The sequence below is a fragment of the Onychomys torridus genome, chromosome 1 (genome assembly GCF_903995425.1).
Source record: "Onychomys torridus chromosome 1, mOncTor1.1, whole genome shotgun sequence".
Taxonomy (NCBI): domain Eukaryota; kingdom Metazoa; phylum Chordata; class Mammalia; order Rodentia; family Cricetidae; genus Onychomys; species Onychomys torridus.
The window spans coordinates 68410070-68698427 of NC_050443.1; the positions used below are offsets into that span (position 1 = coordinate 68410070).

At 39.7% G+C, this 288358-nt stretch overlaps 1 protein-coding gene across 2 annotated transcripts; it reads right to left on the bottom strand.

Annotated features, from left to right (window-relative positions):
- Nucleotides 1-30750: 30750 nt before the first annotated feature.
- Tmem135 (transmembrane protein 135) lies at nt 30751-231072 on the bottom strand. 2 transcript variants are annotated; one of them, XM_036202441.1, is made up of 15 exons: nt 230731-231072; nt 206126-206253; nt 203482-203574; nt 182345-182378; nt 143376-143441; nt 83878-83924; nt 52781-52822; nt 47670-47816; nt 45195-45264; nt 42836-43003; nt 40164-40227; nt 39227-39303; nt 35389-35487; nt 34543-34610; nt 30751-32045 (listed from the first exon to the last, which is right to left on the bottom strand). In XM_036202441.1, exons 1-15 carry the CDS (start codon nt 230869-230871, stop codon nt 31913-31915), a joined length of 1377 nt encoding a protein of 458 aa, XP_036058334.1. In that variant the 5' UTR covers nt 230872-231072; the 3' UTR covers nt 30751-31912. The 2 variants fall into 2 exon arrangements, with proteins under 2 accessions (XP_036058334.1, XP_036058342.1); XM_036202449.1 differs by lacking the exon at nt 143376-143441 and having other exon boundaries at nt 230731-231057.
- Nucleotides 231073-288358: the final 57286 nt, after the last annotated feature.

Here is a 288358-nt window from a genome sequence, read left to right on the forward strand (position 1 = left end):
TGCAAGTTTCTCTTTCTTCTTCTTTAGCATCAGAACAGATGTGTTTTTTTCTCTTTAAACAACTATAAATCAATATTAGCCTTCATCAGGAGGATCTCATTTACGAAATTAATGTTTCCGTTTCAGTTTCCTGACAGTAACAGCCAACTCTCCTGACATAAGCTTAAAGACATCTTAACAAAGTCACTGAGAAATCTTCTGCCAAGGCCACCCACTTCCAGAAATGACTTCCAGATGAACCTAGCTCCATTGTCATAGGTGTCATGGAGGACTGAGTGGTTCAAAGGCCACTCTGCAACAAAAGTTTTGGCCAATTCATTCATAGCCATAACTTATCCATTCAACAGAGTTATCACATATCTGGTAGGTGCCAGGCACTGGTGCTGAGTAAGAGGGAGGATGACGGCAAGGTGTGGTCCCCTTCATAAGAAACTGAAGACAGCCTTGGTAACAACATATGTTAAAACTGTAATCCTAGAAAGATGCTTCTTTTACAGTCAAATAGGCAGTGCTTTAACCTAAGTGTTGTTACACAATAAAAACAAAAACCAAGAAAAGAAAGGTTGATCAACTGCTGAGTGGAAGGAATTTTACTCCCAGGCAGGAAAACAGACTGCTGAAATTCTCAAAGAGGGGAAAGCTTAGATGAGACGAAATGGAATCAGTCTTTTAAAGCCAAGAACTTTTATTGGGCACTGCAGTACAAAGCATTTGGAAAGTGGAGGCAGGGGGGTCAGGGGTTCAAGTTCATCCTCAGTTATACAGAGAGTTTGAGACCAATCTGGTCTACGTGAGATCCTGTATCAATCAATCAATAAACAGGCAAACACAAAGAACCACAAGTATCAATCAATCAGTAAAAAACAAAAAAACACAACAACAACAACAAAAAAAAACACCAAGAACCACAAATCTCTGTCCCTAAACCTCTGCCTGTCATTGATGACCAGTGACATTTGGACTTGCGCCCAGATATCCATAAGTATGGCTAAAATGGTTGGTGCTAAGTACACCTCCCTTGGATGATGACTTTTGGGGTACCAAGAAGACTTTGATCCTCTGCTTGAGTTGTCTAATTTTGAAATAAGGTCCCCAGCTGTTATTTTACCAGAAGTCAAGTCTGCACCACTGGCAGCAGGCTAGATAGCATGTCAGGGCTCATTAACAGAGTAACAGTGTCATTTATCATCCCAGCCAGGATGCCAATTTGGATAAAAGAGTGCAGTGAGGATAATTACAACAGGAGGCCACAGCAACTATAACCAGGACGGCCCTAAGGAGAACCATTACCTACCTAAAATGGAAATAACAGGGACACAACATTGGTTGAGCTTCTGTGTGATATTCTGACAGCTGTTTTCTTGAGCCTTCTTTCATGTTAATCCTCACAACAACTTTATGAAGTAAATGTTATTTATTCCCATGTTAGAAATAAGGACACCAACCAACCTCAGATAATTAAGGAAATTCCCCAGGGCTGAAAAAAAATTGATACGTGTCTATTATCTGAACTTAGAACACCATAATTCTAATATCCACTCTCAAGACAGCCATTGCATGGACTCTGAAGTGGGAATTTTTGTCTCAGGTAACCCTGACTGAGACTAAACAGTCACATGTTTTCAGTCACAGGTGTGATTTGGCTGTTTACTGTGTTTCAGTATTTGGTTGAAATCTAACCACAGAATCAAATCAATTCAGCATCCATTTAGGCTAAACTAGGTGCTATGGATACAGAATTGAAGAGGTAGTACAGGCTGTAAAAGACCATACAGAACAGAGAAAGATATTTTAAAAATTCAGTAATTACAGAAATGCACAATAAGTTCCAGGACAGAGGAATCTCCAAGATCACACACAATCACCACAGGGAAGCTCTTGTTCAGCAGGACACGAACTAAAAATGCTAAGAATGGGCTGGGAACAGAACCAGGAATAAAGCCTAAGAAAGCTTATGTGCACTTAGCACATGTAGCAATACAAAAGTCCTTCAAGGAAAAGATAGGAATCTGTTCAGCTTGAAGGAGGGGAGAGCAACCCTAATCTGGACAAAAGCAACAGTGTTAAGCTTCCTCATCTCCTCATCCCAAGGCTATCAAGTAAAGTTAGGCAATTGTCATCCAGGAATTAAAGTTCTATCAGAGCTGAAGGCCATTTGTCTTTCCACCCTTCCTGACTTTAACCTTCCCTTTTCAAATATTATCATAGGACCAGCCTTAGTAATATTCTTCCCAGGAACCCAGAAGAGAAACTACAAACAGCGAGAATTATTTTCGGGAAATGAATCTAAGTACACCATGCTCTTTGTCCGTTAACTTTATTCCTCTATGACAAAATTCTATCTATACAGCTTCAGCTCCATTCACACATTCAGCTCCTCTGTGTGCCCACTTTTCCTGTCCTCATAGTTTTAGTAAGCTCCTATGCTTTTGACCTCATCTTCATCCTCTGTTCCTTTGTCCTCCATCTATCCTTCCTAGCTCCTTACTCCTGGCCCTGATGAACTCCACAAGAGATCTGCCTTATCATCTACTGTTTCTCTGCCTTTCTCTCTTCTCTCTGGCCGTGCAGCTCTGTCTACCATCTACAAACAAACAAACAAACAAACAAACAAACAAACAAAAAACTGTCTTGTTCTTCTCCTCACTGTGCAACTCTCTGCCACCAGGAATTCTGCCTCACTCTTTACTCCACCTGGATATGCAAAAACCTCCTTTGTTCTGAGTCAGTTGCTCTAGAATGCCACTAGGCCTGAAGGCAAGGGATGGTCTAGCTTCATTTGCACAACAAGCAAAGCTATGCATCTACAGCCTGCTTGTCTCCTAGGCTCAGCAGGGGAGTTAGTTACCTAGAGGATCAGGAGGTCTGAGAAGCTGAACTGTTTGCCAAATGGTCTAGTAATATATGGGCCCACAAGAATTTCACAGCAGAAGACAGATGAAATATTAAAAACTGAATAACATCAAATATTCCATGATAGATGGCTTCTTATATGAAAAATGCCTTGAAATTCTAGCTATAGCTTTAATACACATCTGAATCTCTATAATATATTCTTGCAGCCTACAAGATCTCCTCATATTGATGACCATCTCTTGTCTTGGATATCCCCTGATATCTCATTTCTACCCTCTGTATTCTTTAGTGCTACTTATCTCTAGCTATTATGGTTTGGATGTGACATGCACCCCACAGGCTCATGTCTTTGGATTCAGTCACCAGCTGAAGGGCTTCAGGGAGGTGATGAGATCCTGAGATTCCTATCTTTCTAAATGCATCAATCTACTGCTGCATTTAAAATTTGAGTACCCACCTTCCTGTGAGGTTACAGAACTGTGAAAGGTAGAAACTGAATGGAGGAAAGAGGTCCCTGGAGTGTATTTTGTCCCATCTTACTCTCAGTGTTCTCTCTGTCTCTTCCTCCAGTGAGGCTTCCTATGAGTTAAACAGCCTCTGCCACATACTCCTACTGCTAGCTGTAATGTATTGCCTCATTACAGACTCAGAAACATAGAACTGAAGGACCATAGTGTTTAAGTGGAAGCCCTGCCTGCGCTGTATACCCAAGAGTCTGGGATGATAAAGTGGAAGCCCCACCTCTCTCTCTCCCCAGACCACACTCCTAAGAAAGCCTGCCAAGAGTCAGCCCTTCCCTGGGGCTGCTCAAGATCATATCTACAGGCTGCTTAAGACCTGGTTGCCATAGCTGCCATGTGGTATTGAGTTCTCTCCCCTGTCTTCCTAACAGCCACCCAGGAGGTATTTGCTTTGCTCAGATTAAACATGGATTTATTAATTTGGCTTGATTGGCTTATTACATCGATGGCAGAGGATACCCAATAACCTGGGATCCAAAACTTATCACATAGACTAGAATATCTCAAACCAAAAGTGAAAAACACATTTCTCTTTTTTTAAACTATTCATTGGGTATTTTGTTATAGCAATGACAAGCCAACACACTGGTTAACACCTCTATTTTAGGTTTCTTAGGAAACCCAGGATCACCTTTTACTATATACTAGACTTGGGCCAAGCAATTTATTTACTGGCTCTCTGATGGCATGATCCCTCCTATATCGTTGGGTCCCCTGAAATTGTACCTACAGCATGAGAGTGGCTTATCATTATTTCGTCCAAGGATGGTCTCTGTATGCTAACCAAGCCCACACATAGCCATGGAGGATTATGAACAGAGAAATCTCCATAGAGGAAATAATTGATCACAGGTCCACCTATAGATGTGCACTGTATGAATTCAGACACCCAACTGAGAGGCAAATGGGAGCTGAAATTAAGCTTGTCATAGCCTGCATTAATACATCATTTCCTAATTAATGGGACAGCACTGGATACTTGCCAAAGCCACACACCAGAAAGGCTACAAACACTGGAAGATCACCTTCAACTAGTTTATATGAAAGTGAACTGTAGAACAACAATAGTCCCAGTAACCTAAGAAACAACAAATAAGGATGTCCTTCCAGAGAGCAGAACAGGGACAATGGATGAAATAACAAGGAATTTACTCCTCTACCATGGTAGGAAGTCTTCAGGTAGTCTGTCCATGAAGACTGATCATAGTTTCAGACCAGCAATCATGCCAACACTTTGCCAGTTCTAGATATATCTTAATCCAGTCAAGAAGACAACTAAGATCAGCCATCACAGGTATACCTCACTCTGACCCTACAGAGTACAGGAATTGAACTCAACCAGGATATCAGTTGGCATCTGCTAAAGAACTCATTGATGGTGAGAACTCCCCACAAATGGTGGTCACCAGTGGTGGTGTTTATATTACTAATGCTTTGATAGCTATATTTGAATATAGGATAATTCTAGGCAAGGAATTACATACCAAAATGCTGGACCAGAAAGATAATGTTCCTTGGTCCCTAAAAAAGTACACAGATTCAATGCACTATCCCCCTAGTAATTAAATACAAGTTCTAACAATAAACTATAAACATGAAAAAACTTTCCAAAGATTTCTCCCATTATCTTCAAAGATACCCCCTAGCTGGATATTATCTGCCATAAACATGTTCATAATCAGTCTCATCATCACTTGCTTAGCTCATTCCCCACTGAGTCTGTTCTTCATCCTAGAGATGAGTTCATGAGAAACCAAAGGGGCTATGTGGAGTGATTTGTTTGGAGTGGGGATGTACATGGAAGTGCACGTGGAAATGGAGGATTTGCATGAAGTGTGTGTGTGTGTGTGTGTGTGTGTGTGTGTGTGTGTGTGTGTGAAATGAAGGTGTGGGGGGAGAGAAGTTGTAGGCAGGGGAGAGAGCATAGAGCAGTGTAAGTCTGAGAAGAGGGTAAATGGAAGAAGAAGAGTGTGGAGAAGTGTGGGTGGGGAGGAGAGTATGGGAAAGGGTGTCTGAGGAAGAAGACATTGGGGAGGGAGGGAGAGTGTGGGGGACTGTGAGGATGAGGGAGGATGAGCGACAAGGAAGGAGAGTGTTGGGGGTGAGTATGAGGGAGAAAATAATGCAGTGGTGAGTGTGGGAAGGGTAAGATAGAAGAGGGCCTATACAGAAGAGGAATGGGGAAGAGGAGAATGCAGGAGCGTGAGAAGGAGTGGAGAAGTAAAGGAGGCTGGTGCTCTCCCCTTTTCCCACAGCGGAGTTCCTGTGTGGTAAGGCTTCAGCTTTTACAAAGCATCTTGTCTATCTGCCTTTTGGGGCCTCAGGAAAATTTGTTAGAAAGCCTGGGTCTTATATATACGAGGTAAGGACTCTACTATGGAGAAAGACCTTGCTCCTATTTTCCAAGTAGAGATCCTACAGAACATAGAGAGCTCCACAAGAGCAACAACAAAAACAACCACCTTCTGCCTTTCTGGGTCCAGCTGTGACTATCATCACCATTGAAGGGAGGGAAGAAAACTGCTCTGGTAGACTGGTAGTACCCATTTGTCTATTAGATCTCTAACCTATATACCCAAGTGTTCTGTCTTCATTTGTTCAATCTCAAACTTGAACTCAGTCTCTTCTGCCATGCGAAGGAGCGACAGGGTGATTCTGATGTCCATCGTGGTAACCACAGGACAAACACCGCCCTGGTGGGAAGTGAAGGAAGAAAAGGAGACTATGTGGGAGAGGGCAGCAAGGAATTAAACCGTGACTGTCTCGAGCTGTCTTTTCTTTACATCCAGTTCTATTTGATTGAACTCAGAATCCTGGACTATAGACTCGAGATTCTAAAGTTAGCAAGCACAATCCTGTAGTTTTTCCTCATTAATCACACCTGCCCTACTCAGGTACTGTCTCTACTGCTACTGCCAGAACTCTCTTTCAGCCCCCAGCGGGAGGGGAGTGGGCTGGGGTGGTGGAGTAGGGGTTACCATCCCTGCTTTTACATTAACCTCTACTCTATGAAGAGAGTGCTTCCCCGTTCTGTGCTTTCTCATTTATCCCAAACACACTTAACAGGAACATGAAGCTACTCTTTCTGGTACTTGGAGGAAAGCACAAAGTCCTCCAGGGACAGGGTGTCTAGCACTGTACAGAATTTGATACCAGGCCTATGAACCTCTGACCTGATCCTGGCTCACTGTCCTGTTGACTTTCTACCGGCCTGCTGGTCTTTTCATCAGGTCGTTAGATTTCCCTTTAAGATGGGTGTCTATTCCCATTGCATTCAGAAAGTGGAGTTTTAGAGAGGGTTCGGGCTCACCAGAGCTGCAGTTCTAGTTAGTGGAGACTCAGTCATTGTTTTGTTTCTTCCTTCCATCTGCAGTGATGGCATACATTCTGTGCCTCCAGAGTCTAGCTTCCCCGCTGTCCCTGGTGCTTGCTTACTGTAGCTTCACCTGGGAAAAGGTGAATAAACGTCTATTCACCCTAAACAAGGTACCAAACAGATGCTTCCATCTAAGTCCAGCTAGGTGATCCAGTGAGCTTGTTGGGCTGTTTACAGAAGCATGAGTGAAGAGTTACCATAGAAGCTGACTGAAAGGAAGGTGTGCCACCCAAGCACTCCACCTCAGCATGAAGCCTCATGAAAGCTTCACTATGGAGTACCCGCTTTGCTACCTGCCTTTCCTATATACCTTAGTGCTATCCAAGACTATACTCAGCTGGCAGGATTGCATGCAGCTAGTCAAGACAACAGACAGGAATAAGTGGTTATAATCTCAAGTGAGGGCCAAATGACTTCCCCTCTCCCCTCATCTCTGAGAGAATATCAACATGCCCCCTTTAGTGAGGGCTCTGTGGATGTAGGCAGTCACACCTGCTATCATTCTGAGATGGCAATGGTCAGAGGGCAGTCCCCACAGCACAACCAGGGTAAGCCCCATCTTCACTACACTTTGCTTAGTGAAGTTCAGCCACAGGCCTCCTACAACCAGGCCCCGGGCGAAAGGAAGCTTAGGTGTTAAATAGAGTGCATACTTCTTTCTCATCTAGACTGAGCTACTTAGATTCTTGGAGAATTTTATCCCCTTCTTTCTAGGTCATTCTGAATTTTCTTTATAATTGTATCTGTAACTATGTTGGTTTTTTTTTCCCCTAGTTTGAAACTATTCCCCACATCAAAGCCATTGAAAGCATTTCTGGAATCTGTTATAATGATAAATGTTAGAAGGTGAAAATGCTATCTCAAGGACTAGTCTCCTAGCCCTTCAGGAAGAAACTGCCTTTGTTCTGGGAAGTGCTGTGACAAGCACCTGAGGGCAGAGGGCAGAGTGACTGACAAGAATACAAAGCCACTGGCTGATGTGGACTTCCAAAAGAGCAATTTGTTCTGCTTTGGAGAGCAAGGGCCCAAAACACATGGATGTAGGCTGAAAAGAGAGGAAGGAGGGAGGGGAGACTTGAAATCAACAGAAGTCTGGGTATGGGTATTAAAATCAAGTCCAGGTAACCAGCATTCCCCAGAGTAAAGGAGAATCCAGCCCCTGACCCCAGAGAGAGTTCTTAAGCAGCAAATTGTGAGAACACTTACCTGATATCTGACTCAAAAGTGCTTCAAGTCCACTTCATTGCTGCCATGAACTCACGTTGCCAAAGCTCCCGCAAATTGTTCCATGCTTGTGCACATTTGTAGGATGTGATTCTGCTCCAAGTCCTCTAAGAAGAGACTGACTTTAGGTGCCTGAATCAGCATCTGGAAGCAGAAATCTTGGTCCTGGAGCAGAAGTGTTCATGAGAGAGTGAACTCCTCTGGGAGCCTGTGGAACTCCTTGGGACAGCATTGGTCTTCTCCAGAAGAGGACTATGGTGTGTGACTGGTGGTGACGGTGGGGCGGGGGCAAGATGACATGTGACTGAGGGTGTCAGTTGAATTCTGCCATGGAACAGCACTAGTGACTGCATCATTGCAAAGTTCTTCCTTGAATGGTTTCACATGGCCATGCATCACCTCTAGGAGCTGCATAGGCAGAAGATGCTGCCTGTGTCATGACTATAAAAGGTACCCCCTTTTCTCATGCTCCGCAGGCCCCAATCTTCCAAAGAGGTGGCATGCTGCCTATAAAGTCCACTGGGCAGCTTATTGGACTGTGAAAATCATGAAGTTCCAAAAGTCAGCATTATTTGAGTGACAGGTATGTGGGACATATGATTTTTTTTTTTTTTAAGATTTAATGTCCCCTTATTCTGACTGTGGTTTGGAAGGAAACAATGCCAATTGATTCTGCTTTTCCATAACACATTCTAGAGTAGGAGCCATTTGGCTCATCATTAAACAGTAGCTTCTGAGGTCAGCTTTCAGTTCCCCACCAAGGACTTCAAGATCCTCACATAGTCCTGCCTCTAAGACCATACTAAGGTCACACTTGTACTAACAGGAAATGAGTTCTGCCCATCTTCTTCCCATGCTAGCTGCTCTATTCCCTTTGTGTTTGGCCTTGCCTCTACTGGTGCATTGTTTTGGCCTTCACTCAAAAAGCCAAAACTCCATTTTAGCTCTCCAAGAAGGCTGGCGCCCTGCAGGGTTCATGAGCCAGAATCCTTGCAGCCCACACCGTCTGTCTCTGCTATTTGCTTTGGGGCCCTAGGTTCCTCCCTTGATGTGTTTGTGTTATGTGTCCTGTAGTAGAGAAGGTAGGACCAGGGGAGGAGCCAACTCCTGTTGGTGACCTGGATGCTAATGGCTTCTTACCTCTTCCTTACCCTATCTCCTCTACCTTTTGCTTCCACACCACCAGGCAGAATCTGCCTAGAATGGCTCCTCCCCTGTAACAAGGTGTACAGGTGTTGGACAGAGAAGGATTATATCATACATACCACATCCATACCTCAAAGGTATCATGTCTTCCAGAAACATGCACAGGAGTAATTGCTACAGAACATACATACATAGCAACGTGAGGACTCTAACCATTGCCGCTTTGAGCCAGTAACTGAAACAGACAAACTAAACCTTCTATTTCCATGAGCTCATAACCAACTAGAGTAGCAAATCTACTTGTGAAGTGAATCCCCTAAGAGTCTTCATCTGGGAAGTGGCCCATGCAAACAGAATGCCAAGACTTAAGAACAGGGTCTGGGTACTCATGGTGCTCAGTGCCCCCAGAAGGGAGACTCCTCTGACTGGACGGAGCAACTCAAGAAAGTTTCAGAGGTTTGATGGCTCCAGTGGCTGGCCTGGCCCCAGCAGTTCCCAGCTTACTTACCAGGAAACACCTGCCATCTTCTTCACAGAACACTATTGCCATTATCCCCCTCATTAGTATGACACCCAATTCTAGCATGATACTTGCTTGCTACCAGGCCACTGAGTGGCTCATCAGTGACAGGCAAATGTGTGTTATACGTGCAGATGGGGTTGGGTGCCTGGGAATACATTTTCCAGATCTGTAACTCTTAGCATATGGTGTGGAAGGGTTAACTCCAGGCCTGATTGGGCTGATGACTCAATCAGCTTTCCCTTGTGAGGTCTGACATTGGAACTCCTCAGCACTTTCTTCCCAGCATACTGTGTCCCCAGGAAGCAGGAAGTAGAAGTCATTGTGATGCAAAACTGTCAAGCCAGGCAGGTAGTCTGGAATGGAGGCACAGTGAAGACCGGCCCCTGGAACCCATCCAACTCAGGACACTACAATGGTGTTTCATTGACCTTTTAGCTGGCAAAGTTGGTTAGCATGCAGCTTGCTAAGCAGCAGCTTGACAATTTGCAATCCGAGCAGTGTTTGTGGAGCATGGGTGTCACCTGGTGGCCAGATCTGGAGTAACCAATATTACCACAGCCAGAGGACCCTAAAAAGCATTTGTGGAGTGGGGAGCGTAGTGGCTACAAAGTGACTCTAATGATGCTCACACAATGTCCAAACCACATCTCTTCCCAGATGTCCAGCACTCTCTATTCTCTAGGCTTAAGTCATGCTGGCCCCTCTGTATCCACAGCCGTATTCATTGCATTAAATTTAGCTTCACCCTCGGAAACAATCCAAGCCTCCATCATGTGTGGGATATTGACTTTGTTTCATACACTGAATGAGGCACAGAGATTAAAATCACCAAGAAACAGTTCCTTCTTTTAACAGATGTGTGCTAAGACATTATTGACCAAAATATATGACACAGATGGCAAAATAGCTTCATAAACTGTGAGCCCCAGATGCATCAAAGATGTAAAGGGGAGGTGAGACTTCAGAGAATGCCAAGGACAAGGGCATTCCAGGCATGGACAGACCACGGAATACACAATGGGTCCAGGGAACTGTAAAGATGGCGGTAGACATGTCTGGTTGAGATAGATGGCTGATTTGGAGGAACAGTGGGGCTTGAAAGATACTTTGAGCTGCAAGCCAAGTTCTCAGTCTGAACATCTTAGATGAGCCACTGAAAGGTTTAAAGCCATGGATAAACACATTATTTTATCCTGATTTGATTTTTCTTCTTTTTCTATTTTACTGAAAATAGATTCTTCTCTCATACAATAAACCCTACCACCGTTTCTATCCCCTCCACTCCCCCTAGCTCCCTCTTTAAGTCTATTTGGATCTATTTAGGGCAAGCATAAAAGGAGGTTGGTTAGGAAAAATGTGTTCCAGTGGTAAGATAATCCAAGGTACACTGTTATGAGCCTGTCATATACCATATGGTGTTCATACCCAGCCTCTTCCTTAGAAGAATATTTATCCTGGAGTGTAAGAGGGTGGGTAGAGGGGAGACAGGCACAAGATGTCTCAGAAGTTGAAAAGACAGGATGTTGGTGGTCCATGAGTAAGAAAGATGTGTCAACATTCCTGCCTAAGTGATAGGGAAGGAAGTGAAGCCACACAAGGCCAGAACGGAGGGCGGAGGACAAGCTTGAGAGAACAGGAAACACATATGCTTTGGGGTGTATTCAGTAAACATTGCAAGAAATTGTGAAGAACAAATTCATTATCCACAAATTGACATTATAACAACTGCTTCTCGCATCCCATGACAATTCAGAATAATTCTTGTAAAACTATCAATAAACTGCTCATAAGACACAGGAGCAGGAGAGCCCTAGAAAATAAAATAACCCTAGAAGTCTGTTCACCGGAAACCCTTCACATCTCTTGGGCTAATCCCTGGCACTTAACACCCAATCAAATCTTATTTAGTGGCCTAGGCCTGTCATCTCAGTTACACTGGAGGCTTGCAGGAACACAAGTGTATTGACTACCTAAACTACAAAGTGAATTCAGGGCCAGCCTGGGCAAGGTAATGAGGCCCTGACCCAAAATGAAAAGTAAAAAGGAAGCTGTATCTCTACAGTAAAGAACATGCCCAGCATGAGTAAGGCCCCAGATTCCATGCTCAGTAATCAAAACACCTATCCAGTTGCCACTGCTGCAGAAACGTCTCCTCTGAACCTCCTGCCACCAGCCACTCTTGTCCATGCGTAGGCTGTAGTTCCCACTCACACTCCAGCTCTCATCTCTCACTATTGTATTGTGGACTATGATACAGGCCAGTGCAGTGAAAAGTTTATGCCTGGGCTTTAAAGCACAGTCCAAAATTCTTTGACATCATTACTGTCAAGAGGTGGAACTTATTGGGCTGAGTTTGTGACTGCTTGGAGAAACCAAATATGACAGAAGTCATCATCCACCATTTGGTGACTTCTGTGGATAGAAAACCCTAGGAATAGTCTCTGGCTTTCCAGGGAAAGGTTTTTGAGACTCTTTCTTAACCCCATTTTCATAGATGGAATGTACATTGCAGAAGAAGGCCAAAGGTAGGAATCCTTTTGACTGTTCAGTAGAGTTGGAGGCCTTCAAAGCATCCCAGCCCAAGCGACAGTTGTGAGTGAAAAATCCATTTGATAGGAGAATCATCCATCCTTTACCATTTTGTTCCCTATTTTTTTTCCAGCTGAGGCCTGAGAAGATCTATGTTGGAATTTCTGGTCCAAAGTACGTGATCATGAAAAAATAGCTGTGTTATGCACACTACCATTCTCTTGTGTCAAGTGCTGGCAACCGTGCTTCTCCAGGCAGAAGGTAGGTGATCATGTGAAGTCCATGCCTGGGCTTTCTGTCTATGGTCCAGGAAAATGACCCTGGTGTCTTATCTCTGACAGGAGATAAATTTAACTCCTTATCTTTGGTAACTCCAACTTCCCGCTATTCTTGCTCTTCTTGTCACATTGAAAGGATCATTCATTCATGCTAAAAGCATTCAAGAGCCAGAGGGAGGTTCAGCCAATGAAAGTGCTTGTCCCAACAAGCCGGAGGACCTGAGGTTGATTCCTGGAACCCATGGTAAAGGGAGAGAACAGACTGTCAACAATTCTTCTCTGACCTCTACATTTGTGATGTGGCATGTGTGTGCTATGCATGCATGTGCATGCATGAGCACATGCACACACAAATACAAACATAGAGCAAATATAACCAAAAGGCATTCAATGCCTTTTAAAAGTCATTCAATTGGAATTGGATAACCAAACATTGTGCTTTTTCCTGGGGAAGACTATTTCTCCAGCCCTAGTCTCTTAGCATTCCTAAGTTGTTGCTAGTTCTTTGTGTAGGGCTGAGGCCTCATAGGCTTTTTCTCATCTACATTAGCATGTCTTTTATTATTGTCCTTGTTCAGCTCATGTTTAGGCAGTCATGTTGGTGAGACTTTATGAGTGCAGCTTCTGAAATTCCTTGGAGACACAATTTCACAGCTTACTCCCTGATCCTCTCATTCTTACAATCTTTCCATCCTCTCTTCTGCAATGATCAAAATGGCCAACCCTGAAAATATGCATACAAGTAACATTATATAGACTAAGTAGGTTGTACTTGTGTATTTAGGAATACACAGTCACATAGATGTATATATGAAATTGTACTTACATATTAGGAATATACACATAAACACACACACACATACACATACACACACACACACACACACACACACACACACACACACACAAATCAACAGTTAATGCAAAAAGAGGCTTATGGCCATGAATTTGAAAGAGATAATGAGAAGCATATGGGAGCAGGAAGGGGAAATGATGTAATTATAATTTTAAAAAATAAATCTAATTTAAAAATCTTAAAACAGTATTCAAAACAATACTAAAAAAGATGATATTGAGGGGAAATATATATATATACATATAATATCAATAATTATTATAAAACATTCCTAAAATAGTCCCCAGAAATTCAAAATTGTCTATGTATTCCCATGGGTTATTTCACTAGTGACTCTTGTGGGAGCCCATTTTCAGGTTCCTAGTGGCTTTACCCAGTGGGTCTGCATAGAGACGATAATTAAAACATGGGCCTGAGTGCAGGTGTCTGAGATGGTCTGCACTTGGCTGTGCTGGGGGGAGGTCTTTTGTGCCACCCCTTGGCATTTCTATAAATACCTTAGGGCAAAGACAGTCAGGGCCCATTGGAGTAGGTTCCAGGCCCTCTCAAGGCTATCCTTTATTTTCTATCTGTTTATCTCCACAATCTAAATTCTACTATCTAATGTTTCCTGCTACTCTCACTCAAGAAAACTCTGGTGAACTGTGGGGTTGGTGGGTAGCCTCCCCGCAGATTCTAATATTCAAGTATGATCACATTGCTTTTTCTGATGATTGCTTTTTAATTTTTTTATTATTTAAGGCAGGGTCTCACACTGTAGTCCAGGCTGGCTTGGAATTAAAGATGAAACCAAGGCTAAGCTTGAATCCTCCTGCCTCTACCTCCCAAGAGCTGATAACTCTTACAATTGAAAACTCAAGTAACAATTACCTCATACCTGCTATGTTCGATTTTCAGACACCAGGGATACAACAGTGAATAAAGCAATGATCTCTGTGATGAAGGAGCTGATAACATGCCAATCAATTACTGTAGTGAAGGGTGTTGAATGTTAAGAATTAGAGAGCACATAGAACAGGTTAAAGATGTGCACTTTTAGGAACCCCTGAAAGTGAGGCCTTAATGATTGCTTCAGTTATGGGCCCTATGCCTCTCATTGATACAGTTAAGCTGGATGTCTGGAAAGGACTTCAAGTTTTACTCCCAAATGACCTTCTGAGTGTGCTTACACCAATATATTCTCCAGTTATAAATGCTGGATGCTCCCACAGTCTACCCAACAAGCAATCCAAACACCAGATTTACAGAATACTAAAGCCATGCTCTTACTAAGCCATTCTCAACCTGTGGGTCGCAACCTATTCACAGGGGTAATCCAAGACCATCAGAAAACATAGATATTTACATTATGATTCATAACAGGAGCAAAATTACAGTTACGAAGTAGCACTGAAAATAATGGTTGGGGGTCACCACATAAGGATCTGTACTAATGGGTCACACCATTAAGAAGATAGAAAACCAACTGCTCTAATTTAACAAAATTTCCCTTTATATTTAGTCTTATTCAAGAAATGTTTGCCTAAGTAACCTACATTTACAAAGATTTTTTTTATTTTTGCTCTGTCAGTTTATTATTTTATGGTTTACATTTTGAATTAAATATATGTATATGTATATTTTTAAAATTAATTTTGTAGTAGTCAATGAGACTCAAGATAATTTTCTTGACATATGATTAGCATCTGTGAGAAAACTGGCTTATCCTTTGATGAAGCACCACAATGCCTTCCAAAGATTCAGCAACTGGATACTGAACTCATGATGTTTCATTGATCTGTTTGTATGTATTTACATCACACTGGAATGGCATGCTTTTTCTGCTGCTTTATAATAAGATTTGAAGTCCAGGAGCCTACCTCTCTTAGCTTTACTATTTTTTTTTTCAGAGGAATTTTGGTTATTTTAAATGTTTCTTTTACATATATATATTCACCTTATTGATATATATGTATACACATATATGTACATATATATATATCAGTAAAGTGAATCAGAATATATATATATGTATATATATACATACACACACACACACACATATATATATATATATATATATATATATATATATATATATAAAATCAGTAAGGTAAATTATTTTGATTTTCCTATTGGCTGCTGATTTTCAATCTTGAATTTTGAGGACAAGTCCCACTTGGTCACAAGGTATTGCCATTTTTATTCTTAAGTTCAGTTTCATACTGGGAGAATACTGCTTTTGTAGAATGAAATAGAAAGAGTCTCCATTTTATTGAGACATGTGCATAGAATCTGGTCTATTTATTGCTGTTGGTGGATCTTACCTGGGTATACAGCAGGGCCTGGGGTTTTAAGTTGTACAAGAGTTCAGTATCTTTAATAGTGTTGTTCTTCTCTGAGCTTTGTTAGTCTGTATTTTTAGTTCATTTTGTACTAATATATCAAAATAATACAGACAGTAGGGAGCAGAAATTTATAATGAACAAAATGTACTGGGTAATGATTCTGGAAACTGCGAAGTCCAAGACTGAGATTCTAGCACCTGGTGAGGACCTCTGTGATGTGTTTTCCATAGCAGAGGATATTTTTAAAAAATGGGTTAAAATTGTTGTTTTTGCTCTTGGGTTGAGGGGAGACTGCCCCCCAGCTCCCAAATAAATCACACATGGAGGTTTATTATTACTTATAAATGCCCAGCCTTAGCTTGGCTTATTTCTAGCCAACTTTCCTTAAATTATCCCATCTTATTTTGCCTCTGGGCTTTTGCCTTTTCCTACTTCTGTAAATCTTACTCCATGGCTTGCTGTGTAGCTGGGTGGCTAGCCCCTGATGTTCTCCTTCTCTGGCTACTTTTTCTCTCCCAGATTTCTCCTTCTATATCTTCCCTCTGCTTGCCAGCCCCACCTATCCTTCCTCCTGCCTCACTATTGGCCATTCAGTTCCTTTTTGTTTGTTTGTTTGTTGTTTGGTTTTTCGAGACAGGGCTTCCCTATGTAGCTTTGTGTCTTTCCCAGAACTCACTTGGTAGCCCAGGCTGGCCTCGAACTCACAGAGATCCTCCTGCCTCTGCTTCCCGAGTGCTGGGATTACAGGCGTGCGCCACCACCGCCCAGCTGGCCATTCTGTTCTTTATCAGACCATCAGGTGTTTTAGACAGGCACAGTAACACAGCCTCACAGAGTTCAACAAGTGCAACATAAACAAAAGTAACACACCTTAAAATAATTTCCCCAATGGAAAATGGTGAGAGCAAGCAAGGGAGACCAAACTCAGTTTTGATAAGGAAGCTACTCCTGCAATCACCAATCTACTTCCTAGACGCCAGCATCACTATGGTCACTTCTCAGTACCTCCAAGCTGGGGGTTAGGCTGCAAAGCATGGACTTCACAGACTACTTTCAAACAACAGCAAGTCTCCCTGAAGCTGGGCTTTTCATGTCCCATCACTTTTTACCATTAGGCATGAAATAGTTTCCATTGGTGTGTCTCCAAGTTATGTGATTTTCTTTAGCCATCTAATCTGCTGTTGACCCTGTTGTTTTAAAATAAACATCATAGTTGACATCTCTTGTGTTGTCCCTTGATCCAATTTCTATCTTCTGGGTTTCTTTTCCACTTTTTCAGCCTGTACCTTTTTGGCTGTATAACACATAGTTACAATGTCCTTCTACATTCATTCTTTTATCATTGTCAATGCTGGCTTTATTTCCATTTGTTCCTTTGACCTGTGGGTTATATTTTCTGGTATTTTGAATGTCTGGTAATTTATGATTGGGCACCAAACATTTTGAAATTGATCTAGTATTACCATAAATATTCTTATAATTTGCTCTAAGACACTGATTTAGAAAGCAAAATATTTTTTAAAAAATTATAAACAGACACTTCATGAAGTGATGGGTTCCATAATGGCATCTTCATTTATGGGTATCATGTACTTTGGCCTATTCCATCCCGATGGCTCTCTCTGTTCCTGTTCCATCTCTCCATTTCTGCTATTCTTCTTCCTCTTCCAAAATTGCACCCTCTGGCTCCACATGGGAGAAAGCATGAAATGTATGTCTTTCTGAATCTGGTTTGCTTTGCTTAATATGGTGATATTTAGTTCTGTTTCCTGAAAAGTGATTTCATTCTTTATGGCTAAATAAAGCTCCATTGTGTATACACACTACATTTTCTTTAGTCATTCATCTGTGGATAGATATCTATGCTAATTCCATAGCCTAGCTCTTGTGAATAGTACTGCAATAAATACGGACATGACACCACACACACACACACACACACACACACACACACACACACACACACACTATGAGATTGAACATATGTAGCAATTTTTAGTTTTCCAGGAATCGCTTTACTGATTTCCAGAATGTCTGGACTAATTTATATTTCTGAAAACTTTAATTGCAATTTAGAGGTTGGTTTTTAGACCACAGTACATAAGATCAAGACAGTCTTAAGAATAGGGTTTCTCAGAAGCCTGCCCATAGACCAGGGACAGATCCCAATCCCCCTGCCTGGGTGCCCCCCAAACAGATCGAGCCAAACAACCATCTTCCGTATCCAGAGGGCCTAGTCCAGTCCCATGGGGGCTCCACAGCCACCAGTCCACAGTTCGTGGGCTTCCACTAGTGTGGCCCGTCATCTCTGCACGTCCTGATCTATGGACAGGCTTCTGGGAATCCAGTGTTTGAGGTGTGACACCTTGCACAGCCTTGGTGCAGTGGGAAGGGGCTTGGACCTACCTAGGCTCAGTGTGCCGTGCCGTGCTCTGCTGACTCCCCATGGGAGACCTTGATTTGGGGGATGTGGGGATGCCAGATGGCTTGGGAAAGAGGGCTGGGGGGTGGGAGGAGGAAGGAGGGGGAGTCTGTGGATAGTATGTGGAGTGAGTAGAAAATTTCTTAATAAAGGAAAATGAAAATAAAATAAAAAAACCTTCTCGGGGGGAGGGTAGAGTTTCTGCCTACTCTTTGGTGTCCTTTGACTTGTGGCTTTTCTGGCTATAGCACATGCTTCACTGCCCTGTGTGGATTCAGTGATCCCTCCCAATCCTTTCACGGGACCCACCCTTCTCCTCCAGGGCCCCTGTAATCTCCATGTAGATACTCAGCTTAAGCACCCTCCTTTTATTGCCAAGTATCATCAGTTCAGCTCTCTTCTTGCATTCTGCACTATGAACTTGGCCCTGTCTGGATTCAGTGCTGCTTTTTCCTCACAGGGCAGAACTCCAGCTGAGTTATCTCTCCCCAAGCTGCCACAGGAAACCTCTTTGCAGGTGTCACCTACAGTTCAACGGTTCAACTCATCTTGTTCCTTCCTTTAGGGACTTGGTTTACTAGGCTAGAAATAAGTATTACAGTCACTTCTGGAGGCAAGGTTTTTATTTCACTGCTGTATGATTAATTTTAAGGAAAAAGAGTAAACAGTTGATATTTCTACTTAAACTTTGAGTCCAAATCATTGTATTGTCACCTTGAACAAATTAACAGTTTCTTTGACTGCAAGTCTCTAAGTGAATATACAGAATAAATAATACCTACCCCACGTGTTCTCACAGTGTGAGAACTGAATGTGATATAAACAATCCACCATCAATCACAGAACTGACTCTTATGCCTCACTTTCCTTCCCTCTCCCTAAAAAGGATTATTGGGAGAAAGTACTTGTTAGAGGCCAGTCTGTCTGGTCAAGTGACCAGAACCCTTATCTTCTAAGATTCTGTTAAAAAAAATAAAGAAAACTCTAAACCATAATATGCTACTAAGAAGCCAGCTACAAAGAGGAATTCTGGGAAAACTGCCAGTGAATTTTATTCCATAAAATTGAGTGGGAGAGCCTTGTGTCCTGCCCTGCCTACTTCTGGTTTAGATTTGGCAGTTTTTTTTAAAATGGGGAACAGTCCAGAATTCCAACTCTGTTAGAAAAAAACAAACAACAGAAACAGATGAGAACTCATTTATTCAAACTCAAGTCAAACTGGCCTCAACTACTGCTAGGACAGCAGTAAAGGCCAATTTACAAAGTCATTTGTAAGGATAACATTTTCCAGACATTGATAGGGACAGCAAGGGATAGATTTGTGGTCTGCAGAGTCTGCAGTTTGCAGGCATTCAATAGACAGCTGCTGAGAACACTACTTCTCATCCTAAGCCACTCCCTTTACATAGGTACTGACAAGGAGAATAAACTAAAATATCTATGTCACAACTTAAAGAGCAAGGGTAAAAAGTACAGCTTATCAGACACAAATGGACTGTGCTCGTGGAAGGCCCAAGCAAACTGCTGCAGAAGACTGAGGTCAAAGGCTTCTCGTGTAGAGATGGCACAGTTAGCCTGTGTGGTAAACTGGTCCAAACTAAATGTGCTTTGGCTGCTGCTGTAGCTGGAGAAGCCCCTTCAGTGGGCATTTAGGCAGCAAATGATGCGTCATCCATGAAAAGCAGAAATCCACTGTATTATAAACAGACCAATTGGCAAACATATAGGTCTGGTATATAATGGTTGGACCTTCAACAAAATGCTTGTGCAGGAGCTTCCGTCCTGCCCTGGAACTCCCACCTGGACCAGAGGTGAGTGCCTGGAGTCACACCCAGAGAGGCCGGCACCTGGGTCCCAGCCCTGGGCACCAGCCACTCCAGGGAAGACCTGCCTAACTGGGCCCCAGGTTCTGGCCATAGGGCAGGAACCCCCATCCCCACCGGGAAGGTTCCCCTCTCCAAGACCCTCTGGTGAACCCTACCACCTCCACGCACTGCCCCCACACCCATCTGCCGGAGACCTCAGCCACTTCTGGAGACTTAGAAACCAGCCCCCAGCTTCCATCCTGCCCCAGAACTCCCATATGGACCAGAGGTGAGTGCCTAGGGTTATAGTCAGAGAGGCACCCCTCTCTGGGTCCCACCCCTGGGCACCAGCCATCCCTGGAGGACCTGCCCAACTTGGCCCCAGTTTCTGGCCATTCAGCGGGCCCTTCAGGAAGTCTCCCCTTTTCCAAGACTGCAGGCAGACCCTGCAATCTCCACACTGTCCCCACACCCATTTGCCCGAGACCCCAGCCACTTCCTAAGACTCAGAGACCAGCCCCCAGCTTCCATCCTGCCCCCGAACTCCCATCTGGACCAGAGAGACCCTCCGGTGAACACTACAACCTCAACACTTTGCCCCCACACCCATCTGCCAGAGACCCCAGCCACTTCTGGAGACTTAGAAACCAGCTCCCAGCATTCCATCCTGCTACGGAACTCCCATCAGGACCAGACAGTCCCCAGCTACCATCTGCGCCAGAACTCCCATCTGGATCAGAGCTTCCATCCTGTCCCAGAACACCCCTCTGGACAAGAGGAGCTCCCATCTGGACAAGATAAGGAGACCCTTCCTGAGACTCAGAGTCCAGCCCCGCCCCCAGCTCCTATCTGGCCAGCACTGGACCAGAGCAACCCAGGATAGCCAAAAGAATCCTGTACAATAAAACAACCTCTTGAGGCCTCACAATCCCCAACCTCAAGCTCTACTATAGAGCTACCATAATAAAAACAGCTTGGTACTGGCATAAAAACCGACATGTGGACCAATGGAATCGAATTGAAGACCCTGACATTAACCCGTACACCTATGAACATATAATTTTTGACAAAGAAGCCAAAAATGTACAATGGAAAAAAGAAAGCATCTTCAACAAATGGTGCTGGCATAACTGGATGTCAATGTGTAGAAGGCTGCAAATAGATCCATATCTGTTGCCGTGCACAAAACTTAAGTCCAAGTGGATCAAAGACCTCAACATAAATCTAGTTACTCTGAACCTGATAGAAGAGAAAGTAGGAAGTAGTCTTGAACTCATTGGCACCGGAGATCACTTTCTAAATATAACACCAGTAGCACAGACACTGGGAGAAACAATCAATCAATGGGACCTTTTGAAATTGAGAAGCTTTTGTAGAGCAAAGGACATGGTCAATAAGACAAAGCAACAGTCTACAGAATGGGAAAAGTTCTTCACCAACCCCACTTCTGACAGAGGGCTGATATCTAGAATATATAAAGAACTCAAGAAATCAGACATCAAATTGCCCAACAGTCCAATTAAGAAATGGGCTATAGAACTAAACAGAGAATTCTCAACAGAGGAAGTTCAAATGGCTGAAAGACATTTAAGGAATTGCTCAATATCCTTAATTATCAGGGAAATGCAAATCAAAACAACTCTGAGATACCACCTTACACCTGTCAGAATGGCTAAGATCAAAAACACAGAAGACAGCTTATGCTAGAGAGGATGTGGAGCAAGGGGAACTCTCTTCCACTGCTGGTGGGAATGCAAGCTTGTACAGCCACTTTGGAAATCAATATGGCACTTCCTTAGAAAATTGGGAATCCATATCCCCCAAGACCCAGCTGTAGCATTCTTAGGCATATACCCAAGGAATGCTCAATCATACCACAAGGGCATTTGCTCAGCTATGTTCATATCAGCATTGGTTATAATAGCCAGAAGCTGGAAACAACCTAGATGCCTTTCAACTGAAGAATGGATAAAGAAAATATGGTACATATACACAATGGAGTACTACTCAGCAGAGAAAAACAATGACATCATGACTTTTGCAGGCAAATGGGTGGATCTAGAAAAAATCATCCTGAGTGAGGTAACCCAGACTCAGAAGGACGAACATGGTATGTACTCACTCATAGTAGGATACTAGATATTAAACAAAGATGACTAGACTGCTACACAACTCCAGGGAGGCTACCTAGAAAATGGGACCCTAGGAAAGACACAGGGATTGCCCAATGACAGAGAAATGGATGAGATCTACATGAACAACCTGGACGACAGTGGGAGTAATGAAGGGCAATGTTTGAGGGAAAGAAAGCTTAGGGGAGCAGGAGATCCCAGCTGGATCAAGAACAGAAAGGGAGAACAAGGAATAACAGACCATGATAAATGAAGACCATATGAGAACAGGAATAGGCAGAGTGCTGGAGAGGTCCCCAGAAATCCACAATGATACATCCTCTGTAGACTGCTGGCAATGGTCGAGAGAAAGTCTGATCTGACCTAGTCTGGTGATCAGATGGCCAAACACCCTAGTGGTCGTGCTGGAACTCTCATCCAATAACTGATGGAAGTGGATGCAGAGATACTCAGCCAGGCCCTAGGTGGAGCTCCAGGAGTCCAATTGTCGAGAAAGAGGAGGGACTGTAAAAGCGTGAATTGTTGAGACCAAGATTGGAGAGGCACAGGGACAAATAGCCAAATAAATGGAAGCACATGAATGATGAACCAAAGGCTGTGGAGCCCCCAGCTGGATCAGACCCTCCAGATAAGTGAGACAATTGAATAGCTTGAACTGTTTGGGAGGCACCCAGGCTGTGGGACCAGGACCTGTCCTTAGTGCATGAGCTGGCTGTTTGGAACCTTGGGCTTACACAGGGACACTTTGCTCCGCCTGGAAGGAGGGGGCTGGATCTGCCTGTACTGAATCCACCAGGTTTAAATGAATCCCCAGGGGAGTCTTGGCCCTGGAGGAGGTGGGAATGGAGGGAAGGGGATGCAAGGAAGGTGGGGGGTGGGGCGGGAAGGGGGAGGACAGGGGAACCCATGGCTGATGTGTAAAATTAAAACACAAATATAATTTAAAAACTACATTTTATAAAGCATGGCTAAGAATAAAAATTCCCTATTTTCTAAAAAAAAAAAAAAAAAAAAAAAGCTTGTGCAGAACCTAAAAACTCTGTGATACTGTCTTGTTTGCCAAGAAACCAATCCCACAGCCCAACTGGAACAGGAAGTACCTTGCAGGATGCAGGAAGAGATCCAGTGAGGTGTTGCTGGTCCAATTGGAGTCTCTTTGCTTTTCCAGTGTAGCTGGAATATATAGACATATTTATTCCAGTCAGAAATGTTTTGCCTGGAAAACCACTGCAATGAAAAGAGCTATATGAATGGAAAAAACAATCCCTGAGAGAAAAAAAATATACCAAGGATTTGAATTTAAGATGCCCTTCATATGGCCATCTTAACCAGGAAAAAAAAAACCCCAAAACTGTGAAGAGTGAGTGACTGGAAAGATGGCTCCGGTTAAAAGCATTTGCTACACAATGAGGACCAGAAGGCACCCACAGAACATCCTCGGTGTTCTGGATGCATCTTTAATCTGAGTTCAGAGGTGGGTAGAGACAGAAGGATCACTGATGCTCACAAAAATCTAAGCCCCAAGTTCAGAGAGAGGCCCAGCTTGAAAGAAAAGGGAGAACAGACGACATCTGATGGTTTCTTCCAGCCTTCATACATGTACCGAAATACACATGTGCACACATTCACACTCTCCCACACACAGGTGAAAAATATCAATAAATCTTAAAAATAATAAAAGAGCAAATGACAGAAGACAACATAGAAGCAATGCTTAGGAATGCAGCTGGAACCATAAGATTCACTTCAACTGAGGTCAAATATTATTTGGCTGACATAAAAATAAAGTGACTGAAAAATCCAGAATCTGTGGTATTGTCTAAACATTCTCAATGTATGTTTTACTTTGTAGGCTTTTGCAGAACTATTTCTACATGTCTTGTTGGGTTGATGTGTTTAAAGTAGTATTAATAAATCATAATTAGCATCATATGTGCAGAAGCAGAGTCTTGGAGGAAAAGAAAACTCCAAGTTAGTGGAAAATCATGATGAGAACTGAAACAGGTGTGATTAAATGGGGGTAGTGTGTATCAGAAATATTTTAGATCAAAAGTAATGGAATTCTTGACTAATGGAACCAGAAATGATTGTAGCAGGAATCGTAAAGAGTCTTATTAATAAAATCAAACCTGAGGCCAGTTATTGGGGTAAATGCTGGAAGATCAGAGAAGCAGAACAAGCCACAGCTACCTCCCCTCACCAGTTCCTCAGGTGATCCTGTTTCCTCAGACTGGAAGCCTGAGTCCTTATCGAAATGAATCTCAGCTGAACTGCTGCTCCAAAGCCTAAAAGCTTAACCAGCCAAATGCTTGTAGTTCCTGGTTTACACGCCTTACATACGTTTCTGCTTTCTGACATCACTTTCTGGGATTAAAGGCTCACTTTCTGGGATTAAAGGCGTGTGTCACCATGCCTGGCTGTTTCCAATGTAGCCTTGAACTCACAGAGATCCAGAGGGATCTCTGCCTTTGGAATGCTAGGATTAAAGGCGTGTGCTACCATTGCCTAACCTCTATGTTTAATATTGTGGCTGTTCTCTCTCTGACCCCAGATAAGTTTATTAGAGTGCACAATATTTCAGAGAACATAATACCACCACAAATGATCAACATTAGTTCCCTCAAAATGCTCAGAAATAGGTGGCCACTGGCTTAAGAATGTCATCCAGGAAGGGGGCGCTTTCCATTTTTCTTCCCCAATATGTTCAATCTGGTGTTTTTCACCTTGGAACTTCTCACCTAATGTTGAGATGATACCCACTGCCATCTAGACCCCATTAACTACCACTCGTGGGGAACAAGAGAAAAAGTTGCTGAAATGGGCTTTCTTTGAAGAAAAATCTCCTGTGAAGTATCCCAAATGTACTCTTATATCTTACTATCCTAAACTGGGCTGCATGGCCACTCTGAAGAAAAGCTGATTAGAAAAGTAATGGATGATAGGGGGAGAATGGGGGGAGAAAGTACTGAGAGAGACAACTGAAATCTGGGGGCATCTCTGAGCTGAGCTAGAAACCTAGGGCAATGGAAACTCCTAGGAATCTATGAGGGTGACCCTATGCTCCTAGCGATAGGGGAGATGGGGCCTCAACCAGTCATCTCCTGTAACCAGACAAGACTTCCAGTGGAGGGACTGGAACACTAACCCAGCCACAAACCCATGACCTACAATTTGTCCTGCCTATATCATGTACTGGGTAAAGATGGCACAGAAATTGTGGGAGTGACCAACTAATGACTGGCCCAGCAGGAGACCCATGCCCTGAGAGGGAGCTCATCCCTGAGGGCCAGGACCCAGAAACAGGTTGCCCCCTAGTCCTAGGATAGAACCAAATGAAATGATTCCTAATGATATCCTGCTACACTCATAGGTTGGTGCCTAGCCCAACTGTCATCAGAGTCTTCACCCAGCAACTGACGAAAACAGATGCAGACCAACAGCCAAATATTAGGCGGAGCTTGGGAATCCCATAGAAGAGGGAAAGGAAGGATTATAGGAGTCAGTGGGGTCAAGGGCACCATAAGAAAACTTAAGAGAACCAACAAACCTGGGCTCATAAGAGCTTACAGAGACTGAATTGACAACTAGGGAGTCCACATGGGACCAACCTAGGCACTCTGCATATATATTACAACTTGGTCTTCTAGTGAGATTCCTAAAAGTGAGAACAGGGGCTGTCTCTGACTCTACTATCTGCTTTTGGGGCCTGTTCCTCCTACTGGATTGCTTCATCCAGTCTTAATGGAAGAGGAGGTGCTTAGACTCACTGCAACTTGATATACCATGGCTAGTTGATACCCATTGGAGGCCCACCCATATTTGAAGAGAGAGAGGGAGGAGAGTATGGAAAGAGAGGGGAACTGGAAGGAGAGGAGGGAGGGGAAACTTTGGTTGGGATGTAACAACAAACAAAACAAAGAAAAGTAATAGACAAAATGCAGAGTGTTTTAGATCCGCCTCCACCTACTCACAGAGGCTGGGAATGGTGCTGTCCCAGCCACAAACCAGTGTTCCATCAGGAAGGAAGGAGTAAAGCATCTGTAGGTGAGAACTGACAGTGATTGCAACCCTGTTTTTTATAGGAATCTGGGGCTGAGAGATGGCTAGTGAATTGCTACATCTTCTATCTCCTAGGTTCATTTATCTGGCCCTCTTGGGGCCCTAAGAGTCTCAGTGCCAGTATGTCTTTGCAAATCTGCCCACTCAGGTTTTCATGCAACTGGATTTCTACCTGTAGCTTCATAGATTTTTATTCATATCACAAATTACATTTCAAATGAAGGAAATTTGAAACTACTCATCTAAAATCTCCTAAATACATTTACTTCCTTTCACCTTACTAAGAAAATAGCAGCTTTCCTTAAGCATCTTGGGGCTGATTATTCATGATATACACACACTGAAGACACTGAAGGAGCAAGGTACCTCATTAGTCAACCCAGTTTGATTACTGGACACCATTCAGGTTTGTTTGTAATTGCTGCTTACAGACATGGCTCCTACTTTAATGATTCTATGAAAACGTTCCCTTCCCCCACCACAGTCTGTCTAGTCACTAGGCCCTAGTGCAGTAGTGGATATCATCTGCTTCATATGCTACAGGAACAAAATGAAACAGTCACACTTGGACTGAACTTACCTCTAATAGGTGATGGGAAGAGAAAGTATCTGCTCTCTCCCTCCTCTTCTTTTTCTTTTTAATTACGACAGGGTCTCACTTTGTAGTTCAGGCTGCCCTTAAACTCAAGACTCTCCTGCCTCCATCTCTGGGGTGCTGGGTTTGCAGGCACAACCCAAGCCCACCCCATTTCCCTATAAACCCAACAGCAGAGCTTCAGGTCCCCATGAGACCAAGAGTTAGACTAATACTTACCTCGATTCACTTTCTATCAGAAATTAGCAGGCAAATACATGCCTTTTGTTTTTCCTTCAAGAACCTTATCTGGAGAAATGAATGTCAAGGATAAGGAGGAAAGTACATTCTTGGGAAGGGAAGGGATAGGAGGAAAGAAGTAAGGCTGAGGTGTATGCTTACACTCCCTTCTCACACACCATAATGAGCAACCACATAGCACAGGCCACACCTTAATCCACTTTGGCTGTTCTAAGCCTTTACTATAGTTACCAAATAATCTGGAAAGAAAATTCACTTAAAGGTTAATGAATGATTGAGAAAGGTTTAGCAGACACTAAGGAAACAGGCCTCAGAAATTAACTGGTTCGTCTGAATGACAGAGAGAATCATTACTGTGGGGTGACTTCAGACAATACAGGTTCACAGCAGCACTTTGGAGAGGTCAAGCCTCCAAGGGGAACTGTGACGCTAAGAAGTACAGGTAATGAAATGTTGAGTGACCACAGTCTGCACATCAAGACATGGACACCTGATCTTCCAGTCTACCAGAGCAGAAGGCACTGTGGTCTTGCACTTGGCCTGACACTCCTGCCAGTGTGTGTCTGTGTGGCTTATTGGGGATTTTAGGTTTTCAGAAGAATCCAGTCCAGTACATTATGTCACTCAGGGCACTCAGCTGTAGACTTAGGGGGAAAGAACAGGGAGGCAGAAGGAAGTAAGACATTAGTTCTTGCACCTTTTGTGTACCTATATCAAATTCCAGAGTCAAGCAATGGTAGGGGGCTGTGGAGAAGAGACTGTTCTGGACTTACAGGCCTTGTGCACAGAGAAACCTTGCCTTCCACATCGTCCAACTGGAAATGTATATTGCCCCCCCAACCCCCCCCCCCCCCCCCCCCGTGGACCAGTTGACCATCAAAGGTCTGACTGCAATCCTTGAGCCCAAGAAGCAAAGAGCAATTGTAGTGAGCACAAAAGGGGGAAAGGGGAAGCAAATGTCAGGGATAATGATTCTGACATTCCATGGTACAGCACCAACCTAGCACCCAAAAACCAGGCTTCAATCCTCAGCATCATATACACACAAAAGGTACTAAGGCTAAGAAGGAGGAGGAATAGGACAAGGAGAAGAGACAGGGAGAGTAAGAGAGAGAAAGGAGGAGAGAGGGACATGGAAACAGACAGAGATGTGAAGAGAAGTAGAGACAGGAAGAACATATCAAAGGTCGATTGGACAACTTCAGGCTAGCTAAGGATTCTTTCCTCCAGCAAATAGTCACTTGGTTTCCCTCAGTGTCAATATAACATTCATATCGTCTGTAGCTGCACACGGAAAGCTCTCTCTGTCTTGTTGAAGTCCTAGTACATGTGCCATCCAAGGCCAAGATCCTGTCCACCTGTGTTCTCTCAGAAGTCACACATAGTTATCAGCAGCATTTACTCCTTGAAAATAAACCTCTTTCTGTCTATGGAGCAAACACAAAGTCACCTTAGGCTCCAATTTGAAAGAGGCAAAGCCCTACAATGGAAGACAGCACTTCCCTAAGGGTCACTTTAGTCCCTGACCCTTCTTCCCTTGTTAACTCCTCAAGACTCTGCAGAGGTGGCACCAGGGAGAGCTATCACAAGGAAGGAACGCGTGCAAGACCAGCCTCTGGTCTCCACCTTGCCACTCATCCCGTTCAAAACCTCACACCACAATTACTCATTCCTTACTCCCTCTTCTTATTTCTTCTCATGGCTACTCGTTTTTAGTAACTGGAATTCCCCATGAAATGAAAATGAATGCCACGGAGGCAAGCAACACATCAAAGTGTTAGGAGATGCAACTTAGAAGGCAGCTTAAGGTTACAATTCAGAAATGAATACTTTAACCTTCTCACAGCAAAAAAAAAAAAAAAACAAACCCAACTTCATAGCTACATGAACTATGTGCTGTTAAAAGACAACAATAAGATACAGGAAGAATTCACTGAATCCTGGAGCTAATGGCTTTACTGGTCCCAAAGCAGCAAGAACACCTGGGTTTTCAGCTCCCAGGGGCAATTCTCCTAGGGTCCAACAAGGAACCATTAAACAACACCCAGGGGAGACTATGCCACAGTGGGCAATTCTCCCTGTGAGTAAAGGGTACCAATGTCATGACTAAAGCATTGTTTGTCACAGGACCTAGACACTTGAGGGATATGATAAATCACAGGCAGAAACTTGCTTTTGGTGCATTATCAACTAGATAAAATGTTAACCTAGACATATTCTACAGAGACTGCATTTAGGGGCAAGAATACCATGTTGCATAGAACTCAGTATGGGTTCTAGCACAAAAGATATGCACATCCTACTTAAAGGTGGGCTATAGCTATATATATACATATATACATACACACACACACATATACACACGCACACATATATATTCTAAGCTGACAGGAAAAATACAACAGACATAAAATATATATGTCTGGCAAGGAAAAAGATGACATTGTAAGTTAAGTAACAATCAACTAAACAAGAAATAAAAACAAAAAGAAAGGAGACAGCAACCAAATGACAGTTATGTTTAGAGAGCACCTTTAAAGGTACTGAACCAAACACAGCATTTAGGAGAAAAGATAATGGGCTCAGGGGTGGTTCAGGAATGAGTATCAAAATGGACTCTGATGAAAAGGAGGTAAGAATCAGAGAGCCAAGATAATTTCTCTTTGTGCAATCTCAGCCTTTACTTGGTGTCAGTTCTAGAGTTTTATTAACATATGGCATTAACAGTCACATGGCTGCTCCAAATACACTGCTTGACTCTGCACCAAGAGGCTGGGAAGACCAAAGAAGCATCATTTAGGATAATCAGTGCTGGTAGAAGGTGGCCAAGAACATAATTTCTTCAGAATTTAAACGAATTGAAAAAATAAAATGAAAATAAAAAACATGTTTTAGAACGGAGACATCTATTTGCCTTTATTTGTGATGACACGGAATTGTCAGTCAATACCTGGTTAGTTAGAGGTAGAAAGATGCTCATTTTGATTGTCTTTAGGAACACCAAGTTTTCTTCACATATGCTTGAACAAGAACGCTGTTCATACGAATTCAACCTGTGTTTCTCAATGTCACTGCAAGCCAATGAGCTATCCTTCCCAGCTGTATGTTCACTACTGTATTCTGCTTAATGGTGGTTGTTTCTTGTTACATTTTACACAAAATAAAAACATGAATGTAATCTGTGAAACATGTCTTTCTTGTAGAAATGCACCGTTTCAACCAGCAAGATTTTACTAAACATTTTTAGCACGCTTCAATAGTATTAATCATTTAGTACCACAGTCTTTTAATGTCGATGAAAATAATAACTTATGGTTTAAAATGGATGCTACGCTGACAGGAAAAATACAACAGACATAAATTCTGAGAGGAGAAATGAGGGCAGGTGGCCAGGCGCTCTTGGTGCTTTAATGCTTCGTTTTCAAAAGTAAACACAGGACTAATCGTCAGTTCAATTCCAGTGAATAAAAACCTAAAACTGCATGAATGAATCAGTGCTGAAGTCCAACGTGACCCTTCAACCAACGGTATTACCAAATGGGAAAGTCCACTCTAAAAAGCTAATCACAATGCCAAATTCTGACCAAACTCCAGTGGCTCTCTTCTATGGCGGCACTAGAGTCTGTCTCTTTGTAAAGGTTTTCCATAAGAGCCAAGGGTAGGATTACATAGAAATAGAATTATACAAGGCTTGACACAATTGAATATAGGGGGTTAAGCATTTTCAATATCTGGGTTACAATTCCTTTCATAACACAAGTCCTACTGCATGACTTACAATGCCTGAAACCTTTTTTTAGCAACCAAATTATATATTTAAAGATAATTCCTATATGTTACATTAACTGTAGACACATCATCAATTTTTAGCCTTTTATTAACCTAGAAAAGTACAGCTTTCCCCAGAAAAACCCAGTGATCATATTTCAGTCAGCTGTCCTGGACTACTTCCATAATCAGCACCAACTATCTGTTGTCCCTTAACACTCCAGAGTGAACTGGTTAATGAACAGGAAGCAGGGGAGCAGAAATCCAATCAGGGAGAGGCGAACTCCCAGCAATCACTGCATTTTCACATTTTTACTTGTAAAACATCCCATTTAGGTGAGACATTAGAAAGGTTACCAACTGTCAAACTGGCCCAAAGCTCCTTTGTTCCACCGGACCATAACCTCTTCTAAAACACCAATGGCATTCAAACTGAGCTACAAAGAATTCGGCCAATGTAAGTGAAAAGAAACGTAATATGCCTATAGGAGGTGTAAAGATTGGCCTCTAAGGATCTGCTTGACCATATTCAGGTGTAACACTCCTGTGAACACTGAGACATACTTTTTCCATGGTAGGACATGTCGGTTTCCATTAGTTCCTAACCTGCTACAGCAGGTTAGGTCACTAGAACAGCTACCTGGTCACGAAGAGAGCTGAGACTGTCAGTTGAACAAAAGAGCATGGATACCACCATGACACTGGCCCAAATAGTTTGAGACCCATGTTTGCATCCCTGAAATAAGAATGGCCACTTTCTCCACATTGCTCTACACTAAAGTAGTAATGCTCCATGAAGGCCTCTGCACATCTCCAACGCCCCTTAGCTACAGAAATTACAGATTGACTCCACATACCCGTGATCCTTTGTAAATCCTAAAGTGGAGAAATATTCTTAGCTTTGACCAAGAATTCTATTGGAATGAACTAAAGACATCTTTTAAAGTAATTTTAAGTATATTCTTCTTATTATATTTCTACATAGATTATTCAATATTCTTTGTGGACATAATTTAATCAACAATATATCATAATGTCAACACTACATGGTCCAGAATCAGATTCTGGCTACAGAGGAAGCTTAATTATTAAGCAATGCCTTTCTAAAAAGCTTCTGTATTTCTGATTGGTACGGAAAGTAAAAGCGTCTCTCGTTGACATAACACTGAGGTTCAGCTTGGGCCCCTTCTGTGTTGAACGTGATTAACGCTTCAGGAGAAAATGGTGAGACACAGTCCATAAGTTACAGTCATCTTCAGGAAAAGTCTATGGGCAGCTCCGGTGTGACAATCGTGTATCGTGGATCTAGTCTGGGGATGAAATTGTGAAATTCTCTAGATGCACCAGTACCAAACACATCCAGGGCTTTGCGGTTCATGAGTGCAAACCTGTGAAGGAAAACACAGTTTGCAAACTATTAGAGACATCCATGAGGTTCAACCAAGCACTTCCTCTGACTCAGTTTTTAAGGACTGGAAAGACAGGTGGGCAAGGCAAAACCCCTGAAACTCAGTGGCAGTTTCAAACATTGCATGGGCACCTCAATGCCTAAGAGTTACTCTTCGGGATTTTATTTAAAAAGATGACCCCAAGGTCACAAACCACAGTCCTCAGTTATTATTTCGAACACATCTAGAACTCTTTACATTAGATGGTTCTGAACACAAAATTTGACTAACTCGTATTTTTCTGATGAAAAAAAAATCACAGGATACTAAGTAAACAATTTAACATTTACCAAAGAGGCAAGGATGTTTAGTGCAACTATTGTCATAACTGTGACCTTAATGTCTCCTAATGAAAACAGAACAATCCAAATATGCAAATATTTAATGAATAAGCAGCAAACAGCAGATAGTTTCTCTAGTTTCTAATAAAACAGAGTAAACATACACTCTCACGGGTGCTCAAGGTGATGTAGTAGGTAAAGGCACTGGCTGCCAAGTCTGACAGCATGACTTCCATCCCTAGAATCCATATGGTGACAAAAGAGAACTGACTACCACAAGTTGTCTTATAACCTCCATGGCGCGCGCACACACACACACACACACACACACACACACACACACACACTACATAAGATGTAACCCTTAAAAAAAGATACAGGCTGATGTTAACCATTATCTCAGCCCAGAGATAAAGCAATGTTAAGAACAGTTTTAGTTGATACACAAGATGGGCTGCTTAGGCTCCCTTCTCATTCACAATCATAGCATTTCTGGAGAAGATAGTAGAATGAAATTAATTCTGAATCACTGGCTAGAATTGATATACCAAAATCCAATAAATATGACTTTTAGTTCTTTACCAAGGCAAGGTCCTTTCCAAATTATTCACTGGTAAAATTCCTGTATATATAAAAACATCAATGACAAAAAGGTGAAACTTCAATAATATGAAAGCTACATTCTGTCAAAGCTAAGAGCAAGAATTCTAAAGTCACACTGCTGGTTTATAGCCCAGTTCTTTCATGTGCAAGCTGGCTAGTCTCTGTGTGATTCTCAGTTTCTTCATATTTCTGTATGAGAACAACAATTTGTCCATTTCAAGAGTTAAATGTGTATGTACTTACCACATGTACCTTAAACCTCATTTGGGACAGGGCAGGCACTATATAAGCATTTGCCATGTGAGCAAGTAGTAATAATGATGGCATTGTTAATAGCTGTGATTTAGTGTCCACTAACTACTGAGCACTACTACAAACCTTCTGAACAACTAACTGTGTACGTGCTACGGTATGACATAGCTTGTTCCTCAAAGGTTGACACACAGAAAACATGGTCCCTCTGAGGTAGTGAAAGCTTTATGAAATGAGGCATAATGTAAAGTAAGTCACAGAGAACTTGATGCCCACAAAAGGGTTAATGCTGATTAATGCCTAATTACAGAGGTATGGGTCCTGTCGGCATGGATCAGTTCCCATGTGAGCAGCCTGTTCCAAAGCAGAGCCATGGTGTATGCTTGGCCCTTCCCATTCTGTTTGTCTGCCACACTGTGATACAGCCTGTGGGTCTTTACCATAACACCAGTGATGTGCTGCTTGTACCTTCCAGCTACAAGAATCTTGAGTCCAATGAACCTTTTTAACATATACATTACCCAGTGTCAGGTAATCTCTCATAGCAACACAGAACAGACTACAGCATATAGATTACTAGTTTACTGAAGAACAAAAGAAAATGAAGATTGTGAGAATAAACACATGTCCCACAGTAAAAGAGGTGAAGGTACCAGAGCTGAAGTCCAAGTCCATCAGCCCATTTTCTTTCTATTAGGTAAAACTCTCTCCAAAAGAACTCAATTACGATTAAAGGGGTGGGGGCAGGGAGCGGGGAAGATTCAGGAACAGCAGACAAAAGGAAAACCAACACTATATGAGGCAACAGAAAACGGAATTTCCCCCAAATTCAAATCAGTTGATTCTGATGAGATAGATATCTGTGTGTGTGTGTGTGTGTGTGTGTGTGCACGCGCAGTAACCAGGCTTTGCACATACTACTAAGCAATTCTACCACTGAGCTACATTCCCAGCTTGAACTTGTTTAATATTTTAAATAAAAGAAAAGAGTTTAAAGATTCACAGATAGACAAGATTAAATGCTGATTATCTAGTTACTGACAAACTAGCAGTTAGCAAGTGAGCATACTAACCTAGAATATTTAAAATATCCAAACTATTATAAGAAAAAAGTTAAATATTGAATTTTCATTCAAAGGAAATCTGATGTGTTTCTTATTAAGTTGGTCAAATTTAGTGTTCATACAAATTAACTAACTCACCACTGAAAGAATATTCCTTTAGGAGACAAAGACATTTATAATTTCTTTATAGAAGTTATTCATTTTTTTATAAGCGTTGAAAATATTTTGGTCACTTACTTGCCCTTGGTGAGCCGTAAAAGGAACTTCCAGTAAGATGGTCGCAAGTTCTGAACTTCCATAACGGCCTAAGAGCATTCAATTTCAGATTTATTTCAGTAAATACAAATACTGATGTGTCAGATAATAAAATAGTTATTATCTCTATATTTGTTGCATTTTAAAAGTTTCAATGATGACAATAACAAAAACACGCTTTTATGTTTAAGCCATTATAAGAATCTTTGTTGATATGCTTTCAAGCAGACATGTTGCTTTTGAGATGATAATTAGTGAACAGCCATCTTTATCTGGAAGCAAGAGTGCCCATTAGATAGCAGATAATCTGATGTTACTGGGCTTCAATCTGACAGCATCCCTGTGGGGAAGAGCAAGAATAAGACCACCCACACACACCCCTGCCACCCCCCCCCCCCACAATTCTGCAATGGCCTTTAACACAGCCACAGCAAGAATGATGACCAAAACACAGAGATCAAGCAAGCTTATCCTTCTCGTTCCTGAGGAATGTCAGGGAGTGTCCAGGAAGGCACCTGAGTGTATTCATACTTAAGGCAGCTTTTTCTCCAGGAAGAATAATTACATTGCTGTGTTCTACCTACAGTACAGGGCTATGAATTCACCCATCCATTATTCTACTTAGACATAAATATGGGTTTGTTCTTCAAGCAGGGCTTGGCCATTAACATGCCAGGGGCTTTGAGACATGCAAGCTCTTCTGTTGAGAAAACAAACCAACAAAAAGGAAACATGACAAACAAGGGTGTTCCTAGGCTTCCATTTCCCCACAGGCTTAATGAAAAGCAGAAATAGAAACGTCTGTTGTCATCTCAAAGCTGTACTTACTGCATGGAAGCAAATTGCTGTAGAGATGGAATAGATGATAGTATCTGCTTGAGGAAAATAGGGAACCTTTCCGGCTTCAATTCCCTTAAAATACATGGTCTGCAAATCAAGCATAATGCAAGAGTTTAGATCTTGTTTAAAATTAAGCAGCATTAAGACAGAACTGAGTAGTGAGTTCCCAAGTGCATTTCTGCTTTTCTGAGTCCTTCTTTTTCCTCTGAGGGCTCAGATCTGCACATCTTCCACAACAGTGTTCCAAGGAAGCCTTTTCTGTCCTTCATTCCTCCACTCCAAATCCCACCTTCGAGCAGCTTGTGTGTGGAACTGGAGACTCTGTGTCTGTTGCATCAGTGTCATTTACTCCCGGATGCTTTTGTAAATGCCCCCATGCTCCTTCCTCTATTAGACTTGTTTACTCCTTCACTCACTGAAGAGTTAGTGGTGTGAACTCTGTGATGGGCAGAGGGTTAGGAGCCAGGGACTTACTTATAAAGGAACAAAATATAAGCCTAGCAGATTCAATTTCTGCACTCTGGTGGGAACTATGAGAGAGTCATAACTACATGTGATATACACATATATGTAAATTATGTATTATTTGGCTTTCCCAGGGACCAAAGGAAATATGACCAAGAAGAATATTTAAAACAATTTATTTGTAATGTTTCTTAAGCTATCACATTTTACTTTAACTTAAATGTGTCATACATTAATCCATTTATGATACAATAAAATTAGTTACTAGGAAAATAAATTTTAAAAATCAGAATTGAACCACATTTTCACTATGAGACTCAAAAGGCAAAACATTAGTGTCTCGAGGTGCTATCCAAGTCCCCTCGTGCTCTGCTCTCAGTTATTATACTAGCTTGTCACAGGATGGTGTCAATCAGTATGCTGAGTGCCAATAAATAGCACTACCTTCTACCATGTACAAGACCAACAGCCAAAATAGAGGGGAAATGCAGGAGTAACAAGTAGGCATGAAAATGAACATGAAAACACACACACACACACACACACACACACACACACACACACACACACACACACCCGTGGAGGAGGGAGGAGAGACAGAAAAAACACAAATTGGCTACACAGTCAGAACAAGGAGAAGTCACAGCAATGGGTTTTCTGGTACCCAGAAAGCTAAGGTAAAACTAACAAGGAAGTGGAAAGCCAGCCAACAGAGACTGGAGTTCCAAGTGGATGGAGGGAGGGCTCCAGAGGGTGTGGGTGGTCCACAAAGGAAGACAACAAGGGAGTCATTAGCATATGGTACCCACTAACCCCTCATCTTCCTGTGGTCTTCAGCAGCTATAAGGTTTGCTATGTAAATTTACCTTGTTAAAATTTAATCCCAATTGCCTGGGTATTAAAAAAATAAGACACACAACTGCTACCACACTCAAAAAGAAAAAGCAAGAGAAGAAACAACCAGATAAATGCACTGTATGTGAACTAATTAAGCATATATATTGAGAAAGAAATACATAGGAAGGAATATGTATCAGCAATTAGAATATAGAAAAACTGTAGAGTACATACGAAGTTACAACTTAAATAACATGATGAGCAATCACATATTAGTCATTATTTCCAAAATCACATGAAAGGCTATTTATTATAAGGCAGATATACTCATGTTGAAGAAAGTATAATACATATGTGAATAGCATCGTAGAGATGTTAAGTGGCAGTTCTCTACATCTATTGAATACTTGTGCCCCTAAATACTACACTAACCATAACTACTGAACCACATTCTGAGTCAGTGAAGGGCATGAGCCTTATTGCATGCATCCTATGCTTGCCAGCTCTTATTGCAGTAACAGGAACACAAAACACATTTTATTCATAGGTTCCAGGAAAAAAAAATTATACATGCTAAAGTTGGCATCTATAATGTCCCTCAAAGGTCCAAATGCTAAAAGATTGCCCCCATAGTGCTGCTGCTGGGAGGAGGTGGAATCATTAAACAGTGGGGCTCCATACGGAGACCTCTGGTCACTGGGAGGTGTTCTCTGGAAGAAGACACTAGGATTCTTCCCCTTCCTCCCCTTTCAGCTCATTCTCCGCTTCGATACAAAGAGCTGTGCACCACCTGCTTCCCCATGATGTGCGGCCTTCTAGAGCCAAAGCAGCAGCTGGTTAACAGACTGAAGCCTACAGACGGTGAGCCAGAATGACCTTTCTCTCAGGTCATCTACCTCACATATTTGCTACAGCGATGACGGAAAGCTGACAATGCAGGGGAATTTTCCGTTGGTTCACCACTTTAATAGAAAGTAACTTCAACCATGGAAACTTGGTCACCAGTACACCACTTTAATTCATTTCATAAAGCATGTCAAAAGCTTGACGCTTTTAATTTTCAGTAAAATGTCCTCATCAGCATCTTTCACAGGTCACTTTGTTGCTAGAATTATCTATTAAACTGAGACAAGAACAGAGGGGCATCACACTGCTTGGCCAACATCTCAGTACTAGTTTTGTCCTGTCAAAGGATGTATTTGCTACTTAGAGGCTGTATTTTATTTCTTACTCTTCCTTTCCATTAGCAACACTGGGCAACTCTGCTCCTAAGCACATGGACCGAGCTGCAACAAGCCCTGCCCAAAAGCCCAAAGCCCTGCGAGGTGCAATGATCTTCCAACTGCCCTTCATGCCTTCTTCTAAAACACTCTCTATAGAATAGCCACTTTTTTCTTAAAATGTGAAATAATTCAAATCATTACATTCATATAACACCATTTAGGGTTTTCCATTCTGTAATTTATTATTATTATTATTGTTATTATTGTTATTGTTATTGTTATTATTATTATTATTATTATTATTACAGAGTCTCTTGTAGCTCATGCTGGCTTCAAACTCGCTATATAGCCAAGGATGGCCTTGAACTTCTGACCTCCCACCTCTACCTCCTAGTGCTGGGTATAGGCTTGTGTCCCCACACCATTCTGTAACTTAATGAACTAGTGAATCTGAGTGATGAGCATTGACAGCTGCTCAAATATGAGCCAGAAGTCTACTGAGGAGCCCAAGTTGGCTCCATCAACACTAGAGCCTAAGCAAGATAGCAAAGACAACCAGACACTTCTGTGGTTCTGAACATGATACAACAGGATAGTCGCACATATGGCAATAGGAAATATTTCTGCTCCCCTAGGCTTCCAGGAAAAATAAAGCTTAAATGTAAGCTTCTGGAACTAGCTAGCTGTTTACAGGAAAGACAGGAGTTAAACATCAAAGAAGGAGAGCAGAGAGGAGGGAGGAGAGGGAAAGAACACCTAAGGAAGAGGAGGAGAAAAAGGGGGTAACTACGTTAATTTAAAAAGCCTTTGCATGGCCCCCACAGAGGACTGCACAAACACACCAGATGCTCAGGAAGACGGAGACTACTCAGTCATATGATGCAACGACAGAACTAAAAGGCTTTTTAAATGCCTAACATGGTATTGTGGCCATACCTTGGCAGTACTATTGATTTTCTTTGAAAAGGTATTTACCCGGGAGTCTATGCAGGTGAAAAGACAGCACAGTATCTGGAGTGGCAGAGTACAGATGACAAGACACTGTCCAGATGTTGGTAAGCACTGATGTGCAGGTGGGTTCTGAGGACCAATTACACTATGCTTTCACAATGTGTGTTATACTTGCAAGTATCACAGACACACAAAGGAAAATAAACATAATGGGGAACCGACTGTCAATACTTGGCTGGAACCAGAGTTTGCTTTGGTAGCAGTTTATTCCTGCAACTGAAGCAGTTGCAGGCAGTGACAAAGCTTTGTGTCCTTGGGAACTTCTCATGCATAAAAAAGTCTGTGCTTACCTCCACCAGTTTGGAAGCTAGGTACATGGAAATTGTTGTGCTCTTATAAAACATCATTGACACACCTGCCAAAAACCCTGAAACAACAAAGTAAAACCAGTCAGATTGTAAATTATTTCTTTGTGGTTAAGTCATCAGAAATGTTAATTCACTTAAACAGGAAGAAATATGCTTTTATCACTGCCTGTAGCTGGACAAAACACAGGGACAGTAACAAGTCCAATGGCACTACAATGGAGTGGTTTACATGAAAACCCATGATCTTTAGAGTTGAGAACAAACAGTGTCTAACAAGGAGCCCTATCTTAAAGAGCTATAGTGGTCTCACTAAACACTATTTTAAAAAATAAACTTCAAAATTATTGCCATCATTTCTTTCTTTAAGGGGAATACTCTCCAATCTATTTTCCTAACAGCTCAGACTAGTTTCAGTGTGGTCACCATACCACTGTCCACTGTCCACTGTCCACCTTCACTGTCTAAGTGGGAAACTAAGGGGCTGGGGCTGGGATCCTAGAGACTTAGCTAACTTAAGGAATATATACATTACAACCTAGAAAATGGTTCATTTTTCATTTTTATAAAATAATTGAGTGCCTTTAACAATTTAAATATGTCATTTTTCAGTGGTAAAAAAAACAGATTTTTAAAGTACTCTACCTGGAGTTTATGCTAACAACTTTTATAATTGTCTTTGTGTCCTTTTACGACACATCCTCTAAGATTTCGGGCAATGATGACAACTCATGTTATTACCCCGCCAACTCAAATACCAGACAGCAAGTGTACCTCAACCCATTTAACTTCACACACTAGTCCTTCAGAAGGACGTGGTTACAATGCAGGAAGAAACAGAAACTGAATGTCTTTGGAGGATTTCACTTCACCCCACCACCAACTGCTACAACAATGGACATTCTTCTGATTGCTGACTTACCAGCCACAATAGCATGCAGCTCGTCATCCAGGTTCCTGATCCAGCGGAGGAAACAACTTGTCCCCTGCATTGAGGAGAAAGCACAATGATCTTGGTTACGTTAGTTCTGAGAGGGGAAACTGCATGAGAACAACACTGCACTGAGTGATTCTCTCAACAACTGGATCCTGTGTGAAACAAGCTGGACCCCTGACCGGAAGTACACTTCCAGCCCTGCATACACTGACTAAGATCCTATGTCACACTGTCGCAATGCTTTTCAAAAGCCAGCCCATGAATGTGCCTCCGTAAATACAGGACCTGGAGGAAAGGGTCATTTCCATTTTAACAAAGTGAAGGAACTGGATAAATTAATTACACATCTGTGAAGCCAGTTTGCTGGAGCACAGACACTGGTTCTCAGCAGCGGCCATGAGACAGAAAATGCACCTGCAGCCGACACAGACTACGAGAATGGTCGTTCCACAGCCAGAAAGAAGGTGATACTAGACAAAAGCTCAGACCTATGAAAACATGAAGAGTGATGAACAAAACGAGACATGGGGTAAATTTAGAAGACACGTTTCCCTTATCTTTAGGCAGCCAAAGCAAGAGTCAACAAATTGTGGGCCTTTTAGCTGCAAATGGCCTGCCACGTGGCTTTCTATGGCTTGGGAGGTAACCCTGGCTTTTGCTTGTTCCTTTGTTTGGGTTCTGTTTTTACATCAGGACTGGCTCTGTGGCCAGGGTTTTCTAGAACTTCTGGGTTCAATCAGTCTCTGCCTCTGCCTCCAGAGTAGCTGCAACTGAGGCAGGTGCTATTCTGCCAGTTTTTAAGGTGGTGTTTTTTTATTTTTAATAGTTTTACATGGATAAAATTATAAGAATATTTTATGATGTAAAAATTCTATGAAATTCTAACTCTGATATGGTAAGTTTTATCGGAACACAACATGCTCATGTGGGAACACCTTGCCTGTGATTGCTTTCTTATTACACAAACAGAGCTGAGGGGCTGTGACAGAGATCACATGGTCCAAAGTAAAAAATATTTACTCTCTGGCTTTTTAAAGAACAAGTTGACTGTAAAACAAAAATATTAACGATGTACTGTGGAGTTTGGGCATTTTAAAGATAAATGCACAGCACAAGGGCTAGAAAGGATTCAATGTATAGTGTAATGTATAGTATTTTCACTTTGTACATGATGTGATAGTACTAGCTAATTTTGACCTGATAAATCAAAAACAAATAGTCTAAATGCTAAGGAGAACACTGTTACAAAGATAAGGATTAATGGTAAGTCACCAGGAATAATATGAAGCCAATAAAAATATACAGTCCCAAATAAGAAGGGGATAACAAGGAAAAAATGGAACACAAAAACAAGTAGTAAGATAATAGAGCCCTTAGCTGGACCATACTATATACAGCAGAAATGTAAATGGTCTAGACACACCAATTAAACCACAGAGGTTATCAAATTAGGTTTTAAGTGGAGATATAGTGGCTCACATGCAAAATCTCAGAACTTGGGAGACAGAGGGGTATTGGTGGGAGTTCAAGTCCAGCTTGAGCTACAGAGTAAGATCTTATCTCAATGGGGAAAGGAACCAATATAGTCTGAAAGAAACCCAACTTTTAAAAAGATCCAAAAGGTAAAATTCATAGATTAGAAACATGCTCATAAGTCAACATAAATAAGCAATCTATCTCTTAGAATCAGGATTTAAATTCACAAACTAAAATTTAGATAGTGATATATTTCAGTGTTATGAATAACACATTGGCGGCCTCCACTAAACAGAAGGGCATTAGTCAACGTTGCAACATCCCACATCAAGGATGATCTCTACAAACGTGTTGCTGTGGGCTTGTTGACACATGGAGACATTCATAGGTACACACAAAGAGGGGCAGAAGAATGAAATGATGAGGACTCCCTGCTTTAGGTGGCATGACAGGAATTGTGAGTGGACCAAAGGGGACCCACTGCTCATTTACAATGTTACAACACTGCTCATGTGTTACAAGAGAAGACCACTACAGCTTTGGCCAAGTCCTGCCACCTGCCAGAAAGGTCAGAAATATTCTAAAATGAGTAACCACACAGCAAATGTTTGATTTAAATGTTTAAAATTATTTTTAAAAATTACACAGAATATTATTACATTTCAGTTAGGAAATAAACATTTTCTTAGAATGTCTATGTATTGAAAACTAAAGAAACATGGGTATAAATTCAAGCGTATTAAGTAACATTCTAAACAAGCTCCTCCAACCTGACTTCGTAATATATTGTTTATACTTGGTGATGCTAAGATATTTATGAATACTCCAGAAAGCACCACCAAATAAAACAACAGCTGAATTAAGACATATCTCATTCTATTATTTCTCTTTTTAAAAGTGATTTACTCATTACTTTTATTTTATGTCTATGACTTTTTCCTACATGTATGTATGTATGTATGTGTGTGCATGTATATTTCATGTGTGCCTGGTGCCCATGAAGGCCAGAGGAGGGCACAAGATCTCCTGGAAATGGAGTTACAGATGGTTGTGAGTGAGCACCAAATGGGTGCTAGGAATCCAACCTTGGTCCTCTGGAAGAGCAGCCAGTACTCTTAACTGCTGAGGATCTCTCCAGCTCATTATTTATCTCCCGTTTTTGTTTGTTTTGATACACTTACCTTATATATACTAACAAAGGATCCAAGGAAAGCCCCCAGCTGGAAGTTTTCTTTGTTGTAGAAGAGTGAGAGGAGCCGGGATGGCTCTGTGAACAGGTGCCTGAATGCAGAGGGGATCCGGAGACAGCACTGGATCAGGTAACCCACGCTGAACATTCTGATGAAACCCTAGAGAAAATTCCACCTCTTGACATTGGTTGACAATAACCACAATGAGTTTTAGAAATACAAGCACAGAAATCTCCCCCCCAGAAATGTGAACAAAACCAACTTCCTTGGGAAATTTTAATAGGAAACTGTCTGATCAGTGTAAACATGGATTTTTTAAAATGGAAGATAACTTCATTATTCATTTATGGCTCTGATACCATATTTTTTAAATAACCCAGTTAAAGCAATCTCCTAGGAGAGGAGAGCTCTATCTAGGTCTTTATTCCTATAATGCACATGAAGCTAAAACAAGGGATGGGTTGCTTTGCAGTGAACCAAACTGAGCTTGAAGGCACTGGATACTGTCTTCCCATTGCCTTGTCCAAGCCATGGCAACCTTGGCTTGCCTGCTAAATTCCAAAAGGTCAGGCTTATATTTTCCAGCTTACAATTTTCTTTTCTAAGAAAAGAAAAAACTGAATTGCTATGAGAATGTATTGATTGACTTTCCTAAAGCCTGGTGAAAACAGAGAGGGGAAACAGGCCAGTCACTTGTGAATTCCCATGAGTTTGCCTCACTTAAACTGTCCAGTATTTGTTCAATAATGAAACAGCCCTTTTATCTCCATAACATTATGCTAATGACTTGGAGATGACAAACAGGCTAATTTTCTCACTTAGTTTTCAAAAGATAAAATAAACAAAAACATTTTTGAAAACCAATCGTTTATACCTTCATGTAGCCAGATAATATTTTTTGGCTTTTCATTATATACCAGAATTACATAAGATGTGGGGACATGGCAGCCAGTGCTGGCCTTGTGGAGTGTTACAATCTCACAGGGAAAAAGAAAACAAATGAGTAGACTAATAAAATTACAAATTACGGGAAATACTAGGCCACTGGAGTAACTTCTATTAGACTGGATACTAAAGAAAAGCTACTGAGGATGTGAAATTTAAGTAGGACACAGAAGATGTCATCATGAAAACATGTCACACAGTTTCCACAGAAAGCACAGAGCCAGCAAGGAGGTGGGCAGAAGGAAGCTCCTATGAAGACAGAGTGAGCTGAGCAAAATGTAATGAATGTGAATAGTTACTAAGTATGGTAGCCTAACATGTGGAATAATCAAGGCACCACCATAATGAGATATACCTTGTAAGAAACTTCAGTATTTTAGCCTTTAATCTCAGCACTCAGGAAGCAGAGGCAGAGGCATCCTAGTGTACATAGTGAGTACCAGGACAGCCAGGGCCACACAGAAAGACACGCTTGAAAACAAGCAAAGAGACTTCCAAGTATTTTCATAGTGTAAACTCCTCTCCCACATGTCTCCAAATAGTTTTATATTCATGGATGTAACATTCATTTCATACACTGTTAAGTCCTTAGCACTGGAATGTGTTTCAAAGAATCACTAGGTTTTTGACTGCATGGAAAGTCTCACTCTTTTTTTTTTTCTTCTTCAGAAAATGTTCAATATCACCTCCCACACCCTGCCTGAATTCTCCTCTTGAATACACTTACTATGCTGTTGGAAAGAATTCTCCTTCTTTACTAGCCAGTAGATTGTGGTTTATTTGTTGTTGCCACTTAGACAGTGAGGCAGGAAATCTAATGTGGACAACACACAAGGAAAACATATTCTACTGTGTCAGCCCCAGACTCGACTCTGAGGATTCTGGGATGAGTGTGGACTTGGGCAATTGTCGCCATCAACACTGAGCCTTGGCATTCCACTTAGGAGCACTGATGTGGGACAGTACCTAAGTTCTACATAACCATTCAGAGATTCCTGCCATCTGAGGTTGTATAACTTGACTCTTATCAACTGAGCCAAAAATCCAGGCTTTGTAAGAATTGACTGTGACCTTTGAAAAGCATCAGAATTGTGAGCACCATTCAAAACTGCAAGACTTGCCACAGATGGTGCCACCTGCCCCAGATATTCTTTCCAGGGCTGGTGATAAGACAGGAGACAGGAGGCAGGAAGTGAAGTTTTGCACTTCCCTTAACGCGGAGCTATATAGGCAGACTCTATTCAGTAAGATAATACCAGAAAAATAATTTAAGTCAAATACAAATGAAATGGCTGCAGAATTAATGTGATCTCTTCTATTTATGTAGAAATTACTACAGAAAAGTTACTTAGGTGTAAAGCCTTCACTGCTGGCAAACAGCAGGTAGACACCTGTATAGACTCACTTTAATGCAGTAGGATATGCAGTTATCTTCATAATGCTTGCAGCACCTGTGCCTTGGTCCATGCTTGCATCTGAAATCAGACCAGAAAAACAACACTAATTATAGTGAAAGTATGTGTGCATATGTATGCATCACTTAGTGTGCCTGTGCATGCATGTGTCTACATTGTGCATGAATGTGTGGCAAATCTACTTAAAATTTTCTTACCAATAAAAGAGAAGAATATCAATTTACCCCTAAATGGTTACAGCTTTTTTTATGACATACAGAAGCAAAGTTAAGAGACTGTCATTTTTATTTTATCACTAATACCTCATACAAAACATGTGATCACAGTTAAAATACCTGCTTGTGGAACAGAAAGACGATACTGGCAATTATTTGCGACTGAATAAGAAAAATATGTATATACTGTCTATATTCACCACCAAATTTTGGGAGCTTTAATTCTCTTATTGCAGAGTATGATGATTTTAAATCATCCGTGAAGTCAGTATTTGAACAAAATCATAATGAGACTGTGTTCCGGTGTAGGAATTTATACTTAATTATATTTGAGAGGAAACATCTGGAAAAGAAACCTGATAAAGTGTCAGAATTCAAAATTCAGTTATTAAAATAAATATGGAAATAGGAATCATGTGGGAACTCCGAGGTTATTTGTGATTTAAGTATAAACCACTTATAGTCTGGTGTTTCATATAAACATTTCTGCCAGGACTACTGTTCTTGTGGGACATTTACTCTATGACCCCTCATTCACCCTCAGCATAAAAATGTAAGTTGACTAATATGCGTCTTGATCGCTCTCATTTTCTTTGAAGGGCTCAAGTTCCAAAGTCAGCAGTCTCTATAACTTCTTCCAGGCTGTTTCTGCTGTGGGAGTACATAAACTCTTCCCTGGGTATAACTAGCTTGTAGAGCAACATTCTGGCTCTGCACCTCTCTGACCCATGTGCTAACTTGTTAGCAAGGTCTTTCAGAAGCCCACTTCTGCACTGCAGCTGGATTATACAGGCAGCCTCTCCTGGCCAAAGGAGACATAAGCCCTTATGTCATGGGAATGATATGCCATATCTGGCCATGTGGAAGTGCTGAGTGATTAAAGCTGGAAGCTTGAACAGAGTTGAACCAGAGAAGTCTGCCTTGTGCAAACCATCACTTTTCATACTTTTAAGTGTCCTCTTCAAAGACAGGTCAGGTTTTGCTACCAGGACTACAAAATCAGCAGTACTGTCATGTGATCTTTCCTCGGTCATTTAGAATAGCTACCAGTGTCATAGAATGCTATTCTCATACTTTTAGCTTTGCTTTTATATAACTCTATAAGTAGTTTCACCTGAGTGGATTACTGTATCTGCTTGGGCAGGGCCTACCATGACCAGATCAGCGATGACCCCAGGAGCCGTGCGCCCTCATCCGTTCACCATGTTCCCCTCTCATTCCTGCTGCAGTTACTTCTGTGACCAGATCAGCGATGACCCCAGGAGCTGTGCGCCCTCATCTATTGGACCCTCTCAGTTACTTCTGTTTAAGGGAAGCTTCTCTTTTCTTCACTCAGGCAACCTAAACTCATTTTCATTTGCTTGGTGAGTTCACTGGCACATCTGTTCCTGCCCTCTACACGTCCTTTCTCTGCTCCTGTCTTCTCTGTGCAGTGTAGAAGACAAAGATACTGAATCCAGCAAAATGTATCATCTATGCCTATACAATCCAACAGGTAATTCTGCACATGCCATTTCATTTACTGTCTACCCCAGGTACTAGACAAGCAAGAATGGTGTTTTAATCACTTGTCCAAAGTCACAGAGCTGGTAGAGGCAAATTAGGAATCAAAGGCAGGCTTTCTGATTCCTTCCTACAAGTGATCCCATTTCTCTCAATGTTGCCTACTAATTCTGTTCTAAAATATCACTGCCATGACCGTTTCATTGGCTGATATCATAATATTAAACCACTAAATTTACTTTATTAACTGTCTATGCTAAAATAAAAATGAATGTTCAAAATGTACAGATTTCTTTTTCTGTATAACATACACATAAATATTTCAGCCCAGAGCCCTAAATATTCTCACTGGTAGAAAATATCCTTTATTTAAAATCTGCTCCTTACTCCTGTATCATCTTGAGTCTCTCAGCAAATATTCCCTCTTCTCCTCAGTCTGACAGCCATGGAGCACAAGCTATGTGTTGACTCCTCCATTCCCAAGCCTCTTTAACTCTGTCCAAGATGAACAGAAAAGGGTTTCAATTCCATGAAACTCTCTATTAAAGGCATGTGATAACACACCATCCCATGAGAAAGAATGAGGAACATCCCCTTGCCATCATGCGCATTTAATAAGCTCTTGTATATCTTTTGCTGGGAACAAAAGAGTAACACCATTACCTGCAGAGGGAAAACACGTCTTAGCACCTACAGAGAGCATCTGAGACAGGGACTGAGTGTGGAGCCCCAGGCCAGAGCACTCACATGGAATCTACAAGCGTCCTAACCAGAGCGATGAGATTCATTCCTCTGGGCTTCCCCCTGTGCGTCTCCCTCTTCTGTTCCACTTTCGAATATGCTGTCTCAGGTGAGTAAGAATGCGTGGGAATCTCTTCCTTCCCTACAATAAACCTGGAGGAGAGAGCATGGGTCAGTCATTCTCACCTCTCTTTGTTCAGTAGGAAAAAAACTGTTTCAATAAAAACACAGTTTAGAGAGTTTTTTTAGTTTAAACATTATTCTCACAATTTACATAAAGTAATATTATACTCTAAAAATATTTTAAAAAATCTGAATTTACTTGATATGCTTATTTTTTTAAATCAAATTGATTAACTACAACATACTACAGGACTTTTATGAGGCACTTAGGGCATTCTTTAAGGTATTACATGCTTTAAATTTTTCGAGAGAAGCAGGCCAGTTTGGATCCACAGGTCAATCACAATTACATAATTGAATTAGTATCTCATTCAGAGTAAAACTAAGTTTATGCCTGATGGCTATTAGGTCCAAACAGCCCCCAACCCCCACTAACTCTGACCAAATAAACACAGAGATTGCTAGAGGATAAACAGGAGCAGACACTGGGCGTTCCTGGGCTACTTGGGAAGCAGTGAGCTTTTTTCTGTCAGAGCCGCTACTTCCCACATTTCCCCTACACTCCAGTGGGGCATCGAGTTCCCTATTAGCACTTATCTAGAACACAGAGCAAAGGTCCTGGCCCTTCCGGCTATTAACTTCCCCCTCACTATTCTAAACTTCCAGGCTGTTTCAGCTTATAGACTCCCTCCCTGTAATCTACCTGTTCCCTTTAAAAACAGCAAGGCTCCCCCACCTTCCCACCCTCTGCACCCCAGGAGACAGTCATGGCAGCTTTGGAGTTCTCCAAATAAATCTTTCCTTTCACCCATAGAGTAATCAAGTTGGTGGTTTCCCCGCGCTCTCGCTTACATCTGTATCTTTATTGATAAGCAGTGGCATTAGGAAAAGTCCTTTGCACAGGAAAGGACTGTAGGTCTCCAGGGCTACAGTGCTAACTAAGCTGGGCAGCAGTGGCAGCAGCAGCAGCACAGGCCTTTAACACCAGGGAGCAAAGGCAGGCAGATCTATGAGGCCAGCCTGGTCTACAGAGTGAGTTCCAGGACAGCCAGGGCTACACAGATGTCTCAGAAAACAAACAAACAAACAAACAAAAACAACAGCAACAAAAAAAATAGTGGTAACTAGAGAATAAAACCAGTAATACTCACCTATCCTCATATCCTTATTATTGTTATTTATTTCAATCTAATTATTTTTCTATAGGAGACGACCATTTGTCAAAACAATGCAATTGAAAATGTTCCTACCATTAGCTACCACTGGAGAAGTGAGCTTTCTCAGAAGTTCCACACTGTTTTGAACCCCATTGTAAGAGTCATTGCTGTTACAAAGAATAGTTGAACTTTCCTAAGGAACCCCCCACCTTCTGAACTTTTGGTAAGTCTATCCATATCTAAAATATCAATTCAACAGAGGATCAATACTACTCCAATAACATTCCGAGACTGTTGCCTGTGGATCAAGATATAAGACACTCAGCTACTTCTCCAGCACCATGTCTGCCTGCATGCTGTCATGTCCCACCATGATGATAATAGACTGAACCTCTGAACTATAAGTGAACCCCCTCAATTAAATGTGTTTTTTTTTTCATAAGAGTTGCTGTGTTCATGGTGTCTCTTCACAGCTCTAGAAACACTATAAAGACAACATGACAGGCACAGTACCAACAAGCATTTTATAAATGGTGTATCATTTGAACCCATACCAACAGTACCGGTACTACACTTCTCATGAGTTAGCATGAGTGACCACCCTGTGCACAGAAGTTACATTGTCAGTGACCACTGACACAGAGCTGTCTGTCTGGAATCTGATGTTTCAATCACTGAGCCATGCCCCTTTCAACACCTGCGCTGACTCATCGCCCAAGGCCCCTCTCCCTTGCCTCTAGCTATTCCAGTGCCTTCTATTCGTATCTGCACAGACAGATCATTTCTCCATAAAATTTCTGGAGGAAGTTTCCTAAAGTACAGATCTGAACTTGATATTCTCACCCTGAGAGAACTTCACCAGCTTATGACCTACTGAGTTAAATGCAAACTCCAAGTTTAACATGTGACCAGTCTATTGTTAACTTCAGTGGGCTGAGAGATTGGTCCCCCTGCAGGTAAGTTAATGCCTTAGTGCTGCTCTTCTTGTGTGGATCATTCTTCCCTACAGGTCTATTAAATATTTTTTTCTGCTTTTAAAAGTCATCCTTCTTCCTTCCATACTGTCAATCACTCTGCTTTTCAGAGGGGGAAATCAAGTCATCAGTGAAATGTACAGCACTTAATTTTTTCTCTTAAAGCATTGGACTTTTCTTTTTTTAACCTAAGTATTCTTTGAAATGTCCCTGCCTTATTCTCTCTTTATTTCTCTCTACAACTTGGAAAGCAACACTGTTAGTTCTGGCTGAAATAAACAAATGAAATCAGGTCCTTCATTTGTAGTACCAGCACAACTGTAATTAACATTGTCCTCTCCACAGACTCTGAGGGCAGACATGCATTTGACTCATTCATCAGTGCATTTTCAACATAGTACACATGTGGGACAAAGTAAAAACATAACTAAATAAATAGTAAATGTTACCTTTATAGCCTATGTATGCTTCTGAAGGTGGATTGCTTTAAAACACGGGTGCTGAATTAGAGTAGTTTTATATTCTAAAGCTTTTTGCTTGACTCTAGCCAGGAGATATTAAACACAGCCGCTTTATGAATGGCTGCAATAGATCAAGGGGACTGCTCCTCTACAAAACAATGTGTTTTCAAGATAGAGTGATTACAACCTACTAAGGATGAGCACTTTCCCCGAGCCCGATGGCTACTGCATCCATCTGCACTCATCTAAATTCCAGAGTGACCAGCATCCTCTATCCATCAGGCATGGAATATCCTTTTCTCATGAAAGCTAAATACTGCCAGGAAGTTATACTTACTAAGTTTGGCCACAAGTATGTTTCTGTCCCTTCCCTTCTGTAATTAATGGTAAATCTTGTATTTTGGGACAGGCTATAAACTCAATGTATGTGGCTATAATAAAAATCAGCCAGGCAATAATGGGAATATGCAGATTAGCAAATCACGCCAGGTAATAATTTAAGAAACTTCCGAGAGCAATGCACATAACCCATTATTTTTACAATAAAACTTGACAATAAGAACAGAATCTCACTTTTGGTACTAGAATTCTGTGCCATCTTTAAATCTCTAAGGTGATCAATGGGCAAGACAGGCAATCTAAAATGAAACCCAACCTGTTTAGTATTAGGACATGTACGATATCAACGCAGTAATTTGCAATGCTTAACAATTTTCTTTAACAAAAATACTTGTAACAATGAATGATTTTCTAGAATATTGTCCAATACCACAGAAAAAGTTAGTGCAAACATTTCAAACTAGATCCTGATTCAAAGTATATGAAGAAGAGATACAAAAATATCTGAAATATCTCAAGATTTTCTAAGGATTTGAGGAATCTTAGGAAAGTGGGGCATAATTTAAGAAAATCATTTTTTTTGTTTTAGCAACTTTTCAGTTTAAAAAGCAGACTTTATCATCTTTTAAGAACAAAGGCAAAACAGTTATTTTCTCATTTATCTCTTGATGAAAAATGTAAAGTGAAAATTTGTATGTGCACCATGGCTTCAGAAGTCTAGTTATCACAGCTTTATATCACAACTTCCACTTAACCCTTCTCTCCCCACAGCCTAGCTGACTGTATCCAGGGCCTCATGCCTTCCAGGAAGGTGCTCCACCACTAACCCCGAAACACTCACACTCACAGGGTAGAGTCAATGTTTGGTTTGTTTTGTTTTTTACATCCCACACCAGCTGCCCATCATGCCATCCAATCTGTGGGTTCGTGCCAACTCCTATGTACACTTAGCTTTTAGGTTGTAATAGAAGGAAAAAAAAAACATCCATTAATCCTCACTTTCTTCCATTTAACACATATTTTTCTCTTGAATCATCCCATTATCCTGCAAGTCCCAGTGCTTATCTTGTCTTCCTACCTCTAGCTCTCTGTCATCCAATGTCCCAAATAATTCTGCTGGACTCACCTTTCAAACTCTTGGTTCTAGAGGCGCCTCCCTCTAGAACCTTTAAGTAGCTCTCTACTACCCACTTATCAAATCCCAATCAGTCTCTCCCCTACCCTGAACCTTAAGTCTTTGACACTCTGACCTCACCAGCAAAATCTATCTTTATATTCCCCAAGAGACACTTTTATTTAAATCTACGAACAGTGTTCTTCTTCACCCTTCGTTATCTAAAGCTAGGCCTCCACTGTGCAGCCTCTGAAAGATGGAGAGCCAGCAATCTGAACGCTCACTGTGTGTGAGCCCTGCACTAGAACACCCCATGTGCAAGTTCCTCTGATCCTCAGAGTACCATATAAGACAATCTTTTAGACCTCCTAGCACTGAGGCACACCCTAACTTTTCTGTCTACTACTTGCAGTGAATGCCATACTACCAGACTTCACTAGGCAAGTACTCTATGGACACTGAAAAATAAAATAGGGAGTGCTTAATGACACACTGGGAAAATGTGGGGTTTGGATTTAGTATGTACAGTGAGATGTTAGTGAAACGTTCCATTCAACAGATACAAACAAACTTCACATAGTATTGCAAAAAATTAATTACCTACTTCATGAAAATGCTTTGAGCTATGAAATACAATAATGGTGATAACTAATGTCTACACAGTATATATAATAGGCCAATTACTATGCTAAGAAATGAGGTAAAAAGCAAACACTCTAGGAATACTTAAGATCTACTATGTTTGACAATTGGCAGGTCCTACCCATAACTCAGTTGAAAAAATTACTCAATAAACTATCCACAAAGGCACAGAAATACTATTGTGACTTTTAAAACTGTTGCCAGATTAAAAATTAAGTTAATAAATTTTAATTGAATTTACATACACTCATATTTTTAAAAAGTTAACTTGTACCTTCTTTCAACACAAAAACAGAATGTTACTTACCTAAGTGCAGAAAACGTAAAGCCTTTCAAACCATCTTTGCACCTAAAACAAAAATTTGCAGTCATAAATGACATGGTTAGGAACATAAAGTAGTATATTAAATGGCATTATCTTCCTAGAAATGGTTTACAATGTGGAATCTTCTGGTAGTGACATAAACAATGAGACTGCAGTGAGTCACCTTATTTAAACAACTAGTCTCCTAAAGCCCCTGTGGCACAGGGACATAGCTCAGGGCTCAAGCCTCAGAGCCAAGGTTGAAGACAATCTTCTAAGGGCTCCATCTGGATCTAAAAGGAGAGTAAAACACTCTTCATTCTACCCGATCCCTGGGGGCTGGTTTCCTGTGAAGGAAGACAGCACATCCACTCTCTGAGTATCCTAGGGACATCACGTCAAGGTCCTGACTTCTCTCTCATTGATAGGTGCAGCGCAACAAGGAGCAGAGTGGAGCAGGCACAGAAAGGCTTCAAGTTCATTTTAACATCCCACAGGACCTCTGGGGAAGGCCAAGCAGAACGGGTACATGGGACAGCAATGGAGTGAGACTGGGAGGAGAAGAATCCAAACAGTAGTTCTTGAATATTTCTCATTGCTGCACTGTCGGGACCCTTTATTCATGTTCGTTTGATAATGACACAGCTCTGTAAGTAGGCGTTCATGCATTTTGTACTTGCATGGGGGTTCAAGACCTGCAACAACCTTACCTCACAGTCGCCACAGACTAATAGACTAACAAGACCCAGAATTCCAGGTGTGAGTTAGTGGCAGTGGGAATCTGACTTAAAAATCAAGCATTTCCAGTTCCCATCCTCCTCCTATTGTGTTGTTTTTAACTGAGAAGGATACAAGCTATGTTGTAATTAAGATTCTCAGATTAACAATAAGTACTTAAAACAGACTTAAAGACATTTGTAATACTCAAAAGCTGTTCATGCAAAAATAATTATAGCCACAAAGACCCTTTGGTATATTCAGTCACAAAGGGATTTTTGGATATTTATTATCAAAATCTCTTGAAAAAAAGGAAATATACAAAATAATAGACTACTTTAAAATTTAAAATATATTTTACTGGATGTGACCTAGACTCTTAGAAAATATTTAAGCCATGTGAAGATGTTTTAAAACATTTAAGTATTTATTTTAGTTAAGCAGCATGACAGACTTAGTGGTCATGTTAACAGTAGGAAATGTAACCATATAATTTAGGTACTATACTACATAAATATATACACCGAATGGGCATGAGGGCAAAATAATTTATAAATTAAACTAAAAATGTGTTTGGGCAAATTACATTATTAAACTTCTTAAACTTCTCTTTGTTCATCAGGAGAAAGTATAATTTTAAACCCCTAATCTAGATTGGTGGAGAGGGGAAGGAGTGGGCAAGGGGCCTATTGACTAGGGAAAAGAAAGCAGTAGATCGATTAAAGGATGATGTATATCTGGGAACAAATTTCGGCTTCGGGATGTTATTGTTAAAAGATGGCCGCTCGTCTTTGTGCAGTGTTGAATTGTTAAAAGATTCTGACCACTTCACTGTCTAGTCAGTGAAGCATATTTGTGACCCTGCACAGTACAATTTAATTGCAGACTGAACGTCACAAAGTAGCTTTCAAACGTAATAGTGGAGTACACAAATGAATTTGCAATTTCATTATGATGGTAGTCTGGTTCTTTAGTGGAACCCTGTGGGAAGCACGTCATATTGATAAAGTCTTAACATGTGTTCAAAGGGGACTAATCTTTCTTCCATTCATGGGTATAAAGTTTGTGAAGGTAATTGAGGGTCAAAAGAACAATAAAGTAAGAAGGATCTTTAAAATGTGGCCCCACATTTTGACATTGAGTGTATTGTGGAGGTATTAACCTAACTATGAAACATTACTGAAATCTATGTTAAATGTGAAAGGCATGATATAAAGGTGTCAACAAAGCAGACCCCATTAGAAAGTCCTTCACTTCTATGGCCTGGGTGATTACAATGCAGATCAAACCAAGTCTCCATTAAGTATTTATTCATTGCATATTGGGTATTTACTATGTATAGGAACTGCCTTAGGTTCCATTATGTAGCCGTCGACACAAGAACATCACATTCTCATCTGACACCCACATTGGGAGAGAAATTCAGCAACAATATAAGGCACAGAATAATTGCTGTGGTAAAAATCCAGCCAGGCTGGCAGGGAGGAGCTGGTAAAGAGCCGGGCTTCCTTTTTGTCCAGAATAGGTCAAGTAGAGTCTCTTTAAGAAGGCAAAGGATGATAATCTGATCGGAAACTTTTCAGGAACCCAGGGAGGGCATTTCAGTCTGAAGCAGCAAGTACAGAGCAAGGCTGAGTCCACAGAGCATGAGGACAGACCACTGTGGTTCCTAGACTTGGAGCAGGACAGGGAAGGGGCATGATGGCAGAGAATACAGACAAAATGGAGCGAGTTTTCTACCATGCAAGGAGGCACCTTTGGGCATGGGGAGGAGGACTTTGGAAGGATTTCAGCAGAGGAAGATCTGTCCTAAGTCATATGAGAAGTATTTTGGCTGCTGAGTGGACAGCAGATGATACGAGGGCAGAGTCAGAAGCATGGGGAAGGTGACCATGGACGGAAGAGAAAAGAAGAAGAATGTAAATGTATGTCAAAAGTGAGCTGCCAAAATGTCTTCATAGTTTGAATGTGGGGGTAAGCAAGAGACAAAATTCACCACTTGCTGACAGACCTTTAGCCGAAGCAAAGAGAACACAGTGCCATTTACTAACGTGAGGAACTGTATAGGATTCAGGGAGTAAATGAAATCTGTTTTGGATATTTTAAGTGTGAGATGTGCCTGAGCTGGACGAACAGAGTGTGAAGGATGCAGCAGCTGGCTATGCAAGTCTGGGAATCCTGGAATGTGACTGATTCATTTTTATGTAGTATGGAAATCCAGGAGACTAGATACAACCATAAAGGAAACAGGTATACATGAAAGAATGTCAAGTGTGTGTGTGTGTGTGTGTGTGTGTGTGTGTAATGCCAAAACTCTTTTATGGAAAAAAATCACATCAATTTCTTCAAATAATATCACCCTCCTACAACAGAGTCTCATTTTATTTTCAAGTGTCCCCAAATATAACACATTCAACTCATGTATGCCTAGACTTGCTATTCAGTCTGTGCAGATGATACAACTATAATTCAACCTGAGTTCTACGTTTGCAAGTCTCTGTGCTAATGTAAGATGCAATGAGAAAAAGCATGTAAATACAAAGGAGAAAGGGCTTTCCACCTCTTGTACAAAGGCCTCAGTCAACATGCTGCTCTGATGAAGGTGCGCGGTGTAACTGCACACCACATCCCGGGAAGCATGGAGGTGACTAGAATAGCAAGCATTCTTGACCACATGTCCAAATGTTGAGTTAGATGTGCAAATAACAGTAAAAGGAACAATTCTGCACAGAATGATTTTTCTCCCCCATGCTCACATGATTCCTGTGAAATTACTTCCCTGAGATTTTGTGATGTTCATTACAACATTGCACCAGAAGATGTCACTAGAGAACCATCCCTGGATGAACTTATACCTAGGAAGCAACCTTTTTGTCAAGCTTTCCTCTAAATAGACATTTTACAGGGAATTCAGAATGTCACTAACAGAAAGTTATATTATGCTTTGTTAAGTAAATAGTCACGATATTTAAGTTTTGCTGTTCTGTTTCTAAGGTCTGTAAGCTCACAAAACTTAAACACTCAGTGCTCCACTCCTTTGCATGAAACTGGATTGCTGCCAACTGCTGCTGCTGCTTAACTCTGTTCTCCAGGAAACCAAGAACAACGAGAAAGAACAGCAACGAAAGTTCTGTCTGCTCAGTTTCCAACTACTGGGTGAATGCAATCAATATAAAATATTTTCTAAGTTTCATTTACAATATTCCTTCAGGAACAACGAATAGCATAAGAAAATCTTGTTATTTATAAGGTTATAGACACTAATCATGATTTCTTAACCAATCTTGAGAGAGCTTCAAGGCACACACAACACTTCCTTGTCTATTCTGGTTCAGACTCACTGAATAGTATCCATGAAACCAAACTGCTGGCTAGTAGTAACACTCTACCTTAATCCACTCAACGATCATTAATTGAGCATCTACTATACAAGGCCACTTACTGATAGCCTGGAGACTGCAGACAGCCTTACATAGTGCCTTAAGTACTCGAATCATCACTTGAAATCTTAGAATTCTCTAGTATTTTATATCAGCTCTAAATTATCTGCCTCAAGGTCCAGAGGGTGCCTGGACTGGTCTACTCTGGTGCCCGGTCTAGCGAATAGCCTATCTGTCATCACAGAGCCTTTGTCCAGTGACTGATGGAGGCTGATGCAGAGATCCAAAGCCAGGCATCAGGCAGAGCTCTGGGAATCCAACTGATCAGAGAGAGGAGGGATTCTGCAGGTGAGGGATGTTGAGCTCATGATGAGAGGACATGCAGAGATGACCGGCCACCCTAGTGTAAATACATGAACTGTGAACTGGTGGCTGTGGAGCCCCCATGGGACTGGACTAGGACCTCTGGGTACGGAAGATGGTTGTTTAGTTTGAATTGTTTGGGGGGCACCCAGGCAGGGGGATCAGGATCTGTCCCTGGTGCATGGGCAGGCTTCTGGAATCCGGTGCCTGTGGTGTGATGCCTTGCGCAGCCTTGGTGCAGTGGGAAGGGGCTTGAACCTGCCTAGACTCAGTGTGCCCGGGCTCCGCTGACTCCCCATGGGAGACCTCGATTTAAGGGATGTGGGGATGCTGTGGGTGGCTTGGGAAAAAAAGGCTGGGGGGTTAGGAGGAGGGAGGAGGGGGGAACTGTGGGTGGTATGTAGAGTGAGTAGAAAATTTCTTAATAAAGAAAAATGAAAATAAATAAATAATCTGCCTCACAGTAACTATGTGCAAGCACAAATAAAGATGGAAAGGGAAAGACAAATTAGATTTAAAATGGCTGTGCACAATGCTAATTCTTGAAATATTTTATTTTGATAGTATTAATGACTACTGGTATCAAAAATAAGTTACTTTATTTTATGGAAGCATTTAAAAATTACATTTTAGTGGCCTGTGTGCGTGTGTGTGAATTCCATAGTGCACATGCAGAAATCAAAGGACAACCCTCAGGAGTAGGATTCTCTCTTTTCTCCAGGCGGGCCCTGGAGACTAAACTCAGGTCTTGAGTCTTGGTGGCCAGAGCTTTTGCCCACTGAGCCATCTCTCCAGCCCACAAACAAAATTGTTTTTAAAAGAAACTACTCAGAATTCAAATGTTAAGATTTTTACTGGTGCTATGGAAAGATGACCAATGATAATAACAGTTATGTATCATCGAAGTTTTGAATTTTTTAATTGCTGTGTTATTGGTACCAAAATCACAGATTGATTTGAAATGAATCCAACTGAAAAATTTAAAAGTCAAAAGAGAATAAAGGTCAACTTCAATACCTCAAATTTAGGGCATAACTGTCCTCAATGTAAAGAGAACTCATGGCGCTGGGGAGAACTCCCTGGTTTAGTGCACTTGTTGCTGTTGCAGAGGTCCTGGGTTCAGTTCCTGGCAGGAATACAGTGGTTCGAAACCATCCAGAACTCCAATTCCAGGGCATTCAACCCCCTTTTGTGACCTCCATGGGCACTAGGCACACATTTGGTGCACATACATACATGCAGGCAAAACACTCAAGACATAAGTCAGTAAATCTAAAAAATGCAATTTTAGGTAGTTTGTTTTTAATATGAATCAACTTTTTTAATCCAACAAAATAATAAAAAAGGTTTGTAGTTCATGTTCCCAAGTCATTTTCAAAATTAGGACTATACCTTAGTACTAAATTATAATTCAATATATGAGATTTTACCAATAATTGTGTATTTTATTACATTTGCCTACTATGCAAATGACAAGATAATTGACATAGAACAAATTTCATTTTATATGCTTTAAAATTTTAATATCTTAATCATAATGCATATAATGTTAGCTAATAGATTCAACTGATTGCTTCGAGCTGCTCTTCAGAACCTGTGATGTGTGGGGTTAAAACATTACATTCCCTAAATATACATAGCAGGATTTCCTCTTACACCTACTATTGTTCAAAGAATTAAATAGAGCTTCGTTTCAGCTTACATATACCACTTAACATGAAAAACAGGATAATTAATGTGTTCTTATTGTGAGTTACCTCACACACAGCAGTCTAGAACTGGGAGACAACAATTACATTTGAAAAGGTTGGTTTGTTTCTTCATGAGCAATCCTAACTTCAAATATTCTCAAAAAATCTCTTCAGTGCACTTTCAAGTGAATCAACAATACTGCATTTGACTCGGATAAATATTTTATGGTACACTCATTTTATGCCCAGGAGCCCTGGGGATTGGGTTGATCCCCAAGAACCCAAAGAATGCAGCTGAGGCAGGCAGCATGCAGGGAACCAAGTGATTGAGCCCCCAGATAATTACTGCCACACTGTCTTCTGCTGTGTCCCACTTACAAATAAGAAACAGTTGGCTTACACCCATAGGAACAACTCCAACAGAATCAGATTTCTCCTTAAATTTGAACAAGCTTGAACGGCTTCTGCTTAAAACCCACACAAGGAAAGCAGCGCTTCAAGCTTCGTTCAGTGGCTGAGGCGCCAAAACTTGCCCATGAGAAATGTCAATAGCATAGATTTCCGTCTTGAAATGAGTGGGAAGAGCAATGGTCAAGTGTGAAGACACTAAGGTGCAGGTTGCACTTTCCAGGGCACTGCACTGAAGGGCCTGCCTGAAGCGCACCAGTAACACCTGCTCACACTCGACACACCAACAATAGGGTAGCACCAAGTAAGATAGAAATGACTTTTCATGTGAGTCCAAGAAAAATTTAGCAAGTGACTCAAATTCACAGTATTGGCTAGAAATAAAACTATTTACAGTAAGTGAAACTGTGTTATTAAACCAATTTTTAAAGGACCTCAAGAATAGCAAATACTGGTATTTTTCTCCTTTCATAAATGTTGAGAAAAGATGAAACCAAATGTTTTTTAGTTAAATAGAATTTCTTAATCATATTAATGTATTTCAAAAGTATATTCGTATCTATGTCATTAATATAGCAACTGAGTTTTCACACCGAATAAAATGATCTGCTATCTAAAATATTATCAGTAGTCTTACCATTTTTTTAAAAATGTAAACTTATTTAACCCCAAAGTTCAAATCTGTGATAGAAAATAAATAAAATATTCATCTTTGAGCATTTCAGAAGCCTTTGGAAATTACTCTTTCTGATGGACTATACTGATGACCCTACACAATATAATCGCCCTAAATGGCAAAATATTCACTTAGAATACTTCAGTTTACTTCTGAATAACTTTCCACATGCACAATAGAAACTGGGAAAGTCAGCACACACTACAATCTTGTTAGACAAGAGAATGATATCAGAAATTTCGAACAAAGACTGGAACTGAAGTAACCTGAGGTAATTGCATTTCACAGATGACACCTAGGCCAGAGAAGTGAAGTGCCCGCAAACAGTTTGGTTTATCTAACAGCAGACACCAGGAAGTCCACTGCAACTGGCTAGCTCTCGGGCTTGAGTTCCAATTGTGAAGAAGAAAGGCCAGGACTAGTAAAGGAGCTGAGAGCACCCAAAGGAAAGCACAGGCCCAGGCAAGACAAGGGCAGTTATTCAACTGGCCTTTGCAAACTTTACAAGTGACAAAGGGCACGGAGAGTTTTAAAGGAACAGGTGCCCAGCTCCAAACTTTCAAACCAAGCCTGAAACAAGCTTTGGTCAAGACTCCATGCTGCCTTTTTGTTTGTTTGTTAGTTAGTTTGTTTTTTAAACCTGCCTCCCCTCCACAACAGCCACTTTCTGCATCAGAAATATAAAGCCTTGGTCACTACCACGGACCTACTGAAGACACAGAGAGACACTCCAGATCCACAGAACTCGGGAACTCTAACAGTAGAGCCAGAGGATGGATTACAACTTGTGTTAAAAATTCTCCATGTGGTTCTCATGCAGGTGTATGTTAAAGCCTGGGTAAGTAACAGAAACAAAATCTCAATGGCTTGTAACAGTGAAAGCGTATTCTTCGCTCATGCCACATGAGTACAAAGGGCTGGATGGCAGGCTGGAGGCCATCCTAATTTCGTATCTTAATGTGACAGAGAGATGCCCATCTGGAACGAGTGTGAACTGTCAAAGGAGGAAGAAGGAGAATGAAGAAAACCGGACTCCTGCTTCTAATTAAACCTAAGTCACTTCTACTTAGGTTCTTCAGCCAGCGCACACCGCAACTCCAGCTACACTGTCAGCAAGAAAGGCAAGGCATGCTGTCCGTGCAGGCGCCACAAAGGGTTGTCAACAATAGCACCTGTCCACCATTAAGGCCAAACACATAACTGCAAAAATCAGTTATGTTTATTTGGAACATTTAAGGAAATTCAAAACAAAACTCCCTTTTCTGCATAACATGATACCAACAGTCAGTGTTTCTCACACTAACTTTAAGCAGAGTAATTTTAAAATTCTTTCTGGTAACAGGCTTTTCTATAGCACATTAGGTAATACTTTATAGTATATGCATTTACTACATATAGTCTAAGCTTCCTTCATTACTGATTTGTTAATTGTTCAGACATTTCAGAACATTCTGACTACATTCAACTCATAACAATTTTGCCCAGCAGATAGAACACTTAGTAAAAATATGCTGAAAGAAAAATTTAATCTATGTAAGAAATCTATGCATTGTGTAGTAATTATATTCCTAATTGGGCACCAGGTTTCATGAATTCATTTTTATAGCAGAAACTCTGGGGTGTGCCTATTTTGATTTTCAGTTTTTGAAACCGTTTTGTTTGAATTGAGTACTTTAATGCCTAGCAATAGCTCCTAGGACTCAACCATCATACAAAGCTCCTTTCATTTCTTCATACTGATGATCTGGTACATGCTTACACTTAGACATGAACATGTGCAGCTGGAAACAGGGGGCTCCAGCCTCTTCTTAGGCAGAGGTGTTTTTTAAACCACAAATGAAATAAACTGCTGTTGTAATATGAATGCATCAAGACTAAAGGTAAGGCCTCTATTGGCAGGGATGTCCCCACTTTACCAGGAACTGCAATCCAGAGAAGGACAGGGGACCATAGCAATTGCAAGCTACGCTATTGCTGGTATTGCTTCATCGTTTCTTCACTCAATCATACCCTTCGATACTTATTGGCAAGTACTATCTACCATGCAACTCCTCATGTTCTGGGAACAACCACTGTCAATGTCCTGCAACAGTGTCACAATCCAGAGTAGTCACACAAATGAAAACTGATGCCATATTACGAAAGTACTTTAATAGACAGCACACAGTGTGAGCAACGCACAACAGAAGCATACCCAAACCTGGCTTTGGTATCAAGGTCAAGGCACAACATAAAGGCAAAAGTAGAGAGAAGAGGAAGGGGTACATGTCACTTGGAACAAGAGGTACCCGGGTATCAGAAAGAGTGGAGGGTTAAGGTGACTACAGCATGGGGATGAGGAAAGACTGGAGGAGAAACTGGCATAGGCTTTGAAAAAACAGGAATGAATGTCACCTCTAAGAGAAAGGCCTCACTCCTAACAGGAGTAGGATGACTCTCATGATCTCCCTACTCAAACCAATCAATTGTTTTAATATAATCACATTTAGTAATATCTGCCAAAATATCAAGCTACCAACTAAATTCTGTTGAAATCAATATATATTAAAAATACCTAAAACGTGTACTGTTCCTTTATTTTGTTTTTAACATAGAAGATGAAGCCACACAATAATGCTCATAGAATTTAATGCTTATCAAAAGATGTTAAATAAAAAACTCCAATAAGGCTAAAATAATTCAAAACTATAGCTAAAGGAACTTATAAAGATAAAATATCAACTTAATGGAGTATAAAAGTAAGTAATATTATTTGTAATAAGTCAAAAAGCTCCAGTGCTTTAGCATAATAAACACGATCTAATAGGGCATTTAGGTAGGCTGCCCTACCACAAACACACAGAAAACCCTCATTTCACCCAACTACAATACAGGTCCAGATTTTGCAGTGTGTATGTAACTAATAGCAACACCAATTCTTTACTGTGGGAAGAAGGAAGGGCAATGAAGGTGTCATTACAGAGGGACAAACTGCCTTCCCTTCCATCTTTTGTAATTATCACTATTCCTGAGGAATAATGAAGCAAACGTTACTTGTTTACACAATTACTCATTTGTTCAACTAGGAATTATTGAGCACTGAGTTAGAGTCAGAAGACAGGGCAACAGGCTCATGAGCAGGCTGTTGAAACATGAACAATGGAGCCTCCGCACTGTCACCACAGCCACCACAGCTCCAGTGACATAGCATTGTAACTGCCACCTTGTACACAGAGGGCAGGAACAGTGAACAGTCCCCACTTACAGCAGGCTCACTGGCTTAAATCCTGTGGTGAAATAGACAATATCTTCCTGAGATCAATATCATATTGATTTCAGCATGCTTCAAAACTGGCATACAGTGATTTACAAATTGCAAGTAGATACACGTAATATTAATTGTTGTATGAAATTGTGACTTGGACTGGAAACAAGTTCAAGGTTGTGAGTAGATGAAGACACAAGCTGTGGTGGAGACATGTGAGAGAATAGTATTCAGCAATGAAAACAGAGCAAGTAAGTTTGGAAAGGTAAGCATCTTTTAAAATAATGAAAAAAGGCCAGTCAGTTAAAGAGACACTATATATGATGCCAAGCATATGGAATTCTGGGAAAAAGAAAGCAAATCTCTGTGAGAGGAAGTAGATCCACGTGTTTCTAGACTGAGGGAAGCAGAGGGGGAAATGACAGCCAAAGAGCACAAGAAAGCTTCCCAGGAAAGGCTCTAGGCTCAAGTGCAGGGTGCTTACAACTAAAAAGTAAAACTAAGTGAGTAAACAGTTATAAAACTCCAAGAGCAGTCACTGAGTACAGGATTAACAACCCTTTACAAGATGCATGATTCACAAATGAGTCCCAGGGAGAGAATAAGCCATGACAATAATTAGGGAACAACACTGGAAAGGATTCAGCAAGGGAGAAGTGGAGCAGCTTCCTTAAGCACCGGCTCCTCTGTCAAGGTCTCCTGGAAAGATGGAGTCTGAAGATCAGACCTGCAGCAGCTCTATGCATGGGACACTGCATGGGAAATTGGGGGGTGGGAAGGGGGAAAGGGGACTGCTTCCAGGAGTGTGTTTGGAGGGCAGCAGGGGGATGGTAGGGGACCGGTTTAGAGTGTGTCTGCAGGGAGCTTTGTGGAAGCAGCTCTCTTCTTGCAGGCATTTCCTCCTCCTTTTAAGATTTAGACAATACTTTATTGGTTTCTATAATCAAACCCAAGAAGGTAAGGCGCCACATATTTAACCCTGTGCATTACCTTATAAAGTGGCGCAGGCTGCTGATTTCTGCACAGCGTCAACTGGGTACCGTGAATTGGGGACTTTTCCAATGTTGACATCACACAGAGTTTTTCCAACTTCAAATTATACAAATTCATACATATATTACATTTTTATAAAATGGCCAATGATCCGAGTCTGCTATACTTTACTAAGGCTGAAACTATAACAGGCACAAAACCAGATTAAAACAATTTTTAATTAGTTGGTTTTCTTTACTTGTTTGCAGTAGGGGGGGTTGAACATACAGTTTCACACACCTCACACATGACTGGAGGGTGCTCTACCTTAGCTACATCCCCAGCCTGCTTTTTAAATATTGTTTTAGTCTGTTCTTACCAAGTTGCCCAGGCAAGACTTGTATTTTATGATCCTACTATGTTACTTACTATGAGATCACAATGCCCACACACTAAAACTGGCCGAGTAAAACCATTTGAATTCATAAAGCTATCTGTAACAAGACAAAAATTCATTCTTACCATAAACACAACAACTACCCCTCTTGACCTGCTTCAGTAAGAAGTGGAGGAATGAGAAGCCAAGTAAAACTGAAGGGACCATGTGTCCAAACAGAGAGCTCACTCAACACAGCAAAGCCATCCAGAGGTGTTTCCTAGGTGACAGTAGTATAGCACTCATAATTCAAAATGTGAGAGAAAGGAGCGTCTGCTGCTGCTATTTGGTTTTTCTTAGTCGAGCCACTGACATTAAGATTCACAAGTGTTGTGGATGATTGATTGGTAAATAAAACACTGATTGGCCAGTAGACATGCAGGAAGTATAGGCGGGACTAACAGAGGGGAGAACTGAAAGAACAGGAAGGCAGGAGGGGACACAACCAGCAGCCGCCAGGACAAGAAAGATGTAAGGTACCGGTAAGCCACGAGCCACGTGGCAAAGTATAGATTAATAGAAATGGGCTAAATATAAGAGTAAGAGCTAGACAATGGTAGGCCTGAGCTAATGGCTAAGCAGTTTAAATAATATAAGCGGCGGCAGCAACAGCAGCAGCAGCAGCAGCAGCAAACTAGATGGTGTGTGTGTCTGCACACATGCTTCCATGTGCACATATCCATACCATTTGGCTTTATGTATTTTCCTTCTTTAAGGCAGATAAAGCTGAGAATGATCATAGTCTCTTTAGAGTTCTAATTACATCTTAATTGTTTCCTCAAAAACCACCCTACCTCATGCCCACCATTTCAATTCAGTATTTTCCACTACATATGCAAATCACAATGGGGCAGAGAAACAAAGCAATATTATCTTTATTTCAAAATGTCCTTGCTGCATGACTAGGGGTCTCTGTGGAGCTGGGAAGACAAGCAGCATGGGTTGAAAACTTTAAAATCCAGACAAGCTTGTGTTTTTCTACCCTGAGATCCTAACTTAGTGAAAAATATGCTGCTTTCCAATATATTTGTACATGGAAACTGTATCTGGGGTTTTAGTATCCCATCAGACAAAAGTCCAATATACAGAGTGAAGTGCTCTTACAGTTCGGGCAACAGTGCCTCGAAGCTCCACATCTTTACAGTCAAAGGCCTTTGATAGAACACTGGGTTCACCCACTAGTCAAGTGTCTGACAGGCAGGTTTGGCCTCAGGAAGCCAGCAGTGCTGGCTAGTCTAAAATGCAGGACTTCACATTTGACTTTAAGCCAGACCTTACTTTACTTGTACATTTGGTAGGAAAAGGGAACCCACAATCTGGAGGAGAGAGCCCAGGAAAATAAAAGGAGAATCAAGCAAAAACAGAAAGGGTACCACAGAGCAGAACAGACAAAAATGATTCTGGTGTTTACTTCTCTGAAATATAATTATCCTGTGCAATAATACTTCATGTGTATTTTTCTAATAGAAAAATTGTAGAGGCCTGAACACAAATACAAAGACTTCTTAAATATTATTTCACTAAAACAAGAAGAAACCATTTATTTACTCTAGAAATATAACAGATGCCTCTCAGAGTTTCTTCCTCCACATCCCTCCCTGAAACAGGGTTTCTCTGTGTGGCTAAGGCTATCCTGGAACTCACTTCGTAGACCAGTCTGTGTTGTATGGTATCTTGTTTGTGCTCTAACAAATAAAGCTTGCCTGGAGATTAGAGGGTGGAGCTAGCCACTAGTTAACCATAGAAGCCAGGCAGTGGTAGCACACACCTTTAATCCCAGCACTTGGGAGGAGGAAGAAGGAAGATCAGGAGTTCAAGCCTATCCTGGGCTACATGAGATTGAACATCACTGACCCCAGCACTTGGGATCTCATGCCTTTGATCCCAGCACTTGAGAGGCTCGGGCCTTTAATACCAGCACTAGGAAGGTAGAGACAGGAATATAAAGCAGGTGGAGACAGGACCCTCACACCCATTCAGTCTGGGTATTCATAGAGACAGGATTGCCCATTTGGTGTGAGATTTCATAGAGGTAAGAAGTTTCTAGTGGCTTCTGTTCTGCTTCTCTGATCTTTCAGCTTTCACCCTTGATATCTGACTTTTATTGTTAAGACTAAATAGATTCTTGAAAAAAAGGCTGATCTTGAACTCACAGAGATCCACCTGCCTCCACCTCCCAAGTGCTGGGATTAAAGGTGTGTGCCTCTATCCAGCTAGTTCTTTAAATGCAGGTGGAATCTTCAGAATCTAGTTCCTTCACATATAATAGAACACCTTTAACCTTCTGTAATGAGGGAACATGAGACTGAACAATACAGCACCTGAGTTCAGGAATTCTACACTTGGGTCAGGACGGGAGTTTTGCTACAAAGCCTCGAAAGCACAAGGATGTACTTCACTACAAAACAAAAAGTGAGGCAGGGTGGTGGTGCATACCTTTAATCCCAGCATTTGGGAGGCAGAGGCAAGTGGATCTCTGTGAGTTTGAGGCCAGCCTAGTCTACAGAGTTAGTTCTAGGACAGCCAGGGCAACATAAAAAACAAAACAAAAACAACAACAACAACAAAAAAACCCTGTTTCAAAAAACAAAAAAAAAAAGAAGGGAAGGAAGGAAGGAAGGGAGGGAGGGAGGGAGGGAGGAAGAAAAAGAAAAAGAAAAAGAAAAAGAAAAAAGAAAGAAAGTGTGAAGGTGTGAATGGCCTGGTACAATCTGAGTGTAACAGCAGCCCACTGGGACTGGAAGGAGCTAAACTGTGTCACCAGGAAGACAGCCTTGAGGAAAAAGCAGGCAGAAACTTCTCTCCACCACATTTGGGAGGATATGACAAATAAGTCTGGATTTATTCCTGAAAGCTGTGGCATAACTCACAGATTTATAATGAAGCAGCTGGCAGAGTAGCCTGAGTTGGCCCCAAGAGAATGTGGGAAAGAAACCAGCAATTGGGAAGGGTTTCATTTTTAGTGTTCAGCAGCTTTCCAAGCTGGAAGTCCTGCTGACATTTCTAGCTTGGGAAGCAAAGCCTTTCCCAATCTCCTCCTCAACCCACTTAAAGACTGGTCTGAAAACCGCTTTCCCAAAAGAGCAAAAAATACATTCTGGAGACCTCGTATCTTATATCCATCCATAAAGTGCTTATTTCACTTATTTTATTCAAACCATCTCTTTCTACACAATTAGTACAAAACTCAAATGTGCAAAGTACACAGTTTAACAAACAATGGCAATGAGGTCAGATAAACGGTAAGAAGGAGACAAGTAGACCAAGAGAAAATTACTGATATGCCTTGCTACCTTTAAGATCTTTATGTGTCTCTGAATGTCTCTACACATATGTGCATGAGCTCGCAGATGCCAGATGCCAGATGAAGGGACTGGATCCCTGTGAGCTAGAGTGGCAGGTGGCTGTGAGACACCCAGCAGGAGTACAAGTGCTCTTCACCAAGACCCATCTCTCCAGCCCCAGAAAAGGCTCTTCACCACTGACCCATCTCTCCATCTACAGGAAGTGCTCTCCACCACTGACCCATCTCTCCATCCCCAAGAAGTGCTCTCCACCACTGACCCATCTCTCCATTTACAGGAAGTACTCTTCATCACTGACCCATCTCTCCACCAGTGAGACATCTCTCCAGCCCCAGAAAAGGCTCTTCACCACTGACCCATCTCTCCAGCCCCAGGAAGTGCTCTTCACACTGAGCCATCTCTCCATCCCCAGGAAGTACTCTTCATCACTGACCCATCTCTCCATCCTCAGGAAGCACTCTTCACACTGAGCTATCTTTCCAGTTCCAGGAAGTGCTCTTCACACTGAGCCATCTCTCAAGTTCCAGGAAGTGCTCTTCACACTGAGCCATCTCTCCATGCCCAGGAAGTGCTCTTCACACTGAGCCATCTCTCCATCCTCAGGAAGTGCTCTTCACTATTGACTCTTCTCTCCATCTCCAGGAAGTACTCTTCACCACTGGACCCATCTCTTCAGCCCACTAGTTTTGCTGTTGTTGTTTAAGATATTTATTTTATGTGTATGGATACTGCCTCTGCATGTAGAATAAGGTATGGATCTTATAGGACTATAGGCATGGATATTGTAGACAGTAGTGAGCCACCATGTGGGTGCTGGGCACTGAACTCAGGACATCTGAAAGAGCAGCCAGCACTCTTTATCACTGAGCCATCTCTCCAGCCCCTCTAATTCTAGTTTTCAAAGTTGTTAGAAGAGGGGTCTTGCTGTATTGTACAGTTTGATCTCTAATGAATGAGGTGAAGCCTGTCACTCAATCCCCACAAAGCAGAGTGGACAGATTCCCCTTGAGGACGATTTCAAACATAAAATACAATGAAGGTGTAAATAAACCACCTATCAAGATTGCAGCCTAGAATATGGCAGGTATTGATTCAATATATGTTAAGCTACTTTTTTCTTTTCCCTTAGATCTTGTTTCCTGAAATTTGTAGCATTGTCATCTTCTCTTGGTATTTAGAAGTTCTTTTTCTTAAATTAATAATTTCAGTTTTAAAAAATGAGTTGGAGTTCCAAGTAATGACTTACATGCAGTGAAACACTCCCTACCAATGGTTTGTTGTACCATGGTTTACAATGAACCATAACTCAAATTTTGACTTTTCACCTTTCCCTTGACTACCAACACGTATGCTACTCTCCTCTGATGCTGAGTGAGTCCTAGTTCCCAGTGAGCCTTGGAGTCACAGGGCAAACAACCCATGCTCTGAGTACACTGTGCTGAAGTTACAACATTCAGTAGGTCAGATGGATTGATCAAGGTTTGCTTACACATTTTCACAATGAGCTTATCAAAGCACAATTTTATTGTAAGTCAGAACACCTAGATAAGAGGTTTTACAACTACAGTCATTAAAAGGGGTAATGAGTGGCTACAACAAAAATATCAATGGAGCATGAAAGGGGGGGAGCTGAAGTTGTAACAAAAACAAACAGCAGAAAGTGCAGCATTCCTGAGGTCAACTGTTATGAAGAATTAAAAAAAGATTTTTGAACAAAACCAGGTGAAAGAACTGGACTGTGGGTAAAATGGAGAACAGAAGCTCTCTTGGTCCAAGAAGTAAAGAAGTCAGCTCAAAAAGCAATGATCTACTCCAGGAGATGGATAACAGCTAAAAACAAAGAGACCTGCCCAAAGAAGCAACCAGAAACTCCCCCTCCCCTATTGACTTCCAGCTGCCTAGCACAAAGGTGCTAAGGACAGCAGGAACCACCAGGGAGAAATGTCCTCCTACCCCAATACCAGTTCCCAAGAATGGACCAGCCTGGGGAAATGCGACCAAGGGCTGAACACATGTGGGCAGAAAGACAAGTGTTTCCTTGGAATGTAAAGAGGGAGGCCGAAGTGTGACCCAGAAATCCAAAGCTGAGGTTCTCTCTAAGCACCTTGGAAGGAATGCGCCAAGAAGGCAGAGCCCTGTAACTGTCAGGCAAGAAAATGGGGCCGGGTGGGAGGTCTTTAGTTACTAAGAAGCAGCTGCTGAACTCGCCTTGTGCCAAACAGCCTAATTTGTGACTATATAGAGAATACTAAAGTGGACACAGAGAGATCCAGAACCCTGGCAAACTGACCATTTCCTGCTGAAATGGTACACAATAGCACACACAAGACCACATAAGAACCTCAGGCACAAAACCCCAACTGGTGCTAGGCCGGCCACCCCATGTGGAACAATAACAGATGGGCATTTCCCCAAAGCACCGTCCATGTTGAAGGCTGGGAAAGCCTAGGGAAGAGCTGGGTGGGTTCCAGCTCTATGGGGATAATGCACAGCAGCAAGTCTGCTTTAACAGGCTGGAACTGGAGCTGCAAACAGCTCTCCCTTCCCCATCAGTTAGCCCAGTTTGTGGAATGAATCAGGGAGAGGATACTGATGTAACTTCTGAAAGTCTATTTTACACTTATTTTAAACAAAATTTCACTATAGCATAAATTCTCTTAATAAATTCGCTTTGTCTATAGAATAGATTATTAGGTTTGGGATCCATCTTACTGAATAATCCATTACTCCACACACAATCCATATCCTTTCTAATTCCCACCTTATTTCTGCTCCCCCATTCAGCCCTCTTCTTATTCTAACTCTCCACGGCTTTAATAATGTAAAAACTGTTAATCCTAACAACACCCCAACTTACCCATCCACCTTCTACTTGCCTCCCCATCCTTTTCTTGGTTGATTGTAGTAATCCTTAGCTATCCTCAGAATTCCACTCCTAACCTCACTATCACCCGAGTCCACACTGTACCTTCATCCCAGTAATCACTGGAGTTAGAGGGATGATTCTGTAATCGATTATTATGATCTTTGCGTACTGGGCCTGTCCAGCAGTAGTTGTTGCTTCTGAAATTACTAGTCTACACTGACTGCAGGACTGTGAATTATGAACTAAAGCCCCAGTCAGTCACAGGGAAATAACCCCTGATCCTCTACAATCTAAATCCACATGACACTACAAATCCCTCAACTGAAAGAATGGAGCTATCATTAAAAACAAAAGCCTTCACTCAATGAGCTAATCCTAGATGTCCAAGTTTCAGTGCTGAAACGTAGGAAATATGAGAATGTGGAAACACTATCACCTCTTGGAAAATACCCATCCCACAGGAACAGAGTCCAATGGGAGTGACTTGGATGAAAGCCTACACAGAGAATCAAAAGAGTAATCATGAGAATATTCAGTAAGAACAAAGGGGACACAAACCTCTGAGTGCTTCAAGGGGAATACAAATAAACAGCTAAATGAATAAAGAAGTCAGTTAGGAAGTGGGGGAAATCAATAAAATGTTTAAAAAAATATAATAAATCAAAATTTTAGAAATAAGAGAATTCTTAAATTGTGTAAGAAGGATAGAGGAAAATCCAGCTTCATATTAAACCTCAAATTCTCATACAAATAAACCAATTATATATTTTTTCATAGTCACATGTATCAAAAGCTGCCTTGAAGGCAAATATCACTCCAGTGTTTTCCAACAATATTAAACATCTGTCCTTCACCAGATGAAACCCTGTAGTGTTACCATTACTGAGCTGCAGAGAAGCCCTTTGCCTGCAGACATAAAATAATCTGCTCTCTGCTCCAGAGAACTTTACTAGCCAGGGATAGGAAAGCAGGGTGGGGAAGGTGAAATTATTGCCCTTTGCAGACAGAAAACTTTCTACTTGGAACAGAGATAGGTCTGACTCATCAAGAGCATATGGAGGTTTAAGATCCTTAACTATAAACAGTAGGGTCCAGGCCTGGGTGGTCTGTCTTATGTCCAATAATATATAAATTGGCTTATCCTCAAAGTAAATATTTCCATTTTATTATTATGAGTCATGAAAATATTCAGTCTGTTAAAAAACAGAAACCTTTTCTATCCAATCTTTTAGCAAAAGGTCTGTATTTTCAATTGACATCTGAGGATTCTTCTCATTAAAAGCATGAAAAGATAAGTGACTTCACTGGCGTCCCACAGAACAGCTAAATGAAGAGGGAAAGTGCCCACTGGGAAAGAGACTGAGTGTATATGAAGATCGCTACACGCTGGTGATGTTCCTCCCTCCACGCTGGTTAATAGCAAGCATAAGGGATGGGATAAAATGAGAAATGCCATGGCTGCCACTTCTTATCTCAGATGAATTCGTGTACTATAGAAGTCACCTAATGCTACTTCTAGACTGGTTATGCTTCTTCAAATTGGTTACATCTTCTTCAAATAGCCTATCACAATGGTGGTTAACTGTGTTTGGAAAAATATTTAAATATTTTATCAAAGATGTTCTTTTCTGGAGGTCTTCAGGGGAGGGGAAGAAGAATAAACACTATTCATGTGGTGTATGATAAGATGGCTCTCAAAGCATCCAAATTTTTCTCACTGAATGAAAAAGAAGTCCAAAATTCTTCATGGATGATGGAACCTTGGTCTGACTCGGGATTTTCTCCATACCTACTTAATGAATTCGGTAACAGATATATCATCAGAATGTGGAGATGCAAAGAGTATCATGGGCAAATGTGGAGGATGGAAAGTCTTGGTTCCTGGCTAGATTTCTCACTACTGGTCTGTTAAACGAGCATTAAATATTATTTGCTCTGCTCTAATTTCTTCCTTCCAGAAGAACTGACCTCAGTATGAAATATTTTCTCCATGAAAAGTAAATGAACTATTAGGAAATACTTTCGCTGCCTGGCTGTCTCCCAGGAAGTACATATGGACACAGATGCTCACTCACATCCTACCTACCTAGTTCTAAATAACAATTGCTGGTGCCCAAAATACTTTTCTATGTGAGTAAACGGCACTTTTTATCCCAGCATATCTAGGTGACAAGAATTTTTATCACACACATTAAGTAATTCTGTAGCATTGTTAATTTAGGAATTCTAACGGATTTTTACCATCTTACAACTCTAACGTTTATTTTACTAGACTAGGATGGTTAGAGAATAAGTATTAGTATTACAGAAGATAACATTTAGTTGGACTTGACATCTATACATTGTGTTACTAGAACTGAATATATTTAGTGAAATCTAAATAAATAAAATCCAATGCTAGAAGTAAACAAACATTTTAAGAAAATATATTTTTAAAGAGGAGAGAATTTATGATGATTAAAATTATTCTAAAAATGCGGAAATATGAGTACTTTCCTTTCTTCACCACTGTAAGACATTACTTATTAGCAGAAATCAGGAGCACAGAATACAGAGAACTTTCCATGTGTGGTAAGATTTACAACTTTAAAAACTCTAAAAAAACTGATTGCTTTATGAAGCAAGCAGCTCATTTCCGACTGTGAATAAACATGTTCCTTTTACAAATGTCTTGAAAGATGGTGCTTTTAAATAGCTATGTCATCATACTTCTGTTTACTATGCAAAACTCTAATGTTTCATGTGCCATTAAAATAACAGAGTGGCAATAAGAATTTCTTTTTGAGACACGGTCTCATACTGTAGAGCGGGCAAGTCTTCAACTCACTATGCCAGCCCAAATTAGCCCGGAACTCATGGTGTCCCTTCCGCCTCCACCTCTTGGGTGCTAGAATGATAGGAGTGTGCTCCAATACAGCCAGAATCGTACATTTTAATGAACTATCATTTCGTAAGCTAAGCAAAGCATGTTTAATTATTCTGGACCCCGAAGTTCTGATATCAGATGGTCTCATACATAATATAATATGCAATCTTCTCTCTCTCTCTCTCTCTCTCTCTCTCTCTCTCTCTCTCTCTCTCTCTCTCTCGTGTGTGTGTGTGTGTGTGTGTGTGTGTGTGTGTGTGTGTACTGGTGCAACAAGAGGCTAGAGATCAAGCTCTAGTGCATTTCCTCAGGTGCTGTCAACCTTGTGTTTTGGAAGCAGGGTCTCTCATCAGCCTAGAACTCACCACTCAGGCTCCATGGCTTTTGTATGGACAGGTGTTTTGTCACCGCCATTATCTCAACTGTGTTACTAATGAAGCAATTTCATCAGGAAGAGAGAATTCAATAATGCATCTAAACTCTCTTGACCTAGGTTAGGATAAAAATATGGGATTTCTTTAATCCCTGCTGCAATTTTAGCCAATCACTGTCTCCAACCTCAGGTGGCAGCAACAGAGAACTGCAAACAAGTTAGCGCTGTCTTCACATGGAATACAATGGGGAAAATGGGATTTATCTAAGAATACATTTTGTCAATGACTCTAACTTATCAGCAATATATTGACTGATTTGTTACAGGCTAATGTTTATTTAGAGGAATCACTCAGTGATAACAGTTTCTGTGATATTAACTGTGTAGAGTTTATATGTACAAATATGAATAGGCTGATCATATTGCTGAATAAGAAAAGAGGAAACTCAATCTGACCATCTGCCTATGGAAAGCCTTGTATGCATGGCAACTGACATAATCAGCAAAAGGAAAACTGTGGTCACATTATAAATTAAGACAGGCTACAAGACATTAAATAACTCAAGGCTATACATAGACTACACTAGATTTCTGAATTTGAAGGATAAGAGTTTACATTTATTGACTGCTACTTCAGTCGTGGCTTTAACTACAGGCTCTAAGAATAACTTCTTTCCAAACACACCAAAGAAATGAAACAATGATAAGGTAAGTAACTTGCCCAAGATCCCAGAGTAAGTATATTCAAATCTAGGCAACAGGCTCAAATTTCTGCCTTGCTAGTCACATACAGGAGACCGTGCTACCAGAAGCCTTACACTCTGCCTAAAAGAGTTTCGGGCTGGAGAGAAGGTGCAGCAGTTGAGAAAGAATGCTGCTACTCTTACAAAGGACCTGAATCAGTCCCCAGCACCCACATCAGGAGACTCAAACTGCCTGTAACTGTAGCTCCCTAGGATCTGACACACCCTTTGGGCCTTTGCAGGTACCCACACATGTTTGCATGTTTGATGCAGAGACTCATAAATTAAAATAAAAGTTGTTTTAATAAAACAATAGGTTTAAACTGAGGCACAGGGCCACAGTTGTTTGTTTTTTGCTATTGTTAAAATGAACAGGAGAGGAGAGAGCAGATGTACACAGATGGCAGGGAGGGAGGCAGTTCTAACTTGGGCATGTAGCTGAGCACTGACAGTGGAGAGGAGCCAGAATAGGAAAACAAGTCAAAGGTAGTTAGTATGTCTTCCAATTTCCTGCTGCGTGAATGGCATCTCCATTAACTCACAGAGATCTGGAGCAATGCAAAGGGTTAGGCAAAGGCTAGAATCACTGAACTAGAGATGCTCAGTCCAAATGGTGAAATTTTAGTCTGAGGAGCAGTGAGACAACCATGTCACTAGATTATATGTGGCTTTGAAAGTTAGGAGACCACCACCAGGCAGTAGTGGTGCATGCCTTTAATCCCAGCACTTGGGAGGCAGAGGCAGGCAGATCTCTGTGAGTTTGAAGCTAGCCTGGTCTGCAAAGCAAGTTCCAGGACAGCCAGCACTGCAGAGAATCCCTGTTTTAAAACAAAGAAGAAAGTTAGGAAACCAACATGACCTAAACACAGACTAGGGACCATTAATATACACATGGTAATTAAAAACCCAGAAATGTATAAGATTACCAAAAGACAACATCAACAGTGAGAAGCAATGAGGTTGAAAAACAGTATCAAATACACACATACAAGGATGATGCAAGAAACAAGGCAGTGAAGAGGCATTGAGGGGAGCAAGGGAGGGAGAAAAAAAATCAAGACTGAATCGTTTTAGAAAAACTAATGGAAAGGTTTATAAGAAAAGGAGGCAAAATGCCCTAGGCAGCTAAGAATCCTTGTAAGAAAGAAATACTAAACAACCATTAGATTTAGAGGCAGGCTGTTTCTGATGACCTTAGAGAGAGAAATTCCAGAGGCTCACGGAGTGGAAATCAGATTACAACAACATATAAGAATGGCAAAAGGCAAATATGGACAACTAATTTGAAAAATCTGGATGTTAAGAGACAGAAAAACAAAAAGGTCATGTCTGCAAGGAATGGGCAAGCAATGGTTCTCTCTACTTGCCTCCCTCACTTCCTTTTCCACACATCGACACCTCTGGTCACAGTTTCCTGATGTTACTGACTCATCTACAGACCATCTTCAGCACCAGCCTCCTAACCTTTTCTGAGAAAATTATGGTTATGGTTAAATGATCTTTAAGGGCTTCTAATATACCACTTAGGAATGAAGCAACTGCCATACTCCCTAGTTGAGACATTTGCATTGAGCATCAGATTTATCATACAATCACACCACTGTTTCATGATATAATGTATCACATGCCATATAATTTATGTACAAATAATATTTTCCAATTAAACTACCAAACGACATGATAAAAAGTATTTCCTAAGTCAAATCAATTTTGTGTGATTAGTACCATAGTAAGTGTGAAAGAAAAAAAAATCACAAAAAGGAACATAACTCAACTGAGAAAAATACCAACCCTTCCAAACTCCTATTAGCTGCCCCATAGAAATAAGAGGACTGGGTACAACTGTTTCACTGAGAAGGGGCACTTGTCTCTCACCATCCCTTTTCCAGAGAGATACTAATATAAACACCAACTACATCCTGGTCCCCTCCTTCCTTCGACTAGGCAAGTTTCCAGCATGCCTAAATGGAATCTCTAGGTCAGTTGCCTCTAGCTTTAAGTAGCATATGCACACAAAAAGAATATGCTGACATAGTCACTATATGTTGTGTGATGGTTTAAAAGAATGGAAAGCACTGGGTCAGTCAGCTAGACTGAACAATGTAGAGAACAGACAGAGGCTGGAGAGAACAAAATTCAAACCCATGCTTTATTTCTAGTTGTGCAACCCTTTACACATTACACACTCTCAAATCTCCATTTCCTTACCCTAAGGCAGAAAAACCCAGTGCCTACCTTCTTAAGTTGTGGTATGGTTTAATCCTGGACTATTTATTAAGCCGCAGTACAGATCCTTGCATGCAATAAGCACTCAATAAATATTAGCAGCTGATAGAACTTTTTTGTTATCAAAATTGTAGCATTCAAAGTCCTTCTCAGCCTCAAAGAAGGCTCACAGCTTCACTGAAGTTCTGAGGGGCTCTGACTGTCACTATGCATGATTTAAATCACAGTGGACAAACACTAATTCATAATTCCCTTAAAGATGATAAAACTCAGACAATATCTGTTCCTAGATTCACTGAATTGATCACTCACTTAACTGTTTCCAAAAGAATTTAAAACTTTTCATTTCAGTAACAGACCCAGAAATCAGGCTTTAGGCACCATTTTGCAGTAAAAGTATTACAAGAATAAAAAGAGTGTGGATAGGTCCTAAGTAGGGTAAATAAGCACTTTAAAATTAATGAATAAACTTGGGCACAGAATCAAATTATGAATGGTGAGAGCATAAAGCTGAGTCATCTGACAGATGTGGTGTCAGGATCCTCTCACAGAGAAGACTGACAGGGGAAGAGAAAGCGGAAAGAAGGTGCTGGGAAGAGACATGCTGAACTTCAACACAAGGTTCAACAGCCAGAGTCAGAGAGCAGAGTGAGATGCAGGAGTTAGAAACAGGATCAAGAGCTCAAGGTCAGGTGCAGACTCCCAAGTGACTATCGGCAGTGACGGTTAACCAAAGGACTTAGGCTTGAAGAGAGTTCTGTTACCTAAACCAGAGCTCTCTTTAGGTGGGCGTGAACAGAATGGCAGCGACCTGATCCATGACTGAACCAGGAAAACGAAGTGAGGGCAAGCAGTGCGGAAGCAGGACCCCAGCAGAAAGCCGACTCGTGGGAGGATGACGGCAGCCGGTGTTTTAGAGACAGCTAAACTTCTAGCCAATCTCTCCCGTGACAACAGCTGTTAGAAACATTCCAATTTCCTATGGGAAAGTTTCCTATTCCAGCTACTATTTACTAGCACTGTGACCAATTAGATATGGGAAGAACGACGTAAAACTGAATTCTCTACAGCCACCACTCTTTTGAAAGTACTAGTCCACAGCTTTAAAAAACGATGTGCCGTCACGTTTTATAAAGCTGTCTGAAGAGCTAGCCAATTACTTTTCAACAAAATGAACTTCCACACAACACAAACAAAAAGCAATATGCCTGCAAAGCTAATAAACAGAATACTTGACAAAAATTAACCTACCACAGACTGGAAGATTGAATGACAACTGACCATATTAGTGAGCTTAAAGCTAGACCCAAAATGTACAGATCAAACAGCCAGAATCCTTAATTCTTTTAAAAAGTTACTTTTTAAAAAAACATTTCATTATTTTGTGTGTGTGCACTTCTGGACACCAGTTCTCTTCTTTTCCTATGTAGGTCCCTCAGGACATCAGACTCGGTGGTAAGTTCCTCTACCTGCTGAGCTACCTCATTGGACCCACAGTTACTACTGATAAAGCCTCAGTGGAAACATGCATATATTTTATTAAACAATCAGTTCTGATAAAAACTAGAAAGATCACAAGTGTATGCCAATACAGTTTTTTCTTTAAAAACACACCATGAATAAGAGATAAAGCAGCGTAACATAAATTTAATTCGGTTCTCAAGTGCTCTCATCTCACATCTGTCACACTTAAAATGACATGGTAGATAATGTTAGGTGTTACTGTACACCACTGGCTATTTCCCTGTGATTAATAAACAAAGACAGAAATTTACCAACAATAATCGATTGTGAAATATGCAATTCAAGGGGCATTTTTAACACCTGGGGAACAAACAGAATTCAGGATAGCACTGTGCTTCCCGTATGAGAACTCAAGCTTCTGTGACCCATCACAGAAATCAAACATCAGTTCAATTTTTTGTTTTTTCTGTCACCTGAGTATTAACATCAGTCTTCCTCTGTGTGACTGAGTCCCAGATCATTGAGGACTGCATACATGCATGTCACAGCAGAAGCACATGGGGCAGCTGGGACCCTGATCTCCTGAGTTTCCCCTGATGGGAAAATTCAAATCCATATTCTCCTTTAATTCTGCATTTTCAGAAGATAGAAATATGATAACAGCTACCACTTTGTCCTCAAGGCGTGATCAGTAACAAGAGGTTCTAGGATGGACAAACGTAAAACAGGGAGGAAACTCACTTCTGGGGAGGCAGGGCAGCAGGCTGAAGTTCAGAACTTAAAGCATCTTCTACTTTCCTAGCTCATCTCACAAGAAAACACCTCCCTGAGTCAGTGATCCAGCCACACTCAAGAAACAAAGTCTGTGTTTGAAACTGATCATGGTGGTGGACTGGAGAGATGGCTTGGTGGGTAAGGATGCCTGTCTCTGAATGAACTCCACAATCGGAATTGGAGAGAACCAACTGCTGCAAGTTGTCCTGGACCTGTTTTCTTTACGTGGGTCTGGGGCATGTGCAAACACTGTCTGTCTCTGTCTCTCTGTCTTCCTCTCTCTCCTTCCTTCCCTCCCTCCCTCTCAATAAATAAATAAAATATGATCATAGTAGAAAATATTCATATTGCTGTGATTTTCAGCCGAATTTAGGTACAGATGGTATAAGCCCAGTCACTGAACCTATAGAGAATTAAAAATTTATCTCCAAACATGTATATTTCACATGAAGTTTTACAGGCATATAAGAAAAAATTCAAACATTTGTATTTTGTTGTGCAATTTCTATAAAGTGTGGGACATGATGATAGTATAATTTTTTTCTATGCTTTTCCATTCATTTCAAATTTCATGAAAGGCAAGTGGTTTAACTGTCCTTTAGTGAAATCTTCCCCAGATAAACAGAAGACAGTGGGCACACTGTTGTTCAGAACAGCATCAGTATCAGCACGGACTAAAGCTAACTGAAAAAGGGTAATGCAAGCTCCCTGTAAAGTCAAGTTACCAGATGACGCTTCCCAGGACTGGGTGGTGAAGGAAGGGTTTGGTAGGAGGGCAGGGAAGGGGGAAACTGTGTAGTTACATTATAATCTCAATAAATAAGAAAATTACTTTAAAATTAACAAAATACATAGATCCTCACCATTTTTTTTTCCTGGAGAACCACCACACAACCGCCCCATTACCTGCCACATGACCCATCTTCAAATCACTTTCTGATTTGCTGTAAAGAAGCTCTCTAAAACTAAATTAACATCCTAAAGAAGACTCTAGCCCAAAGGAAGAACTTTTAAGCTCTGAAGGTGCATATATACCAAATTTTAGGTGAGTTTTGTATATTTTAAGTGTAGATAGACAGACAGATAACATACCCACAGACAGTGTGTCCTTATATGGACATAAGATTATTTATAACTTGTGTATTGTAGCACAGTCCTAAACAATCTATGGATTAAGTGCTATGGCAAGTCCAAGCTTTGCAAGCTGCATGCCTAAGCAAACTCCTGAACTCATTGGCCCCACAGAGGCACGTAGGAAGAATTTCCAGCTATTATTCATCAACTTGTGACCAAGTTATGTTACTCTGTGACATTATGTTTAATTAAAGAAATGACATCATTTACTTGCTTTTAAAGAGTAGCAGCATTCTTTATACACAGATGCCTGGAGACGAAAATGAAGGCAAGAAATTCATGTTTAATTCATGTTCTTAATTTTATTTCTGTAAACAGGACCAAGTGCTAGATGTTTCACCTTGTGCTTTTTGTTGGTCCTTTCCTTCATGTTTCAACTAAAAGAAAAAGCTTTCCCACACAACTATAAAAACATCCTGATCCTAAATCTGGCATAGTGATTCATGCCTGTTAACCCTCATAATCAGGAGGCTGACACAGGAAAGTGGCTGTAAGTTTGAGGCCTTCTTAAGCCATTTCAAGCTATACAGTAAGACACAGCCACAACAAAGATGTGTATGTGGTGACTCCTTTGTTTTCAAATATTTATGCTGCTTTACACATTAATATACATTGAACATAAACAATGTGTGGAATACACGAGAAAACATTTTCCAGCAACTCTTCCTCATCACTCCTGCTTAGCCGGCACTAACACACCATGCCCTCAGGCACAGCTATGCCAAATGTACACATACTGATAAGGCAGTACATTTGAAGAGCATCCTTTCAAAGCCATCTTCAAAATATGCTTCTACATCCTTTGTATTTGAAATTTCCCTGGAATCCATAGCAGATAGGATCAATAGAATAAAGATGCCTACATAAGTCAAACAGCTGAATTAAAAACAAAAACAAAAAAAGAACCAAAACTACAACTACCAATTATTATTTTTCCTCAACCCAGACATCTAAAGCACTCCAGGATTCCATTTTAACATAAGCCTATGAAAAGTCACAATCACCATAAATAAGATAGTGTATGTGAAAAACCATTTAAAAATCTACTAAGAGTCATGTGAAGGTGAAGTATTTCTTTCGGCATTTAGGTAAGCATAGTTTTTAATACCAAAACCAGTATGCTGGTTTTTAAGTAAATTCATCTATCAGAGATATGGATTCCATCAGAAAAAAAAATTATGAAATTACTCCCTCAAGTTCTTTCTTTAAAAAAAAAATCACAGTGGTACATTTTACCTTTACTGAAATGGATCTCAGTTTCCCCTTTCCAATTTAGACAACAGGATAAAAACACAAGATGATCCACTGGCACATAAAAATGTTCCTTTATTTTCTTCCCAAAAGACATTAAGGATTAAAAGGAGACCTGAGGACAATATCATTTTATATTTCATTATCCGATTTTATGCAATTAGCTTTAAAATACTAACAATAAATTGAGTAAATATGTCCACAAATACCTGTGTTTATATTAAAATGCCATTGGAGTTGCCAAATGCTGTATAAAATAACTATTCATTCCAAACACAAGCCAGGGTACAGAAAAGCATAGACATTGTTTTGTTTGGTTGTAGGACTTTCTAAAGGGCTGTATTTTTACCATTCAAGCAATCCCCTTGCTGGGTTATCCAAACGAACTCCTGCCAAGAACACTACAAATTCAGTGACAGGACTTCTTTGCAGAGAAAAACAGCCCCTTTTCCTCCAAAAATTGAAAGTGTTTATCTTGGCACTTAAACCTTGTATTGAGCCTTCTGGAAAATATTTTAAACTGCTGTTTTTAACTCAGACATTTGTAAATGAAGCAAGAACAGTTCTGTAGTGCTGCACCAAAACACATTATTTATAGGGTTGATTTTCCCTCTACACCAAAAACACTAGGCTAATGGCAGCAGTTTTCAAAACATAATTTCCTACAGCCATGCAACAAACTTGATATTTATCCATGTAGACAATATGCAATTTGCTTTTAAACCTCAAAGACTTCTTATGGCTAAGAAATGCTAAACATTAACCATACTTGCTATCCTGAAAGGTCACTTTGGGAAGGACAGTTTCTTTTTATGACCTGTTAAGATTTTCACAAGAGGAAAACTGACTTCACACTGCACTTTACTACCATGCATTTCAACAAAGGCTGTCTTCCTAACATTGCATCATTTTAGAATTTATTTTCCTGCTAAGTATGCACATCATCAGACTAGTCAGGTCACAGTTATAAAGACAGACTTTGACTTTTTTTTTCTCACACTGGTATCCTAATAATATCTATGACACAGATATAGTCTGAAGAAACTGATGAAATGCTTTCTAATTCAGTCCACCAAATCAGTTGTTAAAACACAAGAAACAGTTGTACAAGAGCAGGCCCAATACAGTGTGAATCATAAATTTTAAAAATCAGGCTGGGTGTGTGAACTAGCATTTAGTAGTGACCCAGCACTCACCGGGTTCTAGGTTCAATCAAAACATAATAACCAAAGTCAGAAAGGAAAGAAAAAAGGGAAGGAGAGAGGACACATTTCCCAAATGTCATCACAGAGCTCTGATATTTTTCTACCACTGATATCTGATATAAAATCCTATGCAGCTCATTTATCAGCTCTTGGAAGATGAAATGCTACCATGCAGCTCTATTACTTTGTCTCTATCTGATACCCTGGTAACAGCAACATCATCATTTTGTATTCTCTTAGAACATTTCTGAAAATGTTAAAAAAAATTCCACATTGTGCTTTATCAAATATTTACTAGGATGTTCTGGAAAATCATCCCTACTTTAAATTACTGGTATGGTTTATTTGAAAATGATAAATACGTATCAAATACTTCTTAATAAAAGTCTTCCACTCTCCTAGTGAACTAGGTACAAACATTAAAAGCCTAGACAGTCTTGCTATGACTGAACTCTGAAAAGTCAATAAAGAATTATCTAAAAAAGTGTCATAAGTGGGCTACAAATAGTAACTAATTAATATGATTGAAAGTGGAGATTAGGAAAGAATGGATTCTCCCTAGTCAAGAATCATTTTCTCCTCCTCTCCCCAAAGTGGGGTCACTCTATGTAGCACTGGTTGCCCTGGAACTCAGTGTAGACCAGGCTGGCTTCAAACTCACAGAGATCCTCCTGCCTCTGTCTTGCAAGTGCTGGTATTAAGTGTGCACTACCACCACCTGGCTTGACAGTCATTTTCTGTGCTGCTCAGGTCATAGCAAGGTGGCAGATACCCGTTGCCATTCATATTTGAGTCAAACTAACACGCTCCTTGTGAACCTTGTTTCTCTTCTTCCTATTTTCTTTGCTAAGAAAGAAGCAGAATTTGCCTCTAAACTCTTGGGGTTGGGTGGGCAGGATTCCACACCATTACTGGAGATAATGACTTGGGGGGATACTTTAGATTCATAGTTGAAAGGAATTCAATACTATTTTGATATTGAAATAAATTGGTGAACAGAGCATACCTGAAAAAGAACATGTACATGGCCGCTGTGATGCAGAACAAAAGGACCTGCAACGAGGAGGAAACGGATTATTTGCAAAAGGTACTGACATCATCCCTGCTGTGACTGACGGAAAGCAAAACACCCCCCATTAAAACTCAGGCCTGGTTGCATGGAAACAGCACAGAAGCTACCATTACAATGTACATCAACATATCACATTCTGTAATACACTTCTCAAATACACTGCATTCAGGCAGTAATGAACTCATAAGTACATTTAATTATACTACATACATGTGGCATATATAAATTAATTTGTCACTCAGTATCTATGAAAGACTGGTTTCAAAAAAAAAAAAAAAAAGCCAGCCAACTAGCCCACAGATGCCCAAACCCATAAGTGATCAAATCTCTCATAAAAAATGGCATGGTAGTTGCATATGAATTACATACACTCTCTCACATTTTATATCATCTAGTACACAGTTGCTAGTCTGGGTTGTTTAGGGATTAATAAGAAAGAGATTACATATGTTTAAAAGAGTTTATCAAATTTTATGACTATTCCAACCAGCAATTGGTTGCATGGATATGGGACCCAGTGATACATAAGGCCACTGTATACACAAACTATTAGCAAACATATATACTCAGAGGACTCATATAGACTGCATGGGTAGCAACAGGGTTCAACAAGGAATACCTGTACAGCTTGCCAGATTTTCAGACTGTAGGTCAGGACTATATATTACGTGAGGAAACTGACAAAATTTGACAACAGTAAAAGTTTTCTGAATGTGCAACCACTAATATTTAATTCAAAATCAAACACATTTTAAATTCAACATGTTTCTGGCAGGACTTGGCCAAGTTAATAATGAAAAAAAAGTCTTATAATATTTTTCTATATCAGAATGTAAATATCAAATTAGTATATTTGTATTATATTGTATTAAAGTGCTTAACTTTGAAAATTCCTGCTTGAGTTCCTAAATAGGGTTTCCTAATACTTATTCATTGAGTTTTGCCTTGGGATTAGAATAGAATTTCCAACAGTTTCTAAAACATCCCCAAACAAATTTTCTGCCATTTTATACTATGCATTTACACAAAACAAACCATCATAACTGACGGTTATAAAATGAAAATACTGATGAACTATAAAAATTTTGATATGCTCTATGCCCTGAAATATCAAAAATTCAGCCAAAGTTTAATTCTTTTTGTAAAAATAAGCAAGTCAATCTATTAGTATGCCAACATTCTTTTTTTTTTTTTAAAGATTTATTTATTTATTATGTATACAGCATGTATGACTGCAGACCAGAAGAGGGCACCAGATCTCATTACAGATGGTTATGAGCCACCATGTAGTTGCTGGGAATTGAACTCAGGACCTCTGGAAGAGCAGTCAGTGCTCTTAACCTCTGAGCCATCTCTCCAGCCTGCCAACCTTCTTTTGTCTTTAGTAAAGATAAAAGTTCTATATATATGCAAGAACTGTTCTTAAATATATTTCTTTATGATTTATAATCAGTAAATGTTTGACTTATATACCTAGATTATGGGTTTCTGTAAATATTTCTCAGGAGTGTGGTGCTATTTTATTTGTGCTAAAATGTGGTAATATTTTATTTGTGTTTTAATAAATAAAGCTTGCCTGGAGATCAGAGAAAAAAAGCCAGCTATTATAAGTAAACGAAGAAGTCAGGCAGTGGTAGCACATGCCGTTAATCCTATCATTTAGCAGACAGGATTCTGTGTGTTCAAGGCCACACTAGGGAACAGAGCCAAGCGTGGTGACACATGCCTTTAATCCCAGTATCAACCAGAGTTCTGAAGGCCTGTAAGACAGAAAGTAACAGAGTTGGCCAGGAAGAGGAAGTGATGTAGCTAGACAGAGAGCAAATCAGATGGCAAAAGAGCAAGGCATATAAGCCTGGTTGACAGGAAGTCGTTCTCTTTGGAAGCTGTGGAGTTGGTGAGGTAAGGTTAGCTGGTGGTTTGTCCTATTCTCTGATCTTTTTCTCAGGCTTTAAGCCAAATTTCTGGCTCCATATTTTTATTTGTTAAGAGACCATTTAGAAATTCGTCTACAGGAGAAAGGTACTCATAAGTGGAAAAAGTCTAAGAAGCTCTCAAGAATTAACCAGAATGAGGACAGGAGCTTACATAGACAGACAGACAGACAGACAGACAGACAGACAGAGACACACACACACACACACACACACACACATACACACAAGTACATATACATAAGAATACATATATACACATAGATCCACACACACACACACACCCTACACACATATACACTTACCTACACACACAGATACATACACACAAGTAAAAACATATGCATACACCATACACATGTGTGCACTAAGTCAACATATGTCTGTTAACTATATATTAAGGCAACCTGATTCATTTAAATATAATGAAAGATCCAACTAGCAGGCAATATTAGTAAAAAACATAAAATAGAATCAACTTTTGTGGCATACAGAATAATTAGCCAAAAACTAAGTTCTCCTAATAGCAAGCATAAGAGACAATAAACCTAGACTGAAGAACTCTCCCTCATTAGCAATCATTCTAAAACATGAGGTAGTATATGTACATAATCAGAAGCCTAGCTATGGTTATGGTAACAGAAAGGATCGCTCTAACATTGCTATGAAATCACACACAGGGAAATGGTAAAATGCACTCTTTTTTTTTTTTTTTTTTTTTTTTTTTTGGTTTTTTTGAGACAGGGTTTCTCTGTGTAGCTTTGCGCCTTTCCTGGATCTCGCTTTGGAGACGAGGATGGCCTCAAACTCACAGAGATCTGCCTGGCTGTAAAATGAACTCTTATGTTTGACAACCACAATGTTACAAATTAAGTGCAAGAACTGTCAATGGCTTCATTCTCAGGCAAATAAGAAGTGAATGATTCTCCAATTATAAAAATGTGACTAAGAAAAGAACAAAAACAAATACGGTATATAACGGTGTTTTGCTATTTCCAACAGAAACAATCTCGAGTTAACTTGAGGAAAATGTAAAAGCTTAGCTATTACACAGCAAACCGGTCACGTTTGTTATACTAGCTTCAGATAAATAAGGACCATAAATACAGCCTGGGGGACTTAGAAATATATAAACACATCATTTCAAGGAAGACAGGTATCAAATGAAACTAAGTGAACATAAGCATCTATATCTTCGTAACAGTTTAAATGCAGACATAAAATGTGTTTCTCTTTTAAACACACACACTCTCTCCCTCTCCTTCTATCCTCCCAAATCCCTCTTCATTCTACAGGTCTTTCCATTGGCCTGACATTTATCCTGTCTAAAATATTTAAGGTTTATTACACACAGACTTTAGAAACATGGAGCATATGGAATAACTTTAGCCATTGATTATGCAATTTTATAAATCAAATTCCAGGGGCTGGAGAGGTAGCTCAGCAGTTAGGAGCATTCCCTGCTCTTGCAGAGGACCAGAGTTCTATTCCCAGCACATGGTAGGTCACAACCCTCTGTAGCTCCAGTTCTTGAAGATCTGATGCCTCTTCCCAGGCTTCATGAGCATCAGGCATGCATGTAGTGCACATACATATGTTGGCTAACATACACTTAAAATAAAAATGAGGAAATCTTTTAAAAATAATAAATCAAAATCCAAGTAAGTTTTTTTAATTGACTATTATTTGCTAGTCAATACCCAGATCAAGAAACTCAAATTTTATTCTCTCATTCTATCCCCTTTGGACAATGGTAGCTTTCCTAGATGTTCAATATTTGCTCTATTCCCTGAATCAGTCAATGTTCTCCTGGTAGATTTTATTCCAGCAGAATGGACCCATAAAGTGTCCCTACCTTCTCCAACTTCACAAAAGAAATTATTTAGACCCCGACTCTCTCCTTCCCTCTCTCCTCCCTCTTTCTCTCTCTCCCTCCTCTCTCTAATAAGTAGGTTTTATCCTAACATATTAAAACTACTCATGATAACTGTCTGAAAAAAATCTTTACAAATAATATAGATGAAACTCTGGAACTCAAGCTTTGAAGTTAGGCAGATCTAGGCTTGAATGTGTTTTGTGGAACTTGAGATACTTCCTAGGATTTTCCAAAGCTGATCTATAATTAAGAATAGTATCTCACTCAGGTTAACAGAGTGAACCAATAAGAAGATGCTTGCAAAAGGGCCAGGCATTCAACAAACTGTTTAATATTGGTTCTCACAAAAGTGATCTCTGTACAAAATCCAAGACCAGAAACATAAATGTATTAAAAAAAAAAAAACTACTTTTAAACAATTGGAAACATTCAAATCTCCAACAACTGAAGGTTACTTTTTTAATATGGTGAAGAATCTAGGATTTTTAAATACAAATGATTGATTCTATAAATATTTATTGTATACCTACTATGTTACAGACAGTTACTTAGAATGTGTAATGGCAAGCATACCAAGAAAGTATCTACTCTCATGAAACACACCTTAAGTCATATGAGCAAGGGTACCGGGGAAATGTCAGATTGTTTGTGCAAAGTGGTCAGGGGAGCAGAGTGTTGTCCGCAAAGGCAATGAAGAGGGGACAGGGACGAGCTGCAGGGATAAACAAAGCCCTGGAAAGACCCTGAATGTTATCATGTAAAATGTGAGCCTAACATAAATATGCCTAACTTCCTGTTAATCAACCATGTTAAAGAAAGGATTTTATTTTTAGTTGGTGTGTTATTCATCTTTCCATCACCTTGATAAAATACCTGAAACAATCAGCCCAAAAAGTTAAAAAAGAAATGTTTACTGTGGCCTTTATTTTTAAAGATCTTAGTCCATGGTCATTTGTCTCTGGTACTTCGGGTCTTTATGCAATGAGAACACATGGTAAAGACAGCTCTTACCTCTTGGGTAGAGGAGAAAGGAAGAGGTGGAAGAAGGGGGTGGGAGTGGAGAGAGAAGGGGAAGCGGAGGAGGAAGAGAGAGAGGCACAGACTGGGGTCCCAGCGGTCCCTCCAAGGCACACCTGTAACTTTACTTCCTCTCAAGTGGCCCCGCTCCTATACGTTCCCCCACCTCTGAGAAGTACAAGAGGCTAGTGACCATGCCTCTCAGTTCATGGATCTTTGAGAAACATTTAAGCTCCAAACTGTAATATTAGATATTGTTTAAAGTGTTTTCAATCCATTGTGGTCAATTTTAAATTACAGTAAGTTCAACAAAGTACTTTTTCAAATAAATGTACATCTTTGTGTGGATGATGAAAAATACTTTGTTTTACAAATTATACAATTTTAGAGTAAAAAAGAACTTCAAAACAAACACACACACATAATACACATACACACACATATACACACATACACACACATATACACACACACATACACACACACATACACACATATACACACACACAAATACACACACACATACAGAGAGAGAGAGAGATCTTTAAATACAAGTAATCGTAGATGCTTTTTGCATTAAATAAATATTAGAAAAGCTGTTACCCTGTATCTGCTAGGTACAGACGGTATTTAAATAAAATGCTCATTCTCAGAGAATCTAGAGGGTACTGCTCCGTGGCAGAGTAACAAAGGCAAGGAACATAGCCATCACACCCAGTAAGATGTTGATGGACCAGGACTTGTCCCAGGTACATAATCTGGCTGTTTGGAACCCATTCCCTATGGTGGGATACCTTGCTCAGCCTGGATGCAGAGGGGAGGGGCTAGACCCTGCTGCAATATGGTATGCCAGACTTTGTTGACTCCCCGAGGGAGACCTTACCCCCTTTGAGGAGTGGACAGGGGATGGAATGTGGGGGAAGTGGTGGGAGAGACAGGGAGGGAGGGGGAATTGTGGTTGGTATGTAAAATGAAAAAAAAAATTAAATAAAAAAAGAAAAGAAACCCTGATGGGAAAAGAAACAAAGATATTTATAGCATTCCCCTCATTACTTGTTGATGGGAGATCTCCCTTTTATTTTATTTAGTGTTTCATTTTTCACACATTGTGGTCACTACACCTGAAGTTTATTGCTTATAGGTGACATGTGACTATTTCTTATCTTTTTATTTCTTAGATCACATGGGATTTTATGTGCACTATAGACACCTGGCTAGCCTGGTACTCACTGTAGACCAGGGTAGTTTTTACCTGAGAGATATGCCTGCCTTTGCATCCAAAGGATTAAAGGTATAGAACATCATATACATCACTTTAGAAAAAATCTGTCTCTTAATTGGAATATCTGGATAGTTTATATATTTAATGTGCCTACTGGTATACTCAGATTAAAAAATCTGTAGTGTCAATGTTATTTTGTTGTGTCTCTTCTATTATCTTGTTCATCTTTTTCCAATTAATTGAATTTATGGCACGACTTTCTCTCTTTGGTTGCCTATTTTGCCATTTTTCTTACAGTACAGAGCACTTCTCTTTGAATTTCTAGTCTATAGTCCATTGGTGCTGTACCATGTAATCTACAGGAACTTCATGGGAATACATTCCCATTTCTCTTTCCCCTGTCTTCATGCTATTGCTGTCAGCCACCCTTATGAGCACATCTGTGCTGTCATCCACCTCATGTGCACACCTGTGCCGTCATCCACCTCGTGTGCACATCTGTGCCGTCATCCACCTTGTGTGCACATCTGTGTTGTCATCTACATCATGTGCACATCTGTGCTGTCATCCGCCTCGTGTGCACATCTGTGCTGTCATCCACCTTGTGTGCACATCTATGCTGTCATCCACCTCATGAGTACATCTGTGCTGTCATGCACCTTGTGTACACATCTGTGCCGTCATCCACCTCATGTGCACATCTGTGCTGTCATCCACCCTCATGTGCATATCTAATTCAACAGTGCATTTTAATCACTTTTCCTTTAAATCATATCTGAAATTTTCCACTATTTTGAAAGATATTCTTGCTAGGTATAGAAGTCTAGCTTGGTGGATCATGTTCTTTCCCTAGTCTGTCCACTGTCGATTGTGTTTTCAGTGGTTCTCTTCCCTCAACATTTTTAGACTGCAGATACGTTAAGTATCTTGAATATTTAAGTTTGCAGTTTCATCATACTTGAAACTTTTCATTCATTATTTGAGAAAATGTCTTTCCTGTTTCTCTGTCTTCTTTAGAAAATCCAATTATATAATACTAGGTTATCTGGAATTCTCCCACAACACATAAGGGCTCTCTTTATTCTGAAAAACAAACAAACAAAACAACAAACAAAAAGTAATAATTCCATTTTCTCTATGGGTTTCATTTTGGACTGTTTCTCAAATTGTTTTAGCTTGACAGTCATTAAGATGTTCTTCTATAGTGTGTAATTTATAATTATCATAACAGTAAACTTTTCATCTTGGAAGTGCAATTTAGGATTTTATCCTATCTTCCGTGTCTCTAACTTTTTTTAAAACTATAGGACTTAGTTTTAACAATCCTTTTCAATGTCCTCATCTACTAAATCTTTCTCAGTTCTAGCCTGGTATTGACTGGATTATCTATTGTGAATCCAAATGTTCTGCTTCTCACTGCTCAGTTGTAATTCTTTACTTGATGTCTGGCATTCTGAGCTTTACACTGATGGGTCTTGGGTATTTCTGAATTCCCACAACTCTTAAGCTTTGTTCTGGGACACAAAGAAGCTACTTGGGAACAACTTAATCTTTTAAGGACTTCTTTTAAGGTTTTTTAGGAGAGACTGCATAGAGCTTGCTCTGAAGCTAATTATCCCATTGCTGAGTGCATGCACTCTACCCAATGCCGCATCACTCTCTGAGATGTTTTGGAATGTCTGTAAATAGGAAGGGAAATTATTCTTACACCTGTCTGAGTGCCAAGCAGACAATTAGGACCCCTAATGGTTTAGGTTACACCTTCCTTGCCTGGGTATTTCCTCCTGTAATGCCCTACCCCGTAAGGAGCTGAGGACTTTGCACTCCAGCCTTCTGGTCTGTGAGCACTGTCCAGTCTGCTCTATCCACATCAGTTTATTTCTTTATCTGCAGCTCTCCTCTAGTGTCTCCTCCTTGACTCGAACTGCAAATCCTCTCATCATATTAAGTGAGGATAATACCACAAGTCCTTCCATTTGTTTCCCATATCAGGAATCCCAGTTCCAGTTCTCTGATGCCTAACAGCTGTATTTGGTCCATTCTTTCAGGTGTTTTGTTGTTTAGTTGAGTAAATTCAGTCACTGTTAATGTATTTTGGTCAGAAGTAGCAGAATATAGTTACTGAAGTAAAATGAATTGATATAAATATTAAATTTGGTTTCTCATTCATATTAGTGCTGTATTTGGAGCTGTGTAGAGGAACAGAGATCAACAAGCATAAGCCACCTTCATCACTACAAAAGTCCAACTAAACATCTCTGGCCAGCAAACAGCATTTTTATTAGCTAGTGTGACAAAGTTACAGCAGTTCACATATTGTAACTTTGAATATAAATTATGTATTGGTACACTTTTAATTTTACACTTTGTAAATTCCCACAAATTAGCAAAAATATAACCATCACTTAATTTGTTCATTTGTTGAAATTATACTTCCAGTTTATAGGCTACAGGCATGAAATGCTAATAATATAATACACAGAAATCCTAGTAAGAGTCACGAGTGCATTATAAATAGTCAACAAATGCTAACTGGGCTGGAAGTTGGTTCAGTAGTTAAGAGTGTTCCCTGCTCTTAGAGAGGACCTGGGTTCAGTTTCTAGTATCCATATAGCAACTTCCAACTGTTTGTAACTCTAGTTTCAGGGGCCTAACCTCCTCTTCTGCCTTTAAAAGCACCAAGCACACAAGTGGAGCACACACATACATGCAGGCAAAATATTAATCCAAATAAAGTAAAAGTAGTTTTAAAAATAAATAAGTGCTAACTATTGAGAGGTAAATTCTCTGTAATTCCCAGCTATGTCACAAATATTGTGCAACTGAAACAATATTTTGAAGTTGCTATTTTAGCAGAGTTTTAAAATATTATACTTCAATATAGATGGAACTCAAAGACAGTCTTCTAAACAATATTCTAAGTTAAAGAAGCCAGAAACTGAAGACTACATGTTATATTATCCATTTTTTCTACATGTAATTCCCAAACAGGCAAACCTACTTACAGGAAATAGAATACTAGCTGCCTAAAGTTGGGGTATTAAATGGTAACGGAAAGAGACCAAGTTCTGGGAGCAATAAAAAGGTTCTAAAATTAGATTAGGAATGGTAGCCTACACAACTCTGTAAATATAAAAAAAAATCATGAAACTGATATTTAAGCTAGCAAATTTTATACAATACAATCTATACTGTAAAATAGCTATTAAAATTTATATAAGAAATGCAGCATACACAGTAAAAATGTAAAGCAAGGATGAGTGTGTGCATGCATGTACATATGAAGTATATATGTGCACATATACATACATATGTAAATTTTGAGGGGGTCAAAAACACTGGGCTCTGCACATCAGGCGAGCATTCTGTCATCGAGCTACATTTCTTTCTTTCTTTTTGTTTTGTTTTTGTTTTTTGTTTTTCGAGACAGGGTTTCTCTGTGTAGCTTTAGAGCCTGTCCTGGATCTCACTCTGTAGACGAGGCTGGCCTCGAACTCAGAGATCTGCCTGGCTCTGCCTCCCGAGCACTGGGATTAAAGGTATGCGCCACCACCACCCGGCCAAGCTACACTTTTAATCCAACTTCTTAGTTATTATTTTGCTTTCACATATACTTTGCCTACTTTGGGCTGAGTTGTAGGTATTCTAGGAATTTGTTTTCTTTTTCTTTTTTGAAACTGAATATATGTTTAGATGAAAATGTGGAATTAATTTGAGTACTACCACCAATACAATGAGTGGTTAAGTAATCTCCTAACCTTGTAGTCAAAAGGCAGTGAGTACAGAGTCTAGTCAATACTACTGAAGAACATTCTTCTGCCTGGAAAGACTTTGCAAGGGCAGACAAATTGAAAGTCACTGCTTCCTGCTATGAAAAATTTCAGGGAAAACTATTACTACCATCTTTGCTAGGTAAAACAATCAGAAAAGTATGCTTCTCAAGGCAGTAACAGAAGTAAAGTCATAATATATGAATCTATAAAATAGCCAAGAAAGAAAAAAAAAAAGTAAATGTTGTCCAATGTGAACATGGCCAATGGAAAGCTGTTTTAACCATCAGAATCTCAGATAGCTAAAGCGCCTATCCTGGAGTTATTTGAAAGTCTACTAGAGGCCCTATCAGATGGGGCCTACTTCCTGCCACACAACTACTTCCTACCACAGGACTCCACTGCTTTTCTTGAACACAGCCAGTGAAAGGTTCTTTGCTCCTGATCCCAGTGCCTCTGCTCCCTCTTCTTGAGCATACTTGGCTCCCATCCTGCAAGCACCAAGTCTATACTCTCTCATCTTGACAGTGTCTTTTTTCTATAAGTCAAACACAGAAACGCCTCTCTTTTTTCTGGAAAAGAAACAATAAATTCCCCTTTACCCCATCCATACTTTCTTCATATTTTAGTAAAATATCTACCCATCCACTCAACAAAATTGCTCTGGTTTCATGTTCCCTGTATTTGGTAAGTCATCAAATGGAAAGAATAGACATTAAGGCATCCTCCAGCTGATCAGATCTCATGGTCCCAAATGAAGCAACATACATGAATCCCAAGTTCATATTCTTTGACTACCAGCATACGTGAACACACAAAATTCCCCAACACTTCTTACTGCATTAAAGGACTCCATCTGACAGGAAGTCACACAGTCACAAAAGCAATATAGTAAAGGCAGACATGTTTACCCTTTATCCTACAGACACCATTTACCATGACACTTATTCATTTTATTTAGGCAATGGTTTTGGGAGTTGTCTATGTAAATTGTGTATCTCCTGGAATTTTTAAATACAAAGTCAGGGTGGGGATCATGGCTTGGGGTTCAAGTGCTGTTTAACACACACAAGCCCCTGGGATCAATCCCTAGCACCAAGGTGGTGGTGACAAAATACAAACAAAAGAATACAAAATCACAGAAGCACTGGTTAACTGAAACACATGAACAGATTCTTAGTATATTATAGGAAGGCTTCCAACAGGGAGGTCAGTTCCTACATACAACTCAAAGTCATCAGAGTCTAGTAATACATTTGCCTTCAAATTTCCCAGCTGTAGAAACAGTAGTGTTAGATAGTATCCAGAAGTACAGCCTACACTCTGTCTGCTTGGAGTAAGGAAATAATCTTAGTCTCATCTGTAAAAATTAAACCCCTTAAAGAATATAATCAGAAATTTTCAATATATACTAACTAATCTCACCTGGAGGTCACAGTACTTATTCTAATAAAATTATAATTAGGCTGCCAACTTTTAAAAGAATAAACAATTTAGAACAAATCACTGAGACTATAGATAAAAAAATTACATATGGTGAGAATTTATGAACAGAGCATGAAGGAGGAAGATATGAGAGGGTTTGAAATGAGAAGGGAAGGGAGAAATGATATAATTATATTATAATCTCAAAAAAAGAGAAAAAATTACATATGGGGAAATTTTAGCTTTATAAAAACATTAAAAAGGCTTAGTGTTGAGGTAAATAGCAAGTCAAATTGGCTCAGTAAACAAAGTACCCATCAACACCTGCTCTCGGGACCAGGGCTGACAAGCAGCCATTATCACTAAATGCCAGCAGTGCCCTGTCCACATCTCCATTATTTTAGCAACAGGAAATAGCCTGGTGATGGCAAGTTTAGCTAATGGCTTACCTTTTAAATAGCAAGACACTCAGCTGCTTCTTTTCCTTCCTCATACCAGGTTCTCTCTCTACTATTAATTGTTCATTATGAGCCATTAAAATGTAATTTGATACAAATAAGTAAGGAAACAAATACAAAAAGGAGAGTGAAAAGTCCAAATTAACTGTAAAGTAAGAGGGCTTGAAAATAGGTCAGGAAGGTTGAAAGTAAATAAACAGGACCACAGACCACTGAGAACAGGAGAAGCAGAGAGATGGTAAAACAATAAGGAATCAGCTACTGACATTACCATTCAGTGGATAGTGTGAAACTATTTTCTCTAGTTGTTACAATAGCCCTTTAAGGTAGGTTTAGTGACAAGCTGCTTACCTAAAACTACAGACTATTTATGTGGCTGGACTACAACTGACTACATGACAGGAAGCATGAGACTTTCAAGTATAGCACTCTGCCTGTAGAAACACTATTACTAATGCTGGTCTAATGGCTACTGCACTTCAAATGTGGAAATAATAATCAGAATGTTGCCAGCGTCTTATTGGTAGGGCATGAGGGAGAATCATTTAGAGTTCAGGATAATAATTGTAAGATGATAGTGTAACACCAACATCATTCATTGTCCTGTTACTGAAAATTCACAATATGGCACAGGTTATATTAAGTATGTGACATATGTAGTTTTATGGAATGTTTAAACAAGCTCTGTAATGTAGGGACTCTTGCTACCAATTCAGACACCCACTTCAGAGACACAGGGGTACTTTGGGGGTTCAGTTGGATTGTGAAACCAGGTGAGATCCTGAAGCCCATAAGCTGCCATGAATGTCTCTCAAGCTATTGAAAATCTCTTTAAAAATTTACAGCTTTTAAATTTTTCATTCAAATCAATTATGAAACACCTATTATTTTCATGCATAGGAAATAAAGCAGCAAGTTAAAACAGCCTGAATCAAGTAGTTTGTTACCTAGAGAATGAACAAGATTTAAGAAAAATGAAGGTGATAAAAAAAATTCTATAACCCTCAAAGCTTATATGAAATACTTGTCCCAATGAAAAAAAATCAGGTCTAAGAAATAATGACTTTTTTAGTTTCTAAAATAATCAATCTAAATATTACATAATAAAGCAAAAAAAATCACATTTATTTACACATGTAGTGAGATGGAGAAGTTCCGTGTGCCTGTGTAATGACGTAAAGGACCATTCTCCATCTTACTGTGACCAAACATGGAGGTTATCCAGTCAGATAATATAAATCAAGAAAACCTCATACAGCATTCAGCACATGGAAGCATGAGAAGAAGGCAGAGGGGCAGGTTTTTACATGAACTCTGAGCCAAGGTACAAGTGAAACAGGATTGTGTCTTTCAGGGGGGCAAAGTGGACAGGCCACCTTCCTTGATACAGACAGCAATTCATGTTAATTTCCTTATTTTCCTCCACCGGATGAAATTCCCACTAACCTCAAATAAGAATAAGAACCAGGATTAGGGTGATTTTCTCTTATATACATTACAAAAAATATGTATGAGTTTCTAGATGACTTTAAAAAGACCGGAGCAGGGCTATACATGGACAATTGTATATGGAATTGTACTAGTAAGGCGATTCAGTTTTTTCCATTTGATAATAGGAAGAAAGATCATTAGAGATAAGGTTTCTGTTCAGTAGGTTAGTCAATATAGCAGCAATCATTCTCTAGTTCACCAAGTACACCGGTCTACAGACAGGACACTAGATACCCTGTAACTAAGTTCTACATATTTTTATGTCCTCTAAGAGTCAACTGAATTCCAATACATAGTTCAGGATATATTAATATACTTTCTTCAACATTGTTTTATACACAGCAAATAAGCATGTGACTCATGAGGTAGAATGCAATACTATCTAGCCCAAACTTTGCCCTGTGCCATGCTCACATCATCTGCCAGTTCCTTGGCAATGCATTCAAGAATCCACCTAAGTCCTTCTGTAATTAGGCATGGCACTACTCGGGTCTGGTTTGGTTCTGTTTCTGTCCCAGCTGCAGACTGTATATCTTTATGTATACTTTGTTCCCTCTAGTTACCATTTCTGCAGGCAAGAAATGAGTTGTCCTCTAAAGAGCGTTAAAAAGGTCTCAAAGCACAGTGAGTGAACATTTGAATTTGGAATCAGATGAGCTAGTAGAATGTCTCAACCTGACTTACTATGGAACTCACATGTTTAATGATATCTCCCCAAATCAAGCCCCCTACACATGAGTGTTCCTCTAAATGCCCACACGTGTTATGGCAAGGAGGAAACAACAGACCAGTGTTCTGAGCTGTGCTCGGTAACTCAAAGGAATCATCACTCTCTTTACTGCTTCTCCCCTTCTACAATTAAAAATATGACACCCTCAATTCTAATACTAAAAGATTTAATGATCTGGACAGTTTTTCAATATCATACAAAAGAAGATGTGTAAATAAGAAAATATTTGAAAAATCACCATTGATGTTTCTAAAAAGTAAAAGACAACACTGTTGGATTTCTAATAGCTTTGAGGCAATAAGAAAAGAATGTTGACTGTTTACCAACTCCTGTTTTGGTAGTGAAAACAACTTAATAATAAATGGAAAACAACGTAGTATACATATAAAATCAACTCTATCTGCCACCAGCTCTTCCTAATTCCAAAATAATTAAAGAAGGAGACTGACAGACAAGAGGTGATCTTTCTTGCCCACTGTGTACGCCAGCTGCATGTGGTCCAGAGCATCTGTAAACGTGGTATAAGCCTTCCTAATGACAAATCCGATCTATCTGATCTAAAATGTAACTATCAAGGTAGTGGGTCTCGGTCTATATTCAAAAGCATAACTTCATCACTGATATGTGGAGATGTCTGTACAAAAAGTACATTAAAGATATTAATAGTCAGTGTATACAGGTTACATACACAAGTGCTCTTCATAATTCTGCACCAAAGGGAAGCATTTACTGACTTTCTAAGTAAATTTAAAACAACATGCACACAAATCTAAGTATAACCCTGCCTTACTTGTCTTTTCATGAGGCTTGAATCTAAAAGGATGTGGAGATTTGAAATAGAAAAAATATTTTCATCTTGTCTTTTAGCTCCTTAGTTATGTTCATAGCCCCAAAAGCATCAGCTCTAGTTAAAAAAAAAAAATGTCAGGAAAAATTGTTTTCTTTGTTATCTACACTGGGTTTATTTCTTGAGGAGATATCACTAAAACATAAATTAGAAATCAAGCTGGGGGTGTAGTATAAAACCCAACATGCATAAACCAAGCCTGTTAAGATGTAAGTTTGAGTTATTAACACTTGGAGGTAGAGGCAGGGGTATCATAAGTTTAAGGTCATACAGCAAGCCATTATTTCACAAGACCATTGGCTGGGGTGTAAAATGAGGAGAACTGGGCAAAGATGTCAGTCGACTTTCTCTTAGTACTTTTAATCTGTTCGTCCTTTTCAAGTAGCAACTAGCAGGTTGGCAACTTTTAGTTTGCTTTTCCTGTATCCTTCAGTGAACACATCTATAATAGTTTTTATTTTAAAATGTCAATATAATTGATGTGTACTTGGTCTCAGCTATAGTCTAAAGCAGCACCATAAAAATATAGGTGATTGAACACAGAGACATACTGGATATACACTTTGTGGTTAAGACCAAATACATTAATTTTATTTGCCAATATAAAATATAGGCATGGTTATTTCTCTCACTCATATAATTTTAGGTGCCTACTTTTAAAGGCATTATACAATTCAGAAATCTTCTCAAAATACAGAAAATTATCTGTGGAGCCAGGATGTGATTGCATATTCCTATAATCCCAGAATTCAGGAGTTCAAGGCTGTCCTAGCCTAATGCTGGAGGATATTTCTAGGACATGTGACACCATGTCTCAATGACACTGCTGTCTCCATACATAAAGTGTGAATGAGGTGAACAAGTGATGTGCCAATAGAAAACAATTTCACATAATCCCCTGGGAAGATGGTTCATACTCAAAGAGTACAATTCTCACAAATAAATTTGTACAACATCAAAAGCAATTTGAAACTGATATGCCCTGGACTTCTCAGTCTTCAGAATTTAATTGGTAACAGTAAACCAGACTAACTGGGAAACTGGAAACTTCTGAAGAGCATTTCTAAATGTGTTCTTTCTAGGGCATTAAATATAGAGTATGGCAAAAGTGAGACACATGTGTATGTTAGCCAAATTTTCACATGGAAATTCTGTCTCTAACAACAAATAGTCTGATTAATATTTTAATGGAAAATGCCTCTAAGGAAGGCAGGTGGCTCCTGGTACACACTGCCTCAGTGTCTGAGCTATCCTAAGCATACATTTCCCTCATATTAATCAAGTTAGAAGCCAAAACATAAATAGACATTTTGCAGAAACATGATTTCATTCTTCAAAAAATACAAAATCAGCAGTTTTTAACAAAAACTAAGAAGTTGTTAATTATGCTGCTATAAAAATTTCATTAGAAACCAGACCTTTATGTGCTTTGAAAATTCCCTAAGAAAAATCAAATTCTCTGGTGGTGTACTCAGTGCCTAGAAGCAAGTAGAACAGAAAATGGTACAGAAAGGCGTTCCACCACTACACTAGAGTGGCACACACTCTTCTTTTGGATTGTTATGCCACTAAACCATAGCATGTATCAGAGCAGTTTATTTATGCAACCAAGCTTTAACATGAAACTACCACATGATTATTTCATTTCTGTAGACATATGTAAATAAAACTAATGATCAATATGTAAACATAGCTAATGATCAAGATGTAAATCAAGCTAATGGTCAATCAGTTCTTTTTTAGAATAATTTTATCCTCAAAATTTACTAAATTCACCCCTGAATGTCACTGACTATATTTGCATATAGGGCCTTAAGGCAGGATCTTAGGGTTAAATAAGATAAATAGGCTCTTAGGGTTGAACACTAACCCACAAGCTAGTGTCTTTACAGGAGGAAGACATACCAAAAGGTCTAGTCTGGTACTGTCAGTCTCCTCCTCTCTCCTCCCATTCTCCTCTCCTCTCCTCCCTTCCTCCCCTCCCTTCCTCCCCGCTCCCTCCCTCTCTCCCTTCCCCACTCTTTCCATCCTCTCTCCACACACTAGGACAATACATGTGAAGAAACATCAAGAAAGTTGCTCCCAAACCAGGAAGATGTCTCAACAGGTCCAAGCACTCACTCAGCTCGTAAACCTGGAGGTCTGAGTTCAACCCCAGTTGGAACTCAAGGTGGAGGGGGACAACTGACTCCTAAGTGTTTTACTCTGACCTCCACACATGTACCATAGAGGACACAAACACAATGTAATGTCATCCATTGCACAGAGCAAAGGATTTGATGGGCATCACAATTTATTTTTAAGTGTTTCCTACTTGATACATGCCTCAGGTCAGTATTAGCTGCCCTAATAACTTCAGGCCTAACTATAACTAGTTTCAAAGATCAAATGGACTGCCATCTAAGTCACGTACTCAGCCAAATCCCTTAATCTATGTTTCTCAACCTTGGCACTAGTGACCGGGGAGTGGAGGTGGATAATCCTGCGTGGTTTGGGATGGGAGGTGTCCAGCACCATACAACGTTTAGAACATTTCTGCTGTCTACACATTAGACAGCAGCCTCTGCCTCACCTCATCAATGACAATAACCCAAGAGTGCAAACTTGGGCAGATATTTCCAGAAGAGCAAACAAAGACTTGCCCAGTTGAAACCACTGCCCTAGAAGAATCCTAGCAGTCGGAACATACACAGTCTAAAATATGGAGCATCTTGAGGCCATGTGACCTGCTACATGTCTACTTTTGCATTTATGAGCAGAGACCACTGCCCAGTTTTTGGTTAAATACATCCTAAAATAGCTATCAATTCTATTTTAGACATTGCTGTTTGAAATCCATTTCATATCATTATTCCTTGGAAATTTGCCTTGTCCTTTAGGACATCCATAATTCTAAGTTTAATATCTGATTTTGTAGAAAACTAGCTGTGTTAGTTCCTAAAAATGGCCTCATAGGCTCATATATTTGATGCTTAGTCATCAGGAAATGGCACTACTCAGAAGGATTAGGAGGTGTGTCCTGGCTGACGGAAGTATGTCACTGGGAGTGGACTTTTAGGGTTCAGAAGGCAAAACCAGGTCGAGTGGCTCTCATCCCCCCACCCCTGCTCTTGCCTGTGGATTCAGAAGTAGAACTCTCAGCTATCCCTCCAGCACCATGTCAATCTGTGTGCCACCATGCTTCCCGCCAGGCTGATAATGGACTAAACCTCTGAAACTGTAAGCAAGCCCCAAATAAATGCTTTCTATTGTAAGAGTTGTCATGGTCATGGTGTCGCTTCACAGCAATAAAACACTGACTAAAACACCAGCCCTTCAGATACGAGATAATAACCTGTATACTTCATTTTATAGAACAGAGCTATATAGAGCAGACAATCTCAAGTAACAGTCAATGTGCCTTTTTGTCAAGGAGTCACTAAACAATCCCTGGAAGTATAAAGGAATTGGATGACCTCCCATCTCCAGATAAGTCCAGCAAAAGATAACAAAAACATCTTTAAATATTTTCACTTTTAAACATTTATCTTCATGATTGTGTATACCTGTGTGTTGGTGTGTGTATATGCACACCTGTCCAAGGGTACCCACAGAGGCCAGATGAAGGCACAGGAACCCCTGGGTTACAGTGATTGTGAGCTACTTGATGTGGGTATGATACGATGAATTCTAATTCTCTAAAGAGCAGTACATGCTCTTAACCATTGAGCAATCTTTCCAGCCCCAGTTATGTAACTTTTCTATCTGCAAAAAATACCTGGTAATTACACTTTCACTTTTCAAGTTCTTTCCTTTGCATTTAAATAGGCAGTCAATTTTGATATGTTAATTTTATTGAAAAGATTTATTCAGTTATTAGTGGAATAAATGGTATATCTCACTCAAAACACTGACAGTTGTTTTTCACATTGCTTATGGACATAGAAGTATGCCCTTCACCACATGTGTTACATGTAAATGACTTCTAAAAATTTAAATGTTATGTTCTAGAATATGCTTTAAAGTATAAAACCAAAGCATGTAAATTCACCATTTGGAAAATATGTACTGAAATAGCTTAAAGCAAAAATTACTTTATAAGACTATAAATCACTGGTGTTTTACCTGTGTCATTAAGTTCACATATCCAAAAAAAAAATCTAATTACCTAAAATACTGGTTTTAAAGCTTTATTTTTTAAATAAAAAGACTCATTGATCAAACAAAAGTCATACTTGCAGAAACTGTAGGTAAAACAAAGGAATGCAGGACTATTCTATCCAGAGTAAGGTAAGGTGTCCGAAAGTTCTGCTCTGGGTCCTGTACATTCTGAACCATAGTTCTTCATGGTCTCTGAAAAACTCTGAGAGTGTAGTAAAATGGCTGGAAAGATGGATCAGTCTGTAAAGTACTTGCCTTACAAGCACAAGGACCTGGGTTCGATGTCAGAGCACACATCTTAAAAAGCCAGAAAGTGGTGCTTGCATGGAATTCTAGACTGTTAGGCAGAGACTTTTAAGTTCTTGTTCCCTTCGGGGTTACCTCTCTGTTCTGCTTTGGCCAAGAAGATGAGACAAAATTAACAATGTGTACCTTCCAAGTCTGAGGGCCCACTCTTGGCCCCTTGAGACCATTATACAATGAACCAATTAACTTCCTCTAACAGAAATATGTGATAGCTTTTAGAAATAACTACATATGGGAATACAGAAACTGATTCAAATGTTTTAATAAATTAAAGACTAATAGAAAACTTGGAATTTTGCACTTCTGAATAAAAATTCCATTATTCTTTGATACATAATACAACAAAGTTATTAAAAATAAAATAAAATTCCCTGGTATCTATGTTATTATATGTATATTACATATATGTTATTATATTTCTCTACCATTGAAGAGAAGGTAAACTACAGATATAGAAAACATATAACAAATTTCATAAATATATAAAATGAGTTAACAAAGAGAATTTATTCTCATTTTTTAGTAATATTTTAAAATTGAAGTATAATTATACCACTTCCCACTTCCTTTCCTTTCCTTTCAAACCCTCCCAGGAAACCCACCCTTCTCTCTCAAATTAGTGGCCTCTTTGTTGCTAACACACACACACACACACACAAACCTGTTCAGCGTGTGTGTGAGTGTGTGTGTGTGTGTGTGTGTGTGTGTGTGTGTGTGTGTGTGTGTGTATGTGTGTGTTTGGGTATGAGAGAGTCCCTCTCCACTCTGTCTCATCACACCGCATCCCCCCCCCATTTTTAAAATCATCTGATGGCCTGGATCTTAAATGTCTCAAAAACCATACATGGAGGCTTGTCACCAGCTTGCAGTGTTCTGGGGACATAATAGGATATTCAAGAGGCATTACCTAGTGGAAGGAGGCTAGGTCATTAAGATGTGCCATTTAATGGATCCAAGGGTTCCCAGGTCCTGCTCTCCTGCCCCCTTAAATCCCTGATATACAGTCTCCTCCACCACACACTTCTGCCTTCATAAACAGTCTTGAATCAGCTCAAAAGCAATGAGGCCAAACAAATATGGACTGAAGTCTCTGAAGTCATGAAGCAAAGAAAACTGTTCCTCTTTAAGATGCATAGCTTGAGTGTTCTATCACAGGAGAAAAAAAAAAAAAAAGCAGAGCCATCAGTGATGTTACCAACTACTACAATCAGCACACCTCCCACACCCACAAGAGTTCATTCTTAATCAGAGTCTCATTATGTACAAATTAAGCCATTCTTCTCCATCACATTACTGAATGTTAAAGAGGGAAAGACAGGAATTCTGGGGCCCTAAATAGATGTTAGACTGCTAAACTGCAGCTGCATGACCATGTTTGGTTGACATTTAAACTAGGTAATAGTTGTGTTATCAGCCGAGTATACATCTTCATCAGGTCACTCCTAAGTGTATATTAGACTATCTATCCACAAGCTAACAGCCCATTAAACACTCACTATTCATTTCATTTACTCATTCCTTATACAAACATTAGCAACACCTATCATAATGCGAGAGGCTGAGCAGGGAGCAAGTCAGGTACAGAAGTTACTGATTCAAAGGCTTATGAGGCTCTTCTGCAGATCACATCGAGTATGAGATATGAGACTGGCAGGTCACAAAGGCCAGAACCGCTGCCAGTTTCTCCTCACACCACATGTAGCCAAGTTACACCACTTTTCACACCTCATTTAGTCAATGTTCTACCAAATTATCAGAGACAGATCTAGGCCAAATGTAGTTCATAAATTGGCACTATAAAACTAATTGCCAAGTGTTACTCGCCCACAAGCCTTTATCAATGAATACTCTCCCTGGAAGATCTCAGACTGCAATAAGATTTATTGGGAAACATGGGATCAAAGTTCAGTGAGTTAGAGCACTGGTTCTTAACCTTCCTAATGCTGTGACCCTTTAAAACAGTTCCCCATGCTGTGGTGATACAATTGTTTTCATTGCTACTTCATAATTAATTTTGCTATTATGAATCATAAATATTTGCTGCTATTATGAATTGAAATGTAAATATCTGTGTTTTCCAATGGTCTTAGGCAACCCCTGTGAAAGGGTCATTCATCAACCCCAAAGGGGTTGCGACCCACAGGTTGAGAATGGCAGTGGCATCAAATTAAGAAACTAAAGGAAAAGTTACCATTTGCATTAAAACAATATATTTGTATTATCCTTTTTTGGCATGAGATTAAACCCATAGCCTCATGCATATTAGGCAAGTTCTCTGTCCCCAGGACTGATAAACTCTGACCTGTAATGTTTTGTTTTTCCCTTTTTTGGATGACCTATTTTTTATATGCCATACAAGGTTGTCTGGAAATTACTGGTATTTTAGATTGTCTTTTAGTCAAACACTTATTGTGACCTGAGAACAATTCTGACCCTTTAGATTAGCAATTCATCTGTTTTAATTCATTGTGTGTCTTTTACAAGTGGGTCAGAAGATACACAGTTACTATTGATTGTGATAAAGAAAATATACAATAGCTACTTCAGATAGAAAAGTGAATTTTCATTCAAAGCCAAAGGCTTTGATGTAGGCCAGTTTCACAAACTAACAAAATCCACTTCGAGTACTTAATCTTTACTGTATGTCAAGCTTTATTCCATGTAAATGGGGATCTATATAAAGCTCCTGGCAATAATCACACAAATCGCTGACACTTACCTGTTTCACATACAGGAGGCTATTCCCAGACAAGTTAATAAACTCACTCAAGGCCTCACAGCAACCAAGTCAATGCTAGATTAGTGGACTCTACTCAGTACACTGTCTGCAGAGCACTGGGAGGAGAGTTGATTTATACAAAATAAACAAAACTAAACTTCATTAAAAAACTCATAGGCCAAAAGCAACACATTCCTCTGGAGACTCTGACACTCAAGCCCCCACTGTATATAATAACCACAACAGCCTCAAGTCGACATTTTAAATTTATAAAATTAAAACTAAAATGCATACTTACTGAGTGATGTTCATGACTTCACAAAATAATAAGTATAGGTAAAGCATTTAGACTAAGTAGTGATAAACCGTAGTTTTAACACACAATAATAGTCCCTTCTATAAAAGTTTTAAAACTATTAGTACTTGTCAAAATACCTTAAATATTTTAACTTAGGTAGACTAGACATTTTATTTGGGTTGAATGCACTGCATGGATATAATAAAAATCCTTAAACAACATTAAACTTTAATATTCTAAACAGATGTTTCTGGTTACCTTCTTAGCAATATTGCCAAGAGCTACACTGTGGATGCTTCAGCAAATGAGATTCCTTCTTATACTATCTCATTACTAAGCTGTGGTCTTTGAACAATAATGGGAGTAATTTATACTGGAGGTGAGAACAAAACTGTGGTGATATATTGTGTACCCCAATAAAGCTTGCCTGGGGATCAGAGGACAAAGCCAGCCACTATATTAAACATAGAGATCAGGCAGTGGGTAGCACATGCCTTTAATCCTATCACTCGGGAGGCAGAGATACATCCAGATCTCTGTGAGTTCAAGGCCACACTGAGAACAGAGCCAGGCATGGTGGCACATGCCTTTAATCCCAGCACTAGGACGGAAGGAAGATAGAGAGGGACAGAAAGGTATATAAGTATGAATAAACAGGAAGTCTCTCTCTTGAGGCTAAGGATTTCATAGGGGTAAGAACGTGGCTGGCTTGTTCTGTTTCTCTGATCTTTCAGCTTTTACCCCAATATGTGGCTCTGGGCTTTTGTTGTTGTTGTTTTTGTTTTTAAATTAATAAGGCCTTTTTAAGATTCATGTTACACATAACAGGTGAAAAGCTTCTGAGTTACACATGCCATTGTTTGCTTCTCTATGCCCTTGGAGTAAATCTGTGACTACAACAAATCTTTGCAATATCAAATTTCATCAGCTCCATGCAGATATACCTTTCTGATGTAGCTAAACAAGGAAACAAAGCATTATCCTGAATACACAGCTCTGGCCTCTTGCCAAGTGTACAGAACAAAGCATAATCCTGTCAGACCAGGTCCTGTAAGTTCTTCACTGTAGAAAGTGCTCCTCCAAAGCTGACCTTCAATAAAAACATCACAGAATGTTTCATTTCAAATAACCAGTTGTTCACAGTCACTGCTACGGACAGAGCAGATAAAGGTCATAAAACAGGAGAAACAATACCAGCATGGAAACGAGTCCAGCATCCATCCTCTCTGTAACAGGGACACCTGTCCCTAGTGCACTCACTGTTGATCCCAACTCCCCTGTCCCTAGCCTTTAACCAGAAACAGAGCAGGAAACCGAGAAGTGGAGAATATGGTACAGACTGCAGATGAGAGGGAAACAAGAATAAAATCATACTATATTCAGCTAAGTTCTATTTTAAGATACACAAATATCAAGAGACTTCTTACTCATCTGAGTATCTCTTGAGCCCCACAATATTAATATCAAAAATGTCAAAGAATTTGTATTTTTTAAAAATTGGCTATAAATATAATTTAGTGTGCCAGACTTACAAAGAAATCAGTTTTGCATACAAATCTTACAAGAGGAGCCATTATTGTGGGGATTAGCTCAATTGTGATATTAATAAAATTTACCAAGATAAGTGATTGTTTTCATCTTTCACATAATGCTATTTTCCTCAAATATCAGTTTTCCAAGAGCAAGATGGGAAAAGACATATTATGCATGATTGAAATTTACTCTTCACAATTCCCCAAAACGAGCCAGGTGAGGTTTTGTTGTTTCTTTGTTCCTTTGGTTTTTACAGTGCCAGGAATTGAACTCAGAGCCCTACACAGCGAGGCAAGCACTCTGCAGTCCCAGCTTAAGGTTAGTTGTTATCATATTAACCCCTGCAGCTTTGGAATATCTCAGCAATGACTTCACCAATCTGTATCCACTACATTCACCAATTACATCAAAAAAGATACAACACTTCCAGAAGAGTCGGAGAAAGAGGGGAGCCTCAGCTCACATTTACTGAGTGAAAGCAAGCACAAGATCTTCCAGGACTCAAATCCTGGAAACTTTGTAACTCCTGGCAGTATTTTCTTTGGAAAGTTGTATAACTTCTCTACATTTGTTATGTACTGCCAAGCAGAAATATTTCTACCTCAATAATGAAAGATGAAATAAAGAATGAAAAGTAAGTCTCTACAATGTGAACTTTCTTCCCTTTACAAACCCAAAGACTGTAACCCATCACTAAGGACTACAAGCAATCCTACCAGTAAGGTGGAATACAGTGTCCCGCAACTTTGAAATGTTGCTGATAAGTTGGATGTGGGAATGGATTCCTGTAATTGCAGCACTCCAGATGTTGAGGCAGGAGACTGGGCTACCTGGTAAGCACCTGTCCATCGTAGCAAGACCCTGCTTCAAAAATACACACATATCACCACCGCCATCACCACCAGCTGCAGCAGTAGCAGTAGCAGCAGCGGAAGTACAGGAATATGACCTAAATATCTTAAATACACATTATAAACTGAAAGAAGTCACTGTGAAAAGCTACATACAGTATTATTCCCAGATGTGACAGTCCAGAAAACAGCTCAATACCAAAAAGAAGCATACTACTGTAATATAGACTTTTGTGAGCAATGACATATTAATGCAAGTTCCTTGGCTGTAGTAAGGGTACCATTCCAGCATTGTATATGAAGATGGAGTAATCTGTGCATGTATGGAGGCAAAGAATACAAAAAGAACTTCTGTTGTGCTCCACTCAATTTTGCCTTAGTTTTACTCTAAAGCATAATGCAAGCTAACGGACAAGAAAATACTAAATTTTAAAATAAACTAAAGATTTCAGAGAAATCGCATAACTTTACCCATCTTAAATTCTAAGACTCTCAAAAACCTATTATGATAATTCAATCAGCCATTTAGATTACTTTTTCACTAAATTTTTAATGTACTTTAGACAAAGTTCAAAGCCTGGGAATTTCCATGCTAATTACATATAATCTGAGTTAGATATTTCCTTTAAAAATAAAATTAAATTTGATTTTAAAATTAAAGTAAATGATTGTATAATTTTAAACATTATCTTATTTTGCAACACAAGTTATTGAAAAAGACTACTAATGACTTCAAATTTTATGAATGCTTTTATAGATACATTAGATTTAGCAGAAGAAGCAAATTACATTGAAGATTAAAGTAAAATTCCATTATAAGCAAAAGGGCCAAAGAAGGATTCAAAATGTTAATAATGTCAAATTTCTCTCATGGCTTAAAAACCCAAGTTCTTTTCTTTGCTATTCTCATTTACTTAGATGGACTCCAATTTGTTCAAGGCCTCAGAAGTCATGCCCTATAAGCTAGCTAATTTCTTTGTACTACTACTGTATACTCTATTGGTTAAATGATTGTTCGGTCAAGTTCATAGCAGTTCCAAAGTGGATGCTTGCACAGGAAACAGAGCTCTGAGTAGGGGTCACAGCTCTATGTTTATAGCTTCTCCACACAATTAATCCTGCAGCTGCACTAGATTAGTTTTGACATGAACACACTGTCTCAAAGAGGCCAGTGTAAGGAGGTTCCCATCATTTGACACTCCCTCTAACCTGCCCTATTCAGAAACGTTAAACCACTTGTAACAGCATGCACGAGGAGGTCCCAGTGTCTAGACTTAAGAAATTTCTGTCTTCAATGCTGAAAAAAACAGCAAGTTCTTCAACTAAAGGCAAATAATTAGAAATGGAAAAGGAAGCCCATTCTAGCCAGAGCACTGAGTGCAGTTTAGACTGAACATGTCCCTTCTATGCATAGCTCTTTGAAAAAACAATTTAAAGTACATTATCTAGTCAAAGCCAAATTCCCAGTGATAATGTTACAGCATTTCAGCAAAAGCCGAACTAATAGAACAAGGACCATGCTTGGAAACAGAGAGCTTGAGGTCATATTCTTCCTCCTTCACCAGAGTAGGAATGAAAATGAAGAGTTATTTACATTAACAGTGTATTACACCGTCAAAATAAAGACACCCGTGCCTACAAGAAATGTGACACAGCCTTTGGAGAACTAAATTACAAATTAATTTCTCCCCAAAGGGGTTTGCATTGACTCCCATTATTATTATTATTATTATTATTATTATTATTATTACTATAATATTTTTGCCAAATATAGAAAACAGAACAAAGTAGTGCTAGCAGGTCCCTTTTTCACTCCAAAGCTTGTGTGAACTGATGCTTTTGCTGAGAAAAATACACAGACACAGAAGGGTCACATTGTGTGGTAAATGATTACAATGAGGAGAGATTTAAAAATAAAGACAATTACCATACAGGGAAAGCATACATATGTAAGTTTTATTTCTCTCATAAAATTAGCCATATATGCTGATGGGAATACATCTTATTGCAAAGACTTTCATCTTGCTATGATTTCAAACAATAGTTTAGGTCCACTTGCAGAGCATTTTCATTACCGAAGTCTTCATATGTGTTTTCAAACAAGGCATTAAGGTGATAGTAAATAACCTACACTATTCTTGTAAAGCATTCTAGCATTACAGATAATGATCTGTAAAAACTGCCACCTGCTCTCTGCTCTGCTGATGAGGGGTTTAGTGTAAACTTAAGGAGGATCACCACGTACGTAGACTTACTGTTTCCTACATTCTCTGGTTAATATGGTGACATAGTTAGAAAGACTTCTAGCATTGCTACTAACTTCAGAATCTGACTTTTGGACATTGCATTGTGTGAAATAAGAAAAAATAAATAAATAGAGATAAATAAATAAACAAATGCACTGCTAGTGCTTGGCTAGGATTCCTATCTTAAAATTCTAATTCCCTTCTTAATTATTTGTCCTTAGCCAAATAATTTGCTTATTTTATCATGATTGTCCACTGATAGTCATTTGCAACAAGATTTTAAGTATTTTTAGAACTGATTCTATATAGCTGCATTAAAAATTATTAGTACCAAGAAATTGCTGCCTAGATTAAATGACTTTAAAATGGAAGGACCAGATAAAAGTCAAAATGTGTCAGGCTTTTAAGTATTTAAATAATTCTGCTTCTCAATCCACCCCTGACCTGGTCTTTAGTTTTGCTCTGAAAAGTGGAGAAGCTTTAAGGTTAGGAGTGAGGAGCACCAAAATGTAGGTAGGACATTTGTAAGGTTTACTATAAAGGTTAAATGTTCACCACACAGATGTGCCTAGACTAGGCATACATGAACACACAGGCATATGGAGAGCAGAGGACAGACTGCTGGAGTAGGTCCTCTTTCCTCTCACCACCTGAGATCCAAGGATCAGACATGGCAGCAAATGACTTTCTTTACCTGTTGATCCACTAGAAATACTCTTCTAATTCTAAGACGATTTGTTCTCTATATTCCTTTGATGTTTTACACACCATTACAGTACTAAGATATAAAGCATGTACTTCTTGAGAGCAAGGAAATCCCTGGGGCCTATCACAATAAACAGATAAATATGGAAATATTTGTTAAAGGTATTTTTAAAAAACCTAGGAAATCAATGAAATACTCACCTCTAGGAATCTTTTAAAATTATATTATTTGCTGAGCATAGTGGCACACAACTTTAAATTACTGCACTCAAGAGGCAGAGGCAGGTGGATCTCTGTGAGTCTAAGGCCAGCCTGGTCTACATAGAGAGTACTAGGACAGTTCTAGAGAAACACTGTGTCAAGAAAATATAAAAATAAACTAAATAGAAAGAAAAACCTCCCTGTCCCTACTATCTGATACAGTGCCTTCATATGGTGTCTTCAATAATTTGCTGCATTTAGGGGCCAAAGCAAAAGCAGAAAAGGAGGAAAACGAAGGAGAAAAATGAGAGAAGAAAAAGGGGGGAAAGAGAATGGGGACAGCAGAGGAAGGAATGGAGAGCAAGAATGAAAAGGAAAAGCAGAGGCCAACCACACAAACCGAGGCAGCCGATGCCTGCTAATCAGAAAGCACCATGCTCACTTGGCTTTGTCATCGTTTGCTTTTCCCTAAATATCAAATGTTTGCAAGGATCCCATAGTTCCTGCTCTACTGTATGACACTCTTTCCACATATTAAAAAAAGGTAGCCCAATAAAAATGAGTAAGAAAACATTTTTAATAGATTCTGAAACAGTTAATTTATGGTTTACTGATTTCCCCCTAAGGTCAAATGCCCATTTTGTTTTCTGATAATATACAAATGATACTTACATGTTTTTCTCTTGAATTAGCATTAGAGTTATAAGAACCCAGATAAATCAATTTGTTATATATATTTTGAATACTTAAATATGAACTCAGAGATCACATTTAGAGTCATGCTAATCCTACAGCTCAAACTGTCAGTTTGAGCAAACTGCACATTAAAACATGCCACAAACAAGGCACAAAATACTAGAATTTCAGTAGAACTGGCAAATATAGTCATAAAGTAATCTACATGCCATCAATAGCAACCTTTAACAAGTTATACTTAGTAATCAGAGACAGCTCTCTATCAAAATGTCAAATTACAGGACACTGTCTCCAATCGTGACTCCAATACACAAATATTTAGCTATTCTACAGCTGGAGGAAACAGTGACTTGGGCTTTATGGAAAAACACAACAAAGGAATTTTCCCATTATACTATTTAATAATAGTCTGTAGAGAAATCTAATCCTTTCCCACTTAAAATGAATTGGAATTTTTTTACATTAAAAAAGACTATAGACTTACATAACTGTTGCACTTCTATTAACAAAATAACTATTAACAAATATAAAACTTTTGTTTGTCTAAAGACCTAAGTCTAAAAACAAAACAAAACAAAAAACATAAAACGATATCTGCTCTTTTGGGATTGTAAGTAGGTCCCAAGTAAATTTTATTAAATTTTCAGTTTGGAGAACTGTCATGTATCAATACCTCTTTAAGGATGCAAATCTCTCATTGATAATAGTCACCAATATTTAACCAAAGTTAGTATGTATTCCAAAATATGTTCATAAAGCAATTTAAATTAATCCAAAATAATATTTTTCAATTTCTTCTTCATATTTTAAAGGCCCAGAGAATAATACATTTCTAAATAAAGGATTATGCATTAAAGTCTAAAAGGTCAGGCTTTACTGGAAATTTAACTCGATTGGAGATCTTATCTAAAACACAAGAAACTGAATCAGTGGCTAATAGTATTTGGAAAATTCTTTCTGACAGAGAGATCTTTTAGAAGCCTGGGTTTCAGGTTCCCTATCAAATTCCCTAAAAAACAGTTAATCTACAGCATTGAAAAGAAGAAAGGAAATGTCCTCCCAACAGTTCTCAGACTGGTATAAACTAACATCAACTTCTAAGACAGAAGGCTGCACAGTCTGAAATAATCAAACATGAACTTGGGTGACTTTATAGTTCTTTAATTTACTTCCTCAGAATGTTCCAGCAATAAATCAACTACTGTGCATGTTTTGTAGGTATATTTGTTAAATGATAATGTAAGCTTAGTAGCATTCAGTTTGTTCAAAATCTGTAACATTAAGCTAGTACTTAAGGTAATAATTAGTAAAAAATAAATAAAAAAATAAAATTCATCACTGCAAAATCTGCTTAAAGTTACAACTTTTTAACTGAAAAATTCCTAAACATTTTTCAAAAAATTGCCACAAGTATTCATTTAACATGATTTTATCCTCCAACCAAAACCACAAAGGGAAATTTTGAAAATTATTTTCTTTACTAATAATTCTAACCAAGAAAATAGTATCAGTCTACAAAGTCTATGAAAGCCATAAGATAACTTGTGCAGATAATGAAAGCTGTTTGACAATATTTCAATAATAACATCAGGTAAATGTCCTACATTTTTGAAATGTCTTCTAATCTTACTCAATTTCAACACTAAAGAACATTAACTTTGAGGGGCACACTCCATGCAGCTACAGGCTGTCAGTAACAGACACATGAAAATAAGTATTTCTGTGCAAGCAGGAAAATGACTTCTAAACTTATCTGACAAACCACATTCAGAAGAGAAAGAGGAAGGAGAAGGGGAAGGAAAAAAGAGACATTCAGCGAGAAAAATAAACCCTTCACATATTTCAGGGTTGTATTTGCATTTGGCATCTTGCAAAGACATCCATGTTTCTGTTTTATTTACTTATTTATATGCAAGGGTGTGTATCTGTGCACATGTACATATGTGGCTAGTGAAAGTGTGTGTGTGTGTGTGTGTGTGTGTGTGTGTGTGTGTGTGTGTGTGTAGATCAGAGGGCATTACAGGGTGCCTTCCTCAATTGCCTTTCCACTTTATTTACTGAATCAGCATCTCTACTGAACCTAGTGCTCACTGATTCAGCTACAGTAAGTAGCTGGCCAGCAAGGCCCGGGTCCTTCTGTCTGCTTATCCAGCACTGGAGGAGTTCAGGTGTTCATGTTTACATGCAAGTTCTTTACTGACTGAGACACTCTAGACCCAATGTTTCCATCTTAATTTCAATTAAAACTTAGACTTTAGCAAATTTTCTTGAAATATAAACAGATATTACATATGTATCATCTATATCATAATCATTCTGATAGATCATATTCAAAAAGAAAAAGAAGGGGAGAAGGACAAATGAAAAAGCAAACATTTTGTCCTAAGACTATTTTAAAGTATGCTTCAAACTCCAGTCAGATGGCATTGCTTTTAAACACCAAACTGAATAATACTGGCAAGGTCCAGCCCCAATTATGCTGGCCACATATAACTTGCTATGTACCACAGATGATCAAATGCTGCAAAGAAGGAGACACCTGTTGAGATCTGTGTGCTTTGGCTCTAAACTTACTAACTGGACTTCCCCCTGTGCTTCCTGTCTGTGCTTGCAGCAACACAAAGACCGACAGACACAAACTTTATCTACGCTTTCTGTATGTTACAACTGAGTGGTGAACACAGACAAAAATGCACGCACATGTATGTGTGTATTGAAATATGTGTACTGAATATGTATGTGCTGAAGTAAGCAAGTGGGCTAATCAGAAAGCTGAGGCAAGATTATCATTTGAACCCAGGATTTTGAGTCCATCCTAGGCAACAGGTAAAGAATCCTACTGTCTTAGTTAGGATTACTTTGCTGTGATGAAACACCATGACCAAAGCAACTTGGAGAGGAAAGGGTTTATTCAACTTCCACTTTCACATCACAGTTCATCATCTAAAGAAGTCAGAACAGGACTTCCAGCAGGGCCGAAACCTGAAGGCAGGAGCTTAGGCAGAGGCCATGGATGGATGCTGCTGATTGTCTTGCTCATCATGGCTCACTCAGCCTGCTTTCTTTCAGAACCCAGGACCACCAGCCCTGGGGTGGCATCACCCACAATGGACTGGGCCCTCCCCCATCAGTCACTAATTAAGAAAATGCCCTACAGGCTTGCCTTCAGCCAGATATTATGTGGACTTTTTCTCAACTGAGATTCCCTCTTCTCCAGTGACTCTAGCTTGTGATAAGATGAAATAGTCATCACACCTAAAAAGAATTACAAAATAATAAGAAAGTAGAATTATAACATGTAGAAGCAAGTGAATTCCAGAAGCTAATGGTTAACAAACCACAATGCACATGGCTGAGTATGTATAGTAGGATGAATACCTTATTTTTTTTCCTCTCACCAAATCTTTATTTTGTACTTATTTCTTTTTTTCCATTTTTTCTTTATTAAGAAATTTTCTACTCACTCTACATACCACCCACAGATCCTCCCTCCTCCCATCTCCCAGCCCTCCCTCCCCAGCCACCTCACATCCCCACACCCCCCAAATCTTTAGGCACCTGCAGAGAAGTGGTATCGCTGGCTCATATGGTAACCTATTTTTAGCTTTTGGGAACTTCACTCTAACTTCCATAAAGGCTAAACGAGTTTGCAATCCTACACACAGTTAAGTGAGGTCCCTTTCCTTACATCCTCACCACCATTTATTGCTTTTTTTAATTATTAATTTTAGCCACTAATAATAATACCATGAAACTGCAACATAGTTTTAATTTACATTTCTCTTAGCTACAGCTAATTAATGGTTGCTGAGAAGGGGAAATTAGTCTTATTAGGGATATGCTATCCCAAAAGGTCAGCCCTAAATACATATAAGTAACATTAAATGAACTCAGCAGGAAGTATTTACAACTTTCTATATACATAACAATAATACTTATAGAATAGGAGGCCATGAATTTGAGAAGGAACCAGGGGAGGGGAGAGAAATTGGAGGGGAATAATGTAAACACAGTACTCACATAAAATTCTCAAAAAATAAAGAATATTTAAAAAAACATAGAGGCAATGACCTCATCTATTCCAGTAGGAAAAAGTACAGAGCTATTTCATGCTAACGGATATGAGAAATTAAATTCTGCACCACAGTATACCACAGTATACAGTTAACCTGACTAAGACACTTCAGACTTCAGCAAGCAGGGGAAGCCACAGGTGACAGCTGTCTGGACAATGGTGATTTTAAAAACATGTACAAGAAACAGCAGCATTCCCAAGGCTTCACTCAACAATGGTCTACATTTAACTAAACTTCCAAAAAGAAAGATGGTTCTTTCAATGTAAAGTCACAAGTCCCTTTCTCACTCAGTGAAATAAGAAAAAACTATTTTAACAACTTTTTTTTTTTATAAAATCACACACACATTAAAAAAAAAAACAACTTAAGGTAATGCTTAACAAATTTAGAGTATTTCATAAAAATTAAAAAAAAAAAAAACCAGAATGAGAGTTTGCACTGGCCTTCCTATCCTATGAGAAAGAGAAAATGGTAAGATGGAGTAATAAGAAAACCTGAAGCCAGGCAAGGTGATGCACATGAAAACCCCATCACTGGAAAAGTTTAAGGCCAGCCTCAGTACATAACAAATTCAAGGTCAGCCTGATCTACATAAGACCCTGTCTCAGTAAGCAAAAACAAATATGCATACGTACATGCACATATAGGGTGGGGGTGTCTAAAAAACCTGTATCAATTTAAAAGAAAATTAACAGAGGACAAACTATTTAATCGTCTATACCTTAATCCAGGAGAACTATGAAGAAAAACTCTCTTAAATATTCCTAATAGCTCCTAAATGTTTCTTAAACATTTAGTCTTTCTACCACAGCCCAGTTTTGAGTATGTATTAGACTCAAGCATGAGGCATGTTCTAGCCACTGTGGTGGTTTATCACCCAGTCTTACTAATGGACTATAATATTTCACCAAGAAATGACGAACAATGGAAACCTAAAACCAAAATGTTTATTTAAGTGTCTGCCTGGGGCTGAAAGGACTCAGGTGCTATAGGACTTCCAGGGCAAGCCTCCATAGGGGCTGGAAGGAGTTCAGATCCCCAGAAGGCAATACACAGCAGGTGGGCAAGGCAACCTTGCTGTAATTCCAGTCTCAGAAGACAGAGACAAGGACCCCAGAGCAAGATGACCAGTGAGACTAGCAGAATCGCTGAGCTCTGGTTGACACGTTAAGACAAATCTGTGGCTGGTTTAACACTGTTAAGAAAAATGGGCCTCCTACAACAGGTGGTAAAGAATTAAGAGCTTTCTGTTAGCTATGAGAAGGCATTTTTGAAGCCAAAATCAACTCCAATCAAGCCTTGATTACAACCTTGGCCAATAGTTTGGTCTGCAATCTCATTAGAACCCTGACTCTCCTTAACACTATCCTCCTTACTCAAAGGGATTTCTATGTATTTGTTAAATGGCAAGTTTTCAAAATACTAAATCACCACCAAAAAAAGAGAAAGTTTACTTGATTCTTATTAAAAGCTGCTCTTTCACTTCTCTCTTCCTTGTCAGTCTGTACCATAATTTTCTATTTTACATGGCATAATCTATAACGTCTTCACGGACAGAGCCAAGGATGCATTGGAATTCAGTAGTGACAGAATTCTTAAAGATGGAGATCATGTTGACCAGTAAGTAGTAAGAGCTTGGAACAGTAGATATATCTTCAAACAAGCATGAAAGAATTTGAAGAATAAATCAACTTTGGTCCAATCTGACAAGGTTATGAAACAAAAACATATGAAGTTTTTGTAATACACTTCTCACTATATTCAAAGTTATTATAACAGCAGTTCCCTGTTCTTTGCAATTGATTTTTTGGAAAAGATTTTAAGAGGAAACACCGACTTTATATCTACTAATCTCTCCTTGACCTTTGGAAATGACTGCTTAAAGCAGTGTATAGTATACCACCCTAATAACCTAGTTGGAAATTCAAAAATGCTTCCTGCCACAGAAAACCTAACTATGGCAACCTGGGGCTAGGGACATCTCCTGAGTAAAGTGCCTGCTAAGCTAGGTTGGGAACCTGAGTTCAGAGCACAAGAAAGCATATAGGATTGATGTGAATTTCTTGAGCACACCATAAGCGATATAGGAAATAATAGTATTTAAATATCTGAATATTTAATATAGTATTTAAAATATCTGAATATTTCAAAGCAGCCAGGGTTATTAACTGGTCAAGTCTTGAAACTGACTGTAAAATACTTCACAAAATAATCACTTGAATTCCAAGAAAGTCAGCAATATTTCCATGAAATACAATTAATTCAAATGTCATTTCTTTACATTTGAAATTTTAAACACATGATTACTGAATTTATACAAAACAACTTTGAATGTCTGATACGTTATATTTGACGATAAGCAGACTACACCAAACTCATTGTAAAGATGACTGCAGACTGAGTGAAGCAGAAACAGTGGAAGGCATGTATCCTGTCCTAGAGAGCAGATCATCTATCTTAAACACCCCTCAAATAGGACCACAAATGTTCTCATAAGAAAGGACAGCTAGACTATTACACTTTATCAAATTCTGAAGATATGTTATGCATTTCTTACTTTATCACTATTATAAAATTAATCTTCCAAAAATCTCAAACTAAACATAAATCCTAAAGTTCTCTGGTTTAGCAAATGTGGTGTAATTTTTATACTTTGCATGAATGTGTCAGGTTCAAAGTACATGAGAACAGAAATAAATCCTGAAATAACAGACAGAAGGCTCCCTGCTCACCAAGGGACTTTATCATGGTTACAAGTTCACTTTTTTTTTCATCAGAATTAGCAACTATAACTTATTTTCTGAATGTTTCACAATGTGATTTCACAAATCAGAAATATAATTCAGAAAACCAAAAAACTTGAATGAAAATGGGGAAAAATAGCATTTTTCAAATTAAAAGAATCAAGAGTGCTAGTGTTGATAAAGGAATAAAAAAAGAATGATGATATGCACTTAACCCTTAGAACGGCAATTTGCCATATCAGTTTTTTTAAGGTATCCACAGCCCTTGACCTAGCAATTCTTCTTCCAGATATCTATTCCACCTAAGAATATACAAAAGTGCCTATGAATAAATGCATGAGTATTAATTTTAATATTACTGAAAAGATAAAATATTTCAGATAACCCAAAGGTTCACCGTAACAGAATGAACAAATAATTTATGGTGTACCTGTACTACAGAATACAAGTTACAAACACACCAGCACCATACTTACAAAGAACAGGTTAGACTGATATATACAGTACCTGGAAAAGACATTCTTGATTCATTTCATATGAAAAAATTATAATATGAAGACTCTGTGCTCATTTTAATAATTATTACAACAGACACATTTTTATAGTGACATAAATGTATGCATATATGTAAAGAAGAAAATAAAAACAGTTCAGATGAATACAAGCTCACACCGTCAGCAGTGTTTTCTGTCTGAAAGGTGAGGATGAGAGAAGAAACAAAGGGAATGAACATATTTCACCTTACACATTTCCATGCACTTTGAAACTTTGTCAAGTAGCTGGTTTTAATAACTTCAACAATGCGATAGAAAACAGTAAAAGAAAAGGGGATAAGATGAAGGTAATTAAAACAAAAGCAGCACAGAAGAGAAACTAACATTTGTTTTCTAGGTCAAGAAGGGTGGAGGAATGTGATTTGCTTTTTTAATCAAAAAGAAAGTTGCTGAAACAGCTAGACATTTTGGTGGCTAGGTATTTTTCAAAACAATTTTATAGTCTGGTTGAAAAAAAAGGTTACAATCTTTGAAATCTAGAATTATAAATGCCATCCAAAGAATCAACACAAAATACTTCATGTGCAAAATAAATTAAACATGAAATAAAGGCACGCACAAGCACACTCATACTCAAGAGTATTTGGTCATTCTTACTACACCTGTAACAACACGCCACAATCTAATAACAGCTCAAAGCCAAAGTGTTATTTAAGAAGCTAGGGTAGTAAGGTTAAGGACCTCACCATTCCCCAAGCATGGGGGTGGGGCAAGTGTGCTCAGTGAGTTCAATGGGATGGTTAGACCTGGCAGGAAGAATTCCAATCCAAGCACAGAGCTTCACAACAGACCAGAACTACTTCCCTGTGCCCTGTTTCCTTCTCATGTGAGCTCATTAACCAGGGCCTGGCCACAGGTTAGTAGGCTTAGTGAACATACTTTGCACCACTAACCCTAGTGATCAATTATTGTTTACATTCAGAGCAATTCTGTGACGTTCCCCTATATAACCTCTGACATTTGTTGTAGCTAAGAACTGTCTGCACAAGATAAAGCATAGAAGTTTTATGAATCAACTCTTACTTGATTTGACTTATCTCCCTAGGAGACACAAAACCACTCACAGACAGCACTAACTATTTCAAACCTGAAAGTCTGAAAAGGTTCAAGAACCCAAGAGGATAAATTATTCTTTTCTTTTTCCTTCAGTACTAGGAACTAAGCCTAGGATTTCATGCATGCTAAGGAAGCACTCTACTACTGAGCTCTGTCTCCAGAATGTTTCTGTATGTCTTCTGTGTGAAAGGGGTCTAAATGGCCCAGGCTGACTCTGAACTGACTCTGTATATAGCCTAGGTTGCCAATGAACTTGCAATCAAACTGCCTCATCTTCCAAAGCAGCTGCTATTACAGGCCTGCACCACTAGGTCTGGCTTAGCTAAATACATAAGCATCTGGACAGACTATTATTTTGGCTAAGACCTATTTAACTATAAATTATAAAATTACAGCATTCATACTAGTATACAGAATTAACTATTTTTCAACACATCATGTGTAAACACTACTTCTTGACTTAATCATCATCTTGTTGTATGTAACAACTTTCTATTAACTCTTACTACTCACCTAAAAAGTGGCATATGACTGAGTAAGCACACAAGATGAAATCAGAACACCTTGCTTACAAAAACATTGCTAGGATCATATCATAAGGATTTAGAACCTAACTTACAGAGGCATCCACTGGCCAGCCAGGAAAGCCCAACTAATGATCAAGAAGAACCACAAAAGACTGAATACAAAGAATGCTCCAGTCTACAACTTCATAACAACATTTCTAAAACCTAATTATCGACTATGAATGATGTTGTAGGACAACTCTGAATAGATGTGAAGGGTTTTAAAAAGTAGCTCATCATTTCCAGGACTGGCAAACAAGGGAGAAAAACTCATTTAATCTTCCTATATTTCCATATGAAAGGCAAACAAAGGTTTTCACTGAAAAAAGAAACAATAATGGGAAATCTCTGTTTTTTATTTCTAATAAATGTCTTAACAGGAATGGTCATTAGTCACTGCTAACAAGACATACAAGCTCAACCACATATTATGTAACTCAACGGAGAAGCAAACAAAACCAACTATGAAGTGTTTCTGGATAGAGAAAAAAACAAACCAAAATCTCACACCTGGATTTAATCAAGCCACTCCATCTATTCTTGACTTTCAGGAAACACACACACCAATATCACAAAAAAAAAAAAAAAAAGGTAACAAATACCATAGGGATTAACAAAATCAAATCAGACTGTGAGAAACTTTACAGTCTCCTTTCTTCAATAAATGAATTTCTACTAAGCTAAAGAGATGAAGGGAGGGGAAGCCAAGCCACGAACGTGAGACTTTAAGATGTGTTTAAGCACCTGGACTGGAGGTCCTTGTTTGGATTCTGATTTTAACAAACTATAAAGAGAAAGAGAGAAACAGAGGCATGAACACTGATCACATGGTGGTGATACTACTGAAAAGGGGCTCTGTGGCTTTATGGGGTGTTCCTTTGGTTTTATGGGTGGTTTCTGTTTGTTTGTTTAGGGTTTTTGTTGGTTTGTTCTCTAGTGCTGAACCCATGCCTTAGGCATACCAAGCACACAGTTCTACCACTAACCACCACCCCTAGCCAGGGAAAAAGTTTTATGTGAGAAATGGCAGTGTTTATACTGTTAAACAGGAGCGTCCTCATCAAAATGTAGTAGTAGTACAGACTGTTTTGAGTGATGCAAAATATTTCAAAATTACTGAAGGGGATATCCTAGTTATATGGCTGGGGATAGGGACAAAACACTGACAATATGATGGTAATGATTAAAGCTATATTATCATGAAATTGGGATAATTATCCTCTTTTATAGTTTATAAATAAAAAATATCCCATAATAAAAATTAACTGACATATCCTTTTGAAACATAGGAAATAACACCTAAAATGTTAATTTATCAGAAAAGACATTGACTTTCAATATATTTTATTACCTACATCTTGAGCACATCAATGCCTGAAAAGCTAACGCTTGCTTACAAGGCATACTTAATAGCTCCTGCATCCCAGGCATAGAATTTGAAGCTACAAGTTTTAACACATAAAGTAATAAACACAGGAAATACAATAACTTCCTAACTATGGAGCCAGACTGATCCATGACGAAAGGACAAAGGTAAATTTTAGCTCTGTATCCTTGTCCAGGAATGGACTTGGCAAGGCTGATCTGGGGCTAAAGCCGGTGCCTCACAGGATTCAAGGTTGCAGCTTCTGGGGCCCTAACTCTTCCCCCTGGGCTGTGGTTATCAGTCTGTTGGCAGCTGTCTAAGTTATCCCATGTTCTCTTTGCCAATGTGGTCTGACTTAGCTCTCCAATGATCTTGGCCATTTTCTCCATACAAACAGTATATATAATGCTATACCTTCTTAATAAACTTGCTTGGCATAGGCCATCAGCTTATGCAAGATCTCCTGGTCCCAGCAATTGCTTTTGTCTTCTTTATTTCTCATCCCTGGTCCTCCTACGTAACTCCTCACCATATGAGACCCTAATTCCTGCTGGTTTGCATCGATAACACACACACATATAAATAGGAACACATACACACACAATACCAAAAGAAGACCCACTGACACTATGAAATATACCTGAAGTCCATGGAATTTGCCATTTCTGTACTTTTAATAATATGCCCAGCACTAAAAACTCCATGTAACATATACACTAAATAATATTCTAAACCTTACTATTCAATTTATTTCGCTTCCTACAATATAAAGCAGTCAGATCCTCTGTCTTTTAAGGAACTCTTACTGAAAAACATGCCCTCAAACAAAGATGCACACTAATTATGCACGTTACACAAACAACATTTAAAGCAGTACCCCACTAAACTCAGAAAACTTTGTTGAATAACCTGAAAATTCAGGTAACATATAGAAAGGGGATGTAAACATTTGTAGAGCATACATGTGATTCAGTTGGGGTTTAGCTCAGTGGTAGAGCGCTTGCCTAGCAAGCACAAGACCCTGGGTTCGGTCCTCAGCTCTGGCGCCAAAAAAAAAAAAAAAAAAAAAGAGAGAGATCATGTAAATACTCAAAAGATTCTGATAAATTTACTGGATCACAAATGGTTGGAAAATAAATGTAACAGAAAAGATCACAATTTCTTAAAATAACTTTCCAAAAGCAAAAATACTGCAACATACAATGCTGCCTGAATTCAGAAGATTCTATAATATTTGAAAGATATATTAATTTTTTCTGTTAGAAATGCTCTTAAAGTAAAAATGGTTAAGATTAAACTCAGAATTTTTAAATAGTGTTACTGTTATACAAAGTGAATCACCTCACAATTTTCAGTCCCAATATACTATTCCAATCATCTAAGAAATCAATCTGTCAAAACATTTCGGTTTATCACATGATTTGATAGTTAGGGTTTTTCTTAAAAACTTTTACTCAATCAAATATCACATTTTCTCTCTCATGTGGAATCTCGATGTTTTTTAAAGAAATTAATGTAAAAGGCACTATTTGAGGACAGAAAAGGAATGGGGAGGGAAGCCAGAAAGGGTAACAGAGGTGACTATGGTAAAGCACCATATATATATATATATATATATATATATATATATATATATATATATATATATATGGCATAATGCAATCATAACACCATTCATCTGTACAATTAATACATGAGAGTAAAGACGGTTTAAACTGGTTTAAGGATTAAGAAATCATTAGGAGTTACATTCCACTTGCCCTTCACTTCAGTGCAGACATCTAAACAGCCACAGTCGCAGTGAGTAGTGACTTACATCAGCTGAGAAAAATCAGGCACCTACAATCCAGATAGAATCTAGACTTTTCCACCCCACTTAGTAGCTTTCTCTTGTCCTGCCTTAGCCTCAATTCTACAGGAGCACATTTTATATAACTGAGAGTAATTAAAGCCCAATAAAAGCAACATAAAAATTTTGATGGAAGAAATTTTCCATCAAATGCTATAGCAAGAACAAATGCCAATTTTATTTACAATCTATATGCCAGTATTCAATTTGACAAAGAAATGTTTAAAACATTTAACAGTAAATGGTTAAAATAGAAAGAAACACAAATGAAACAAATTCTTTTAAGCAAAATTTATAAAAGGAAGCCATGTGTCATTCATCATTACCATTCGCTTGCATCTGGAAGCCAGTTTAAAATTACAATAATGTTCTTTTAAAAATAAACTACTTCCTACAGCAAATATGATCTTCCATTACGTGAAATAATCAATAAGTAGTAAACAGAAGATGTCCCCACTATATTAACACAAAAAGAAATTGTTTTCATAATCAAACATTAAAAAGAAGAAAAGCAATAGGAAATAGTTGCCATATCTAGGGTGTTGGAGACCTTCACAAAAAATTCCTGATCACAAACACTGTTTCTCATCTTCTACAGATCCTAGTGAACTCAAGATTCTATGACTTAAATCATTTTATCTTAACAGGCATAGACGATTACTCCAGCTTACATCCCAAATTTACACTCTATAGAAGGAGCCCAACAGCACGGGAGCACGAATAATAAACACACAGACTAGAGAACACTGGTTCTTTTCCTCTTAAACAGATCAAACAACAACATGACAGCAGCACTGTTTCTACCAACTATTAAATCCCCAACCCTCAACTATTAGTAAGAATCAGGAGGCTGTGGAGAGGGCTCAGTGTGTCAAACACCTGTTGATGGCCAAGCCTGGGGACATCAGTCTCGAGCCCCAGCATCAACTTAAATGCATGGTGGCCTCAGCACCCTACCTTTAAATCCCAGATCTCAGGAGACAAATCCGGGGATCCTTGAAGCAAATCGGATAGCTAGACTAGAAAAAAGGGTGAGCCCTGGTTTCAAATGGAAAACTCTGCCTCAAAAACCAAGGTGGAGAGAGATCAAGGAAGATATCCAACCTCAACCTCTACATGCACACATGTACTCACATGTGTGTATATGACTAAGTATACATGTGCAGGCCTCTTTGTGTGTGTGTGTGTGTGTGTGTGTGTGCTCACATTCGCAGATTTATTCATGTACACACACACACACACACACACACACACACACACACACACATAAACACACACCCACATACACACAAAAAATTTTTTTTTAAATTGAAAGAGATACTTTGATAGAGGGAGACATTATGCGGTTAGGAAGAAACCTAATGCCAGAAAAATGCTCAGGAATCCACCAGAATGACTCTAGCTAGGACTCCTAGCAATAGGAGAGGGTGCCTGACCTGGCCATCTACTGTAATCAGATTGGTGACTACCCTAATTGTCATCAAAGAGCCTTGATCCAGTAACTGATGGAAGCAGATGCAGAGATCCACAGCCAAGCACCAGGCAGTGCTCAGGGAGTCCTGCTGAAAAAAGGGAGGAGGGATGTAGGAGCCACAGGGTCAAGATCATGATGAGAGAACCCAGAGACACAGCTGACCTAAGCTCCAGGAGCTCATGGACTCTGGACTTAGGGAGCCTGCATGGGACAAACCCAGGCCCTCTGCATGTGTGTGACAGTTGTATAGCTTGGTCTGACTGTGAGGCTCCTAGCAATTAGATCATGACCTGTCCCAGGCACTTAGCTGGCTTTTGGGAACCTGTTCCCCATGCTGGAGTACCCTGCCCAGCCTTGATGAAGGGGGAGGAGTTTGGTCCTGTCTCAACTTAATGTACTATGCTTTGTTCAAGCCCATGGGAGGCCTGCCCCTTCCTTGATGGAGATGGAGAAGGAATGGATGGGGAGGGGGAAGATGGGGAAGGGGGCATGCAGGGAGGAGAGGAGAGAGGGAAAACTATGGTCAGTATGTAAAATAAATGAAAACAATTAATTAATACAAAAAGCAAAACATTAAAATAAAATAAATTCAAATTAAGAAAGTAAAACCTTTGACTTGGGCACAGAAACTCAGTAAGCAAGCTGTATGGAAAGACAATAAACAAAAACTTCACATCAAACAGCATTACATATAAAATTTCCATTCTAAATGTCTATTTTTGGCAAATGCTTCCTAGGCCCTTTATAAGATTCAACCAAGAATGATAAGGCTTGTTATGACTCCTTCCAACAGACTCTGTACAACTCTTCAAAATCATATCATTCTGGTTCTGCACATTCATTCATCTCAAAAGTGCTACCCTGGCTTCATGGCAGAAAGGAAACAACACTGTGACATCATCTAGAAATACAACCCAGGTGTAGGCAGGCATCAGTAGTTCAAGACAGGCGGCTTCCTTGAAAGCAAGAGTTACCAACCTAGACAACATAAGGAGATGGTTGTCTCAAGGAAAAGTCAAGAAGAGAAACGAGAGGAAAGGGAGATATAAACCATGTGATTGTTTTCCTTGAAGGAACTGTATCAATATAGCCTCCTTAATTCTGCTCATCAATCATCAAAACCCCGGACGTTAAGAGCCAAGTGTTCCAATAATCTTTGCCAATACTTTCAAGAATTTCATCTTTCAATGTTTTACTTTATTAACAGGAAAATGTACTGTCTGCTGTATACTCCTACTGGCTTTAACAAGCACAAGCAGTCATGGCCACCTCATCTGTATCAGTAACAGTCTCCTCAGCCCCAACTCCTTGCTATCTTTTGTAATCAACCCTTCCTTGTCTCCATTCTCTGACAAACACTGATCTGCTCTGCACATTAAGTTTTTGTTTTGCAGAATGTCGTATAAATGAACTCACAGGGTATTTATCCTCGTGAGGATCACTGAGTTTTATGAATTGTAACTGCATGGCTCCCAGCCAAGTTGGGAGTTTTCGCCATTATTTCTCCACATATTTTTGGGCAGCAGTCTCTATGTATCTTTCTGAGTTTGTCAAGTCACAGATGTTAGACCTTTTCCTTTGTGCAGCTTCTTCATTCAGTCTCCTCTCCTTTATAGTTCAGATTACACAATTTCAAATCACCTTTCTTTAGACTCACTCACTCTTTCTTGTCATCTCCATTCTGATACTGAACTCACATGCTCAGTTTTTAGTTACTTCAGTGAGTTATTTTATTTTTTAATTATAAATTTTCTATGTGGTTCTTATACTTTCTGAGAACTCTAGACTTCACATTCATCTCAAAAGTGCTACCTGGCTTCATGGCAGAATTATAAGTGCTGTCTAAGAAACCTCTCTTCTGATTCTAATGTGAAGGCCATCTCATGGATAGTATATGTCAACTGGTCTATCCTATGCAACAATTTATGATCTCCCTGGTCAATACTATGTCAAATAACGTTAGTCTGAAGCCTAGAAACTTCACTGCAGTTTTACACTACTAGTCCTGTTGAAGAGTATTAAGAATTGATTTGCTATTGCTTTTGTTCTTAATGTTGTAGTGACTACTGCTGCAGTCAATCAACTCTATCAGATTCAAAGCAAATGGCACAAAGTACACTTAGAGGCTACGATTTCATGTCAGTTCATTCTCCAACTCTATTCAGTGCTGTTTAATACAGCCTTGTATGTGTCTACTAAGGTCTAAACTGAGCAAGGGCCAGGGATTCTGACAACACTTCAACTCAACTTGTAAACTTCATACTTGCTGAGACAATTCCACACCTGCTCAGATCAGGGATGAGTCTGGTACTTTTCAGATAGATTTAGGACATCTTTTTATTCTACCTCTTTTCTCTCTAGAATTTCTCCCATATTTTGTCTCCCAGTCCCATCTTGATTCTCTGTCTGCAAATGTGGCATTTTGACTCCTCACACTGTCATATGCTTCCTGAAACTGCATATCGCTCTTCATAGTCGCAAGTAAAGAGAAGGGAGGGAGGGACGGAGGGACGGAGGGACGGAAGAACAAACTAATCTTCTCCCAATGGCTTTTGAATTACAGAAGTCCCTTTTTTAATCTCCCTTGTCAGCAAAAGAATCTTATATTTTAGAATTTTTGATTCTTGTATTACCACTAGGACCACCATTACAGAAGAATAGGCTGAAGATTAGGGTCCCCCAGGGTTCCATGAAAAGAGAAAAACAAAACCAAAATACAAAACAAAGAAGGATCAGTAATTCCCCACACCCAAGCAGCTCATGAGGGGCCATCCTTTCCAGTTCTCTGGCTGTAAACACAGAAAGGATTTCTCTTCACACTTTATTCCTCTATCCATTGTGCAGAACAAAAATAGGGGCCACTCAGGAGTCAGGGCTGAGAGTTAAATGAGGGCGGGGTGGAAATTCACCAGCATTAGTGGCCCTCCAGCTTTGATGGCCCTTCTAATACTTCCACTACCATTGAGTCTTCAGGGACTTCAAACAGTTTTTCTGTACTCTGTCCAGGGACTTCAGCTATAATCCGAAGGACAGAGAAGCACTGTGCTTGCTGTACCTTACAGATCAGAACCACAAAAGTTCCAGAAACAAACCCTGACAATTACAGTCAATTGCTTCTTCACAATGGTGGTGAGGCAATGAATGGGGAGCGAGCAGAGTCCTTAACAAGTGTTCTTAGTAAAACTGGAAAGTTACATGCACTGGGGTAGTAGTAGTAATAATAACAGTGATGATTATAATAACAGTGAACTTGCACTTTTGCTTCATACAGCATCCAAAATTATACTCCAAATGGGTCACAGGCCTAAATAGAAAATGAAATAAAAATCCTTTAGAAGGAAAAAAGAATGCTGTAACCTTGCAGGAGGTAAAATTTTTCTTGACTATGACATCAAAATATCATGCATAAGAACTTAAGAAATGAAATCTTTGTAGAATTTTAGAACTCTTCTTTGTCAAAAATCATTACTTAGAAAATAGGGAAAAATTCAAATCCCATGTTTACTTTTAAAGCCTTGTGCTGAAATAAAAATTCAAAATCACCTCTTACAACTGAGAAGAATGAACCCAAGGGGGGTTAATAAAAGAAAGGTGATGGACATCTCACAAAGCACACGCATGACCAAGCACTAAGAAAGGCCAGGCATCTTCAGGCACTGGGAGAAGAAGCTCTAACCACAATGATGTAGCACTACACATCCCATAGGGAACACAGCAGCACTGAACACTGCCATGTATGCCCACACACTTAACTATGTATGTATTGCCATGGGAATGCAAAACAGCATAATCGCCTTTGTTGGTAAAGTCACTCAGGAGACCTAGCAAACCTACTCTTCAGCATTAACCTAAGATGACATTAAGCATCAACACAAAGACAGACGTCTATATAAATGACTGCAGTGTTGTTATTCACAATAGCTGGAAACTGGATAAAATCCAAATGCCCATTGTATGTGCTACTTTTCTCATCTGTGTGACTGAACACCTGACAAGGGGCAACGAAAGGAGGAAGGGCTTGTTTTGGCTCAAGGTTCGAGACAAGGTGGTGTCTGGGCAGAAGGGATGGAACAGCTCTCAGTAGTGGTGGCTAATGTGTGAGGCTGTTGACTCACATTCCAGGACATCAGAGAGCAGAGAGACAGCTAAAACTCTCATCCACATTTCCATTTTTTCCTCTTTTATTCATTTTAGGCCCTTAGCCCATGAGATGCTGCCACTCACTTCAGGGTAGACTCTCCTCAGTAAATCCTCTCTGGAAACATCACAGATCATTGCAGATGTGTATTTCTTACAGAAATCTAAATACATTCAAGGTGACAATGAAAATTAACCATCCTACTCATTAATACATAATAGACAAGTAAAATATCCATGGAATGGAATACTATACTATCACATATAAAAGAAAAGGCTGATACAAATGGTCACAAACATTTCAAGGAAGGATGTCAAACACAGAAGAGCACATACTGTAAAATTCTAATCATAGTTGCAGAAAAAGAAAGTCTACACATTATGGTATAAAGGACTATATTTGAACTTTGTTCTGGGCTCCAGAAACTCCTGTAATTCTTTGAGTTTTTGTTATTACAATGAGGTTGTTCTCAGTGGTGATGACAGTGTTGGCAGTGAGAGTGGCTGGGGTGGTGGCACAGTGTAGTAATGGTGGCGGTGACAACAATGACAGTGTGGTGCAGCTGCTGGGACAACAGGGCATTCGAGGACAGAAGGGAGCCTGAAGGCTGAGTTGTTCAGGCAATTGCACAGCCAGTGATTTAGTCAATCGGGCCTGTATAATGAAATCTTTGAACATGGTCTAGCAGAGAATCAGAGTTGGTAGCTACAATAATGTGTCGAGAAAGTGATGCCCACTTAGCCTGCAGAATAAAGCAAAGAAGCTCAGAACTCAGACTCTATCCATGTAGCCTTAAAACTCTAATCATAAAATGTTTAGTGAATTCTGCAAATCATTCTAGATGATTACTAAACCCAAGAAAAGTGTGAAAAGCTCCAAATTAATATCAGAATTGCAAGTATCTCCTAGGGTTGGTGCCTGGCTGGCTTCTGCGATGGGAGGAGTTTCTTGGATTCGAGAACGCATCTGGGTGGACAATCTGATCTAACTAACACTAGACAGACTGTGTCAGTGCTGGAATGCAGTGCCCCAGGTGGTGGGAAGGAGAGCAAGCCACATAGGATGAGTGCTTCCTCAGCCTGGGCTACCAAGAGATATTGACAGCAATGGGATTTTTAAGAATGACATCATTTTTTCCAAAAAGAATCTGATGATGGCTACACAACTCCACAACTGTACTAAAAGGGGACAGGGCAGAGGAGGGAGCTGGGGAAGAGACAACTGACACTAAGGGTGATTTTACAGGGCATATGGAAGCCTATTGTTTATAAGCATCATATATATTTCATATAAAAGTTTAACTGGACTTATCCTACGCAAGGGATAACGCTCCTCTCAGAAGCCATAGGTTGGAATAAGAAGCCCAATACCAGGTGTAGAATACTTTGTCTAAAGTGGTTGGTTAAGGGTGTCCCAGAGAATCCCAAAAAACGATACCGGCTATTGCCACTATTCTTGGTTGCCTACCAGAACTTTATGTTAAGACCCTGTTGCTAAAGACACCACACACTTTGGTCATGGGACATAGAGAAATCAAATTATTATGACCAGGAGGCTTATTTGCTAACTAGATTTCATAGTACCAGAAGGTGCTATGTAGGCTTAGGAGCTGGGGATAGTCATTAACAGTCTTACCCAGCTTGAACTCTATGAGCCACAATAATGACTGAAATGGTGAATGCTCATGAGTGCCAAAGTTGCATGAATATTGTAAAATAAGAAACCACTTTCTGCTTGGATATAAGACAGGGTCTATGGGAGAAAACACATACCAGGCACCATCAATCTGGCCATGGTTGGGAAGACCATAGGCCCTAGGAGTGAATCTGCTACTATTATTTTACTTAATGGGCACAGAAAACTGTCCTTTAAATATACACCGAGAGTCCACAACTTTCAGACCTTATCAGAGAATTTTCCTTATGTAGTGGATAGTGATTAATGCAGAAACTCCAGACTATCTGGTCAAAGTACAGAAAATAAGTGTCATTGGTGTGTTCAGCCATAGTGGGACATCTATATCACTCTACCTGCTCCCAAGGCTCAGGGACCAGAGAAGAAGAGACTGAAAGATTGCAAGAGCCAGAAGCTGAAGAAGACCAGCCTAAAACAGTACCTTCCGGACATGATGGCAGCATTACTGAACCCTCAGCAGTGATGATGCACAAGATGAAGCCAGGCAACATTTGGGCATGGAATGGGATGGGCTCACAGACCTCTACCCATAACTGAGGAGCTAATGACAGTTGATGGTTTCTGGGTTAGGGAGAACCAGCTGTCTTTAAGAGTACTGTCCCTGGTAGGTTGACCACACTCCACTGAATGGTCCCATACCCATAAGTATATGGGTAACTCAATGGGTTATAAAGTAAACACATAAAGTTGAGAAGAAGTAGGAAGTGAATCTGTTAGGAGTTAGGGGAAGTTTGGGGCAAATATAATTGAAATACGTTGTATTATTTTGAAATTCTCAAGAAATATATTAAAATTTAAGAATCATTAAATTGTACATTTTCAAAAAAGGTAATTTCTACTGTGTCATAATTAGTAAATCCATTTGTAAAATCTAATCAAGCATCCAAGATTACATGAGGCATTTAAAAAGTTGTACTCATCACATTTCACTTTTCTATAGTCTCAGAATGAACAACAGGTATTTAATATATACTATAATCACCAAAAATAGCAATAAGTGAAGTTTTACTATGAGAATACCCCATAACATATGAGAAAACTAGCACTGTTAAATCAGACCACCAACTCCACACATGCAGAATGAACACATTTATAGTTTAGGACAAAGAAATGGGGAAACGGTGGTAAAACGGATTGACACAGGAAACTCTGGGCTTAGACAAAGTCCTACACATCCATACAATCTCAAGGAATTCAAAACTGATTGGGATTACTCTTTCCTTGTTCAGACATTTGATGCTCTGATAATCCCCATCAGCTACATCAGCAGTACTATTACATATAAACATATTATGGTGGTTTGAATAGGAATAGCCCCATAAAATTGTGTTTGAATGTTTGGCCCATAGAGAGTGGCACTGTTAGGAGGTGTGACCTTGTTGGAGGAAGTATGTCTCTGTGGGGTCAGACTTTAGGTCTCAGATTTTCAGGCTAGGCCTAGTGTGGCATTCACTTCTGCTACCTATAGATCAAGATGTAATTCCTTCTCCAGCACGATGTCTGCCTGCATGCTACCATGCTTCCTGCCCTGGTTGATAAGGGACTAGATCTGTAAATGAGCCCCAATGAAATGTTTTTCTTTCTAAGAGTTGCCACAGTAATGCTGTCTCTTCATAGTAATAGAAACCCTAACACACACACACACACACACACACACACACACACACACACACACACACACATACACACTCCAACAAATTTATATTCAGAAATTGTTGGTGTACTATGTCAAGTAATAAGCAAAGGAAAAGGGGAACATTATATCTGGGACTTTATTTTTGATTTTTAACCCACGCTTCCTTCCTCTTTTGCTATCTGCCTTTCGTTCTCTTCCAGAAGAGCCTCCCAATAAAGAGACTGCCCAATGTTTACTCATCCTCTCCACTCTCATGATCTCCCCAGCCAACTATAATCTAACTTCCAGCTACTGTGCTAAAGCCAGCACAGTCAAAGCCACTAATCTAAGCATTTTTAACATTGCATCATCAATTCAAGCTACCTAAACAATCTTTCTCATAAGCTTTGATCTCACATACATCTAAGTCATGGGAAGTCAGTATAATTTGCTATCTGAAATTAAGGTCACCTCTTAACTATCAAATCCACATCTCTTTTCTGACCTGCCTCCCCTGGACCATATCACACAGTACTTGCCACTACATACAACTTCACCTACTGAAGACAAAGTAAGAATCAACAGGAAAAAATGTATACACACAAAATTGTAAAAATCATATCTAGATAAACATGCATTTCTTTAAGTCAAAAAGTTTAATTACTACTGCTGAACTCATTCTAATATTACATGCAAAATTATTTCCTTTGTACACTTATACAAAGGGAACTTTTCTCTGCATACCCAAATAACTGAATTTTAGAACAAAGCCTGCATGTTTTAATGTTTACAACCTTATTTACTTACACATGTACTCAAGTTTAAGTTTAGAGGGTGGCTGGCTCAGGGGAAGTAATTGAGACTAGCTTTACCCGTGTGGAAGTTATTAGTCTCCTGGCCTAAAGCTGGTATTAGAATCAAAATAAGCTGATATTATCTTAAGAATCCTTCCAACTTTGAGAAGTAAAACCTAACTACTTGATAGCTAGTCAGATATGGTTTGGGTTAAAAAAAAAAAAGTGTAAGACATTTATTTTTATGTTTAAATCAAAAACACAGTTTGGTTCAATTAAGCAAATAGGAGTATTTTATAAAGTAAAGACGAGTACGGTGTCTGGCACACTTGCAGCCTCAGCTTACTCAGATGGCTACAGCAGCAAGGTCACTGGAGTCCAGGAATCCCAGAGAACCTGGGCAAATGTGGAGAAACTGGGAGCAGGGAGCATTATTTCAGTATACAAAGACTCTAACATACATTTTAAATACTTTCTCTTTACCAACTGTGTTCCATCCTTGGACTTCCCTGAACCAAATTTTTCTAAGTAAACAACGCATTTAATGTAACAAGAGAAGTCACTGAATATAACTTGATTTATGAGTTATTTATATTAGATTAAATGAAAAAAAACCTAAAATGTCTGACAAGAAAATTTAAGATCTCAATTTAATGTTTGCCACAATTCTGACAGGCACCATACACTGTCTGGCAGGGGTGATGAAACTGAACTTCTAGCCACTTACTCAATATAATATTGTTTGGAGAAGTAAAGAAAGGATCAGTACATTAGACAAGTCACCAAGTGAAGACATTCAGCACCTATCCCACGCAGACTGCTGATAACAAGGTTTGTTTTCTACATAACTAGCTAGAAATCCATACATTCACTGAGGCCATTCTAACCCTTCATCACCCAGATATGATGACCAGCAGACGTCACTGACCTCAAACTTTCTCTTTGCAATTAAGAATCACTTATTCCCAATAAATTATAGAGAGAGATCTGGGAATTCTCTGCAGAATATCTCTTGCTCATTATGTATAGTCCCTTGACCATGACCTATATTTATTTCATCTGTCATTCTTTGGATGCTATCAAAAAGTATAACTTCTTTTTGATAAAAGCTAATAAATTACTGTACAGCTAGTCAAAAAATAAATTGGAAATCAGTCCAGAAGAAAAGGAGAATCATCATGAATAAGTTATTTGAGAACATTATAAAAAAGTCAGAATTCTTGTATTTCTTTTCCTGGATGATACAGGCACATGAAAGGAAACTAATGAAATTATGGAAAAGATTATTTCCAAGTCAGTGGACATATGTATGGTATCTTAATACTTTATTCCTGTTTTATATAAATATTTACACACACATCAAAGGTGCTGTTGCAAAACTGGCTGTCCAGTTTTCTTTGTTGGATTAATCAAAGGCCTGCATAGAAGGCCAGCCTCTCACCTCAATGGAACCTTTGACCAACCATTAGCACTTATCAGAAGAACTGGCTACTCAACATGCAGTAACTTTACCCTCTTCTGTGTACACCACTCTCTACATGTCGGTTTTTCTTCTGTCAAGTGCTTCCTGACAAGCACTTCCTGACATGTTTATTACTTGTATAAAAACAAAGATATGATCAGCAGGATTTGGTTGAGTAATTATAGGAAGTTTGTAACTGAACACATATTGCATGTACCACAGTATATGCCAATCTAAATAGCATGACTTTCAAAGTAACTGACCACTCAGAAGGTAGCAGAGCACCATTGTTAGCAAAGGTATGGATCAAATCACTTAAAATCCATCACTATCAACTCTCAACTTACATACTGTGAAAAATTACTGCAAGATCTCCACATAACTAAAACAAAATAATTGTGATTTAGCATACAACAAGTCTAATACATTTAGTTCATACTAGACATTTTAGAAAAACAGCTGTGCATTGCAATGAGTCCATGCCTTAGATACACATGATGTGATTTCTCACAGTTCAAGGCACAATGTTTTTATCTTTATTCACAGAAGACCCTGAGTGTAAAGGTTCTATGTGACAAATTATAGGCTCAACTTGTGGACTCTAAAGTATCCTAGAAGCACTAAGCTGTTGTTGTTTGTAACTTAAAAGCACTGAGAACCATACACGCACACAATGGTTATTCAGAAGAAGAAAGGAGGAGACACTGGATATTACTGCAGTGCCACGGGCTACATCTGCCTAAGAAGCTCTTCAATAAATACCTGCTTCCAGTTATTGCCATTCTTCTGCTGTCAAACCTCAGAGCTGGCCCTGTGTGGAGTACTAACACTGTGTCACTTCTTTGGACTCGTGAGGTTTTGTCTTACTCCAGCACAATGGTGAAGGGTAAGAAAACAACTGACAACAAATGCTGAAGAGGATACCAGGAAAGGGGAAACATCGTCCAGTGCTAGTGAGAATGCCAACCAATGCAGCCACTATGGAGCAAGAAGAATTCGCCAACAGCTAAAAAGAGATCTACCATGTGACCCAGCTATACCACTCCTTGGCACACACCCAAAGGATTCAATAGCCTACTACAGGGATACTTGCTCAGCCATGTTCTCTGCTGTTCTCTTCACAGTAGCTAGGACATACATAATGAAAATGTAGTACATATACATGACAGAATTCTATTCAGCTGTAAAGAAAAATGAATCATGAAATTTGCAGGTTAATGGAGAGAACTGGAAAATATACTCAGTGAGGTAACCCAGATCAGAAATACAAATGCAGCAAGTCCCCTCTCATGTGGATCCTAGCACAGGATCTTTGAAGTGACACAATACTAACATTTAAACATGATATACCAATAATAAAGATGTTTATACTACTTTCTCTTGAGTGAAAATAAGACAGCATTTGCCACAGAAGCTCTGGGTACATCCATCTATAACCTGTCCTTCAGACACACTCAGATCCCTACGCTTTATCAGGCACCTGCCTCAAGAAAACAGCTCTATAACCAAGGAATTCTGCCCCTCACTGTTGTACCTACTCTACAGCTAAATATTCTACATTCATTATTAAAGTAAGGCTCCTAGAAAGTTACAAAAGAAAGGCTCTGAATAACTGTCACCTCACAGTGCTGTGGTGCTTATTTCTAATTACTAACATGACAATCTGAAATCACTGAGAAGGGGGCTTCATGAGGGACTGTCTAGATTAGGCTGGCCTGTGGGCACATCTTCTAGAGATCTTCTTAAATGGATTAAGTGAGCAGCACCATTTCATGGGCTGCACAATGCACTGAATGAAAGGGGATGGGGAGCTGAACACTGGCATGAATGTATTAATTAGCTGCTCTCTCTCACTGACTGTAGATGTGATGCAACCTGCCATTCAAGTTCCTGTTTCCTTCAACTTCTATGCAACAATGGACCATAATCTGGAATCAGAAGTCAAATAAATCCTTTCTCTCTTACGTTGCTTTTGCCAGGGCATTTTATCACGGCAACAGGAAAGGACACTAAGACACACAGCACACGTAGATTCGGGGGCAGACTCCATACGCACCTTGTGAAACAGCAACAGACTATGCCGCTGCATTCTAGTTTACATAGGAAAGCTTGAAAATACACGTTGTATCTCATTATTCCTTTATATCATCTTACTCAAACTTCCTTAAGTTGAAAAAATAAAAAATGAAAGACATCAGGATGTTTTAGAGAAGCAGATATGCATTGAAATGAATCACCATTTAAAAATAAGATGTATATACTAGACTAGCCCAACCACATCATTTTATAGTGCTTCACAGTGATTCTCATGAATAGGCAAGTCAACTTTAAAGTACTGGGCATATGCCTCTCTATATATGTTAAAGCTATCCAGGACCTTAAAGCTTATCTAATGTACATTCTCCCCACTGAATCCCAATTGTATAAAATTAAGTACATTACCCCAAGCCAGAAAGAGAAACTAGTTATATTCAAATGCAGGTTTTTCACAAGAGGCTGCCTAGCCAGCATGGGAAACAGGGTACTAATTCCTGTACTGGGAGCTCAAGGTATATATATATAGTCTATATAGAGAAAATCTATACAGAGTCTATATATAAAGTCTATACCGAGGAAATTCTCAAGAAAATGTGAGAGTTTTTTTTTTTTTTTAGCCTCAAAGTCCTCCTTTTGAAAAATAATAGTGCTAAGTATATAAAATTGATAATTTTTCTTCTAATTCTTAATTGACATCAAAAATTTTAAATTGCACATAGTAAAAAGGGCGAGCCATATAATGTTTTAATACATGACTGCATTGTCTAATTTTTAAATCAGGTTAAATATCCATCTCTTCTCAAACATTAATCATTTTCTATGGTAATGGCTTTTAAGATCTTGTAGCTTTTTTAAATATACAGTGTATTACTGTTACCAATAGCCACACTACTATGCATTAGCACTCCAGAAATTCTTAAATGTAGTTTAGTCTCCATTGTTGAAACTTTCCCCATTCTTCCCTCTTCAATTCATTCTCCTCCCCTCTAGCAACCACCATTCCATCTCAATTTCTGAATGATCAACTTTTTTAACATCAAACATGAGTAAGGCACATGTGGTACCCATGTCTGGTATTTCACTTAACATAATCACCTCCAATTCTATTCATGTTGTCACAATTTAAGAGATTTCCTTGATTTTCATGATCAACTAGTATTCCTTGGTATATATGGACCACAGTTCTCTCATCCATTCATTAGCAGGTGTGAACTTCGGTGGATTCCATTTGTTGATTCTTACAGAGTGCTGCAGTGAACACGCAGATGAGATGCACCTTGCCCTCCCACATACCTCTTTGATTTGCCTTAGCTATACATCAAGGACTATGACTGCTGGGTCATGTCATTTTTTGCAGGCGCCTCTGTAGTGCTTGCCATGGTGTTGATAGTAACCTACTTTCCCACCAGTAGTGTGTTGGATTCATTTCTACCACATTTTCACTAGTACTCATTGTACATTTTACTTCTGAGATTTTGTTGGTTTATCCTCTGGACGGGACTTCACTATGCTGCCCAAGTTGAAGTGCTCTTCTGCTTCTAGAGTTCCTTAAGGATCCCAAGACTTTTGTAGCTTGGGGCCTTAAATAAAGTAAAGTCTTTAGTCTGATTTGATTCTTTTTTTTTTCCGAGACAGGGTTTCTCTTTGTAGCTTTGCGCCTTTACTGGAATTCACTTTGTAGACCAGGCTGGCCTCGAACTCACAGAGATCCGCCTGCCTCTGCCTCCTGAGTGCTGGGATTACAGGCGTGCACCACCACCGCCTGGCCTGATTTGATTCTTATAACTGGTGAGAAATAGCTGCGTAGGTTCATTTTTCTGCAAGTGAATACCTAATTATTTCAGCATCCAGTATTTAAAAGGCTGTCCTTTTCACAATGTATATCACTCACATTGTTGTAAAAAATCAACCAGCTATAGACTTGTGGATTTATTTCCAGGATCTCCCTCCATTGGTCTACATCTTTTTTTATGCCAATATGTGCTGTTTTGATGAGTACAACTTTGCAGCATATTTGAAGCCAAGTAGTACAATGTCTCCTGCTTTGTTCATTCCACTCAAGAAAGCTTTGGTGCTCAGAGTTTTCTATGGCTTCAACTGTATTTTAGGGTTTTTTGTTTTGTTTCATTTTGTTTGTTCTAGTTTTCTAAAGAATGTTATTGGTATATGAGCATTTCATTAAATCTGTGGAATGCTTTGGGAGTATTAGTATTATAGCTGTTTTAACAATACTGGCTCCCAAATACATCAATATTAGTTTCTCTGTGTCCTCTCCTATTTCTCCCAGTAACGCTTTGTAGGAAAAGCTGTTTGGTGCATAAATGAGATTAACTATAATATGCCAACAGCAATATAAACCCTCAACAAATGTTACTTCAGCAAACATTCATTCTCTTCTCCCGGTCTCTCTGGATTTGCCAATTCGAGTTATGTGGCCCCAGCGGTCTCTGTGGCTCCCGGCCTTGCTTCCTTCTGTCTTGTCTCTTACCTTTTGACATCTTCACCTTCAGTCCTGCTCACGCACTTTATAAACGCACAGTTTAAGATCATCTCCTTGGCCAGTCACTAACTGAACCCCACTGTGATCTAAATACTTATACTTGCAAACTACACACTTGTTTACACCTAAAAAAACAAAAATTTTGAAGTTTGGTAACTGGCTACTTCCTGATCACTTTGTATGCTTGAATGTTCCTCCCTAATAAAAATAAGCTATTGCTAGGTTAGCATGCATACTTCCCAAGTGCAGGACTATTGCCCAACTCTGGTCACTGGCAGATGGCAGGTACCTAAAACAATGTCAGACATACAGAGTGCTCAATAAATGCCTTCTAAATAGAAGAGCAAGAATAAGTCTTCTTTCTCTTCATGAAATCCCTCTAATATTCCAAATGCAATGCCAACAAAAGTCTTTAAAGGTGAAAGTCTTAATTGAATTAAACAGCTGATTTTTGAAAATGTCAACACTGTAGAAAATTAATAGAGCCACAATAGATTAATCAATTCAGCATGGCTATACACAATCACTATGCTTGTCCCCTGCCTGCTCAGAGTGATACCCTATCATTTAATTAAGGACTGGATAGATGGTACCAGCTGACCAATAGAGATGAAGCATTTAACTAAAACTGAGAATTTGACATTTGAACTCCCTGTGGTAGCCAATCATTTAACTATTTCCTTTCAGAACTTTAAGAATGATCATATGAAGGATGATCAGATGGCTCAGCAGGGAAAGGCTCTTCCTGTGCAAGCCTGACAACCTCAGTTCAGTCCCCACAAATGAATGTGAAGGGAAACAACAAACCTCACAAAATTGGTCTCTGTCATTCACATGCTCCCTGAATACTTGTTTGCTGCAGGATACTACACCCTGACATACACAATAAATACCATAAAGCTTTAAAAATGTTATAACAATCATATAAAATACCAAGTTATCCCAAGTTATAAAAAAAAATAGGTAATTCTTTAAACATATAAATTTAAGAATGTAACCATCTTTAACACAGTATGGTTTTCATCTTACAGCCACCCACAACTGAATGGCAGAATACAGGAATACATCTTTATTGCAGAATTATCAAAAGTTTAATTTTGTTGTTGTTGTTGTTTTGTTTTTCGAGACAGGGTGTCTTTGTGTAGCTTCGTGCCTTTTCTAGAACTCACTTTGGAGACCAGGCTGGCCTCGAACTCACAGAGATCCGCCTGCTTCTGCCTCCCGAGTGCTGGGATTAAAGGCGTGCACCACCACTGCCTGGCAAAAGTTTCATTTTTGAGCCTGTAACTATTTATTAATGTGAATAAACCCCACTATTCAAATAGTTAAGAACACTGTTAAAGGCAGAAAATGAGCTGATTTATAAGTTATATGATTAAATCCAGAAGCTACTACAGGTTTGACAAAGAATTCACCATGGTTGGGTGTTAAATGAGCTAACACATGTATAAGGAGTAAATATGTTGTTTTTCTATTTATGTTAAGCCACATCTTTACACATGAATAGTAATGATTTAGAATATAAAAACCATTTGCTGATTAATCTTAGACGTTTTAGCAATAATACAATTTTAATATTCAAATCAGACCACTAGTGATTATAAACTCTTGTCTACAGGAATCATATTGAAACAAATGATATGGGGCAAAGCATAAGTTTTAGAGACTGCGGTTCCAATTCAAGCTCTTGTTTCCTAGCTGTTTGACCTGAGGCAAAACACCTAACTTCACTAAGTCTCCGTGTGTCTGTGATATCACCAATATAATTTCTCCCAAATAGAGTTACCATGGAGCTTTGAAAACATACTGTAGCATTCCTCTGCATACTTTATTTCTTACATTTTTGGAGCTCTCAAAATGGAATGTGTCATTTAAAGTGTATCTTACTGGCTTTAAGAATAGAAGGCCAGAGTGCTTAAGCAATGGTCCAACTCTAATCCAGGTTGATCATGTGTAGTAACTCCCAGTAAGAAGGGAAGAATGGCTGGAACCCAGCATATTAGCTCATTCAGGAAAGTAAGGTCATATACCCAGTATGCACTGACACACTCAAATGATTGCTTATAAAGCCTTCCTATATAACAGGAGATAAAGTGTAAAAGTTCATTTTCCCCTCTGACTAAGCATACAGTAATTCATAAAATCTGAAATTCAGTGTCAGGTTTTTAGGCAAATAAATTTTCCTAATTAAGTATTTCCCCATGAATAAGTTATGTTAAAATGACATAGTCATTCACCAATACACAATTAAATATTTAGGAACACGTGGCTTTTTAAATGGGTAGTGTCATGGTTGTGCCTAGTGAGAAAACACAAGCCAATCCAAATTATAATCACACAGGTAAATAATTCCAATTACCCTGTCAATTCTATTGGTAAAAACTGAGCTACTTAATTACAAGTGTTAAAATAAATTACAAGGATTTAATTCCAAGATAAGTATCACTGTATTTCATCATTAAGAAGCATTTCCCAGTCGAACAGAAAGAATCATAGCAACAAAATATTACATTCACTGGCAACCTAAATATGTCTTAGTGAGGAAGGCTGAAAGTGGTGTTTGAGTAGAAATTCATTTCATGTGATAAAATATTTTTAATTGACAGGGACATTTAGAAACATCAAAATGTATAGCCTACAACTTAACTGAGTTGACTCAATGAGACAAAACAAACACGTTTCTCCCTCTCCCACTTCTGTCAGTGAAAAAAGACTAAATACTTTAAATTTTATCCTAGGAAATCCCTAAATGACAAAGGATCTTTTCACTGAAATATCTATGTACAAGTTATTATTAAAGAGTGGTCATTTTCTCTTAAAGTAAAAGAAATTAGGAACCAGAGATTAAATCACTCAGCAGTTCATTTTCAACCTAAGTTCTGGTTCCAATAAGTATAATTGTCAAAGGAGTACAATCAATGTTGTGTCCACCAAGTATTTCCTTGTTACACAAAGCATCACCGAATTCCCCATAGTAAATGTTGCAGACACTGCAAACCATGAATGAACAAGTAATAACTATATCAAGATTCTCATCTTACTTCTCCGTTTCTTAATGTTGTGATGGTTCCTCTTGCAACACCCATTCTAAATAGTGTTTCTGTGGCCTGTGAATAAATAAAAAAGTAGAAATAACTAAATGTATGATGTGTACACAACTATATATCTCACCCAAAATGTGAAATGCCAACACTATAACACACCTAGTACCTTCAAGAAAGAAGTTTAAGACACAAAAAGAGTAACAAGTTTTAAATTGTTCCCAGAACAGTTTTCAGGCTCCTAACTTTGAAGAGCGCATAGGAAGTGTTCCTAAAAGCTACTGACATGCTGGGTCCTTCTGTGCCAGCATGTCAAATACATTCATTCCGATAAGTTTAATCTTAGCAAAATTCAACATTTGTATTCAATTTAGAAGTTGCTGGCTATTCTGAATGTTATTTTCCAATGAATTCATTCAAACCAATTATCTGCTCTAAAATACAAGGTGGAAGTACAGTAATCCAGAAATGTCAGTGATAACAGTCATTGATCTCTACCAGCAAGCAAAAATCATGAAAGGACATTAAGAAAACAATTTCAATTACAAAGGCATTAAAAAGAAAAGTTTTAGCAAAAGAATTTAATAATGGAAATTTAAGAAAAAAGAAAGAAAAACCAAGTGTCCATTATGAACAACAAAATACCGCTGGAAGAAAGTTTAAGACGCAAATAAATACAAAAACACTTTCTGCTCCCAGGATTGGAAGACTTAGTATTAAGTTATCAGTACTATCCAAAGTGATGTAGAGATTCAATACCTATAAAATTTCAATAACTTTATTTTACAGAGAAAGCCTAAAACTCATTTAAAGTCTCTAAATATTGGTGAGGGGAGAAAAACTGTAGACTGGCTCAGTTACAAATAATAGTTACAAAGTACATTTGAATAGGATCCTGTAAACATTAAATACTAATTTAACCACAATTTGTGTTTACTATGACATGAACATCTTAACCACATTCCTATCTTTTATTAGTGCAAAGCCAACAGTATTCACACCTGAATCAAGAAGAGCAAATGTGTGCATGATGGTGAACATCCACAATGCAATGCCAATGCTCAGAAGGGCGAGGCAAGAGTATCAAAAAGCCAAAACAATAATAATGATAGCAATGTATATGAGTTAATGAAAAGCTGTCTGCAGGAGTCCCTGCAAGAAACGATGCAGCTTTCTATTTATTTAAATCCCACACAATTGATTTATACACACATAAATTTCAGTTTTGTTTTTTAACTTTCAAAGAAATGATCTTATCATCAGTAAGCAATTTTCAAAACAATGTCAATTGCCTCACAATTTAACTTCCTCCATGTATTTGGAAACAAGACTGTGAAACGCTATCCATGATAAGATGGTTGACCAAAAAGGTAAGGAAAGAAACTGAGTTAGAGCTAGAATTATAGATGAGAAAGAGGGAAAAAATGGCCACAGTATTTTTTAAGGTATAAATCTTGAGTTTTTAGTGTTCAAGTAGGAATTGGTGGCCAGGAAGGAAGGAGAAACAGAGGGAGGAAAAGAAGATTGGGCAAGAATGATCCTCCAGAGGATGGGGAAAGGAGAATGGGCAAGATGATCCTCCAAGAATGGGCAAGAATGATCCTCCAGAGGATGGGGAAAGGAGAATGGGCAAGAATGATCCTCCAGAGGATGGGTTACAAGTATGCACAGCAATCTATAAACAATGCTGAAAGGAAAGAATATATATAAAACCAAGCTCTTCCCCTTCCTACTCCCCCAGGACTCTGCTTTATCCAATCCACTTTGCTCCTCTTTCCTCTATGAATTAAGAAATAGAATAATCTTGTGATAATGACAAAAATGCAGACATTAAGATGGGGGGCAGTATGTAATATATGCAAAGGAAAAACAAGGAGATGAAAGAGAAGTGGTGAGGAATAAAGCCCAGCAAAGGCTGGAAAACATGCATTTTTGCTGTAATAAATCTGGAGTTACAACAATAAAAGATAGATGCTTTAGAAATTGTCAAGGCAAAGCAAGTCTACATATGGGGCATATGGGAAAATGGGTAAGACCCTCAATTGGAATTAACTGGTACAGGATAGGATGTAATTTGTAAATAAGAACTTTTTTTTCTGAAGTTGTTTAAATGAGAGGTCACAATCCTTAGAGTTCCTAAGCACAAGCCAAAACACATAGAGCTGGAAGGCAGAGGAGCTGATGTTCAAGCATGGTCACAGAAAAATTTAAAAACTAAAATATTTTGAGACAGTCTGCTAAGTTTTGAAAATGCAGCACAATCTCAATATAATTTGATAAGAGATTCAAACTAGACCCATTATTTGAGAAGAAGCTGAGCTATTCACATACTCCAAAGTATATGTCAATGAGTTCACAAATAGAGTTTACTGAGGCACATAAAGCTAGCTGAAAGATCTCCTTGTAAAACTGTCACCAGTGACGCCCATGCTTTTATTCTACTCTCAGTGATGGGCATGCCACAGTGTGCCATACATCTTCCAGTGTCTGTTAAAACCAGACACAATTCAGAAAGGTGGTTTTCACAGAGGAAGCAGGGAAAGGAGGATGTAGTATGCAATCACTTGAGATAAAAGTAAACAATGGTTTCTCAAAATCAGATCAAATTACTTTTATGTCTTAAACCACAAATAAAAGGGGGAGCTATCTAGGGAGATATGATTTGAAGATGAAATTCTTTTTCTTTACCTTGTGTTTAATATCCAAAGGAACTGATTTACCACCTCTTCCCACCAACGTTTTAAGGATTCTGTGCCACTCTTGTTTCGACTGGAAAGCACTGGAATGTGCAACTTCTGACTTCTACTGCAGGGTTGTAACTCACTTGCTTCTAAGCAAGTGCTAACAAGTGTGGGGGGAGAGGGCTGGGATAGAAGTCTGTCAGTACTTGTGATGACCTCACAACAAACTTTTAGAAAATGTCTCACTCCCAGAGTTTTCATTCCACCTAGGATGATTAAATACTAAGCATTCATTTGACATTTCTGATATGAGTGTGTGGGGATGCATACCTACAAATTCCTGTTTAAAAACACTATCAAAATGGCTGTTTTTTAAGAGAAATGTTAGATAAGTGATCCAAGTCTCATAAAACCTAGATGTAAGAAATTCAGAGTTCAAGACTGTGAGTGTGTGGGCCTGTGTATGCATGTAAATATGTCAAAAGCATCTCCAGAAATTCATAGTGAAGAAAAGCACTAGTCTTTGGGGATTTTCTTTATCCTTGACATTCCAATATTTCTCCCTGTCTATATGGTAGTCTCCATTCAGGGGGAGGATATGTCCTAAGTCCCCATAGGACAGCTGAAATTTAGATTGTGTCATGCCATATATACAAACACACATAAAATGTTTTGATACATTTTTATGGAAATGTGTGATTTCTAAATTAGGCACAGTAAGAGAAGAACAAAAGTAACAACAGAAAAGTTTAACAATATTGTCGACATACTACTTCTTGAGTTATATATTTTCAGAATTTTCTATTTAATGTTTTATGGTTTTCATAGTTAAATTTAAGCATTATTATCTTATGTAAATACTACAAATAATTCCATTTAGTAATTTATGATGAGCTACTGACAACAAAGAAGAGCGAGTAGCTATTTTGGAAGGGGCAAGTTCCCTTGAGCCTTTGCTTTTCCAATTATTTCTAATACTTGAGCTTTTACACCTTTTTTTTACAGGAGGAATAATTTGAAGAACTCTCAAGCCCACCATTATTAGATGTTCTTAATGGGTCCCTCAAAATTACAAAACTAAAAGGGGCCTACCTGTCCCCGTGCCAGGAGCCCTGGGCATATGTTAAAGTACTGTTAAAATAAGTGTTACTAAGTACTTAAAATACTTATTATAATCATTCTTTTTGACATTCATTTTCTTGCAAACATGCAAAGATGTTGTGAACAATCTGATTTCCTAAATAGCAACTGTTGGACTCTCCATTGCTACCTAGCTGCCTCTGAACAAAAGGGCTATCAGTCAAACAGCTAGCTGGCCTACCGAAGGCCAGAACCAAGTAGGCTGCTTTAGCATTCATTCCATGAATGGCTTGCGGTAACTCTGCAATGAGAGCAGCTGATGGCGGGATGCTCATGGTTACACTGCACTTTTTGTTGTCCCAAGCCTTACTGAATTCTAGATGACTAAGAAGACAGCTGAAGAAGGGGCAGATAAGGAAAAACTGGGGCAGGAACAAGAAAAATGGTGGAAACAGACAGGACAGAAAGCTTCTCGGTTGGTTAGAAATCTATACAGAGCCAGAAAAGAAACACTTGGTCACAGGACTTGGTCACAGAAATGGTTCCAGAGAACAATCATGCCTTTAGGGACAAGGGTTGTAGATATTTCACATCAATGAGCTTTAACACTGGCTCCTATCAAGGACTAAGGAACCCGCTAAAAGATTCAATAGCAACCTTTAACAAGGATGGAGGGATCCCAACTTCTTAGTCCTACACAAGAGTTGTTGCTGCTCCTGCCAGTGGACATGGTATGTACAAAGGATTATAATGATAATGGCGGTGGTGGTAGTGGTATTGATGATGATGGTGATGACGGAGGAAAAGAAAATGAACTAAGGGTGAACATCCCTTATCCAAAATCTTGAGAACAAGAGGTATTTGGAGTTTGGGAGTTTTGTTGGTTTTGTTTTGTTTTGTTTTGTTTGTTTTGTTTTGTTTTGTTTTGTTTTGTTTTGTTTTGTTTTTAGCAGAGAAGCAGGGAGTAACAGACATGAACTCTAATCTCTCCTTCACCTCCCAAGTACTAGATGAATGCACCACCATGCCTGGAGTTAGGACTGTTCTTTACCCATTGACTTACTTGGGTGCTACTATAGAAAATTAGTTAAACGTTTGTTATCAAGTTGTTAGTTTCTGAGCTGGAGAAATGGCCTAGCTGTTAAAGGCTAAGCCCAACTAAAAATACAAGTTGTTAGTTTCTATAGGCATGCTACTGGATTTTTTACTGGACTTGCTGTGGCTCCGTGATCATTTTGGAGTAGTAACAGTGACAAGATAGCTCGGAGGATAAAAGCTCTTGCCACTGAAGCCTGACATCATGAGTTTGATTCCAAGAATCCACAATAAAAGGAAGTGAACTGACTTCTGAAAGTTGTCTACTAATTCCCATATGCATGGCACAGCATACAAGCACACCTGGCGTGTGTACACACACACACACACACACACACACACACACACACACACACACACACTGATAGTAACAACAAATTTTAGGAGTTAATTTGAAGCATATGAATTTCCTGTTTAGATTTGGGCTACATGCCCAATACATCTTCATGTATGTGTCTGCAGATAATCTAAAACTCAAGTCAACAACTCAAACAGTGATGTTCAAAGTCACATACAGTCTACCACAATACCATGCAAAGATACACTAATTTGATGCTTACATTCTGAGGAATGATGACAGGCAAATACTCAAGTCTTTACTTTCCATAATTAAACCATTATGTCTTTGCCAAAGCGGAAAATTGTGTGTAGTGAAAGCCCTGAGATTCAAAAATGTGATACACTTGAATATGAGCAGACATTTCAGGCATCATCTGTTAGGTTGTGTACCATGTCATGGTCATGCAGAATGCATAATCTATATGTTTACACTTCAGAAAGTCTTGACGGGCAACACAGACAAAAACTGCCAGAAATACCCTGGCTTCATTAGTAATTGATTTAATTAAATTAACATTAAATTTATTTAAACTTAAAAATTCATTATGAATGAATTTTTGGTCACTTGGTCACTAAGTAATTAGAAAGCTGTTATACTGCTTCCAGTTTTTTACAGCTTCCACATCCAGTCCCATGTGAGGGATTGTGACCACAGTTAAGCAGCTCAGCTCTGATAGGTACTGGATAACGGGGGAAATAAGTAGCACCCACAATGGCTGCACATGCCAACACATATCCCTGTTCTTGTTCCTCAAGTCAGCGTTTGTCTAGCCGGAAATGTAAGGGTCACACCTGAATCTTCACCCCCTCAACAACTTACCCCACTACAGAGCAGCTATTCATCAAGACTTCTGTGGAAGTCTTACATGAGTGAGTACTCAGATATTGGTTGTTTGGGGGATGTGTGGTTAACCAAAGTGTGAATCAATATGTCCCAATTGTATTACAGCAATTTCAAATGCTGAAAATATAGTAAGTTGGTCTTTCATGTTAATGAAATCAACTTGTTCTTTTCAGACATCATAAATGTCATAATCTGTTTTCATTCAGAACACCAGGAATATGTGCTACATATGGAGACAATGGGCTCAGCAGCAGTTCAGGGTTATGAGGAATGTTACTTCTGTTTAGAGATGTGGGCTAGTGAGTTCTCTAGGAATGTAAATGATAAGCAGATGGTTCATTTCCAAACTGAGAGCAATCTGGCTCTAAGGAAGAGTGTACTTTTGTAAATACATGTTCTGTCATGTTCTATTCAGTATGACATGACCTAATCATGTACTTCGTTATGTTCCTGTCTTCTTTTAGCATAATAAAATGTATCAAAAGAAAAGCATGTTTCCCCTATAAAGCTATCTTTTTACATAAATTGTCACAAGTGAATAAAATATTACAATAAGCAAAGCTACAATCACTGAGATGTAGGGTTCCACTACTTCAATTATCTTTCAAAACAAGAGCTCAGTCAATTATAGAACTGAATTTTAAACCAGTAAATGGGGAATAATATCAAATGGTAGAGTAATTGGGTCCAGCTCAGTTTCCAATTTGAGAGTGTGAATAAGGAATCACCTAAAAGTAGTCTCTAATTTGTCACTTAAAATATTTTTGAAAAGCCGGGCAGTGGTAGCGCATGCCTTTAATCCCAGCACTGGGGGGGGGGGGGGGGGGGGAGAGGCAGGTTGATCTCTGTAAGTTTGAGGCCAGCCTGGGCTACCAAGTGAGTTCCAGGAAAGGCACAAAGGTACACAGAGAAACCCTGTCTCGAAAAACCAAGATATATATATATATATAATATTTTAAAGTATGCAAATTCAGTCCATGTACTAATTATTAGATGACTATTCAACAACCCTCCTCCTTCCTCTGCCCGTTCTAAGAAACAGTGATTCTATTTAGATAACTCATCTGTTTTGTTTTATTTTTTTAAAAAAGTGGTGGTTGTTATCAGAAATGTCTCCCATGAGCTCACATTTTCAGCACTTGGTGTCGTTTTTGGTGTGATTTTTGAAAGCTATAGAGCATGTAGGTCATGGAGCCTGACAGGCAGAAGGAAACACCTGAGGTGGCCTTTGAAGGCTGTACCAGCCCTGGGTCCTGTCTAGGCTCTACTTCCTTTCCACTATCATGTGAATAAGAAATGGCTTTAATTCCTGTTGGGGACAGACAGAGCATCCCTGACTGCCATGCTGACCTGAGCTCTCTCTGAAGCATGAGCCGGCATAAACTTTTCCCCCACTTCTGCTGTTTCTGTTAGGCCTTTTGGGTCCCAGTGCTACAAAAGCTAACATAACTTAAATGTTAGTTTAAATCAACAGTTCTCAACCTTCTGAATGTTGCCACCCTTTAATACAGTTCTTCATATTTTGGTGGCCCCCAACAATAAAATTATTTTCGTGGCTATATAATAACTGTAGTTTTGCTACTGATATGAATCGTAATGTAAATATTTTTGGAGTTAAAGGTTTACCAAAGGGGTCACTAACCACAGATTGAGAACCACTGGTTTAAATAAACAAGTAATTTATTTTGCCACTGGTATGTTTTGATATGTGAATATAATCCCAGAAATAAACATCATTTCACAATAATGAATAAGTCAATTTACAAAAGCTATATTACACACATCCTACATCTAATAACGGAGTTTTCATTGGGTTTTAAATAGAAAGTGTTACCAGTAGACTCAGGTGTTATACTTTCTTGGTCCCTAACTGATGATGCTGTTTTAGGAGGTGGTTAAAAACTTTAGGAGGTGATGCCTACTTTTAAAAAGTAGGCCATTGTGGGTGCAACTTTAAATGTTATACCACTCTCTACTTCCACACGGCCTCTGCCAAACACTCCTATCATGGTACATTACATTACTGCCAGACCCAAAGCATGAATCCAAATACCCATAGTGCAAACACTTGGAAACCCTTGGCCAAAATAAATCCTTTCTCACTTAAGCTGCTTTCTAGGGAATTCTGGTCAAAGCTAAAGAAAGTAAACAAACTCCAAACTACACAAGTTAAATATCCACATAACAACATAAACAAATACTACATAGTCTAAACTCCATTACAATAACTGACACAGATGGAGACAAAATGATTGAAGCCTGGAGAGACATTATCAATCAACCTGGCTTCATTGGTATTTGGTGGCTCTTTTGCCAATGTTGTTTTTGAAATCTTTATTAAAATAAATTAGTTGGCTGGAGCTGTGTGAGTTAAATTTTAGGCTCTATTCCAGCACCATGCTATTTTGGTACCATGCCTCTGAAGTATACTCTGAGATCAGATAGTCGTGATACCTTCTGCACTACTATTTTTGCTTAAGATTGCTTATATATTTGAGAATATTGGAGGTAAGCTATTTTTAATGATTTTACTGGTTGTTGGGACATTACAGGCTCAGCTTCTGCTACTAGGTGCCTTTCTCCACTGCTGGTGGTAAGGGTTTGTTGGTTTATTCTGAGGACATTATTTGTCCCAAGCTCTCCCTTGTTAATCTATATCTTTCATGAAATGTAATGTCTGGTGTACCATCCTTCACCTCTCTATACATGGTATTCCTTTATTATTTTCTGCAGTGCTGGCTTGGATACCATAAATTTCCTTAGCTTTTGCTTGTCTTGAAATGTTCTTATTTCTCCATCAATTCTGAGATGGCTGTTGGATGTAACAATGTATTTACTCTCAGGGCTTGACATATATCATTCCATGCAGTCTTGGTGTTTAGTGTTCTTGATGTTAGAACTGTTATCATTCTTGAGGTGTTTATCATTTATTGAGTTGATATTTTCCCTTACAGCTTTTAATAACATGTCTTGGCCCTGTAGTTTTGACACCTTGAGTGTCATGAAGAGGTTCTTCTCTGTTCATGCCAATTTGAATCCTAGATCCTTCTTGTGTTGTAATGTCCATTTCTCTGTTAAGTTTTCTATGACAGTTTTATGGATAGGATGTCTATACCTTTAGATGCTCCCTCAGCTTCTCTTACTATCCAATAACCCTTATTTTAACCTCTTAAATGTATCAGAGTTCTTGAAATTTTTGGCTATGCTCATTGATTTTCTTTCTTTATAGATGTCAGAATATATTACCAAACACTTACCCTCTATCCCTAAAATTCATTCTTTTTCTTGGTCATTTCCAATTATGCTTTCCACTCTGTTTTACTGGCTTGATTAATTAATTTCCAGCACATATGGTTCTTTTTTCAGCATCTAGCTTCCATGCTAAATTTTCTTCCACAGTTCTTAATTCCATCTCCAATGAACATAGCTTATTTACATTCATTTTGCTAGCTTTCTTGTTCAGGTCCTGAATTGATCCTGACTTCATTCATCAGTTTGCATGCTCATTTATCCTTTTAAATTCTGTATTTATTTTTATAATGTGTATGAGTGTTTGCTTACATGGCTATGTTTTTACTGCAGGCATAATCAGTGACTATAGAGTTCAGAGAGCATTGGTAGTAGGGAACTGAACCTGCATCCTCTACAAAAACAGCAAGTGCTCTTAAACACTGAGCCACCTCTCTAGCCCCTATCCTTTTAGAAAGTAGGACTGTCAAATATTTTTCTGGATTTTCAGCTAGCTCATTATCTTTGGATTGTAATACCGAAGAATTGTAAAGCTGTGGACTGTCATAGTGGCTCTTTTTTTTTTTTTTAATTGGACAAAGATGGCTCTTTGTCTCATGGTTTTCTGTTTCTCTGAAGTTTTATAAGTCCCACTTACTGTTTGCTGCATCTTACTTGACTCTTCCTGGTGAGTTGTCTCCACTAAAATTTGTGTTCTCTGCTAGTAGTTAAAAGGGTTGGTGAAGGTCTTTCCCATTCTGTAGGCTGTCGCTTTGTCTTGTTGACCGTGTCCTTTGCCCTACAAAAGCGTCTCAGTTTCAACAGGTCCCATTGATTGATTGTTTCTCTCAGTGTCTGTGCTACTGGTGTTATATTTAGGAAGTGGTCTCCTTTGTCAATTCGTTCCAGACTACTTCCTACTTTCTCTTCTATCAAGTTCAGTGTAACTGGATTTATGTTGAGGTCTTTGATCCACTTGGACTTAAGTTTTGTGCACGGTGACAGATATGGATCTATTTGTAGCCTTCTACACATTGACATCCAGTTATGCCAGCACCATTTGTTGAAGATGCTTTCTTTTTCCATTGTTTAGTTTTGGCTTCTTTGTCAGAAATCATATGTTCATAGGTGTGCAAATTACTGTCAGGGTCTTCAGTTAAGTTCCATTGGCCCACATGTCGGTTTTTATGCCAGTACCAAGTTGTTTTTATTACTGTTTCTCTATAGTAGAGCTTGAAGTCAGGGATCACAATGTCTCCAGAGGTTGCTTTATTGTATAGGATTAACACATCAACTGTGAACCAATAGCTAAGGAGCCCCCATGGAACTGGACCAGGCCCTCTGGATAAGTGAGACAGTTGATTAGCTTGAACTGTTTAGGAGGCCCCCAGGCAGTGGAACTAGGACCTGTCCTTGGTGCATGAGCTGGCTTTTTGGAACCTAGGGCCTATGCTGAGATACTTTGCTCAGCCTTGGTGCAGGGAGGAGGGGACTGGACCTGCCTCAACTGAATCTACCAGGCTGGACTGACACCCCAGGGGAGACCCTGTCTTAGAGGAGGTGGGAATAGGGGGTGGACTGGAGGGGGGACTGGAGGGGGGAAGAGGGAGGGCAAGGGAATCTGTGGCTGATATATAAAATTAAATTAATTATAAAATAAAAATAGCCGGGCATTGTTGGCGCACGCCTTTAATCCCAGCACTCCGGAGGCAGAGGCAGGTGGATCTCTGTGAGTTCGAGGCCAGCCTGGGCTACCAAGTGAGTTCCAGGAAAGGTGCAAAGCTACACAGAGAAACCCTGTCTCAAAAAACCAAAAAATAAAAAATAAAAAAAATAAAAGTAAAATTATTATTTTTAAAAAAGGATGCTAACCGCAGTAACAAATATACTCTGACAGCAGTTCTACAGTTTACTTGCAGTAGAACACATTTGTGTATTTTATTTGTGTCCCTAATAAGGTTCCCAGACAGTGGCACAGTGGTACTATTGACTGGTAGAAATGTCGTTTGTGGGGTGTAGGTGTTAGTGTGTGTGTGTGTGTGTGTGTGTGTGTGTGTGTTGTTTGTTTCACATTAAAGATATCATTAATTACATAATAAAATGAGAAGGGAATGGGAAAAGGGGAAAGCATCAAATTATAAATGAAAAGACTATGTGGGTTAAATATATGAAAAGTACTTTAAAAAATTGTAGAGGTGATTCAGAGAAAGTACAAGCATAAAACCCTATTTGGGTTATTTGGGAAGGATATAAGCAAAGCAAACTAAACAATTAAAATATGAAATAAAGATGCAAATAAAAATATGAAACAAAAGCAAAATCTGAGAATTTCTTCCTAGTTGAAATGTGGTTCCCCCTCCACCATGACTATATCATTGTCAGAGTGAGGAGTGCTAGATTCAGGAATTCAAACATGTCACATCAGTGTGCCCTTCCTGCCCAAAGGGTTTCTATATGGGAACCCTACTTTCTACCACGATTCTCTGATCCAAGGCACCCCATAAGCCACTCACAACTTTGCTTGAAAGACCATCCATACAGCGGTTACTTCAACAGTGGCTTTGAGGAGATACTGGGCATCCATAAAACATCTCATATTCAGGTACCTACTTCTGGCAATCTCCACAAACAGATCTACTCCAGCCACCATCTATATACAAGGTATCCATCAATGGCTGGATCTCTGACTATCGGTAGGTCTCTCTTCAGCTCGCTGCTATAGTGGCACCCATGTCCAAGAAAGAAGAATGCCACTCTAATTACCACTGATTTGGGGCCAGTGCTAAGGAAGGTCTCCAGTTGGTGGCTACTCTTGGATGTCCCTTTATGAAGTGAATCCCACCTAGACACACTTTTTGTCTTCAGCTGTTTCCCTAATGGGCTACTGTTTCTCTTATCTTGACTCTTTTATTTCACTGAGTCACAAAGAAGTGACTTCCTTTGCTTTTAATTGAAACAAAAACGTTCACAAAATACAATCTGATTACACTTTTCCCCTCCCCAACCCAGATCATTCCTACATACCCAACTAATCTGCTATTTTACCATGGGCTCTAATACAACAGAAATCTAATAAGTCTGAGCAAAGTGTCCCAGCATAGACTTATTAGATTTCTGTTCTTGGTGTAGGGAGGAGGGGACTGGGCCTGCCTAGGCTGAGTCTACCAGGCTGGGCTGACTCCCCAGGGAAGACCCTGCCTAGGAGGAGGTAGAAATGGGGGGTGGATTGGGGGAGGGGAGGGCTAGGGAGTGGGAGGAGGGAGGATGGAGGAATCAGTGGCTAATATGTGAAATTAAGTTAATTATAAAATAAAAGAAAAAGAAAATACAGCATACACTTAAAAAAAAGAGTCTAATAAGTCAGAAACCAAGAGTTTCATTAGACTATAAAGCCAGACCTACAGCCAATCCTCTATTAATTGGGGGTGGGGGGGGCACTGGAATTAGACATGAAAAAAAGAAAAGTGAGATTCTAGATCAAGCACAAGCAGGTAGCTGGAACACTCATTTGCATAGCTCCAGTAAAATTTGCCTATTTGGATTTAAGAAAAGCTGCAAGTTCCTCCCACCTCAACACCTCTTCCCTTAACCTATATTGCTTCTAACACATCTAAAACCACAGTTACATTATTTCATTAAATATTTTTATTAAGTTGCAAATACGTCTTAACATGAGAAACTTATAAGGAAAAGCACCTGGAGAACAGAAATAAGAGATCCTGAAGCGGGGCGGGGGCAGGAGAGTGAAACAAAAATTCACCTTATTGCTTTACTATATCTGATTCCAACACGGGGAGAAACTAAAGTTTCTGGCGCCCTTACTTGAACTCAAGAAAATTTACTGAAGATCAGTACCTTAAACTCTACAGTATACATATATACATATTTGTTACTTAGCTACTCAATAATGCGCCCATATATTCTACTAAGTTATCACTCACTGCTGTGTTAAAGTAGCCTGTGTACTAAATACCTATCATTTGTTACTTATTTAACAACTTTCTGGTATACTCTACTGAACTACCACTCACTGCTAACTGAGGTAAAGAATTATACCAGTTCAGTTTTGTACAGAAAATGGGGGAAAGAGAAAACAGAGAAGCCCATGAAGAGAAAAAGTCAAGTTCCCAATACTCAAATACAGGTGGCAAAACCTGAAGACCATGAATCTCATTAGCCCACCAGGTCTGGCTGATGGAGGCCATATGGCCGCCCCCATGACACAAGGAGAATGAATGGAGTCCTTAGTATTTTGTAGTCACTGAAGCTGATTTGCAAGTGTGGCACTTCACTGTTCAGTTCACTCTAACTGACCATAAAGCTAACTATTATCCTCAGGCACTAATCTACACTGTTTCACAGCCTATAAAGAGTGCTGCAATCGAGAACTCTTTAGCTTAAGTCAAAAGGAGTAAGATTACCTTGTTACAGACTTAACAAAGTAAATGGGGGTTGGAAAAGATGGAAACTGCTCCTTGTTGCATCCTAAGAACACTCGGCCTTTTCCACCTACACCTGTCTCTTCCTATATTCTTGAGACATGGCAGCTTCCAGTCACTTCTCCTAATGCCACAGCCTTCCAGTACATCCCCTGCATTGATCTTCCTTGCTGTTGATTTTTATTTCTATCATAAAAATACACTAGCAAGAATTTAGAATACAAAAATAAATTTTGTAAACACATACAGTACATATGTCTACTTAGTAATTAAAACCAATATTCTCTAAATGCAATATTTTCTTCCAGTCCTACTGAATGTTCACACTCTGGAGTTGATAGGAGCTTCACTTTGTTAACAATTTTTTTAACACCAAAAAATATTTTTAATATCACAGCCTAACAATATAGTCTATGAATTCCTTTCTACTGCAAGCATGCATATATATGTATATGCACATACATATACACATACACAGAGTGTTAGTAAAGACAAAATGACTAGCATTTCTAAATCTATATATTTTTAGAAACAATTAAACTTACTTTTATTTTTTAAAGAAAGCAAAACATAGCTTATGAACTTTTTAATTATAAAGTAATAAAATTATTTAAAGTACAGTCAATTTTAAACAAAAAACGAATGTCATCAACTTAATAAAAGGTTTTAAAATATGAAGTCAAAATAAAAAATACATTCTAATGCTACTTCATATATAAAAAGAGACATTTTTTAGACTTCTAAAACACAGCTATGAAAATCAAGTTTTAATAACTACTAAGAAAGATGTTATAATCTATTCTTCAATATGAATAACAAAACGTTTTATTGATTCTATGAATTAACATGCTATTTTTGCCTTGAATTTTAAAATACCAAATCACATTCATAAAATGTTGTAACTTAAAGATTCTGACTGTAATGAACATAAAATGGCTAAAGTGCATCTGGAACACAGTTACAACTTTCTTGCCTCATGACCCCTAACATGACCTAAAAGGCATTCCCACAATTAGGAACAGCTAAGGCTACGCCAGCTAGAATTCATCCTTGCTTTCCAACCAATAAGGTACGGGGATACAATTCAGGGTAAATTCTATAAACAAAGAAGTTATAATATTTTCACTACTACATGCAAAATGTGCTGGAGTGTGCTTTTCTGCAGATATCAATACAATACTGTCTCTTGAAAACTGAGAAGGGCACGGTGGAAGTAACAAAGAGAGAAAAAGTATAAATTCCAGGAAATGACTGAAAAATTTGTTCTGTTAAGAATAAAATACAGGGGCTGGAGAGAAGGCTCAGCAGTTAAGAGCACTTACTGCTCTTCCAAAAGACCAGGGTTCAATTCCCAGCAACCACATGGCAACTCAAACTATCTGTAATTCCAGTTCCAGTGGGTTCCAACACCCTCACACAGACTTACATGCAGGCAAAAGACCAATGCATATAAACATAAAATATAAACATTAAAAAAATAAATAAATAAGGGGTTGGGGATTTAGCTCAGTGGTAGAGCGCTTGCCTAGCAAGCGCAAGACCCTGGGTTCGATCTTCAGCTCCACATAAAAACATAAAATAAAATAAAAATAAAAAAATTTTAAAAAATACATGAATATAAATTTTATATGTTAGCCAGTATGTATTTTATCTAAATAAACATCTGTGAAACTCAATTAAATTAAGTTCAAGAGACAGTTATACATGCATAAACACTTTGGGTCTCTTATAATTCACAGCAGTAGCCTGAGAAAAGATGGACTTGGAGATCCCAGGACAATTGCTCTCATACTATAATTAATCCTGCTCTTACTACCTAGAATAACTGTTTTAAAATGCAAGTCACATCACATCACTTGCATCCTTAATCTCCAATGGTCTCCTAATACACCAAAAAGCTAAACACTTTACCATGGCCCCCAGTGCCTTAAATACAATTGGTCTTTTGCCTTTCTTTCCAACCCCAAGGCCTACCAGTGACTCTGAGCATAAACAAAATGAGCCAACTTCTTCCCATGTAGGACCTTTAACTTAAGTTTACCAAAGGTTTTTTTAAGATTTGGGACCTAAGCCAACTAGATGGTCCAGTGAGTTAAAGACACACAACACCAAGATTGAGACCTGACTCCTATCCCCAGGACCCCACACGGTAGAGAGAACCAACTCCTACAAGTTATCTTCTGACCTCCACATGTACTCTGTAGCCTCACTGTACACATACACACATATATACACACACATACATACACACACACACACACACACACACACACACACACACACACCACAATCACCTATCTCCTCCTATCACTGAGACCTATGCAGTGTTACTTCCTCAGAACAACAAAATCCCAGCCTCTCAGACCATTGGCACATATCTGCTTATTTGCCAGCCAATGCCTCTTTTGAGTTTTTTTTTTTTTCTATCTTAATCTGATTATTGTCCTGTTTTTCTTTTATAATGGGAGCTCCAGAAAGGCAGGTGCATTGACGACTTTATTTGCACCACAGCACAAACCTACAATAGTGTTGGGACACACCAAGTACTGAATAGATACTCGTGAAGTAAAACAAACAGCACCATGAAAGCAGCAAGATACAGATTCACCTTGGTGTGCTTTCTGTTCCACCCACTGGAAGTCACCTGGAACAAGGGCCGAGACAGGAGAAAAGAAGGAAAAAAGAAGAGAAGGACTGAAGGAAGGAGATGCCTGTTAGAGATCAGTGGATTGATGCTATGTGTGAACAAAAACAAAAAAAATGTAATCTGGAGAAATATTTCTATATTTGTTTCATTGTTTACTGGGGAGGCACATGCCACAGCATGCATGTAGAGATCAGAGGACAATTTGTGGAAGACATGTGAGTCTAGAAGACTGAACATCAGATTGGTGCCAGGAACTTGCTGAACCTAGAAAATATCTCTGAATGTTGATTTGTCTTTGTTACAGGCATATGACCAAGAAATAACAACACATTAATGTACGAAACATCTCCATCTCTTCCAAGGGTAGAAATCTGAAGTTAAAGGAAGGGTGGCAGGGCAGGGATGTCATAAAGGTCTACGTGGCTATCCTAAATTCCAGTTTTCTCCAGATCTGGCCATCAATTCTGAGTGCCATCTAAATACCCTGCTGTTAATTCCAACTTTTGTTTATGCTACCTAAATGTGCTTCTATTTTAAAGCCAAAGCAACCATAAGAGACATTTAACACTAGGAATTTGAAATCATGAAGTGAAGAGCTAGAACAAGACATTTAAGTTTATGGACTGTGATGGTTGGCATTAATTATCAACTTGACACAACCTAGAATCACCTCAGACAATGTCTCCATTAAATAATTATCTTCATCACTTTAGTCCATGGGCATATCTGTGGGTGTTTGTCTTAACTGTTAATTGGTAGAAAGACTTGGCCCATTCCCTAGGCAAGGGGTCCTGGTCTATAAAGAACAAGAGAAAACTAGAAGCAGAAGCAAGTCAGCAGCATGTGCATTTGCTTCTCTCTGCTTTAGATCATGGATGTGATGCTTTAAGTTCCGGCATAGACTTTATCTCATTGAAGAACTGTAATCTGTTACTGTAAAGCAAATAAACCCTTTCCTCTCCAAAGTTGCTTTAGTCGGGATGTTTTATCACTGAAACAGAAATGAAATTAGAGCTGCACATACTGTAACTAGGACATGGACCTACTCCAAGTACTACAGAAAGAAACAACACAGAGAGCAGGAAAGAGAGAAGGACTGTCATTTGGTGTCAGGTATGGATTCAAATCTCAAAGTCACCATTTGTTCACTATGTAATATGAGTCTGAGTGACTAAATTCAGAAATATTCTGTTTCATGAACTGCCACTTGAAAATTCAACAAAATGGAAGATGTTAAAAACACAAAACATTGTGAAGGGCTCATTCAGTAAATGTTAATTCACACCCTGTTTCCAAATAAGAATATGAGATTAATGAAAGAATAAATGAAAGTCAACTCCGGCAAGTGTCAGAAAATACATGTCCGAGTCTGTCCCATTATAAATTCTGCAAGGCACACACACTAGGAATAGCTTTTATATTATTTTTAAAGTTGGCTATTGGGTTGGATACTGTCCCAGTGAAAGAAGTATGATCCCAGGATATGTGAATGTGAACTTACTAGAAACACGATCTCTGCGGGTATAAAAGCTAAAGTTGTACTGTATTGAAATGGGTGTTTAATCAAATAACTTACCAGTAGCTTTATGTGAGAGGGAAAAGGAGTTCATTTACAAAATCATACAGGCATAGACCAGAAGACAGTGTCATGACTGAGGCAGATTTAGAATAATGCAGTGGTTAAGCCAAAGACATCAATTATTCCAAGAAACTGGAAGAGAGCAGGGAGGACCCCCAATCCCAAGACTTCAGAGGTAGCAAGATCCTGCAACACGCTGCTTTTAACCTCTAGAACCAAGAAGAAATAAATGTCTGTTGTTTCAAGCCACTTAGTTTGTGTGGTTAATTGCTATGACAGCCCCAAATGACACAAATACCTCTCATAATCAAAAACAAAAGTTATTTCTCGTGATATGTGAAAATTACAAAATTTCAAGTTTCGGTGTCCATAAACAAAGTTTTACTAGAACACGGCCATGAAAAGCACATGACTTACACAGAGAGCAAAACCAGCCACCTGGATCTAAAAACCAAAGCTTGATGATTCCTGGGCCTGAGTTTCAATGCCCAGGGAGGAATGATCAACTTCCTAGGAGATCTGCTGAATACCAAGGAAATGTGGCCAAGTAGTTACTAAGAAAAGTCAATGAACAAAAACCAAGGAGCTGGAGTCTTTTATCATGTGAAACAGCTTAAAGTTTTGAAATAAATCAAGATTTGGCAAAACCATAGCAAAAGACAAAGAAACTATCAATAATAGTCTGATGCCTCTGTGAAATAAATTATATTACATCAGTCTTCAGTTATGAGGAAACTAGGTATAATGGAAAGAACAAAACTAATGATTTCTTTTATTATGTACAAATTAGGCAGAAAATAACTACTAGAAATCTACTGGAACTACTATCAAGTGGATGTCTGAACATGCATGTCATAATCTTAGCATTCATTTCTATCAGTCCTGTTAAGACAATTCAACTAAATACATCCAAAATAAATGTCATAATTTAATGGTATTTAAATAATTAATTTAATTTTCTAATATCTGGATCCAATTAGATTCAGGAAAGTTTCAAGAGGGCCACCCAGTAATAAACACAAAATAAACTGTGTCTGCTGCCCTGTGAGTGATAACTTTTACGGCTACCTCGGTTTCAGATGTCAGAATAATGACTTCCATACTCTGATTAAAATGCAAATTGAAACCACATGTTAGAGAAGGGAGGTCTTCAGTATCACTGTTTTCTTTTAAACATAATAAAACTGTAAAGGCCAACAATCATCCAAATGAATTCAGTCAATTCCAGGTATACAAAAAAATAAAATTTTATATTCCAAACTATGGCAAACTATGCATTTATGCCATATATAAACATATATACACATATGATATATACACCATTGACTAGAGAGAGTGGTGAAAACTATGTAACAGCATGAACATTTAAGAATAACAACTAGGGCTGGGCTGAGATGGCGCACGCCTTTAATCCCAGCACTCGGGAGGCGGAGCCAGGCGGATCTCTGTGAGTTCGAGGCCAGCCTGGTCTCCAAAGCGAGTTCTAGGAAAGGCACCAAAACTACACAGAGAAACCCTGTCTCGGGGGAAAAAAAAAAAAAAAAAAAAGAGTAACAACTAGAAAGTAAGTTTTAAGTCTCTTTTTTTTCACCCACAGATTTATTTTGTTTTGTTTTGTTTTGTTTTTTTATTATTATGTGTTTTAATTTTATACATCAGCCATGGGTTCCCCTGTCCTCCCCCTCCCGCCCCCCCCCCCACCTTCCCCCCAGCCCCTCCCCTTCATTCCCATGCCCCCCAGGATCAAGACACCCCTGGGGATTCATTTAAACCTGATGGATTCAGTACAGGCAGGTCCTGTCCCCTCCTCCCAGGCTGAGCAAAGTGTCCCTGTGTAAGCCCAAGGTTTCAAACAGCCAGCTCATGCACTAAGGACAGGTCCTGGTCCCACAGACTGGGTGCCTCCCAAACAGATCAAGCTATTCAATTGTCTCACTTATCCAGAGGGCCTGATCTAGCTGGGGGCTCCTCAGCCGTTGGTTCATAATTCATGTGCTTCCATTCGAACGGCTATTTGTCCCTGTGCTTTTTGCTGTCGAGAAAGAGGAGGGACTGCAAGAACGTGAATTGTTGAATCCAAGATCACCCACAGATTTAAATGCTAATAGAACTAAAATCTTTAATCATATTATTAAGATATATATTGATATTTTGGTTTTGTTCGTTAGCATGTTTAACAAAACTTGAGCTGATAAGGTGGACCAATGGGTAAATGCTGCCACATCTGATGACCTCAGTTCAATTCTTGGGACCACATAGTAGAAAGATACAACTCACTCTTCAAGTTGCTTCCAACCTCCATATGCACAGATACATACACAAATATAAATAGGTGAGATAAAAATTCTCAAATGCCAAACTATACACCAAAAATTTAAAGCTTTTAAGAATATGCCATAACTTTCCCTGAAATCTTCTCAACTGAGACTCAAGCATTTTCATAATGAATTTAAATACAGAAAACTCTACTGAAAATGCTATGTGCATAAAACATACTTTACACTATAAAGCAAACATTTGAAAATAAAAGTAAACTTTTCTTATAAATAAGTATTCCTAGAAAATGAATCACAAACATTCTAGTCAAAAGTATTTCTAAATTTAGTTATCTAAAGTCAACTAAATGTAAAACATTACTAGAAAAATCATTGCAGTAGAATCACTGCATTAAATCATTGCACACTTTGCAGACCTTCGGAGTAGCAGACGCAATGTAAAGCAGAAGTACAAAAGCAAGAGGCGGGCCACAGGCAGGAAGCAAAAAAGCTAAGCACTATAGATCTCAGGATGCCTTGACAATGGTGATCCTCCTGCCTCAACCTCCCTAGGACTGCGATTACAGGCATTCACCACCACGCTCAATCCCTGTTTCTCTTTCCTTGTTTAAGACTTTCCTATTTTCAGTTACAGGGTGGTGATGTGCACTAGAGCAAGTGCCCACAGAACCCTGAGCAGCTGTTGAAACACCTGGCATGGATGCTGGACATCTAACTCGGCCTCTATAAGAGCAGCAATAGCTCTTGGCTGCAGAACCATCTCTCCAGCACTACCAACTCCTATTTTGTCATCTATTCACTTCAGTCATATATTGACTCCCTTGTATAAAAAAGGATATTAACACAACTTAAAATGCTTCCAACCAGGCGGTGGTGGCGCACATCTTTAATCCCAGCACTCGGAAAGGCAGAGGCAGGCGGATCTCTGTGAGTTGGAGGACAGTCTGGGCTACCAAGTGAGTTCCAGGAAGGGTGCAAAGCTACACAGAGAAACCCTGTCTCGAAAAACAAAACAAAACAAAACAAAAAACCAAAAATATGCTTCCATTAATATCACTGGGATAATATATCCCTGCTCTTTTCTGAAGGAAAACAAAGGAGACATGGACCTGGTGAAGGAGGTGGGGAGGAGCTGGGAGGAGTGGAGGAAGGGAAACCGCAGTCAGGATGTAATGTATGAGGGAAGAACTTCAAAAACGCTGCCATCTCACTGCCACTTTTCTTGTATTTCCAAGCTCTGGTCTAAAATTTGTTATTCCATATGTATGTGTACTTCCACATATATGTAGAGGTCAGAGGACAAAGTTTAGGAATCAGTTCTCTCCTTCCAACTTGTTGGTTCTGGGAACAAACTCAGGTCATTAGGATTATCTTCAAATGCCTTTACCAACTAAGCCACTTCAGCAACCCTATTTCCCCAGCTTTTGTCTGATAAATGTCTGATAAACACATACACACACACACACACACACTCACACACTTATAACAATATAGCCAAATGTGTATATAAGTATAAATATAAATACATAATGGCTTTATTCTTACAGCTTGTTCTGGAGTTATAATTAAGCATTCTAAGCTTTGTCCACTTGAAACAAAAATTAAAAACTATTCAAAATTAGTATTTAAAGTACTAAGTATACAAAGTTCAGAATCCATAAACTCATATACCTGTACATTAGGTGTAGCAAATAGAAACTGTGAGACACTGCAAAATACATTACACAAAGGCATTATCAGCTGTCAAGCAACCATTCAAAATCAACCACACTCTTTCATATTTGGACCATCACCGTCCTATGCAGCTCTTTGCTTCTCTGGAGTTTTTCATTGCTTTTCTGTTTTCTGATTGTTTCCATAAACATGTTTTTTTATTACACCATTGCATTTCTCCAACCTTAATCACGGATTTTCAATCATGAAACAGACACTGGATCATGACACTTCTGTATTCTTACTGAACTTGGAGCAGCTTGTCTCAGGATCTGGCACACAACTAGCTGTCTCTAAGATCCAGTCTTTCTCTCTTTCCTGGAGGGCTAGGGGTCCTTTCATTTTGTTAGACTCTCAAATGAGTATTTTGGTTTTGCAAGCAAACTCAAACTGTCTGAAAGTGCCCCTCTTTCACGCACATTAAGCATCAGTTTCCCTGTTAGAGACTTCCTTCAGAACTACAGACATCCTACCATTGGTTTTCAAGACTTGCTACTGCTAATTTGATTGCATCTGTATTTTCTCTAGATGCTTCCAAAAAGTTTTCTATACCTTAAGCTCTAAAACCCAACCTGAATGTGACAAATGAGTCTTTTTTTTTTCATTCATCTTGTTCAACATTCAATCGATTTTACAATGTGCAAAAAAATGGCTTTCTTCATTCAAGGATATTATAGCTAATTATCTATTTACTATTTCCCTCCCATCTTATTTTCTTTCTCCTAAATTCCAACTCGTTAGTATACTCCATTTTCTCTTTTCCTATCTTTCCAAGTCTCACTTCTCCACCTTCCGTTCTACTTTTATTGACAACAACCTTAGCTTTATCGTCCTACCTCTTTGTCACAGCTTTTTTTAATCAACCATTTTTGTTTACTTCTAAGAACATCTTTTACTTCTGTAACTATTTTGTTTAATAATTGCTAACACTTTTCAAAATTATTTCAAAAAAATTTATTGGAGAGGGGCTTTAGCCTATTTCTGAATTTTGTGTTTTTTCTAAGATCAAATGTTTATTCAACATTAGCCTTCTGTTTTGTAGTGTTTAATTTTCCTCAAATGTCTCTTAATATTGACTTCATTTTCTTGTTTACAGTGAAAACTAGAGCAGTATACACAATCAGATGAGCACGTGTGCATGAGCATGAATGTATATGGAAAGAAAATGTCCACTGCAGTTATGGTTAACTATTCTCTGAAGAAAGGAAACCTGGAGTAAACATGAGCTAGGAATGGTGACTGGAGAAGTTCACTCTAATGGAATGAAGAAAGAACAGATAAGCAAGCTGGAGATGGAGACTTTGCAATACTTAACATCCCTCAATACTTTCACTCTTGGATGAAATTATCCTGCGCCATCCAACTCTTCCCTCCCATTCCTAAGGGGAATGACTCCACTCTTACAAATACATCCCATTAATTAATGAGTCCTGATCTTTACTGACCCCTAGACCATCTCTTCAGAGTTCCAACAAGAATGGTTCCAAACACTCACAGCAGTCACTCCAATGTACCTTATCCTTCCCAGGATTTCTATTTATTGTGATATTATTTACTAAGAGTCGAGCTTCATCAAAGTGTCTGGTCTCTTCCAGGAGTTTTAGACATGCTCTTTTTCACAAGTTCATTGGGATTTAAAGGAATGGGATAAAGGGCAAAGTAGTAAATGATGAACCAGTACAGAACCTCCTTCCTTTATCTTTTAAATAGACAAGCTTGTTGTCATATAGCATCTTTTCAGTATTATAACCTGCATTTGACATACAGATGTATCTAACTACACATCACATCACTCTCTTTGATCAGTCTGTCATTTTTGGCTGGTCATATTTGTTTTCTTGCATACAGACAGGAAACCTCAATTTTATTCACAAGATAATTTCTGAAAAAAATATTGTTTCATTATTTTATCAACATCATAAGAGAATTTAAAAGAGATTAAAATATTTTATTATGCATTTCCAAATCCCTCTGTCATAAAAAATCCTCAACTCCTCTATTCTGCCTCCACAGTAACATAAATACAATTATTAAAAGCATCTAAGTGTTAAATCTTGAAGAGCTGATTAGTTACAATTATATGATAAATACCACTCAATATATCCATTTCTATTCAAAACCACTACAATCATATAAAAACAGAACACTAATTGTTTCTTAATTATTATATTATGTGCCTATGCAAAGAGAAACACAGGGCAGTTGGAGTTAAAACAGAAATGTATTGAATATGTAAATTTAGTTCAATTACTTAGGTACTACAAAATCATATTAAAATATAAAGATGTGGGTGGGTCTCAACCTAATGATGTTTTCTGTCTTCATGGTGTGTACTTCCCTAATACACAACTTTTCTAACAATACAGACAGTATCATCCATGCTGTGAAGACTTCACAGACTTGATCATGACCACCATACAACAATAAAAGCAAAGAGTGACCGAAATGCCCGTGAGCTGCTAAGACTTGCCTGTGTTAGTTCACTGTCTTTGCATTCAGCACTATCATGATGATATACTTTGCACAACTGAAAAACTAAGCAAGTAAAACGGGATACGCAAGACTGCTGTCCACCAAAAAGAGGTGGCAGCTAGAATTCTTCCACAGGAACACTCCAGTTGCAATGAAAAGAACTCCAAGTTCTCAGAGCAGCAAACCAGAAGCAAGTAATCAGGTTACATGGGAACTAAGAGGTGTGAAAGCAGGAACAGAATTTTGGTCTCGGGGTCCACAGTAACTTGCCTTCCCCTTGTCCTTGTGGTCTGTCTCTTGGCCTGTACCAGGTTGCTGCTACATTTTCAGACACAGAAACATCTTTGTATTGTTGTTGTTATTAATCATCTACCAAGAAAAATCCTTACAAATGGAAGACTTGGCTTATGTTGCCACTGCATTTTTTTTTTTTTTTTGGCAAACATGCATTCCTTTCCTTTTTACTTTACTCTTCTGTATTTCTTTAAACAGTCTCACATAAATACAGGATCAAATTTCGTGAAAAGGAATGCTTGTCTGCCCCTGTAACTTTCCAGCAAATAATGGACACTACAGAGTAAAGTGGCTTTCATCAAATGACATTTTAAATTGAACTCGGGTTTTTTTATCTTCGACTTTGTTAATCACTTTTAGAGATTAAAAAACATGGTCTGCCTTTGAGATCTATTCTAAGGGAACTACTACCTAGACTTTACACCCAATATCCTTCAATATTTCATTGTATGACTCACGTGTATAGCTCACTTTATTGACTTAATTACAATGTATCTTCTGACAAAGTACCAGAAACTCCAGAATCTAGGTATTACAGAATACATGTAAATAGTACTACACACAATAGCCCATTTCCATTAAGCAATGTAATTAAGCACTGTCTTAAATTCTTATCATTTCCATGGACGTCTGTTAAGACATCCCAATAAATACCACAAGATAATACTGACAGAAAAAAAAAAAACCTAATAGATTCTTCTTCTCACATGTCATTTAGCAAATGATGATATGCTCTGTGATTTGAGAAATCATCCCCATATAAGTCCTACAAAATATTAAACAAATAATATAGTGTTTTAAGATATACATTTCTAGGTATTACAAAAATTAAGTGTGTTTTACCATTACCTGCAAATTCTTCTGAGGGAAGATTTTAGTATTATAATTTTTCTATCCAAGATTATAAAGATGATATATTAAATTACAGAGTTTGTATCTCACCAAAGAAAAAAAGCACAATAAATAGTACTCCAAAATACCATTCTTTACTTCTGTTTATAAAATATTAAATTAAATAGCTATGTCAAAATAGATAAATAAAAATTACAAAATCACTGAGGGCATATGATTAAGAGCTACAAAATAAGATATTTTCAGGAATTTACCAACTGAACAAATGAATATTAATTTTTTCCTTTGCTTTTAATCACATGACACGAATGCTTTCATCTCCAATTGTATCAGCAGTGCCTACCCTCTAGACTGCAATGGCAGAAATGACTTAATATAGAGGGTAGACCATGCTTCTGTTCCATAGGACTCCCTATGGCTGGTATACTTGTGCTAAACTTCTTAAGAGACTGCTGCTGCATTCCAGAACTCCAGATATAACCTTAACTAAAGGCCAAAAATGAAACAATCAAGTTCTATACTACAACTGTTCCATTTAAGAGTTATTGCTTGCCTTCACCCATTTTTAAAGTCTCGAGTATTAAAGAATCTTTATACAGAATAGAGTAACCTATAACAACTACTAACCTAGTGTCAATGAGTTTTCAGAACATCATACATGACCAACAGAACCTTAGAAGCCACATATCTCACTTTGTGTAGTGATCTTCATCTATGTATGTGATAAGAAATGCTGTTTGGTCTATTTAACAAGGTAGTGGACACATTAAATGAAAAAACATGGAAGAACATGTTATAACACACTTATTAAACACTGGGTTCTATTACCACGAGCTATTATTCAGTGAACACAAACCATTCAGATCATTAACACAAAATTACAAAGGTGAAAGAAAAAAATCCCAAAGAATAAAAAAAAAATTATAAAAACCTATTTTTACTTTTTAAAAATGAAGGAAAAAAATGTACACCTTTCCTGAGTATTTTGTCGATTGTTTAGGGAATTCAGGGAGAGAGAAATAAAGAATTAAGCATAGCATTAGTCCTTCCTACTGAGAATCACTTGCTAGTGCTGGTCTACATAGCTGCCAAAAATGTATTGAGTAAATCATATCTAAAATTTTCATTAGCAATAACTTGTTTAATTCAGATTTAGTTAAATAATACAATGTTATAAAAATGAATATCTAAGTTCAGGAAAGTATATATCTTCAGCATGTTCAAATCAGCAACTGTTTTGAAATATTGACCTCATATTATAAATATGAGTCTGCAATGCTAGTTACCTATACATTATTTCTTCTTTGGTACATTTTGGAATTTAAAGGGGTGTGTGTGTGTGTGTGTGTGTGTGTGTGTGTGCGTGCGCGCGCGCGCAAGCGCGCACATTAGTTATCCATATATACTTTAAAAGCAGTTAAAATTATTGTTCTGTGGATAAGCAAATGTACTTTTTCTTCTTTTCTTCAAGGAATGATTCACAACATCACAGAAATACTGAGACAGAACTAAAATTTGAATTCCTCTTACTCCCAACCATGCTCTTAATTGTTTCACTCTTTTCTGGTTGCTGTCATGTGAGCTGGAACACCTCCAGTACTCCTTGAAGGACTTCTCCCCTGCCACAGCAGCACCATTTCTAGACAGTCATGAATGACCAATGCAGAAGAACTGAATTTAGCCCATGCTCTCTCAGCAAGAATGGGAGTGAATGTGCTCACTGAACAAGCAAAACCAGAGGAGGTGTCAGGAGAACACAAGGGCATTCTGTTGTTCACTCCAATAAGGAAATGTGTTTGTCAGTCAATAAAACTTATCCCAACATGGTTTGCTTCTTTAATCTCATTAACACAGAGAATTTAAAAGCCACCAGACATACAGCATGGTAGCAATGGCCAAATAAATCACTTGCTATTTCAAATTATCCCAAAACTGTACTAGCAAAAGTTGATTTTACTGCAAGAGCATGGAAAAACTCTACATTGCTGGAGAAATTTTTGTTGCTGTAAAAATGAAATTTTCACAACTTTATAGCAGTTAAAAGAATAAACTCTACGATTAAGAGTACAGCCGTGCAGTGGTGGTGCTCGCCTTTAATCCCAGCACTTGGAAGGCAGAGGCAGGCAGATCTTAGTGAGTTCAAGGCCAGCCTGGGCTACCAAGTGAGTTCCAGGAAAAAGGTGCAAAACTACACAGAGAAACCCTGTCTCGAAAAACAAAAAACAAAACAACAACAACAAAAAAGTACATTTAGATAAATTTTATACATACACACCCCTATAAACCTATGTTTGTTACACCTATGAAATGTTAATTTTCCTTTTAACTCTTTCCTAACATTTCCCATAACTCAACACCACAGGAAAAGGACAACATAGCTCCTCCCTCACTCCCAAGGGCCAGGTCAGAGGGTTCATAAGCTGTAGCAAGAAACCCCAATACCTCTAATGGAGGATTGTATCAGGGAATGTGAAACAGAGAAGTGAAACATTCATGTTCAGCAGCTAGTAAAAAGGGCTCTGTGTTTTCCTGTTCCTTAGATGGCGTCTGTGGAGATGAACTGGGCACAGGACACTGAGGGCTGCCCGCAGTGATGAGGACCTGCAGCTCTTGTTCAGTGCCTTCTGTAATGCTCCAAGGACACCTCTACAACACACTGCCACACCTCAGGCTCAGGGAACATTGAAAAAGAGGGAGCAGAAAGATTATTATAAGAGCCAGAGGATCCAGCAGTGAGACTGTGTCTCCCTGGAATGTCAGACGCTACACATATAACCACCATACATAACTGCCTAAACTGCCTGAACAAGGACAACAAGAACAGACATTCCAGAGAAATGCCCACAAAGCCTCACTGAGGAGCTGTAAGCAGAAGTGGCCTTCCCCAGGGGAAGAGCACACCAACTGGTTGTCCAGTGCCAAACGGTCAGCCCTGAAAACATACATATAAGGAACACTACATGCACTGATCAGGTTATATTTAGCAATATATATATATATATGCATATATGCATGCAATAACAACTAGTGGGGAAAGAGAGAGCCCATGTATTTGAAAGAGAACAAGGAGGGGTACACGGGCTGGTTTGAAGGGAGGAAAGGGAAGGGAGAAATATATGGAAATTATACTGCCAAAAATAAAAAAAATAATGCCACTGGAAAGGACCTTCTTGACATACCACAATATAGCAGAAGATATCACACAGCACACACTGCAGAAGGGAGACAGAGAAAGCACAAAAGGAGCAAATCCATCCCATGAGCCCACTCCTTCAGTAAGGCCCTCACCTACTGCTGAGGGAAAGGCTCTCATGACCGAAAATATCTTAATAGTGCTGTGAATGCAATTCAGTGTCGATGTGAGTTCTGGAAGGACAAACATCCCAACCTGACATGCTCTTTAACCTGTCAACAGAGACTGTTTCTCGATTTGTTTTGTTTTGTTTTGTGGGGGTGGGGTGGGGTCAGTTTGTTTGCTTTGGGGTTTTTATCTTTCCTTTCTGACCTCCTGTACTATTTTCTTTGTTGTTTTTACTTATATCCCATATACAATTCTTCTTTACATCAGCTTCTTTAAGATTCATTTATTTCATATTAATGAGCTTTCTTACATTTGATTTTTTCATTTCATATGCATCTTTACTATCGCCCCATGCCAAGCAAAGAGCAATGATACACAAAGACTAGGTGTGATAACAATGCATGCCCAAGAGAAAAACAGCACCTTTTCCCAATGCAGGTCCAGCTGACCCTGTAGTAAACCAATCAGAATAAGTCCTCTACTGGCCTCAGATTTCAGTCTTGACCCATAAAGTTCCTAGAATGAAGAAATTATCCAAGCAGCCACACAGGACAAGAAGCAAGAGAACAAAATTATCTCCCAAAGTCATAATCTCCCTAGAACACAAAACAATGTTTGTTCACATTCCAAAACATTGTATCCTTTCACTAGAAAACATGATCTAAAAATGCCTACCTTCTTAGCCTTTATTCATTCACACCCAGAGAACTTTTCATGAGTACTTGCTCCCAAGCTACAGTCATAATTATTTAGTGAATTGCCACCAAGCTTGATGAGTTGTGTTTGATACTAAGCTCCCACATGATGGAATGTGAGAACTGACTTTCAAAAGTTGTCCTTTTACTTATACATGTACATCACTGGATGGGCAAATGCGCGCGTGTGCGCGCGCACACACACACACACACACACACACACACACACACACACAAATTTAAATGTTAAGAATACTATGAAAAGAATATGAGTTAGAGAAATGAAGGGAAATCTCTTTTTTTTTTTTCTTTTTTTTTTTCCAGAGCTGAGGACCCAACCCAGGGCCTTGTGCTTGCTAGGCAAGTGCTCTACCACTGAGCTAAATCCCCAAACCCTGAAATTTCTTTAACTATAGTAGCAGCTGATACTGGACTGAGATTTAAATCAGATGATACCAGTCACAAAAGATCTGGAGTAACAGATTTCCAAATCAAAAGATAAATGAATGTAAGGAATTAACAGACCATGAATATTAACAGAACAGGGGTGGGGGACAAAGGAAAAGAAAAATTATGAAAAGTAGTGGCAAAGGACCTCGGGAGTCATGGGAAGGTATCTGGGTTTGGCAAGAGCAGGGTGGCATTATAAATTTCAAGTATAGCATCAACATGCTCCAAACCATTTCTAAACATGCAGCTGCTGTGTAGACAAAAGAATGCAGGGACTGTCAGGACACCATGCTATTGGATGCTCAGGGGAGATAGGAGATTGCACACTATGGTCACAACTTTGCTGGAAGGAACATGATAAAGTCTATAACAGATGTGAGTGGTATATGACTTCCTGGCGAATTGGACCAGGAGTATAAAGGGAAACAAAGTGTTAAAATTCTTTTTTTGAGCTGAAGATCGAACCCAGGGCCTTGCACTTGCTAGGCAAACGCTCTACCACTGAGCTAAATCCCTAATCCTAAAATTCTTGAGTTTCTGGTTTAAACCACTAAATGAATGTTTGATGCATATGGCACAAAAGGGGAGGCTTGAGGGAGTAATTTGAGATGATGTTTATCATTGTATTTCTTTTGGGCTCATCTATCAAGTTTCTCCAACTACTTCACAATCTTTCTTGTATTTCTGTCTTATCCTTATGTGCCCAGCACAGCTGACAATGAATATTTGTTGAATTTAATTATTGAAGTGGTCTTATACTAAAACTTGAATCAACATTTGCCAACCTTATGTTTAAAATATTAAATACAGATGCTCTATTCAAAGACACTGTGTGCTTAACATTGAAAAGTGAATGCTATAAGAGTCTACATATATATACATATATATGCATGCTTATAATTTTAAAAAGAACACACTATTAAATGATTGGTGGCATAAATGAAATTGTAAAGCAAAGGTTCCTTTTGGATGTCACTCAGAATCATCATATGCTAAACAGGTGTTGTAAGAGATGTCAAGTCTTACTCTTTAGGTTTCAGATTAATTCTAAGAAAAAGAATATCAGGCTTTAAGTACCCTTTTCTACGGGTCCTAGTAGAAACTTTAAACTTTCATGTCTGAAATGAAATTCTTAGAATTAAGCTAAAAATAAAATAACACTTGACATCTCTTACAACACCTGATGCATATGGCGATCTTGAAAGACTAGAAACCTTAGTCATTGGCACAACCAACGTAATAAAACTCATGTGAATGTAAGCACAGCTTATGTGTTCTAAATCGGTGTGGCAAAGCAGAATCTTAGCTGGCACTCATGTGGATAAATGCTTTTAGCATCAGAAAATTTTCCATCATTTCACTGCTGTTCTTTTGGGAGTAAGCCAGAGAAAATATTTGATTATTTATTTTATAATTTTAATATGCCTTTTATTAATCTGACCTTTGACAAATAATTCACTGTCAATTTGGAAATCTAGAAAGCATTATTTCTAAGTATACATTTCCACTCTAAAATACATTAAACAAATTAGAATTAAATAAATATTACTTCTACTGCTGTAGGTCTGTTTTTAATGCTTATTATTAAAGCTACACAAATCTGTGTTTTAACAGCTAAAACTCACTGTGACAAATAGCATCAGTATTGAGATTAGCCACAAAGGAGCTCAGAGGAGAACATTTCTAAAATGCAAACATGAGGAGAGCCAACCCTGTGCTACAAAGAAAACATACGCTTCTTTACCTATTGCCTGCAACACCACCTCAAACACAACTATCAACATTTAGACCCAATTACATAGTACAAGCATTCTCATGACATGGTCAAGTCATCGCACTAGTACATTCAATTTTTATGGTTCTGTGGACTAGCTAAAATAATAACTGATTTAATTTGGCAATCCCAACTTAGAGCATCTAACATATGGTAAATGCTCAATATATTTCTTATCCTTCCTGCCTTACCCCAACCTTTAGTCACAACTTGGTAACACCTGGGAAGGTAAAAATGAAATCCCAAGGCCAATAATAGCATATCTCTGAGGCACAACTGTCTTCAAGGCCTCCTCCTTCTCCAAAGCTCTGTAGTTAAGAGGTTTTTTTTTCAGGTCCCGCCAAGCCCCCCGCAGTCCCACAGTCCACTTATAAAATTATCACTTTGAGGTTTATATTACTTACAAACTGTATGGCCATCGCAGGCATTTTGTTATCTAGTTTTTTATCTTAAATTAACCCATTTTTATTAATCTATAAGTTGCCATGTGGCTCGTGGCTTACCAGTACCTTATTATCTCCTTGTCACGGCAGCGGCTAGCAGTGTCTCTCTGCCTCAGCCTCCCACTCCTCAGAATCTTCTCTCCTTGTCCCTCCTATACTTCCTGCCTGGCTACTGGCCAATCAGTGTTTTATTTATTAACCAATAAGAGCAACACATTTAACATACAGAACATCCCACAGCACTTCCCTTTTTCTTTTTTCTTTAAAAGGAAGGTTTTAACTTTTACATAGTAAAATCACTGTTAACAAAACAATTATCAAGCAAGAATTACAGTTACAATATCTAGTCTATTTATAATAACTAGTCTATTTGTATTTGGTAAAATTAAAGAAGATATCCTATCTATCTATATTTGTGAATCTAAGGTTTTATATCTAACCTATCTTTTATCATAACTAAGGAAAATTATAACTATCTTTAGTCTTTAACTACATTAAAGACCTTAAAAGGATATATTATTATCTGAGAAATGGGAGAAGTATGTAAGCAATTTTTGGGAGTTTTACAGGGTAGACAGAGACAGCTGGCAGCCTGGACAGTCACCTAGTGTTTTTTTGTTTGTTTGTTTGTTTGTTTGTTTGTTTGTTTTTTGTAAAGTTGGGGCATCTGTCTTTAGCCCACAGGGCTAGAGTCTCTCAGTCATTTCTCTCTGTGTCCTGTAGAATGTCTGGCAGTTTCCTCTGAGAAGCAGGAACCTGAAGGACCATTTTGCCAAGCAAACTTAAGTGGTCACCTTTTTATGGGTCCTGCATGTCCTGTCGATACATTTTTTCCAAGCAGTCCAGGCAAGAACAGTTTCTTGCCCAAATGGCTATTTTTGCCAAGAAGAAAATAAACTCCATATAGAATGTCTTTGATGAACACATTTAACATACAGAATATCCCACAGCACTTTTTTTTTACAGCAAAGGCTAAATTCACCATGCAGTGTAATGTGTCGTTTGTAGATGCCTCATTCCCACCATACTGCAGGTCAAACGCTCTCTCTAGGAACCCGCCATATAGTAGCTCTGGCCGCAGGCTGTCGGTAACTTGAGAGAGACAACTAGGAAGCTGTTTTAGCTTCATTTTAGAATCTTTTTTTAAATTTTTTTTTAGGTTTTAAGTGGAAATTTTTGCCTCACATTGGATGCCATTTGTAGCTAGAGTTTTTTTGGTCCTGCCTGGCCCACGGTCAGGACAAATCTTTTCACCCACCAGACCCGTAGTTGCTCAGAACCAACCAAGTAAACACACAAAGACATACTGTTTACAAACTGTATGGTCGCAGCAAGCTTTTTGTTATCTAATTTTTATATCTTAAATTAACCCATTTTTATTAGTCTATAAGTTGCCATGTGGCTCGTGGCTTACCGGTACCTTACATCTCGCTTGTCATGGCAGCAGCTGGCAGTGTCTCTCTGCTTCAGCCTTTTACTTCTCAGAATTTTCTCTCCTTGCCCCACCTATACTTCCTGCCTAGCTACTGGCCAGTCAGTGTTTTATTTATTAACCAATCAGAACAACACATTCAACATACAAAACATCCCACAGCAAAAGTCAAAGCAGAAGTGTTCATACTCAGTTTCAACTGAGCCAGCCCCACAACCACCAACTTTCAGTATTTATAATCTTTTAATCAAGATATCATACTAACAGAAGTCAAATACAACAAAGTTTGAAATAAATCCCTTCTGAAAATTATTCCTTTTGATGAACACAGTGCAGGCATAGTGCAGCAACGCCCCGACATTACATGAGCTTAAATGCCCAGAAAGGAAGACAGTAAAACAGGAAGAGGAAAACATCCAATGTTGATAAATTCCACAGGAGAAAAATAAAATGCATGTGCTAGGCTGTGCACATGTGGGAGGCTACTACTCTACGTGGAATAGGTATTTGAGTCCTTACAATGGTGACATTTCAGCAGTCTCAAAGAAGTGAAACAGCAAGATATGAAAATACTGGAGACCAAGAAGAGGTGATACCAAGTTCCCACAAAGGATGTATTCTAGCCATGCTTCACCAGAGGGGCAGTATGAATGAAGCAGAAAAGAGATGAGGGGGGATAAGAAGGGCAAAGAGGCATAGGATCATTCTAAGTCTTAAGAAAAAACTTACACAATCTGTCCAAAGTCACATTTTTTCATAAAATCTGCAAAACTAACCACAAGATATTAAATCACTACTGTAGATATAATGATCTTATTAAATAAGAAACACAGAGCCAAATGCAAAGTTAAAAGCCCAAGAGGTCAGAGCAGTAGCTAAGACGTTACATCTACACACTACCAAATTACATTCTGATTTATATGTCACGTTTCATTTTTTGTGAACAGCACAGACATTTTGGAACCCAGCTTACTATGGCAATATTTTATTTGTACTGAAATGTGACTTGATTTGTATGTTAATAAATAAAGTTGCCTGGGGGTCAAAGCTAATAGCAAGCCATAGCAGAAGCCTGGTGGTGGTGGCGGCGGTGCACGTCTTTAATCCCGATCACATGACAGACAGACAGATCTTTGTGTGTTCAAGGATACAGCCAGCACGGAGACACACGCCTTTAATCTCAATACCAACCGTAGAAGACCTGGAGGTCTGTACAACAGGCAGTGACAGGGAGGTCATGTGGTTGGGTTTATAACTAATGAAAAGGCAGAACAGAAAGTCAATAAAAAGACAGATACACAGGAAGCAGGTCTCTTGCTGCGGGGAAGGGCAGCAGTGGCAGTGAAGGGTAAGAAAGGGTTTGTAGTATCAGCTCTTAGCTACTGCTCTGACCTCTTGGACTTTTAACTCTGCATTAGGCTCTGTGTTTCTTATTTAATAAGACCGTTACATCTACGGCTTACTGCTGGTTGAGTTCAGTATATATATTTACTTTGAGTTCATCAAAATGCATTCATTCATTTTCCAGTTGTTTCTAGTTACAATTAATTGTTAGTGAGTGGCCCGTGAAAGTGTGCTTTCCATCAATACACTACTATTCACCACTCCAACTTATTTTGTCGTAAAACATGAGAAAGGCTCAGAAGTCATACTAACACATAGAAATGTCCAAGGATGCCATGTACTGAAAAGGTACAGGCAAGTTCTTCCTAACAGTAGACATTTAAAGTGGTAAGGAGAGAGAGCTAGGTGTTGATCTAGACCTAGCTTAGAAACAAGTTATCTCTTGTCAAGAAAATGGGGTGAAGACAACCACAATTACTCTAAAGGTACCAAAATGTTATGAAGTCTTTATTCCTAATGAAAATTGTATAACCGGGTATGTTTTAGAATTTGTCTTTTTTTTTTTTTTTTGATATTATGTTCCTCAAAATATTGTGTATCCTAATAAACTTATCTGGGGTCAGAGAAAAGAACAGCCACAATATTAAACATAGAGGTTAGACAGTGGTAGCACAGGCCTTTACTCCTAGCATTCCAGAGGCAGATATCTGCCTGGATCTCTATGAGTTCAAGGTCACACTGGAAACAGCCAAGCGTGATAATTCACGCCTTTAATCCCAGGAAGTAATGGCAAGAGGCAGAAAGGTATTTAAGGTGTGAGGACGAGGAAATAGAGCCTGGTTAAACTTTCACGCTTTGGAGCAGCAGTTCAGCTGAGATTCATTCTAGATGAGGACTCAGAGGCTTCCAATCTGAGGAAACAGGATCAGCTGAGGAACTGGCAAGGTGAGGTGGCTGTGGCTTGTTCTGCTTCTCTGATCATTCAGCATTCATCCCAATACCTGGCTTCAGGTTTGATTTTATTAATAAGATCTGTTAAGATTTGTGCTACAACAGGGTTTCTCTTTGTATCTTTGTGCCTATCCTGGAACTCACTCAGCCAGACCAAGCTCGCCTCAAACTCCCAGAGATCCACCTGGCTCTGCCTCCCGAGTGCTGGGATTAAAGGTGTGCACCACCACTGCCCAGCAAATTTCTGTCATTTAAAACTGTCTATAATTTGAAACAGAGTAAACCTGCACATTCAATTACAATTTTAACTATTCCAACGACCTATAATTTCAAATATATATTTGACCAATAATGCAAAAGGAAAAACTGAGTATGTTATTTTTTTTCTCGTCATAAAAAAGTCCTATTATAAAATCTTCATATGAAGAACTGAAAATGTATAAACAATGAACAATGGAAAAAGTAGTATGGCCAGGTGTGGTGTATCCCAAGAACCACAGCATTTGGATGCCTTAAGGCAGAAGGATTAAAGATTCAGGGCCAGCTTGGAATACACAGTAACCTTCAGGCCAGCTTGGACTACACAGCAAGCCCCTACTGGAGATGGGGAGAGAAAGAAGAAATATACTGACTGATTTTACATGTTTTTCTAGATTTTATTATGTTTGATATACATTATCTTTTTAAAGTTACAAAACCATCATTCAAAGTGAATGCTAAAATGGACCAAGCAGCATATTAAAAACAATATCCTAGGTTCCAGTTCCCAATATGCACACACAGGTAAACAGATCAATTAAATTGAGGCAAAGATATGAAATATAATCAGGAGTCAGCTGAGATGAAAAAGTGGAAAAAGACTGAAAAGTGAGTAAGAAAACATGGAGAAGAAAATATGGTTTGAATACTGAGACCAAGGAAAAGCAGTTTTTAACTAAAAAAGCAAACTAAGTCCTGATTTCAAAACACCAACAACCTTGCCAGGATAAATTCTTCAAAAGAAAATCTTAAAAACTGAGGGGAAAAGAGATTACCTTAAATAGTAAAGGCAGACTGACAACAGACTCCAAAAGGTGTCTGCACAGAACAAAAATGGGATTATTATTTTTAGGTCACTGCCAGCTTAGAATTCTGTATCTAGCAAATTATTGTTAATTCAGCATATACTTCTCAAATTCTACTCAAGTCAGACTCTGCCTAGGTGGTTATAAGACAATGAGACATAAAACAGGGAAAGCCCCTGATTGGACAGAGCTTACAGAGTAGAATTCTTTGTTCAAAAAGAATAAAGACAAAAATTAATCCTTTAATTGGTCTCTGTTCTCCTAGTGTCCTGGAACTTCTTATTCATTGCAATTAAAAGAGCTTAGAATGCCAGGCGGTGGTGGCACATGTCTTTAATCCCAGCACTCAGGAGGCACAGCCAGGCAGATCTCTGTGAGTTCAAGGCCAGCCTGGTCTACAGAGTGTGATCCAGAACAGGCACCAAAACTACACAGAGAAACCCTGTCTCAAAAAACAAAAGAGAGAGAGAGAGAGAGAGAAAGAGAGAGAGAGAGAGAGAGAGAGAGGGCTTAGAACACTGGAGTTCCTACAGTAGATATCTTTAAATAACTTAGCCCACTTCAGTCCCTAGGCTTTGTTCATACATGACATCTCTCCTATCACATGGACCCTGAAGGTCTCTGTACATGGGCAGATATGGACAGAATGACACAAAAAGGATTAGGCCTCCCTCCTGCACAACAGTTTGGTGCCACTCTTACTGTACCTCCCATGGCACACAGAGTTTACATTTCAGTCTTTTGCATTCATTATGACTTCACTGGAACTCCTTCGCTAGACGGTAGACTCCATGAACGTAAAGCTAGCGGCATCCAGCACAGTCAGCTCAAATAGCATGGTGCTGAACTGTTTCATCACTGAAATGAACTTCTACATGTGATGGACTGTTAGCACAACTGGATCTGAGTCAGTTAGGAGGCGTATCTCTGAGTGTGTATGCGAAGATGCTTCCAGAGAAATTTAACTGAGGAAGGCAAATCTATTTCGTATGCTGGGGGTCAGGAATTGAATCAAAATGAGGAAGAGAAAAAGCAAGCTGAATACCAAAACCCATCTCTCCCTGATTCCTGACAGTAAATGCCTTGTGACGGAGCAGTTGCCAGCATTGCTGCCATGCCCTTCCCAGTGTAACAGACTGTGTGCCCTCAAACCAAGAGCCAGAAGAAACCACTCCTTCCTGAAGAGGCTTTTGCCAGGTATTGGCAAGCAAGGTAACAGAAAACATAACTTGGAATGGATGGTCTTGTTACACAACTCAGGAGCTTATCTCCAGAAAAAAATATTCTCAGTAAAACTACCTAATGGTGTCTATCAACTATTAACTATTACAAAATGCTTTTAAAATGTAAACTGGTGGGGGTTGGGGATTTAGCTCAGTGGTAGGGCATTTGCCTAGCAAGAGCAAGGCCCTGGGTTCGATCCTCAGCTCCACAAAAAAATAAAAATACAAATAAAAATAAATAATAATAAAAATTTAAAAAGGTAAACAGGTGAAGATGGTAGCAGCATCTGGATTATATGTGGACTATAATCCAGACCACATGACACTGATTTCATTCTTTGAGAATTTAGATGATTATCTTAATATACTTGTGTTTATTAGTATTAGATTAGTAGTGCTACTATTTTAATATTAAAGGTTTATCATGACAACTAATCCTTAAATCATTTCTCCTATTAAAAACAACAACATAGGAAAATACAAAATTAAATAGGGGGTGAGAGAGCTGGATATGCAGGTGCCATCATGTAACCCAACAAAGATCTAAAATTAGAAAAGAAGAATTGCAAAGGGCATATGGCAATGAGTTAATTTCCTTCTCCAATAAGTGAAATTCTCTGCGACAGAAATGAACTAGATGATATTAAGCTCTCCCAGCCATTCAACACTAGCCCCTGAAACATACAGGAAACAGTCTCAGAGTCAAGATTTCCTTCTTCCATTAAAATAAAAAAAAAAAAAAACTTTACTTACCAAGTTGGCCATATAAATTGTGAGCAGCCCTCTCCTGCAAATAATTTTAAAAAAAGAAAAATTAAGCTGTAATCTGATTTTATAATCACTTTATCATTATCAAAAAATCTACCAGGGGTCCAAAAACATACAAATACATTAGAAAATAGGCAGAATGTACTGAACTATCCTTTTAATGTGCTGAGTTGAACCTACATTGATTCTTTAGTAGTTCTAGTAGTATAATAAATAATAAGATTCTACTTATTTGTCATTAAATATTTTAAAGTAGTATTGCTTTGTTGTAATTAGAAAACCCACTAAAATCTTTATTATATGTCAGAGATTTTTTTTTTTTTTTTTTTTTAGATGGAGTCTCACTATATGGGGCAGGCTGATTCCCAAATGTCTGGATTCAAGCAACCCTGCAGAGTAGCTAGAACTTCAGACAGGAGTTAGTATAGCCTGACTATGCTAGAGCAGTGGTTCTCAACCCTCTTTGGGGCTCAGATGATCCTTCCACAATAGTCACATATCAGCTATCTCCTGCATATCAGATGTTTACCTGATGATTCATGACTAACAAAATTACAGTTAAGAACTAGCAACAAAATAATTTTAACAATTGGGGATCACCATAACATGAGGAACTGTACTAAAGGGTGGCATCATTAGGAAGGTTAAGAAGCACTGTGCTAGAGGATCCAAAATTCAGTAAGAAGAAATTCTTAAAAATTTACCTTGCCAAAAAGTCAAGGCCAGAACAATTCTGACTAAATGCAATTTTATCAAAGCATCAGATTATCTTTTTATTTTGCATGAATGCAATTGTTCAGTTTGTATATAGACAATAATAATCAATTTGTAACTGATTATAAATTCTACTAAATCACCTGGATCTTTATCACATTATTAGCAAGCAGTCATGAGCAAAGGAACTTTCTATTGCCAAAAGACGAAAGTTCTCTAAATTCAGCTACAGAAAAAGATGTTTTTACCAAACATATTTAACAAGACCTCAGGTACAATCTCAAAGGTAATGACAGCTTTTAGATCACTTATTTAACTTTCAGTGCATTTGAGAAAAGGTTTCATGCAAAATAAGGAAGAATTCGGGGACAGAGCACAAACAATAAATCAAAACTTCAAAACCTTGCTCAGATCTGAATGACAAGCATGTTTAGGACCCACATGTAAATATCATGCCAGATCTACATATCGATATTATGTATGCAACTGTCTTGATGTCATTATGATATACATTCTTGAGTGTTCATTATTTAAAATAGCTAAAACTCTTAATATTTCCAAAGCTACACTGAGAGGGTAACTTAAAACTGCTGAAATGAATTTAGGAAAAGAGTTCTAGTTACCTTTCATTTCCTTGTATTTTATCATTAAAATAAAGGAACAGAATTATTTATATGGAGTTGGAAGAGTTCCTGTGTCCTGGCCTGCCGGCAGTCAGGACAAATCTCTCCCACTCACGTCCACCAAGTAAACACAGAGAGGCTTATATTACTTATAACTGCATGGCCATGGCTCAGGCCTTTTGCTAGCTAGTTTTTATATCTTAAATTGGCCCATAACTATTAATCTATATATTGCCACATGTTCCGTGGCTTTACCTGTGTCCCATTATATGTTGCTCCTTGAGCAGCTGGCTGGCATCTCCTGACTCAGCCTTCCTCTTCCCAGAATTCTCCTTGTCTCTTATTCCACTTCTACTTCCTGCCTGGCTACTGGCCAATAAGCGTTTTCTTAAACCAGTGTTTAAAAGCATTATCCCACAGCACTTATATGCTGACATTTTTTTTTTTAAAACATAAAATTGTCTAAAGAAAATAAAGCCGGGTTGGGGAGTTTAGATCAGTGATAGAGCGCTTGCCTGGCAAGCACAAGGCCCTGGGTTCGATCCTCAGCTAAAAAAAGAAAGAGAGAGAGAGAGGGAGGAAGGGAGGGGAGGGAGGGAGGGAGGGGAGGGAGGGAGGGAGGGAGGGAGGAAGGAAGGAAGGAAGAAAAAGAAAGAAAGAAAGAAAGGAAGAGAAAAAAGAAAGAGAAGAAAGAAAGAAAGAAAGAAAGAAAGAAAGAAAGAAAGAAAGAAAGAAAGAAAGAAAGAAAGAAAGAAGAATGGAAGAAAAGAAAGCCGGGGGTGGGGTGGAGGGCGGTGGCGCAAGCCTTTAATCCCAGCACTTGGGAGGCAGAGCCAGGCGGATCTCTGTGAGTTCGAGGCCAGCCTGGACCACAGAGTGAGTTCCAGGAAAGGCGCAAAGCTACACAGAGAAACCCTGTCTCGAAAAACAAAAGAAAATAAATGATCCACTCATATCTTGGCAGTAACCAACAACTACCTAATTGGACCTAAGGCCTGATGACACAGGACGGAAGCCTGCCTGACACTAGGAACCGAGCCAACTACCCAGGGCTGGCAAGGCCATGGATCGCAGAGGAGAACCTATTACTGCTGCTTAACTAAACCAGCCTAATTCCTAACTGCACTATAAATACTCTCATACCATAGATTATGTAGCTCTCACCCCTCGCCCAAGAAGCTCCTCTTTGCAATAGATGGAGACCATTACAGAAAAATGGTCAAAATGCTGAGAGCAACTGACTGTGTGGTACCAAGTCCCAATGGCTACATTTACAACACAACTCCTGTACTAGAGCTCAAGGGATATCATGGGAGAAGGGACAGAAAGATTGTAAAGGCCAGAGAAATGGGAAAGTTACTATAAATGACAGACATGCTTCACCCATAAGAATCCAACAATATGGCAGCGTGAATAAGCCCCAAGCAAGGCCAACACCAATAGACATGGTAACGTGGAAGGAGGAACTCAAAGGGCCTCACCCTATACCAAGAACAGAACTACAGACAACTAAGAACTACTGGCAGAGGGAGAATCAGTCTTCCCCAGGGATGGGCCCCTAACTGGTTAGCCAATACCAAGTCATCAACCTTAATATTTCATACATACAAGCAATGCTAAACAAATTCAGCAAGTTGTATTTACACATACATACACACATGAGTATGTGTATATGTAGATATGAATCACTGAGAAATGGTTCAGCAGGTAAAGGTGCTTGGCACCAATCCTGAAAACGTGAGTTCAGTCCCTCAGAGTAGGAGAGAACTTACCCTTGAAAGCTCTCCTCGAACCTCAATGCATGAGCATGTGTGCGCAAACACATTCACATACAACCTTTTAACGTTTTAAGACATGGTAAGATCTATAAGGTTGCTTTTTTTCAAGTTGACAATTAAATGTTTACAGAAAGATAATCCCCTGGCTTTGAACAGATATGTACATAAAATTTGAACTTAAAATATAAACCCTTAGCTCACAAGAGGGCCTCTGGGAAACTCCTCTATCCTTCTCCCTTACCCAAGGGCTTTTTAAAAATTATTAATTTGTGCCATCCAATAACAAGCCTTAAGTTAGGTGATTTACCCATAAGATGAAAAGTACAGCAAATTTTCTGTTTCTACTCCGAAATCTGTCTCTCCAAAATTAGGGCCCTATGCTTTCATAGTCTCTTCTGGCTGGTATGGCAGAGTGAAGAGGGAAGACCCCTGCAACAGCTGAGAAGTTAAGATGTGCTCAGGTAAAAGGCATGCAGGCCATCCGCCCTGAGTACAAATAAGACAGAGGCAGACAGATGCCGGGGCAGCCTCAGTTCGCACACCTCAGCGACACACTGACTGGACAGGGTCCAGGCCCTCCCAGAGGCTTTGCTCTGGCCACCTCCTGTGTCCTTGGTATTGTCAGAAGACAAGATCAGTTCCCGGGCACCAAGGACGAGGGACTTCCTATGAGTACTGGAAGTACAACTTTAAATTTCCCCTTTTTAAAATACTTAAAAATTAAGAAGTGCTACTCCCTCCCGTGCTGAACACAACCCTTTCAACTCTTGACATTGATCTGAGGAGGATAAGGGGTATCAACCCTAGAAGGGCAGCCTCACTTCCTTCTGACATTTCTGTTTGTCTTCTCTCTGGAGTGCTGTGCTGTCGAGTTTGGGAGGTGCAATGGCCCTCGGGCCACAATGAGTAGCTGCAAAGAAGTTCCCACGGGACATCCGGGTGGGGGGGACTTGAAAGACCCAGCTCAAGTAGCCGTGTAGTCAGCAGGAGGGGATCCTGGGGTGGCCGTCTGCCAACCACTGGTACCTGGTCCCCAAGAGCCAACTGAGATGTGATATGGAACTCTGTGCATATCCAGGAGATTCCCCCATGCTGGAATTCTGCCCACTCTGTGATGTCATAGATCTTTCCATTCATCAGTATAATGTCACTGATTGTGAGGCCCAACATGCTTGAATCTGCCCAAATCTCCCTCCTCAGCTAGATGGATGTAGACTATTACACTCAGCACAGTATCTGGTTCTCTTAGATTCATGGTCATCTCAAATCTCTAACACTTTCCTTTACATCGGCTACACATCACAATATCCATTGCTTCCTTGAGTGCTAGAGCCCACTAGGTTTCCTAGTGGCTGTATCCAGCAGGACTGTACAAAAGGTTGATTGGACCACGGACCTGGATACCAGGTGTTTGTAAGGGTCTAACTAGCAAGAGGGAGGTCTTTTGCTCCACCCCTTGGCATGGTTATAAACAGACCTTTGGAATAAAGTTCTGGGCTGATGGATAAGGATCCAGGCCCACCCACATCTACCCAATGTTTTCTCTCTGTTTTCTCTGTCCCTTCTCTACTTCTAAGTCTCTTAACCCTCATTCTTCAAGAGTTCCTGGGGTGAATAATAGTGGAGGCTGGTCCCCCACAGATGGCACCATGAACAGGGACCAGGGACTTGGCGAAAGGACTGTAGGGGGCATTGCGAGTGTAGGCATGCCTATAAGGAACTGAAAAGTGAAGGCAACATATTTTATTCTCAGGTGTATAGGCAGGCAGTGAAATGCCGCCACATGGCTACAGTGTTAGAATTCTCTCTATAGATTCTCTCTCTCTCTCTCTCTCTCTCTCTCTCTCTCTCTCTCTCTCTCTCTCCCCCCCCCCCCCACTCCCCTACTGTCTATAAAAAAATAAGGGAGGTAGAGTGTAGAGTGTAACAATACAGTGCAGGAAAACCTTAGAAGTGTAAGGTGGTGTAGAACAAAATTTATTTATAGAATGTAGGTTTAAATAGGTCATAGATTTAGTATAAAGTGAGTCAGAGAAATGTAAGTTTAGAATATATAGGCCTTGGGTTTAAGGATATGGTGAAAACAAGTAATTTAGAGTAGGTTTTTCCAGCCTGGACGTGGAGAGCAATGTCCACAGTGGACTATGGACTTGGCAGTTCCAGAAACCTCCAATAATAGCAAGAAGCAGCTCCAGAGACTGCCAGCTTCAGGAAGGAGCAGCAGAAAGTAGTGTCCACTGCTGAGACCCGCCGACCGTCATAGCGTCTCAAGCAGCACACGCCAAGGCCAGCACTATCCGCATGAGTCGGCAGGCTTTCGGCTGTGAAGCTAAATCACAAGAGAGGCTAAGGACAAGCAGCAGTTTGGGAAACCCTGCAGAGATGCCACGCTGCAGGAAAGGTAAACCGCAAGATTCTGCAACCTTGGACACACTACACCAAGAGAAAGGCGAATGGTCAAGAAAGCCCATTGGTTTGCGTCACCTGGGGAAGGGGAATGAGGAGCAAGCAGAGCAGCATGCTGACCAGCAGAGAGTTCAGTCTGCTTCCAGAGGCCGCTGAGAAGGTTGGAAAGCAGTAAGCTGTGGAGGTGAGATCTGTCCCTCAGGCTGAACAGCCAGTCGGAAGCTCGGTGGGAACTGTAGAGACTGACTGCAGCCAGAGCTCCCAACAGCGAGGCAGCCATGCAACAGGACAGCAGAGGAGGAAGGATTCCGGGACCAGTCTGCTGAGCACTTGGACGGTCAGCGGTGCAGGTAATGAATGGGTTTTCCTTCCAAAGCCGGGGTTGCCGTGGGAAGGCCACAGTTTCAGCTCATGGCAGCTGAAGGAGCCTTGAGGCCGGGTGGCTATGAGGAGAGCTCTCTAGCCTGGTCCGGGACTGGTTACAAAAGGCTACAGACAGCAAAGCACAGCAGTAGCTGAAAGCAGAGTTTTCAGAGAGACTTGCTTGAACTGAGAAGTTTTGGTTGTGGGACTTCTATTTGGAATTGTTGGCTTCAGTCATTACGATTCTGACAGCTATACACAGATTTAAGGGCAGCTGACAAGCCAGGCCCTGACTATGAGTGCTCTAAGGAACTTTTAAAAATGGTACCAAAATTCTTTTTGAACTTTTGAACTTAAAAAATAAAATGGATAGTAATGATTTCATTACAATGGGACAGTTTGAATTTACTTATGCATATAGACTCTAACAAAAGAGATGACTTACGAACTACTTATAGAACTGTTTATGTAATAATGGAACTGTTTAAATAGAGAAGTTCGGTTTGTTTGGTTTTTTTAAATAAAAGGGGAGTGTTAATATTCCTCAGTATATTTAATTTAAAAAATATTTTTGTGTTACTTGAGTGAATTAATGTTATGTTTTGTATAGTTCTAAATTGTAGGCTGAAAGTAAGTTTGCAGGTTGAGAGTAGGTTTGTAAAAATTATTATGTTAACCTTTTGATATTGATGCACCATGGTTTAAGAAAGTATTTAAGTTTAAGGTGTATTCAACAGAAGTTTATCCTATGTTTTGTTAGCAAGAAATATTAAAAGTTTGCTTTAACATGTAAGATTGAGAAAATTGTAACTATGAATAGCAATATTAGTATTAGAATTACGTTAACCTATTTGTCTTTAAGTTTGTTGCATCAGAATTTTTCTTTTAAAATATAAAGAAGAGGGACCTGTTGGAGCCCACTAGGTTTCCTAGTGGCTGTACTCAGCAGGACTGCATAAGAGGTTGATTGGACCACGGGCCTGAGCACCAGGTGTTTGTAAGGGTCTAACTAGCAAGAGGGTGGTCTTTTGCTCCACCCCTTGGCATGGTTATAAATAGACCTTTGGACTAAAGTTCTGGGCTGGTGGATAAAGACTCAAATTGTGGGCTGAAAGTAAGTTTGCAGGTTGAGAGTAGGTTTGTAGAAATTATTATGTTAACCTATTGATATTGATGCATCATGGTTGAAGAAAGTATTTAAGTTTAAGGTGTATACACCAGAAGTTTATCCTATGTTTATCCCAAGTTTATCCTGTGCTATGGGATGTTCTGTATGCTGTGAATGTGTTGCTCTGATTGGTTAATAAATAAAGTGCTGATTGGCCAGTAGCCAGGCAGGAAGCATAGGCAGGACAAGCAGAGAAGAGAATGCTGGGAACAGGAAGGCTGAGTCAGGAGTCACTGCCAGCCGCCGCCATGAGAAACAAGATGTAAAGATACCGGTAAGCCATGAGCCACGTGGCAGGGTATAGATTTATAGAAATGGGTTAATTTAAGATGTAAGATCTAGCTAGCAAGAAGCCTGAGCCATTAGGCCATACAGTTCATAATTAATATAAGCTTCTGTGTGTCTACTTGGGTCTCAGCGGCTGCAGGACTGATGGGTGAGAGAGATTTGTCCTGACCACTGACAGGCTGGGACACAGGAAAACTTCAACTACAATCTTGTGTTTTCTCTGTCTCTTCTCTACTTCAAGTCTCTTATCCCTCATTCCTCAAGAGCTCCTGGGGCAAATAAGTGTGGGAGCTGGTCCTCTACACTTGAGGTCATCTTGTAGTCTGGGCAGAAACTCAATCACTGAACAGCCGCTCATTCTCTGTGGTTCATTTCAACTCATATTCCTCTGCCTTTTAGGATTGCTGACAAAGTCCCAAAATTCTTCTGGGCCTCCTCAGCCTAGGATCATGATTTTTTAATCAGGATGAACCATCACTGCCAGCTGCCTATAGACCTTCAGCTCAACACCTTCAACCTCACCACATGAAAATGGTTTTAATCATCCTCAGGAATCCCAAACATGGTCAAAAGTCAGGCCATTACTCCTCCACTAGCAGCAGCACCCACTTGCTATAGGTGCATTACCTTGTCTATTAGTCCTGTGCTTGACTGAAGACAACTCTAGCCAAGCCCACTGAACTAATCCTACCAGCTGCTGCAATGGCCAGTTATCCTTCAGCAGAGTTCAACAATGCAAGGCTGGAGACTGCAGCCAAAAGGTGATCCAAGTGGTCTTATGCCTCCAGCCTAACAGGTCATTCAATCCCACTGGAAACCTCCAGCCCATCTGTAGACAAACTCTAAAAGAAGGCAAAGTCAGGAGCAGGAAATCAAAAAGTGTACTATCACCTGGGCCCAGCGCCCATGCAATCTCTGTCCAGACTCCCACCCAGACTAAGAAGATCCAGATCACAACAGTTTGGCTGCTTACACGCATAAGTGATACAGCCACAAATTTCCACACCATCTCCAGCCCATACAAGCAGTAAAATCAACCCAGAAGCTTATCTGTCCAAGCTGACATAGTCCTTCCACTCCTCCTCCCAGGCCTCTGCACTTACCGGCCTGACTTCATTTTCAGCCCAGTGGACATCAACAGGGGGGCCTGGGCCCTCTGCACCCACTATCCTGAGTTATCTTCCTCTCTCGGAAAGTGGTGTCCCTGCCTCTGGAAAGGGGCTTTTTTCCCACATGACACATATGAAAAAAAATCACTGAGAACTTAAGAGGTAATCATATTCCTGTGTGGAAGATCAGTTGAAGATGGGTTACATTTGTTTATGCTGTGGAATATTTGTTTAATGATGCAAAGATGTGATGCATTCTTTTATGTTGCATTTGTTTAACTCTGTGAAGCTGTGTTACTTTGCCTGTCTAGAATATCTGCTTGGTCTATTAAAGGGCTGAACGGACAATTGGTAGGCAGGAGAAAGGATGGTGGGGCTGGCAGGCAGAGAGAATAAATATAAAGAGAAAAAGGGAAGAGGAGGACACCAGGGGCCAGCTACCCAGCCACACAGATAACAGCACAGTAAGAAGGAAATATATATAGAATAAAAGTAAAAAGCCAAGAGGCAAACTTGTAATTAAAGAGATACAGCATAATTTAAGTTAGAAAAGCTGGCTAGAAATAAACCAAGCTAAGTAAGAATAAGTCTCCGTGTATTTATTTAGGAGCTGGGTGGTGGGGCCCCAAAGAGTATAAATAAATAAATAAATAAATAAATAAATAAATAAATAAATAAATAAACCTACATATTTCTCTTCCAACTCCTCATTCCCAAGGCCAGATAGGGCAAAGGTGGCAGAAGTCACTAGAGGACCCAGGCCTTCCCTCCAACTAAGGTCATTCTGGGATTCCAGGGCTTCCCTAGCAGTTACCAGCAAATGAAAAGAAAACAAGGGTCCCATCCTCTGGGTACTCAGCCCATTCTCTCAAGATGTCCTGGTCCACTCCTCACTCTTCAGAAGGTGCCTTCGTGATCAGGATCGCCTCTGTCTCTAGATGATCCTGGACCACTTGGGGGACAATGGCTCAGATCCAAAGAGTTGGCTAGGTGTGGGAGCTGTGTGTACTCAGGACCAGAGAGCTTAGTAAGGCAGCAGGTACCTTTAGAAAAGGTCCCTGCTAAGTCTCTGAGTCCTGAGAATTAAAGTATCTCAAGGTCCACAGAGAGTCCTGATGTTCTGAGAGAGGCACCACCATAGTGGGCTCTGCAAAAAACCCCTTTCTCCTGGTGCTTCTAGGCCATGGCCTCAGGGCTTCCCGAGGACTTTAGGTCAGGTCATCAAGAAGAGTGCTTTTAAAGAACAGCAACCATAACTCCTCCCTCTTAGGCATCTACTCAAAGGTCAGACTAAGCCAATAGTCACCCACCTCCCACTCACCCTCCTAATGTCTTTTTTTTTTACTGAGACAGGGTCCCTCTTCCTCCCCCTCCCCCTCCCCCTCCCCCTTTGATGGGAAGAAATCTCTTAAGCTAGCACACAGAATTTTAGTAGCTATACTAAACCACTGCCACATCAACTAACCCTGCAACCACAACATCAACGCACCTACAGGAAAAAAAAGGAAACCAAATCTCTGTAACACTTTGCAGATTCAAAACTACCCAAACATCCTGCCCAAATCCTGAACAGTGGTATCTTTAACAGTGCTATCATCATTTCTCAGTGAAAGACTAGCAGTGCTTCACTTTGAAACTTTACTGCACATATTTTTAGCCTATCCCGAGGTTGTGAATGATAATGGATAATGTATTCCCTAACTGCGGTTACTGAGGAGCCAGCAAAAACAACCTAACTTCTCAATTCTAAATACATACATATCTTAATATTAAATACACATATAAAGCCTGTCTACATCTGAAAAACAAAGAGAGAAGGAAAGAAAGCAGAAACAAAGAAACAGTTCCCAAACAGTGAACGTTTACCCTGTTCTTCCCCTGAAAGGTATAGGAACGAGCCGGACAGACTCTCAGTCTAAATGAAGAGGGCAGGACCCCGCTCTGTGACAGAATCCCCTGAGCACCACAAGCACCCCAGAGGCTGGTGGCAACACCTTGTGGAAACAAGAGTCTAAAGAACTTGCACACCAAACTCTGATTTGCATATTACATCCTTCTTTTCATCTCGGTCCTGTCTGCTTACATGTTTCTTAACTACTATAGTGCTTAATAACTCAACCCAAAAGTGTGCTTACAATGAGAGTGGTTTTCATTTTAATCCATCTTTAAGCACACTGTGGTTTTTAACCTTATCCAAAGTAAAACTAAATATCAAAGCAAATTCCACAGCAATTCTGAAAAAAAAGAAAGAAAGAAAACTCCATCAGAATAACTTCTTTCTGGACCACAAGGCACTTCCTAGAGTCAGAGAGAAAAGGCCCCTTCTTAACAGCCCTCCTGGGGTAAGCTAGATATTACCAGGCTTCCAACTGAGCTAAGAGGAACCCAGTTCTTTGTGGCACAAGTTTTTAAAGGAGCCCTGGAAAGAACTTCAAAGCTCTCTCAGAAGCTCACAGTGATGTGATTAGGACTCTGACTCAGGGTCCCTCTCTTCCTAGGTCTAAGAAACTAAACGGTGAAGCAAGCTTAGCTCTGAAAGGATGGCTGGACTGACAGACATGGGTTGTGGGAGGAAGATGGAGCAGGGGCAGGGAGAAGACAGAAGGGAGGCCAGAGAAGAACATAAAGACACATTTGCAGGTACCTACTGTGTATACAGAAAATGCAGACAAGAGATCCACATTCTATGATGGTATCTCAACAACTGCAAAACTAATTAATTACACATCTGAAATCCAAGTGTGTGCATCATAAAGTTTTCACAGCCAAAGCTCTAAAATGTAAGAATTGGGAATACAAATAATACTATTTCAGAAAAAAAGCACCAAGTGCTATTCCTACACATTCTATTCATTTCTTTTACTATTTCAAAGATAATCTAATATATACTGAAAGTAGGACTCAGCTGCACTCTGTTTCTTAGCATTCAACCCCAGACAGCCTCTTTCCTGGGCCTTCCTATGTCAGTGTGCACACAAACTTCCAGCTTTACTTCACTACCACCTTTCCTCTGAATCTAATCACATTTCTGGCTCCCTACTGACTGCTTCTACCAGCAGATTATTAATTTTCTCTTTGAACTAAAACCATAGTTTCAAGTCTATCTTCCTCCTGGAACAACAACAATAATAACATGTTTTATTTCAGTACGGAAAATAATGACTTTGAAGTTTGTAAAACTTCACTTTTATAAATTATAAGTTACCGAGGCTCTTGCTGTTTAATATAACCTTAAACTGAAAACACATAAACAGCACTTATTCAGGGCAAATTGGTGACTACATTAACTCTTACAAAATTCTAGGTAAGCACTGAACCAATTTCTTTAAAATAAAACTCAAAGAAAGGCATCTCATAAAGAGATAAAAATATCTACTTTCCTTAGTTTTAAAGTTATACACACACACACACACACACACACACACACACACACACACACGCACACACACAAGAAAGCAAAAACAAGTGCACAACTGCTTTTAAAACGCCCCTAGGCTTCAAATACTAAAGAACTAAAACTTGGTCAGGGAACACAGCTCAGTGGTGAACACAGATAAAGCCCTAGTTTGATTCCTAGCTAGCAAAAACAAAGGACCTTGGAAATTTGAACAGAACCAACCAGGTATAGTTGTTGTGCATGCACACACAGCTCTCAACACAAAACCCTGCAGAGCTACTTCCCAGTATCATAAATCTCATCACCTAGTAAACAATGGAAATAAATCAATAGATTTCACACAGTTCAATTATATAAAAATCTTATCACGTATAAGTTTGATTTTTCTTCCTCAGCCACATTGTAATACCAAAGTAACAGTAAGAGCCCATTAAGGAAAAACTATTTCCTTCAGACCAAAAGAATAAAGTCTCTGGTCTAGATAGAGACCCTTGTGGTTGGGCGGGGCAATGACCTGGATAAGGTACCACCCCTCAGGAAGGCAGAAGCATCCCTAGGAAAGTGGTTTCACCTTCAACTAAAGAAACAGAAGGAAGAATACCATTCTTAATGAACTAATGTACTTTTCCTTCTCAGAATTCCCTCCCCATAATGCACTCCCTACAAATAAACAGCCAAGAGGTTCTGTGGGGTCAGCTCATCTTACAGGCATAACTGTCCCTTCTCTTTTGTCTTCTTTCAGATGCTGGCCAGAGCCTAGGTACGCTTTCTCTGATACTTTGGGCTTTTTCAGGCTTTCTCTAATGTTCGGCTTCCTTGCATTTGGCTGCAGTCTGCTAAGTGGCTGACTTCCACATCCACTTAACCTAAACTGTATGGATTTCCCATTCTTCTCCATCTCCCTCCTCCAGGAGCTGCCGACGTTTACAGCTTGCCTAACCTGGGGTTTTTCTTTTAAACTCTAATAAAATTGTCCTCAAACTTCCTTTGCAGTCTGTCCTTAAATTCTTTCATTAATGAGTAAGAATGCCAAAGTGGAGCCCGACTGTCACAGGACTCAGTGGGAGTTCCCAAAATTTCTGGTAACAAAGGCAGTTAAAAAAGAAGATAAAGTATTTGATTGTTTTTAAAGCAACAAACAAACAACAAACCACTTCAACTAATATTGAAAATAGACCATAGTCTGTAATAGCAGGAATCTTGTGTGACTAACTGGTGACTAAGACTGAAACATTAATGCAAAAAGCCCTCTTAAAGGAAATATAAGCAAAAAGCTTTTTTAAAAAAATCACCCATCAAAAGTGAGCATAAAAAACAACACTAAGAATACTAATCCCACCATCATTTAACGTCCAAACAGCCATTCTTCGTGTCCTTGAATGTTAACACTGCTGCCTCCTTACACATTTTGACTTTGGTATCACTGTAGTTCAACTCCACTTAATACTGTAGAAGATGAACAGTTATAACTTAAATACCGCATAATCAGCCTCTAAACCTGACCAAGATAGGTTTCTACATTTTGCAAGGTGGTGAAATATTAACGTTGAGAAGCTGGAAAGTTAAAGGCCTATGCTTTAGTGACAGAGCAAGCAAAAATAAATAAATAAAATAAAGTCTTAAAGTGGACTAGTAACCCAAAGGAAGAAAAAACACAAACACACAAAAAAATGTAAAGTAATGATGAAATAGCAGAGCTAACCTACCCCATCAAAAAATAAACCAAATGTTAATAAACTAAATGATCTAATTAAAAGTCAAGAATAAATGCTATTTAAAAATTCAACTACAAGCTATCTGGAAAAAAAACAAAAACAAAAACAAAAACCTTTAACACAAAGAAAAGCACAGATGCTTGAAACTGAATTTAAAAACATAGACCATACATCCAGTCAGCATTCAGGGGCAAAAGCAGCTATGCTATCATGACTGGTAATGCTATGAGCAGACTCTGTGTAGCTAAGAAAAAGACACTTCACAACAAGAAAATACCTGAACTGCAAGAGGACACTTGACATGGACCATACCATACTGAGAGACGCATACCAAAAGGACATATGGATAAACCCATTGTAGACACTCATTTAAAGACAGAGACAATTTAAAACCATAGCTGGAGGTCTCACACTTTCCTCAACAAATGATAAACTTAGACCAATGAATTTGACCAGAAACAGATCATTAGTTTTCAACAAGGACTAGCTACCCCAAGTGGACATTTGGCACTATCCAGAGACTGTCCCAAAGGTGAGGGAGAAGACAGAGCCAATAGCATGTACGGACTCAGGCACAAGACAGTCTTCCCCATAAAGAACTCTTCTGTATGAAAATCTGTGAATGTTTCCAGGGTTAAGAAATCCAGATGTAGATAACATCATCAACAATCCCGAACTCATTCATATGTTAAAAAAAAACCACTATAAATAAGCCAAAGAAAAACCACAAGAGCATATTGATATAGAAAAGACAGTCAGCAAATTACTACATCTGTTCATGATAAAGGTCCTCAACATATTGGACTAAATGTGAACTTTATAAAGCTGATGATGCACACATAAAAACACTACAGCTTACAGCATCACAGATGATGGTAAAACACTGAGTGCCATCTGCTAGCATCAGGACCAGGGCTAGGAACCTGTACACAATAAGACAAGAATGATGACAATACATGCAGACTGGAAGAGAAATAAAGCTTTCCCATCAACAGGTGACATCTTTAGAAATCTCTAAGGAATGTACCAGTGACTCCTAGAAGAAATGAGAGCAGCAAAGTCATGAATCAGGATCAGGACACAAGGTCAATGGCATTTACATGCAGTAGTAAGTCATAAGTATCTAGAGGATGAAATGTAAAACATATTCCTGTATTTCCAATCTATACAAAAATCAACTCAAAATAGACAAAGGCTCAAATGTAAAAGCTAAAATTATAAAGCTCTTAAAGAAAACAGGAGTGAACCTTTGGGTTGGTAATTGTTTCTTCTTTTTTATTAAATATTTTCATTTATCTTACACACCAATCACAGTTTCCCCTTGATAACTGTTTCTTAACCATGACACCAAAAACACATTCAACAAAAGGTTACTAAAAAGGAGACAGGCAATATCTGTATTTTCAGCACTCAGGAAACTGAGGAAAGAGAATCACAAGTTCAAGACCATCCTGGTATTCACAGTGAGTTCAAAGTCAGTCTGGACTGTACAGGAACATGCTGTCAAAAAGGGGGGGTGGGGAGGATGACCTGGCCTTAATCAAAATATTTTTCTGTTCTGAAAGACATGACTCAAGAAAGTGGTGAGACAAATATATAGAACATGGTAGAATATTTGCAAATTGTCGATGCAAAAGCTTGCATCCAGAATATCTAAAAACAGTTGCAACTCAATAGCTAAAAAGTAAGCAATCCAACGACAAACTGATATTTTTTGTTTTTATTCTCCTCTCATCTTCTCCCATAAATTACATCCTCATCACAGTTCCCCCTCTTCCCCCCACCCCACCCCACCCCTGTCTCTCCCTCCAACCTCCCTTCTCCCCAGGCCCACCACTTCTCCGCCTCCCCTCAGAAAAGAGCAGGCCTCCCAGGGACATCAACCAAAAACACAGTACAGCAAGCTACAATAAGATCAGGCATCTACGATCCCATCAATCTACAATCCCATCAAGGCCGGATGAGGTAACCCAGTAAAAGAAAAAGGGTCCCACAAGCAGGCAAAAGAGTCAGCGACCACCCCCACTCCCAATGTTAGGAATCCCACAAGAACATCAAGCTACTCAGCCTTAACATACATGCAGAGGATCTAAGTCAGACCCCTACAGGCTCCCTGATCTCTGCAAGCCCCCATGAGTCTCAGTCAGTTGATTCTGTGGACCATGTTCTCCTGGTGCCCTTGACCCCTCTGGCTCCTCAGATCCTTCCACCCCCTTTCCCTGAGTTCTGCCTAATGTTTGGCTGTGGGACTCTGCTTCTGCTCCCATCAGTTGCTGGATGAAGTCTCTCTGGTCTCTTTGATGACAATTCTGCTTGGCTCCAGTCCTAGAACACTCTGTGGGCAGGACAAACTGTAGGTCAAAGGTTTTGTGGCTGGGTTGGTGTCCCAATACCTCCACTTGAGGCCTTGCCTGGTTTCAGAAGATGGCTGGTTCCGGCTTTGTGTTCCCCATTGCTAGGAATCTTTGCTAAGATTACTCTCATAGATTCCACGGATTTTCCATTGCAACTCGGTTTCCACCTCATCCCTGAAATGACCCCCCCAATTCAAGTCATTTCTCCCAGTATATTCTCCCTCACACCACCTCCCACCTCTCATCCCCACTGCCACCTGATCTCTCCTGTTCCCAACCCTATCCGCCCCCAGTCCACCCAAGAAATCTGTTCTATTTCCCCTTCCTAAGGAGATCCTTGTGTTCCCTCTTAAGCCTTCCTTGTTATTTAGCCTCTCTGGGCCTGTGTTCCATTGAATGATTATCTTTTACTTTACAGCTAATATCCACTTACAAGTGAATACATTCCATGTTTGTCTTTCTGGGTCTAGGTTAACTCACTCAGGATGATTTTTTTCTAGTTCCATCCAGTTGCCTGCAAATTTCCTGATGTCATTGCTTTTATCAGTTGAGTAATACTCCATTGTGTCTTTATCTTTGGTTGAAGGACATCTAAGTTGTTTCCAAGTTCTGGCTATTATGAATAAAGCTGCTATGAACATAGTTGAGCAAGTGTCCTTGTGGAAGGATGGAGCATCCTTTGGGTATATGCCCTGGAGAGGTAGCGGGTCTTGAGGTAGATTGATTCCCAATTTTCTGAGAAACCTCCATACTGATTTCAAAGTGGCTGCACAAGTCTGCACTCCCAGCAGCAGGACATTTCTTAATAGAAGATATACATCAAAAGAAGCCTGGTATCACTAGCCATCTGGGAAATGCAAATCAAAGCCACACTGAGACATCACCTCACACTACACAGAAGGCCTTATACTGCTAGAGGGAATCGAAACCAGCAGCCACTTTAGCAAACAACTCGCAGTTCCTCAAAAGGTTAAACATGATACCAGGTAAGCCAGCAACTCTACAGCTGGGTTCATTCACCAGAGAAATGAAAAGATTAAGTCCATACAGAAATGCGCACAAGCTTAAGGTAGCGTAATTCACAACTGGAAGCCTAAAGGGTCGGAAGCTCCATCACACAGGCTCTGAGGGCAATGAGCAGTGAGGCAGCAATGCACACAATATCCTGAATCTCAAACCATCAGCCACGCAAACAGGACCACTCACTAATGACCACAATGTTGTGGAGTATTCCTTTACACTGTGTGAGGATGTGTCACTGTGACTGGTTTAATAAAGAACTAAACAGTCAACAGCTGGGCCAGAGGTATAGCAGGGACTTACGGACAGAGAGAGCTCTGGGAGAAGAAAGAGGGAGTCGAACAACCAGAATGGCCATCATGGAGATGAGGTAACAAGTGTGGGGGGGCACGTCTTTGATCCCAGCACTGCAGAGGCAGTGGCAGAGACAGGCAGATCTCTGAGTTCGAGGGCCATCCTGGTCTACAAAGCTAGTTCTCAAAAAGCCAGGGCTACACAGGGAACCCTGTCTTAAAAAAAAAAAAAAAGAGGGAGGGGTAATTTAAGTTATAAGAGCCAGTTAGCAAACAAGCCTAAGCTGAGGCTGAACTTTCTAATTAATAGTAAGTCTCTGTGTCATTTTGTTTCTTTTTTGTGAGCAGGTGGCCCAAAAAGCAAAGTCCTACTACACCCATATACTGTGTGACTCCACTGACATGAAACAACTGAAGAAGACAATATGTAGACATGAAATTGATTGATGACTGCCAGGACCAGGACTGGGTGGGGTGGAGAATGGGTGTGAGTTGTCAAAGGGGCTTCGTTGGAGGTGAAAATAAATTCCTGGAATTGACCATGCTGAAGATTGAACAACTTTACAATATACTTAAAACCACTATTCTTTTCAAAGCATGAACGAAACTCATACTAAGAACACTACAACCGTTCTGAAATGGCATGCAAGCTACATCTTGACAAATGTTGATGAAAGAAATGTAAAAACATCACAATAGATGGAACGTAATACCATGTCATGGACAGAATAACAATCGAATGAATAAATCATAAGTACACACCTGCATATTTCTAAAATGGAAAACTAAGCAATAGGAAAGGGATGAATTGGTGATGCAGGTAGCATCTTGGGTGGATCAACAGCATGATGCTTAGTTTCAAAAGGAAAGAAAAGGCCTGGGTTACAATAATACACTTCCAGGGTTCCATTTCTGCAGCTCTTCCAGTCCCCTTTGTGGTGATAAAAGCATATTGTAGACAGACAGCAATGGGGATTAAACAGTCAGCTCACGAGGACAAGCTGCTCAGAACTGTCACACACACACACACACACACACACACACACACACACACACACACACGAGTGCAGTGAAAACAGGGACACTGAGCTCTACAGGCAGTGACAGCAATGTCCACTTCCTAGTTTCACATGAGGTGCAGTGAGAGGACAGGAGAGCAGAAGCACCCTGCATCGCTGAGCCTGTGACCGTCTCAACATTAAAGGGTAAACGCAGATGGGCCCCACAGTACTACACCGAAGATAATATGCACAACTAAAAAGCAAACATGGCAGTGATAGCATTAAATGGCGTCAATGATACCAGATACAAAGATTTTCAAATTGGTTCCCCAAACAAAAGGAAATGAGAGACATGTAAACTGTTTCAAAAATGTTAAGACATACTAAGCAAAAACAAAAAGAATCCTGATTGTGATGTATATAACAACACAGAACTCAAGCCAAAAGGAATAAAAACTTTTATTTATTTCTCTGTTTGTTTGTTTAGGTATGGACTTAACAATGTTGCCGTGGCTAACCTGAAACTCACTATGTAGACCAGGCTGGCCTCCAGCTCAAAGCGCTCCTCCTGCCTCTACTTCCGGCTCCCCAGTGCTGGGAGTACCGGTGTGTGGCACGATGCCAAGTCCTTCAAATATCTTAGTAACAGACACTCTACCTCAAAAGGAAGATACAATCAAAACAACATAATAACCAGCATGGAACTTAGAAATACCTTTCAACCCTAATAACAGAACATTCATTTTTCAAGCATTCATAAAATTACCTTTTTAAAACCTAGGCATAAATTAAGCTACAAAGAAAACCTTATTAGGTTACAAACAGGAAAGTAAGAATGCAATAAAATAATACTAACAGCAGAGGCCCTTTTATTATTTTAGACTCACTGCAAAATAATTCCTTATCAAAAAAAGTAATACAAAGATAGAAGAATTTACAGAAAAGGACATTAATTAATCTACTATAAGCATAATCTACAGAATAACTTTCAGCAGTGATAAGGATATCCAAAGCCTTAAATACTAACAGCAACACACCTTAAATTAGAATAAACACATAATAAACATACAAAAATGTTGTGGGAAGATCTTTCTGTATGCTATGAACATGTGTTGCTCTAATTGGTTGATAAATAAAGCTGTTTTGGCCTATGGCAAGGAAGAATAAGGTTAGGTGGTACATTCAAACTGAAGATTAAGATGAAGAAGGGCAGAGTCAGAGGACAGCCATCCAGCCACGCAAGGAACAAGATGCCAGCAGACTGGTTATGCCACAGCTATGTGGCAATACATAGATTAATAGAAATGGGTTAATTTAAGATAGAAGAGCTAGCTAGCAAGAAGCCTGAGCCATAGACCAAACAGTTTGTAGTTAATATTAAGCCTCTGAGTGATTATTTTATAAAAACAGTTGCTGCCTGGGTGGGACCAGGTAGGACCAGGTGGGACTGAGAAACTTCAATCTACACAAAAGCAAGGAATAACTGTTAGTTTCCTTATGTGTGAGAACATTTGTGATTATTCAGGGAAAGTTTCAGACACAGGGTCCTAATGTCTACAGCATACTTCCACATGATAAGCACACACAGCCACATACACACACACATGCACTCACATGTAAATGAAGTAAAATTATAAACTGCTAACTGCTGACTCTGGAGGTTTCATGGGAATTCATGTCACCGGTTCCTGCTGAAATGGTCAGATAACTACAAAAATATAATCCTACTTAAATGCCAAAAGTCAATTGTGCCACAGTGATTAAAGGATGCTTCTAGAAAAAGGCCTGTCATTGTCTTCAGTCATGATGATGAGTTGTCCGTGCTCTAATAAACACTCTCCCACCCAAAAGGAAAAAACAAAAAACAAAAACAAGAAAAAAAAAACAGGTTTAAAGTTTCATGTGTGACTTTTGAACATGTTTTCAAAACTAATATTCACATTTTAAAAGTGATTCAAGATGCCATCAGCAGAATAACTCTATCATGAATTACACACACACAAAGTTATGCTTACCATGCACATAACTGTGGTGTTCTAATTATCTTCTCATATATTAACTAAATCATCTGACAGCATGATAGACTACATTACTCCCTTTTTTCAGAGAAAGAACAAGCCAGAGGAGATGCAGTTAGCAGCAGGGCCAGACTAGCAAGCCAGAGGTCGGCTCTCAAGTCCCCACCTGAGCTCTGTGCCATGCTGTCCTTGGAGGCAGAGTGAAAACCTGTTTTGATTCTCAGGCGTTACAACATCCACGAGGTCTCTGAGTTTAGCAATGCATGCAGTGACAAATTTGTTCTTATGAAAGGCCTGAACATCAGCTCTCACTGCCCTCTGACTCAACAACTTACATAATGTTCTACGGATGGTATGAATGAGTTCACATGGAAAATTGTATGTAAATAACAATAGAAAAAATTGTTCACAAGATTTCTTACAGAGGGCAAGTGCTATGAGAGTGTAGTCAGTGAGCCTTCAGTAGGGACCAGACCTAGACGGCAACAGAAAATGTATAACTTCCTTAGGTATGACGAAGGTGCTATACAGTGAAGGAAGTGGGCTGCCGCTGGAATTTGCATAAGCACGCTTTAATTAGGCTGTATCACAGAACCTTCTATTACCTAATTAAAAAGAAGCTGGTATTTCTGTTCACTATTTTATATTTACATTTCTTTATTTCTGTGTTGCATCTTTACAATATCCTTATATTTATCTTATAGACAATAAACATAATGTTCATGTAGAATTAATTTCAATCAAATAGCTGCATAACAGAAAAAATACCAGGGAAAGGTTTCTCATCCCTGTGTAATAATAAGTAATAAGCGAAAATCAAATCAAATTCTCTCAGGTAACTAATTCTATTAAACATGCAGACATGTAAAATGTACCTGCTTTTCCTCTCAATTAGAATGGCCACATAGGAGGCTGGTAGGGCAGCACCAAAGCCAGGAGTCCAGGAGTAGAATTTTCCAAGTATCTTCCTGAAATGCAAAATTAAAATTTTTGTATAAAATTCCCAGTTGGTTATTTCAGCCCTGACAAACAGAAGCTTCTCTTCTCCACCCACCTTTTACCCAAGAGTCCCACAGTACCCCAGATCCACCGAGTCCCAGACCAGATGCATTGTCCCTCTCTGCCAGCACTATGCGGCACTCACAGCAGGTCTGCAGAAAATGCCAGCTGTTTCTACAAGCACCACCAGTGTTCTTGTTGAGATGGTAGTTATGGATGCTGTTTGGCTTAGATTTGTTTGGTTTTGTGAGACAGACTTTTACTGTGTATTCCATAATGTCTTTTAGCTTACCATGGAGCCCAGGCTAGCCTCTGTCTCCTGCCTTCTCTCCTCAGTGTGGTGTGTACCTCCCACTGACTCACAAGTGGTATTTCAAAAGGGATTGCTTCTACATTTTACAACCCTTCATGTTTTCTTGCAGCACTTGCTGAAGTATTATATATTTTTTAGCTTTATGTGGATACTATTTCTTATTTATTAACATTAGTTATTCAAAGTAGGAATCTTCATAGTACTCAAAATTTTACAAATAGCTTAACTGATGATGTTTCCAAACAAATTTAGAGACATGAGAAATATATGTTTTTGAAAGAGGGGGTCTCACTTTGTAGTTCTGACTGGCCTGGAACTCACTTATGTAGTCCAGGCTGGCCTCAAACTCCTAAACCACCAGACTGCTAAGATAAAAGCCATGAGCCACTATACCTTGCTTTAGATATGTGATATGTTTTTCTTTCAAAACATGCTCCTAAGAAAAAGAGAACCAGCTTCTAAATGTAAGAAATGATCTGAACAAAACTGATCAGTAGCTGCACATATATATATATATATATATATATATATATATATATATAGAGAGAGAGAGAGAGAGAGAGAGAGAGAGAGAGATGTATACATATACACACATACGTGCACATATATATGTATATATATACATGTACATATGTATATATATAAAATATGGGGGAGTGTGGAGGGCAGGCAGAGAAAGACAAGGATCAAGAATCTGATGATCTTTTTCATTGAAGTCTGTTTTTTTTAACTGCCATGAACACTTAATGAGACATTAAAATCCTTTTGTCTGAAAGGCTGCAAGGAAGTTTCCCTTATAGCATCTACCAAGCTACTGAATATAAGCTCTAGAGGAAAGGGGACTTAGGAAGACAGCTCCAGGGAGAACACCGACATTATCTGTTAAATCCATTACTTCCAGTGTTCAGCCAGGCAGTCCACAGAACAGTGTGTGGCCATAGCAGCTTCCAGGGCAGTCAGTACCTGGGGTTCTAATGAGTTTTGGCACTGCAGAGACCACAGGCTCAAGCTCCTTACGCAGATGTCCAAGTCAATTTCAAGATACAATCTGCTCTGTAGCATGAAACTTTACTGGTTACTGCCTCCACTATGTAAAGCTTATAAATACTAGGGCTCCAAGAAAAAAAAATCTATAAGAGCCATTTGGAAATTATATACTTAATTCTAACTAAAATACACAAAACTACTTTAGACAACCCAAGGATGAGGATAACATGAAGTGACCTTTAACTTGACCAATATAAACGTTTGCTTCCAACAGCAGTGAGAAGTTGCTAAGAACAGCACTCAAAGGCTGGAAGAGAACAGTGTCAGTCAGACAGCAGGAAGCACAGGTATGGAATACAAGCATGAATCAGAACTCTCTCCAGCAGGAGGAGAGCCAGGAACTTACTCTTTGAGGCACAACCATGTGTCTTTTATGGCCCCAACTTTATATGACAGTTGCTTTGAATTTCTGGTCATTCCTGAATTCTGATGCTGATGAGAAATCCTGACCGACAATCTCAGAACTACAGTAGGCTTTAGAAAAGGAATGTTATATTGAAGTGTTTGGGCTGCATTATCAGGCCAGTAATTTGAAATTTACATCATGAGGCCAAGATCTAAGGCTCCTGTTTTGACAAATTTTCTTGGAGGTAAATGTTATTTCACAAATTAAACTAGAAAGAGAGTAACCTGATATTATAACAATTATGCAAATAGACCTTTGTTGCCCTAGGGTCTGAATGATAGACCCCATAGGCTCATATATTCCAATGTTTGACTGCCAGTTGTTGGGTGTTCAGGAGAGTGAGAAGGTATGGCCTCGTAGGAGGAGGTGTGTCACTGGGGTTGGGGATAATGGGGGTGGAAGAGGTAGGGGGAAGGCTCTGAGGTTTAAAAAGCCCACACCAGGCCAGTCTCCTCTCTTGCCTCTTTTTCCCACTGCCCCTCCCTCTTCCTCCTCTCCCTCTTCCCCAGCCACTTGTGGATCAGGATCCAGATGTGTACTCTCAGCTACTGCTCCAGTGCCATGGCTGCCAGCAGCCAAGCTCCCTGCCATATTCATCATAGACTTTCACCCTCTGAAACAACAGGAGCCCCAATGAAATGCCTTTGTAAGCTGCCTCAGTTGTGGTGTTTCTTCACAGCAATAGAACAGTAAGACAGTTTCCATTTCAATACAGCAAATTCATTAACATGCAGTGATGATTATGAGCGCCAACCTTAAAACACAGAAGAAAGTAATATACAAGGCCCCATTAGCGGTCAGGAAAGAGGCGGACTGGAGGATCTCAGGGAGCAGCTTGTACAGGTAATACTCCAGCTTCCGCTTCCGGAGAACAGCTGCAATCTGGAAAGAGAGGCTCTGTTATTTCAAACAATCACTTAGATTCACTCTTATGGGGAAGCTACTGAATAAAAGCATAGGCTAAAGACTAAAGTAAAAAACTCTGCCATTTTCCTAGCTCCTCTATATGAACAAAGTTTTAGAACAGGCGATGTTTGCATTCACTTAAGTTGAAAATATCGACAGCTTTCATCACGTGATGAGTCAGTTCCAAGACAGGCACATGATGTGTGAGCTTCAACGTAGGTACATGTAATAAAAACAAAAATGAGAATAAAAAAGTCATAATAAAAATAATTACAACATGATCATATGATGAGTCAACTCCAAGGTAGGTAGGTATGTATAAAGCAGTTTTCAAATGAAAAACATACTTTTGAAAAGAAAAGGTAACTTGCCATCCAAATAAAATGGCATGCCACAGCAAAGCTCCATTAGCCATTACCAGCCCAGCACCCTCAGAGCACCTCAGTGACTGATACCAAAAACACAGCAATGACTCGGGACTCAAACAACAGCTGTGAGGGATAGAGGAGAGGCATAAAAAAAGAAAGCATCAGACTAATGACTTCTGGCATTCTAGGGCCATAGGGGGAAAAATCAAGACATTAAAGATGGGCCAAGAAGCTGCCCCAGAGGATAAAGGCACTACACCCAAGCCTTGTGATCTGAGTTCCATCCCCAGAAGTCACGTGGCAGAAAGAGAAGCTACTCCTACAAACTGTCCTCTGTCGATGACACGGGAAAGCCCTAAATACTACAGACATTCAAAAATGAAAAACCTGTAAGTGATTCACCTTTTAATTTTAAGTTGAAAAATATTAACCTTTATGATTCAGCTCTTAATTTTAAATTGAAAATATATGTTTGTTTGTTTGGTTTGGTTCTGATAAACTTTGAATTTAAAAGGATGATTTCTAGATTATATTAAAACCACTAAAACCATGGAATAGTGAAATAATATAAAAATCAAAATATGAGTCTATTCTGAACACAACATTAATGTTATGGGGAATTAAGTAAAAACTAATCATACTATGCCCCTGATAAAGATCTAATTACAGAAAGTAGTGTGGAAACTCTAATGCACATGGAGGGTCACTGGAGTGGGGTGACACCGGCAGGCCAAAGGTTCGAGGAGGAGCAGAGCAGCTGAACTGTCAGGAGCAGTCCTCACTGGTGAGAGGGAATCTGGCCAGAGTTGTGAAACCTCACCAAAGGAATAAAGGTTAGAGCAGATTAGGGAATCAGAGAAGTGTAAGAAAGGAAAGCTGAAAGCCTCTTCTTCATCCCCTATCTTTCCGGAGATATCACTGACCAGCAAATCCAGTGGCCTCTTCTAGGATCTTATTGCACCCTTAAGGTCTCTGAAACTGACCATGTCTCCTACTGCAACTCAACAGCCATACATATAAAGAAAAACGAAAGAGATGGCCCAGTCCTACCTCCGGGGGGGGGGGGGGGGGTTAATAACAAATCATAATATGGCAGTGTGCTAATCCAGAGAAAGGTGCTGCTGCTGAAACTATGCACCGCCAGAGAACAAACAAGAGACTTGCCTTTAGTCAGCTTCTCTTCACTGTGTGACAAGACCACCGTGGTAAAGAGCCTGCCAGGAGAAAAGGGTTTGGTGCTCAGTTTTGAGGGTCCCTGCTCATGAGCTGGCTCTGGGCTTTTGTGTGTGGTAAGGCAATATATCAGAGTAGGAAGACATGGCAGCCAGAAATCGGGGGAGAGAAACAAAAAAGGACCACGGTTCCAATCCTCCCCAATGACCTAACTTCCTTCCACCGGCCCTGCCACTAAGGCTTCCTCCATTTTCCAATAGCACTGGAGTCAGGGAACTAAGCCACACACAGGTTGTTGGGGAGATTAAAAATCTACTGTACATGTCATGTTCATGATTAGATGTCCATTCCCCCTGATGTGAAATGCAGATCCAACACAATTCCTATCACACTGCTAAAGAGATCTCTGAGAATATATACAGACTGTTCTGTAATCTGCATAGAAAGCAAAGGAAAGAGAATCACTATATATAAGAATAAACAAAACGTAGAAAAAGGAGCTACTGAATCTGACTGTACACTATTGACAATGCAACAGAAAAACAGATGACTAGAACAATACAGAACCAAGAAGTTCCTCAAATACATCTAATTTTTGATAAAGGCACAAAAACAATTCCACAGAGGGAAGAAAGTCTTTTCAACAGACGTGGTGAAACTAGGGGCCGTCCACTAGTTAGAAAGAGAGGGGCAGAAGGAACAGTAACCTAGGTTTCACATTTTTGTGCAAAAAGTAATTCAAAATGGATCACAGACATCACATAATGTAGAAAACTACAAAACTTGTGGGAGAAATGGAGAAAACTTTAAGACAAAGAGGCAAAGCAAATTTTAGACGACACCAAAAGTAAAAGGGACATATACTGGACTTCACTTCTTGGTGAAAGACTTGTCAGGAGAACAACAGATATGCTGCAGAACAGGGAAAAAAATAGAAAGCCCACCTCTAATGAAAGACTAACATTTCATTATATTTCTATTTGTGTGTGTGTGCACATATGTAAAGTAATCTTAAATTCAACAATACAAACACAATCCAATTAGAATAAAGATAGGAAAAGACGTTCTCAGGACAGGATTTATAAATAGCAAATAAATGATTAGGAAAATGTTAATTAAAATTACAATGAACTATCATGATATAACCATCAGAATGGCTAAAATGAAACCCAGTGGCAGGACTGGGAGGATGGCTCTGAGAGTAAAGGGCTTTGCATGCAAACATGAGAGCCTGAGTTCAGATCCCAGCACCCACACAAAACAGGGGCAGCACTGTGTACCTGTCAACCTGGCTTTGAAAGGCAGAGACAGGTAGATCTCATAGGCTCCCCAACCAGCCAGTGAAGCTGAAATGAAGTGTTTCCAGTGCAATCAAAGGCACTGTCCCAAAAAAGGTGGAGAAGTGACAGAGGAACACACCCGACATGGACACTGACTCTAATGTGTACATCTTTCTCTCTCTCTCTCTCTCTCTCTCTCTCTCTCTCTCTCTCTCTCTCTCTCTCTCTCTCTCTCATGCACACTCACACTCACACCCACATGTGTCCACACCTTACAAAGGCATACAACACACAAGGACAAAAACAAAAGAACAAACGCCAGCAACAATTCAAACAACCTGCGCTCTCGTCTGTAATCTGCTGCTGGCTGAACTGTAATATGATAAAGACATGCTACAGGACACTTTGGCAGTTTGTTGAAAAACTAAGCAAACAACTGCCATACAAGCAGTGATTGCTCTCCTGGGTATTTATTTATCGCTAAGAAATAAAAAATCATGTTAACAAACAAGACACTTGTGTACAAATGTTTATAACAGCTTGGCTCATAATTGTCAAATTATGAAACCAGATGTTATTCAATAGGTGAGTGGTTTAACAAACTGAGATGTGTCTGTAGAATAGCTACCACCCAACAATTTTTAAAAGGCCCAAATCACAGTTCTCAGCCTTGGGGAGAAAAACTTCTTATTGCAGAGAGTAGTAGTTAATGCAGAGCTCATTAACTGCTCAAACTCCTGAGAATAAGCAACTATGAGCAGTCAGTCATGCTGAACACCCCTATATGTCAATCCCCTCTCCCCAAAAAGGTTCAAAAAACATCATGCAGGAGGGAACAGAAAAATATAAAAGCTGAGCACAGAGAAGCGTGCTGTCAAAGGCTGGCCTCTGGGCACAGCATGGCTGTCACACAAAGGCGCTCACAGCAGCTGTTGTTGGTAGCCTGCACAAGACCTCCACAAGATCAAGAACTTTACAAAGTCTATCCTGGAGGAAGAAGGGGCTGCTGATGCCCCACCCTTAGCTGAGGGGCTAATGGAAGGAATGGAGGATCATTTTTCCTTAGAGTTAGAGATGACCATTGGTTAGTTGCCCATGCTGCTGTGGATGACCTCACACACTATGCATATGAACAGCACTAACTGGGATTAGTAGGTTTAAAAAAAAAAAAACACATGAAGTTGACATGCAAGTGGGAGAGATGTTGTAGGGAGAAGGGGGGCTGGATGGAGGAGTGGGGATTATGCAAGATACACTGTACATGTGTGTTTTGGCAAGTTTTATGACTATTTGACACAACCTAGAATTATCTTAAAGGAGAAAACTTCAATAGGGAAAATGCCTTCTTTTTTTTTTTTTTTTCCTTTTTGGTTTTTCGAGACAGGTTTCTCTGTAGCTTTGCACCTTTTTCCTGGAACTCACTTGGTAGCCCAGGCTGGCCTCGAACTCACAGAGATCCACCTGCCTCTGCCTCCCGAGTGCTGGGATTAAAGGCATGTGCCACCAATGCCAGATGGAAAATGCCTTCTTAATATCTGTCTGTAAGGCATTTTCTTAATTAGTGACTGATGGAGGAGGGCCCAGCCCATTGTGGGTGGAGCCATCCCTGGGCTGGTGGCCCTGGCTTCTGTAAGAAAGCAGGCTGAGCAAGACATGGAGAGCAAGCCAGTAAGCAGCACCCTTCCATGACCTCTGCATCAGCTCCTGCCTCTAGGCTCCTGCTCTGTTTGAGTTCCTACCTGACTTCCTTCAGTGACAGAGTATGATGTGCAATTTTAAGCCAAATAATCCCTTTCCTCTCTATCTTGCGTTTGGCCATGTTTCAACATAGCAAGAGTAACCCTAACTAAGAAAACGTATATGAAATTTTCAAAACAAATTTTAAAAGGAAAAAAGACATAAAACAGTACTATGAAACAGCCTATGCTAAGGTAAAAAGGCAAAGTCAAAGGATCACACATTGTACACTTCCACACTTGTATAACACTGTTGTGATGACAGGTGTAGAAATGAAGAATAAATTACTGGCTGGTGGAAACTAAAGGGAGAAAGATGAGGAAGATAGAAGCTATAAAAAGCCAGAGGCAAAGATGCTTGCCCTGACAAAATTTCTCTATGTCTTTTTCTTAATGTATAATAGTGTTTTGTCCATCCATAATCTGCACCACACGCATGTAGTGCCCTTGGAGGCCAGAAGGGGAAGTCCAGTGCCCCAGAAATAGCATTATAGATGGTTGAGAGCCACCATGCATGTGCTAAGAATTGAACCCAGGTCTTCAGGAAGAGCAGGAAGTGCACTTAGCACTGAACCAAGTCTCCAGCCCCTATTCTGTGTCTTTGTGTCTATGTCTCTATCCACATTTGTGTATAGTCTATGCATGTGTACATTCCCGTGTGCCTCTGGGAGCCTTGATCTGTCTACCTCGTTTTGTGAGTCTCTCATTGAACCTGGAATCACAGATTCTACTACATTAGTTGGCTAGTGACCCAGAGTCCTCCTGTCTCTGTCTCCCAGTCACCAGGATTACAAGCACAAAGCTCCATGCACAGCAGTTTATATGAATGGTAACAATCCAAACTCAGGTCCTCCTCCTGCTTTGCTGCTTTTTTTTTTTTGTCCTCCCACTCATGAACTAAGCCCTTTACCAAGCGAGCCATTTCCCAGCTTAAATTCTGTCTTGACTGCATCAATGGCAGTACTTTACTGCAACCTTGTTGTACTGTCTGGCAAAAGGATACCATTGGAAGAAACTGGATAAAAAAAAAATTCACGGGATCACTATTATTTCTTCCAGCTGTATCTGAATCTTTTACCTCAAAAAGGAGTTCATTTTGTTTTCAAAAGTGTATTCTAAAAGCCCCACACACTTCAGACTGCCATCGGAGAAGTACCCCATGAAACATACACACCAAAATCATGAAAATGAAAAGACCATACAGAGTGCTGGTGGGACTGGGGCACAAAAGAAGTCCTCACACATTGCTGGTTTACTGGAAAACTGGTACAGCTCCTGTGGTACGGACTACATCTAATCATATATCTACCATTAGGAGTCAGGGCATACTCCTGAGTGTATGCCCAGAATACACAATGTTTCTTTCCACCACCAAAAAACCATTCTCCAGCATCTGCAATCAACCACAAATACCAGGACAATCTAAATGTCTACTAAGAGGAAAGTAGAGAAATTTGACATTTGTATAATAACTGGTAAAAGCAAACTATGGAGTCTGTTGAAATAAAGGGAAAACCTGACACAATGCTCAAGAAATCAGGACTTTCTTGTCACTGTACTGTTATCCAGCACGTACAGCCAGGGTTTACAAGTACCTGAGAAACTGACACTCTGAGCAGTCTATGGCCAGGAGAAGCCTGGAGTCCAGGCAGAGTGATCACACAAGTGTTCCAGCATGCAACATAACATTCTCATTCTCCATGCACACAGAGTGCTACAGTGTGAACAGCTTAAAACCCTGCCTAAGCAAAGAATAAACCAGCAATTGGCTGGCTTTGAAGTCATTTTCAAAACTCTCATACTCAGATGTGATGTCATCAAACAACTTCAGAAGCATCACTTCTTATCTCAAAGACCTTTCACTGTTCATATGCTCTGACCGAATAATTTTATGCTAACTCCTTGTGAATGTTTCAGTTTTCATATAAAAGTTTAGCTGAAAACAAGGTATATCATAAAATTATGGCTAAACTATATATATAAATATTTATATTTATGTAATATTGTTTTAGAAGATTAATGATATCTAAAAATAGGACATATAAAAGGAAAAAAGATTGTAAAACAATATGGGACAAAAAAATATGAAAAATACTAAAATGCAATGCATTGCTATCACTAAATGGTGTATAAATTGCTAATTTTCTTCTTTTGCCATCATATATTCCAGGCATTCTATATAAAATGTGTTATAATTTATAATAACAGGGTGAGGACTTAGTACGAGAAAGTAACAGTTACTAATTATTAAAAATATGACTAGGAAATAGCAATAACCGCAAAGATATAATACAAAACAATCACATTTGATTTTTAATCTCCACTCTAGAACAATTTCTATGGAGGATCCTTGTTTACATGTTTAAAGTCCAATTTCCTCACTCCTTAAAAAAAGAGGGGAAGGGGCTAGAGCAATGGCTCAAAGGTTAAGACTATTTGCTGCTCCTGCAGAAGACCCAAATTTGGTTCTCAGGGCCCACAATGCCAACTCACAACTATCTGTGACTCCAGTTCTGGAGGACCTAACTCCCTCATCTGGCCTCCAGTGGCATTGCACACATGTTGTATACATCCATACAGGCAAAACACATAAAATGAAATTTTTTTTTAAAAAATTTTTTTTGTTTTGTTTTTCAAGACAGGGTTTCTCTGTGTAGTTTTGGTGCCTGTCCTGGATCATGCTCTGTAGATCAGGCTGGCCTCAAACTCACAGGGATTGCCTGCCTCTGCCTCCCGAGTGCTGGGATTAAAGGCATGTGCTACCACAGCCCGGCAAAATAAAAATCTTTCTAAAAATATAAATCGATCAATAATGAAGAGGCTAAATTAAATATCACAGTGAGCTCCTTTTTCCCCTTAAAAAAAAAACTGTGGTGTTTTTTAAATAAATGATCCTGGAAATATCAGGTATCAGCAGATATAGATACAATTAACAAAATTCTCACACTATACACAAAAAGTGCTCTGAGATGGACCTCAGACCTAAATTCCATAAAATATTGAAACATAAGCAAACACCTTTGTGACCATGACAAGCATGTGTCAAGGAACAGTGGCAGCATGAGTGAACTCATGAGGGGCCGATGTAGACCAAGCCAACCAACACAAAGTGTCCTCGGAGAGACAAACTTATGAGGCTAGGTAGCAGTGCCTAGTGCTCGGCCCCTTGAGGTATTGGCTCTATAGACACATCCCCTCCATGGGCTCTAACTCCTTACCTACAATACTAGCATCACTTAACATCCATCAAGGTCATATGCACTTCATATTCATATTTACGCATTCATATTCCCCTGTTGTTCATTTGTGATTACCCATAAGATTAGCGCCATATATTTTCCATAGCAATAGTATGCCAGCACTGACACTGTAGCCATTGACCATGGACATGACAAATCTAATTGGCTCTCAAAGGGCTAACCATAGCCTTAGCCTGATTAGTACCAAGCTGTAAATTAGCCTTCACTTTTATCCAAGAGGTTGGTCACTAATCTCTTCTAGATAACTCCATTTCTAGATGTAACAAATCTAGTTTCTCTGAAAAATATAATAGTTTACAGTAACAGATTTTATGCTGTATCTCCTCTTAGAGTAATCACTAGTAAATAAGGATTTTTTTTTTTTTTTTTTTTAAGAAAGATCTCCCAACAATTCAACATTACTGACATCTAGGGCCAATCAGATGTTTTAGAGCTACCCTGTGCATCATAAGATTGTACTCTCCCTGCCCCACTCCTTCCTAGTGGGACAAGATGCCAACAGCATCCCCTTGTCTTGAGAACCAAAACAGTCTGCAGACATGCCAAATATCTCTTAGGAGGTAAAACTGCCCCTTATTGAGAACAGCAGCTTTAAGGAAAATGGCAAATGCACCTTGTATATTATTACTACAGTGTCTTAAATGTTCTCTGAAGATAGAGGTTTGATCCCCAGCCTGTGGCATATTTGCGGGGCATGGAAACATTAAGAGATAATAACCAGTCAAAGCATTAGGCCACTGAGTTATGCTTTTGAGTGGAACAGAGGATACAGTCTCCTCTCTGCTTCTTATTGCCATCAGATGAGACCATGTCTTCTGACACACACAACCACCATGAATGTATTTGCTGCCCAATTAGAGGCTGAAAATCAACAGAGCCAAGCCAGCCATGCACTGAAACCAATCCATGAAACAAAACAAGTGTTTCCTCTTCTCACACTGATTGACCTAGGCATTCTGTTATAGTGATACAAAACTAATATACAAAACTGTCACCAAAAGTAGGGTTGGAACTGTGTCCATGCCTAGACAATGTGGACAGAGCCATGGAATTGGTTTGTTGAAAGAATATGAGAAAAGAATTAGAAGGTATAGGTGAGAAAATGCATAGAATGCTGTAAGCAAGGAATGGTAGGTAGGTGCTTCTATGGGACACAGAGAAACAACACACTGAGAGAAATACAGAAAGTAAAGGCTGTGCAGATGAAGTTTCAGATAGGAGTGAAGATTCCACTAGAAATAACTACATGCCAACCTTATGACACCATAACAAAAAAGAAAAAAAAGAAAAGCAAGAAGTGCCTGCATTGTGTGCATGCCCAAGACTCTGTGAGAACTGAGTTTAGAGGTGATTCCACGGCAGCACAGTAGCACGGATAATGCTGGCTTGGGTTAGCCAGACTTTCATCAAGAGCTGGGAACAGAAAACAAAAGAGAAAGATTTGAAAACTCTCAGCCTGGGGGTGGGGGGGGGGGGGGGGGGGGGGAGGTGAAGGAGGTTAAAGGTGCTGCCAGACGGGTGCAATTGCTAAGGAGACTGAAAACACTAAGACAAGTAGAAGCTGGAGAGATGGCTCAGCAGGTAAGGCCACCGGCTGCTCTTCCAGAGGACCCAGGTTCAATTTCCAGCATCCTTTTGGCAGCTCACAATGGTCTGTAACCCTATTTTGAGAGCATCTGACACCATGTACCCTCTGGCCTCCACAGGTACAGCACACACATGGCGCACAGACACACATGAAGGCCAAACACTATACACATAATAAAAGTAAATCTTCTTTTTTACATTTTTTTTTCTAAAGAAGTAAAGTACTTTGCACCTGGGAAAATAGAATGAGAATACCTTGAGAACATCTCAGAAATAAGCAGGACACCACCCACGCCATCACAGGCTCAAAGGTGGACATGTATAAGTCTGTTTCAAGGACTTTTAGTTGAGAAGGAACCCCAGTGCACCATGATTGAATGCAAAGCCAACTGTGGGTCAAGAACAAATGGGCACGGGTAGAGCTTGGGCCATCAAGCAGACCATGGTGTTGTCCAAAGGCTTCAAACAAAGCTTCAGAGGAAAGCCTGGGAAGCCAGACAGCCAGAACTACAATCATCACTCAGACAGAGTTCTGTGGAGCAATGTGTGAAGCCAAGGCTGCAATGGAAGCTCCAGAAGATGGAGTACCTGGAACATAGCATATCTGCCAAGAAAAGCTGCACAGGGCATGCAAAGATGGCCTCAGAGAGCAGCCAAATGGACTGCAGGAAGGGTGAAGCTACCCAAGCCCTAGAGAGGCTCCATTCCGCCTATCCAGAGGCCCAAAAGCAATAGGATCATGTGACCATGACGTAAGAGCCCTAAAACTGTTATAATAATCATTGTTCCTTGCAAATTAGCTAACCGGGACAGACATCAGATGCCAGATACAGAGCTAAGATGTAAAGTTCACCGTGCCGGCATCTAGTCTTGCTTTGATCTAATCCATGCTTTTTATTCCTGAATACCTCCCTTTTGGAGTAAGAATGTTTACTCTGTGTATCTTGAAAGCAGACAATCTTGTTTTTCACACCTCTGTAGAGGTCCATAGCTGATGCCTGGAGCCTCAGAGCAAACTTTGGACTTGAGACTTTTTAGTAATCACGGGACAGTTAAGACTGAAGGAATTCTTAGAGTCAGCCCAAATACGTTTTGCTCTGTGAGAAGAACATAAGCCTTTGGGTGCCAGATCAGAATGAAATAGTGTGGGACTTAAATGTCCCTCCAAAGATCCACACATTTTGTCCCTAGCTGAATACCCTACAGGGACGTAGAAGAGCCTTTCACAGATATACATGGTCTTGTTGACCAAAATGGCTTCTGCAGCACATAACTATATTTTCAGGCCACATTTGACTGAATCCCAAACATAGATCCACTGATAAAGAAGGCTAAGTATAACACACACACACACACACACACACACACACACACACACACACACCACAAAATTCTGCCCTTTAAAAGACACAATGCATCTGAATTGATTCCAACATCCAATTTCTGTAAGGTTAAGATTACAAGCTATAAAAGCTAAATTTAAATGTGTCAAAAGAAAATGACAAACCAAGTACCACATATATTTACACATTTTCTTACAGTTTTCAAAGACTTCCCCTATAGTTTTTTACAAGTGTCCCACAGAAAGTTATGATATAGTGAAGGTATATAGGTGGAAATCACACTATCACAGAGGAAAAAGAAAAAAATTAAAACAAACCAACCCTCAGATCATATAACTCACAGCCAATGCACCACACTGCACAGCCTCATCAGATAAAGGCAACCAGTTTATTATGAATAGCCAAAGGAGGGCCAAAGAGATGGCTCAGCAGTACTCACCACCAAGCTTCATGACCCAAGTTCAATACCATGAATAGACAGGGTGAAAGAAAAGAACCAATTCCCAAAAGTTCTCCTCTATCCTTCACACAAACGCCATGGCACGCGCACGCGCGCGAGCACACACACACACACACATACACACACACACACGCAGGCATACATGCACATACACACTAAATATATGTAATAAAAATAAATAAAACTTAAACTAAAAACTAGGGCAACTCATTAACAGTGTGTGAGGGAAGATCTTCAAAGTTTCCCCTAACTTTCTGCTATACAAGAAAATCATTCATCAAGCTGTAATGGAGACCATTAAACCTCTCATTAAACTGGCTCACCTCTCATGTCCTCCCTGTCCTCTGCTTTCAAATTTATATAGAAGGTAAGGGAAACTTTAAAGGTGTCCTGGAAACATGCTTAAGATACAGTGTTGAGACAAATATGGTAAGAATAAGATTCAGGGCAAGCCCTGCACCCATCACCCTCACAATAAGTAGCTAATGTTCCTGCACTGAGGGCCAACCTTGACAAGACAGCAATGTCACTTCAGCTTTTACCAGGCAGCACGCTATGCACGACTGCAACTTTAACCCAAACCTGGAGACTGACGTCCCGACCCATATGACCTTCTAATAATAGTCTAATAATGCCCCTCGCAATAAAGACCTTAACTCAGAGGAGAAACAGAAGGTATCTGTATGTTAGTCCTGTTTGTCCAGTGAGAACATCGAGAATAACAATGGAATGAATGAACTGAACCCTCAAAGTGGATGCACGCAGTCTAAGGAGTTCACAGGCAAGTGGAATGAATGGAAGAAATCACAGAGATTCACAGATGCAAGTCTTGACTCAAAAGAACCACCAATTTGTTTGCTGACGTGGGGATGTAGCTCAGCAGTAGAGTGCTTGCTTTACATACCTGGGGTCCTGAGTTCAATCCCAGTACACTCAATAAATAGAAAGATGGAAGGTAGGCAGATAGAGAGATGTTTGGATGGAGTCTAGTCATCAGTCCATAGTAGCTAGTAGATACAACATCTTTAACTGCTTTTAAACAAGGTAACAGAATACTTACACAAACCAGGAAGGGAAAAAAAAATAATAACCATGAAAGTTAATCATGAGTGAGTGAAAAAAGAGCAAGAGCAGAAAAAAAAGAACATTTTAAAAGGTACTTGGGGGCAAGCACTATGACTCCGCGGCTGAAGTGCTTGCCACACAAGCATGGTGCTCGGCATTTGGATCCCTCCAACCCATGTAAATCTGCATGCAGCAGTGAACATCTGCAACCCCAGCACTCCTATGGCAAGATGGCTGGAGGACACAGGTGATGCCTCAGCAGCTCATGACAGCATGGTCTATAAGGGGAAGAATGGGGGACACTGACTCAAACAATGTGGAAGGCAAGAATTGAAATCCAAAGTTACCCTGGTAATCTCTAACCTTCATGTGACTTGTAAAAAGCATGTGCCCACACTCACACACAAGAACATGCATACACACACACACACACACACACACACACACACACTTTAAAACAGCTTACGTCTTAGTAAGTATTTTGCCTAAAAACTCAATTTACATCTTAGGGAATAGTATGGAGAAACAGAAGTTATACAAAGTGGTTTTGCTAACATTTATTTGTAACTAAAACTATCTGCTAGAATTTAAAATGTAGATCTGAGACGGGAGCTTTCAGTTCTCAAAACCTTTAACTGGTCTAAGGTAACATTTTCTTCCTGTTTTGCCTTCAATTGTAAAAAGATATGAAATTTGAAGGGAAAAAAATCAAATTTTGGCCAGGGTATTAGACATAGGAAATTGCCCAATAACTCCAAAAGGTAACGATCCATTATTCGTCTCCATTTCCTTGTGCTGGAGTTTATTCCTGTGGCTAAACATTAAGTCCCACATATATTCTCCCAGGGTAGTCATATGATCACTAGGTCATTTCCCTGAGAAAGGCCTTCTAGCCCTGCAAAGTAGAACATGGTAAAAACCTAGCAACATGCCATACATCACCTAACAACATTTATTCCAATGAAACAATTCTGTCATGTTTTGTAGCTGCCCCCTTCAACTATAATCCCCACATTCCCTCCAATCCTGACTTACTGTAGAGAGAAGGATTGAGAAGTGAATTGAGAGTGAAAGAGGCAGGGTGAGAGGAAGTGAGGACTCTGGGCAAATAGGTACACTAGGCTCCCCAGGCTGTGAATACGGCCATGGGCACCTGAAGAAATCCACACTGCCCTGATTGACTCACTGTCTCCTGTGCAGGAGCATTTGGGGGCTGCAGGATTGAAAAAAAAAAAAAAAAAAGTAGAGGTCTGATTATTCAAAACAATCTGTACCTAATGACACCGCCAGGGATGCTGGGTATAAAAGCAGCCTGATGAGCACAAAGTCACTGGGCAGCTTAAGTGTGGACTTAGTCCCTGGATTCCAGATGGGTCCCACTACCAAAATGGACTTTTCTTTTCAAATTAGATTATTTTTGAGGAATATGAACTTTTTCAGGTAAACCACTCTTACTTAGTTGAAGAGCATTTCCTAGTGACCACACAAATGGAAATATTGGCATTGAAAACACTCAGGATTTGACGGCCTAAGATTCTTTTAATCAAATAAATACCTGCTTTATTGAGAGTATGCTGGACCCAAAACATAAGCAGTGACAGCGCATCATCATTCAGAATGTGGATTATACCTGTTTATTTCATCCCTGACCTATGGGGCAGCTAAGGGTAAACTGCAGGCCAGCTCCACTCCACAGCCGGTAAGGGAAAGGGTGGATTCAGAAAGTGTTTACTGCAATAGCAGGCCCTCAACTCTCAACCAGAAGTGATATGTTGGCAGTTGTACTTTGCACTCAATGGGCCAAACAAAGAATAACAAGAAGTCACATAAGAAAACAAGGTGAAGGGCCTCAAACAGGCATGTTAATAAATACACTCATCATCTAAATGAAAAAAAAAAAAACACCAAACACCTTGCTCCATCTCCAAATAAATAGTAACAAAGTAAGAAAAGGTATGGATTACTTAATGAGGAGCCAGAGATAAAATAAGCCTCTCTCACTTATACCCCGAAATGAGACCTCAAGCAAAGTCAATTTATGACAACTCCATGATCTCTTAAGGTCAGATAAGCAAGACAGATGTTTTTCAGCAGTTTGAATTATTTAACGACTTCAGGGATCCTTGATTAGTTTTGTTTTAAATTTTTTAAGAACCTATTATAGCCAGGTGTGATGACACACACCTTTCATCCGAGCACTCCAGAGACAAACATGGGTTTCTGTGAGTTCAAAGCCAGTGTGAGCTATACAATAAGTTCTAGGCCAGGCAGGGTCTTACTCTGCTCTTACTCTTTATAAAAACTGGGCTAAGCCAGTGCCTTTAAAAATTCCATCCAGCCAGGAGGCAGTGGAGCATGCCTTTAATCCCAGCAGAGCCAAGTGGATCTCTGTGAGTTCGAGGCCAGCCTAGTCTACAGAGTGAGATCCAGGACAGGGACCAAAACTACATGGAGAAACCCTGTCTTAAAAAACAAAAAACAACTCCATCCATATCACTGATTTCTTCATAGTTGTTTTCGGGCCTTTTGCAAAAAAAAAACTAGATACTCAATAAATAGTTTTTTATTCCTAGGAATCCCAATTCTTAGTTAAATATTTACTAAAGGCCTAAAGATAATGACTCCATCATAGGCAGGCTTATGAGATTATAACAGATTTGTTAGATTTTACGGTTCAAGTAAATATTGAATAAGCATTTCACACTCTGCAAAGACCTATACATCTAAAAGAGTGAAAATGCATGTTTTAAAGTATTCCTTCCCAAAGTGCAAAAGAGTGTATGGGTTTGACTTGGCAAAGGGGATAGCTAGCATACTGGTCAGGAGGTCCTGAAGGAAGCTGCCTATGAAAAAGGTAATTAAAAAAGGTTAATGGACAACTTGTCCTTCCTAGGGAATATAACTAAGTACTGAACACCACAGGATTCATACTCCAACTGTGCAAGTGAGCACTGTAAAATACCACAGCAGAATGCACCACTATTCTTTCCTTCATTTTTGTCTGGGACTTACAATGGTCTCTGTGTGTACAGGTGGTGAGGAACTCCAGTTACCTTAAAGATGAAGTAATAGCTAACATCCAAAATACAAAATAAACTTTCTCTTTAACATTATGTATATGCATGTGTCTGTGTGTGGTTATGTACATATGAGTACGGGTGCCTGAGAAGGCCAGAAGGTGGCACTGGACCTTGGAGCTGGAGTTACAAGTGGTTGTGAGCCACCAGATGTGGATGCCGGAATCTGAACTTGAGTCCTCTGGAGCAGTAGGTGCCCTCAGCTGCTGGGCCATCTCTCCAACCCTACAATATGATTTCTAAATGTCTATTTTAATATATTTTGTTAGTAAAAGTGATGAAATACATAGGAATATTAAATATTACAAGTGAACTTTTGAGTGAGCATCAATCTGTTCACAAATTGTAAAAATACAAAGCATGGTATGAGACTGAGTAAAATAGGTAATAGTAGCCAGTGAGGGAGAGGGGTCAGGATAAGATAAAAAGAAAAAGAACAGAAAGGAAGAGCTTCAGAAATCCCCCAAATGGATGAGAGTCAGTTGAAGAATGGAGAAAAAGAGGGATGCTGCCTGAAAAGAAGCAGCCTGACCGCAGCTCCAGCCACCAGGAGAAGCTGAATCACCATCCAAAAGGAAATCCACGCAGCTCCAGGGAAAAGAGCTGCAGGGCCCCGCCCACAGGGCAGGCCCACAGGAAACACATCTCAAACCCAGTCTTGGTGAGATGGCTGCAGAGTCAGAAGTGAATGAGCATTCCCTTAGCTAAGCGGTATGGGACCAAGTGCCACCTTGGAGGGAATCAATTGTTTAAAACTGAGTTACTCTGGGGCCCTGACAACTGGACCAATCTGGGTATGCTGAATTTAACCTACCACACTCAGTGAGGCAAGTCTGGGGAGACAGGTGTAGACAGCAAGAGAACTGGATGCTGACAAGCCAAACAGTGTTGGCAGCCACAGGACTGGCCCAGGTGGTGGAGTGTATAAGGAAAATTATATTAGCCCACTCATGCTTAGAGCCTGGAATAGAGCTGCTCACCTTACTCTAGAGTTACTCAAGAACAGTAATCCTCAACCTTCCTGGTACTGTGACCCTTTAATACAGTTCCTCAAGCTGTGGTGAACCCCAAACATAAAGTTATTTAGTTGCTACTGCTTAACTGTAATTTTGCTACTGTTACAAATTGTAATGTAAAAATCTGACATGCAGGGTATCTGATATGTGACCCACAAAGAGGTCATGACCCACAAGTTGAAAACCATTGCTCTCGAATATAAGAGCCTGGAGACTGAGGTCTGGTAGTCTATCAACCTCTGGTTCAAGGTAACTGCTGTGTGGCTCACTGCTGTGGAACTGGGGAAATCTGAAGGTCCAGCAGAGAGATCAATGCATAATGAATGAGTTTTGAAGGTGTGTAACCAGGACTGCCTGTACAGATTTCGATGTGATGGTTGCTTCCCTGATTCCCTACACAATTCCAAACAATCCCACCTAGAACACTGGCCCTGCTGAAGCATCTCAGCAGGCTGGAAGAGCCTGCTCAGCCCACAGACTGCAAGGCTCAGTGTGGCCAGGAGAAGCTCCTGGTAGACAAAGGGAAGAGTACTCCCGGTGGCTAGCAGGAACTACTCAATAAAGTCTTGTTAGTTAAGATCCCACAAGTTCAACTGACACAAGTCTGCCCCTGACTACACTCAGCAGCCCTCAACACTGAAGGATCCAGAAGGGAACACTCTCCAATTAACAGGCCATCCTTTCTTGGAGGGGGGTCCCATGTGCTCTCCCTTTTTCCCCAATATAATATTAACATGCATAAAAAAGACAGCTTTTATGCTATTATTTTTATTCTCCTTCATAAAGCTATATAATTGTATTAACATTTTCCAATTATTAAACAATTTTTTCTTTCTTTTCTTCTTGGGGGGCTGTTTTACCTCTTTTCTATTATGCATTTAGTAATATTTTGAAATTAGGCTTAGTCTGGTGGGATTTGAGGTATTTTTCATTGTTATAATTTTAGCTTTGATGCTTATGTTTTTATACCCCTTCTTACACTAATGTAAAATTGGTTAGGAATGTTCTCATAATTAGGGAATCTTTTTCCTGTTTTTTTTTTTTTTCCAATCTCTTGCTCTTTTCCTTTTCTGCACAATAATTTCTCCTCTTACTTCTTGCTTACAAAATCTCTATTCCCCGCTCCCTGAATTTACCTGATCCACTCACTATTTCCACATTCACCCCAAATACGTTTTACCTGCATCACCCAGCATTTCCTTTTTACAGTCACTGGCGACACACTAGTGTGCTAATTGAGTTGAAGTCTATTTCTGTATCTTGTGTGATCTGGAGTCCCTGCCTCTGTGACAGTTTGCCTTCTCCTCTCTCGATAGCACAGGAGCAGTCTGCATGGTAAGAAGACCTCAAGTGAGACAGGAAGAGATGCCCAAACCAGCAAGCACAAACAACACAGGGATGCAGGCACGAGAACACAAGGCTACAGTATTCCTCACCAAGGTCACACTTTCCCAGCTGCTGCATTCAATAACACTGAAGAAAGTCAAAGGCCAGATGAAGTTCTCAAATGTCTGCTAGTAAAAATGGAAACTGACCTCAAACAGAAGACAGGATGGCAAAAGAATGAAGAAGTCAAGTGAGTACTTAGAAAGGAATCAGGCAAGTGATACAGAGGAGAAAGCCGGAAAAGTGGTTGAGAAAACCAGCAGTACAGAAGGAAAGTCAGAAACATGGAAAAGGAAATTGAGAGGTTTAAAGGATATATAAATTTTGGAAATAAAAATTCAATGAATCACTAAAACAATGGGTAGCATCACCAATAAACTCAACAAAGCATCAATAATACTACTAGCAATAACAATGACCAAGTACTCTGAGATAAAATCAACACACCAAACCTAAGAATCCTAAACGGTAAGAGAGAGAAATAAAAATTGACAGCATACAGAATCTACTCCATGGCTAGTACAATAGTTCCCAAATCTAAAGAAACAATAGGTACAAAAACAGAAGAGGTACCTAGAACCCTAAATACACATGACAAGAAAAGAACCCCTCAACAAGAGATTATAATCAACAAGTCAAAAGTACAAGGAGAGCCAGGCGGTAGTGGCACACACCTTCAATCCCAGCACTCAGAAGGCAGAGCTTGGCACATTTCTATGAGTTTGAGGACAGCCTGGTCTACAAAACTAGATCCAGGACAGGCACCAAAACTACACAGAGAAACCCTGTCTTCAAAAGCCAAAAAAAAGTACAAGGAAACACTATTAAAGCTGTATGGGATGGACACCAGCTCACATACAAGGGCATGCACATCAAAGGAACATCAAATTCCTCATTAACAACCCTAAAAACCAGGAAAGGAAAGATCAATGTATTTCAAGCCCTAAAAGTAAATAACCACCAACTGTTGTGGATCTCGCTCTGTGTAAATAAAGTTCTGATTGGCCAGTGGCCAGGCAGGAAGTATAGGCGGGACAAGAGAGAAGAGAATTGTGGGAAGTAGAAGGCTGGGGACACACCACCAGCCGCCGCCATGAGAAGCAACATGTAAAGACATTGGTAAGCCGCAAGCCATGTGGCAAAATATAGACTAACAGAAATGGGTTAATTTAAGATAAGAAAAGTAGATAACAAAAAGCCTGCCACAGCCATACAGTTTGTAAACAATGTAAGTTTCTATGTGCTTTCTTGGTTGGGTCTGAGTGACTGTGGGACTGGCGGGTAAGAGAGATTTGTCCTGACTGGGCCAAACAGAAAAACTCTAACTACAACCAACAAAGCTACTTTTTTTGAATTAACAAAGAAATAAGGACAAATTTCATGAAAGCAAGTTAACAATCCATTATGTCCAACACAGTAGAACAGCAAACCCATAATACCAGCAAGATAAAGAAAAGAACAAATAATCCAACCAATCACAAAAGCAAACAACAAAAGTATATGGGTCAGCAAAACTCTCTCAATAATAACTTTAAATGTAAATGGCTTCAACGCCCCAATAAAGAGATATAGACCAGTTGATGGGGTTAAAAATTAGTAGTAGTAGTAGTAGTAGTAGTAGTAGTAGTAGTAGTAGTAGTAGTATTTATTATTAGGTAGGGTAACCTGTTGTCTCTGAGAAATATTCCCCACATGGAAAGGACAGACACAGACTGAGAGTCAAAGTATGAATCCATCTATGATGTGAATGGAAACTAAAACCAAGCTGGTGTGGCTATTCTGCTACCTGATGAACTAGTCTTCAAGCCAGCATTAATTAGAAGATACAAAGGCCACTACATATTGGTAAAGGGAACAATTCACTAAAACATAAAAGTGTAAAGACATGTACATCTAATGTTGAATGATGGAGCCCCCATTTTGATAATAATAATAACAATCGGCTATGGAAGGTTTTATATGCCCTGATACATGAATATTAGGTAACTTGAATAGCCCACTCTTCTTTAGATATATTATCCAAGCTAAAAATGAACAAAGAAATTGCAGAGTTGGGGCTGGAGAGATGGCTCAGGGGTTAAGAACACTGCTGCTCTTCCAGAGGACCCAGCTTCAATTCCCAGCACCCACATGGCAGCTTATAACTCTGTTTGTTCCAGGGGATCCAACACCCTCACACAAACACACATGCAGGGAAAACACCAATACACATAAAATTTTTTTTAATTAAATTGCAGAGTTAAACCCTACCATTGATCAAATGAACTTAGCATATGGCTGCTACAGAATATAGTCTTTTCTGCATTCTATGGTTACAAATAGGAAAGAAAACAGGCAAGTAACCATATCTACAGCAACGTAATCCTACTCCTAAGACACCAAAACCTCAACCCATTTCTGTGAATGTTAACAAAAAAAGGAAAAAAATGTGTAAAAATTTAAAGATGAGGAATATACTTCTCTGGAGGCAGGTTGTTTCACTAAAATGCTGGCTTGGTTTGGTGTCAGGAAAAGAATTTGAAGGCATCATTATCACAAGTAGGCTAAGACTAAGTGTATATGTGTGCTCAGAGTTTTGAATACACACAGATGCAGACCAAAATTTCATTCACAGCTATGTTGAATTTCATCTTTTCAGTCTGGGTCTGTCTTTAGGGATGCCATATTTTCTACTATAAATTCATCTGTGACTATATATATATATATATATATATATATATATATATATATATATATGGAGAGAGAGAGAGAATAACAGTTCTTATTAACAACCATTCTTTGTGAATCGTCAGTAGTACTAGGGATTTAAATCACTTTAGGATTGTCAAGCAAAGGGATTTAACATGATCTAATTCTCATGGGAGGGAGATTTATATGACTTCACAAAACTCTATGAAATGATTTCTAGTAACTTTCTGAAACATTCGTTCTCTTTATCAATTAGTCCACTGTATTAATTACTGAATCAAACTTGGCACTTTATATTCCTTTATAATTGAACTATAAATTGTTCATCAGAATAAAAAAAATGGTATGTCTACATTTCAAAATGTCTTAAGGAGAAGGTAAAAGAAAACTGAGGACAAACACACAGAACAAGAGAGTAATATGAGGAAAGTACAGAATCCATTAGATTAATGCTTACTCCAACTGAAAGGGAAATAACGTATGGTCCATTTTACAGGTTCCAGAATATTCTCCTTCCCAAAGTCTTCCAGTCAGACGCCTCCATTTCTATCAATGAAAGCAATGGCATCCACATGATCTATAACCCTATAAATATTAATTAGCAGTTCTCCATGCTGTCCCCAAATCCTCCTTCTTCATGTCCTGTTTATTCTTCCAGTGAGAAGCCTCTGAAACTGCCCTTTCATTGCCTCTGGCAAGTATGCCAGATGCCAACCTACTCCTGGACTATTCTATAGTCCGTTCATTCATACCTGAACTCATTCAGAACTTGTGAACAGTGCTGGTTCTGAATAAAAGGTGTCTGCTTTAATAGGAGATGAAGCCATCATAAGGACATATTTCAACAGCAAACCCACTGCATTAGGGGCTTACTATGTCGGCTGCTATTCCTGTACATTGCCGTCCTTCCCAAGTCCAAACAAAATCCCTAAAACATGGGAAAATATCTTTTAGCAAGATAGAAAGAGAAAAAAAATCTAATTTTCCTTAGATCACGCTGCTAGGGAAGCACAGCTGGGATTCCATGGGACTTCTAACTCTCTGGACCATTAGATGAAGTAACTACAACTCCTAACCATCCTTCCAACTCCACAGCGACTGCCACAGAATTCCTCATCCTTACAAAGCATGTGTTCCTGTAACCTCCTTGGCTAAAAAAATAAATCAAAAACCTTTGATCTGATATTGGATCACGAAACAAGGTCATAACCCTGTTCTTTTACCTTATTACCCTAAAATCTTATAAAGCAAGAGTAATTTCTCTAATGTTCTGTTTTCTTATTCATGAAGTGGGGATAATCTTCAGATGGAGTCACAGCTGCATAAGATAAAATGTGTGAAGGAGCAAACACAATGTTCAAGAGAAATTATGGTACCTAACTACAAACAAACCTTTGTTTTATACATTGTACATTTTCTTTTTCTTACCAAACTCTTGGATTTCTCCCTCAAGTCACACTATTAACCTCCCTCTGTTAATGTGCACCCTATACACCTGCATCATAAATCAAGTCCAATCTTATTTTCAAGGCCAAAGTCAAATTCCACTAACTCTAACTGGAAGCAGACTTTACTCCTAAGTGCCACTGGAGAAGGAGAGAGAGAAAAAAAAAAAACATGTATTCAAAAAAACATTGCAAACTAGGGCTATAGCTCAGCTAGTAGAGTGCCTACCTAGAATGCATAAGGCTCTGAGTTTGACAGGAGCACTACATAAACCACGCCTGGCGGTGCCCACCTGTAATCCTAGGTCCTGAGAGGTTGAAGCTGGAGAATCCAAAGCTCAAGGTCACAAGATCTTGCCTCCAAAATGGAAAAAAAAAGATCATAGAACATTGTGGGAGATCACCAGTACACCACACACAAACACAAAAAAGGATTCATGCATAAAGTCAGATGGTAACTGACAGAGGTGAGATGCAAACCCAGATCAGCAACTACAGAACTACAGAAAGTACAGTGTGACTATGTGTTCAGCTTGGACACACACACACACACACACACACACACACACACACACACATCTATATCAAGGCCTAAGTCAAATTGCACTGTTTAGCCTTAGTGCCTGAAATGGGCTAACATTTTCTAATCTGTTTCACTTAAAATAAAACTCTGGTCAGCTCTCACTAATTTCACTTCACAACCACTGATAAGCAACAATGTGAAATACACAACTGTAAAAAAAAAAAATATAAAGCCACAAGATAGGAAATTTGTTCTCAAGAAGTATTTAATCTAGTTGAAAATGTAATAGTATAACAAGTCTTTTCTTGATCCCCACTGATCCTACCTTGCTACAGTAGGAGAATCTCTGCCCCAGTTGCTTCCCTCAATGACCCTAACACAGAGTAGAATTAAGAAATTGTCTATGCTGAAGATATACAAATACCAGGCATTCAACAAATGTTCATCAAATGAATGAATGAATGAATAAATGATTCTGTGGCTCTTGGGAGAAATTACATAGTGTAAACATTCTTCTCACCTAGTTCCTAATCCTATAAGTCAAGAACAATCTCTGAACAAATTTGGATTAGTTTTGTCTTGCTTTCTTTTGTCAAGGGTGATGGAACAGGGCAAGCAGTCAGAACACAGGGCCTTGAACATGCTAAGCAAAGGCCCTACCTCCCTAGCCTAGAAACAGTCTTTTTGTGCAGATGATCAAGAGCCCCATGTATTTGTTGATGTTTAAAAAAAAAAAAAAAAAATCTGGGGCAAAGTTCAACAGTAGAACTCTTATCTTGACAGTCCAAGACAATGGGTTAAGGACCCCAGCAACACCAAATAATAATAACACAGTAATAATGAATCAAAGGCTGGCCATAATTCATACAGAAGAGCCAATAACAAGCAGTCTTTGAGGGGAAATGTATATGCAGATACAGATTTACATATATAAAAGTCTATTATTGGCCTCTAATCTAGAGCCTTGCTACTTAAGGGGGAATTCCCCAGTATCAATACACCTTTACAGTTTATCAAAATTTAATCTCCAGCCCCCACCAAGACCTACTGAATCGGAAACCCCATTCTAACAAAATCCTTGGGGTTTTCTTGAAATACATTAAAGGTGGAGAAGCACCAGTCTACACCATAAAAATGAAACTCAAAGGGGGTCATTATCTCTTCCTGTGTTGTGTCAATAATTACGAATTAGACTTCTCCATAAGTTACAAGCATAATCATACTGTCAAGGAAGGATGTCATGTCATTGGTCCAAATTATCACTTCAACAAAAAAGAATGGATCATCCATTGAATAGTGAATAAACTTTTAGGAAACATACAAAATATAATGTCTACCTTCTTTGTATACAGACTTCAACAGATAAGAAAATGACAATGAACTTCAGTGGCCAAGTAATTGATCTTTAATGCCAAGGATGTGGTTACTGAAGAAAACAGTGACGCTCTTTAGGAGAAAATATCCTTATCAGTTCTCAGTGTTATAGGTAGGTTTTCAGATACCCTATAAACTGCCCTACATGTAAACCTGTGTAGGAAAATGACCTCGGTGACATTAAAAGTCAGATGTCCTAAAACACCTTCAGTGACTCGAAATCACCGCACAAATTCTCAAACCACGAGTCTACTCTGGAAACTTTCGAAAGAGCTAAATCCTCAAGTCACATCTCTGTCATCTCGAACTGAGAGAAGATCTGTGGCAGCAGGGCTTGTGGTGAAGCATGCCCTTTTTCATATGAGAAAGGGGCAAGGAGGAGGTAAAGGGGGCTAAGGAAAAGACTCAGGCACGCACTGACTAAGTGCGCTCCAATACCTTTCCATCACAAAGTCCCTGGATCCAGGTTCTCAAGTGTCCCGCACTCTCCGACCCTGGAAATCAGGTGCACATCCCTATCCTAGCAACAGGCGTCCGGTGACAGCTCGCCCTCAGGGTCCCCTCCCCCTCCTTCCGCTGAGGACTCCCCCGGGCCTCCCACCACCCCTAAAGCTGCCCCAAGAGCAATGCGCTCCGGGAAGTCCGTCCTGCACACGCGCCGGCCCTGCTCACCAGGTACAGGGGCGCGTAGATCTTGAGGGACTCCTCCAGGGCGCCCCAAGTGATCTGCAGGAAGGAGACCCGGCAGGAGGGGTGCCAAGTGTGGCCGATCTCGTAGCAGTTATGAGGGATGGACTTGCTGAGGGCCGCCATGACGAGCGGCAGTGGTGACTGCGCGTGGTCAGGGGACCCCGGGGATCGGCGGGGGCGGCGGACACGCAACGGCGGGACGGGCGCCGAGCTGGCCTAGGCGTGCGGGGCGCGGAAAGGTCACGCAAGCGGGTTACTCGGGGCCGAAGTCCTCGGATGTTGGCCCGTCCGCGTATGGCAGCGCGAGGGGGCGGGGCCACGCACGGCGAAGGCGGGGAGGGACGGTGCGTGCGCGCTCCCGCGGGTGGGCGGTCGCGGGCTCCGGGCGCGCGGAGGGAGAGAGCACCTTTACCCTCCGCGAGAGCGCGGCTCAGGGACGCACTAAGGAGAGCGCGACTGTGGGTCCCGCTTGGGTCAGGCTATATAGCTCAGCTTGCGTCCTTTCAAAGCCCGGCCAAGTAAGGCAGAGGGTAGTGGAACAAAAGGATCTGGTATCTTTGCTGGGAGCTGGAGGAGAAAGGTACGCCATTGGACCAGCCGGGGGAAGTTTGCTCCACGGTTGTGCCAGCTCTCCCAGGTGTTCACCTAAGGTTGCCTGTGGTTGCAACAGAACCTCAACGTTCTTGCTAGTTGCTCAACCTCCTAAGCGCTGTTGTTGATAATGCTCATTTGGCTGTGTTCAAATACATACCATATACAGAAAGGCAGTAGTCAGGCCTGGCCAGACCCTAATGACAAGCAGCCTACCAACAGGGTCCTTGACAGGTGCTCATCACCCAGGTAGGGCACACAGCAGAGGCAGCAATGGTGCAGACTCCAGCCTGGCCTGAGAGCTTTATCTAAGATTGATTGCCATGTCAAACCACCTGTTATATAGCCCTTTAGTGTCCGTTTCTTTGTATAGAATAGCTTGCTTTCTTTTGACTTCTAAACTCTGTACTTTTTAAAGCAAAAATTCATTACCTTTAGGTCAGTCCCTCACCATCATCTAGTTTCTTCTGCAATATTTACTAAACTAATACGATTTTCCAAGCCATGTTTGAAGCCCTGGAGAGACAGATGTGGAAAAGATGTGTTCCTGCTGTTGTGAAACTAGTATTCTAGATTTTAGACAATAAACAGATAAGGTAGGTGTGAGCTGTCCGAAGAATGCCTGACCATATATATTATATATGTTATATATTATATAACATCACATTCTTCTCAGGGTAACCCTGCCAGCTGACACCTTGGATTGCTGCACTTATTATAAAATGACCACTTCGATAACATGGCACCCACATGCTAGCTGAAAAGAGAAAGGGGGAAAGACACCAAACTTCTTCTTAGGTCGTGCCTGGCAGCACACACCTGTAATCCTAGCACTTAGGAGGCTGAGCAGGAGGGTCTAGAGTTCAAGGCCAGCCTGAGCTACAGAGTGAATTTGAGGCCAGCCTAGGACTGCATCATGAGACTTTGTCTTTTTCAAAAAGGAAAAGAATCTTTGCAGTAGGCTGGTGCAAATGAGTCAGCTAACATTTGTGTAACGTGATGTTAGCTTGGGCAAATGGCAGCTAACATCTTATTGTTGTGTCACTGCACAAAATGGCAAAAGAGATACTAGAGTAACTGACAGCATCAGCCATAGTGGTATGCCTCTGGCTACCCAAACATCTGGACTCATCCTTCTTCCCACACATGAATGTACATCCCAAGAGAGACAACTGAAAGTACCCAATCGTTAACCACATCCTGTTCAAGTCCAAGATCTTCCTGACAATCTGCTGTTCAAGCTATCATCCCCACTCAACATGTCCAATCTATAATACTAGAATGGGAACAAAATAATCACAGTGTTTATAGAGGAGCCCAGCTCAGAAAGGAAGTGGGTCGGAAACACACAGTATAAGTTTATCCTAGCAGTTACAAGAAGAGTAATGCAAGCTTACTCTCCTAACATCAATAATGTATTCCTGAAAACCTGATGGTCTGTAAGAAAAATGCTGTAAAGCTTTAAATGAGAAAACTTAAGTGCATTACACACAAGTTTCCCTTCTTCTTCAAGTATTTGGAGAAAAGTATGAAATGTAAACAACAAACTATCCACACTGATGCTTGGGGTCTGGATCACAACCTGTGGCTTTGTTGATTTCCAAAGGACATGCTTCCACCACAGCCATGCTGATCTGAGTGTCCTGTGCTGCCACCCAGGGCATCATCCGTGCCTCAGCTGCTGCCTAGGGCCATATCTGGGTCCATGTCCCTAGAGCAGCCAAGGTCTGAGATGATGACCATAGCTCCTGATACCACCAAGGACCATGGAGATGCTTGGGATCTGGTCAGCCACCCTAGACCATGTTGGTGTCCAAGGGCCATGCTGTCACTGGGGCCATATTGATCAGAGTGGCCTAAGCTGCCACAGGGGCCAAGGTGATGGCCAGGCCAAAGCTGCTGCCAAGAGCCGTGTCTGGGTCCATGGTACTATTGCAGCTGGAATCTGTGTTGATGTCTGTGGCATGTGTTACCACAGGGGGCAATAAGAACCATGCATGCTGAAATTCGAGGGCCAGGATGAGCCAACCCTGCCCTTCACTGGCCCTGGAAAAGCTGACCCTGCCCCTCGCTGGACACTGCAGCAAGAGAGCTGGCTGTGACCCTCACAGGAGAGTGGGCTGCAATGACCCAAGCACGGGAGAGCTGACTCCCTGCACTCAGGAGAGATGGCCCCACCCCTCACCACAGGTATGGAGAACTAGCCCTGATAGCATGGGCATAGGATATCTCGCTTTGTCCCCACACCTGAGTGGGCAGCCCAAGCAGCCCAGAAGGACCAGCTCATCTACCACCCAGGCCCACATTCAGGGCCTTTGGTTGGGCCACCCTAACATCTACCCCATCTTTAAGGAACTGGTCCTGCAGAACAGTATCCACAGGATCTTTGTGACTTGGAGCAGCCACAGGATATCCAAGAGGAGATTCAGAGAGGGCCCAGTGATGAAGGTGTACCAGAAACCAGGGGCCTTGAACCAGACCAATGACTCACCGCAGTGAACATTTGCAAGTAAAGCCAAAAAAACAAAAGGTTATACTGCATGACACACCATGGCTCCCTATGCCTCTAAGACAAATGAGGAGGTGTTGGATAGGGGAAAGACAGAGGAGCAAAGTGAGGTTTGTCTGTTTGGTTTGGTTTAGTTTTAATTTTGCTTTAATTTTCTTTTGGGGGAGGGTTCTGAGAGAGTGAAGGGAGGACATGGAAGGCCTGGGCAGTGAGAGGAATCGGGGTACATGATGTGAAATTCCCAAAGAACCAATAAAGAAATTACGTTTAAAAATAACAAGCTATCGTATTCTAATGCACAGTACTTTATTTTTTCTTTTTTACTGAAAATAATTTTTCATACAGTATATTCCAAACTTCTGAACATGGTTTCCCCTACTTTGGATCTCCCAAGATCCTCTCAATCTCTCAACCCATCCAACTCTATGCCTTCTTTCTCTCTGTCTTAGAAAAAACGACAAATAAATAAAATAAACAAAGCAGACAAATAGGAAAAAAACAAGCAACAAAAGAGCATGAGAAACAAACACACATAGACACATACATATAAGCCATTAAGCATAAAATCAGAAAACATAATAAATAATCAAAAGATAAGCAACATTTAAAAAATGCACAAACAAATAATCATGCGTCAAAAACATCTCCAAAAAGACCAATGAGTTTGTTTTGTATTGGCCATCTACTGCTGGGCAAGCTCACAGGATCACAGGAAAGGAAAGGTAGTCGTGTCTAATGCTGTTATAGGGACTCTAGAATAGGAAGGCATTAGAAAGTCTTTGCAATAGGGTTCGGGTTCTGCAGTTGTTTGAATAAGAATGGCCCCCAGGGGCTCATATGTTTGAATGCTTGGTCACCAGGGAGTAGCACTATTTGGAAGGATTAGAAAGGTTAAGATGTGTGGCCTTATTGGAGGAAGTGTGTCACTAGGGGCAGGCTTTGAGGTTTCAAACCTAAGCATTAGGATGTAGCTCTCAGCTACTGCTCCAGCATCTTCCTGCATGCGCCATGTTTCCTGCCAAGATGATAAGGGACTAAACCTCCAAAACTGTAAGCAAGCCCCCTTAAAATTAAATGCTTTCTTTTATAATAGTTGCCTGGGTCATAGTGCCTTTTCACAGAAATAAAACATTGACCAAGACAGGGTCTCTGGTTTGTAATTTAAAAAAAAAAAAAAAAAACTTAATGCATTAGTTTACATTTTTAATTTATAGACTCAAAGACTATATATAACAGTGGTTCTCAACCTTCCTAATCTTCAACCCTTTGCTTCCTCATGTGGTGACCTCCCCTCCCAACCATAAAATTCTTTTTGTTGCTAATTCATAAGTGTAAATATCTGTGTTTTCCCATGGTCTTAGGCAACCCTTGTGAAAGAGTCCTTTAACACCCCCACAAGGGGTCATGACCCACAGATTGAGAACCACTGATATATAGTATCACAGTGGTTTTCAAAACAGGCTTCTCATCACGCTACCATTAAGGTCAATGTAAACATTCCCCCTGTAGGGATCATTTGTTATTTCCAGCTGGATTATGACAGTGTCTGACTGGATACTCCCTTGGGCCCTCACTGTTTCTTTTCCAAAGAAAGAGAGGGAAGGAGGAAATGGAAACAGGAAGGAAGGAAGGAAGGAAGGAAGGAAGGAAGGGAGGGAGGGAGGGAGGGAGGGAGGGAGGGAGGGAGGGAGGGGGGGGGAGGGAGGGGAGGGAAGGAAGGAAGGAAGGAAGGGCCAACTCATGCCTTGAGCTTCATCAGCAAGGTGAACTAGAATTTCTTCAAAGAAGATGCACAGTAAATGGGGGAAAGGGAGTAATCCAAAAACTTGGGTGGAATTCAGAAACTTGAAAATGTGAGTTGAAAATGATTGTTCTTGCAATATTCTACCTTTGTGGGTGTCAATTGAAAACAATGGCAGTATCCTTAAGATGTGGTGTAGAGCACGTATTTAACAGTGATGAATTTGTCCTGATCTGTATAAAGCCATTATAAACATGTAGTCAGACCCAAGAATGATCAAAAACATGACTTACGCTAAGCAGACCCCAGTACTTCTTTATTTCTACAATGTGCAATATGCACCCATACAGCTGTACCTGGACTTGAACTTCTCCTTAAAGAATACTTTGATTTCAGAACCGTTTACCATATAGAGAGGCATGGAATGAGGAATGGGTGTTTTCTTGTTTTGTTTTTAAAATGAAAGTGCTCAGATTCTTGATATTTGCTTCAAATTCTTAAAAATGTTGAGAAGCTCCTTTGTACCTCTTCGCTTCCTATCTAAACATGTATGGCAATTTTAAAACCAGTTGATACTTTCAACATTCTATCTGGAAATACTCCACATTTGAATAGACAACAATGCTGCCAAACTTTACTGTGGGACCAGGATTCCTTTATTTCCAGCCTCTGCTAATTTCTTCATAGCCAACCTTCAAGAATTGCCAAACGTACTCTCAAACAGCCTGACAGTATTTAGTTATACTTTTTATAGCAGAGCCAGTATCTATATTACTTTGATGAGGTATGACTGTTCTTTGAGAGGAAAACTACAAAATGAGTATACAGCAGACAAGAGGAGATGTGTGGAAGGAATGCATCAGAGGCCAGCAATGTCTGAGGAGCCAAAGTAACTCGGGGACATTTCTAAAAGTGGTAGTATGGAATTAGAGTCAAAAAGGAGGAGCCGCCAAGACAATTGAAGCTCATGTTTAGAGTGATTGTCCTCAGCCCCCAGGTGTTCTGGACTCGCCAACAAACCTCTCTCCACTACAAAAATGACCCACAGGCCTTCCTGAATGAACATTGGACATTGCAGCCTCATCTTCTTCTGAGAACAGGCGCACCAAATGAATTTACACTGTGGTCTGGCTTCTTGTGTAGCTCTGTCTCTGGTGAGACACCAGGTAAGATGGTACCATACATCCTAGTTTGGGTGAGGGGTATGTTTCTGTTTGTCCTTGTTTTGCTGAATGTCTGTTGGCATTGGGGTGTGGGCATTCATTGTTAAGTTTATTGTGTGTCACGTCACTTGTGACAGATAAGATCTCCATGGTGTGCTGTCAAAGCCAGGTTTCCGGCCAGAGTACTTACTTGGTAAGTGATGAAGGCTGTATTAGTCAATCAAGGTTAGGCTGTGCTTAGATAACAAATGCACCATAAATCTCAGAGAGCTTAAAACAAGCAAGGATCGAGTTGTGATTCTGTAAAGTCTGAGCCAGTCTGGCCAGTTCTAGGCAACCATCTTCTAAGTAGTAATTAGCTCCGTGTTAATTAAGCTGTAATTTGGTCTTTTATTTTTTTCATTTTATTCTTTTTTTCTGCTTGTATTATGTGTGTGTGCATACTTTTCAGTTGTCATGCATAACAGAATACATAAAATGGAAGAAGAAAGCTTGGTAGGTCTTTCAATGTTCCTTCACTCCTGAGACTCCAGGCAGATTAATAAAAAAAAGAATGTTTCCATCGACAGAGAAATTCCTCTTGTGCCCCTTTTCAATAAATACACCTACAAAAAGAGATAACTGCTATTCTAAATTCTGTGCCTCTTCCTAAAATTTTGTATTATTAGAAGCATAAATTGAAATTTTGTGTGCCTGGATCTTTTTTTTCCCCAAATTTAGTGCATGTTACTATGTGTTGCTACAGTTCACTCATTCTTCTTGCTGTGTAAAATTTTAATGTGTGTATCAGTGACAGATTGTACCTTCTGGGACTTTTGGAGCTCTTATGTATAAATCAGCAGTGGCTGTTCTTTTGTTTGTTTTAGGATAGTCTCATGAAGCACTAGCTTCCCTCAAACTTTCTGAGTATCTCAGAATGACCTTACACTTCTGATCCCCCTGCCTCAGTCTCTCCACTGTTGGGATTCTATGTAATTATGTGGTACTAGGGATGGAACCCAAGGCTGCATGCAAGCACTCCAACTGAGTGACATCTCAAGACCTGGATGTGCTTTTGTTTGTCATTCTGTAGGAGCATGCTTTTCTTTCTCTTGGGCATACACTGAGCAGTGTGAATTGGCTGGTTATGGCAATAACTATATGTGTGATTTTGGTAGATACTGTTCATTCTTCTGGATTTTTGTGCTCTGTGCCTTGAACTGGTTTAATGGTGCTTCTGCTTACATCCCATTTCCAGGATCTAGTGACTTGTCCCCAAGCTAATTTCAAGTAGAATTAAACATACCCTTTCTGTGTTACCAGAAGAAGATGAAGTGAGATTTGTGACGCCTATAGTGCTTATCTCCACTGTAAACAGCAGCACACAGCAACCAAGACACTTGTAACATAGCTGGCTAATAATATTGGCTGATTATTTTTCATCCATTTAAGCTATGTGATTGTGCTTTCAGGGTATATAAATATCATTATCTATAATACAAGTTGATAACCCTTAAGTAACTCTATATTTTTAATCAACCTTTCTCTGACTATAAGCTCATCGAAGGCAAGATCTACTTGTAATTCATATTTGCTTCTCTTACTTTCTTGGTACAAATCAGCATTCCATTGTGACTAGAAACAAGCACAGGCCAGGATGCTCCACATCAGTGTTAGCTTGCAATAATTTTGTTATTTATTCAGCTACAACAAATAATCAAAAATAGAAATCATCCCTTTATATAACACATATCGCATCCCATACAGGTCTACCAGGCCCTCTAGTACAAGGTAATGATAAAAATGATTAGCTATTGGTAGAAAATGTGCTAGAAGCTTCAGAAATTCAGAAGAAACACCATGTTAACAGCAACAGTTTGAAGAAAGATTTTTCTATCACTTGGCAACAAGCTAAGGAAATTATAAGGAAATATCCTACTTGTTCTTTGTATAATCAAACTCCATTACATGCAGGAAGTAACCCGAAATATACTCAAAGAAATGAAATTTAGCAAATGGATGTGTTTCATTTTGTAGAGTGTGTAAAATTAAAATATGTGTACCATACCATAGATATATATTCAGGATTTCAGTGGACAACTGCTTTGAGTTCTGAAGAGGCTGATTCTGTAATTACACATTTATTAGACATCATGGCCATTATGAAGATTCCTGTAAAAATTAAGACTGACAGTGCTCCAGCAAATGTATCTAGTAAAATGAAACAGTTTTTTGCATAGTACAGCATAAAGCATAATACAGATATACAACATAGTCCTACAAGACAAGTGGTTGTAGAAAGATCTAATCACATTTTAAAAGATATGCTTAATAAACAGAAAGGGATGAAGACCCACAGAGATAGATTACACTGCTTTATTGACTTTAAAGTTTTTAAATACTAATGAAAAAGGAACAGCAGCTGTGGAGAGATATTGGATAATAGAAAAAAAAACTGCTAAATTAAATCAGCCTATATATTTTAAAGATGTGATAATCTCAATGGAAACCAGGACATGTGGACATGTGTTACATTGAGGAAGAGGTTTTGTTTTTGTTCCCACAGAAGAAAAGTTAGGGATACCACCAAGATTGATAAAGATTAGATTCAAACAGGAGAGTCTTCTATAAGACTAACAAATGCCTTTTATTTGATAAGATGTGAAATAAATAAATAATTTTTATTAGTAAAAGATAATGCTTTTTCTTTTGCCAAAAAACATTTTGTCTTAACAAAGATATAACCTGACAGAAAAGGAACTCCCCAAAGTTAGAGTTGGGGTAAGGTTTAGTTTTTGTCTTTCCAAAAGAAGTAAAACATCCAATTAAGGAATCTGAAGATCACTGGACAAATGAGACAGATGAAGAAGGATGAATTATACTGAGAAAACTGTCTGAAGAAAAAGAGTAAAATTGGCCTAATGGTATAGCACATTTCCAACAGGATAAAATTTCATAAAATTTCCCAAATAGTTGTTTCTGTTGCTCTTTCCAGACATAAAAGATGAATGGTCTTTTTGTAGTCCCAATTCAGTTAAAAATCAAAGCAAGCTTTGGAGTTGGAGTATAGCTCTACTCCCTCTCTAAATTCAAGAATACTTGTAAATCCAAAATCTCTATCTCACATCACAAGAACCACCTGGTATGGGATAGAAGAAAATCAGAATTAGAGACTATTCTATTGTCACTAATCTCTAGGATGAAAATATTAGCTCTAAAATTATAAGATTTTATAATGTATATTTAAACTCCCCATTGTGATAGTCATACTAATTCTAGAAATAAGCTTCATCTAACTTCTTCTGTGTGATTTTGAATTTTAGTTTGAAGCAGGTAACTAGGAATTAAGTAGGTGCATCCTGGTTATACTTAATAGATTGTGATCCTTTAACCTCTCCAAGATATGCTGCATATGACATTTACAGTGTTTAAGTTTTCTGCAGTAAACTGTAATCATTCCTAACAGTGACCTTTGATGTCTTTAAAAGGATGATGAGGCCCCACCTGGATTGTGAAAATGCCATTAAGCTGACAAATACCACCCAAAGATCAGTTTTGAACAACAAACTACTCAGGACAACTTCAAAGCTGTTAGCTGAGATGATCCAGCCTTACAATATACTCTAGCAAAGACTTCAGATAAGCCTTGCATTTTCCCATTATACATAGACTGGACAAAATTTACTATTATCTCAATTTTTTCAGGGTCCTCTAAATATACTGTCGCCCCCAGACAACAAGAAGTAATTTAAAGAACATGACACCCACATTCCCAAGAGGTGGGGTGGGTAGCTTTTGGTCATTCGATGGGTTGTGGATGGTTGTCATCATTGGGGGGTGGGGTGGTTACAAATTGTTGTTTAAGGCTCTGAAGAAAGAAATAGAAGAAGATATCCTAAAATGGAAAGATCTTCCATTCTCATAGATAGGTAGGATTAACATAGTAAAAATGGCAATCTTACCAAAAGCAATCTACAGATTCAATGCAATTCCCATCAAAATCCCAAAACAATTCTTCACAGACGTCAAAAGAACTACACTCAACTTCATATGGAAAAACAAAAAACCTAGGAGAGCTAAAACAATGCTGTACAATAAAGCCACCTCTGGAGGCATCACCATCCCTGACCTCAAGCTCTACTATAGAGCTATAATAACAAAAACAGCTTGATATTGGCATAAAAGCTGACATGTGAACCAATGGAATCAAATTGAAGACCCTGACATTAACCCACACACCTATGAACATTTTATGTTTTGATAAAGAAGCCAAAATTTTACCACAGAAAAAAAGAAAGCATCTTCAACAAATGGTGCTGGCATAACTGAATGTCAACATGTAGAAGATTGCAAATATTCCATATCTATCACCATGAGCAAAACTCAAGTCCACATGGATTAAAGAACTAATACTGAACCTAATAGAGGAGAACGTAGGAAGTAGTCTTGAACACATCAGCACAAGAGACTACTTCTTAAATATAACACTAGTAGCATAGACACTGAGAGCAACTACTAATAAAATAAACTGAGAAGCTTCTATAAGGCAAAGGACATGGTAAATAAGATAAAACAACAGCCTATAGAATGGGAAAAGTTCTTCACTACATCTGACAGAGGGCTGATCTCCAAAATATACAAAGAATTCAAGAAACTAGACATCAAAATACCAAACAATCCAATTAAAAAATGGTCTACAGAGCTAAACAGAATTCTCAATGGCCAAAAGACTTTGCTCAACATCCTTAGTCATCAGGGAAATGTAAATCAAAATGACTCTCAGATACCATCTTATACCTGTTAAAATGGCTAAGATCAAAAACACTGATAATAGCTTATGTGGGAGAAGATGTGAAGCAAGGAGAACTCTCCTCCACTGTTGGTGGGAATGCAAACTTGTACAGCTACTATGGAAATCAATATTGTGCTTTCTTAGACCCAGCTATACCACTCTTGGGCATATACCCAAGGAGTGCTCAAACATATGACAAGAACACTTGCTCAACTATGTTCATAGAAGAATTATTTGTAATAGCCAGAATGTGGAAACAACCTAAGAATGGATTAAGAAAGTGTGGTACATATACACAATGGAGGACTTCAGAGAAAAACAATGATATCATGAAATTGGCAGGCAAATGAATGGAACTAGAAAATATCATGCTAAGTGAGGTAATTCAGACTTAGAAGGACAAACATGGTATGTACTCACTCATAAGTGGATATTAGATGTAAAGGATAACCAGACTACAACTCATAGCTCCAGAGAAGCTAGCTAACAAGGAGGACCCAAAGAGGGATGCATGGATCACCCTGGGAAGGGGAAATAGATGAGATCTCCAAGAGTAAACTGGGGATGAGGGGTGGGCAATGGAGGGTAGGGCATGGGGGATGGGAACATAAGGGAATGGGATGATCGAGCTGGAACAGGGATGGAGTGGGAGAACAATGAAAGAGATACCATGATAGAGGGAGACATCATGGGGATAGGGAGAAACCAGGCACTAGGGAAGTTCCCAGGAATCCACAAGGATGACCCCAGTTTAGACCACTAGCAATAGCAGAGAGGATGCCTATACTTGCTTACCCCAGTAATAAGATCAACAAATACCCTGTCATCATAGAGCCTTTCTCCAGTAACTGATGGAAGCAGATGCAGAGATCCACAGCCAAACACCAGGCCAAGCTCCAGGAGTCCAGTCAGAGAGAGAGAGAGAAAACGAGAGAGAGTGGGGGGAGGGATTCTATGAGTAAGGGGCATCAAGATCATGATGGGGAAACCTACAGAGACAACCAAACCAAACTAGTAGGAATTCATGAAATTTAGATCAATACTTGTGGAGCCTCCACAGGACTGGACTAGGCCCTCTGCATAAGCAAGACAGTTGGGTAGCTTGATCAGCTTAAGGGGCCCCCTGGCAATAAGACCAGGATCCATCCCTTGCTTTTTGGACCCCACTACCTATGGTGGGACACCTCACACAGCCTTGAGGGGGGGGGGGGTTTGAACCTGCCTCTACTAAATGTACCAGCCTCTGCTGACACCCCATGGGAGGCCTTACCTTCTTGTAGAAGTGAATGGGTGGTGGATGGGGAGAGGGGAGAATGCTAGATGGGTAGGAAGAGGGAAGAGGGGGATCTGTGATTGGTATGTAAAATGAATAAAAAATTTAATAAAAAAATTGTGGTTGATCATTGTAAGGGAAGAAACTAAGCAAGAGAGGTTAGATTCAAGGATCATTTTCTGAAAAGAAATATGGAGATATAGGAATGATAGGATAAAAGGGTAGATTATTAAATCTACTTTAAACTAAAAAGCAACTATTAATCTCAAGTATTTTACATTGGTATGGATGTTTGTATATTGATGCAAATTTAAGGTTATTTTTGTTATAACATAGTGTGTGTGTGTGTGTGTGTGTGTGTGTGTGTGTGTGTGTGTTTCTTCTCTTGTTTAAGGGATTTTTGTATATTGATACAAATTTAAGGTTGTTTTTGTTACAACATACTGTATTTATGTTTCTGTTCTTGTTTAAGGTTATCGTTCCTATGCAGTTCATTTAAAAATGTAAGATAAAGTTCTAGTCCTTGAAAGCTATTATTATAAACCACTTAGCATAATTAAACACAGGTTAGTAGTTAGTATCTATAACAATCAAACTTGTAGTTATTATGTTAGATGTATTTTCAAGATCATACAGAGATACATTGTAGATAGATAGATGGTCTTCAAACACTTCAAAGACCTACAGAATGTGGCATTTAAAATGTTTTGTTAACAAAGGGTTTTTCATGACAGTAAGACATGTCTGCTCCTGGTAGTACCAATCTACTTCATAAAAGGATGATAGGCATCAAAGAACCTCCATATGGAGTTTGCTTTCACAAACTAGCCATTTTTGCAAGAAACTGCCTCAACTGCTGACAGTATACCATCTAAACTGGATATGCAGGACACAAAGGAAAATGACTGCTGAACTTTGCCAAGACAAGGTAGGACAGTCCATCAAAATTCCTGCTTCACAGAAAAGTCTGCCAGATATTCTAGTGCTGCAGGACAAATAAGGATGATCAAATGTTGAAAAGGAACGTTGGGTCACTGTCCAGGCAGCCAGATACCTCTGCCATTTCTATAATTTTGGAAGTTGTTTGCTCTATACTTCCTGTTTACTCAGGTAATATTATATCCCTCTTGGGTCCCTGATAGAGTCGAAGACTAGGTAGTGTTCATAGAAAGTAAATTAAGTACAGAGCTTTGGACTCATCAAGATAGAATAGTTAATAGAGATTTCTCCAAATTTTCAAAAGGACCGGATATTATAAATGCAATTCTTACTTGCTAAAAGTTCTTTTTTTATTTTTATTTATTTATTTTGGTTTTTCAAGACAGGGTTTCTCTGTGTAGCTTTGCGCCTTTCCTGGAACTCACTCTGTAGCCCAGGCTGTACTTGAACTCACAGAGATCAGCCTGCCTCTGCCTCCCGAGTGCTGGGATTAAAGGTGTGCATCAGCACTGCCTGGCTTGCTAACAATTTCTAATTGTATATAGTTTTACTATGTTAAAGTTAAAACTTTTCATTTAGACAAAAAGGGAGAAATGATTTGGAGTATTTGTTTAACTATGCAAAGATGTGTTGCGTTTGTTTATGCTGCTTTTGTTTAAATATGTAAAGATGTTTTGCATTTTCATCAGTTAAATAAAATTAACCTGGGCTCAGAGAGGCAGGGTTAGCAACTAGTTGACAGGAAGTAGCAGGGAGGAGCCTAGCATGGGTTTTTTAGTTGGGGGCAGTGTAAAAGATAAGAGTTTTCTGGGAACACTAGGTAAGAGAGAAAATTAGCCAGTTGTTACTCTCTGAGTTCACAGAATTTCACCCTAGCCTTTGAATCCGAGTTTTATTAGAACAATAAAGACTTAGTTAAATCTACCTTTAGCAATAGCAACATAACCATTGTCTGGAGGAACAGAATTCCCCCCAGGCTGCAGCCTCAGTGGCTGGGCTGCTAATAGTTTAAAGTGCAGCCACTGTGACAGATAAAACAGAAAAAAAGTCACTATTTTGCTTTCTCTTCACTTCAAGCTAACAATATTTATTTATAGAATTAAAATTCACAATAAAATTTCCATCACATTTTAAAAGTATTTGTTTTCTTGTATTGAATTGTGTAATTAGCTATCCAGTGTTACTGACTCCTGTTTTATCATCCCTCTGACAGAATGCCTGCTGTAAGCAACTAAAGGGGGAATGGTTAATTCTGGCTTGAATTTTCATGGTCTGGTCTCCACATTCTTGGGTGGTGCATCATGGTGGAAAGAACATGTGGCAGCAGAGATTCTTACCTCATGGCAGATGGGAAACAGGGAGGGGGAAGAGAGAGGGAGAGGTGCATGCTGGAAAAGAGCCAGACAAAATATAGCCTTAAAGACAAACTCTTTAGTAGCTTAATGCCTCCAAGTACCCCCACTTCCTGCCTTTCCCACCTCCTAACAATGCCTTCATATTATGAGTCCATCATGCAGTGGATCCACAAATCAAGTCCAAATCCTCAGAGTCTAACTATATCTGAAAAAACATGGACACACTCAGGGAAGCACTTTGCTAACTTCTAGGTGTTAATTCACCACAACTTTACTCTCACTAAAATAGAAATAGCAGTTTCATTTTCACTAGCTTCTAATTGATATAATTTTTTTCCACCATTTGGTCATGACAACAATCACAGAAGCACTCACTGTCAGTATCCATGACATTATGACCAATATAGAGTTCACAGATCTATTCATGTAACAATTATGACAAATGTCTGATAAGAAATCATCAATTAGCTGTCAGGTATGTTATCATTTTATAGTTGTTACAATAGTATAAAAATTTTATTATTTTGACAACTACATAACCTATTTCTTTTATTATCCTAAGTGTCCTACTTTATACATTTCAAAGTAGTAACCTGACAAGAGATCTATATTGATCCCTAAACTTCCAATCCATGGCCCAAAACTATGTTTTAAAAGTCTGTATTAGCTTTCTGGTAAAATCTTTACAACTGCTATACCTCTTGGCATTGCCTTCCATGTTACTTTTCATTCTCATCACTTTCCATTTCTGACAAGATGAGAGAGAACCAGAAGACTCCAGTCATACACGCATGGGGCAGCACTCAACATCTCTGTGTCAGTCACACATGTGCATGGCCACACTAAAAATTTCTGTGTCATGCATTCATGCACATGGCCACACTCAATATCTCTGTGTGGGAAGAACCAAAGCTTCCTGCTCTAGTTTCTTATTCCATCCCAGCTTCTGATCCAAGGGGACTGGTTCTTGTTTTTGAACATCTATTAATCTGCTTTTTCAAGGACTATAATTTTGGTGAGGAAATGACCAGTATGTACACAGTGTGCTATCTTAAAGCTGGAATGCATGTATTAAATTTGAATTTGGAAAAGGTTAGTGCCACGTTTTTTCCACTTCCTTTTAAATTTCTCCCCACTTTTCTTGTACTAATATACTGAAGGGTTTTCTACAAATGAGAAAAATAAAATTACTACAGGCTAAACATTTATCCAAAGCCTTTTAATTTTCTAACATCAGGGCTGAGACTAGAAGGCAGATGTGTTTCTTCTGTAATGCATTTATTTTTCAACTCTCTGATACTACATCTCTTTCCTTTCCAGGAGCTAATGTTTTGATGGTATAATCTACAGTCTGGGGGAAAAAACACATTGTGTTATTTGTTTTACTATTGTACCAATGTTTCTCTCTGGAACTGTTCAATAAATTGGTCAACAAACCCCTTCAAACTTTTGGTGTGTTGCAAGGGCTGGCCAAGCTCCAGGAATACAGCATTGAACAAGACCCAGTCTCCACCCACTCCATCAATCTTCTAATAAGAGTGAGTGCCAGAGAAATAGTTCAATCCTATCTACTTCTTTTTGGTGACTTTCTATTCACCTTTCAAGATCCAAATCAAATACAACTTTTTTTATGAAGCCTTCTGAATAGAATTAGTCACTTCTTGCTGTGGGTTTTGTATCCTAGGAACCACATCTCTAATATCACATGACAACAGTCTTTTTATTTCATTATTTTGGAAAACAGATTGCAAACACACACACACACACACACACACACACACACACACACACACACACACACACACACCTACCCAGTGGCTCCTCCATCTCGCTGTATACCATAGAGCCATATACGTACACAGTGTCCAACAATAAATACTGGAATGAATGAAACTGAGGGCAAAAAAGGAAGGAGAAACTCCTCTGTTTCCTTGTTCTACTATGTATCTGTTTGTGTTTCCAAGTTTTAATTGGGGGCCAGGGAAATGTCTTATTGGTTAAAAATACTTGTAGTGCAACTCTAACCTGCAATCTATATAAAAAAAAAAAAAGTCCAGATGTGATGGCTTGCATCTACAATCTCAATATTCCTACAGTGAGATGGGATGCAGAGGCAGAAGAAATGGCTGGAAGCTCATAGGCCAGCTAGCTCAGAGTACATCTGCAGAAAGAAGGAAGACCCTGCCTCAACTAGATGGAAAGCAAGAACCAACTCCTGAAAGTTGCCTTGTGACCTCCACACATACACATATGCACACAATTTAATTTAATGGCATTCTCTATTGGTAATTTTAAATGATTGATAAAAAGCCATTTTTATTGTTTGGGCTAGTGGCCAATTAGTAACCAACATAAACAGAAGCAAACATATGAGCATTTGATGGCTGTTTTTAGATATAAAATCTTAAGTCTGTTCAGGAATGTATTTTGAAAATCTAGCCTTTTTGTTCCAATTTGTCTAAGTTGACACTCTCTGTAATCTAAACCCACTAAAATCTACACCTCCAAATTTATTTAATTCTGCATGACCTATGACTACATAAATTGAATCCCTAAAGAATCTCAATTTCACAATTTGGCTAACTCTTAACTCTTTAACCTTTACAAAATTCATTCTGAATTATTGTTGACAAGCCAGATATCTATGGTTTATGAAAAAGAAATCAAAATTAGTTCCATATTTATGTGGCAGGGGAAAGGGCTGTGGTTCCTGGAAAGGGGTAGCCATTTCCTTCTGCCTGGATCTGTGGGCTGGACTCCTTCACAAGTGATAACCTTGGAAAATCTCAGGCTGCTGGGATAGATGGCCCCTACTACTTGGAACTTGAACTCCATCTAAAAATGGGTCAAGGGTTATTTTAAAGGCTGGAGTAGAAATAGTGTCTCGTATGTCTTAATTTCAGACCTTCAAATGGTTTTTGCAAGATGTGGAAGTATCATTCATCTTGAAGCAGATCAGTCCTTGGTTTGGAGGTCGTGACCAACATGGACCAGGTTATTCTGCTTTTACTGAGCCACATGTTTCTGGGATGGAAACTTGACAGATGCATTTCCAGAGAACACAAGAATATGTAAAAATCCATCTATATTGTAATCAGAGCTACATCTCTGCAGCTTTCTATGCCTTTGGAGAAATGTTTTAAGTGTGCATGTAGTCTGCTGTGTGGCGTGCTGCTTATTTTTGTGGAAATGTTTGGGCTTCCTGTTTAAACAACTTCTCACAAGAGATTTCAGGAGTGACTACTCTAAGACTATAGAAAACTAGAGTTCTGAGTTCAAGCTCACACTGGATAAAATGCTGTAGAAACAAATGGGAATGGGCAAGGTCTGATGCAGAAGGACTGGCCTGCTATTATCTCACAGGTAGAGTTACTCAGACACAGACTTTGGGAGTGTAGAGGATATCTGGCTTTTCATGTGATGATCTCATAGAAACTACAAGGCTATGAACAGGGAAGAAATAGATCTTCCTAGAGAGTGTAGACAGGAAACAAACTAGAGACAGTCAAATAAGACATGATGTCTTCTAATTGGGACTTTTAGAGGAATGAGACACACTGGAGGTCAGCCCCAAAGGGAGAAGGTAAGCAAACATTGGCAGATAGCCCAACATTGGAAACTAGGCAGAGGGGCACTTTCCAAGGTCCCAAGATACATGGTGTGCTTTTAGAGGACTGGGAGCATTCAGAATTAGTCACTTTTAAATAGGCCAGTTTCATAACACAGACAGATCCACCATTAGGAATACCTAATGAAGGACAGCGAAGCCTTCCCTCACACACTAAGGCCAGTGTAGCCACGGTGTCATCATCTCTGGGGTTGCAGGGAAAAGGGGCAAGAGTGTTGCAGCTCTGGTGAGAATCTGGAGGCACAGGTGGACAGGGAAGTATGGCTGCATGGAACATATAAGCAACTGTGAGATGTAATAGCATACCTGTGCGGAACACCTCATAAAAGACATTCCTGTCATCAGCTGGGATGAAAGTTTAAAGCACAGTAATTCAGACATGACAGGGCAAACCTGACCTCATCTTTAATCACAGTGTAGTGGGGTCTGGGAAAACTGGCTATACGTATCCAGAACATAGCACAAAACACAGTCTTTGTACTTGAGCAACCATTTAATGTACAGCTTGAGCAATCTAATAAATCCTAAAAGGATTCTCATCTTAATTTATGGAAAGTACATCCATAGCTTCATGGACATCACTCTTTGACCTATATTTTATTAATAGCATACCAAATTCCATGAGGTACCAAGCAGTGTGGCGGAAACCAGAGCAGATCCAGTGTAGACTTTTCAGATTCCAAGGTATAACTATGATCATAGGTTTTGTCTCTTCATATTAGTGGTGAAAATGGTGGCACTTTCATGAGGACCCCTTTTCCTCTAGATATTCTGAGGACCCTCTTGTGAGAACAGTATCCAATCAGATGGTCCCTTTGGCTTTCACTTAAAAATTAAGTCCTGCCAGGCAGTGGTGGTGCACACCTGTAATCCCAGCACTCGGGAGGCAGGGATCTCTGTGAGTTCGAGGCCAGCCTGGTCTACAAAGCGAGTTCCAGGACAGCCTCCAAAGCTACAGAGAAACCCTGTCTCAAAAAAAAAACACACACACAAAAAACAAACAAACAACTAAGTCCTGTATCTGTGCATCCATTACTACTGAATGATGCCTTGCATCTACTACTACTGAATGGTGCTTTGGGGTGCTGTTGAAACTTGGTCTCTTCCTTCTGATGGTGCTGCCAGATGCGCTCACTGTATGGAAGTAACATCATAAGAGACCTGTCTCTCCATGCCATGCCTAGTAGAGAATGCCATTTGTTACATCTCACTGTCTGTAGCATTTGGTGCTCAGTCGTTTTTATTGCATGTGGTCATTCTCCTTCAGACACCATCCATTTGTGAAACCTCTCACTAGGTAGCTCAGGTGCTGGCTCTTCATGGCCTGCAAAACCAGAGACCAGCTTCCTTTTACTTTAACCATAGAAATACAAAGGTACTATTTTCATTCCTTTCTCAGACAGCAGGCCCTTTCATGCCCTCAGCTAAAGAGAGTACTTAGGTAGTCTCCAGGGCCACCATTCCCTTGGCAGCATTTCTTTGTTGACCTTTACATGCCAAAGGTTCTTCCTTACAAGTGGAAATTAGAAAGCCTGGGATAAGACCCCAACTCCAAATCCCAGGATTCCCAATTTTGTGCCTCAATAATTCTTCCCCCAAGACCCACCTCAAGCACAGACAAAACAATAAATGTAGTTCCTCCCAAGACATTCTTTTATCAAAGATTAAAAGACAGTCAATCTGTGCCTTTGTGAGTTCTCATGTGCAACAAAGAAGACCAATGAGTTAAAATGCAAGCATACCATTAAATACATGGCACATACAGGTAAAGGCAATAATGTCTGGCTTACGGATCTAGAAAAATGGGTCAGGATGGGTTCAAAGAACTTGAAATCTTGAAAGCATACTAGAAATTAACCTGGTGAACAGAGGACTATGAAGACACTTCAGGCATTCATTCATTCCTTGTTCATTCAGCAAGTATCTACTGAACATGCACAATGTGAGTGACCCTATTCTAGCTGTTGGAGAGAGGGCAGGACACAAGGCAAGTGACTCTCCTGCTCTTTTGGAGGCAGATAGGAAGCAAAGAGTGGTAAAAGCACAATGCCTTGTCTGTGTCTCTTCTGGTCAGTCTTCTCCTGGTGATTCTGGTAACAGCCATCTCTGGGTTCACTAGATTTAAAACTCTGTCATTAGGAAAAGCTGGAGAAATAAACATTTTAATTGGAGACCTTATAAATGCTATTTATTTCACTGTGTCAATGCTTCACTGTGTAAATGCTTCAGGAACAAAGTGGAAATACACCTTGGGAGGTGAGGAAAACTAATGACTAAGCTGAGTTAAAAGATGAACACAAATTCTATCAGGGAATGAAAGGGGGCATGTGTAGCAGAAGGGACTTCTTATATAAGGTAGACACAAGTGTAAAAGCTGGGGTCCTTATAAAACCTGAAACTCTGCCACGATCATTTGGGTTGAGGTATGACAAGCACTGCTGGCCTCCTAGCCTGGTCTTTCGTTAGTCCAAGAAAGCTAGCCAGGAAGGAATGGGAAGGTAGTTCAGTGGTAGAGAACCTGACCAGCATACACAAGGCCATGTGTTCAATTCCCAGCAAAACAGACACAGAGATAGAGACAGACAGAGAGACAGAAAACAGAGAGATGGAGGGAGGGATAAAGAGAGGGAGGGGGAAGGAAGGATGGAAGGATGGACAGACAGACAGATGAGATCTAAGCCAGAAAGTTCACTGAGAAAGTTCATTGACACAGTAATATCAAGTGAATGAATTCATGATATTCTAACAGCCAGCCAATTATTTGATCAGAAGAAAATCAATGCACATTAAAACTAAAAGTTCAAATAGCAGAGGAATTACCACAAAGTAGAAGTTAAAATTTCTTTTAATTCTATCACCACCCAGAAACAGATCCTCATTTTTATGCATACTGTCAGTTGGTTTCAAGTGTATTTACATTTTCCCCAATACTGAACTAATGATGTCACCTTAGACTTGCTTTTTTTAATTTGACTTTTCTTGGTTAGCTTTTGGTTCAGATGTAGAATTCTATGTTCTTTTTCTCAGTGCTTTTTGTTTTATTTTAGTCATGTTTCTTCATGTTTCATTACTCATACACTATATAAATACATCTTCGATGTAAAAGGAAAACATTAGAGAACTATATGTAATTCAGGGGTCTACCTTTACCTCTTCCTCCCATGTCATTATACTTACTCTCCCATAGGTAATCATTGCTGACTATTAAAATATGTCCTACTACTTTTTCTTCGTGCATTTTTCTCTCTCCTTTTTCCCTTCATACTTACCCTCTCCATAGCTTTGGATTTTCTGCTTTCATAAATGAAATGAAGAACAATGCTGAATTTTAGTCCTTATCAAATTTCAAAGGCTAAAGAACACTCAAGAGGGACTGCACTCTGTTGATCACTCCAACCCTTTTTCCTCAAGGCCGTCCCCTCCTATCTTGCTTGTATTGCTTGTATTGTAGCCACTGAAAACATATCATAATCATTGGGAGTTGAGCCACCCAAAAGAACAAGGTGCATTAGCAAGCATATCAGGCCTCTCTTGGCTCTCTCCTCTTGAGGGTTTTAGCACTATAAAATCAAGCCAAGAAGAAAAAAGATGGAAGAGGATTTGAAGGAGAAATATGGACATTTTTTTTGCCCCTCAGTCATTGGTTTTAGATATGGTCTGCTCCAGAACGCAGGCTGCTTTGCCTCTTGCAGTCAGAGAAATGGGGCTTGAAGCATGTAAGATCTTGGATAAGATTCAGCAAGGAAGGTCAGTGATTGCAAGAGAAATGTGCAAGAAGAGCCAGATGGGAGTTAACTCAAAGGCATTTTGAAAGCTTGCTTTAGTGAGCTAGAGCTGCAGGCTCTGTCCTATATTTCTCAACTAATACCCTATAGGAACTTTGTAAAGCCCCAGAGTCCTCAACTAACGTTATTTAAGGCAACTTTATGTATATATTTGTACAGATTACTTGCTAACTTTTGAGCAAGGAATGATCTCAAAATACCCTTGTGTCTACTGATATCCTAAGGTAAAGGAATGCCCTGGAAGGCTTCCCACTTTCCAAATGTAATATTTTCCAAAATAAACGTTGGAGTAACTGCATGGCTGATAGCATGTGAACATTTTAATTCACACAATAATATTCTGGGGTTTATGGAAGCTTGGCCTTTTTCCAAGAAGTTTGGCACTGGCTGTTTCTTCTCTGTAGGGGGAAGAAGGAACATGTGAATCAGAATTGGTAAATTGGAGAGGAAGTCACAAACTGCACAGAGTTAAGGAAAGGAAAGTGAAGCACAATCTACAGCGGGAAAGAAGCCAGTTGTATGGAAGGCAAGGACTGGTTACCATTAAAGGCTTCAAAATTAGGGCCTCAAAGGAGAAATGAGTGGAGAAGTTAACAACCCCTTGCTTCTCTCTCTCTTCCGGGGGATGGGGCTGGTATAATGAGGTCCAGGTGTAACCCTGTGATACCAGGGATGCCCGCTTTAGTTTTACCAGAAGTCTCTCCATCCTTCAGCATATGTAGCTTCCATGATTACCTCTTCCAAGGAGCCTACACAAATGGGCTTGATTGCCATCTTCAGATGACATCATACTATGGGAGTGATCTTTTATCTTTGTCTGTTTCTTCACGGTCTGTGAGATTCTTGAGACTGAGATGTAAAATGCACACATTTTTAAATGTTTAATGTTGATTGAATGAGCCTTGGTTAGAAGTGATCCCTCTCTTCTAAGAGTTCCCTTGATGCATTGCACTTACCTAATTCTGTAATCTTTTTCGCATTCTATCTTGGACTATAATTTCTGCACATGTTACGTCCTCTATTGGACTCATAATTCTTCAATAAGAGATATGAGATAGTGAATGTAAAGTATTGGTACCATGCCTACTGAACAAAGAGTGCATATTATTTTTATAATGAGGTGCCTAGACAACCAAAAAAAAATACATTTTTTTAAAAGAAACTTAGGAAAATCACACTGGAACAGAACATCCTTATTTTGCAAGTCACTTGAGTGAAACCGACTGCCTTGAAATAATGAGATGGATTTAGTCTTAGTTATATCTCCTTTCCCATTCCCCTTAGATAGAAAGCTGAGATTAGGGGTTAAGGGTGTCAGTTGATGGTGAGCTGTTCTATCCAGGGGGCACTATTCATGTTGCAATCTGTTATGATGAATATATTAAGGGTAGAATATGGATGCTAACACTGCACTGGTTCAAAGTGGCAGCTCAGAGAACAGAAAAAAAAAAAAAAAAAGCAGGTTCTGGCCTGTTTGAGGGTCTTGGCTGCATCCCCTCAAATGGATTGGGAACAAGAGCTTCTAAGAAGCCCTTGCTGTAATGGAAGGACCATCTGCACAGTGCCGGGCTATAGTAAGAATCTTAAAAGTTCTTATTAATAAAATCAAACCCAAGGCCAGTTATTGTGGTGAATGCTGGAAGATCAGAGAAGCAGAACAAGCCACAGCTATCTCACCTTGCTAGTTCCTCAGGTGATCCTGTTTCCTCAGGCTGGAAGCTTCTGAGTCCTCCTCCACATGAATCTCAGGTGAACTGTGCTGCTCCAAAGCCTGAATGCTAAACCAGCCAAATGCTTCTAGTTTTTGGTCTTCATGCCTTATATAATCTTTCCCTTTTTGCCTCCACTCCCTGGAATTAAAGGTTTGCTTTCTGGGATTAAAGGCGTGTATCACCACGCCTGGCTGTTTCCAATGTGGCCTTGAACTCACAGAGATCCACCTGGCTCTGCCTCCCAAGTGCTGGGATTAAAGGCGTGCACTACCACCGCCCAACTTCTGCTATGGCTTACTCTTCCCATTTTCTAGCCACCATTTGTGGCTCTGTATCTAGTGGCTGTCTGTTCTCTGACCCCAGATAAGTTTATTACCTGCACAATATTTTTGGGAACACAATACCACACCGGGCAAGCAAAACTTTCTAAGACCGGATGCCACTGGGAAATAGTGGAACATTCTGAGTGTAGACGAAGGACTCTAAGCAGCTGAACCTTCCATGTAAAGCTTGGCGGTCCTTGTAGCCAGAAGAGGATCTGAGTATCATCTCCTCAGAAGTATTTAAGAAATCAAAACATTTCTTCCATCCAAAGGGCTTTGACCTACTTCTAAAATCCAGGTGAGACCAGTCAACTAATCAACAAAACCCAAGCCCAGAAGACCTTGAAGGCACACAGCAGGTATCCAACACGGAAGAAACACCTGGATCAGTTAGCTCTCTGGTCTCCAGATCTGCCTTTTAGATGTGCGTCATAACCCTTTGGACCAAGAAAGTGTTTTTGTTTCTTAAATCATTCAGGAGGAAGAGATGCTGAGTTTCTGTTAACAAGGCTTATGAGATACAGTACACTTGACTGGAGAGATTAAAGAGATAGAAACTGGGTGACTCTCAGATTCTTGACTGTCACTCTACCCAGAGAACATTTGGCACACAGCTAGCACACAGTGGGTGCAACTCAGGAAGTACACTTTCATAATAAAATACAGAGTTCAGAACTTTCCATGTAGAATCCGAACAAACAAACCAAAAAAACAGACATCCCAATACAAAACAGTCTCATAGGGCCACTCCAGCAATGCTTGGACTCCTGAAAAGGCACTGAAGCCAAAAGGCACTGTAGCCACAATACACTTCTGAGTTCCTTTCAGCTTGGGTCCAAACAAGCGCTGGATCTGGAAATCCCCAGCACTTCACCTGCTGCTCTTTCTGAAAGGCCCAGAAAGCTAAAGCTGGTGTTTAATTGATGGTCTCTATCCTCTACCTATGTGCTCAGAACATGGCAATCACTGATTAGTTAACCGACTGAGTGTAAAGGTCTCATATTCAAAGAACTGGAGTCATTCACTCCCGCTGCTTACAGATCTAATATCAGGATAGCAATACAAGAAAACCAGCCTCTTGTGATTTTGTGTGTGCATGATGTGATTTTCACCTCAAAACAAAATACCTCCCCCTTTCTTAAGAAGCCTTCCACACATATATAAAACTTTCAAAAACATATAAACAAGGGTACCCTCTGCCTCCATCCTCTCCTCTGTAGTGGTCAGTATTTAGGTTTGTGTCAGTCAGTACTAGATTTGAATCTCATGCTTACTATGTGATCTTTACCCCTTTTAGCTTCCAAAGTATGTTTCTGATATATCAAGAGAGATAATAACTGATTACAGCTCATTAAATTAGATGAGATGTCACATGCACCCGACAACACAAGCACCCAACAAATGTTAGCTATTACTCCTTATTTCCCCCATCACCAGATTCATCTGAACCTGTTTACTCCTTACCTTATATTTGAACCCACTGCAGTCCAGTCTGAGCTCCACATGCTTTACTGTTCTTTACTTGTATTTCAATTACTTTCTTTTCCTGAGCCTATATTCAAGGTGGGTAATAAGAGGTTGGATATACTTGCACAGAGCGAAATGAGTACTAAACTTAAGCAAATTAACACCAATCTCTTCACCTGGTTACTGCTTAATTTTGGGAGAATGGTCCACTTTTATTGAGGTATGATTGAAATAAAATTGTATACATTTAGGATGTGCAGCGTAATGATCTGATACATATTCATATTGTGAAATGATCACTACAGTCAAGGTACAGCCCATGTATCTGTTACTTCATCTAGTGATGCTCTGCATGAATGGTGGGAAGATTCAAGAATCAAGAAACTTGAATGCTGTGATGCAGTTTAGTTCTAGTCACTATGATATTCGTGAAATCTCCAGAATTTACCAATCTTGAAATTTAAAGTTTAGACCCCTTGACTAGCACCTCCTTGCTTTCCTCTCTAACTTCTCCCCAGTCCCAGCAGCTACCTACCATCTTACATTCTGCTTCTCCATGTCCAATAGTTTTATATTCTACACATCAAGGAAATCATCCAGTATTTGTCTTTCTCTATCTGACTTACTTCACTCAGCAGCACACCCACAGGATTCACCCACATTGGCACAAATGACAGATTTCCTTTTCATGGTTGGATGATAGTCTATTGTATTTATGACCTAGTTTTTTTACCTATTCATCTAACAATGGACATTGAAGGCAGTTCCAATGTCTTCACTACTGTGAACATTGCTGCAATGTACATGGGGGTGCAGCCATTTCTTTTAAGTATTCATTTCATCTTAGAGGAATAAAATAAAAGGAGAAATGAAACTCCTCGGTCATATGGTGACCCTATCTTTAATTTTGGACACTATCCATCTTTAATTTACTCCATACTGTTTTTCACAATGCCTGTACCAATTTCCATTCTCACCAGCAGTGTGTGGAGGTTCTCTTTACATCCTTGACCAACACTATAATTTCTTGTCTCTTTAAAAATTAGATTTATATACTCATTCATTCATTCATTCATTCATTCATTCATTCATTTATGGTTGTGTGTGGATGGGGGCATGGAGCCGAGTCTCTTCTTTGATATCTCATAGATATCTGGGTACCCAGGCTTTTACAGCAAGCACTTCACCACTGAGCCATTGTGCTGGCTCTTTTGTCTTTTTAATAACCATTCAAACAGGTATAATGTCTCACTATGTCTTTGATTTGCATTTCTCTGGAGATTAGTGATATTGAAAACCTTTTATAGTTCTTGTTAGTATCCATATCTCTTCTTTGGGAAAACTCCCATCTTTATTTAAGTCCTTTGTCCATTTTTAGATTGGATGATCTGATTTTTGCTATTGAGTTGCATAAATGCCTTGTATTTATTTTGGAATGTTATCCTCCTCATCAGATATATGGTTTGCAAATATTTTCTTCAATTCCATGGGTCACCTTTTCATTGTGTTGATTGTTCCCTTGGCCTGTGCAGAAGCATTTCACTTTGATGTGGTCCTACCTCTTCATTTCTGCTTTTGTTGCCTGTGGACTTTGATGTCCTTTTAAAGGTCTTCATCAACCTTCTGATTGCCAAGGCTGGTGAATACTTCCCATTGTTTCCCTTGCTTTCCAAAGAGGATTTGGTATCACCAAACACTGTTCCTTTTGGGTTTCTCTCCACCCTTTGTTGGATGATGACCCCTTCTGAGTCTCCTGATGTGTCTCAATGCCTCTGCTGTCTTCTCGGCTTTCTCACCTGGCTGCTTCCCCCATTGGTCGGCCCACACATTTCATGGCTCCCAGCCCCTTACCCTCACCTGCCTTCCTTTTCACTTTATACACAACCACCTTGACTCAGTTTATAATCAAATTATTCTTTTCTTTTAGACATATTCTTGCTATATAGGTCTTGTTATGGCCTCAAACTCTAGATCCTCCTGCTATGATCACAACTAATTATTCCTAAGTATATATTTAAACTTCTATCTTATTCTCCAGACCTGCATTTTTGTCCTCTTCATTTGAATTTCCATGGTGAATTTAGAGTATATAACATAAAAACATTTCACCCCAAACCAATACTCTTCTGCATTCCTTTCCCATCGGTACTGCTCCTATTATGTTCTCATTCATTCAAGCAAACCAGATGTTGAGCTGGAGAGATGGCTTAGTGGGTCAGTGCTTTTGTTGACCTGTGCTGTGGGATGTTCTATATGTTAAATGTGTTGCTCTGATTGGTTAATAAGTAAAACACTGATTGGCCAGTAGCCAGGCAGGAAGTATAGGTGGGACAAGGAGAGAGGAGAATTCTGGGAAGAGAAAGGCTGAATCAGAGAGATGCTGCCAGTCGCCACCATGAAAAGAGAGATATAAGGTATCCATAAGCCATGAGCTATATGGCAACTTATAGACTAATAGATATGGATTAATTTAAGATATAAGAACTAGATAATAAGAAGCCTGCTGCAGCCATACAGTTTGTAAGCTATATAAGTCTCTGTGTGTTTACCTGTTTGGGTTTAAGTGGCTGCGGGACTGGCAGGTGAGAAAGATTTGTCCTGACCATGGGCCAGGCAGGACTAGAGAAAACTCCAGCTACAGACCTGAGCTCAGACCCCATGGCCCATGATAAAAAGCCTAGTATAGCCACACGCAAATAAACCTGTAATCTCAGTTCTGTGAGGTGCAGAGAAGATTGCTGGGGTTTTCTGGACCCCAACCTAGCTTCAGATTTAGTGAGATATCCAAAGTATCAAAGGCATGCAACAGAAAGCAATAAAGCAGAACACTCAATATCTCGCTCTGGCTTCTGAACAGCATGGGGACACACACACACACACACACACACACACACACACACACACACACACACCTGTACACTCATGTGCATGCAACACACCCATGTGCATATACCAAACAAAATCTTTCTTCCATACCACTCCCCTCACCCACTCTCATCAATATCCATTTACTTCATGAATTTTCTTGTTAAAACATCTCAAACTTTTCCTTTTTCTCCATCCTCATAGGCACAGTCTTGATTTAGACATCACTGTGTCTTTCCAAAACATTGTAGCAGCAACCTTTCTATCCATCAATTGGTATTTTTAAAATAAAAAATATAATCTTATCACTTACCTAGTAAAATCCTTGACAGATTCAACTCTCAAAGCTAGACAGAACCAGAGTGAGGCTGCTAGAAACAAGCATGGGTAACTAACTTTTCAAAAGTAGGCCAGGCATGGTGGTACACACCTGCAATTCCAGCACTTGGAAGGCAGAGGCAGGAGTATTGCTGCAACTGTGAGGCCACTCTGTTCTACATATAAAGCGTGAGGCCAGCCAGACCCTGTTCCAAAACTAACAGAAGTAGACCATATTTAAGGTCATCTCTATAGCAACCCTGTACTCACTCTATTCTGATATGCTTTCTTAAGTGGAAAAGAAAACAGTGGAGCTTGAGCTAGTACACTGAGAATCATACTAGCCTGTGACTGGCCCTAGAAATTGCATGGGAATATCGTTCACCATGTATCACACAGAATAATGCTGGGAATTACTGGCTCATATCTCCATGACTGCCAAATTCCAATAGCTTGTTGTGACCAGTGTCCAGAGACACTAGGGTGGTCCAATTTATGATAGATCCAATATATATAGCACCAAACAGAAACTATGATGCTTATTTAACAGCTTTCATAAAAATGAAACTGTTAAACAAACTAGAATATTAACATGACTATATTTTGAAGAATGCCTTTGTTCCCTATTATTAAGGTAGATAGAAACCCCACTTATAACATTGTTTTCTGACCCTGAAGAACATGTTCTGTTATAGCGTTGTCTCAATAAGGATGGTTTTGGTAATGGCCCTAAAATTACAGTCTCTTTTATCCACATCCATAGAGATGGGGTGGTTTTGACTTTGGACGTGGAAATCTCCATGTACACATGCATTTACATGTGTCTGTATTTCAATAAAACAATCTCTCTTGGGATTTTATTTTTTTCAATCTGGCTAGAGTCAAATCCTATCAGCTCAGGCACTTTCCTATCTTTAAGGTAATTTTTCTTGTCTGTTTTCAATTATTATTCATTGCTACATGGGTTTCACTAAAACATGGGTGGCTCATTTCACAGATTAACAACTTCTTAAAATTTTGTTTTTTAGGACAGAGTTTTGATATGTAGCAAGCCCAGGCTAGCCTTGAAGTGATTTCCAACTTCTTGGACTTACTATAGACTGGTAATAAAAACAAGAATAGAAAAATTCTGAAAAACTAGAGAATTCTCTGAGAAAGTAAGCTTGGGCTTCCTTGACCAAAGTGAATTCTGAGTTGATTCTTGAAGGGTACTTCCAGCCCTAGTGACTGCCATGTTGAAATGTGAACAACTTATAAAATCATGCTGTATTGAGGGAATAATCAGAAATGTGGTGTGCCCGTGCTGATGGAGGAAGGAAGTGGAACTGTTCCACCCTGAGCAAATAGATCAGGGTCAGATTATGGAAAGCTTCACATGTCATGATAGGTTAACAGACATTTAATAGACTAACTAGGAAAACAAACAAACAAACAAAGCAACAAACGAACAAACATACAAAAATATTAATTAGCCCCTGAATATTCACTCCAATCCCAGCCTCCACCCCAAAATAGCATTCTTTTATGTGTTTATTTATTTGTATAGTGGGCATTGTATGTGAACATGCTCATTCACAGAGGTTTCTGAGAGGAAGAAATCTGTGTGTTCTGTGGTAGGAGCAACCTCAGCAGGGAATATGCCCCTGGCAGGTGCTGTTGTACCACATCACTGTGTTAACTAGCTATGTAGAGCAATGAATAGACTGAAGATGTTCTTATAATGGCCATACAGAGTTTCAAAATTTCTGAAGTTACATGTGGGGACTTCAATAAATACATATAAACACGGTAGCTGTGATCTGGAGGCTAAGTAAGTCACAGACTAGGGATGTGGGAACTAGTCTCATACCAGTTTGATCTCAGCCATGAGACTTGGCAAAGCTGCCTCTATTTCACTTCTCAGAGACCATGTTTACATTGCAGCAAACTGGCCACACTTCATTTCGCCTCTAGATCTGAGACTTGTCCCTCTTCTAAGATTAGTAATCCTTTCACATGATAATGATAATTATAAAACCTTGTATTAAAAACTGGCCAAGGTTCAAGAATACATTTTAACACAATCATTAGTAAATTAATGTTTAGTGTGACAATTGTCCTTTCTGCTTTCCAGCTTTTCCTAACTACAAGGTCAATTATTACAGACATGCAATCATGCTGTAGAGGTATATCTGACGTTTTCATTGGATGTGATTCTGTGTTGTTTTAGTCATTGTTTTCTCATCTTTAAAAATTTTGCACATGTAAGTATGTGTGGGTATGTGTATGTGTGTTTATGAAATGTGTGCATGTATGTGTGTTTTGGTACGTGCATGCCATGGCACTTGTAGAGACATGGCACACACACACACACACACACACACACACAACACACACAAACCCTGTTTTGTTGTGTATTGCTGCATATTCCAGGCTAAGGAGTCTTTGAACTTCTAGGGATTCTGCTCTCCCTGTCCCCACCTGCCATCTCACCAGGAGCACTGGCATTGTGACATGTGTTACTATGCTTGTCTTTTATGTGGGTTCTGAGGATTCAAATTCAGACCTTTGAGTGATATAGCAAGTGTTTTGTTCAATGAACCATCCCCCTCCCCCCCCCCATTCAACTTTCCTACCATGTTTGGACATACTTCCTTCCCTTTCTTCTCCAGATACTAAATATATTTGCTCATTATTTGATAAAAGTGAATCGCATGCTATATTGTTCTCTGCTGTTTGCTTTTCTTACTTAATGACACTATGAATAAACTTCCAAGTCAATAGATCTAGATCTAATTCATTGAAGAGATTCCTGACAAGTATGATCATGTCATTATTAATTAGAACTTCATTTATTGATGAACATTCAGCATGTTTCTGCCCTTGCTAACAATGCTGCAATCAACATTCTTAAATGTAAATCCCATATCTGTAAGTTAAATCAAAGGTGAGTGTAATTAAAATCTGAATAGATTTGAAAGATGACTTTTCCCCAGAGACCATGTTCCTTTATTACCACAAGCTTGTAAATTTATCTGGGAATATATTCTGGGAATCAATAAGACATAATGATTGAGCTAAAAAACAAGACTACCTGGTATTGTAGCATGAATCTTAAAAGTTCTTATTAATAAAATCAAAACCTGGAGCCTGTTATTGGGGTGAATGCTGGAAGATCAGAGACACAGAACAAGCCACAGCTTCCTCACCTCACCAGTTCCTCAGGTTGGTATGCATCCTAGCTCTTCTACTACAGCCTGTGTAACCACATACTCATTTAAGTAACTGTACTTTACCCAAGTTCCATGTGTAAAAATGGATGTAATATGTGTCAAGTGCTTGGCAATACCTGGCACATAGTAAATAGCCCATCAGGCTCAGCTACTGTTGTGAATAGATGGGACAATCATATAATCAATTCATTATATTCCTCTAGTATTTGCTTTGCATAAAGATATGGCAGAAGACCCTCCCCTACCTAGTTCACTTTGAAACCCAATTCAGTCATTATTAAAAGAAAAAAGATCAAGAATTGCCAGCTGTCCCCACAATAATACATCATTTAATGTCTTTCCCCAATGTGTTCTGCAATTGTTTGACTGTGACTATGACATTTTGGTTTAATGGATGCAAAGGAAAAGAGCAGGTTTCCTAAACAGTGAACAATAGCAGTAGCTCATGGCCATTTGGGCACAGAATTGCTGCCAAGTTTTCACGGTAATCACCAGGAAAACATCTCATTTCTCAGCCCCTTTTTATTTGAGAGGATGTCAGTAGCTTTGTGTGAAAGGAATCAAGCTCCATAGAAAAACCGGTTTTTTACAAAGGATGGAAAGTAAACATTACATTTTATTGAGCCACTGATTCAAGAGGGAGGCACTCTACATCTTCTCGTCTGTTTTGTTGAAGCATGCAGTGAACATTCCAAGCACATATTTACACACAGCTCCAGTTTAAAGTGGATCGAAACACACAGAGAGATCAAATATTAGAAACTTTCATAGATTACTTTTCTGATTAGAGACAGTAGTGGTCGTTAGCAAGCTTACAAACAGAAGACTTCTCAAAAGCAACTTTTAGGAAATGTGGGGTCCACTCACAGTTAATTCAACAGAATCCATCATACATTTGCCTAGAACTGCTGTTTATACAGCACCACCTTAGGCATTGAAGAGAAGGAAGCTGTTGAACCAACAAGTTTTATTGGGGTTACTTACAGAAGCAAAAATAATTTAAAGATAGCTGAATCTTCAAAAGTCCACCCCAGCATGGGTGACAAATTACAAAAGCTGAAACCCTGGCGCTCTTTGCACATCTTGTAGGCAGCTCTATGGGTGTGAAGGTCACTCAATTGGTCTGAGCCTCTTTGAAACAGTAGAGCTGCTCTTTCTTCTAGAAAGTTTATCTGGCCCAACAATCTTTTGGGTGGGTTGGCTTGGCTAAGAATGTATCTTAGCAGTCCTAACTGCTTATATAAGCTTGGAGTGGGAGGCGGGGGCTAGTGCATCTAGCCAGTTTCAGGGACTTCCTGAAACTTCTGAGTTGTTTTTTCTCTAAATTTTCATCAGCCCATTTTGGAACCTCCTGAGTCTTCATAAGCTTCCCTACAGAAGGGAATATTTAATCTCTGAGGAAATTGCTACACTGTTGAAGCAGAAGGAGAAATATGGCAGGATTAGGACACTGTAGCCAACATTTCATTAGGAAAGAAAGTATGCAGGCAGCGATATTGCATGCATTAGGTCTCTGTTGGTATTTACTGAAACTCCATTTAACCAGGCTTAAGTGAGTAAAGACGTATTAGCTCATGGAATGGAAAGTTTAGATATGTTATCTCTAAGTGTAGGTTGATGGACCTGTTCAAATAGTATCATGGGAATCTAAACCCCTGCCCCCATCTGGGTCTGGTCTCCTAATTGAAAGCTTTACTCCCACAGTATGTGTGATGGGAAGATGCCTTACTAAAGCTCTAGTCTGTGTCCTCCCACATTCCTAGCAGAAAATTTGGCTTCTCTTACACAACAGTATGATGTAAGTTTTGTATGTTTCTTGTATGTATCTCACAGTGGTCTCAATTTAGTTGCAAGCTTATTCCTAAACTTATCACAGTGAGTAGAGGGCTGTGGTCAAGACTGGGTAACAGAGGAAAAATCAGCCAATGAGCTGAGGTTGAGAAAACAGGGGATAACTCAGAGAAGGGAAAATGGATTCAAAGTACACAAGCAATAACAAAAATGATTATCAAGTATCTGGAAGGGAGAGACCTTATGTTTGAAAGTAACAGAAAAATAGCACAATGTTATACAACCAAACTACTTTTTAAAAATGTGATGCAGACAAAACAAAATCAAATGGAAAACAGCAACTTGGAGCTTGCAACATCGCTGAACGTCAGCAATCCACACAAAAATGAACAAGAAAAACTATTGGAAATGGAAGCATAGGAAAGGGGCATAAACAGACTAAGCCAAAAATAATTTTAATGAGAAAAATGTTGGTCACTATTAATAGTGGAAGCTAAACCTCTGTTGATCTTTTCTTATCAAATAAGACAGCTATATAATACAGTTGCAATGCCAAACATGGTAAAAACATAAATGAGAAGAAACTTTCTGTCAAATGGTCTTGTAATAGTCACCTATAGTATACTTATCATTTTATCACTCCAGGAAATTCAAGCCTACATAAGAAAGAGGTTTTCCAACCAAGACACTATAACAATAAAAATGAAAACTGTTGGAAACCAACAAAATAGTGAAAAAAAAAAGCCCCAAATCCATTGATATATACATTTCAAAGTGCAGGTAATCTAAACTATTAAATAACACAGTCAAATATTCAAGAGAAGTATGTCAAATGGACTAAATTGTTAAGAAACCCTTTCTTTCCACTTTTCGTCCTTTGCCTAAAGCACTGATTGTACAAGAAGGGGAAAATGAACTCTGCTTCAAAACAAAAGAAAAAGAAGTTAATGGGTTGTGTTACACGTGCTAAACTGACAGATCCAAACGCCTCCCTTCTCGCACTGACACAGAGCATCTGACCCCAAGGAACAGTGTGTGTCTATCTCTTTGATGTAGCAGCCCCAGAGATAAGCTTCCAGTTGACTTGTGGGCCTGAGGATTTGCTAGTACCAGATAAGGAATTTTAAACACAGAAAGCAGCTGCAGAGCCATTGGCTGGTCAGCATCAGGAGAGCCTCTTGGTCTAGCTTTTGTTTCCTCTGGTCAGTGGCCCTGAAAGAAAGTCAGATTACACTGTAGCTTTTGCACTCCATCCAGGATGACAGACTCCATCCAGCACTTAACAGGACTGGAGGAGGAATGCCAGGCTGGAGAGATAGAGGAAGAAAGGACACCCAGTGGGGAGCAGTGAAGACAAGATCTCCAAACAGAGGCTCTGATTCTGCTTCACAGTTTCCAAGGCAGGAGGAGCAAATAAAACCCCCTAGAAAGTGGTAGGGAATCAAATGTGAGTTAGAAATTCATGGCCTGACCTATTAGAGGCTCTCTCCGGGGCCCTATGCTTTCTACACCCCTTCCTTATTCTTACATTTGCTAATTTATTTATTGAGAACACAGGATAAACACCAGGTGGCTCCTCGCAGGTTTTCCTAATAGAATCATACAAGGGCAAAAAGGCTGACAATTAGGTCCAGATCACAGGATGCAACTGCTATGATATTAGGGTCACTTACAACCACCAGGAAAGGCTTTTTGGAGGGAGCCAGCTATAAAGCATAACTTTAGAAGAGTTATCCTAGTGACAAGAGGGTTTTAGAACATTCCTTCCTATGGAAAAAGCATCCCTTAGGCAGAGGAGTAGACTAAGGCATGCCTGAGAGGTGGAGAGCTTTTTAGGAAGCTTCTCAAGTATGGGATGGAAGACAGGAAGTAGTCAAATGGTATTTCCAGCTCCCCTCAGATTGACTTATGGGGAAAGGTGAGAGGAGAAAAAAGAAAAGAAAAACAGGTTTTCTAAAACCACCTACTTTGTCAACTTTTCCTTTGTTCCAAAATGCATCTCTTTCAGCTCTCTGACCACCTGCGATGCAGACCAAATGAAGGCATGGAAGCAAGGCAAGGCTGCAACCTACAGAGGTGCTGTGGCCATCATATGAAACGATATGATCAGCCAAGTCACAGATGACCACACAACCATGTTACCTTCCAACTGCAACCACAATCATTTTCAGGTGCAAGGGACCAGCTAATGGGTGGTCAGATGCCAGCCAGCTGTCATACATAGGTCAAGTGCAGAATGCATGGGCATGGCCTCGTGTGGAAGAAACAGGCAACCCTAAATCACAAGTCTTTCCTTGATATGACATAACAATGAGATGGTACATAACACTTTCATTACTGTGTGTTCAGGTGTTTGAGAAATAAAAGAGAGGAGAAAAAAAAATCCCAAGGTGGCCCAGGTGAGCTCTCTAGTGTATGCGTGTATGGGAGAGAGAACAGTATGGGAAATGAATACTGACATACAATTTAAAAGGAAATGGTCAATCGTTTTGCAAAGCTATTTAGATGGATTGCTTTTATATCTTCTGCACAACTCACTTAATGGCTTAACTGAATTACAAGGCAGATCTGACAGCTCCTTTGCAGATGAAAAAAAATTCCCCCAAACGTGATATAGTCAAAAGAGCACTTTGAGTTAGCGCTTTATCACAGTGAAAGCAGCCGGAGGAAGGAAAGCTTTAGTGTGACTCATAATTTCAGACCTCCGTGTCAGGGCCACTTCGTTCCATTGCTTCTGGCCCCTGTGCATGGTGAGGCCAAACACCAATGTAGAGAGAAGGAAGGAGATCAATGTGGTACCTCATAGTAGATAGGGGGCACAGAAAGAACGGGAATAGTCAATAAGCAACATATGTTCTTCAAAACGTGCCTCTTGTGACCTATTTCCTTCATCCCATACTCACCTCCTAATAGCCTGGTAAAAATGACTTCATAGATGATTAGTTCATTGTTGAGGTTAGCACCTCCATAATCCAATGTCAACAGTGCCACACCAGCTGCAGACCAAGCCTTCAGCACACGAGCCTTTTATATTATAGCCAAGCCATAGCAGATGTGATGTCAGGAAGCATTGAGTTTGAGCTCAAGACTACATTTATTCAGCTTCTGCTCTTCTGCCATTTACTTAGCCTTTCTGACCAGAAGTAACGACCACTGCAAAGGACTGACCTATCTGACAGTGTTCTTTCTTTTTTTTTTTTTCTATCACAATTTCTCCCAGTTTGGTTTGGGAGAGAAAAATGCCTCACCCTAGATACCGGCTCATGATTAGAATAATCAGGAGTTGGCAAGCTTTTCTGTAAAGGGCCAGATTGTACACACATTGGACTTTGAAGACCTCAGCCTGTTACAGCTCTGCCACCATAGTGTGAAAACAGCTGTAAAAAATGTATGAGTGAATGGATACTGGTTGTATTGTAAGAAGATTATACAAAAACTAGGCAGTGGGTCAGATTTGGTTGTTGTCTGTACACATCTAGTCTCTGGTGAGCTTGACAGTGCTAGTTATCCCCTTCCTTTCTTAGTAGGTATCCTTGTGACCAGTTGCAACCACTGGTACTTAAATACAAGTTTGATGAGGAGGTTTGGGGGAAAGTTTTTGTTTTGCTAATGAAATAAAGACTAATATGCTAGCCCTATCTTTTTCCTCCCTCTGAGAAATGTGTAAATCCCGGGCTGATGCAGTCATCTCTTGAGATATTACACACAGAACAAAAAACAAAAAACAAAACAAAAAAACAAAAAATACAAACAAACAAACCACCGTGGCACCTGCCTGCAATCCCAACAACTTGGGATGTGGGAGCAGGAGTAGTTCGAGGCCACCCTGAGCTACTCCTTTACTTAAATGTAATGATACCCTTAAAGGCTACTTCCTTTTTTTTTCTCTGAGCAGCCAAAACAAATATCAAAAGCTTCTATGGGCCTATTAAACCATACTTCTTACTCTGTATGGTCAGATTTTTCTGTTCATAAGCGAGATATATTATCAAGAAATTATAATAAGTCACAGGATATTGTGAATGTTAATATAGATGCCACAGAGAAAATGTTCAGTAAATGCTGGTTTTCTCTCCATTGCATTTCAAAGAAAATTGATGTCATTCTCTTTGTGATCAACATGAACATTTTGCCTAATCTCCTTTTATGAATGTGTCCCCTCATGTGAATTATTTTTCAGGATCACCTTTAGGTTCAATCTAGTTTTACATTTCCAAGACCTCAGACTAAGAAAGGGAAGGACTAGAAAGAGCATCTCATTTAGCAGGAACCTAATTATAAAAGACTGTCAGATGACTGCCAAACACACTGGACCTGCACTCTCCTTGGTAACTATGAATCAAAGTCTCCCTCTGCTGACCCAGCCTGCATTGCATACCAAGAGTGCTCATCCTGACCAGCTTCTGATGTGAAGACAGGGAGTAGGCAGTCTCAAAGGAGACTCAGGATATATTCCATGTCTGTCTTCTCCTCTCTCTACCTTGTTACCGAATCAGATTAAGTATGAAAGGGAGCCCCATGAAGAAGACAAGTTTAGCATAGAAATAGAAGAGAAATTAGAGAATGCTTAGTTCAAAGATTAGGAACAATAAGGAACAAGAGTTTAGAAATGCCCAGGGTCACTTTAACCATTTTTTTGAGAAATGTATATCCAGTCCAGATCTCGATCTCTCTCTCTCTCTCTCTCTCTCTCTCTCTCTCTCTCTCTCTCTCTCTCTCTGTGTGTGTGTCTGTCTGTCTGTCTGTCTGTCTCTGTCTCTTTCTCTCTCTCTTACCTCCCTCTATCCATGCTCCTCTCTCCTCTACCTTCCCTCCCTTTCTATGAAAGCAAAAGAAAAGTCCCACTCACACAAAGTCCAGAGGCAGTCTCATTGCCACAGCAAATACAAAGTGAGGGTGTAGAAGGTTAGATGCTCCTTGTTTGCCCATGTACATTGTGCGGGAGGGGGGTTAATAAACGTTTGTGGAAGCATGAGTGAGTCACTATTGGGATAGATGAATGGCCCCTTGGAAACAGTAACAGATAATATGAACAATGAGCAGCAGTGAGTGAGCTGGCTGTCTCCTGTCTTGACCTGACTCTCAGAATTTTCAAATTCTCTTGTAGCTACTCATACCTGTTATGATCTAAATGCATTCACAGATATCCTATAAAAGAAATAGCCTTAGATAAGTTTCCATAAAGCCTTCTTATACAATCAGGCAATGGTCCCTTGGGTCCGTTTGACTATCCTTGTCCAAACTGTCTTCACATTTGAGAAGTGCAACATCACTTTGCTACCAGCCTGATGGTGGAGAGAGATTGGTCAGATTAGAAAATCCTGGTTCTTGGGTAGGAGTTTGAACCTGCTGTATCCACTCACCCTCACTCAGAACTTCTTATCCACTAACACGTGAAGTTACCTTTTCAGTTGGTACATGTGAGCCTTACTTATGGCCCAAAGCATCCTACCTGCCATATACTTCACCTTGGTCTATTTCCAAGATCATTAGTATACTAAAGGTTTGTAGCTGCAAAATGAAGAAGCAGGGTAAGAGGACATGCTGAAGGGCGAGGGGGTGTGGTCCTTAAAGCAAACTTCTCAGAACCAAGATTCATTTCAGTTTAATAAACTTTGCAACCTTGGTTGGGATCACTATACTGTCAAGCATTCTGAGCTACCAAAAGTCTGTCAGTGTAGTATTTAAAGAGTTTGAACTATAAACCTAGCACTGGGGAAGCAGAGACAGGAAGATCTGTGGGGCTGGTGGGGAAAGTCTAGACCAATGAGAGATTTTAAAAAAAGCGAAGTTGAAGGCTTGGAGGAACACAACCTTGGGGTGACCTCTGACCTCTACACACATGCACACAGTTATATACATGCAGGCATACATATGTGTGAACACACATACAAAAATACGTACACATGAATTTGAAGATGGCTACTCTCCTCGTGTAGTGTCATGAACTAACTCCATGGACCCACTCATCTGCGATGTCTGTCATTTGTTTCTTACTGATTCATGTGTATAGATTTTGTCTCTAAGTCTAGATATAGCCTTTTTTATGATAGGAGACTTTCATAGACCTCACAGAACTGGGTATTTATGTATATAAAATATACAGTATTAGCTTAATTTTCAAAGGGGTACATTTATGAATATATTATAAAATAAGAATGATTTTAAACAGTTTGAGTTATGCTATGTACAGAAGAAACAACAACTATTTTTGGTCTGTCTGGGAAATGTTTATTTAAATGCAGCTAATGTTTCAACCATTGATTCATTCTTCCTCTAGGGAGAATTATTTTCCCTACACTGAGACCTGTAGACTATGAACTCATGCTACAGGCACAAGTTGTAGGCAACATACCACAACATGCACCAGCTTATAGTTCTTTTTCTGAAATGAAACATTTATTATGTACGAATGTCAGAGGCTGGCCTGTATCTTTGGGGAAGTATTCAGACATAGTGAAACAAAATTCACAAGAATAGTAAGGATACAGATGAAACTAGACTATTATGAGGAGTGGGGTGGGGAGAGGGATGGGGTTAGTTTAGACTTGCCTTAATAACAGCCTCTATGCAATGAAATGTGGTAATTTGACACTAGTTGATTGAGTGGTATAATCCCCCCTTTTGCACTAGTAAATAGTCCCAAATTGCCATTTATATGAATTATGTTACAAGAAATATGTAACTGTATCAGAGAGATTGCTTAAACAAAGGGGATAGAATTTTAACAGTGGCCTTAAAAATGATATTTTCCCCCTTTAAATGGAGGTTCTAAAAGTCTCTGAGAACCTTTTAAAGACAGATTTATTCACTTGCTGTATAAATAAGATGTACTCACTATAGAAATAAAAAGAAGGAACTAAAAATTATCCCTAAGCCCCAAATCCAGAGATAGTCAATGCAACAATTCTGAGGGAGTTCCACCCAGTTCTGTTCTCTCTCCTCCCAACCCCTGAAAAACAGCTCTACCTGAAGACCTGTGGTTGATAGACTGGACATCACAAACATTCCCCAGACCCCCGAGAATATTTCAGTGTGTCGTACATACTATCTTTCATCTTTGTTATCTCTGGTACACTATAGCTGTCTCCATTTTTATGTAGAAGATGAACCTGTAGCATTAAAACTGTTTTCCAGACTGAAGTTATACCCTAGTCTATTATTCTAGTATAATTATTTCCACATTACCTATCCTCTTCTCTGTAGAACCAAAGCTATTTTTTTGTTTCACAGAAAGCACATTGCAGTTTCACTTGCTCTTTCTCCAGAGAGACTCCTATGCTAACAGTTCTTGATATGTGGATCTTAGAACATCACCGGCAGTTACTTAAGAAGTTATTAGAAATTCTAGTTATTGGGCTCCTACTGGATCAGAAATGGAAGATTAGAGCAGGTGTGTGTGTGTGTGTGTGTGTGTGTGTGTGTGTGTGTGTGTGTGTGTGTGTACTTGTGTCTAAAAGTTTAAAAGATCCCAGGAAATTATAATGCATACTCAGATTTATCCTAAAGGATTAACAATCCGTGAATCATCTTTTGGGAAATAGTTTGCAAATTTGCCTTTCTGAAAAACCTCTATTTTCTGTAAGTTTACAGACTCAAATTTCTGTTCCCTCTCTTTGCTCAGGAGTAAACTACAGATGTAGTAGCCTTCCAAAATAAGGATTAAGTAGAAGAATTAGTAAGAGTGTTCTGTAAACTACTAAGTGGTGAAGCCGTGTACAGACATTAGTCATTGTTATGGTGACCCTGAGTTTAGGATGGAAGATTTATATTGTCCAGCCCTGGGGAAAGCCAAGTGGAATGTGGACACAGATGGTTCTTAACTTTCACATATTTAACTTTTACACAACCCAATTTTCACACGTTACATATGCCACCCTAAAATGCCTTTCCCACACCAGATCTGGAATTCCACACACTTGCAACTTAATGAGAGCAATTTGAGGCATCCTGTGGCTGCACCGCCAGCCAGCCACAGCCTGGCTCCAGCAAGGTCCCTTCTTTTCCTGTCTACAGTTCTTGTGTGTGTTTTACTGCATCTTACCACAATTGTTTGCAAAGCAAACAAGAGGAGAACACTGTCTTTGGTCATCTGTAGCTCCTATTATATTTCTTTGGCAGCCCTGGGTTGTGATTGGTCCTATTTTTGTTTTATGAGTGGGATGGCCTTACATACCGCCTCATTCACAAGTCAGTATTTTTTCAGGCTCTGCTGTGTTTCCCCTGCTCAGTCTCTTCTTGCTCCTTCTCAGTCTTATGTCTGGTGAAACTAGCTGCCTATTTTATAAGCTTAGTTATCTGGCACGGGCTCCCTTTGCAGCTGTCCAGACTTGCTTTTCCCTAAAGGTCTCTGGCCTAAAACAAAGAGAGGCTGTGTTGTGTATATGCATGCATGGGGGACTTGACCAAGGTAGGCTGCTTTAGAAAGCAAGGGCACAGAACAACAGGCAACTGGAGTTGCCTTGGCCTTCCTCCTTCCTCTTCCCTCACTGAAGAATAAAGATGGTTTACTTGAATATGGTAGGGCTTCAGTGAATTTTTGTTCTAAACCAAGATGGTGTGTTTTTTGCTTCTTTTGAGTCCATTTTAGAAATTGTTATATTCATTTGCCTCAGTCTTCTACCTAGATATCACTATCCCCTCTACATCAGAGGGTCACATCATTGAAGAACTATTCTGCTGGGGTTTTAACCCAAAGGCTGGAGCTGCTGTTGCTGTTAGCTACTTGATGGTAATGGTGATGAAGTCAGGCACATGACTGGCTTTGCTGTTCTAGAAGGTTGGAGACAATGTGTGATTCAGGTCCCCTTTTGTCCTGTCCTTGTACTCTTAGGACTTGAACATGTGTTCATCCAACATCTAGTTCAGCTAAATTTAGAATAGTGCTTCAAGCTGACCAAGAACAAGCAGAAATTAAGGTAAGGTACTATAGATAAGTAATTTTAGTATGTGTGTGTGTGTGTGTGTGTGTGTGTGTGTGTGTGTGTATACGCATGCGTGCATAACATGCACACTCATAAGCAGATAGCTAGCCTGTGCAAGAACATGCAGAAGCAAGAAGAACATGCAGAAGCAAGATGGCTTCAAGGATCCACATTTCTGCTCTCTTCTTTAAAATCTTCTTTCCTGAGAAGAGGTCTCTCACTGAACCCAGAGCTTGCCATTTCAGCTTGATTGGTTGTCCAGTCCATTTCCACACCTCTACTCCTCACACACCAAACCTCTACCCTTCCCTAACTCTGGGTTACAGGCATGTGTGACCCGGGACCAGCTTTTTAAGTGGATGCTGGGGATTCAAATTCAGGTCCATGCATTTTCATAGCAAGCACTTTACCCACTAAGCCATCCCCACAGAGTCTAACTTGGTTGGTTATTGTTGTTACTCTTGATGTTTTTTCCATTTTAAATAATCAAATATATGACATAGAACTTGGGTTTCTATTTTTAACCTAGGATAAAAATATTCATAATATGTACTGTGTACTAGAGAATTTATAATTTGTTTAGTTCTTGGGGATGGAATTCCTCATGTAATAGGTAAGGTTATTGTTTCACTTTTATATACTATACTTTTCATATAAATTTTCAGGAACTCATTAAACACAAAAATAGAACTGCCTCCAAAAAGACATAATGAGTAGAAAAGTATTAAGAAAGAACCATTATACCCTTGGGCTAGAAAAACAAATATCTGGGTATTTTATTAGTTTTCTAGCAACCTTATAGCCATTTTGTTACCCGACCATAGTATTTACTGATGAACACCCCTGGGTAGCTAGTTTTCTCTCCACAGTGCCCAACATTGAGAGAGACCTCTACATTCGGCCTGTGATTGCCTGGACTTCCAGTTCTCTGTCCTGTAATTTGTTCACTGTGGGCTCCTGCCCATGGTTTTGGTACACTCTCCTGTGGTGAACTGGTAGAGCGGCACCACCCTAACTTTGAGGCTTCTGGCAGCACATCATTCTGGTGATGCTATGGTTGCTCCAGAGTTGAGTGGTGAGGAATTCTGGCCAAGGTTTGTTTTGCCTATGCATCCACTATGGTTATAATGTGCCCACTCCCCGTCTCCACTGCACAAATCAATACTGACTTGCCCAGGTGTCAGAAAGATCCAAGTCCAATGAAGTGCAGGCTGCTTTGCATGGACTGGATTCACTTCTGTTTTGTTACTCTATTCTCCAGAGGCAAGAGAAGGCACTCTGTAGTTAGTTTTCCATATCTACTTAAGACATTAATTTTAATAATCAGCAGCAGATTTACCAGACCATGTACCAGGTTACGTTCTAGATTAGCACTTAACATGGGTTTCTTACTTAATAAGAACCCCAATCCCAATCTCAGTACTCAGAATCTCAATACTCAGTATTCAGGAGCCTGAGGCATGAGGAGAGCAGAGCTGCCCTGAGCTACATAGTAAGTTCCAGGCCAGTGTGGGCTACAGAGAGGTATGTGTCAAAAAAATCATAATTATAACCTGTGTAGTCTACAAAATTTTATGTATCACCTAAGTGTTTGACATACATTACTCAATCTCAATTAATCTTCTGATAAACATTTAGAGACCAGAAAACTGATGCACTGACAAAAAGCATGTCCTAGAATACAGGTGATTAATGATAGAATTAGGGTTTAAACTCAATCCCCAAGTCCATTTCATTTAAGAAAAATAATCAATTTTCTATTTTTTTCTGGTCTCTTTCACTCCAAATACTTAACTCCTATCCATGTTTGTCTGTTTTTAACTTTATTTTTATTTATGTGTATGTGTCTGTGTGTATATACCAGGTGTATGCATGCGTCTAAGGAGGCCAAATAGGGTGTTGGATCCTTTGAAGCTGGAGTTTCAGTCAATTGTGAACTGACCAACATGGGTGCTGGGAACTCAACTTAGGTCCTGGGTCACTGGATCACGTGTTCTTAATGGCTGAGTCATCTCTCTAGCCACGGTTCCAACCCTGTTGAACACATCCATAGTTCATTTGTTTTTATCACAGAGCATGGTTTTTCCATCCACCTATTAATGGACATCTGAGCTGTTTGCATTTTATTGCTATTGTTGTTCATTTGAGGCAAGCCCTTATTATGTAAGCCAGGCTACTCTCAAGCTGTATGTGCTGTATGGTCTCCAACTCTCGATCTTCCTGCCTCAGTCTCTTGCATACTGGCTTCACTTTTTTTTCCCACTGAAGTATAACAGCTATAGGAAAGTTCCACTTCCCAGCATGTGTAACTCATTATACAGGCCCTGTACCAACTCCCAGCTCAAGAAATAAAGCAACCAGCACCTCTAGAAAGTCATCACATGTTCCTTTCATCTCAGTCTCTCCACCCCTATTTCCCAATACCAGCAGGCTTTCAACAACACAAATGGGTCATGCCTGCTTTCTAACTCTGAACAATCAAACTGTATGTGCATGCTTCATACATGCAGTATCTGGTAAGTTGTACATTAGTCATGGTTATTCCTCTTACTGTTGATGGTTCTTTGGGTGTTTACTGCTGGGCTCCAATATGGAGTGCCACTAGGAAGATTCTGGATCCTCTGAAAGAGCAACAAGTGTTCTTAACCACTAGTCATCTGTGCAGCCCCCTAAGAACATCCAGGAAAGGTTCTTCTAGTGACAGGATGTACATGCACCTTTGGTGCATGGACTGGAGTACCAGGGCCTGATGTAAGAGGCATACACGTGTCCAATCTGAGTATATGCTGCCAGTTCTCTATGGTGGGTGGACCTCACACTCTGCCTTCCCCAGCCACAAAGGACAGTCCAGGTTGTTCTACAACTTTCCATCTTTAGAACTTTAGCCATTCTGGTGCATGCAGTGGTATCACACTAAACTTCAATTGCACAGCGTTTCCATATGCATCAAGTGTGGTCATACATCCAGAGCTCACCATGTCTCCCCTCTTTCTTTCAGACCAGGGATTCATCCACTGCAGTGAGAGGTATAAACACTTCCCCATGCTAGTCACTACCTACTTCCTGATGCATGAGGAGACAGATGCCAAGTCTGTCCTGGGCACTGTGAGGTAAACAGTGAGCTAGACCCCAACAATGATTCCCTCATCCAACTTTTCCAGCTCAATGACAAGCTAGTCAAGGCGGGAAAATTGGAATACTAGGGCACCCCACAACTCTTCTCTAGAGGTCTTCCAGGGAAGCCCTGACTAAAGGTGTCTCCAACCACCATGTTTAGGAAATACTACCTTGCCCCAAGGGTCACAGGAAACATGCCCACATATCTGTCTCAGCACTAACCATAGAAAACAATTAAATAATTTTAAAATTTCACTTGATTAAGAATTTCTGTGAGACATCTAGAGAAGATAGTATTTTCTCCATTTCTAAGGTAAGGAAAATGAGACGCAAAGACAAATGGCTTCCTTGGCCTCACCAATTAATGGAAGTGTTGACCTGCCCCCACTTTGGAAGCAGTAATGAAATATGCATGTATGTGCTCTCTTACCCATGTACTCTATGACTGGGTGAAGCTAAGAAAGCAATTTTGTTCATTTTAAAATTATTATTATTTTATGTGTATGGGTGAGTGCCTACATGTATGTAAAACTAACACATGCATGCCTGGTGCCCCTGTGGAGGCCAGAAGAGGACACTGGCTACCCTGGAACTAGAGTTACAGTTAAGCTGAGAACCAGATGCAAGACTTCTGCAAGAGTAGCAAGTGCTCTGAACTGCCGAGCCTTCTCTTCAACTCCCTAGATAGCGTAGTTTCTAAATCTTTCCACTCAAAGCAAGCCTCAGGAGGGTCTTTGTCCTTAAATTCTTTTTCCTTTTATAAATAAGTCTCTGTTTATACTTAGCCAAATTATGAGGAAGAAAAGAGGTCATTCTGTTAACTTTTCAAGAACCCAGAGAGCTTCTATGGGTTCCAGCAAGCATTCAGCTAACACACATCTTCTAAACAGTCTTCAACAATTTTTGTTTCTAAGTCTCATTTCCTGATGGAAAACCATCATTTACTGTGAGTTCCACAGTAGTAACCACAGGTCTGAAGACAGGACATCACCCACAATTCTCAGGACATTGGGCCAATTGCTTACACTCCCTATCTCAACGCAGTTGTCTTTGATGGCAAGCCCAGATGGGTTTCTCTGTCTGCTCGTCACCTTTGCAGGGCCCGCTGTGACTTTCAGTCTTTCTGAGGGTTACTTCCTTGCACAAATGCTTCTCCTTGCCAGAGAGACAGGCTGTCTCAAATGATCAGATAAACACACTACTAACTTTTCTTCGCAAATCAATCCCGTGTCACCTCAGGTCTCTACAGACTTATTTCCAGTTACTTGACAGCCCTATCACTTACAACCAGTTCTTAAAATCCAGATGCAGGCTGAGCCCAGATTCTCATTTCCAATCTCTGCTGGCTCACACTTGGGAGCTGTTCTGTCTTCCGTCTCCAGCTGGCCCACTATCATGCCCTTTCCTCTGGAATAAAGACTTCTTCACATTCATCCCCACATTCCTCATACTTACACTGGTGGAATTTATAGCTTGCTAATGCAGCCTTGCCCCACAGAGCAAGCAAAAGGGAACTGTGCTGGGGTTCTGCCTGTGGAGCAAGGACTAGGCAACGGTCCAGCTTTGTCCCACCCCCCCCCCCACCGCCACCCACAATTTCCCTCTTTGCCTTCTACCCCCCTTTCCAAAGGCCTGCATTCTAGGGGTCTCTGCTTAACTTGCTCAGCAGATAAAACTTGGTAACTGTCTAGTTAAGGTTCATTACAAAAATAGCCTAAAGAAAATCCATGGAACTGGATTCTTTCCTCTGTTTGAGGCTGTCCTTCAGCAGCCTAGGCCTTGACAGGGTGACCCATGCCTATTCCCTCAGCTACTTGGGAGGCTAAGGCAGGAAAAATCAGGAATTAGGTCTAATCTGGGCGACACAGTTAACCTATTGAGACCTCACCTAAAAACAAACAAACAAAAAAACTATCTAAATTTAAGATTTTTTTTTTTTTAACGTACTGTGGTAGCTGAGTTAGTAAAAAGCTTGCCATGCAAGCATGAGGGCCTGAGTTCAATCCCTAACATCCAGATAAAAAGGCAGGGCATGTTGGCACATCCTTCGAGTCCGTCACTGAGGAGAAGGCAGATAGGCAGAACTCTGAGCCTTACTGGCCGGCCAGCCCAGCCTATGTGGCTAGTTCCAGGCTGAGCGAGAGACTTGGTCTCCACAGTCCAAGTGGAAGGCTTCTGAGAAAAAAAAACAAACACACAAAACAAAACAAAACAAAAAAAAACGGTAGAGGTTGACCTTTGACCTCTACACACATGAGCACACATGTGCACCTGTCCTCTTTCACACATATAAAAGCTGAGTGAGCGGAAGTCCTATGAGAATAACTTCCGGAGGACATTAACTCTTGCAGACACTAGTACTGCATTAAGTCAGCTCCTTGCTAGTAACCTGTAAATTGGATAACCTTCTACTCACACTAAAAAGGAGTGTAGGCTAAAGAGACGGCTCAGTGGTTAAAGCATGCGCTGCTCTTGCAGAGTTCAGTTCCCAACAGCCACCAATGGTGACTCACTAGTGACACCAACTCCAGGAGGTCCAACACCCTCTTCCGGCCTCTGCTGGTGCCTACTTCACTCCTGTGACATTGCTACACACTGACACATGCACACTAAACCCATGAGATAAATAAAAACTCATCGTAAAAGTAGTGGGACTTCCAGAAAGAACTTAACTAAGGCCTTAACCTCATCAAGTCTGTGTTGCTGTTTTGTTGGAAGCAGACATGTGGAGTCGCTGACTCATACATTCCCCACAAATCTGTGGCTCCCCTGCTTCAGGCCAGGTATTAGTCAAGTGCTGTTGGTACCTCAACCAATCACAAAGTAATGAAAGTCTCTCCCTTCAAAATGAGAACTTAAGAAGAGGTGTGACTCTAAGTTCCAATTCTACTTCTGCTGTCTGGACCTGTTCTGAGAACTGAAAGCTATAAAGCCTCCCCGCAACTGTGATATAAAAAGAGGCCAAGTTCCCTCCCAGTCTTCACTAAGTTTTAACCTCTGTTCATCCTTTTAGTTAGTGACATTTTATATCTACTCATCAGAACTGCTGAGATAATTAAAAATAATGTAGGTTAAGTGCCTAACATAAACTATGACAGCTACTTTAGTAAGAAATGGAACAAGACACAGAAGTTGTCCAATACGAAGTATTAATTTGGCAGCTTTTTGACTTCTATCCAAAACTCAAAGAACTGGTGTTCAAGACAAGGACTGTTAATGGATATGGGGATTAATTATTTCCTCTGACTTCTTTCCCATCCACCGTCACAAAAGCCCTGTTTATGCAAGCCTTCCTGTGCTAGCCACAGAGCTCAAGATGTGTCTGCTCACGTTAGCTACATTCTACCTGCTGAAGTATCCTGCATATCCAGGAGTCAGGCAGTTGGTAAACACAAGTCAGCCAGCCACTGTGAAGTGATACTGTGGAAGGAAAATCCTTGATGGGTCTTGCAAGAGAACTACAAGCTACAGCCTGGATTAACTCTGGCTGTTTATCGGCAGCCTCAGCTGCTCATCCACTCTCTTCTGGGCAGCTGGGCAAAACCTCCAAGACTGCCACTCCCCACTGCCCAAAAGGGCCAAAGGGAACAGTGAGGATTCCTGATCAGGACATGCCCTTTTTCCCAGAAGAGGGATTAAGTGTGCCTTGATGAAGTTTGCTCTTCCAGCATTCTTCCTTGGAGACTGAGGAAGACATGAAATGAGACCTGAAAAGTCCATTCTGCATCCTTAAAAAGGCTAACATGGCATCTAAGAAGGAAAGCAGCTGGTATCAAATATGCCTATGTCAAATTTGACACAAATTTGGTCAAATTATGGCAATAATGCCAACTTTAGAAAGTTACTGTATGGATTAAGAGGTCACATAGGAAAGTATGTACTAAATTGCCTGGCACATGATAAGTACCAAGTACATGCCAGCCTTCAACTTTTCTTAATAATTGTGGACAGCGTGAAGAAAACAAGTTATAACAAGGTATCAGAACAGAATCATAGATACCAAAAATCTAACATAGCCAAAAATCTAACAGTGGGTGAAGGAGATGGCATAACCACAAAGCCTAAAATATTGGCAATTGCTCTTTATAAGAAAAATTTAATGACCTTGCCCTAGACTAAACATGGTGAGCAAGAATTTAGTATACTTGCTCTGTAGCTAGGAGATAGGTAGAGCAAGACTAATTTATACTTGTTGAACATTTGTATTCTATCACACCATAAGCATTTTGTTTATATTCATGGATTTAATCCTTTTCAGAATCCAGTGGCAAATATTTTTATCAACCATTTGATAGATGAAGAAACTAAGGCACAAGGTTAAAGAATCTCAAAATTATGCAGCCAGCGAAGCATTGAGAGAATTGGGCCAGATCATCTGACTCCAAAGTTCTCCTTTGACCTTTATATGATGTGTTCCAGAACAAAATGGGATAAAGGGCAAGAGGAATGGGAATGGTTTCTCAGGATAAAAATGAGCTCTTAGGGATAAGAAACAACAGGTGCCCGTAACATTACATCAGCACCGGCTTGAAACTAACTTTGCCTAGCCTCTCAGGACCTTGAATTTTTCAAGCAGTATGGTAGATAAGATCTGCTCTTTGTGGAGTGATTGCCATGATGTTAGTTAACCTTCACTGAGCAAGCACTTACTCTAGGGTAATACTGAGAACATTACGAATGCTGTTTCAGAGAGGAAACAAAGAATAGGAAGGTCACATAGATTTGTCCAGAGTCACACATGAGGCAGTATCAAGGCTTTGGTGAGAAGCCAGGTCTGTCTGGCTCTAGTTCCTGATCACATAACCATTACACAGCATAGTTCCCATCTCAGAGATGAAGGGAGATAAGATATCTAATGGATCTAGCAGAGGGCCTTTCACATTCTAAGGACTCAGTTAAGATTATTGTTCTTTTTCTTTCCTGACTTTTCTTGTTCATGTTATGAGTACACACACACACACACACACACACACACACACAAGTTCATTCTACCTGTGTCCTCAAACAGTCTTACTGCCTTTATCTTTTGGTACTAGGGATGGAACCAGGGCCTCACACATGCTAGACATTACTCTACCATGGACCTACATCTCCAGCCCTTTTTATTAATTTTTTGTTAATTTTTATTTTGAGACAGTGACATGTTAAGTTTCTGAGGTTGGCCTCAAACTCACTATATAACCCAGGAAGTACTTGAATTCAGTATGTTCCTGCTTTAGCATTTAGGACCATAGACCTATGCCACCAGGCTTGGGATCTAGCTTTTAAGCGAAAAGTAGAACAAACTCCCTTCAATCAGTCCTGCTGCCAAAGAGGCAGAGCAAGCATATTCCTGAAATTCCAGCACTTAGGAAAAAGGCAAGAGGACTATGTGTATGACGCTAACCTAGACTATATAACAAGACTCCGTTTTAATCATAGCAATAACAGTAATAGTAGTAGTGGTGATGAATACAGCAGAGCAGAGCTAGCAGCGTCTCCAGAGAAGAGAGTGAGAATTCTCAGCATGCATGGAAAGGATTATGCCACGTAAAGAGACATTCCAAAGCTTGGAATCATTTCATTTGGAAAGAAAAGCTCCCAGAGGCACAATGTTCACAGTATAAAGCTGGTGATAGGTATAGGAAAGGCTAATCAGGTCTTGGTATTTGCTTTCCCCTCAAAACACAAGAACCAGGCTGTTTAACACATTGTATAATAGCTGTGTCACTTTCCACCTTGGACTGCTATCAAAGTGAGATTTACCCTCCCTTCCTATTGACTAGAGTGCCAAGCCACACCTCTAGTCCTAATCAGTACACAAGACACCACACTCCACACGTACTGTTCAGAATCTGCCCATTTCAAGCAGGAAAGTGCCTGGAAGCTATGGATGAAACTGAAGCCTCGTGAGGTGAAAAGATCAGTCACACTTGCAGAACAAGCCCGTAGCATATCTAGGTTTAGCCTTGACCTTGTCATCAGAGGAACTAGATTGAGTTCCTGACTTAATGACTTTTCTGGGACTCAGTATCCCAAATTTAATATGGTTGGAAGATCACATATTGATTACAGGAATAGTAAATGCTGAGTAAATGCATCCCAGTTCAGTCCAGCATTTTCCCTGCTCCTTGGAATAGTCTGCTCTCAGAAGGGAGCTTAGAAGCTGGATTTCCGAAAAAAGAAAAAGTCAGCTGTAAGAGGTAGTGCCCTCTGCTTTACTTCCCTTCATCAACAATAAAGTGCAAACTTCAAAAGAAACAAGTCTGAAAATGAGGAACAGCAGATTCAAAGACCTTTCCCAGAGTGGAACTCTGTTGTCAGATATTGGCGAGGGTGATCCTTGGATGACTTGGTCGGCATCCAAGTCTGTTTTTAGTGGAGAATAAAGTTCATGTTTTGGAAGCAGGATCCTTGACTTTTTTATCCTGTTATTCAAATATTTCCTAATAATCTCCAGCATCTATACACTCAAGAGACCTTGAAGGTAAAGGATGCAGATCTCCAGTTGTTTTTCCTTCCTGCTACTAATGAATAGATGTTTTCTTTCTGAATTCACTGGCCCTATCATTCTTTTTTCCTCACTCAAGTTACACTATGAAAAGAACTCACATAGCAAAACAGCTGAACTGTAAGTTACCTAGTCTGGGATTGGAGTCGATGTTACAAATCCCTTTTCAATATGGCAGACCTATGTAGAAAGAGAAGGAAGCTTTAGCACACAGATACACACTGCATAAATTAGCCACAGCAAGTATGGTGTTTCTGGTGCCACCTGTTGGCCAGGCTCTAAGACTGAAGTATATGGCAGTACTCTCGGTCATTAAAATGAATGTAAAATGTGATTTATGATATAACATGCAAGGTTATGTATTTCACCAAGCTGATGGAATACAGAGATAGAGTGCTGTGTTTGGACATCATCTTTAGCCGTAGTCACTTTAAACCACAAGACTGTTTTTTTAATGTAATTTTTGCCTTCATTTACTCACTAATTAAGTCTGTGGAAAGGAATATATATAGTGAGGCATAATTTCTGGGAACTCTAGGATTAGTGGATCAATTCTCATATTTAAATGATTTTGTGTCTTGTATCAGAATTGCTGTTGGTACTTTGTTCAGATCATTCTACCAACCAGTGAACCCAGGCAGTTACTGTCAGATGCTGGGGAAATTTCTAATTCAACAGGCAGGTATCCTTTTCTTTGGAGAATTGTGCTTGGCCAAGAAGAGACTTTGAATAGATGGGAGCCACCCTGACCAGGAGGCTTTACACACACACACACACACACACACACACACACACACACACACACACGCACACACCACCTAATCTCTATAGTCAGGTGCCAATGACTGAATGTCAGGGGTATAAGAGGCCACTTCACCTCCCCCTAGGCTGGGAGTCACTCTGTAGTGTAATTTGTCCTTCAACACACTCCATGTCTGAAGTAAGACATTAGTGGGGGCCAATTTTTTATTTAGCCCCTCTCTGTGTTGTAATCTGTTTTGGTTTGTGTTTTTTTCTCACTTCTTTCTCCTTGACAACACTCAAGGAATAACTTGAACACATATCCCCATCTCAGGTTTTGATGTACAGCAGAATTATCCTGTGGAAAAGGTATGTCTGCAGTGATGGAAATCATGCCAGACAAATAACTTTTTAGATTTTGTAGATACATTTTTCCCCAACATGTTTGGGAGGCAAATGCTGAACAAGGCAATTCTTCTCCTCATGCAGCAAAGCCTGGACTGAAGGACAGCAGTCATGATGCCGCAGTGTGGGACAATGCTGTGAGACAGCTCCTGGAGATGGCACTCTGCCTGAGTTTCTGAGAAATCTGTTTAGTATCAAAATAGTATATCCGTGCTGGCATGAGATCCAGTGCTCCCAGGGGTAATGAAAAATAACCTGGAACTGGAGGACTTGAGGCTTTCACATTTCTGCATCTGTTGGAGGAGTTGGGCCTTTTGGTTTGTGCCAAAGGGGAACTTTAAGAGAAAAAAAAAACTCTTAGGTTAAATAGAAATAGAACTTCATGAAAACAAATTTTTCAAAAGTCAAAGATGAAAATTTTTAAGTTACAAATCTTATCAGTAACTGTATTGGGAAAAATAAGCATACATATAGTAACAGTGAAATGGATCCTTACTTCACATCACATTTAAAAAACAAAATCTCTAAATAGAGACTTAAATGTGTGGCCTAGAACTATTAAATACCAGGGATATACTTTGACATTGGTCTGGGGAAACGGATTTTTGGATATGATCCTTACAACACAGCCAAGAACAATGCTCTTTGCCTGCCAGGACAAGATCATAAGACCACATTTCTGATGATACCACATGTGTGGGTTGCACGATATTGAGAAATCAATCTGGATCTGAGCTAAAGGCTCCCTCCCTGCTGTCTAGCTTTGATAGTGCTGAAAGAAGCTATGAAGACTTCTGGGGGTGTGGGGGGCAGTTATTAACAGTATTACCCAGTTATGTACCATGCTAACTACATTAATGACATGCTGGCAAGATATGCCCAGCAATGCCATAGTGGCACAGCTATTACAGGAGTAACCAAATACCCTCTAAAGTGATTTGATGCCCCCTCTATGGGAGGGAGCTCATGCCAGGTACTCTCCAGACACAACAAGACCATTGCACTCATAAATTCACTGAAGATATGAGAACCTCCTTCCCTACGTCCACAGGTAGTTAATGAATATCATGGGCGAGGTTCTTATTTTTCTCAGTGGTGCAGCTGATAAATCATTATGTTAAACTAAATAACCCCTACTATGCTCATGTCAGCAGCCTTAATTAAAATCATTGGGTACATACACACCACCACCACCACCACCACCACCTCCACCACCAAAAGATTATTGGGAAAAGGAGAGGTTCAGTGGGAGAGAAGAGGAATGAGAAAGAGCAACAGGATGTGTGTATGTGTAAAAATACCCAAATCTCAATATATATATATGTATAGAATTGTCAAGAGAAAATATTTTGAAAAATTCAGCAAAAAAGAAAAAGATATGGTGATATTTTATTTGTATGTTAATAAATAAAGTTGCCTGGGGGTCAGAGCTAAAAGCAAGCCAATTTAGCAGAAAGCCAAGCAGTGGTGACACATGCCCTTAATCTGATCACATGGCAGGCAGTCTCTGTGTCTTCAAGGACACAGCCAAGAGGTGACCCAAACCTTTAATCTCAGTATGAACCATAGAGACCTGGAGGTCTGCATAGACAGGCAGTGACAAGGAAATCATGTGGTTGGGTTTAAAGCCAATGAGAAGGTAGAACAGAAAAACAATAAAAAGACAAGTCCCAGAGGAGAAGGTCTCTCTCAGGGGAAGGACGGCAGCAACTGGTAAGCTAAAAGCTTCGCTAGTGCTCTGATATTTTGGGCTTTTAACTCTGCATTTGGCTCAGTGTTTCTTATTTAATAAGACTATTTAGAATTATATCTGCAAGCAGACAAATGGTATTACATCAGAATAAAGAGTTTGTCAATAAAATGATTCCTAATGATATTTTGCTATACTTATAGATCAGAGCCTAGCCCAATCATCATCAGAGAGGCTTCAGCCAGCAACATTAGGTGGAATGAGGGAATCCCACAAAAGAAGGGAAGGACAGTAGGAGGGGCCAAGGACACCACAAGAACACAGCCTACACAATCAACTAAACAGGGATCACAGGGGCTCACAAAGACTGAAAAGACAACCATAGGGCCTTTATGGGTCTGAGCTAGATCCTCTGCATGTATGTTATATTTGTATAGCTTGGTGTTCTTGTGGGACTCCTAACAGTGGGAGTGGAGATGTCTCTGACTCTTTTTTATGACATTGGGACCTTTTTCCTCCTACTTGGTTGCCTTATCCTGCCTTGATAAAAGGATTTGTGCCTAATCTTATTTTAGCTTGTTATGCCATGTTCATTTGATATCCCTAGAAGGCCTGCTCTTGTCTGAAGGGAAATGGAGGAAGAGTGGAACTGGGGGAGATAAGAAATGGGGGTGGGGGGTGTAGCTGGAGTTTTCCTGTGTCCTGCCCAGTCTGTAGCCACTCAGACCCAAGTAAACACACAGAGGCTTATACTAATTAAAACTGCTTAGCCATTAGCTCAGGCTTATGACGGACTAGCTCTTACATCTAAACTCAGCCCATTTCTGTTAATCTACATGTTGCTACGTGTTCCATGGCTTTACCTGTGTGCCATTACATGCCGCTCCCTGGACAGCAGACTAGTGTCTCCTCACTCAGCCTTCCTCTTCCCAGAATTCTCCTTGTCTGCTTATCCTGCCTACACTTCCTGCCTGGTTACTGGCCCATCAGCATTTTATTTATCAACCAATCAGAGCAACACACATTCACAGCATACAGAAAGACATTCCACAGCACTTCCCCCTTTTCTGTCTAATCAAAAAGGAAGGTTTTAACTTTAACAAAATAAAATTACATATAATAAAACAGTTATCAAGCAAGAATTATAGTTATAATATCTAGTCTATTTGTATTTGGAAAACTTAAAGAAGATGTCCTATATACCCTATATTTGTGAGTCTAAGGTTTCATATCTAACTTATCTCTTATCATAACTAAGGAAAACCATAATTATAACTATCTAGTCTTCAACTACATCAAAGACTTCAGAAGGATATAATATTACCTAAGTAAATAGGAAGAGCATTGTAAGCAACTTCCAAAAATCTAGAATGACAGAGACAGCTGTTTACCTGGACAGTCATCCAAAGTTCCTCTGTAATGTTGGGACATCCATCTTCAGCCTACAGGCCTAGAGTTTTTTAGTCACTTCTCTGTGTGTCCTGTAGAATATCTGGCAGACTCCTCTGTGAAGCAGAAACCTGAAGGACCATCTCGCCTTGCAAATTGCAGTCAGTGGCCACCTTCCTATGGGTCCTACATGTCCAGTCAATACATTTTGTCAAGCAGTCCAGGCAAGAACAGTTTCTTGCCCAAATGACTATTTTTGCCAAAAAGATAAACTCCATATAGAGTGTCTTTGATGTCCATCTTTCTCTTTGAAGTAAATTGGTGCTGCCAGGAGCAGAAAAGTCTATGTTTTTAAAACATTTTAAATGCTATATTCTGTAGGTCTTTGAAGTGTTTGAAGATTACCCACCTAATTGAAATACATCTATGCATACCTAGAAAACTTAACTAACATGACTATAAGTTTGATTATCAAAGATGACTAATAATCTGCATTTCTTAATTATACATTACAATTTCAAATAAGTTGTACAGACAAAATACTTTAAACAAGAGTAGAAATATACATACAGTTTAACAAAATTAACTTTAAATTTGTATCAATAAACTAAAATCCATAGCATTGTAAAATATTTTTAAATAAGTTGCTCTTTAAAAGTAGATTCAAAGAGACCAGCCCCCAGCTTCCGTCCACCCAGAACTCCCATCTGGACCAGAGGTGAGTGCCTGGGTTATAGTCAGAGAGGCAACTGCACCTGGGTCACACCGATGGACACAGGCCACTCAAGGAGGACCTGACCAACTTGGCCCTAGTTTCCTGCCAAGCAGCTGGCCCTGCGGGAAGGCTCCCCTTTTCCAAGACTGCAGGCAGACACTGCAGTCTCCACACGCTGCCTCCACACCCATCTGCTGGAGACCCCAGCCACTTCCTGAGAATCAGAGACCAGCCCCAAGCTTCCATCCTGCCCTGGAACTCCTATGTGGACCAGAGACCAGAGGAACTCCCATCTGGACAAGAGGAACTCCCATCTGGACAAAATAAGGAGACATCAGGGACTTCCCAGACTCAGAGTCCAGCCCCCCAGCTCCTATCCGGCCAGCACTCTCATCTGGACCAGCGCTCCCATCTGTCCCAGAGCTTCCATCTGGACCAGAGAGAGGCTCCCTAAATCTGTCAGCTCTCTCTGGACCAACTACACTGATAAGATGAAGAATGAACCCACAAGGAGATGGGCAGACGCCAAGGCAGAAGTACATACAACAAAATAAAGAGCAATACAGCATCACCAGAACCTAGCCCTTCTCCAACAGCTAGACCTGAACATCATGGAATGGAAGAAGAAGAAGAAAACAACCTTATAAGTAACATCATGAAGAGGCTAGAGCCTTATATAGAAGAAATCAAAAATAA

Bases quoted from the DNA above. Each gene is read 5' to 3' on its own strand.
- Tmem135 (XM_036202441.1), bottom strand. From the start codon at position 230,871: ATGGCGGCCCTCAGCAAGTCCATCCCTCATAACTGCTACGAGATCGGC. The intron at 43,004-45,194 runs GTGAGTCTATAC...AATTTTCTCTAG, and splicing joins GCATATCCTACTGCATTAAA to GGTTTCATCAGAATGTTCAG. The intron at 34,611-35,388 runs GTAAGTACAGCT...GAATGCTCTTAG, and splicing joins CAGCAATTTGCTTCCATGCA to GCCGTTATGGAAGTTCAGAA.